This window comes from Electrona antarctica, assembly GCF_951216825.1.
Source record: "Electrona antarctica genome assembly, chromosome: 2".
NCBI classification, from domain to species: Eukaryota; Metazoa; Chordata; class Actinopteri; order Myctophiformes; family Myctophidae; genus Electrona; species Electrona antarctica.
In genome coordinates, this window is record NC_136807.1 from 25,813,404 (window position 1) to 26,101,761 (window position 288,358).

A 288,358-nucleotide genomic window follows, 5' to 3' on the forward strand; every position below is an offset into this window, starting at 1 on the left:
GCTTGTGTCGTCAGTCGGCCATGGAAAGCCAAGCCACCGCCGCCACGGAGATGTGTCCTTCTTCGGCACGTGTCGTGCGTGCAATGTGTGATCAGTACACCGCATACTACACGGCCGCTGTTTGACACCGTCCTCTTGCCCACCCCGAAACGAATCCCCGAAAGTGGAAACCGCCGCGCCAAGCGTCGAGTGGTCGCCTCACCCCGTCGTGGACCTCCGCTGGCGTCCCCGTGCCGTGCTGCGCTGCATCGCTCCCCTGCTCGCCGTCCCCCGCGTAGAGTTGACGATCGAAGGCCCCCGTGTGGCTGTTGCTTCCCCGCCGACCGCTCCCCCTGCCCGCTAGCTGGAAAGAGACGCAGGCCGCCGCTGCGCAACACTCCTCATCGCGGTGGTCCGTCGTCATCCTCGTTCCGCTGGAACCCGTCGTCGCCGTCTCTCACAAAAACTCGCTGATTAGACTGAATAAAAAAGCCGCCGATTCTTCTCCTAACTGGTGTAAACACCATGAAGGTCGGGATCGCGCACCATCTGTCGTATCCTATGACACGAGACCATACAAACTTAACCAAAACACTGGGAGAGCATTGAGATAATTGTGAGACGGCAGCAGACAGCAGATTAGATGTTCCTCAGAGATGTTGGTTTATTTCGAAGTACACAGCATAGCAAAGCATGGCATAGGCTCCTCCAGCCTCACGGCCTCGGATCGACTGACAATTTGACATAGAAATCAACTTGCTTAAGTACAGTTTTACACAATACACATAGCTCCAGACAGCTGGCCCCCTAGATAGGTAGAGACCCTTTGATCCATTTCAACAGTGACCACTTTGAACCCCTGTTTTAGCATTTGATTGCTCTAGGTGTGAGTGTGTGACTCAGGAACTGAACTCAAACAAAAGGCACTGAAGAGCCATCCACACCCCGGGGGTCCCGAGCCAAGTGCTTGAAGTTTGAGACAAGCATCTCGGACCGACACCTCCAAATAGGATGAGCTAAAATAGGTCTACTGCATGTAAACACATGTCACATTTTGTAAGAGAACATGAGATATTGAAGAATTATGGATTCATAATTCACCACAATAATGTTGTTTGATTTATTATCTTGTGACTGTATTTTATGTATTGTAACCTCGGCTACGTTGAAAATGAGGGCTTGCCCTCAACTGTATTCCGAGTATAAATAAAGGTGAGAAAGAAATAATTTGACCATCTTGTGTGGACTATACATAACTTACATGGAGGTCTTTAAATATGTGGCCTATACCGCCGCGTTGAACACTGCTAGCAAACAAACCATAATGATTTACATATTTCGACAGGTAACAAATTTCACCTTAACACCGACATGCTGGAGGACAGATGGTGGCGGAAGCGAGGACTGGAGGCAGAAATTTGAGTATTGGAATTCAGCTTTAAGTGTTTAAAGAGGACGGGGAAAAAACAGGAACCTAGATAGACTAAAAGGAAGCAAATCAGAAAAAACTAAGATTTACATGCAGGTCCATGAAATAAAAATGTCTGGGAACCACTGGTGTAGTGGCTCGCATGATCATCGTCAAGGTCATTGTCAGCTCATATTTCAGCTTGGGGAAATGGATGAAAAGCAGATGGGTGTAGCTTCGCTTGCCGGGCCATATACAGACACTAACTTAATTTGGTTAGAATCCTGCCTGGAAGACACATCCAGCTGATGTTTGTTTATAACCAAATTTGTCTCATGTTCTCATTTGGCAGAGTTCAATTTTAGTTTGAAGTGTGTTGAGGTCACAGTTCTTGTGAAGACAAGAATCAGGTCCGAAGGATTTGTTGGCTATATACACTGTCAGAATGGTTGAGTGTGGCCTGTGTGAACAATGGCATGGACATTGCGCGCATGCGCGCCACACACACACACACACACACACACACACACACACACACACACACACACACACACACACACACACACACACACACACACACACACCAGTAGTCCGAGAACAACCAAAGGGTGATTTTGGCTGAACGTAGTTTTGTTTGTTATTTTATTTTCATTGTCTCCACCATGGGTAGAGATGGGTATGTTTTTTATTTCTTTATGTTACTCGTACACATTTTATCCAGCCTGCAAATTCAGAGAAATTGTGCATGCACATTCTGAGGAAGAAATGCCACCTACAAATTTTCAAATCAGCCTCAAGGTAGCGCTATACAACTGCACCGATCTGTGTGCATTACAACCAAAGATTAATTTATAAAGATGGTCCAACTTCATTGGAGCCACTAGAGGCGCAATGGACTACAAATCCTACAAATGGTCTCCTAAGTAGGCATGGTTTGACCCCGACCTGAGCATTGAGAGCATTATATTGCAAATGTCATGATTTCCATTTCCCAAATCAGCCTCCATCAACCAAGATTCTAAGACAGGAAAATTATATTATTAAGCATGGGAACACATTTTAGTTCACTTTTAATATGTCCATTAATCACGTTATAATATGCACATTCACATATTCTCATTTTAAATATGGGGCCAGAGCCCCCTATGAGTCGTCCTCAAATTGCAGATGGACAGAGAGACGCTTCCGGACTCCTCTCAAGGAGAGTTTGTTGCTGGGATAAAGAAAAGGTCGATAACAAAGTAGATTTTCTCCTGATTTGTCTCGCTTAAAAAAGCCATTTTAGTATGAATATCTTATAAATATTGTGTGCCTTAGGTGATGATCACTTCCATTGATGGGAGCCAGGGACTTGATCAGTGTTTAATGATGATAGTGTGGCAGGATGGGCGTGAGCGTTCCCACGCTGTCACGACCCGTCCTCCGCCCACTAATTAATGGTTTGATTTGTAGTGGCATTTATAAGGCAGCGCGTCTTCCGGTTGCATTAGCTGTCTGTCTCTCCTCCGCTCTGCTTGGGAACGCTCTCCACAGTTGGGAGATATTCCTCTTCATTTGAGGCATTCTGAAACGGCTGTTCTGTCGGGGAACAGTGCGTTTAAGTGACACTCTGTGAAGGTACGTTTCTCCACATTGCTGTGTATTCTAGCGCCTGCCTTAAAAGTTGAACGTGACTGTGACCGCTTGTTTTGTTTCTAGCCTCGGGGCTACACATTGAATACCTCCTTCTGGAGCTCTGTGTGGTGAACTGGCACAACGCCACCCCGGTACGTTATTGGTGGTTCTCCTTCTCTATATATATTCATTTGGTGTCGTTGATGCCAGGGGAATATAAACAGGCTTTTGTTGATTACAGTTCCTATTATCTACCTGGCTACCGCTGCGGTGAAGCACAACGGCAGTATACGCGTTGGCCTCATTTACAGCTGATGAAATGAAATGATTACTATATTTACCCAGGGTATCTGGGCTAAGCTCAAGAACTTGTTTCCAGCCAGGCCCTGCTCATAGAACATTTCATCTTAGTGGTTCAATGCCTTTGTTCAAGGGCACTTCAGCGGTGGTAATTTTAACGTGTCGGACCGCTGATTCGAACTGGCGACCTTCCGGTATCAAGACCGCTCCGCAATCCGTTCGGCCACCGCTGCCACTCATTGTGAGTCCCATTGTGCGCCTCTCTGTTCTTGCCTCAGCTAACTATATTAGTTAAGTAGTATCTTAATACGGCCGTTTGCGTTTCAGGGCCACCACCCTGCTGCTTTGCTGATACTTACCATTCCAACCATTCTCATGTACCACCGAGTCTGAGAACAATCACACAGCCACGAATGGTCCCAGTGGTTGGATTGCTGCTCGCCTGAGTCTGGGCCTGGTTCATTGTAACCCTTCTCGTTTAATTCCATTCCTCTATTATATTGTATTCATGCAGTGTCTGGGCTTATATATGTATATATAGATATATTGTGTATTATACCATACATACTTATATTTATATCGTATACTATATATATATACCCTGGTGATTTAGATACGACCGGCTGAAGAGAATACTGTCATTGTAGAATACCTCCCACTGTGAAGTGCTGATATATATATTTATCCTCCTTATAGGTCCGGTGCTGGGGATAAGCTACGCTGGAGCAGCAGACGGCCGTCCAGTGGTGGTGGTAATGCCCCTTTTCCCTTAGTTTACTTTTCCCTTGTGGTTTATTTTGAGTTGCTGTGTTGTGTTTTGTTTGTGTATTGCCACCACCCTGGACCGGTGAGCCTGCCCAGCTCCCCTCCTCCCCCCAGTACTGGCTTGTAGTGGTGTGATATCCCTAGCTCTAGGCACTTTATAGTCACTTGCACTTTAACCCTGTTGGATATTGCTATATTTGCACCGTCATATTGATAAATGAAATGTCTTCTTGCTTGATGCCATGTTTTAATTAATTATATATATTGCTGACCAATTATTTAATAAAGTATTTTGTATATTGGTTACACACGTTTCTGCCTTGCCTTTATTGTTACTGAATCTGTGTTGGGGAGTCATTACGTGCTCCGGGTGTTCAGTATTAGTATAATATTCCTGGGGTGCAATTCCCCAGGTGGCGTAGTTGGCTACCTTAATCAATACCACCCCGCCACAATAGTCTAAAAGCTTGCGGATCTGCTACTCCTCACACGTTTGTGTGATGCTGTAGTATGATCAAGTTCATTTACAGACTATATAGAGTATATAGATCAGTGGTTGTCAAAGTGCGGTCAGGGGGGGACCACCATTGAGAAGTTCTAAATCTTTTCCGTTAAAGGGTAAGACCACTTTTTTAGAGGTTTGGGTTGTTTTCTTACCTTATTATGGGCAAAGTCCATTCCATGAATTATTTCGCTCCGTTGTGCAGTTTATTAGCCATTTAAAAAATAAAATTAGGGCTTCCATTGTAACGGGGAAACAGCTCTCAAAGTCACTCTTTTAGCACATGAACGCAACAAAAGCTGATTCTGACAGTTTATTGCATCAGGAAAACTCATACGGTTTTATTTTCATCTTTTAAGATAGATTTATAAAGGTACTATCTTGGTTGGAGATATACTGAAGCGGTACTGCAGCCTTCCCAACTCTCTCGGGGCATTCGTTTGTAAACAAGTCGCCACGCTGTTTGAGATGCACCCCTGCAGCCTCGCATACGAGCAATCCCAGACACAGACACTTCTTCTAAAGTGTTTTCTAAAGTGTCTCCCTCAAACACGTCCATTGTGTATGTTTTTCGCGACAAGCGGATGACCTCAAATCCGTTTGTTTACATCCCTGTAGTGGTTTAATGGCGTTCCAATAATACGGAGTGGGTGTACAGATTTGGACCAATCAGATCGTTTTTTACTCAACGTGAACAGAAGTGATTCGGTTGGCGTAGGCATGTTGTACATATTTTCTTTCTACACAAATTAGTCAAAACAAGACAAAGTTGACATTTTTTATTAAAAATAAAACCGTATGAGTTTTCCTGATGTCATAAACTGTCAGAATCAGCTTTTGTTGCGTTCGTTTATGTGCTAAAAGAGTGTTTCCCCGTTACAATGGAAGTCAATGAGATCATATATTTGTAATAATAAACTGCTAATAAACTGCTAATAAACTGCACAACGGAGCAAAATAATTCATGGAATGGACTAGTTTGCCCATAATAAGGTAAGAAAACAACCCAAACCTCTAAAAAAAAAAGTGGTCTTACCCTTTAAACCAGAACCTTCCATTAGATAAGTTAACCCAGAACCTTCCAAAATTGTCCATTACATGTTTTGAGAAACACGCGAAATAGGCCATTACTACCCATTAAATCCCTTCTTACCAACACCCTGTGCATAGCCCTCCGGGACGACGGGCACCCAGTTGATGTCAGGCCACCCCAAGGTTTCATTCTCGTTCTGCTGTTGGAGCCATTTGATGATGGGATCAAAGTATCTCATCAGGGCCCCGGCATCCATCTTGTTGGTTCCCAGAGCTGACTGGAGAACTTCAGTCCAGGGTTTGGAAGAACCAGACTTCAGCACCGTCCTGGAAATATTGAAATGATCTCACTTCTTCAAACTATTTGAGTTAATCATATATAAAAATGTTAAAATTACCTTATTTCGGGACGGTTCGGGCGTGTGACCGTGCTGCAGCCATTGCCCTGACATTTAATCTAAATATTTTAATAATAGGTTCCTACTTCCTATTTCAGGCATTTCATTATCTGTGAAAAAAGTAAAGTTTGAAAGTAAAAGATTGGTCTCCCCCTAGTGATGTGTCTGGGGAAATGGAAATCAATGCTGTCAGACAGAATATTCAATTCAGTCTTTCTTTTCTTCCTCTTCTTTTTTTTTGGTCAGATGGGTGGGCCGCATACATTTTCAGAGCCTGTTTATTTTAAAATGTATTATTATACATAAAAAAAAGTAAAATCGAGTCAATCTGATTTGGATCAATGGAATGGCTATTCATGGCCAGAGACGAGGGCTCCAATTTTGTCGCAGCCTTTACCCGCAGCACGGCCCGCAATTCAGCCGCTGCCCGAACATTACAAATATAGGAGCTTTCTCTGTCCCTTAATGGTATTTTCGTCCCGTGTCACCCGCTATCTTTTTTGCCGACAGCGGTATTTGCGCCTAGAGGTGTGGTCATGGGCGTGTTGGCACGCTTTCCCCTAAATTGCTATTTTGGTCACATACATTTGGGAAGTCGATAGCGGAGTTTAAAAGCACCCGTAAACCGTGCCAAATGAGTTCGGTAGGCACGCCGCACGCGCCTCAATGGAGATGCCTGCAGGCACAGACAGGCTGCCTCATCTCTCCTTATTCTCCTATCTCTTTGTAATTTTCCTATAATCAGTAGAAGTCGAGTGCCTGCCACTTCCTTGTGTCCATTGTGTTTATATAATTGTATAGTCAAATAAGTTATTTGTGCGCGATTCCATTTCCATGTGCAGCGGCTATGAAGCAATATAGCACTAACGGGCGACGGGTAAGGGATCTCTTAAAGGGATCTTTTAAAGCCAAGACTGGTGATTGGTTCAATGTGGTTTAATTATTGCAACGCCCAAACCACACCTATGCATAATATAACGGGTAACGGAGGTGTTTAAGGGATTTAGACAGGTAACCAAAATACCAACTTTAGTGGGGGAACACCCTTTCCCCACTCCTAAAACCCCAAATAGTGGCTTTAGAAAGATGAGACAAAACTGGAGCCCATAATGGGCTCTATCCTCGTCCATGCTAAACCCCTTATCCCTAAACTACTTTGCCTTTTTTCTTCTTTTTTTTACTATTTTGATTTTGAAATAGTTAAAATAGCCAATCTACATCGACACGTTGTGAGCTTATAGATTAGGTATTGGATTAGGTATTTTAAAAAGTTATTCAAAATGTAAAAAATGGCAATTAAGTTTAGGGATAAGGGGTGGCACAAGATATAGCCCTATTTCCGTGTGTGTGTGTGTGTGTGTGTGTGTGTGTGTGTGTGTGTGTGTGTGTGTGTGTGTGTGTGTGTGTGTGTGTGTGTGTGTGTGTGTGTGTGTGTGTGTGTGTGTGTGTTATGCCTGCGAGTGTGTGAACATGTAGGCATCTATGTGCGTAAGCTGTTACTCTAAATTAGTCATTTATGTTATGTGTATTCCTCCCTGTCCTAAGGCCAGAACTCTGCACACCTCTGCTATTTTATTGGTTCCTTCAACTTCCAGGTAACAGTCTGTGTCAATCTTCCAGGTAGCAAACACACGACAAGCATGCACATGGTGCTACTGTACATGCTTATCATGGCTCATGGAAGTTACATTATTTTCGTTGATTGCAGCAAGAAGAGGCACTCTACTTGTTTCAAGCATCTCTAGGCTGGGCCAACAAAGGAAGAGGGCCATCAGGATGTAACATTTCCCATTAATAGAATGTCTCAATCTGTAGGAAAGGCATATCATTCCTATTATTTACCCATTTGTTGCTCGTTTAAAAATGTCAAATAAAAAAATAAAAAGGAAAAAAAAATCAAAAGAATTTCATAAATGATATATGCTGTAAGAAGTAGTAAAATATCTGATCTACAAGCTCACAATGTGTTGTTGCGTTGTGAGCTTGGCTTGCAGAGCTAAAGAGCTTATATTTCCACTAGGTTGGGTCATGGGAGAGATAGATACAATTTCTCTTTTGGTGAGCTAAAATGTTTCTTTTTGTATTATTAATATTTTTAACTGTATACCCACCTGGAGTTGAGAGTTGAAATCTGTCAAGTTGGTTTTATAGTTCCAGTTGGCCATCTCCAGCTGGTAGCGGACCTGCTCATAAGTGCTGTTGTAGACTGTAGTCATCTAGGAACCTGGCAGTGTCCACCATGGTGTTGGTGTAATCCCCAGGAAGCCAGTGGGCTTGCCAGGGCTTGCCAGTCCTGGCACTGTGCCAGGCTCTGGCACAGTGCCAGGACTGGCAACAGGTGCACAGCTGCTGACCACACAAACCTGACCATTCTAATACTCCTCTCTCAGACTATCTCTCTCTCCAACCTGAGAAAGGGCAAACAACCTGCAAAGTGAAAGAAGCGTTGGAGTATTATATAGCCTAGGCTAAAACTTACATTTCACTGCATAATCCTGTGACACGATCGACAAATCAAACTTTCCCTGGGGCTGTTGTCTCATACACCACTTCCACTGTTCTCCTCCCTGCCTGCCGGCCTGCTAGTCATCTTCACAGACAGCAGCTCCTTTTAAACAATGGGTCTTCATATGGGTCTGGGATAGGATGTTTCTAATTTTAATTAATTTATTACATCAACCATTTGAACCCGCATCCCGGGGAACATTCACCAAAAATGGCAGATCTACAATGCTTCGTCAATGCGTCAAGACTCAATCACCAGTGTTGCCAAATGGGAAATTCTGAATTTTCATGGGAGTTTAATGTCGTGAAAGCCAGAGTTTGAAAGCGCTTGTTTTTTTAAAGGGCAACATCCTGCTGCCTTCTGCATTATGTGCAAATTCTAAAACAGGTGGTATGCAGGGCAGTTGAGTGATATATAACGAGCACTTCCAAACATACAACACTTAAAAATAATCACCTGCAAGGAAAGAAAGTATGTTAGATAAATTCTGACACGTTTACACGTCATGTCAAGTTGGCCACTCCATCACATTCTGTTGTTCAACACAGATAGAACTTTGGCCCAGACCGTGTTCCATATAGGTCATATTTTGTCATCTTGCCCTTTTATCATCATTTTACTCTTAGCCTACTGCCTGTTTACTCCGGGTTGTTCTCCTTATCCTATTTATGTCATGTCACCATCCACTTGTGCTCGACAACCAGCACCACCGTGGGATATTGCGGACATGAACTATCTATTGAGCCAATGAACGTTTATCAACAACTGATGTCAGATGCACTATTAATGCCAGTAACATACTGTGAAGAGTTAGGTTCAGTTCGGATCCATATTGGAACAATTGAATACTCTAAATTATATCGATGTATTGTACTATTATTATTATTATTATCTGAACCATGTAGCACATTCTACATGTAAATTTACTTTATTACCAACTAAAAATTACAGTTAAAACCTGAAACTCCTCTCAGAACTTTATTTCATCTGCCTCCAAATTATTTTTTAAGGTCTTTCTAGGTTTAGGTAAATACAGCACGGTATTTGGTCTCCCTGCTGGGTTATTGAAGGTATATATTTACAGTCCTTTCTAATTAACATTACAAAATAGATATCATTTATTTTTTATCTATTAAAGTATATAACTCATAACATGTCTACAGTGTCTACAGTCATTCATTTTTATGAAACAAACACTTTGCAGATAGGATAATTCAAGCTTTTCGTACAGCTGCAATGATCTTTGGATGTGTGGGCTGTCATTGGGAAAATTTCACCTAGTTACCACCTTGCCATTAACCTATATGGCAAGATGGGTGTAGTGGGCATATGGTCAATTGATTTCAGTACAAACATATTAAAACAATATAGCCCAACAGGAAGCACATTAAAAACTGATCGCCTCTCTCATCAGCAACAGCAACACCTGCTGTGAGCAGAGCTTGATTAGCAATCGCATGATGAACCTGTGGCCATAGTGCCCTCTAGTGGTAGAGTAATATAAACCAACATCAAATGCACCTTACAGATATCATTGCCAGTGGGTGAGGACATTCCATTCCATTTTTTTAGCCAATCTGGAGATGCCAAATTTTTTGGAACCCCTGGGCTGGACTATTAGTGTGGACACTGACGCCGGTGTGAATTCAGAGGCAAACCATCGTCTGAGCCAAGACCTGTGCCAATTAGCTGCTGGTGGGGGTGTTACATGTTGCCATGGTTCCGTCCAAACAATGCATTACAAGGCTGGGTCTATTTTATTCTTTCAATGTTTTTGCTAGCATCGCCATCAGAGTGGTGAGGAACTCTCAACTCAGCACATGGCTTTCTTTGGAATAACAACTATGGGGCATCAGAACCCCATTGGGGATAAAATGGTATTACATTCAAGAGGAGTGTCTCTTTCACAAGGTAATTGAGATGCAAGCCAATAGCTCTGGAGTAGGTCACCTCTTGTATTAGTAATACATTGACTTGTTAATATCTCTTTTTACTTTTTATTTGCCACACTGCCTCTAATTGAGATTTCTTTTAAACATTCTCCTGAACTTATTATTTTTTATAATAATATATATATATATATATATATATTTTATATATATATTTTCTTATTTATTTATTTAGTTAGATTTTACTGTCTTCAATGTGTGTAAAGCACTTTGTATAGCCCATAGCAGTAGCATGAGGTAATTCAAATAATAAGCTTTGCCATACAGATTACTAGGGCTGTACAATGAAATCACATCCAAGTGGGGGGCGCTCTGATCATACATCATCTGATTCTGGCCAATCACAATTTGCATCATCACTTTTGTCTTCAATGTTTGTGTTTACACACAGTTGTCTTCTATGTTTGTGTTTACACCACTTTTGTTTTCAATGTTTGTGTTTACCCAATGTTTGTGTTTACATACACAAACACTCAAAGCTGGACATAGGAGGGGCTGGTGCCCCTCAATAACCTCACAGAAAATCACAATGAAAGCTATAGGGAAAGTAGAGAGAGCTCTTGTAGAGATCTACAAAAGAGATCCAAGATAAGAGATCCAAAATAAAACAATTAAACTAATGCTCAACCTATAAAGCTACAGTATAACATTACGTCTCCATGCAGACAGTGGAATGAATTCTAGATGCTGGTCCTCCCAGCCTCTTCCAGAGACCCTGCGCTGCACAGATACATGCAGTGTCTACCTGCAGCCTCTACCCCACAGCACGGACATCCATCATGGAAGCCAGGAGCGATACAAGGACATGGTCAAGAGGGTTCAGACACCAAGATGTGAGTCCAGTCGACATGGTGGAAGCGGATGGAATCTAACTGAATACTTTTTCCTTTGTTGATACACTTACGCATTCAGTATAGTTAACCCTCATTAGCATAGAAACATAACCACTTCAACCATATAGCCCCTATTTTGGGCTGAACATTTATATGCATATTACATATGCATACTATACAATGCATCGCTTTTTTTTTTTTTTTTTTAATTCTTACCCAGGGAAGTAGCTGAGCACAGGTGCTCATTTTCAGCAACACCCTGCACACAATTGTGAGCAAATGTGACAAATTGTGAGCTATTTCTGCAATAAAAGGACACTTTTTGATAATGTGTTATGATCTGGCCAAAATAGGGACACCAGGTTGAAAGTGGTTGCTCATTATCTTTATCTCATGTCAACCAACTGTACTTATTGTTATGTCTTCCCTATAGCTCCTAACCAACTGTACACAGTATCTAGCCCCTAACCAACTTTACACAGTATCTAGCCCCTAACCAACTGTATGCAGTATCTAGCCCCTAACCAACTGTATTATGTCTTCCCTATCTCCTAACCAACTGTACGCAGTATCTAGCCCCTAACCAACTGTATTATGTCTTCCCCAGCTGTACGCAGTATCTAGCCCCTAACCAACTGTACGCAGTATCTAGCCCCTAACCAACTGTACGCAGTATCTAGCCCCTAACCAACTGTACGCAGTATCTAGCCCCTAAACAACTGTATTGTTATGTCTTCCCTATAGCCCCTAACCAACTGTATTGTTATGTCTTCCCTAGCCCCTAACAAACTGTATTGTTATGTCTTCCCTAGCCCCTAACCAACTGTACGCAGTATCTAGCCCCTAACCAACTGTATTGTTATGTCTTCCCTAGCTCCTAACCAACTGTACGCAGTATCTAGCCCCTAACCAACTGTACTTATTGTTATGTCTTACCTCCCTCCCTAACTAACCGTACTTATTGTTGTCTTCCCTAGCTCCTAACTAACTGTACGCATTATCTAGCTCGTAACTAATATAAGTACAGTTGGTACAATATAATTGTTGACTCCCTAGCTCCTAACCAACTGCAACTGTACTTATATTCTTCTCTAGCTCCTAACCAACTGTACTTACTGCCTCTGACTGACAACCAGCAGTATGGATGGTTGATATCCCAGGATCAGAGGCTGGAGACCTGGGCCCAAGTGAAGAGATACCCCCGTAAGAACAGTGAGATGACCAAGTAAGTTGAGTAAACGTTGCTGTCGGGCAGAAACCTCTTACCTCCAGAATTTAACTTTTTGTGTTTTATTTGTAAATTAACACCCTTCTTGATCACATCTAACAGTGTCACCCAAAACCCCAAAGTATCAAAAGTAGGCTATAGATTTGTGAGCTTGTAGATCTGCTACTTCTTTTTATTAAGTAACAGTTTTGGACATTAGGTTTCCACCCGACAGAGATGACATCTGATGTGATTTTTTTTAATGTTCATTCCTGTGATTGTCCTCTGTGTGGTTTCTTATAGGTTTGTGAAAGAGATGTCAATGTCCGATCGGGACTTCAACCTGTTCTGAAAGACTGTCAGTTTTTGTGCTACAATGCTGAAGGGGCCAGCTGTCTGTCACACACACACACACACACACACACACACACACACACACACACACACACACACAGCGTGTGTGTGTGTGTGTGTGTGTGTGTGTGTGTGTGTGTGTGTGTGTGTGTGTGTGTGTGTGTGTGTGTGTGTGTGTGTGTGTATGTGTGTGTGTGTGTGTGTTGTGTATTACATCTCACCTCTTAAACGTACTTCAGCACTTTACCAAATGTAACATTTAATTTATTTCCTGATATTTAAAGATATTTTAATGTAGTTAAAGTTATATAAAAAAAAGTTATACACAATTTACTAAGGCAGCTTGGCATAATGTTAAATATTTAGAACTGTGAGGCAATGTTTAGGATAGGCTATGAGGTATTTGGGTTAGCATTTGAACATTTGAAAATTGTGAGAGGCAACAGTATGGCCACGCAAGACTACACTGAACTAAATATTGAACCCAATCGCCACAAGCCACAAAATTTCCCCAACATGCGGACAGTAAAACCTTATCAATCATTCTCTGTCGCCAAAACACACTACCATTTTGAGTACCACAGACGAAAAATAAGTCCAAATTTCATTCTGACCCCTCCACGAAAAGGCCTCGTTGTCCTGAACCCTTATCTATCATTTATACATTATGGATCAATAGTGTGGACTTAGACTGTTATTCGTCTGTGGCATTCTCTTCCTAAATATCCACCAGTTTTGGCTACATTCATGCTCAGCGCCTATTGTAGGAAAGTCACCGTCACATTCTTTCTACGCATAAATCTTTTCTGTTTAGCAATCATTACAAAAAAATAAAATAAAAAAACACACACACACACACACACACACACACACACACACACACACACAAATCAAAACAGCCATTAAATCTTTTATTCTTTTTCTTCAAGGGGAAATGTTATTTATCTCTTTGTCATAGACTCTTCTGGTCGTTAACCTCTGCAAAACACTCCCGCTTTCAACTCCTTCAACTAAAGGGAAAATACAAAAAAAACTTAACAAATACGGAAGGATTCATCTTCAGGCCTGAGCAAAAACACTGTTTCAGTAGTATGGGGAGTCCACCTATTACCCCTCTCCCATCCGTATACCCCCCAAAATATCCCAAGTGTTAACAATCAACATAAGTCTATGGACAGCCGATAAAAATAGAATACATACAATGCACATTTTCTTTTTTAATAAACGCATGTCCATTCTATAAATTCTTTCCCTATATGAATCACTCTTCAATGGTCACAGTCACTTGATAGCATCGTGATCTCCCAAACTTTAAGCTGGATCTACATTTCGTCGCACAGCGAATAGCCGAGTTTTCAGTTTTACAGAAAATAAACTCAAACAACTTTTGAAAGTCAGTTCTTTTCGCAGAGCGTCAGTCGTGTGACGAAGCATAAATGAGCCCTTAAAGCCCGATTTATGCACCGTTGTGCATCAAAAATGGAAGACCTACAAGCTCACTTCGCAACGCAGACGCAATGCGTTGTGAGCTTGTAGATCAGATATTTTTGTGCGACTAAGTATGAGTTAGGCTTTATTTACAGTATTCCCTGTTGCTCCGGCAAAACCTAAGGCCAAACATGATCGGACAGGAGAGACCAAAGGCTGTATGGGGCTGGCTCTGGTACAAACACGATCAACTGTTGGTAACCATTGTTGAGACAGATATGTATGAGTTATTATATCTAGGGATGCAACCATCTACTATTATTTTCTTTCTTTTCTTATTGATTAGTATACTGACATAAGTACTGACATTTTACGATTGAGATGTAGACCCTGTCTGCTTGTTCAGGGGACAAATTGAATCTTGACCATCAGGTCAAAATTTGTGTCAAATCCTTTGTCTAGGTGAGACATGATGACCTTTGACATGATCTAAATGTCAAATGTTAATAGAAGAGCAGGGAGACAAAAATACAACCACCCCAAGTGTATACAGAATGAACAAAATTACATTTCATTCATTTACACATGTTACATAGTGCTGCTTTAATATATTTATTAAATTTCTTTATCAATTAATCAATTAACCACTTAAGCGTTATTCTATACTTTGTTGCATAATTATGTCCGGCAAAAAAATAGTGAAAAAACGTGGCACGTTCTGAGCTTGTCTATTTGCACTACTTTTGATTTTTTTTGTTTACTTCGATTAACTGTTGCACCCCTAGTTATATCACTTTGATTTGGTCAGATAAAAATGAGCAGAGGTGAGCGGGCGCTTCTTTATGCATTGGTGGTGAAGGCAGTGAATGTTCAAGAACATTTCTTCAGTTCCCGTTCACTGTTCTCTCTGTGCCGTCTTTAAATTAAGGCAATGTTAAACATATAGCAAGGGAATCTGTCAGCTTCCCTCAATAACAGATTTGTAAACAAAAATAAAAAAATAAAAATAAGACAAATGTTATCTGGATTAATTCAGACTCATTCTAATTTACATGTTGTTCTCTATTCCAATCTATGTTGTTAAGGCATGGTGTAGGGGAGGGAGGTGTGTAACCAGACAGGTTAGAAATACTGCAGTAGCATTAATTTTAAAAGAATAGTGTAAAACATAAATAAAATGTATACAGTGATCAACTGCATGTGTGTGTTGTTATTGCGAGCATTGTGTTATCAAGGATAATCATGTCTATGGCCAGTGGAAATACTGTATTGTACATTAGGATTTAAAGCTACCCCTTTATTCAGTTACATCCTTCTTATGTAGTAGACTGATGTCCCCCAGGGTTCCGTACTAGGCTCCCTCCCATTTTCCCTCTAGCCGCCAGCAAATATCTTTGCTGAAAGTAGCTGATCTACGACTTGAGCTATATGTAAAGCTTGTGACCTTGTTAGATCTACTATTTTCGCTGAACGTTTGGCCCTAGAAAAGTAGCGCTGGGTTTCATGTGGCACTGGTTAAAAGAGTAGCTTAGTTCACCCCCAAAAACACTTATTTTCTTAATTTACACACCCCATGAAGCCTTGAATTCACGGAGATTTGTTTGTTTCTGTCGTATTCCTGAGCCAATCATTTTGATGAAAGAGTCTCCTATACAGAGTCTCCGGTCATCAAATGATTGGCTCAGGCATGCAAGAAAAGCTAAAAGGTATCTCAGTGAATGCAAGGCTTCATGGGGTGTGTAATTGTTGGAAGATAAGTAGCTTTTTGGATGAACTACTCCTTTAAGTGTCGGCGAGGTTTTCCCTTCAGTTGATCCGTTGGTACCAATGAGCTCTAGCTTCAGTTGATCCGTTGGTACCAATGAGCTCTAGCTTCAGTTGATCCGTTGGTACCAATGAGCTCTAGCTTCAGTTGATCCGTTACTTGGTACCAATGAGCTCTAGCTTCAGTTGATCCGTTGGTACCAATGAGCTCTAGCTTCAGTTGATCCGTTGGTACCAATGAGCTCTAGCTTCAGTTGATCCGTTGGTACCAATGAGCTCTAGCTTCACAACTGGCATTTTAACCAGAAAAGCGTGCTGGTCTTTGATCCTTTTTATAATAATAATAATAATAATAATAACATTAAGAATATACAAATGATGGATACAGAGGTGATACAAAATACCCAGTGATAAAATAAAACAAGCTAAATAAAGAAAAAACAAGACATCAGACATGCTTCAGAGCAAGATAAGTTTGGCAAGAAAGCAAGTTTTGCTGTAATCATCAAAACCTCACAGTGAAAATAGTTATGCCCCTACAAAGCACAGTATTCAGTCATAATCTATAGATCATCTCTATCAATACTTCAGCTCCCATATTCATTCTTCATAGACCAGTGGTTCTCAAACATTTCAAGGACAAATGGATCCATGGTTCCATTTGTACACTCAATATTGTAGTGTCAGAGTGTACAAAAGGTCTGGGTTTGGTTAAGATTCGATCATTTCGTTGGGGGGACCCCTGGGACCCCCTCAAGGACCCTTTAAGAACCACTTGTCAGACAATCCAAGCTGCCTGGTAAGGTTTCCATTGACATTCCACTCCAAGGTTGTTGTTGTTGTTGTTGTTTATACCCCTGATGGCACGTGAACCTCCATGCTGCTCCCACTTCCCTCCGTTCCATTTGGATCAACACCAGCTCTTTGAAAGGGAATGATGGCGGCTTCAGCACAATACTGCTATGGCTGAAATGCCCTGAATGCTCAAGCTCTCTAAAGCGTAGTTCAGACCAAAGATGTGTGACGAGTCGTTTTAAGCCTGATTTATACTGTACGATGGAGTCAAGTGCCGAAAATAAGCCGATCTACAATATATCTACAACGTGTCAGGGCTGTGACACGTTGTGAGCGTGTAGATCTGCTATTTTCGGCACGCATCTCCCTGTCGTACTACGAGAGCATAAATTTAAGCATTAGAATGTTGGATGAAAAATTGCAGAAGCCTGATTTACGCTTTAAAGTTACGTTCACACTGCTGGCAGCCTGAATCCCACTTTTGGCCTATATCCATCCAATCAGATTGGTTTGATCTGAGTCTGAGCGCAGAAAAAAAAAGAAAAAAGAATCAGATTTGAATCACATTCCTCTGTGGTTTCAAATGCGAGATCTAAAAGATGTGTCTCAGTCTGGACACTTTGACAGCGAATCCTGATTTATACTTACTTGCTGTACAATGTTTTCACTCACCAAAAATAACCCGTTTTACAAGCTCACAACGAGCTTTGTGAGGTCATCGTCTGTCGGGTGTAAACCTCATTATGTCTAAAACTGTTATTTTTCACGATTCAAATTCAAAACAGCAAAAGTAGCAGATCTACAAAGTGGATCGGCCACTTTTTCTGTTTTTGTGTGACGCTGTAGTATGAAGTAGGACATTCATTATATGAAAAAAGTTAATAGACAAAGGTAATAGATAAGATGTTTCTGCTCAACGTTATACTAGATCGATTCTCTGTCTGAAATACGCAAATCCGATCTGAACACCAGAGTGGACAGTCAGTCCTTAAGAAGGTATGTTGACAGAGAAATATGATTTGCCTGCAGTCTGAAGAACAAAGCTTAAGGAAGCGTTCCCTTACGGGATGTGGATGAAGAGGACTGCAATGCACAGTGGAGCTGCATGCTCCTCTGGGAGGCCAGTTAACCACTTAAACCCTGTATCGTCTCTGTCGGGTGGAAACCAAAACTGTTACTTTTCACGATTCAAATAAAAAAATCACACCTGTGTGAACTGAGTGGTGCAACTCCCCTCGACCCCTCTCCCCTGCCTCTCTCTCTCTCTCTCTCTCTCTCTCTCTCTCTGTAATTAGCAGGCAACAGTGCAACACTATCTCTCTCTCTCTGTTTCTGGCACAACAGCGCCACTTTTGCCCCTACTGGTACTCTAAACATAGTCCCATAGGGACATTGCTGTTCCTTGGAGTGGTTGCACCACTCAAAAAGCAGATTGAATAGTAGCAGATTGATACGTTCAAAACACGATGGTTTCAGCTTGTGGATCTGCTACTTTTGATGCCTTTGTGTGACACTGTAGTATGATCAACTCATTTATAAGAAACACGAAAAGTAAAAAATGGAGATAAGAAGTTTCTGCCCGACAGCAACGGTATTCTTCATTCCGGAGTCCCCCAGGGCAAAATCCTGCCCCCCTTATTTTCTCCCTCTAGTCTAACAAATGTTCACCTAATTCTCCACAGAATGTTCCCATATTATTATAACATGCCCACAGAAGAGGGATGGCTAAGCTTCAAGTGGTTAATCTCACTCCCTTCAGTCATTTGGTCTAGAGGGGCTGAGGCCAGCCTTGCCTTCCAGAGAAGGATGGTAGGATAAAAAACATATCTTCGATGGACGAATCAGTTAAAAGGAAAGTACTGTAGTTATTATCCCATGATAAACAATGACATAAGCTGTTGCTGCTGCCACTAGTGATGAGGCCGTCTATTGCTTAGCAACAGAGCTGGCGCTCATTGCTGCCTTTTTCTTAACTTACACTCGGCCGCATGGCAGTGGTGCTTTACCGACAAGGTCTGAATCTTGTCGGCAAGCGACGCCGTCACACGATGGGAGCATAAGTCCAGCTGCAAGCGACAATGTCTTGTCTTGTTTCTAGCCATACTTTAGTCTTTGGTCAATATTGTCCTCGATTTATACACATGTTCATACACACACAAATATGCATGTACATACACACTTATAAACGTGTAATAAACAGGATATTTGTGCACGTATGTATAGTCACACTTGCCATAAAGGACCTTTTGCACAAAAAACATCAAGATAAAAAATAAATAATAAAGTAACCCAGAAACAAAAACATGAGTACCTGTTCAATAATTCTTGTGAAAATAAAAAAATGACTCAAAACATTATTTTTTTTGTAAAAATGAAGCCCCCACACAAAAATAAAGTGAAATAAAAAGTAGCCTTATGTACAGCGTAATTTCTTCTTTTGACACAGGCTAAAGGCGTTTTTGTTTTTTAAATAAACATACTCTGCATCTTTCAAGTAGCCTGAGAGAGAGAGGCTAGACATGGCTGTCATAGACAAGAACGTCACTTTGCTCTCAACACTTCCTTTCCGAAGTCCACAAAACGTCTTAACGTCTTTTTCTTTCCTCCTCGTTGCTCAGAATTCAAGTGATGGCGTCGCTAAGTTGTTAGCCATTATAGCTCTCACACTGGGAGTCCTTGCTCAGTGGCGCTCTGTCTGTCCCTCGCGGCAGGGAATCGGCCCGTCGTCACACAGCCGCTAAGTGCTATCTAGCTGCTAACTGTTGGGCGGTCCGTCGTTCAGGAAGTAAGTCGTCATTTCTCCTTTACCTTTGACCTTTACGACGCCGCGGTGCTCCAACACGTAGCCTTTGTTAGCGAGCACCTGGTGGAGGTCTGCGGTGACCTGTGGACACCAATGACATGTTAGCATGCAGTAATGCACATTTTTTACTCAAGTAAAATTATCAATACCCTATTGTAGAAATAGTCTGTTACAATTACAAGTTTGGTGTTCAAAATTTACTTGAGTAAAAGTACAAAAATATTGGCATCAAAATGTACTTAACAGTTTGACTGCTGAACCCGACTTTCCGGACCAAATTGATAAAGACCTCTTTCCCTGCTGAACACGACTTTCCCGACTTTTGTTTTATTTGTTTTATCGTTCGTTTTTGATAACTTTTAAGACATACAAGGTTTTCCTCTGACACTCTGGGATACGTCACACGTTTGGATCACTTGACCGCTGTGCTCGCTTCTTGTTGTTGGAATATTTTTGGACACTATGACAAGCGATGGGAGTATTTTACTTTACTTTTTTACTTTATTGGTTTATTTGGACGGGACAGGGCATATTAATGAACATTACATAAAAATGTAGTGTAAATAAATACACCACATTTAGCAGAGATGCTAATTTCCATCCGTAGTGCCCAGACATTAAACACTAAACAAAACTGACATAACGACATATGAGAGGACAGCATACAGATCCATAGTACAATTCAAACACAGTAAAAAGAGAAAATAAGAAAAGATTAAAACTATTACTAGCATTATTATTATTATTATTATTATTATTATTATTATTATTATTGTGGGCTCGCCTCAGCGAGCACACTATTGTTATCCACAGATTTCATTCTTCGAACCGCTACTACTTTCACACACTTTATGCTAGAAATTTAGTTCAAACTTCAAACTGTTCAGCTCTTTGCAGTTATGTGTGCTTGCATTTAGATTTTTACAATTGTTTATACTTTTTTAACTTTTTAACTTTTTAACTTTTTACATTCTTTATAATGAGAGTCGATGGAAGAAAGGTCCCATTTTTTTTGTGCTCTAATTACTCCGTCATACTTTCACTTTGAAACTCCATTCAAACTTTAAAATGTTCATCTATCTTTGAATTTTCATTGGTGAAAACGTTGTTTTGAAAAAGTTTATACCTTTTTAGATATTTAACTTTATTTATAATTCTCGTCTCCCATAGACAATGCATGGGATTTTATCCCAAATCAACCTCACTTTTGCAGCCTCATTACTCAGGCATAGTTTGTCGTAGAAACGTGATTTAAACTTTAGCAAGCTCACACGACTTTGGACTTTCTCGTGGTTCAAACCGTATTCGAATACGTTACAGGTTTTTTCCGAAGTCGCAGTTCAATCGCAGGCCGTTTGGCCTAATTAGCCCGCTTAGAGTGCCGGGCCTTGTAGACTAGAGGGTGGAAACTGAAATTCTTTCCTTGGAAATGTACCAAACAAATTGTCGTCCCGGCCAAAATATTCACTTTAGACGCATGTTCTTTGGTCATTGTGTAGCCACACCCCCAAAAATCATTTTCTACAACAAACGGTTACATTTTTTTGCTTTTGTGGCGCCCCCTATGGATGAAAATGTAATTGATTTTGGCTCTGGGTTGATTGAACCACACGCAACCTGTGATTCAAATTTGGGATGGATTGGACATTCCATTCGTGATTTGCGGCAATGTTTGTAAAATAGGCCCCTCCTACTAACTTTGGTTGGACGATTATGGCCGAACAGTACGAACTATCATAATTCGGTCTGTGGTGTTTTAATGGGATAGGTCCAGAGTTCATTGGTGCCAATTTGTGTGAGATTTGGACAAAATCTCTAGGTGGAAGAGCAAAAAGTGTGTTTTGAAGAAAATTCAAATTTGGTGGAAATTCTTCCGAGGTGCCAATTTGCATGGCCTATATGCGGAGATGCGTCATGACCCAATGAATCCATGGAAAGAATAATTTTGATTTTACAACTTACGGTTCAAGAGTTATAGGGACAATTGTAAAGTGGGCTGTTATAGCGCCACCATGAGGCCGACTGATGTAATTCCTTTTCAATACATTTTCATAATTATTATGAACCTCCCCCCCAAGTCTCGTAAATATGGCGCTTATACGGTCTCCAAGGGGAAAGAAATACTTGCATTGGATCCGTTATTGTGGGCTCGCCTCAGCGAGCACACTATTGTTATCCACAGATTTCATTCTTCGAACCGCTACTACTTTCACACACTTTATGCTAGAAATTTAGTTCAAACTTCAAACTGTTCAGCTCTTTGCAGTTATGTGTGCTTGCATTTAGATTTTTACAATTGTTTATACTTTTTTAACTTTTTAACTTTTTAACTTTTTACATTCTTTATAATGAGAGTCGATGGAAGAAAGGTCCCATTTTTTTTGTGCTCTAATTACTCCGTCATACTTTCACTTTGAAACTCCATTCAAACTTTAAAATGTTCATCTATCTTTGAATTTTCATTGGTGAAAACGTTGTTTTGAAAAAGTTTATACCTTTTTAGATATTTAACTTTATTTATAATTCTCGTCTCCCATAGACAATGCATGGGATTTTATCCCAAATCAACCTCACTTTTGCAGCCTCATTACTCAGGCATAGTTTGTCGTAGAAACGTGATTTAAACTTTAGCAAGCTCACACGACTTTGGACTTTCTCGTGGTTCAAACCGTATTCGAATACGTTACAGGTTTTTTCCGAAGTCGCAGTTCAATCGCAGGCCGTTTGGCCTAATTAGCCCGCTTAGAGTGCCGGGCCTTGTAGACTAGAGGGTGGAAACTGAAATTCTTTCCTTGGAAATGTACCAAACAAATTGTCGTCCCGGCCAAAATATTCACTTTAGACGCATGTTCTTTGGTCATTGTGTAGCCACACCCCCAAAAATCATTTTCTACAACAAACGGTTACATTTTTTTGCTTTTGTGGCGCCCCCTATGGATGAAAATGTAATTGATTTTGGCTCTGGGTTGATTGAACCACACGCAACCTGTGATTCAAATTTGGGATGGATTGGACATTCCATTCGTGATTTGCGGCAATGTTTGTAAAATAGGCCCCTCCTACTAACTTTGGTTGGACGATTATGGCCGAACAGTACGAACTATCATAATTCGGTCTGTGGTGTTTTAATGGGATAGGTCCAGAGTTCATTGGTGCCAATTTGTGTGAGATTTGGACAAAATCTCTAGGTGGAAGAGCAAAAAGTGTGTTTTGAAGAAAATTCAAATTTGGTGGAAATTCTTCCGAGGTGCCAATTTGCATGGCCTATATGCGGAGATGCGTCATGACCCAATGAATCCATGGAAAGAATAATTTTGATTTTACAACTTACGGTTCAAGAGTTATAGGGACAATTGTAAAGTGGGCTGTTATAGCGCCACCATGAGGCCGACTGATGTAATTCCTTTTCAATACATTTTCATAATTATTATGAACCTCCCCCCCAAGTCTCGTAAATATGGCGCTTATACGGTCTCCAAGGGGAAAGAAATACTTGCATTGGATCCGTTATTGTGGGCTCGCCTCAGCGAGCACACTATTGTTATCCACAGATTTCATTCTTCGAACCGCTACTACTTTCACACACTTTATGCTAGAAATTTAGTTCAAACTTCAAACTGTTCAGCTCTTTGCAGTTATGTGTGCTTGCATTTAGATTTTTACAATTGTTTATACTTTTTTAACTTTTTAACTTTTTAACTTTTTACATTCTTTATAATGAGAGTCGATGGAAGAAAGGTCCCATTTTTTTTGTGCTCTAATTACTCCGTCATACTTTCACTTTGAAACTCCATTCAAACTTTAAAATGTTCATCTATCTTTGAATTTTCATTGGTGAAAACGTTGTTTTGAAAAAGTTTATACCTTTTTAGATATTTAACTTTATTTATAATTCTCGTCTCCCATAGACAATGCATGGGATTTTATCCCAAATCAACCTCACTTTTGCAGCCTCATTACTCAGGCATAGTTTGTCGTAGAAACGTGATTTAAACTTTAGCAAGCTCACACGACTTTGGACTTTCTCGTGGTTCAAACCGTATTCGAATACGTTACAGGTTTTTTCCGAAGTCGCAGTTCAATCGCAGGCCGTTTGGCCTAATTAGCCCGCTTAGAGTGCCGGGCCTTGTAGACTAGAGGGTGGAAACTGAAATTCTTTCCTTGGAAATGTACCAAACAAATTGTCGTCCCGGCCAAAATATTCACTTTAGACGCATGTTCTTTGGTCATTGTGTAGCCACACCCCCAAAAATCATTTTCTACAACAAACGGTTACATTTTTTTGCTTTTGTGGCGCCCCCTATGGATGAAAATGTCATTGATTTTGGCTCTGGGTTGATTGAACCACACGCAACCTGTGATTCAAATTTGGGATGGATTGGACATTCCATTCGTGATTTGCGGCAATGTTTGTAAAATAGGCCCCTCCTACTAACTTTGGTTGGACGATTATGGCCGAACAGTACGAACTATCATAATTCGGTCTGTGGTGTTTTAATGGGATAGGTCCAGAGTTCATTGGTGCCAATTTGTGTGAGATTTGGACAAAATCTCTAGGTGGAAGAGCAAAAAGTGTGTTTTGAAGAAAATTCAAATTTGGTGGAAATTCTTCCGAGGTGCCAATTTGCATGGCCTATATGCGGAGATGCGTCATGACCCAATGAATCCATGGAAAGAATAATTTTGATTTTACAACTTACGGTTCAAGAGTTATAGGGACAATTGTAAAGTGGGCTGTTATAGCGCCACCATGAGGCCGACTGATGTAATTCCTTTTCAATACATTTTCATAATTATTATGAACCTCCCCCCAAGTCTCGTAAATATGGCGCTTATACGGTCTCCAAGGGGAAAGAAATACTTGCATTGGATCCGTTATTGTGGGCTCGCCTCAGCGAGCACACTATTGTTATCCACAGATTTCATTCTTCGAACCGCTACTACTTTCACACACTTTATGCTAGAAATTTAGTTCAAACTTCAAACTGTTCAGCTCTTTGCAGTTATGTGTGCTTGCATTTAGATTTTTACAATTGTTTATACTTTTTTAACTTTTTAACTTTTTAACTTTTTACATTCTTTATAATGAGAGTCGATGGAAGAAAGGTCCCATTTTTTTTGTGCTCTAATTACTCCGTCATACTTTCACTTTGAAACTCCATTCAAACTTTAAAATGTTCATCTATCTTTGAATTTTCATTGGTGAAAACGTTGTTTTGAAAAAGTTTATACCTTTTTAGATATTTAACTTTATTTATAATTCTCGTCTCCCATAGACAATGCATGGGATTTTATCCCAAATCAACCTCACTTTTGCAGCCTCATTACTCAGGCATAGTTTGTCGTAGAAACGTGATTTAAACTTTAGCAAGCTCACACGACTTTGGACTTTCTCGTGGTTCAAACCGTATTCGAATACGTTACAGGTTTTTTCCGAAGTCGCAGTTCAATCGCAGGCCGTTTGGCCTAATTAGCCCGCTTAGAGTGCCGGGCCTTGTAGACTAGAGGGTGGAAACTGAAATTCTTTCCTTGGAAATGTACCAAACAAATTGTCGTCCCGGCCAAAATATTCACTTTAGACGCATGTTCTTTGGTCATTGTGTAGCCACACCCCCAAAAATCATTTTCTACAACAAACGGTTACATTTTTTTGCTTTTGTGGCGCCCCCTATGGATGAAAATGTAATTGATTTTGGCTCTGGGTTGATTGAACCACACGCAACCTGTGATTCAAATTTGGGATGGATTGGACATTCCATTCGTGATTTGCGGCAATGTTTGTAAAATAGGCCCCTCCTACTAACTTTGGTTGGACGATTATGGCCGAACAGTACGAACTATCATAATTCGGTCTGTGGTGTTTTAATGGGATAGGTCCAGAGTTCATTGGTGCCAATTTGTGTGAGATTTGGACAAAATCTCTAGGTGGAAGAGCAAAAAGTGTGTTTTGAAGAAAATTCAAATTTGGTGGAAATTCTTCCGAGGTGCCAATTTGCATGGCCTATATGCGGAGATGCGTCATGACCCAATGAATCCATGGAAAGAATAATTTTGATTTTACAACTTACGGTTCAAGAGTTATAGGGACAATTGTAAAGTGGGCTGTTATAGCGCCACCATGAGGCCGACTGATGTAATTCCTTTTCAATACATTTTCATAATTATTATGAACCTCCCCCCCAAGTCTCGTAAATATGGCGCTTATACGGTCTCCAAGGGGAAAGAAATACTTGCATTGGATCCGTTATTGTGGGCTCGCCTCAGCGAGCACACTATTGTTATCCACAGATTTCATTCTTCGAACCGCTACTACTTTCACACACTTTATGCTAGAAATTTAGTTCAAACTTCAAACTGTTCAGCTCTTTGCAGTTATGTGTGCTTGCATTTAGATTTTTACAATTGTTTATACTTTTTTAACTTTTTAACTTTTTAACTTTTTACATTCTTTATAATGAGAGTCGATGGAAGAAAGGTCCCATTTTTTTTGTGCTCTAATTACTCCGTCATACTTTCACTTTGAAACTCCATTCAAACTTTAAAATGTTCATCTATCTTTGAATTTTCATTGGTGAAAACGTTGTTTTGAAAAAGTTTATACCTTTTTAGATATTTAACTTTATTTATAATTCTCGTCTCCCATAGACAATGCATGGGATTTTATCCCAAATCAACCTCACTTTTGCAGCCTCATTACTCAGGCATAGTTTGTCGTAGAAACGTGATTTAAACTTTAGCAAGCTCACACGACTTTGGACTTTCTCGTGGTTCAAACCGTATTCGAATACGTTACAGGTTTTTTCCGAAGTCGCAGTTCAATCGCAGGCCGTTTGGCCTAATTAGCCCGCTTAGAGTGCCGGGCCTTGTAGACTAGAGGGTGGAAACTGAAATTCTTTCCTTGGAAATGTACCAAACAAATTGTCGTCCCGGCCAAAATATTCACTTTAGACGCATGTTCTTTGGTCATTGTGTAGCCACACCCCCAAAAATCATTTTCTACAACAAACGGTTACATTTTTTTGCTTTTGTGGCGCCCCCTATGGATGAAAATGTAATTGATTTTGGCTCTGGGTTGATTGAACCACACGCAACCTGTGATTCAAATTTGGGATGGATTGGACATTCCATTCGTGATTTGCGGCAATGTTTGTAAAATAGGCCCCTCCTACTAACTTTGGTTGGACGATTATGGCCGAACAGTACGAACTATCATAATTCGGTCTGTGGTGTTTTAATGGGATAGGTCCAGAGTTCATTGGTGCCAATTTGTGTGAGATTTGGACAAAATCTCTAGGTGGAAGAGCAAAAAGTGTGTTTTGAAGAAAATTCAAATTTGGTGGAAATTCTTCCGAGGTGCCAATTTGCATGGCCTATATGCGGAGATGCGTCATGACCCAATGAATCCATGGAAAGAATAATTTTGATTTTACAACTTACGGTTCAAGAGTTATAGGGACAATTGTAAAGTGGGCTGTTATAGCGCCACCATGAGGCCGACTGATGTAATTCCTTTTCAATACATTTTCATAATTATTATGAACCTCCCCCCCAAGTCTCGTAAATATGGCGCTTATACGGTCTCCAAGGGGAAAGAAATACTTGCATTGGATCCGTTATTGTGGGCTCGCCTCAGCGAGCACACTATTGTTATCCACAGATTTCATTCTTCGAACCGCTACTACTTTCACACACTTTATGCTAGAAATTTAGTTCAAACTTCAAACTGTTCAGCTCTTTGCAGTTATGTGTGCTTGCATTTAGATTTTTACAATTGTTTATACTTTTTTAACTTTTTAACTTTTTAACTTTTTACATTCTTTATAATGAGAGTCGATGGAAGAAAGGTCCCATTTTTTTTGTGCTCTAATTACTCCGTCATACTTTCACTTTGAAACTCCATTCAAACTTTAAAATGTTCATCTATCTTTGAATTTTCATTGGTGAAAACGTTGTTTTGAAAAAGTTTATACCTTTTTAGATATTTAACTTTATTTATAATTCTCGTCTCCCATAGACAATGCATGGGATTTTATCCCAAATCAACCTCACTTTTGCAGCCTCATTACTCAGGCATAGTTTGTCGTAGAAACGTGATTTAAACTTTAGCAAGCTCACACGACTTTGGACTTTCTCGTGGTTCAAACCGTATTCGAATACGTTACAGGTTTTTTCCGAAGTCGCAGTTCAATCGCAGGCCGTTTGGCCTAATTAGCCCGCTTAGAGTGCCGGGCCTTGTAGACTAGAGGGTGGAAACTGAAATTCTTTCCTTGGAAATGTACCAAACAAATTGTCGTCCCGGCCAAAATATTCACTTTAGACGCATGTTCTTTGGTCATTGTGTAGCCACACCCCCAAAAATCATTTTCTACAACAAACGGTTACATTTTTTTGCTTTTGTGGCGCCCCCTATGGATGAAAATGTAATTGATTTTGGCTCTGGGTTGATTGAACCACACGCAACCTGTGATTCAAATTTGGGATGGATTGGACATTCCATTCGTGATTTGCGGCAATGTTTGTAAAATAGGCCCCTCCTACTAACTTTGGTTGGACGATTATGGCCGAACAGTACGAACTATCATAATTCGGTCTGTGGTGTTTTAATGGGATAGGTCCAGAGTTCATTGGTGCCAATTTGTGTGAGATTTGGACAAAATCTCTAGGTGGAAGAGCAAAAAGTGTGTTTTGAAGAAAATTCAAATTTGGTGGAAATTCTTCCGAGGTGCCAATTTGCATGGCCTATATGCGGAGATGCGTCATGACCCAATGAATCCATGGAAAGAATAATTTTGATTTTACAACTTACGGTTCAAGAGTTATAGGGACAATTGTAAAGTGGGCTGTTATAGCGCCACCATGAGGCCGACTGATGTAATTCCTTTTCAATACATTTTCATAATTATTATGAACCTCCCCCCAAGTCTCGTAAATATGGCGCTTATACGGTCTCCAAGGGGAAAGAAATACTTGCATTGGATCCGTTATTGTGGGCTCGCCTCAGCGAGCACACTATTGTTATCCACAGATTTCATTCTTCGAACCGCTACTACTTTCACACACTTTATGCTAGAAATTTAGTTCAAACTTCAAACTGTTCAGCTCTTTGCAGTTATGTGTGCTTGCATTTAGATTTTTACAATTGTTTATACTTTTTTAACTTTTTAACTTTTTACATTCTTTATAATGAGAGTCGATGGAAGAAAGGTCCCATTTTTTTTGTGCTCTAATTACTCCGTCATACTTTCACTTTGAAACTCCATTCAAACTTTAAAATGTTCATCTATCTTTGAATTTTCATTGGTGAAAACGTTGTTTTGAAAAAGTTTATACCTTTTTAGATATTTAACTTTATTTATAATTCTCGTCTCCCATAGACAATGCATGGGATTTTATCCCAAATCAACCTCACTTTTGCAGCCTCATTACTCAGGCATAGTTTGTCGTAGAAACGTGATTTAAACTTTAGCAAGCTCACACGACTTTGGACTTTCTCGTGGTTCAAACCGTATTCGAATACGTTACAGGTTTTTTCCGAAGTCGCAGTTCAATCGCAGGCCGTTTGGCCTAATTAGCCCGCTTAGAGTGCCGGGCCTTGTAGACTAGAGGGTGGAAACTGAAATTCTTTCCTTGGAAATGTACCAAACAAATTGTCGTCCCGGCCAAAATATTCACTTTAGACGCATGTTCTTTGGTCATTGTGTAGCCACACCCCCAAAAATCATTTTCTACAACAAACGGTTACATTTTTTTGCTTTTGTGGCGCCCCCTATGGATGAAAATGTAATTGATTTTGGCTCTGGGTTGATTGAACCACACGCAACCTGTGATTCAAATTTGGGATGGATTGGACATTCCATTCGTGATTTGCGGCAATGTTTGTAAAATAGGCCCCTCCTACTAACTTTGGTTGGACGATTATGGCCGAACAGTACGAACTATCATAATTCGGTCTGTGGTGTTTTAATGGGATAGGTCCAGAGTTCATTGGTGCCAATTTGTGTGAGATTTGGACAAAATCTCTAGGTGGAAGAGCAAAAAGTGTGTTTTGAAGAAAATTCAAATTTGGTGGAAATTCTTCCGAGGTGCCAATTTGCATGGCCTATATGCGGAGATGCGTCATGACCCAATGAATCCATGGAAAGAATAATTTTGATTTTACAACTTACGGTTCAAGAGTTATAGGGACAATTGTAAAGTGGGCTGTTATAGCGCCACCATGAGGCCGACTGATGTAATTCCTTTTCAATACATTTTCATAATTATTATGAACCTCCCCCCCAAGTCTCGTAAATATGGCGCTTATACGGTCTCCAAGGGGAAAGAAATACTTGCATTGGATCCGTTATTGTGGGCTCGCCTCAGCGAGCACACTATTGTTATCCACAGATTTCATTCTTCGAACCGCTACTACTTTCACACACTTTATGCTAGAAATTTAGTTCAAACTTCAAACTGTTCAGCTCTTTGCAGTTATGTGTGCTTGCATTTAGATTTTTACAATTGTTTATACTTTTTTAACTTTTTAACTTTTTAACTTTTTACATTCTTTATAATGAGAGTCGATGGAAGAAAGGTCCCATTTTTTTTGTGCTCTAATTACTCCGTCATACTTTCACTTTGAAACTCCATTCAAACTTTAAAATGTTCATCTATCTTTGAATTTTCATTGGTGAAAACGTTGTTTTGAAAAAGTTTATACCTTTTTAGATATTTAACTTTATTTATAATTCTCGTCTCCCATAGACAATGCATGGGATTTTATCCCAAATCAACCTCACTTTTGCAGCCTCATTACTCAGGCATAGTTTGTCGTAGAAACGTGATTTAAACTTTAGCAAGCTCACACGACTTTGGACTTTCTCGTGGTTCAAACCGTATTCGAATACGTTACAGGTTTTTTCCGAAGTCGCAGTTCAATCGCAGGCCGTTTGGCCTAATTAGCCCGCTTAGAGTGCCGGGCCTTGTAGACTAGAGGGTGGAAACTGAAATTCTTTCCTTGGAAATGTACCAAACAAATTGTCGTCCCGGCCAAAATATTCACTTTAGACGCATGTTCTTTGGTCATTGTGTAGCCACACCCCCAAAAATCATTTTCTACAACAAACGGTTACATTTTTTTGCTTTTGTGGCGCCCCCTATGGATGAAAATGTAATTGATTTTGGCTCTGGGTTGATTGAACCACACGCAACCTGTGATTCAAATTTGGGATGGATTGGACATTCCATTCGTGATTTGCGGCAATGTTTGTAAAATAGGCCCCTCCTACTAACTTTGGTTGGACGATTATGGCCGAACAGTACGAACTATCATAATTCGGTCTGTGGTGTTTTAATGGGATAGGTCCAGAGTTCATTGGTGCCAATTTGTGTGAGATTTGGACAAAATCTCTAGGTGGAAGAGCAAAAAGTGTGTTTTGAAGAAAATTCAAATTTGGTGGAAATTCTTCCGAGGTGCCAATTTGCATGGCCTATATGCGGAGATGCGTCATGACCCAATGAATCCATGGAAAGAATAATTTTGATTTTACAACTTACGGTTCAAGAGTTATAGGGACAATTGTAAAGTGGGCTGTTATAGCGCCACCATGAGGCCGACTGATGTAATTCCTTTTCAATACATTTTCATAATTATTATGAACCTCCCCCCCAAGTCTCGTAAATATGGCGCTTATACGGTCTCCAAGGGGAAAGAAATACTTGCATTGGATCCGTTATTGTGGGCTCGCCTCAGCGAGCACACTATTGTTATCCACAGATTTCATTCTTCGAACCGCTACTACTTTCACACACTTTATGCTAGAAATTTAGTTCAAACTTCAAACTGTTCAGCTCTTTGCAGTTATGTGTGCTTGCATTTAGATTTTTACAATTGTTTATACTTTTTTAACTTTTTAACTTTTTAACTTTTTACATTCTTTATAATGAGAGTCGATGGAAGAAAGGTCCCATTTTTTTTGTGCTCTAATTACTCCGTCATACTTTCACTTTGAAACTCCATTCAAACTTTAAAATGTTCATCTATCTTTGAATTTTCATTGGTGAAAACGTTGTTTTGAAAAAGTTTATACCTTTTTAGATATTTAACTTTATTTATAATTCTCGTCTCCCATAGACAATGCATGGGATTTTATCCCAAATCAACCTCACTTTTGCAGCCTCATTACTCAGGCATAGTTTGTCGTAGAAACGTGATTTAAACTTTAGCAAGCTCACACGACTTTGGACTTTCTCGTGGTTCAAACCGTATTCGAATACGTTACAGGTTTTTTCCGAAGTCGCAGTTCAATCGCAGGCCGTTTGGCCTAATTAGCCCGCTTAGAGTGCCGGGCCTTGTAGACTAGAGGGTGGAAACTGAAATTCTTTCCTTGGAAATGTACCAAACAAATTGTCGTCCCGGCCAAAATATTCACTTTAGACGCATGTTCTTTGGTCATTGTGTAGCCACACCCCCAAAAATCATTTTCTACAACAAACGGTTACATTTTTTTGCTTTTGTGGCGCCCCCTATGGATGAAAATGTAATTGATTTTGGCTCTGGGTTGATTGAACCACACGCAACCTGTGATTCAAATTTGGGATGGATTGGACATTCCATTCGTGATTTGCGGCAATGTTTGTAAAATAGGCCCCTCCTACTAACTTTGGTTGGACGATTATGGCCGAACAGTACGAACTATCATAATTCGGTCTGTGGTGTTTTAATGGGATAGGTCCAGAGTTCATTGGTGCCAATTTGTGTGAGATTTGGACAAAATCTCTAGGTGGAAGAGCAAAAAGTGTGTTTTGAAGAAAATTCAAATTTGGTGGAAATTCTTCCGAGGTGCCAATTTGCATGGCCTATATGCGGAGATGCGTCATGACCCAATGAATCCATGGAAAGAATAATTTTGATTTTACAACTTACGGTTCAAGAGTTATAGGGACAATTGTAAAGTGGGCTGTTATAGCGCCACCATGAGGCCGACTGATGTAATTCCTTTTCAATACATTTTCATAATTATTATGAACCTCCCCCCCAAGTCTCGTAAATATGGCGCTTATACGGTCTCCAAGGGGAAAGAAATACTTGCATTGGATCCGTTATTGTGGGCTCGCCTCAGCGAGCACACTATTGTTATCCACAGATTTCATTCTTCGAACCGCTACTACTTTCACACACTTTATGCTAGAAATTTAGTTCAAACTTCAAACTGTTCAGCTCTTTGCAGTTATGTGTGCTTGCATTTAGATTTTTACAATTGTTTATACTTTTTTAACTTTTTAACTTTTTAACTTTTTACATTCTTTATAATGAGAGTCGATGGAAGAAAGGTCCCATTTTTTTTGTGCTCTAATTACTCCGTCATACTTTCACTTTGAAACTCCATTCAAACTTTAAAATGTTCATCTATCTTTGAATTTTCATTGGTGAAAACGTTGTTTTGAAAAAGTTTATACCTTTTTAGATATTTAACTTTATTTATAATTCTCGTCTCCCATAGACAATGCATGGGATTTTATCCCAAATCAACCTCACTTTTGCAGCCTCATTACTCAGGCATAGTTTGTCGTAGAAACGTGATTTAAACTTTAGCAAGCTCACACGACTTTGGACTTTCTCGTGGTTCAAACCGTATTCGAATACGTTACAGGTTTTTTCCGAAGTCGCAGTTCAATCGCAGGCCGTTTGGCCTAATTAGCCCGCTTAGAGTGCCGGGCCTTGTAGACTAGAGGGTGGAAACTGAAATTCTTTCCTTGGAAATGTACCAAACAAATTGTCGTCCCGGCCAAAATATTCACTTTAGACGCATGTTCTTTGGTCATTGTGTAGCCACACCCCCAAAAATCATTTTCTACAACAAACGGTTACATTTTTTTGCTTTTGTGGCGCCCCCTATGGATGAAAATGTAATTGATTTTGGCTCTGGGTTGATTGAACCACACGCAACCTGTGATTCAAATTTGGGATGGATTGGACATTCCATTCGTGATTTGCGGCAATGTTTGTAAAATAGGCCCCTCCTACTAACTTTGGTTGGACGATTATGGCCGAACAGTACGAACTATCATAATTCGGTCTGTGGTGTTTTAATGGGATAGGTCCAGAGTTCATTGGTGCCAATTTGTGTGAGATTTGGACAAAATCTCTAGGTGGAAGAGCAAAAAGTGTGTTTTGAAGAAAATTCAAATTTGGTGGAAATTCTTCCGAGGTGCCAATTTGCATGGCCTATATGCGGAGATGCGTCATGACCCAATGAATCCATGGAAAGAATAATTTTGATTTTACAACTTACGGTTCAAGAGTTATAGGGACAATTGTAAAGTGGGCTGTTATAGCGCCACCATGAGGCCGACTGATGTAATTCCTTTTCAATACATTTTCATAATTATTATGAACCTCCCCCCCAAGTCTCGTAAATATGGCGCTTATACGGTCTCCAAGGGGAAAGAAATACTTGCATTGGATCCGTTATTGTGGGCTCGCCTCAGCGAGCACACTATTGTTATCCACAGATTTCATTCTTCGAACCGCTACTACTTTCACACACTTTATGCTAGAAATTTAGTTCAAACTTCAAACTGTTCAGCTCTTTGCAGTTATGTGTGCTTGCATTTAGATTTTTACAATTGTTTATACTTTTTTAACTTTTTAACTTTTTAACTTTTTACATTCTTTATAATGAGAGTCGATGGAAGAAAGGTCCCATTTTTTTTGTGCTCTAATTACTCCGTCATACTTTCACTTTGAAACTCCATTCAAACTTTAAAATGTTCATCTATCTTTGAATTTTCATTGGTGAAAACGTTGTTTTGAAAAAGTTTATACCTTTTTAGATATTTAACTTTATTTATAATTCTCGTCTCCCATAGACAATGCATGGGATTTTATCCCAAATCAACCTCACTTTTGCAGCCTCATTACTCAGGCATAGTTTGTCGTAGAAACGTGATTTAAACTTTAGCAAGCTCACACGACTTTGGACTTTCTCGTGGTTCAAACCGTATTCGAATACGTTACAGGTTTTTTCCGAAGTCGCAGTTCAATCGCAGGCCGTTTGGCCTAATTAGCCCGCTTAGAGTGCCGGGCCTTGTAGACTAGAGGGTGGAAACTGAAATTCTTTCCTTGGAAATGTACCAAACAAATTGTCGTCCCGGCCAAAATATTCACTTTAGACGCATGTTCTTTGGTCATTGTGTAGCCACACCCCCAAAAATCATTTTCTACAACAAACGGTTACATTTTTTTGCTTTTGTGGCGCCCCCTATGGATGAAAATGTAATTGATTTTGGCTCTGGGTTGATTGAACCACACGCAACCTGTGATTCAAATTTGGGATGGATTGGACATTCCATTCGTGATTTGCGGCAATGTTTGTAAAATAGGCCCCTCCTACTAACTTTGGTTGGACGATTATGGCCGAACAGTACGAACTATCATAATTCGGTCTGTGGTGTTTTAATGGGATAGGTCCAGAGTTCATTGGTGCCAATTTGTGTGAGATTTGGACAAAATCTCTAGGTGGAAGAGCAAAAAGTGTGTTTTGAAGAAAATTCAAATTTGGTGGAAATTCTTCCGAGGTGCCAATTTGCATGGCCTATATGCGGAGATGCGTCATGACCCAATGAATCCATGGAAAGAATAATTTTGATTTTACAACTTACGGTTCAAGAGTTATAGGGACAATTGTAAAGTGGGCTGTTATAGCGCCACCATGAGGCCGACTGATGTAATTCCTTTTCAATACATTTTCATAATTATTATGAACCTCCCCCCCAAGTCTCGTAAATATGGCGCTTATACGGTCTCCAAGGGGAAAGAAATACTTGCATTGGATCCGTTATTGTGGGCTCGCCTCAGCGAGCACACTATTGTTATCCACAGATTTCATTCTTCGAACCGCTACTACTTTCACACACTTTATGCTAGAAATTTAGTTCAAACTTCAAACTGTTCAGCTCTTTGCAGTTATGTGTGCTTGCATTTAGATTTTTACAATTGTTTATACTTTTTTAACTTTTTAACTTTTTAACTTTTTACATTCTTTATAATGAGAGTCGATGGAAGAAAGGTCCCATTTTTTTTGTGCTCTAATTACTCCGTCATACTTTCACTTTGAAACTCCATTCAAACTTTAAAATGTTCATCTATCTTTGAATTTTCATTGGTGAAAACGTTGTTTTGAAAAAGTTTATACCTTTTTAGATATTTAACTTTATTTATAATTCTCGTCTCCCATAGACAATGCATGGGATTTTATCCCAAATCAACCTCACTTTTGCAGCCTCATTACTCAGGCATAGTTTGTCGTAGAAACGTGATTTAAACTTTAGCAAGCTCACACGACTTTGGACTTTCTCGTGGTTCAAACCGTATTCGAATACGTTACAGGTTTTTTCCGAAGTCGCAGTTCAATCGCAGGCCGTTTGGCCTAATTAGCCCGCTTAGAGTGCCGGGCCTTGTAGACTAGAGGGTGGAAACTGAAATTCTTTCCTTGGAAATGTACCAAACAAATTGTCGTCCCGGCCAAAATATTCACTTTAGACGCATGTTCTTTGGTCATTGTGTAGCCACACCCCCAAAAATCATTTTCTACAACAAACGGTTACATTTTTTTGCTTTTGTGGCGCCCCCTATGGATGAAAATGTAATTGATTTTGGCTCTGGGTTGATTGAACCACACGCAACCTGTGATTCAAATTTGGGATGGATTGGACATTCCATTCGTGATTTGCGGCAATGTTTGTAAAATAGGCCCCTCCTACTAACTTTGGTTGGACGATTATGGCCGAACAGTACGAACTATCATAATTCGGTCTGTGGTGTTTTAATGGGATAGGTCCAGAGTTCATTGGTGCCAATTTGTGTGAGATTTGGACAAAATCTCTAGGTGGAAGAGCAAAAAGTGTGTTTTGAAGAAAATTCAAATTTGGTGGAAATTCTTCCGAGGTGCCAATTTGCATGGCCTATATGCGGAGATGCGTCATGACCCAATGAATCCATGGAAAGAATAATTTTGATTTTACAACTTACGGTTCAAGAGTTATAGGGACAATTGTAAAGTGGGCTGTTATAGCGCCACCATGAGGCCGACTGATGTAATTCCTTTTCAATACATTTTCATAATTATTATGAACCTCCCCCCCAAGTCTCGTAAATATGGCGCTTATACGGTCTCCAAGGGGAAAGAAATACTTGCATTGGATCCGTTATTGTGGGCTCGCCTCAGCGAGCACACTATTGTTATCCACAGATTTCATTCTTCGAACCGCTACTACTTTCACACACTTTATGCTAGAAATTTAGTTCAAACTTCAAACTGTTCAGCTCTTTGCAGTTATGTGTGCTTGCATTTAGATTTTTACAATTGTTTATACTTTTTTAACTTTTTAACTTTTTAACTTTTTACATTCTTTATAATGAGAGTCGATGGAAGAAAGGTCCCATTTTTTTTGTGCTCTAATTACTCCGTCATACTTTCACTTTGAAACTCCATTCAAACTTTAAAATGTTCATCTATCTTTGAATTTTCATTGGTGAAAACGTTGTTTTGAAAAAGTTTATACCTTTTTAGATATTTAACTTTATTTATAATTCTCGTCTCCCATAGACAATGCATGGGATTTTATCCCAAATCAACCTCACTTTTGCAGCCTCATTACTCAGGCATAGTTTGTCGTAGAAACGTGATTTAAACTTTAGCAAGCTCACACGACTTTGGACTTTCTCGTGGTTCAAACCGTATTCGAATACGTTACAGGTTTTTTCCGAAGTCGCAGTTCAATCGCAGGCCGTTTGGCCTAATTAGCCCGCTTAGAGTGCCGGGCCTTGTAGACTAGAGGGTGGAAACTGAAATTCTTTCCTTGGAAATGTACCAAACAAATTGTCGTCCCGGCCAAAATATTCACTTTAGACGCATGTTCTTTGGTCATTGTGTAGCCACACCCCCAAAAATCATTTTCTACAACAAACGGTTACATTTTTTTGCTTTTGTGGCGCCCCCTATGGATGAAAATGTAATTGATTTTGGCTCTGGGTTGATTGAACCACACGCAACCTGTGATTCAAATTTGGGATGGATTGGACATTCCATTCGTGATTTGCGGCAATGTTTGTAAAATAGGCCCCTCCTACTAACTTTGGTTGGACGATTATGGCCGAACAGTACGAACTATCATAATTCGGTCTGTGGTGTTTTAATGGGATAGGTCCAGAGTTCATTGGTGCCAATTTGTGTGAGATTTGGACAAAATCTCTAGGTGGAAGAGCAAAAAGTGTGTTTTGAAGAAAATTCTAATTTGGTGGAAATTCTTCCGAGGTGCCAATTTGCATGGCCTATATGCGGAGATGCGTCATGACCCAATGAATCCATGGAAAGAATAATTTTGATTTTACAACTTACGGTTCAAGAGTTATAGGGACAATTGTAAAGTGGGCTGTTATAGCGCCACCATGAGGCCGACTGATGTAATTCCTTTTCAATACATTTTCATAATTATTATGAACCTCCCCCCCAAGTCTCGTAAATATGGCGCTTATACGGTCTCCAAGGGGAAAGAAATACTTGCATTGGATCCGTTATTGTGGGCTCGCCTCAGCGAGCACACTATTGTTATCCACAGATTTCATTCTTCGAACCGCTACTACTTTCACACACTTTATGCTAGAAATTTAGTTCAAACTTCAAACTGTTCAGCTCTTTGCAGTTATGTGTGCTTGCATTTAGATTTTTACAATTGTTTATACTTTTTTAACTTTTTAACTTTTTAACTTTTTACATTCTTTATAATGAGAGTCGATGGAAGAAAGGTCCCATTTTTTTTGTGCTCTAATTACTCCGTCATACTTTCACTTTGAAACTCCATTCAAACTTTAAAATGTTCATCTATCTTTGAATTTTCATTGGTGAAAACGTTGTTTTGAAAAAGTTTATACCTTTTTAGATATTTAACTTTATTTATAATTCTCGTCTCCCATAGACAATGCATGGGATTTTATCCCAAATCAACCTCACTTTTGCAGCCTCATTACTCAGGCATAGTTTGTCGTAGAAACGTGATTTAAACTTTAGCAAGCTCACACGACTTTGGACTTTCTCGTGGTTCAAACCGTATTCGAATACGTTACAGGTTTTTTCCGAAGTCGCAGTTCAATCGCAGGCCGTTTGGCCTAATTAGCCCGCTTAGAGTGCCGGGCCTTGTAGACTAGAGGGTGGAAACTGAAATTCTTTCCTTGGAAATGTACCAAACAAATTGTCGTCCCGGCCAAAATATTCACTTTAGACGCATGTTCTTTGGTCATTGTGTAGCCACACCCCCAAAAATCATTTTCTACAACAAACGGTTACATTTTTTTGCTTTTGTGGCGCCCCCTATGGATGAAAATGTAATTGATTTTGGCTCTGGGTTGATTGAACCACACGCAACCTGTGATTCAAATTTGGGATGGATTGGACATTCCATTCGTGATTTGCGGCAATGTTTGTAAAATAGGCCCCTCCTACTAACTTTGGTTGGACGATTATGGCCGAACAGTACGAACTATCATAATTCGGTCTGTGGTGTTTTAATGGGATAGGTCCAGAGTTCATTGGTGCCAATTTGTGTGAGATTTGGACAAAATCTCTAGGTGGAAGAGCAAAAAGTGTGTTTTGAAGAAAATTCAAATTTGGTGGAAATTCTTCCGAGGTGCCAATTTGCATGGCCTATATGCGGAGATGCGTCATGACCCAATGAATCCATGGAAAGAATAATTTTGATTTTACAACTTACGGTTCAAGAGTTATAGGGACAATTGTAAAGTGGGCTGTTATAGCGCCACCATGAGGCCGACTGATGTAATTCCTTTTCAATACATTTTCATAATTATTATGAACCTCCCCCCCAAGTCTCGTAAATATGGCGCTTATACGGTCTCCAAGGGGAAAGAAATACTTGCATTGGATCCGTTATTGTGGGCTCGCCTCAGCGAGCACACTATTGTTATCCACAGATTTCATTCTTCGAACCGCTACTACTTTCACACACTTTATGCTAGAAATTTAGTTCAAACTTCAAACTGTTCAGCTCTTTGCAGTTATGTGTGCTTGCATTTAGATTTTTACAATTGTTTATACTTTTTTAACTTTTTAACTTTTTAACTTTTTACATTCTTTATAATGAGAGTCGATGGAAGAAAGGTCCCATTTTTTTTGTGCTCTAATTACTCCGTCATACTTTCACTTTGAAACTCCATTCAAACTTTAAAATGTTCATCTATCTTTGAATTTTCATTGGTGAAAACGTTGTTTTGAAAAAGTTTATACCTTTTTAGATATTTAACTTTATTTATAATTCTCGTCTCCCATAGACAATGCATGGGATTTTATCCCAAATCAACCTCACTTTTGCAGCCTCATTACTCAGGCATAGTTTGTCGTAGAAACGTGATTTAAACTTTAGCAAGCTCACACGACTTTGGACTTTCTCGTGGTTCAAACCGTATTCGAATACGTTACAGGTTTTTTCCGAAGTCGCAGTTCAATCGCAGGCCGTTTGGCCTAATTAGCCCGCTTAGAGTGCCGGGCCTTGTAGACTAGAGGGTGGAAACTGAAATTCTTTCCTTGGAAATGTACCAAACAAATTGTCGTCCCGGCCAAAATATTCACTTTAGACGCATGTTCTTTGGTCATTGTGTAGCCACACCCCCAAAAATCATTTTCTACAACAAACGGTTACATTTTTTTGCTTTTGTGGCGCCCCCTATGGATGAAAATGTAATTGATTTTGGCTCTGGGTTGATTGAACCACACGCAACCTGTGATTCAAATTTGGGATGGATTGGACATTCCATTCGTGATTTGCGGCAATGTTTGTAAAATAGGCCCCTCCTACTAACTTTGGTTGGACGATTATGGCCGAACAGTACGAACTATCATAATTCGGTCTGTGGTGTTTTAATGGGATAGGTCCAGAGTTCATTGGTGCCAATTTGTGTGAGATTTGGACAAAATCTCTAGGTGGAAGAGCAAAAAGTGTGTTTTGAAGAAAATTCAAATTTGGTGGAAATTCTTCCGAGGTGCCAATTTGCATGGCCTATATGCGGAGATGCGTCATGACCCAATGAATCCATGGAAAGAATAATTTTGATTTTACAACTTACGGTTCAAGAGTTATAGGGACAATTGTAAAGTGGGCTGTTATAGCGCCACCATGAGGCCGACTGATGTAATTCCTTTTCAATACATTTTCATAATTATTATGAACCTCCCCCCCAAGTCTCGTAAATATGGCGCTTATACGGTCTCCAAGGGGAAAGAAATACTTGCATTGGATCCGTTATTGTGGGCTCGCCTCAGCGAGCACACTATTGTTATCCACAGATTTCATTCTTCGAACCGCTACTACTTTCACACACTTTATGCTAGAAATTTAGTTCAAACTTCAAACTGTTCAGCTCTTTGCAGTTATGTGTGCTTGCATTTAGATTTTTACAATTGTTTATACTTTTTTAACTTTTTAACTTTTTAACTTTTTACATTCTTTATAATGAGAGTCGATGGAAGAAAGGTCCCATTTTTTTTGTGCTCTAATTACTCCGTCATACTTTCACTTTGAAACTCCATTCAAACTTTAAAATGTTCATCTATCTTTGAATTTTCATTGGTGAAAACGTTGTTTTGAAAAAGTTTATACCTTTTTAGATATTTAACTTTATTTATAATTCTCGTCTCCCATAGACAATGCATGGGATTTTATCCCAAATCAACCTCACTTTTGCAGCCTCATTACTCAGGCATAGTTTGTCGTAGAAACGTGATTTAAACTTTAGCAAGCTCACACGACTTTGGACTTTCTCGTGGTTCAAACCGTATTCGAATACGTTACAGGTTTTTTCCGAAGTCGCAGTTCAATCGCAGGCCGTTTGGCCTAATTAGCCCGCTTAGAGTGCCGGGCCTTGTAGACTAGAGGGTGGAAACTGAAATTCTTTCCTTGGAAATGTACCAAACAAATTGTCGTCCCGGCCAAAATATTCACTTTAGACGCATGTTCTTTGGTCATTGTGTAGCCACACCCCCAAAAATCATTTTCTACAACAAACGGTTACATTTTTTTGCTTTTGTGGCGCCCCCTATGGATGAAAATGTAATTGATTTTGGCTCTGGGTTGATTGAACCACACGCAACCTGTGATTCAAATTTGGGATGGATTGGACATTCCATTCGTGATTTGCGGCAATGTTTGTAAAATAGGCCCCTCCTACTAACTTTGGTTGGACGATTATGGCCGAACAGTACGAACTATCATAATTCGGTCTGTGGTGTTTTAATGGGATAGGTCCAGAGTTCATTGGTGCCAATTTGTGTGAGATTTGGACAAAATCTCTAGGTGGAAGAGCAAAAAGTGTGTTTTGAAGAAAATTCAAATTTGGTGGAAATTCTTCCGAGGTGCCAATTTGCATGGCCTATATGCGGAGATGCGTCATGACCCAATGAATCCATGGAAAGAATAATTTTGATTTTACAACTTACGGTTCAAGAGTTATAGGGACAATTGTAAAGTGGGCTGTTATAGCGCCACCATGAGGCCGACTGATGTAATTCCTTTTCAATACATTTTCATAATTATTATGAACCTCCCCCCCAAGTCTCGTAAATATGGCGCTTATACGGTCTCCAAGGGGAAAGAAATACTTGCATTGGATCCGTTATTGTGGGCTCGCCTCAGCGAGCACACTATTGTTATCCACAGATTTCATTCTTCGAACCGCTACTACTTTCACACACTTTATGCTAGAAATTTAGTTCAAACTTCAAACTGTTCAGCTCTTTGCAGTTATGTGTGCTTGCATTTAGATTTTTACAATTGTTTATACTTTTTTAACTTTTTAACTTTTTAACTTTTTACATTCTTTATAATGAGAGTCGATGGAAGAAAGGTCCCATTTTTTTTGTGCTCTAATTACTCCGTCATACTTTCACTTTGAAACTCCATTCAAACTTTAAAATGTTCATCTATCTTTGAATTTTCATTGGTGAAAACGTTGTTTTGAAAAAGTTTATACCTTTTTAGATATTTAACTTTATTTATAATTCTCGTCTCCCATAGACAATGCATGGGATTTTATCCCAAATCAACCTCACTTTTGCAGCCTCATTACTCAGGCATAGTTTGTCGTAGAAACGTGATTTAAACTTTAGCAAGCTCACACGACTTTGGACTTTCTCGTGGTTCAAACCGTATTCGAATACGTTACAGGTTTTTTCCGAAGTCGCAGTTCAATCGCAGGCCGTTTGGCCTAATTAGCCCGCTTAGAGTGCCGGGCCTTGTAGACTAGAGGGTGGAAACTGAAATTCTTTCCTTGGAAATGTACCAAACAAATTGTCGTCCCGGCCAAAATATTCACTTTAGACGCATGTTCTTTGGTCATTGTGTAGCCACACCCCCAAAAATCATTTTCTACAACAAACGGTTACATTTTTTTGCTTTTGTGGCGCCCCCTATGGATGAAAATGTAATTGATTTTGGCTCTGGGTTGATTGAACCACACGCAACCTGTGATTCAAATTTGGGATGGATTGGACATTCCATTCGTGATTTGCGGCAATGTTTGTAAAATAGGCCCCTCCTACTAACTTTGGTTGGACGATTATGGCCGAACAGTACGAACTATCATAATTCGGTCTGTGGTGTTTTAATGGGATAGGTCCAGAGTTCATTGGTGCCAATTTGTGTGAGATTTGGACAAAATCTCTAGGTGGAAGAGCAAAAAGTGTGTTTTGAAGAAAATTCAAATTTGGTGGAAATTCTTCCGAGGTGCCAATTTGCATGGCCTATATGCGGAGATGCGTCATGACCCAATGAATCCATGGAAAGAATAATTTTGATTTTACAACTTACGGTTCAAGAGTTATAGGGACAATTGTAAAGTGGGCTGTTATAGCGCCACCATGAGGCCGACTGATGTAATTCCTTTTCAATACATTTTCATAATTATTATGAACCTCCCCCCCAAGTCTCGTAAATATGGCGCTTATACGGTCTCCAAGGGGAAAGAAATACTTGCATTGGATCCGTTATTGTGGGCTCGCCTCAGCGAGCACACTATTGTTATCCACAGATTTCATTCTTCGAACCGCTACTACTTTCACACACTTTATGCTAGAAATTTAGTTCAAACTTCAAACTGTTCAGCTCTTTGCAGTTATGTGTGCTTGCATTTAGATTTTTACAATTGTTTATACTTTTTTAACTTTTTAACTTTTTAACTTTTTACATTCTTTATAATGAGAGTCGATGGAAGAAAGGTCCCATTTTTTTTGTGCTCTAATTACTCCGTCATACTTTCACTTTGAAACTCCATTCAAACTTTAAAATGTTCATCTATCTTTGAATTTTCATTGGTGAAAACGTTGTTTTGAAAAAGTTTATACCTTTTTAGATATTTAACTTTATTTATAATTCTCGTCTCCCATAGACAATGCATGGGATTTTATCCCAAATCAACCTCACTTTTGCAGCCTCATTACTCAGGCATAGTTTGTCGTAGAAACGTGATTTAAACTTTAGCAAGCTCACACGACTTTGGACTTTCTCGTGGTTCAAACCGTATTCGAATACGTTACAGGTTTTTTCCGAAGTCGCAGTTCAATCGCAGGCCGTTTGGCCTAATTAGCCCGCTTAGAGTGCCGGGCCTTGTAGACTAGAGGGTGGAAACTGAAATTCTTTCCTTGGAAATGTACCAAACAAATTGTCGTCCCGGCCAAAATATTCACTTTAGACGCATGTTCTTTGGTCATTGTGTAGCCACACCCCCAAAAATCATTTTCTACAACAAACGGTTACATTTTTTTGCTTTTGTGGCGCCCCCTATGGATGAAAATGTAATTGATTTTGGCTCTGGGTTGATTGAACCACACGCAACCTGTGATTCAAATTTGGGATGGATTGGACATTCCATTCGTGATTTGCGGCAATGTTTGTAAAATAGGCCCCTCCTACTAACTTTGGTTGGACGATTATGGCCGAACAGTACGAACTATCATAATTCGGTCTGTGGTGTTTTAATGGGATAGGTCCAGAGTTCATTGGTGCCAATTTGTGTGAGATTTGGACAAAATCTCTAGGTGGAAGAGCAAAAAGTGTGTTTTGAAGAAAATTCAAATTTGGTGGAAATTCTTCCGAGGTGCCAATTTGCATGGCCTATATGCGGAGATGCGTCATGACCCAATGAATCCATGGAAAGAATAATTTTGATTTTACAACTTACGGTTCAAGAGTTATAGGGACAATTGTAAAGTGGGCTGTTATAGCGCCACCATGAGGCCGACTGATGTAATTCCTTTTCAATACATTTTCATAATTATTATGAACCTCCCCCCCAAGTCTCGTAAATATGGCGCTTATACGGTCTCCAAGGGGAAAGAAATACTTGCATTGGATCCGTTATTGTGGGCTCGCCTCAGCGAGCACACTATTGTTATCCACAGATTTCATTCTTCGAACCGCTACTACTTTCACACACTTTATGCTAGAAATTTAGTTCAAACTTCAAACTGTTCAGCTCTTTGCAGTTATGTGTGCTTGCATTTAGATTTTTACAATTGTTTATACTTTTTTAACTTTTTAACTTTTTAACTTTTTACATTCTTTATAATGAGAGTCGATGGAAGAAAGGTCCCATTTTTTTTGTGCTCTAATTACTCCGTCATACTTTCACTTTGAAACTCCATTCAAACTTTAAAATGTTCATCTATCTTTGAATTTTCATTGGTGAAAACGTTGTTTTGAAAAAGTTTATACCTTTTTAGATATTTAACTTTATTTATAATTCTCGTCTCCCATAGACAATGCATGGGATTTTATCCCAAATCAACCTCACTTTTGCAGCCTCATTACTCAGGCATAGTTTGTCGTAGAAACGTGATTTAAACTTTAGCAAGCTCACACGACTTTGGACTTTCTCGTGGTTCAAACCGTATTCGAATACGTTACAGGTTTTTTCCGAAGTCGCAGTTCAATCGCAGGCCGTTTGGCCTAATTAGCCCGCTTAGAGTGCCGGGCCTTGTAGACTAGAGGGTGGAAACTGAAATTCTTTCCTTGGAAATGTACCAAACAAATTGTCGTCCCGGCCAAAATATTCACTTTAGACGCATGTTCTTTGGTCATTGTGTAGCCACACCCCCAAAAATCATTTTCTACAACAAACGGTTACATTTTTTTGCTTTTGTGGCGCCCCCTATGGATGAAAATGTAATTGATTTTGGCTCTGGGTTGATTGAACCACACGCAACCTGTGATTCAAATTTGGGATGGATTGGACATTCCATTCGTGATTTGCGGCAATGTTTGTAAAATAGGCCCCTCCTACTAACTTTGGTTGGACGATTATGGCCGAACAGTACGAACTATCATAATTCGGTCTGTGGTGTTTTAATGGGATAGGTCCAGAGTTCATTGGTGCCAATTTGTGTGAGATTTGGACAAAATCTCTAGGTGGAAGAGCAAAAAGTGTGTTTTGAAGAAAATTCAAATTTGGTGGAAATTCTTCCGAGGTGCCAATTTGCATGGCCTATATGCGGAGATGCGTCATGACCCAATGAATCCATGGAAAGAATAATTTTGATTTTACAACTTACGGTTCAAGAGTTATAGGGACAATTGTAAAGTGGGCTGTTATAGCGCCACCATGAGGCCGACTGATGTAATTCCTTTTCAATACATTTTCATAATTATTATGAACCTCCCCCCCAAGTCTCGTAAATATGGCGCTTATACGGTCTCCAAGGGGAAAGAAATACTTGCATTGGATCCGTTATTGTGGGCTCGCCTCAGCGAGCACACTATTGTTATCCACAGATTTCATTCTTCGAACCGCTACTACTTTCACACACTTTATGCTAGAAATTTAGTTCAAACTTCAAACTGTTCAGCTCTTTGCAGTTATGTGTGCTTGCATTTAGATTTTTACAATTGTTTATACTTTTTTAACTTTTTAACTTCCTGTGATTCAAATTTGGGATGGATTGGACATTCCATTCGTGATTTGCGGCAATGTTTGTAAAATAGGCCCCTCCTACTAACTTTGGTTGGACGATTATGGCCGAACAGTACGAACTATCATAATTCGGTCTGTGGTGTTTTAATGGGATAGGTCCAGAGTTCATTGGTGCCAATTTGTGTGAGATTTGGACAAAATCTCTAGGTGGAAGAGCAAAAAGTGTGTTTTGAAGAAAATTCAAATTTGGTGGAAATTCTTCCGAGGTGCCAATTTGCATGGCCTATATGCGGAGATGCGTCATGACCCAATGAATCCATGGAAAGAATAATTTTGATTTTACAACTTACGGTTCAAGAGTTATAGGGACAATTGTAAAGTGGGCTGTTATAGCGCCACCATGAGGCCGACTGATGTAATTCCTTTTCAATACATTTTCATAATTATTATGAACCTCCCCCCCAAGTCTCGTAAATATGGCGCTTATACGGTCTCCAAGGGGAAAGAAATACTTGCATTGGATCCGTTATTGTGGGCTCGCCTCAGCGAGCACACTATTGTTATCCACAGATTTCATTCTTCGAACCGCTACTACTTTCACACACTTTATGCTAGAAATTTAGTTCAAACTTCAAACTGTTCAGCTCTTTGCAGTTATGTGTGCTTGCATTTAGATTTTTACAATTGTTTATACTTTTTTAACTTTTTAACTTTTTAACTTTTTACATTCTTTATAATGAGAGTCGATGGAAGAAAGGTCCCATTTTTTTTGTGCTCTAATTACTCCGTCATACTTTCACTTTGAAACTCCATTCAAACTTTAAAATGTTCATCTATCTTTGAATTTTCATTGGTGAAAACGTTGTTTTGAAAAAGTTTATACCTTTTTAGATATTTAACTTTATTTATAATTCTCGTCTCCCATAGACAATGCATGGGATTTTATCCCAAATCAACCTCACTTTTGCAGCCTCATTACTCAGGCATAGTTTGTCGTAGAAACGTGATTTAAACTTTAGCAAGCTCACACGACTTTGGACTTTCTCGTGGTTCAAACCGTATTCGAATACGTTACAGGTTTTTTCCGAAGTCGCAGTTCAATCGCAGGCCGTTTGGCCTAATTAGCCCGCTTAGAGTGCCGGGCCTTGTAGACTAGAGGGTGGAAACTGAAATTCTTTCCTTGGAAATGTACCAAACAAATTGTCGTCCCGGCCAAAATATTCACTTTAGACGCATGTTCTTTGGTCATTGTGTAGCCACACCCCCAAAAATCATTTTCTACAACAAACGGTTACATTTTTTTGCTTTTGTGGCGCCCCCTATGGATGAAAATGTAATTGATTTTGGCTCTGGGTTGATTGAACCACACGCAACCTGTGATTCAAATTTGGGATGGATTGGACATTCCATTCGTGATTTGCGGCAATGTTTGTAAAATAGGCCCCTCCTACTAACTTTGGTTGGACGATTATGGCCGAACAGTACGAACTATCATAATTCGGTCTGTGGTGTTTTAATGGGATAGGTCCAGAGTTCATTGGTGCCAATTTGTGTGAGATTTGGACAAAATCTCTAGGTGGAAGAGCAAAAAGTGTGTTTTGAAGAAAATTCAAATTTGGTGGAAATTCTTCCGAGGTGCCAATTTGCATGGCCTATATGCGGAGATGCGTCATGACCCAATGAATCCATGGAAAGAATAATTTTGATTTTACAACTTACGGTTCAAGAGTTATAGGGACAATTGTAAAGTGGGCTGTTATAGCGCCACCATGAGGCCGACTGATGTAGTTCCTTTTCAATACATTTTCATAATTATTATGAACCTCCCCCCCAAGTCTCGTAAATATGGCGCTTATACGGTCTCCAAGGGGAAAGAAATACTTGCATTGGATCCGTTATTGTGGGCTCGCCTCAGCGAGCACACTATTGTTATCCACAGATTTCATTCTTCGAACCGCTACTACTTTCACACACTTTATGCTAGAAATTTAGTTCAAACTTCAAACTGTTCAGCTCTTTGCAGTTATGTGTGCTTGCATTTAGATTTTTACAATTGTTTATACTTTTTTAACTTTTTAACTTTTTAACTTTTTACATTCTTTATAATGAGAGTCGATGGAAGAAAGGTCCCATTTTTTTTGTGCTCTAATTACTCCGTCATACTTTCACTTTGAAACTCCATTCAAACTTTAAAATGTTCATCTATCTTTGAATTTTCATTGGTGAAAACGTTGTTTTGAAAAAGTTTATACCTTTTTAGATATTTAACTTTATTTATAATTCTCGTCTCCCATAGACAATGCATGGGATTTTATCCCAAATCAACCTCACTTTTGCAGCCTCATTACTCAGGCATAGTTTGTCGTAGAAACGTGATTTAAACTTTAGCAAGCTCACACGACTTTGGACTTTCTCGTGGTTCAAACCGTATTCGAATACGTTACAGGTTTTTTCCGAAGTCGCAGTTCAATCGCAGGCCGTTTGGCCTAATTAGCCCGCTTAGAGTGCCGGGCCTTGTAGACTAGAGGGTGGAAACTGAAATTCTTTCCTTGGAAATGTACCAAACAAATTGTCGTCCCGGCCAAAATATTCACTTTAGACGCATGTTCTTTGGTCATTGTGTAGCCACACCCCCAAAAATCATTTTCTACAACAAACGGTTACATTTTTTTGCTTTTGTGGCGCCCCCTATGGATGAAAATGTAATTGATTTTGGCTCTGGGTTGATTGAACCACACGCAACCTGTGATTCAAATTTGGGATGGATTGGACATTCCATTCGTGATTTGCGGCAATGTTTGTAAAATAGGCCCCTCCTACTAACTTTGGTTGGACGATTATGGCCGAACAGTACGAACTATCATAATTCGGTCTGTGGTGTTTTAATGGGATAGGTCCAGAGTTCATTGGTGCCAATTTGTGTGAGATTTGGACAAAATCTCTAGGTGGAAGAGCAAAAAGTGTGTTTTGAAGAAAATTCAAATTTGGTGGAAATTCTTCCGAGGTGCCAATTTGCATGGCCTATATGCGGAGATGCGTCATGACCCAATGAATCCATGGAAAGAATAATTTTGATTTTACAACTTACGGTTCAAGAGTTATAGGGACAATTGTAAAGTGGGCTGTTATAGCGCCACCATGAGGCCGACTGATGTAATTCCTTTTCAATACATTTTCATAATTATTATGAACCTCCCCCCCAAGTCTCGTAAATATGGCGCTTATACGGTCTCCAAGGGGAAAGAAATACTTGCATTGGATCCGTTATTGTGGGCTCGCCTCAGCGAGCACACTATTGTTATCCACAGATTTCATTCTTCGAACCGCTACTACTTTCACACACTTTATGCTAGAAATTTAGTTCAAACTTCAAACTGTTCAGCTCTTTGCAGTTATGTGTGCTTGCATTTAGATTTTTACAATTGTTTATACTTTTTTAACTTTTTAACTTTTTAACTTTTTACATTCTTTATAATGAGAGTCGATGGAAGAAAGGTCCCATTTTTTTTGTGCTCTAATTACTCCGTCATACTTTCACTTTGAAACTCCATTCAAACTTTAAAATGTTCATCTATCTTTGAATTTTCATTGGTGAAAACGTTGTTTTGAAAAAGTTTATACCTTTTTAGATATTTAACTTTATTTATAATTCTCGTCTCCCATAGACAATGCATGGGATTTTATCCCAAATCAACCTCACTTTTGCAGCCTCATTACTCAGGCATAGTTTGTCGTAGAAACGTGATTTAAACTTTAGCAAGCTCACACGACTTTGGACTTTCTCGTGGTTCAAACCGTATTCGAATACGTTACAGGTTTTTTCCGAAGTCGCAGTTCAATCGCAGGCCGTTTGGCCTAATTAGCCCGCTTAGAGTGCCGGGCCTTGTAGACTAGAGGGTGGAAACTGAAATTCTTTCCTTGGAAATGTACCAAACAAATTGTCGTCCCGGCCAAAATATTCACTTTAGACGCATGTTCTTTGGTCATTGTGTAGCCACACCCCCAAAAATCATTTTCTACAACAAACGGTTAAATTTTTTTGCTTTTGTGGCGCCCCCTATGGATGAAAATGTAATTGATTTTGGCTCTGGGTTGATTGAACCACACGCAACCTGTGATTCAAATTTGGGATGGATTGGACATTCCATTCGTGATTTGCGGCAATGTTTGTAAAATAGGCCCCTCCTACTAACTTTGGTTGGACGATTATGGCCGAACAGTACGAACTATCATAATTCGGTCTGTGGTGTTTTAATGGGATAGGTCCAGAGTTCATTGGTGCCAATTTGTGTGAGATTTGGACAAAATCTCTAGGTGGAAGAGCAAAAAGTGTGTTTTGAAGAAAATTCAAATTTGGTGGAAATTCTTCCGAGGTGCCAATTTGCATGGCCTATATGCGGAGATGCGTCATGACCCAATGAATCCATGGAAAGAATAATTTTGATTTTACAACTTACGGTTCAAGAGTTATAGGGACAATTGTAAAGTGGGCTGTTATAGCGCCACCATGAGGCCGACTGATGTAATTCCTTTTCAATACATTTTCATAATTATTATGAACCTCCCCCCCAAGTCTCGTAAATATGGCGCTTATACGGTCTCCAAGGGGAAAGAAATACTTGCATTGGATCCGTTATTGTGGGCTCGCCTCAGCGAGCACACTATTGTTATCCACAGATTTCATTCTTCGAACCGCTACTACTTTCACACACTTTATGCTAGAAATTTAGTTCAAACTTCAAACTGTTCAGCTCTTTGCAGTTATGTGTGCTTGCATTTAGATTTTTACAATTGTTTATACTTTTTTAACTTTTTAACTTTTTAACTTTTTACATTCTTTATAATGAGAGTCGATGGAAGAAAGGTCCCATTTTTTTTGTGCTCTAATTACTCCGTCATACTTTCACTTTGAAACTCCATTCAAACTTTAAAATGTTCATCTATCTTTGAATTTTCATTGGTGAAAACGTTGTTTTGAAAAAGTTTATACCTTTTTAGATATTTAACTTTATTTATAATTCTCGTCTCCCATAGACAATGCATGGGATTTTATCCCAAATCAACCTCACTTTTGCAGCCTCATTACTCAGGCATAGTTTGTCGTAGAAACGTGATTTAAACTTTAGCAAGCTCACACGACTTTGGACTTTCTCGTGGTTCAAACCGTATTCGAATACGTTACAGGTTTTTTCCGAAGTCGCAGTTCAATCGCAGGCCGTTTGGCCTAATTAGCCCGCTTAGAGTGCCGGGCCTTGTAGACTAGAGGGTGGAAACTGAAATTCTTTCCTTGGAAATGTACCAAACAAATTGTCGTCCCGGCCAAAATATTCACTTTAGACGCATGTTCTTTGGTCATTGTGTAGCCACACCCCCAAAAATCATTTTCTACAACAAACGGTTAAATTTTTTTGCTTTTGTGGCGCCCCCTATGGATGAAAATGTAATTGATTTTGGCTCTGGGTTGATTGAACCACACGCAACCTGTGATTCAAATTTGGGATGGATTGGACATTCCATTCGTGATTTGCGGCAATGTTTGTAAAATAGGCCCCTCCTACTAACTTTGGTTGGACGATTATGGCCGAACAGTACGAACTATCATAATTCGGTCTGTGGTGTTTTAATGGGATAGGTCCAGAGTTCATTGGTGCCAATTTGTGTGAGATTTGGACAAAATCTCTAGGTGGAAGAGCAAAAAGTGTGTTTTGAAGAAAATTCAAATTTGGTGGAAATTCTTCCGAGGTGCCAATTTGCATGGCCTATATGCGGAGATGCGTCATGACCCAATGAATCCATGGAAAGAATAATTTTGATTTTACAACTTACGGTTCAAGAGTTATAGGGACAATTGTAAAGTGGGCTGTTATAGCGCCACCATGAGGCCGACTGATGTAATTCCTTTTCAATACATTTTCATAATTATTATGAACCTCCCCCCCAAGTCTCGTAAATATGGCGCTTATACGGTCTCCAAGGGGAAAGAAATACTTGCATTGGATCCGTTATTGTGGGCTCGCCTCAGCGAGCACACTATTGTTATCCACAGATTTCATTCTTCGAACCGCTACTACTTTCACACACTTTATGCTAGAAATTTAGTTCAAACTTCAAACTGTTCAGCTCTTTGCAGTTATGTGTGCTTGCATTTAGATTTTTACAATTGTTTATACTTTTTTAACTTTTTAACTTTTTAACTTTTTACATTCTTTATAATGAGAGTCGATGGAAGAAAGGTCCCATTTTTTTTGTGCTCTAATTACTCCGTCATACTTTCACTTTGAAACTCCATTCAAACTTTAAAATGTTCATCTATCTTTGAATTTTCATTGGTGAAAACGTTGTTTTGAAAAAGTTTATACCTTTTTAGATATTTAACTTTATTTATAATTCTCGTCTCCCATAGACAATGCATGGGATTTTATCCCAAATCAACCTCACTTTTGCAGCCTCATTACTCAGGCATAGTTTGTCGTAGAAACGTGATTTAAACTTTAGCAAGCTCACACGACTTTGGACTTTCTCGTGGTTCAAACCGTATTCGAATACGTTACAGGTTTTTTCCGAAGTCGCAGTTCAATCGCAGGCCGTTTGGCCTAATTAGCCCGCTTAGAGTGCCGGGCCTTGTAGACTAGAGGGTGGAAACTGAAATTCTTTCCTTGGAAATGTACCAAACAAATTGTCGTCCCGGCCAAAATATTCACTTTAGACGCATGTTCTTTGGTCATTGTGTAGCCACACCCCCAAAAATCATTTTCTACAACAAACGGTTACATTTTTTTGCTTTTGTGGCGCCCCCTATGGATGAAAATGTAATTGATTTTGGCTCTGGGTTGATTGAACCACACGCAACCTGTGATTCAAATTTGGGATGGATTGGACATTCCATTCGTGATTTGCGGCAATGTTTGTAAAATAGGCCCCTCCTACTAACTTTGGTTGGACGATTATGGCCGAACAGTACGAACTATCATAATTCGGTCTGTGGTGTTTTAATGGGATAGGTCCAGAGTTCATTGGTGCCAATTTGTGTGAGATTTGGACAAAATCTCTAGGTGGAAGAGCAAAAAGTGTGTTTTGAAGAAAATTCAAATTTGGTGGAAATTCTTCCGAGGTGCCAATTTGCATGGCCTATATGCGGAGATGCGTCATGACCCAATGAATCCATGGAAAGAATAATTTTGATTTTACAACTTACGGTTCAAGAGTTATAGGGACAATTGTAAAGTGGGCTGTTATAGCGCCACCATGAGGCCGACTGATGTAATTCCTTTTCAATACATTTTCATAATTATTATGAACCTCCCCCCCAAGTCTCGTAAATATGGCGCTTATACGGTCTCCAAGGGGAAAGAAATACTTGCATTGGATCCGTTATTGTGGGCTCGCCTCAGCGAGCACACTATTGTTATCCACAGATTTCATTCTTCGAACCGCTACTACTTTCACACACTTTATGCTAGAAATTTAGTTCAAACTTCAAACTGTTCAGCTCTTTGCAGTTATGTGTGCTTGCATTTAGATTTTTACAATTGTTTATACTTTTTTAACTTTTTAACTTTTTAACTTTTTACATTCTTTATAATGAGAGTCGATGGAAGAAAGGTCCCATTTTTTTTGTGCTCTAATTACTCCGTCATACTTTCACTTTGAAACTCCATTCAAACTTTAAAATGTTCATCTATCTTTGAATTTTCATTGGTGAAAACGTTGTTTTGAAAAAGTTTATACCTTTTTAGATATTTAACTTTATTTATAATTCTCGTCTCCCATAGACAATGCATGGGATTTTATCCCAAATCAACCTCACTTTTGCAGCCTCATTACTCAGGCATAGTTTGTCGTAGAAACGTGATTTAAACTTTAGCAAGCTCACACGACTTTGGACTTTCTCGTGGTTCAAACCGTATTCGAATACGTTACAGGTTTTTTCCGAAGTCGCAGTTCAATCGCAGGCCGTTTGGCCTAATTAGCCCGCTTAGAGTGCCGGGCCTTGTAGACTAGAGGGTGGAAACTGAAATTCTTTCCTTGGAAATGTACCAAACAAATTGTCGTCCCGGCCAAAATATTCACTTTAGACGCATGTTCTTTGGTCATTGTGTAGCCACACCCCCAAAAATCATTTTCTACAACAAACGGTTACATTTTTTTGCTTTTGTGGCGCCCCCTATGGATGAAAATGTAATTGATTTTGGCTCTGGGTTGATTGAACCACACGCAACCTGTGATTCAAATTTGGGATGGATTGGACATTCCATTCGTGATTTGCGGCAATGTTTGTAAAATAGGCCCCTCCTACTAACTTTGGTTGGACGATTATGGCCGAACAGTACGAACTATCATAATTCGGTCTGTGGTGTTTTAATGGGATAGGTCCAGAGTTCATTGGTGCCAATTTGTGTGAGATTTGGACAAAATCTCTAGGTGGAAGAGCAAAAAGTGTGTTTTGAAGAAAATTCAAATTTGGTGGAAATTCTTCCGAGGTGCCAATTTGCATGGCCTATATGCGGAGATGCGTCATGACCCAATGAATCCATGGAAAGAATAATTTTGATTTTACAACTTACGGTTCAAGAGTTATAGGGACAATTGTAAAGTGGGCTGTTATAGCGCCACCATGAGGCCGACTGATGTAATTCCTTTTCAATACATTTTCATAATTATTATGAACCTCCCCCCCAAGTCTCGTAAATATGGCGCTTATACGGTCTCCAAGGGGAAAGAAATACTTGCATTGGATCCGTTATTGTGGGCTCGCCTCAGCGAGCACACTATTGTTATCCACAGATTTCATTCTTCGAACCGCTACTACTTTCACACACTTTATGCTAGAAATTTAGTTCAAACTTCAAACTGTTCAGCTCTTTGCAGTTATGTGTGCTTGCATTTAGATTTTTACAATTGTTTATACTTTTTTAACTTTTTAACTTTTTAACTTTTTACATTCTTTATAATGAGAGTCGATGGAAGAAAGGTCCCATTTTTTTTGTGCTCTAATTACTCCGTCATACTTTCACTTTGAAACTCCATTCAAACTTTAAAATGTTCATCTATCTTTGAATTTTCATTGGTGAAAACGTTGTTTTGAAAAAGTTTATACCTTTTTAGATATTTAACTTTATTTATAATTCTCGTCTCCCATAGACAATGCATGGGATTTTATCCCAAATCAACCTCACTTTTGCAGCCTCATTACTCAGGCATAGTTTGTCGTAGAAACGTGATTTAAACTTTAGCAAGCTCACACGACTTTGGACTTTCTCGTGGTTCAAACCGTATTCGAATACGTTACAGGTTTTTTCCGAAGTCGCAGTTCAATCGCAGGCCGTTTGGCCTAATTAGCCCGCTTAGAGTGCCGGGCCTTGTAGACTAGAGGGTGGAAACTGAAATTCTTTCCTTGGAAATGTACCAAACAAATTGTCGTCCCGGCCAAAATATTCACTTTAGACGCATGTTCTTTGGTCATTGTGTAGCCACACCCCCAAAAATCATTTTCTACAACAAACGGTTACATTTTTTTGCTTTTGTGGCGCCCCCTATGGATGAAAATGTAATTGATTTTGGCTCTGGGTTGATTGAACCACACGCAACCTGTGATTCAAATTTGGGATGGATTGGACATTCCATTCGTGATTTGCGGCAATGTTTGTAAAATAGGCCCCTCCTACTAACTTTGGTTGGACGATTATGGCCGAACAGTACGAACTATCATAATTCGGTCTGTGGTGTTTTAATGGGATAGGTCCAGAGTTCATTGGTGCCAATTTGTGTGAGATTTGGACAAAATCTCTAGGTGGAAGAGCAAAAAGTGTGTTTTGAAGAAAATTCAAATTTGGTGGAAATTCTTCCGAGGTGCCAATTTGCATGGCCTATATGCGGAGATGCGTCATGACCCAATGAATCCATGGAAAGAATAATTTTGATTTTACAACTTACGGTTCAAGAGTTATAGGGACAATTGTAAAGTGGGCTGTTATAGCGCCACCATGAGGCCGACTGATGTAATTCCTTTTCAATACATTTTCATAATTATTATGAACCTCCCCCCCAAGTCTCGTAAATATGGCGCTTATACGGTCTCCAAGGGGAAAGAAATACTTGCATTGGATCCGTTATTGTGGGCTCGCCTCAGCGAGCACACTATTGTTATCCACAGATTTCATTCTTCGAACCGCTACTACTTTCACACACTTTATGCTAGAAATTTAGTTCAAACTTCAAACTGTTCAGCTCTTTGCAGTTATGTGTGCTTGCATTTAGATTTTTACAATTGTTTATACTTTTTTAACTTTTTAACTTTTTAACTTTTTACATTCTTTATAATGAGAGTCGATGGAAGAAAGGTCCCATTTTTTTTGTGCTCTAATTACTCCGTCATACTTTCACTTTGAAACTCCATTCAAACTTTAAAATGTTCATCTATCTTTGAATTTTCATTGGTGAAAACGTTGTTTTGAAAAAGTTTATACCTTTTTAGATATTTAACTTTATTTATAATTCTCGTCTCCCATAGACAATGCATGGGATTTTATCCCAAATCAACCTCACTTTTGCAGCCTCATTACTCAGGCATAGTTTGTCGTAGAAACGTGATTTAAACTTTAGCAAGCTCACACGACTTTGGACTTTCTCGTGGTTCAAACCGTATTCGAATACGTTACAGGTTTTTTCCGAAGTCGCAGTTCAATCGCAGGCCGTTTGGCCTAATTAGCCCGCTTAGAGTGCCGGGCCTTGTAGACTAGAGGGTGGAAACTGAAATTCTTTCCTTGGAAATGTACCAAACAAATTGTCGTCCCGGCCAAAATATTCACTTTAGACGCATGTTCTTTGGTCATTGTGTAGCCACACCCCCAAAAATCATTTTCTACAACAAACGGTTACATTTTTTTGCTTTTGTGGCGCCCCCTATGGATGAAAATGTAATTGATTTTGGCTCTGGGTTGATTGAACCACACGCAACCTGTGATTCAAATTTGGGATGGATTGGACATTCCATTCGTGATTTGCGGCAATGTTTGTAAAATAGGCCCCTCCTACTAACTTTGGTTGGACGATTATGGCCGAACAGTACGAACTATCATAATTCGGTCTGTGGTGTTTTAATGGGATAGGTCCAGAGTTCATTGGTGCCAATTTGTGTGAGATTTGGACAAAATCTCTAGGTGGAAGAGCAAAAAGTGTGTTTTGAAGAAAATTCAAATTTGGTGGAAATTCTTCCGAGGTGCCAATTTGCATGGCCTATATGCGGAGATGCGTCATGACCCAATGAATCCATGGAAAGAATAATTTTGATTTTACAACTTACGGTTCAAGAGTTATAGGGACAATTGTAAAGTGGGCTGTTATAGCGCCACCATGAGGCCGACTGATGTAATTCCTTTTCAATACATTTTCATAATTATTATGAACCTCCCCCCCAAGTCTCGTAAATATGGCGCTTATACGGTCTCCAAGGGGAAAGAAATACTTGCATTGGATCCGTTATTGTGGGCTCGCCTCAGCGAGCACACTATTGTTATCCACAGATTTCATTCTTCGAACCGCTACTACTTTCACACACTTTATGCTAGAAATTTAGTTCAAACTTCAAACTGTTCAGCTCTTTGCAGTTATGTGTGCTTGCATTTAGATTTTTACAATTGTTTATACTTTTTTAACTTTTTAACTTTTTAACTTTTTACATTCTTTATAATGAGAGTCGATGGAAGAAAGGTCCCATTTTTTTTGTGCTCTAATTACTCCGTCATACTTTCACTTTGAAACTCCATTCAAACTTTAAAATGTTCATCTATCTTTGAATTTTCATTGGTGAAAACGTTGTTTTGAAAAAGTTTATACCTTTTTAGATATTTAACTTTATTTATAATTCTCGTCTCCCATAGACAATGCATGGGATTTTATCCCAAATCAACCTCACTTTTGCAGCCTCATTACTCAGGCATAGTTTGTCGTAGAAACGTGATTTAAACTTTAGCAAGCTCACACGACTTTGGACTTTCTCGTGGTTCAAACCGTATTCGAATACGTTACAGGTTTTTTCCGAAGTCGCAGTTCAATCGCAGGCCGTTTGGCCTAATTAGCCCGCTTAGAGTGCCGGGCCTTGTAGACTAGAGGGTGGAAACTGAAATTCTTTCCTTGGAAATGTACCAAACAAATTGTCGTCCCGGCCAAAATATTCACTTTAGACGCATGTTCTTTGGTCATTGTGTAGCCACACCCCCAAAAATCATTTTCTACAACAAACGGTTACATTTTTTTGCTTTTGTGGCGCCCCCTATGGATGAAAATGTAATTGATTTTGGCTCTGGGTTGATTGAACCACACGCAACCTGTGATTCAAATTTGGGATGGATTGGACATTCCATTCGTGATTTGCGGCAATGTTTGTAAAATAGGCCCCTCCTACTAACTTTGGTTGGACGATTATGGCCGAACAGTACGAACTATCATAATTCGGTCTGTGGTGTTTTAATGGGATAGGTCCAGAGTTCATTGGTGCCAATTTGTGTGAGATTTGGACAAAATCTCTAGGTGGAAGAGCAAAAAGTGTGTTTTGAAGAAAATTCAAATTTGGTGGAAATTCTTCCGAGGTGCCAATTTGCATGGCCTATATGCGGAGATGCGTCATGACCCAATGAATCCATGGAAAGAATAATTTTGATTTTACAACTTACGGTTCAAGAGTTATAGGGACAATTGTAAAGTGGGCTGTTATAGCGCCACCATGAGGCCGACTGATGTAATTCCTTTTCAATACATTTTCATAATTATTATGAACCTCCCCCCCAAGTCTCGTAAATATGGCGCTTATACGGTCTCCAAGGGGAAAGAAATACTTGCATTGGATCCGTTATTGTGGGCTCGCCTCAGCGAGCACACTATTGTTATCCACAGATTTCATTCTTCGAACCGCTACTACTTTCACACACTTTATGCTAGAAATTTAGTTCAAACTTCAAACTGTTCAGCTCTTTGCAGTTATGTGTGCTTGCATTTAGATTTTTACAATTGTTTATACTTTTTTAACTTTTTAACTTTTTAACTTTTTACATTCTTTATAATGAGAGTCGATGGAAGAAAGGTCCCATTTTTTTTGTGCTCTAATTACTCCGTCATACTTTCACTTTGAAACTCCATTCAAACTTTAAAATGTTCATCTATCTTTGAATTTTCATTGGTGAAAACGTTGTTTTGAAAAAGTTTATACCTTTTTAGATATTTAACTTTATTTATAATTCTCGTCTCCCATAGACAATGCATGGGATTTTATCCCAAATCAACCTCACTTTTGCAGCCTCATTACTCAGGCATAGTTTGTCGTAGAAACGTGATTTAAACTTTAGCAAGCTCACACGACTTTGGACTTTCTCGTGGTTCAAACCGTATTCGAATACGTTACAGGTTTTTTCCGAAGTCGCAGTTCAATCGCAGGCCGTTTGGCCTAATTAGCCCGCTTAGAGTGCCGGGCCTTGTAGACTAGAGGGTGGAAACTGAAATTCTTTCCTTGGAAATGTACCAAACAAATTGTCGTCCCGGCCAAAATATTCACTTTAGACGCATGTTCTTTGGTCATTGTGTAGCCACACCCCCAAAAATCATTTTCTACAACAAACGGTTACATTTTTTTGCTTTTGTGGCGCCCCCTATGGATGAAAATGTAATTGATTTTGGCTCTGGGTTGATTGAACCACACGCAACCTGTGATTCAAATTTGGGATGGATTGGACATTCCATTCGTGATTTGCGGCAATGTTTGTAAAATAGGCCCCTCCTACTAACTTTGGTTGGACGATTATGGCCGAACAGTACGAACTATCATAATTCGGTCTGTGGTGTTTTAATGGGATAGGTCCAGAGTTCATTGGTGCCAATTTGTGTGAGATTTGGACAAAATCTCTAGGTGGAAGAGCAAAAAGTGTGTTTTGAAGAAAATTCAAATTTGGTGGAAATTCTTCCGAGGTGCCAATTTGCATGGCCTATATGCGGAGATGCGTCATGACCCAATGAATCCATGGAAAGAATAATTTTGATTTTACAACTTACGGTTCAAGAGTTATAGGGACAATTGTAAAGTGGGCTGTTATAGCGCCACCATGAGGCCGACTGATGTAATTCCTTTTCAATACATTTTCATAATTATTATGAACCTCCCCCCCAAGTCTCGTAAATATGGCGCTTATACGGTCTCCAAGGGGAAAGAAATACTTGCATTGGATCCGTTATTGTGGGCTCGCCTCAGCGAGCACACTATTGTTATCCACAGATTTCATTCTTCGAACCGCTACTACTTTCACACACTTTATGCTAGAAATTTAGTTCAAACTTCAAACTGTTCAGCTCTTTGCAGTTATGTGTGCTTGCATTTAGATTTTTACAATTGTTTATACTTTTTTAACTTTTTAACTTTTTAACTTTTTACATTCTTTATAATGAGAGTCGATGGAAGAAAGGTCCCATTTTTTTTGTGCTCTAATTACTCCGTCATACTTTCACTTTGAAACTCCATTCAAACTTTAAAATGTTCATCTATCTTTGAATTTTCATTGGTGAAAACGTTGTTTTGAAAAAGTTTATACCTTTTTAGATATTTAACTTTATTTATAATTCTCGTCTCCCATAGACAATGCATGGGATTTTATCCCAAATCAACCTCACTTTTGCAGCCTCATTACTCAGGCATAGTTTGTCGTAGAAACGTGATTTAAACTTTAGCAAGCTCACACGACTTTGGACTTTCTCGTGGTTCAAACCGTATTCGAATACGTTACAGGTTTTTTCCGAAGTCGCAGTTCAATCGCAGGCCGTTTGGCCTAATTAGCCCGCTTAGAGTGCCGGGCCTTGTAGACTAGAGGGTGGAAACTGAAATTCTTTCCTTGGAAATGTACCAAACAAATTGTCGTCCCGGCCAAAATATTCACTTTAGACGCATGTTCTTTGGTCATTGTGTAGCCACACCCCCAAAAATCATTTTCTACAACAAACGGTTACATTTTTTTGCTTTTGTGGCGCCCCCTATGGATGAAAATGTAATTGATTTTGGCTCTGGGTTGATTGAACCACACGCAACCTGTGATTCAAATTTGGGATGGATTGGACATTCCATTCGTGATTTGCGGCAATGTTTGTAAAATAGGCCCCTCCTACTAACTTTGGTTGGACGATTATGGCCGAACAGTACGAACTATCATAATTCGGTCTGTGGTGTTTTAATGGGATAGGTCCAGAGTTCATTGGTGCCAATTTGTGTGAGATTTGGACAAAATCTCTAGGTGGAAGAGCAAAAAGTGTGTTTTGAAGAAAATTCTAATTTGGTGGAAATTCTTCCGAGGTGCCAATTTGCATGGCCTATATGCGGAGATGCGTCATGACCCAATGAATCCATGGAAAGAATAATTTTGATTTTACAACTTACGGTTCAAGAGTTATAGGGACAATTGTAAAGTGGGCTGTTATAGCGCCACCATGAGGCCGACTGATGTAATTCCTTTTCAATACATTTTCATAATTATTATGAACCTCCCCCCCAAGTCTCGTAAATATGGCGCTTATACGGTCTCCAAGGGGAAAGAAATACTTGCATTGGATCCGTTATTGTGGGCTCGCCTCAGCGAGCACACTATTGTTATCCACAGATTTCATTCTTCGAACCGCTACTACTTTCACACACTTTATGCTAGAAATTTAGTTCAAACTTCAAACTGTTCAGCTCTTTGCAGTTATGTGTGCTTGCATTTAGATTTTTACAATTGTTTATACTTTTTTAACTTTTTAACTTTTTAACTTTTTACATTCTTTATAATGAGAGTCGATGGAAGAAAGGTCCCATTTTTTTTGTGCTCTAATTACTCCGTCATACTTTCACTTTGAAACTCCATTCAAACTTTAAAATGTTCATCTATCTTTGAATTTTCATTGGTGAAAACGTTGTTTTGAAAAAGTTTATACCTTTTTAGATATTTAACTTTATTTATAATTCTCGTCTCCCATAGACAATGCATGGGATTTTATCCCAAATCAACCTCACTTTTGCAGCCTCATTACTCAGGCATAGTTTGTCGTAGAAACGTGATTTAAACTTTAGCAAGCTCACACGACTTTGGACTTTCTCGTGGTTCAAACCGTATTCGAATACGTTACAGGTTTTTTCCGAAGTCGCAGTTCAATCGCAGGCCGTTTGGCCTAATTAGCCCGCTTAGAGTGCCGGGCCTTGTAGACTAGAGGGTGGAAACTGAAATTCTTTCCTTGGAAATGTACCAAACAAATTGTCGTCCCGGCCAAAATATTCACTTTAGACGCATGTTCTTTGGTCATTGTGTAGCCACACCCCCAAAAATCATTTTCTACAACAAACGGTTACATTTTTTTGCTTTTGTGGCGCCCCCTATGGATGAAAATGTAATTGATTTTGGCTCTGGGTTGATTGAACCACACGCAACCTGTGATTCAAATTTGGGATGGATTGGACATTCCATTCGTGATTTGCGGCAATGTTTGTAAAATAGGCCCCTCCTACTAACTTTGGTTGGACGATTATGGCCGAACAGTACGAACTATCATAATTCGGTCTGTGGTGTTTTAATGGGATAGGTCCAGAGTTCATTGGTGCCAATTTGTGTGAGATTTGGACAAAATCTCTAGGTGGAAGAGCAAAAAGTGTGTTTTGAAGAAAATTCAAATTTGGTGGAAATTCTTCCGAGGTGCCAATTTGCATGGCCTATATGCGGAGATGCGTCATGACCCAATGAATCCATGGAAAGAATAATTTTGATTTTACAACTTACGGTTCAAGAGTTATAGGGACAATTGTAAAGTGGGCTGTTATAGCGCCACCATGAGGCCGACTGATGTAATTCCTTTTCAATACATTTTCATAATTATTATGAACCTCCCCCCCAAGTCTCGTAAATATGGCGCTTATACGGTCTCCAAGGGGAAAGAAATACTTGCATTGGATCCGTTATTGTGGGCTCGCCTCAGCGAGCACACTATTGTTATCCACAGATTTCATTCTTCGAACCGCTACTACTTTCACACACTTTATGCTAGAAATTTAGTTCAAACTTCAAACTGTTCAGCTCTTTGCAGTTATGTGTGCTTGCATTTAGATTTTTACAATTGTTTATACTTTTTTAACTTTTTAACTTTTTAACTTTTTACATTCTTTATAATGAGAGTCGATGGAAGAAAGGTCCCATTTTTTTTGTGCTCTAATTACTCCGTCATACTTTCACTTTGAAACTCCATTCAAACTTTAAAATGTTCATCTATCTTTGAATTTTCATTGGTGAAAACGTTGTTTTGAAAAAGTTTATACCTTTTTAGATATTTAACTTTATTTATAATTCTCGTCTCCCATAGACAATGCATGGGATTTTATCCCAAATCAACCTCACTTTTGCAGCCTCATTACTCAGGCATAGTTTGTCGTAGAAACGTGATTTAAACTTTAGCAAGCTCACACGACTTTGGACTTTCTCGTGGTTCAAACCGTATTCGAATACGTTACAGGTTTTTTCCGAAGTCGCAGTTCAATCGCAGGCCGTTTGGCCTAATTAGCCCGCTTAGAGTGCCGGGCCTTGTAGACTAGAGGGTGGAAACTGAAATTCTTTCCTTGGAAATGTACCAAACAAATTGTCGTCCCGGCCAAAATATTCACTTTAGACGCATGTTCTTTGGTCATTGTGTAGCCACACCCCCAAAAATCATTTTCTACAACAAACGGTTACATTTTTTTGCTTTTGTGGCGCCCCCTATGGATGAAAATGTAATTGATTTTGGCTCTGGGTTGATTGAACCACACGCAACCTGTGATTCAAATTTGGGATGGATTGGACATTCCATTCGTGATTTGCGGCAATGTTTGTAAAATAGGCCCCTCCTACTAACTTTGGTTGGACGATTATGGCCGAACAGTACGAACTATCATAATTCGGTCTGTGGTGTTTTAATGGGATAGGTCCAGAGTTCATTGGTGCCAATTTGTGTGAGATTTGGACAAAATCTCTAGGTGGAAGAGCAAAAAGTGTGTTTTGAAGAAAATTCAAATTTGGTGGAAATTCTTCCGAGGTGCCAATTTGCATGGCCTATATGCGGAGATGCGTCATGACCCAATGAATCCATGGAAAGAATAATTTTGATTTTACAACTTACGGTTCAAGAGTTATAGGGACAATTGTAAAGTGGGCTGTTATAGCGCCACCATGAGGCCGACTGATGTAATTCCTTTTCAATACATTTTCATAATTATTATGAACCTCCCCCCCAAGTCTCGTAAATATGGCGCTTATACGGTCTCCAAGGGGAAAGAAATACTTGCATTGGATCCGTTATTGTGGGCTCGCCTCAGCGAGCACACTATTGTTATCCACAGATTTCATTCTTCGAACCGCTACTACTTTCACACACTTTATGCTAGAAATTTAGTTCAAACTTCAAACTGTTCAGCTCTTTGCAGTTATGTGTGCTTGCATTTAGATTTTTACAATTGTTTATACTTTTTTAACTTTTTAACTTTTTAACTTTTTACATTCTTTATAATGAGAGTCGATGGAAGAAAGGTCCCATTTTTTTTGTGCTCTAATTACTCCGTCATACTTTCACTTTGAAACTCCATTCAAACTTTAAAATGTTCATCTATCTTTGAATTTTCATTGGTGAAAACGTTGTTTTGAAAAAGTTTATACCTTTTTAGATATTTAACTTTATTTATAATTCTCGTCTCCCATAGACAATGCATGGGATTTTATCCCAAATCAACCTCACTTTTGCAGCCTCATTACTCAGGCATAGTTTGTCGTAGAAACGTGATTTAAACTTTAGCAAGCTCACACGACTTTGGACTTTCTCGTGGTTCAAACCGTATTCGAATACGTTACAGGTTTTTTCCGAAGTCGCAGTTCAATCGCAGGCCGTTTGGCCTAATTAGCCCGCTTAGAGTGCCGGGCCTTGTAGACTAGAGGGTGGAAACTGAAATTCTTTCCTTGGAAATGTACCAAACAAATTGTCGTCCCGGCCAAAATATTCACTTTAGACGCATGTTCTTTGGTCATTGTGTAGCCACACCCCCAAAAATCATTTTCTACAACAAACGGTTACATTTTTTTGCTTTTGTGGCGCCCCCTATGGATGAAAATGTAATTGATTTTGGCTCTGGGTTGATTGAACCACACGCAACCTGTGATTCAAATTTGGGATGGATTGGACATTCCATTCGTGATTTGCGGCAATGTTTGTAAAATAGGCCCCTCCTACTAACTTTGGTTGGACGATTATGGCCGAACAGTACGAACTATCATAATTCGGTCTGTGGTGTTTTAATGGGATAGGTCCAGAGTTCATTGGTGCCAATTTGTGTGAGATTTGGACAAAATCTCTAGGTGGAAGAGCAAAAAGTGTGTTTTGAAGAAAATTCAAATTTGGTGGAAATTCTTCCGAGGTGCCAATTTGCATGGCCTATATGCGGAGATGCGTCATGACCCAATGAATCCATGGAAAGAATAATTTTGATTTTACAACTTACGGTTCAAGAGTTATAGGGACAATTGTAAAGTGGGCTGTTATAGCGCCACCATGAGGCCGACTGATGTAATTCCTTTTCAATACATTTTCATAATTATTATGAACCTCCCCCCCAAGTCTCGTAAATATGGCGCTTATACGGTCTCCAAGGGGAAAGAAATACTTGCATTGGATCCGTTATTGTGGGCTCGCCTCAGCGAGCACACTATTGTTATCCACAGATTTCATTCTTCGAACCGCTACTACTTTCACACACTTTATGCTAGAAATTTAGTTCAAACTTCAAACTGTTCAGCTCTTTGCAGTTATGTGTGCTTGCATTTAGATTTTTACAATTGTTTATACTTTTTTAACTTTTTAACTTTTTAACTTTTTACATTCTTTATAATGAGAGTCGATGGAAGAAAGGTCCCATTTTTTTTGTGCTCTAATTACTCCGTCATACTTTCACTTTGAAACTCCATTCAAACTTTAAAATGTTCATCTATCTTTGAATTTTCATTGGTGAAAACGTTGTTTTGAAAAAGTTTATACCTTTTTAGATATTTAACTTTATTTATAATTCTCGTCTCCCATAGACAATGCATGGGATTTTATCCCAAATCAACCTCACTTTTGCAGCCTCATTACTCAGGCATAGTTTGTCGTAGAAACGTGATTTAAACTTTAGCAAGCTCACACGACTTTGGACTTTCTCGTGGTTCAAACCGTATTCGAATACGTTACAGGTTTTTTCCGAAGTCGCAGTTCAATCGCAGGCCGTTTGGCCTAATTAGCCCGCTTAGAGTGCCGGGCCTTGTAGACTAGAGGGTGGAAACTGAAATTCTTTCCTTGGAAATGTACCAAACAAATTGTCGTCCCGGCCAAAATATTCACTTTAGACGCATGTTCTTTGGTCATTGTGTAGCCACACCCCCAAAAATCATTTTCTACAACAAACGGTTACATTTTTTTGCTTTTGTGGCGCCCCCTATGGATGAAAATGTAATTGATTTTGGCTCTGGGTTGATTGAACCACACGCAACCTGTGATTCAAATTTGGGATGGATTGGACATTCCATTCGTGATTTGCGGCAATGTTTGTAAAATAGGCCCCTCCTACTAACTTTGGTTGGACGATTATGGCCGAACAGTACGAACTATCATAATTCGGTCTGTGGTGTTTTAATGGGATAGGTCCAGAGTTCATTGGTGCCAATTTGTGTGAGATTTGGACAAAATCTCTAGGTGGAAGAGCAAAAAGTGTGTTTTGAAGAAAATTCAAATTTGGTGGAAATTCTTCCGAGGTGCCAATTTGCATGGCCTATATGCGGAGATGCGTCATGACCCAATGAATCCATGGAAAGAATAATTTTGATTTTACAACTTACGGTTCAAGAGTTATAGGGACAATTGTAAAGTGGGCTGTTATAGCGCCACCATGAGGCCGACTGATGTAATTCCTTTTCAATACATTTTCATAATTATTATGAACCTCCCCCCCAAGTCTCGTAAATATGGCGCTTATACGGTCTCCAAGGGGAAAGAAATACTTGCATTGGATCCGTTATTGTGGGCTCGCCTCAGCGAGCACACTATTGTTATCCACAGATTTCATTCTTCGAACCGCTACTACTTTCACACACTTTATGCTAGAAATTTAGTTCAAACTTCAAACTGTTCAGCTCTTTGCAGTTATGTGTGCTTGCATTTAGATTTTTACAATTGTTTATACTTTTTTAACTTTTTAACTTTTTAACTTTTTACATTCTTTATAATGAGAGTCGATGGAAGAAAGGTCCCATTTTTTTTGTGCTCTAATTACTCCGTCATACTTTCACTTTGAAACTCCATTCAAACTTTAAAATGTTCATCTATCTTTGAATTTTCATTGGTGAAAACGTTGTTTTGAAAAAGTTTATACCTTTTTAGATATTTAACTTTATTTATAATTCTCGTCTCCCATAGACAATGCATGGGATTTTATCCCAAATCAACCTCACTTTTGCAGCCTCATTACTCAGGCATAGTTTGTCGTAGAAACGTGATTTAAACTTTAGCAAGCTCACACGACTTTGGACTTTCTCGTGGTTCAAACCGTATTCGAATACGTTACAGGTTTTTTCCGAAGTCGCAGTTCAATCGCAGGCCGTTTGGCCTAATTAGCCCGCTTAGAGTGCCGGGCCTTGTAGACTAGAGGGTGGAAACTGAAATTCTTTCCTTGGAAATGTACCAAACAAATTGTCGTCCCGGCCAAAATATTCACTTTAGACGCATGTTCTTTGGTCATTGTGTAGCCACACCCCCAAAAATCATTTTCTACAACAAACGGTTACATTTTTTTGCTTTTGTGGCGCCCCCTATGGATGAAAATGTAATTGATTTTGGCTCTGGGTTGATTGAACCACACGCAACCTGTGATTCAAATTTGGGATGGATTGGACATTCCATTCGTGATTTGCGGCAATGTTTGTAAAATAGGCCCCTCCTACTAACTTTGGTTGGACGATTATGGCCGAACAGTACGAACTATCATAATTCGGTCTGTGGTGTTTTAATGGGATAGGTCCAGAGTTCATTGGTGCCAATTTGTGTGAGATTTGGACAAAATCTCTAGGTGGAAGAGCAAAAAGTGTGTTTTGAAGAAAATTCAAATTTGGTGGAAATTCTTCCGAGGTGCCAATTTGCATGGCCTATATGCGGAGATGCGTCATGACCCAATGAATCCATGGAAAGAATAATTTTGATTTTACAACTTACGGTTCAAGAGTTATAGGGACAATTGTAAAGTGGGCTGTTATAGCGCCACCATGAGGCCGACTGATGTAATTCCTTTTCAATACATTTTCATAATTATTATGAACCTCCCCCCCAAGTCTCGTAAATATGGCGCTTATACGGTCTCCAAGGGGAAAGAAATACTTGCATTGGATCCGTTATTGTGGGCTCGCCTCAGCGAGCACACTATTGTTATCCACAGATTTCATTCTTCGAACCGCTACTACTTTCACACACTTTATGCTAGAAATTTAGTTCAAACTTCAAACTGTTCAGCTCTTTGCAGTTATGTGTGCTTGCATTTAGATTTTTACAATTGTTTATACTTTTTTAACTTTTTAACTTTTTAACTTTTTACATTCTTTATAATGAGAGTCGATGGAAGAAAGGTCCCATTTTTTTTGTGCTCTAATTACTCCGTCATACTTTCACTTTGAAACTCCATTCAAACTTTAAAATGTTCATCTATCTTTGAATTTTCATTGGTGAAAACGTTGTTTTGAAAAAGTTTATACCTTTTTAGATATTTAACTTTATTTATAATTCTCGTCTCCCATAGACAATGCATGGGATTTTATCCCAAATCAACCTCACTTTTGCAGCCTCATTACTCAGGCATAGTTTGTCGTAGAAACGTGATTTAAACTTTAGCAAGCTCACACGACTTTGGACTTTCTCGTGGTTCAAACCGTATTCGAATACGTTACAGGTTTTTTCCGAAGTCGCAGTTCAATCGCAGGCCGTTTGGCCTAATTAGCCCGCTTAGAGTGCCGGGCCTTGTAGACTAGAGGGTGGAAACTGAAATTCTTTCCTTGGAAATGTACCAAACAAATTGTCGTCCCGGCCAAAATATTCACTTTAGACGCATGTTCTTTGGTCATTGTGTAGCCACACCCCCAAAAATCATTTTCTACAACAAACGGTTACATTTTTTTGCTTTTGTGGCGCCCCCTATGGATGAAAATGTAATTGATTTTGGCTCTGGGTTGATTGAACCACACGCAACCTGTGATTCAAATTTGGGATGGATTGGACATTCCATTCGTGATTTGCGGCAATGTTTGTAAAATAGGCCCCTCCTACTAACTTTGGTTGGACGATTATGGCCGAACAGTACGAACTATCATAATTCGGTCTGTGGTGTTTTAATGGGATAGGTCCAGAGTTCATTGGTGCCAATTTGTGTGAGATTTGGACAAAATCTCTAGGTGGAAGAGCAAAAAGTGTGTTTTGAAGAAAATTCAAATTTGGTGGAAATTCTTCCGAGGTGCCAATTTGCATGGCCTATATGCGGAGATGCGTCATGACCCAATGAATCCATGGAAAGAATAATTTTGATTTTACAACTTACGGTTCAAGAGTTATAGGGACAATTGTAAAGTGGGCTGTTATAGCGCCACCATGAGGCCGACTGATGTAATTCCTTTTCAATACATTTTCATAATTATTATGAACCTCCCCCCCAAGTCTCGTAAATATGGCGCTTATACGGTCTCCAAGGGGAAAGAAATACTTGCATTGGATCCGTTATTGTGGGCTCGCCTCAGCGAGCACACTATTGTTATCCACAGATTTCATTCTTCGAACCGCTACTACTTTCACACACTTTATGCTAGAAATTTAGTTCAAACTTCAAACTGTTCAGCTCTTTGCAGTTATGTGTGCTTGCATTTAGATTTTTACAATTGTTTATACTTTTTTAACTTTTTAACTTTTTAACTTTTTACATTCTTTATAATGAGAGTCGATGGAAGAAAGGTCCCATTTTTTTTGTGCTCTAATTACTCCGTCATACTTTCACTTTGAAACTCCATTCAAACTTTAAAATGTTCATCTATCTTTGAATTTTCATTGGTGAAAACGTTGTTTTGAAAAAGTTTATACCTTTTTAGATATTTAACTTTATTTATAATTCTCGTCTCCCATAGACAATGCATGGGATTTTATCCCAAATCAACCTCACTTTTGCAGCCTCATTACTCAGGCATAGTTTGTCGTAGAAACGTGATTTAAACTTTAGCAAGCTCACACGACTTTGGACTTTCTCGTGGTTCAAACCGTATTCGAATACGTTACAGGTTTTTTCCGAAGTCGCAGTTCAATCGCAGGCCGTTTGGCCTAATTAGCCCGCTTAGAGTGCCGGGCCTTGTAGACTAGAGGGTGGAAACTGAAATTCTTTCCTTGGAAATGTACCAAACAAATTGTCGTCCCGGCCAAAATATTCACTTTAGACGCATGTTCTTTGGTCATTGTGTAGCCACACCCCCAAAAATCATTTTCTACAACAAACGGTTACATTTTTTTGCTTTTGTGGCGCCCCCTATGGATGAAAATGTAATTGATTTTGGCTCTGGGTTGATTGAACCACACGCAACCTGTGATTCAAATTTGGGATGGATTGGACATTCCATTCGTGATTTGCGGCAATGTTTGTAAAATAGGCCCCTCCTACTAACTTTGGTTGGACGATTATGGCCGAACAGTACGAACTATCATAATTCGGTCTGTGGTGTTTTAATGGGATAGGTCCAGAGTTCATTGGTGCCAATTTGTGTGAGATTTGGACAAAATCTCTAGGTGGAAGAGCAAAAAGTGTGTTTTGAAGAAAATTCAAATTTGGTGGAAATTCTTCCGAGGTGCCAATTTGCATGGCCTATATGCGGAGATGCGTCATGACCCAATGAATCCATGGAAAGAATAATTTTGATTTTACAACTTACGGTTCAAGAGTTATAGGGACAATTGTAAAGTGGGCTGTTATAGCGCCACCATGAGGCCGACTGATGTAATTCCTTTTCAATACATTTTCATAATTATTATGAACCTCCCCCCCAAGTCTCGTAAATATGGCGCTTATACGGTCTCCAAGGGGAAAGAAATACTTGCATTGGATCCGTTATTGTGGGCTCGCCTCAGCGAGCACACTATTGTTATCCACAGATTTCATTCTTCGAACCGCTACTACTTTCACACACTTTATGCTAGAAATTTAGTTCAAACTTCAAACTGTTCAGCTCTTTGCAGTTATGTGTGCTTGCATTTAGATTTTTACAATTGTTTATACTTTTTTAACTTTTTAACTTTTTAACTTTTTACATTCTTTATAATGAGAGTCGATGGAAGAAAGGTCCCATTTTTTTTGTGCTCTAATTACTCCGTCATACTTTCACTTTGAAACTCCATTCAAACTTTAAAATGTTCATCTATCTTTGAATTTTCATTGGTGAAAACGTTGTTTTGAAAAAGTTTATACCTTTTTAGATATTTAACTTTATTTATAATTCTCGTCTCCCATAGACAATGCATGGGATTTTATCCCAAATCAACCTCACTTTTGCAGCCTCATTACTCAGGCATAGTTTGTCGTAGAAACGTGATTTAAACTTTAGCAAGCTCACACGACTTTGGACTTTCTCGTGGTTCAAACCGTATTCGAATACGTTACAGGTTTTTTCCGAAGTCGCAGTTCAATCGCAGGCCGTTTGGCCTAATTAGCCCGCTTAGAGTGCCGGGCCTTGTAGACTAGAGGGTGGAAACTGAAATTCTTTCCTTGGAAATGTACCAAACAAATTGTCGTCCCGGCCAAAATATTCACTTTAGACGCATGTTCTTTGGTCATTGTGTAGCCACACCCCCAAAAATCATTTTCTACAACAAACGGTTACATTTTTTTGCTTTTGTGGCGCCCCCTATGGATGAAAATGTAATTGATTTTGGCTCTGGGTTGATTGAACCACACGCAACCTGTGATTCAAATTTGGGATGGATTGGACATTCCATTCGTGATTTGCGGCAATGTTTGTAAAATAGGCCCCTCCTACTAACTTTGGTTGGACGATTATGGCCGAACAGTACGAACTATCATAATTCGGTCTGTGGTGTTTTAATGGGATAGGTCCAGAGTTCATTGGTGCCAATTTGTGTGAGATTTGGACAAAATCTCTAGGTGGAAGAGCAAAAAGTGTGTTTTGAAGAAAATTCAAATTTGGTGGAAATTCTTCCGAGGTGCCAATTTGCATGGCCTATATGCGGAGATGCGTCATGACCCAATGAATCCATGGAAAGAATAATTTTGATTTTACAACTTACGGTTCAAGAGTTATAGGGACAATTGTAAAGTGGGCTGTTATAGCGCCACCATGAGGCCGACTGATGTAATTCCTTTTCAATACATTTTCATAATTATTATGAACCTCCCCCCCAAGTCTCGTAAATATGGCGCTTATACGGTCTCCAAGGGGAAAGAAATACTTGCATTGGATCCGTTATTGTGGGCTCGCCTCAGCGAGCACACTATTGTTATCCACAGATTTCATTCTTCGAACCGCTACTACTTTCACACACTTTATGCTAGAAATTTAGTTCAAACTTCAAACTGTTCAGCTCTTTGCAGTTATGTGTGCTTGCATTTAGATTTTTACAATTGTTTATACTTTTTTAACTTTTTAACTTTTTAACTTTTTACATTCTTTATAATGAGAGTCGATGGAAGAAAGGTCCCATTTTTTTTGTGCTCTAATTACTCCGTCATACTTTCACTTTGAAACTCCATTCAAACTTTAAAATGTTCATCTATCTTTGAATTTTCATTGGTGAAAACGTTGTTTTGAAAAAGTTTATACCTTTTTAGATATTTAACTTTATTTATAATTCTCGTCTCCCATAGACAATGCATGGGATTTTATCCCAAATCAACCTCACTTTTGCAGCCTCATTACTCAGGCATAGTTTGTCGTAGAAACGTGATTTAAACTTTAGCAAGCTCACACGACTTTGGACTTTCTCGTGGTTCAAACCGTATTCGAATACGTTACAGGTTTTTTCCGAAGTCGCAGTTCAATCGCAGGCCGTTTGGCCTAATTAGCCCGCTTAGAGTGCCGGGCCTTGTAGACTAGAGGGTGGAAACTGAAATTCTTTCCTTGGAAATGTACCAAACAAATTGTCGTCCCGGCCAAAATATTCACTTTAGACGCATGTTCTTTGGTCATTGTGTAGCCACACCCCCAAAAATCATTTTCTACAACAAACGGTTACATTTTTTTGCTTTTGTGGCGCCCCCTATGGATGAAAATGTAATTGATTTTGGCTCTGGGTTGATTGAACCACACGCAACCTGTGATTCAAATTTGGGATGGATTGGACATTCCATTCGTGATTTGCGGCAATGTTTGTAAAATAGGCCCCTCCTACTAACTTTGGTTGGACGATTATGGCCGAACAGTACGAACTATCATAATTCGGTCTGTGGTGTTTTAATGGGATAGGTCCAGAGTTCATTGGTGCCAATTTGTGTGAGATTTGGACAAAATCTCTAGGTGGAAGAGCAAAAAGTGTGTTTTGAAGAAAATTCAAATTTGGTGGAAATTCTTCCGAGGTGCCAATTTGCATGGCCTATATGCGGAGATGCGTCATGACCCAATGAATCCATGGAAAGAATAATTTTGATTTTACAACTTACGGTTCAAGAGTTATAGGGACAATTGTAAAGTGGGCTGTTATAGCGCCACCATGAGGCCGACTGATGTAATTCCTTTTCAATACATTTTCATAATTATTATGAACCTCCCCCCCAAGTCTCGTAAATATGGCGCTTATACGGTCTCCAAGGGGAAAGAAATACTTGCATTGGATCCGTTATTGTGGGCTCGCCTCAGCGAGCACACTATTGTTATCCACAGATTTCATTCTTCGAACCGCTACTACTTTCACACACTTTATGCTAGAAATTTAGTTCAAACTTCAAACTGTTCAGCTCTTTGCAGTTATGTGTGCTTGCATTTATATTTTTACAATTGTTTATACTTTTTTAACTTTTTAACTTTTTAACTTTTTACATTCTTTATAATGAGAGTCGATGGAAGAAAGGTCCCATTTTTTTTGTGCTCTAATTACTCCGTCATACTTTCACTTTGAAACTCCATTCAAACTTTAAAATGTTCATCTATCTTTGAATTTTCATTGGTGAAAACGTTGTTTTGAAAAAGTTTATACCTTTTTAGATATTTAACTTTATTTATAATTCTCGTCTCCCATAGACAATGCATGGGATTTTATCCCAAATCAACCTCACTTTTGCAGCCTCATTACTCAGGCATAGTTTGTCGTAGAAACGTGATTTAAACTTTAGCAAGCTCACACGACTTTGGACTTTCTCGTGGTTCAAACCGTATTCGAATACGTTACAGGTTTTTTCCGAAGTCGCAGTTCAATCGCAGGCCGTTTGGCCTAATTAGCCCGCTTAGAGTGCCGGGCCTTGTAGACTAGAGGGTGGAAACTGAAATTCTTTCCTTGGAAATGTACCAAACAAATTGTCGTCCCGGCCAAAATATTCACTTTAGACGCATGTTCTTTGGTCATTGTGTAGCCACACCCCCAAAAATCATTTTCTACAACAAACGGTTAAATTTTTTTGCTTTTGTGGCGCCCCCTATGGATGAAAATGTAATTGATTTTGGCTCTGGGTTGATTGAACCACACGCAACCTGTGATTCAAATTTGGGATGGATTGGACATTCCATTCGTGATTTGCGGCAATGTTTGTAAAATAGGCCCCTCCTACTAACTTTGGTTGGACGATTATGGCCGAACAGTACGAACTATCATAATTCGGTCTGTGGTGTTTTAATGGGATAGGTCCAGAGTTCATTGGTGCCAATTTGTGTGAGATTTGGACAAAATCTCTAGGTGGAAGAGCAAAAAGTGTGTTTTGAAGAAAATTCAAATTTGGTGGAAATTCTTCCGAGGTGCCAATTTGCATGGCCTATATGCGGAGATGCGTCATGACCCAATGAATCCATGGAAAGAATAATTTTGATTTTACAACTTACGGTTCAAGAGTTATAGGGACAATTGTAAAGTGGGCTGTTATAGCGCCACCATGAGGCCGACTGATGTAATTCCTTTTCAATACATTTTCATAATTATTATGAACCTCCCCCCCAAGTCTCGTAAATATGGCGCTTATACGGTCTCCAAGGGGAAAGAAATACTTGCATTGGATCCGTTATTGTGGGCTCGCCTCAGCGAGCACACTATTGTTATCCACAGATTTCATTCTTCGAACCGCTACTACTTTCACACACTTTATGCTAGAAATTTAGTTCAAACTTCAAACTGTTCAGCTCTTTGCAGTTATGTGTGCTTGCATTTAGATTTTTACAATTGTTTATACTTTTTTAACTTTTTAACTTTTTAACTTTTTACATTCTTTATAATGAGAGTCGATGGAAGAAAGGTCCCATTTTTTTTGTGCTCTAATTACTCCGTCATACTTTCACTTTGAAACTCCATTCAAACTTTAAAATGTTCATCTATCTTTGAATTTTCATTGGTGAAAACGTTGTTTTGAAAAAGTTTATACCTTTTTAGATATTTAACTTTATTTATAATTCTCGTCTCCCATAGACAATGCATGGGATTTTATCCCAAATCAACCTCACTTTTGCAGCCTCATTACTCAGGCATAGTTTGTCGTAGAAACGTGATTTAAACTTTAGCAAGCTCACACGACTTTGGACTTTCTCGTGGTTCAAACCGTATTCGAATACGTTACAGGTTTTTTCCGAAGTCGCAGTTCAATCGCAGGCCGTTTGGCCTAATTAGCCCGCTTAGAGTGCCGGGCCTTGTAGACTAGAGGGTGGAAACTGAAATTCTTTCCTTGGAAATGTACCAAACAAATTGTCGTCCCGGCCAAAATATTCACTTTAGACGCATGTTCTTTGGTCATTGTGTAGCCACACCCCCAAAAATCATTTTCTACAACAAACGGTTACATTTTTTTGCTTTTGTGGCGCCCCCTATGGATGAAAATGTAATTGATTTTGGCTCTGGGTTGATTGAACCACACGCAACCTGTGATTCAAATTTGGGATGGATTGGACATTCCATTCGTGATTTGCGGCAATGTTTGTAAAATAGGCCCCTCCTACTAACTTTGGTTGGACGATTATGGCCGAACAGTACGAACTATCATAATTCGGTCTGTGGTGTTTTAATGGGATAGGTCCAGAGTTCATTGGTGCCAATTTGTGTGAGATTTGGACAAAATCTCTAGGTGGAAGAGCAAAAAGTGTGTTTTGAAGAAAATTCAAATTTGGTGGAAATTCTTCCGAGGTGCCAATTTGCATGGCCTATATGCGGAGATGCGTCATGACCCAATGAATCCATGGAAAGAATAATTTTGATTTTACAACTTACGGTTCAAGAGTTATAGGGACAATTGTAAAGTGGGCTGTTATAGCGCCACCATGAGGCCGACTGATGTAATTCCTTTTCAATACATTTTCATAATTATTATGAACCTCCCCCCCAAGTCTCGTAAATATGGCGCTTATACGGTCTCCAAGGGGAAAGAAATACTTGCATTGGATCCGTTATTGTGGGCTCGCCTCAGCGAGCACACTATTGTTATCCACAGATTTCATTCTTCGAACCGCTACTACTTTCACACACTTTATGCTAGAAATTTAGTTCAAACTTCAAACTGTTCAGCTCTTTGCAGTTATGTGTGCTTGCATTTAGATTTTTACAATTGTTTATACTTTTTTAACTTTTTAACTTTTTAACTTTTTACATTCTTTATAATGAGAGTCGATGGAAGAAAGGTCCCATTTTTTTTGTGCTCTAATTACTCCGTCATACTTTCACTTTGAAACTCCATTCAAACTTTAAAATGTTCATCTATCTTTGAATTTTCATTGGTGAAAACGTTGTTTTGAAAAAGTTTATACCTTTTTAGATATTTAACTTTATTTATAATTCTCGTCTCCCATAGACAATGCATGGGATTTTATCCCAAATCAACCTCACTTTTGCAGCCTCATTACTCAGGCATAGTTTGTCGTAGAAACGTGATTTAAACTTTAGCAAGCTCACACGACTTTGGACTTTCTCGTGGTTCAAACCGTATTCGAATACGTTACAGGTTTTTTCCGAAGTCGCAGTTCAATCGCAGGCCGTTTGGCCTAATTAGCCCGCTTAGAGTGCCGGGCCTTGTAGACTAGAGGGTGGAAACTGAAATTCTTTCCTTGGAAATGTACCAAACAAATTGTCGTCCCGGCCAAAATATTCACTTTAGACGCATGTTCTTTGGTCATTGTGTAGCCACACCCCCAAAAATCATTTTCTACAACAAACGGTTACATTTTTTTGCTTTTGTGGCGCCCCCTATGGATGAAAATGTAATTGATTTTGGCTCTGGGTTGATTGAACCACACGCAACCTGTGATTCAAATTTGGGATGGATTGGACATTCCATTCGTGATTTGCGGCAATGTTTGTAAAATAGGCCCCTCCTACTAACTTTGGTTGGACGATTATGGCCGAACAGTACGAACTATCATAATTCGGTCTGTGGTGTTTTAATGGGATAGGTCCAGAGTTCATTGGTGCCAATTTGTGTGAGATTTGGACAAAATCTCTAGGTGGAAGAGCAAAAAGTGTGTTTTGAAGAAAATTCAAATTTGGTGGAAATTCTTCCGAGGTGCCAATTTGCATGGCCTATATGCGGAGATGCGTCATGACCCAATGAATCCATGGAAAGAATAATTTTGATTTTACAACTTACGGTTCAAGAGTTATAGGGACAATTGTAAAGTGGGCTGTTATAGCGCCACCATGAGGCCGACTGATGTAATTCCTTTTCAATACATTTTCATAATTATTATGAACCTCCCCCCCAAGTCTCGTAAATATGGCGCTTATACGGTCTCCAAGGGGAAAGAAATACTTGCATTGGATCCGTTATTGTGGGCTCGCCTCAGCGAGCACACTATTGTTATCCACAGATTTCATTCTTCGAACCGCTACTACTTTCACACACTTTATGCTAGAAATTTAGTTCAAACTTCAAACTGTTCAGCTCTTTGCAGTTATGTGTGCTTGCATTTAGATTTTTACAATTGTTTATACTTTTTTAACTTTTTAACTTTTTAACTTTTTACATTCTTTATAATGAGAGTCGATGGAAGAAAGGTCCCATTTTTTTTGTGCTCTAATTACTCCGTCATACTTTCACTTTGAAACTCCATTCAAACTTTAAAATGTTCATCTATCTTTGAATTTTCATTGGTGAAAACGTTGTTTTGAAAAAGTTTATACCTTTTTAGATATTTAACTTTATTTATAATTCTCGTCTCCCATAGACAATGCATGGGATTTTATCCCAAATCAACCTCACTTTTGCAGCCTCATTACTCAGGCATAGTTTGTCGTAGAAACGTGATTTAAACTTTAGCAAGCTCACACGACTTTGGACTTTCTCGTGGTTCAAACCGTATTCGAATACGTTACAGGTTTTTTCCGAAGTCGCAGTTCAATCGCAGGCCGTTTGGCCTAATTAGCCCGCTTAGAGTGCCGGGCCTTGTAGACTAGAGGGTGGAAACTGAAATTCTTTCCTTGGAAATGTACCAAACAAATTGTCGTCCCGGCCAAAATATTCACTTTAGACGCATGTTCTTTGGTCATTGTGTAGCCACACCCCCAAAAATCATTTTCTACAACAAACGGTTACATTTTTTTGCTTTTGTGGCGCCCCCTATGGATGAAAATGTAATTGATTTTGGCTCTGGGTTGATTGAACCACACGCAACCTGTGATTCAAATTTGGGATGGATTGGACATTCCATTCGTGATTTGCGGCAATGTTTGTAAAATAGGCCCCTCCTACTAACTTTGGTTGGACGATTATGGCCGAACAGTACGAACTATCATAATTCGGTCTGTGGTGTTTTAATGGGATAGGTCCAGAGTTCATTGGTGCCAATTTGTGTGAGATTTGGACAAAATCTCTAGGTGGAAGAGCAAAAAGTGTGTTTTGAAGAAAATTCAAATTTGGTGGAAATTCTTCCGAGGTGCCAATTTGCATGGCCTATATGCGGAGATGCGTCATGACCCAATGAATCCATGGAAAGAATAATTTTGATTTTACAACTTACGGTTCAAGAGTTATAGGGACAATTGTAAAGTGGGCTGTTATAGCGCCACCATGAGGCCGACTGATGTAATTCCTTTTCAATACATTTTCATAATTATTATGAACCTCCCCCCCAAGTCTCGTAAATATGGCGCTTATACGGTCTCCAAGGGGAAAGAAATACTTGCATTGGATCCGTTATTGTGGGCTCGCCTCAGCGAGCACACTATTGTTATCCACAGATTTCATTCTTCGAACCGCTACTACTTTCACACACTTTATGCTAGAAATTTAGTTCAAACTTCAAACTGTTCAGCTCTTTGCAGTTATGTGTGCTTGCATTTAGATTTTTACAATTGTTTATACTTTTTTAACTTTTTAACTTTTTAACTTTTTACATTCTTTATAATGAGAGTCGATGGAAGAAAGGTCCCATTTTTTTTGTGCTCTAATTACTCCGTCATACTTTCACTTTGAAACTCCATTCAAACTTTAAAATGTTCATCTATCTTTGAATTTTCATTGGTGAAAACGTTGTTTTGAAAAAGTTTATACCTTTTTAGATATTTAACTTTATTTATAATTCTCGTCTCCCATAGACAATGCATGGGATTTTATCCCAAATCAACCTCACTTTTGCAGCCTCATTACTCAGGCATAGTTTGTCGTAGAAACGTGATTTAAACTTTAGCAAGCTCACACGACTTTGGACTTTCTCGTGGTTCAAACCGTATTCGAATACGTTACAGGTTTTTTCCGAAGTCGCAGTTCAATCGCAGGCCGTTTGGCCTAATTAGCCCGCTTAGAGTGCCGGGCCTTGTAGACTAGAGGGTGGAAACTGAAATTCTTTCCTTGGAAATGTACCAAACAAATTGTCGTCCCGGCCAAAATATTCACTTTAGACGCATGTTCTTTGGTCATTGTGTAGCCACACCCCCAAAAATCATTTTCTACAACAAACGGTTAAATTTTTTTGCTTTTGTGGCGCCCCCTATGGATGAAAATGTAATTGATTTTGGCTCTGGGTTGATTGAACCACACGCAACCTGTGATTCAAATTTGGGATGGATTGGACATTCCATTCGTGATTTGCGGCAATGTTTGTAAAATAGGCCCCTCCTACTAACTTTGGTTGGACGATTATGGCCGAACAGTACGAACTATCATAATTCGGTCTGTGGTGTTTTAATGGGATAGGTCCAGAGTTCATTGGTGCCAATTTGTGTGAGATTTGGACAAAATCTCTAGGTGGAAGAGCAAAAAGTGTGTTTTGAAGAAAATTCAAATTTGGTGGAAATTCTTCCGAGGTGCCAATTTGCATGGCCTATATGCGGAGATGCGTCATGACCCAATGAATCCATGGAAAGAATAATTTTGATTTTACAACTTACGGTTCAAGAGTTATAGGGACAATTGTAAAGTGGGCTGTTATAGCGCCACCATGAGGCCGACTGATGTAATTCCTTTTCAATACATTTTCATAATTATTATGAACCTCCCCCCCAAGTCTCGTAAATATGGCGCTTATACGGTCTCCAAGGGGAAAGAAATACTTGCATTGGATCCGTTATTGTGGGCTCGCCTCAGCGAGCACACTATTGTTATCCACAGATTTCATTCTTCGAACCGCTACTACTTTCACACACTTTATGCTAGAAATTTAGTTCAAACTTCAAACTGTTCAGCTCTTTGCAGTTATGTGTGCTTGCATTTAGATTTTTACAATTGTTTATACTTTTTTAACTTTTTAACTTTTTAACTTTTTACATTCTTTATAATGAGAGTCGATGGAAGAAAGGTCCCATTTTTTTTGTGCTCTAATTACTCCGTCATACTTTCACTTTGAAACTCCATTCAAACTTTAAAATGTTCATCTATCTTTGAATTTTCATTGGTGAAAACGTTGTTTTGAAAAAGTTTATACCTTTTTAGATATTTAACTTTATTTATAATTCTCGTCTCCCATAGACAATGCATGGGATTTTATCCCAAATCAACCTCACTTTTGCAGCCTCATTACTCAGGCATAGTTTGTCGTAGAAACGTGATTTAAACTTTAGCAAGCTCACACGACTTTGGACTTTCTCGTGGTTCAAACCGTATTCGAATACGTTACAGGTTTTTTCCGAAGTCGCAGTTCAATCGCAGGCCGTTTGGCCTAATTAGCCCGCTTAGAGTGCCGGGCCTTGTAGACTAGAGGGTGGAAACTGAAATTCTTTCCTTGGAAATGTACCAAACAAATTGTCGTCCCGGCCAAAATATTCACTTTAGACGCATGTTCTTTGGTCATTGTGTAGCCACACCCCCAAAAATCATTTTCTACAACAAACGGTTACATTTTTTTGCTTTTGTGGCGCCCCCTATGGATGAAAATGTAATTGATTTTGGCTCTGGGTTGATTGAACCACACGCAACCTGTGATTCAAATTTGGGATGGATTGGACATTCCATTCGTGATTTGCGGCAATGTTTGTAAAATAGGCCCCTCCTACTAACTTTGGTTGGACGATTATGGCCGAACAGTACGAACTATCATAATTCGGTCTGTGGTGTTTTAATGGGATAGGTCCAGAGTTCATTGGTGCCAATTTGTGTGAGATTTGGACAAAATCTCTAGGTGGAAGAGCAAAAAGTGTGTTTTGAAGAAAATTCAAATTTGGTGGAAATTCTTCCGAGGTGCCAATTTGCATGGCCTATATGCGGAGATGCGTCATGACCCAATGAATCCATGGAAAGAATAATTTTGATTTTACAACTTACGGTTCAAGAGTTATAGGGACAATTGTAAAGTGGGCTGTTATAGCGCCACCATGAGGCCGACTGATGTAATTCCTTTTCAATACATTTTCATAATTATTATGAACCTCCCCCCCAAGTCTCGTAAATATGGCGCTTATACGGTCTCCAAGGGGAAAGAAATACTTGCATTGGATCCGTTATTGTGGGCTCGCCTCAGCGAGCACACTATTGTTATCCACAGATTTCATTCTTCGAACCGCTACTACTTTCACACACTTTATGCTAGAAATTTAGTTCAAACTTCAAACTGTTCAGCTCTTTGCAGTTATGTGTGCTTGCATTTAGATTTTTACAATTGTTTATACTTTTTTAACTTTTTAACTTTTTAACTTTTTACATTCTTTATAATGAGAGTCGATGGAAGAAAGGTCCCATTTTTTTTGTGCTCTAATTACTCCGTCATACTTTCACTTTGAAACTCCATTCAAACTTTAAAATGTTCATCTATCTTTGAATTTTCATTGGTGAAAACGTTGTTTTGAAAAAGTTTATACCTTTTTAGATATTTAACTTTATTTATAATTCTCGTCTCCCATAGACAATGCATGGGATTTTATCCCAAATCAACCTCACTTTTGCAGCCTCATTACTCAGGCATAGTTTGTCGTAGAAACGTGATTTAAACTTTAGCAAGCTCACACGACTTTGGACTTTCTCGTGGTTCAAACCGTATTCGAATACGTTACAGGTTTTTTCCGAAGTCGCAGTTCAATCGCAGGCCGTTTGGCCTAATTAGCCCGCTTAGAGTGCCGGGCCTTGTAGACTAGAGGGTGGAAACTGAAATTCTTTCCTTGGAAATGTACCAAACAAATTGTCGTCCCGGCCAAAATATTCACTTTAGACGCATGTTCTTTGGTCATTGTGTAGCCACACCCCCAAAAATCATTTTCTACAACAAACGGTTAAATTTTTTTGCTTTTGTGGCGCCCCCTATGGATGAAAATGTAATTGATTTTGGCTCTGGGTTGATTGAACCACACGCAACCTGTGATTCAAATTTGGGATGGATTGGACATTCCATTCGTGATTTGCGGCAATGTTTGTAAAATAGGCCCCTCCTACTAACTTTGGTTGGACGATTATGGCCGAACAGTACGAACTATCATAATTCGGTCTGTGGTGTTTTAATGGGATAGGTCCAGAGTTCATTGGTGCCAATTTGTGTGAGATTTGGACAAAATCTCTAGGTGGAAGAGCAAAAAGTGTGTTTTGAAGAAAATTCAAATTTGGTGGAAATTCTTCCGAGGTGCCAATTTGCATGGCCTATATGCGGAGATGCGTCATGACCCAATGAATCCATGGAAAGAATAATTTTGATTTTACAACTTACGGTTCAAGAGTTATAGGGACAATTGTAAAGTGGGCTGTTATAGCGCCACCATGAGGCCGACTGATGTAATTCCTTTTCAATACATTTTCATAATTATTATGAACCTCCCCCCCAAGTCTCGTAAATATGGCGCTTATACGGTCTCCAAGGGGAAAGAAATACTTGCATTGGATCCGTTATTGTGGGCTCGCCTCAGCGAGCACACTATTGTTATCCACAGATTTCATTCTTCGAACCGCTACTACTTTCACACACTTTATGCTAGAAATTTAGTTCAAACTTCAAACTGTTCAGCTCTTTGCAGTTATGTGTGCTTGCATTTAGATTTTTACAATTGTTTATACTTTTTTAACTTTTTAACTTTTTAACTTTTTACATTCTTTATAATGAGAGTCGATGGAAGAAAGGTCCCATTTTTTTTGTGCTCTAATTACTCCGTCATACTTTCACTTTGAAACTCCATTCAAACTTTAAAATGTTCATCTATCTTTGAATTTTCATTGGTGAAAACGTTGTTTTGAAAAAGTTTATACCTTTTTAGATATTTAACTTTATTTATAATTCTCGTCTCCCATAGACAATGCATGGGATTTTATCCCAAATCAACCTCACTTTTGCAGCCTCATTACTCAGGCATAGTTTGTCGTAGAAACGTGATTTAAACTTTAGCAAGCTCACACGACTTTGGACTTTCTCGTGGTTCAAACCGTATTCGAATACGTTACAGGTTTTTTCCGAAGTCGCAGTTCAATCGCAGGCCGTTTGGCCTAATTAGCCCGCTTAGAGTGCCGGGCCTTGTAGACTAGAGGGTGGAAACTGAAATTCTTTCCTTGGAAATGTACCAAACAAATTGTCGTCCCGGCCAAAATATTCACTTTAGACGCATGTTCTTTGGTCATTGTGTAGCCACACCCCCAAAAATCATTTTCTACAACAAACGGTTAAATTTTTTTGCTTTTGTGGCGCCCCCTATGGATGAAAATGTAATTGATTTTGGCTCTGGGTTGATTGAACCACACGCAACCTGTGATTCAAATTTGGGATGGATTGGACATTCCATTCGTGATTTGCGGCAATGTTTGTAAAATAGGCCCCTCCTACTAACTTTGGTTGGACGATTATGGCCGAACAGTACGAACTATCATAATTCGGTCTGTGGTGTTTTAATGGGATAGGTCCAGAGTTCATTGGTGCCAATTTGTGTGAGATTTGGACAAAATCTCTAGGTGGAAGAGCAAAAAGTGTGTTTTGAAGAAAATTCAAATTTGGTGGAAATTCTTCCGAGGTGCCAATTTGCATGGCCTATATGCGGAGATGCGTCATGACCCAATGAATCCATGGAAAGAATAATTTTGATTTTACAACTTACGGTTCAAGAGTTATAGGGACAATTGTAAAGTGGGCTGTTATAGCGCCACCATGAGGCCGACTGATGTAATTCCTTTTCAATACATTTTCATAATTATTATGAACCTCCCCCCCAAGTCTCGTAAATATGGCGCTTATACGGTCTCCAAGGGGACAAAAAAAAAAACATTCACTCCCTGCCTCCTTCTGGAATAAGCTAGACTTGAACCAACAACCTCTGGCACAAGGGGCCAGGGCTCTGCCCACTGGGCCACTGAGCACTCTCCCCTCTTTATATTTAATAGTTACTATGAGGTGGGAGGTGGTGATCAGTGGCCATTGCACTATCTGTAGAATCCAAAACTACTTTTACAAAGGCTCGCCTAGGCCAAAGCGACACTCCTCTCCACACCCAGCCTGTATCACCCAGTCAGAACCTTTTTTTTCTACAAAAGACACCGCAAGGATTCACATAATGTATGCCCGAAGGGCTACAATAAGCAATTAAAAAGGGTACTTTTGACTAGCCAAATTTTTGCCCAGGTGGGAGGGACCAAAAAAAACACTTGCCCACTCACTCCCTGTATACTTTTGGGAAAATGTGGGAATCGTACCACAGACAATCGGCTCACTGGACCAGCACACTAGCTAACTGAGCTAACAGAGGACATGTGAGGATTGTGCTCTTTCTCCCTAGGACAATCAAAAAATCTCCCAGGAAAAAAAAGAAAAAAAATCAACCATAAAACTAGACTCAAATGTTAGGAAGGGACAAGAGATAGAGTCAATTTCTACATCCGGTGTTCGTTTGGACATTGTTACATCATACTACTTCCACATACTTTATGCTAGAAATGTAGTTCAAACTTCAACATGTTCCGCTTTATGCAGTTATTTATGCTTATATTATTATTATTTTTTAAATTTGATACTTTTTGTACTTTTTTCCAGTGTTCAGACTTGGTGGGTGGTCCCACAGACACAGCTATAACTTTATACATTGCGTTTTTAGCGAGCCCACGCAGTTTCTACAGGAACTGCTTTCTAGTTATTATTAGTGTGGTTGCCCTAACAGGGCAACCAGACTATTGTAATCGTAACACTTTATTAGTGTGGTTGCCCTAACAGGGCAACCAGACTATTGTAATCGTAACACTTTATTAGTGTGGTTGCCCTAAAGGGCAACCAGACTATTGTAATTGTAACACTTTATTATTCTTTTCATTTACTGGAGTAACCCTAAACTTTGTATCACTACTCCTCCCACAGTTTTGACTGTACGCACTTGAGCCATATGTCAAATTGACCGGCTTCATCGGGAATGGTGTGCTTGTATTTTTTTAAGAGAAATGTTATATAGTTTAATTGATATGAATTTATTAGTGATTTAAATTTCCCCATTGACATGAATGGGAAAGTGCGAAAAATAACATTCAAGTATTTTTTCCTCGGAGACTGTAAGGCCTATAGTTACAAAACTTGGAGGCTAGGTTCATAATAATTACTAAAATTAATTAACTTATAATGTTATCGTTCGGCCTCATGGTGGCGCTATAACAGCCCACTTTACCTTTTGGCTTATAACTCTTGAACCGTAGGTCGTAAAATCAAAATTATTTTTCCCTGGCTTCCTTGGGTCATGACGCATCTCCCCATATAGGCCACGCCCATTTGCGTCATGATAGATTTTCCGCCATTTTGAATTTTCTCCAAAACACACTTTTTGTTCCTCCTCCTACAGATTTCGTCCAAATCTCACAAAAATCGGCACACATGATCTCAGGACCCATCCGATTAAAACACCAACTGCAGAATTTTGGTAGTGCGTATCGTTCGGCCGTAATCGTTGTCCGAAGATAGTAGGAGGGGCCTATTTTACAAAAAATGCCATAAATCACGAACGAAATGTCCAATCCATCCCAAATTTTAATCACATGTCGCGGGTGGTTCAGGCAATATTAGTGGGAGGGGCATATGTAAGCCACTGCGGCAACCACACTTTGCAATTTTTTAAAATTGCGACCTTTCTAGTTAGTGTGGTTGCCCTAAAGGGCAACCAGACTATTGTAATTGTAACACTTTATTAGTGTGGTTGCCCTAAAGGGCAACCAGACTATTGTAATTGTAACACTTTATTATTTTTTTTATTTTACTAGAGTAAGACAAAGTTTGTCCCACTACTAGTCCCACAGTTTTGACTGTACGCACTTGAGCCATATGTCAAATTGACCGTAAAAATCAGGAATCGTGTGCTTGCTCGTTTCTAAGAGAAATGTTGTATAGTTTAATTGATATTAATTTATTCGTGCATTAAATGTCCCCATTGACATGAATGGGAAAATGCGGAAAATCACGTTCAAGTATTTTTTCCTCGGAGACCGTAAGGGCTATAGTTACAAAACTTGGAGGGATAATTCGTAATACTTACTAAAATTAATTAACTTATAATTATATCGGTCGGCCTCATGGTGGCGCTATAACAGCCCACTTTACGTTTTGGCTTATAACTCTTGAACCGTAGGTCGTAAAATCAAAAAAAAAGATTGCCCTGGATTCCTTGGGTCATGACGCATCTCCCCATATAGGCCACGCCCATTTGCGTCAGGATAGATTTTCCGCCATTTTGAATTTTCTTCAAAACACACCTTTATTTTCTGTTTCTACAGATTTTGTCCGAATCTCACAGAAATCGGTACACATGATCTCTGGACCTATCGGACCGCGTTTCAATTTTTTTCAGATTTTTTGAATTTTTTTTGTCCGTATCATTCGGCCTTAATCGTCGTCCGAAGTTAGTGGGAGGGGCCTATTTTACAAAAAATGCCTAAAGTCACGAACGGAATGTCCAATCCATCCCAAATTTGAATCAGATGTCGCGGGTGGTTTAATCAACCAAAAGCCAAAAGCGATTCCATTTTCATCCATAGGGGGCACCGCAAATGCGAAAAATGTAACCGTTTCTTGCAGAAAAATGTTTTTTGGGGGGATAAATCCCATCCGAATTACTTACGCATGATCGCAGGGGTGACGCAACATTGTAATTGGCTGGCAATATCAGTGGGAGGGGCATATGTAAGCCACTGCGGCAACCACACTTTGCAATTTTTTAAAATTGCGACCTTTCTAGTTTTTTATACTGGAGTAACCCTTTTTTTGAAACGCTACTCCTCCCACAGTTTTAACTGTACGCACTTGACCCATATGTCAAATTGACCGGAAAAATCGGAAAGGGTGTGCTTGCTCATTTCTAAGAGAAATGTTGTATAGTTTAATTGATATGAATTTATTAGTGATTTAAATTTCCCCATTGACATGAATGGGAAAGTGCGAAAAATCACATTCAAGTATTTTTTCCTCAGAGACTGTAAGGGCTATAGTTACAAAACTTGGAGGGATAATTTGTAATACTTACGAAAATTAATTCACTTATAATGTTATCGGTCGGCCTCATGGTGGCGCTATAACAGCCCACTTTACCTTTTGGCTTATAACTCTTGAACCGTAGGTTGTAAAATCAAAATTATTTTTTCCCTGGATTTCTTGGGTTATGACGCATCTCCCCATATAGGCCACGCCCATTTGCGTCATGATAGATTTTCCGCCATTTAGAATTTTCTCCAAAACACACTTTTGGCTCCTCCTCCTACAGATTTTGTCCAAATCTCACAAAAATCGGCACACATGATCTCCAGACCTATCCGATTAAAACACCAACTGCAGAATTTTTATAGTGCGTATCGTTCGGCCGTAATCGTCGTCCGAAGATAGTAGGAGGGGCCTATTTTACAAAAAATGCCATAAATCACGAACGGAATGTCCAATCCATCCCAAATTTGAATCACATGTTGCGGGTGGTTGAATCAACCAAGTACCAAAAGCAATTCTATTTTCATCCATAGGGGGCGCCGCAAATGCAGAAATGTAACCGTTTGTCGCAAAAACATGATTTTTGGGGGCATAAATCCCTTACAATACTTACACATGATCACATGTGTGACTTGAAATTGTAATTGGCTAGCAATATCAGTGGGAGGGGCATATGTAAGCCACTGCGGCAACCACACTTTGCAATTTTTTAAAATTGCGACCTTTCTAGTTTCATTTACTGGAGTAACCCTAAACTTTGTATCACTACTCCTCCCACAGTTTTGACTGTACGCACTTGAGCCATATGTCAAATTGACCGGCTTCATCGGGAATGGTGTGCTTGTATTTTTTTAAGAGAAATGTTATATAGTTTAATTGATATGAATTTATTAGTGATTTAAATTTCCCCATTGACATGAATGGGAAAGTGCGAAAAATAACATTCAAGTATTTTTTCCTCGGAGACTGTAAGGGCTATAGTTACAAAACTTGGAGGGTAGGTTCATAATAATTACTAAAATTAATTAACTTATAATGTTATCGGTCGGCCTCATGGTGGCGCTATAACAGCCCACTTTACGTTTTGGCTTATAACTCTTGAACCGTAGGTCGTAAAATCACAATTATTTTTCCCTGGCTTCCTTGGGTCATGACGCATCTCCCCATATAGGCCACGCCCATTTGCGTCATGATAGATTTTCCGCCATTTTGAATTTTATCCAAAACACACTTTTTGCTGCTCCTCCTACAGATTTTGTCCAAATCTCACAAAAATCAGCACACATGATCTCTGGACCTATCCGATTAAAACGCCATCGGCAGAATTTTGGTAGTGCGTATCGTTCGGCCGTAATCGTCATCCGAAGTTAGTAGGAGGGGCCTATATCACAAACAATGCCATAAATCACGAACGGAATGTCCAATCCATCCCAAATTTGAATCACATGTCGCAGGTGGTTCAATCAACCAAGTACCAAAAGCAATTCTATTTTCATCCATAGGGGGCGCCGCAAATGCGAGAAATGTCGCAAAAACATGATTTTTGGGGGATAAATCCCCCACGCATGATCGCAGGGGTGACGTGACATTGTAATTGGCTGGCAATATCAGTGGGAGGGGCATATGTAAGCCACTGCGGCAACCACACTTTGCAATTTTTTAAAATTGCGACCTTTCTAGTTTCATTTACTGGAGTAACCCTAAACTTTGTATCACTACTCCTCCCACAGTTTTGACTGTACGCACTTGAGCCATATGTCAAATTGACCGGCTTCATCGGGAATGGTGTGCTTGTATTTTTTTAAGAGAAATGTTATATAGTTTAATTGATATGAATTTATTAGTGATTTAAATTTCCCCATTGACATGAATGGGAAAGTGCGAAAAATAACATTCAAGTATTTTTTCCTCGGAGACTGTAAGGGCTATAGTTACAAAACTTGGAGGGTAGGTTCATAATAATTACTAAAATTAATTAACTTATAATGTTATCGGTCGGCCTCATGGTGGCGCTATAACAGCCCACTTTACGTTTTGGCTTATAACTCTTGAACCGTAGGGTGTAAAATAAAAAATAAAAATTCCCTGGCTTCCTTGGGTCATGACGCATCTCCCCATATAGGCCACGCCCATTTGCGTCATGATAGATTTTCCGCCATTTTGAATTTTCTCCAAAACACACTTTTGGCTCCTCCTCCTACATATGTTGTCCAAATCTCACAAAAATCGGCACACATGATCTCGGGATCCATCCGATTAAAACACCAACTGCAGAATTTTGGTAGTGCGTATCGTTCGGCCGTAATCGTCGTCCGAAGTTAGTAGGAGGGGCCTATATCACAGAAAATGCCATAAATCACGAACGGAATGTCCAATCCATCCCAAATTTGAATCACATGTCTGGGGTGGTTTAATCAACCAAAAGCCAAAAGCAATTCCATTTTCATCGATAGGGGGCGCCGCAAATGCGAGAAATGTAACCGTTTGTCGCAAAAACATGATTTTTGGGGAATAAATCCCCTCCGAATTACTTACGCATGATCGCAGGGGTGACGCGACATTGTAATTGGCTGGCAATATCATATGTAAGCCACTGCGGCAACCACACTTTGCAATTTTTTTAAATTGCGACCTTTCTAGTTATTATTATTATTATTATTAGTGTGGTTGCCCTAACAGGGCAACCAGACTATTGTAATCGTAACACTTTATTCTTTCTATAGTAACCCTAAACTTCAGACTACTACTCCTCCCACAGTTTTGACTGTACACACTTGAGCCATATCTCAAATTGACCGGCTTCATCGGGAATCGATAGCTTGTATTTTGTTAAGAGAAATGTTGTATAGTTTAATTGATATGAATTTATTAGTGATTTAAATTTCCCCATTGACATGAATGGGAAAATGCGAAAAATCACATTCAAGTATTTTTTCCTCAGAGACTGTAAGGGCTATAGTTACAAAACTTAGAGGGTAGGTTCATAATAATTACTAAAATTAATCAACGTATAATGTTATCGGTCGGCCTCATGGTGGCGCTATAACAGCCCACTTTACGTTTTGGCTTATAACTCTTGAACCGTAGGTCGTAAAATCAAAATTATTTTTTCCCTGGCTTACTTGGGTCATGACGCATCTCCCCATATAGGCCACGCCCATTTGCGTCATGATAGATTTTCCGCCATTTTGAATTTTCTCCAAAACACACTTTTTGCTCCTCCTCCTACAAATTTTGTCCAAATCTCACAAAAATCAGCACACATGATCTCTGGACCTATCCGATTAAAACACCATCGGCAGAATTTTGGTAGTGCGTATCGTTCGGCCGTAATCGTCGTCCGAAGTTAGTAGGAGGGGCCTATATCACAAAAAATGCCATAAATCACGAACGGAATGTCCAATCCATCCCAAATTTGAATCACATGTCGCGGGTGGTTCAATCAACGAAGTACCAAAAGCAATTCTATTTTCATCCATAGGGGGCGCCGCAAATGCGAGAAATGTAACCGTTTGTCGCAAAAACATGATTTTTGGGGGATAAATCCCCTCCGAATTACTTACGCATGATCGCAGGGGTGACGTGACATTGTAATTGGCTGGCAATATCAGTGGGAGGGGCATATGTAAGCCACTGCGGCAACCACACTTTGCAATTTTTTAAAATTGCGACCTTTCTAGTTATTAATGTGGTTGCCGTTAGTGTGGTTGCCCTAACAGGGCAACCAGACTACTGTAATTGATCATTTGGATACTTTGCCGCACTACTCCTCCCACAGTTTTTGCCGCACACACTCGAGCCATATGTCAAATCGACCGGCTTCATCGGGAATCGTGTGCTTGTATTTTGCTAAGAGATCCGTTGTATAGTTTAATTGATGATTAATTAATTAGTTCTCCATAGACTTATAATGGGGAAGCCCACTTTATGTTTTGGCTTATAACTCTTGAACCATAGGTTGTAAAATCAAAATTAGTTTTGCCCTGGATTCCTTGGGTCATGACGCATCTCCCCATATAGGCCACGCCCATTTGTGTTAGGATAGATTTTCCGCCATTTTGAATTTTCTTCAAAACACACTTTTATTTTCTGATTCTACAGATTTTGTCCGAATCTCACAGAAATCGGTACACATGATCTCTGGACCTATCGGACTGCGTTTCAATTTTTTTCAGATTTTTTTAATTTTTTTTGTCCGTATCGTTCGGCCTTAATCGTCGTCCGAAGTTAGTGGGAGGGGCCTATTTTACAAAAAATGCCTAAAATCAAGAAACTGAATGTCCAGATGTCGCGGGTGGTTTAATCAACCAAAAGCCAAAAGCAATTCCATTTTCATCCATAGGGGGCGCCGCAAATGCGAAAAATGTAACCGTTTCTTGCAGAAACATGATTTTGCGTTTTTCCCTATAACTCTTGAACCGTAAGTCGTAAAATCAAAATTTCGTTTTCCATGAATTCCTTGGGTCATGATGCATTTCCACATATAGGCCACGCCCATTTTCAACCTAGAAAGAAATCCTGCAAAATTTGAATTTTCTCCAAAACACACTTTTGGCTCCTCCTCCTACAGATTTTGTCCAAATCTCACAAAAATCGGCACACATGATCTCCGGACCCATCCGATTAAAACACCAACTGCAGAATTTTGGTACTGCGTATCGTTCGGTCGTAATCGTCGTCCGAAGATAGTAGGAGTGGCCTATTTTACAAAAAAGGCCATAAATCACGAACAGAATGTCCGATCCATCCCAAATTTTAATCACATGTCGCGGGTGGTTCAATCAACCAAGTTCCAAAAGCAATTCCATTTTCATCCATAGGGGGCGCCGCAAATGCGAAAACTTTAACCATTTCTCGCAAAAACATGATTTTTGGGGGCATAAATCCCCTTACTTACACATGATCACAGGTGTGACTTGAAATTGTAATTGGCTAGCAATGTTAGTGGGAGGGGCATATGTAAGAGACTGCGGCAACCACACTTTGCAATTTTTTTAAATTGCGACCTTTCTAGTTAGTAGTAGTACTATAGGGTAGGCCTACTCTATTGTGGACTGAGAGTCATATATGTGATCACAAGACTGGTTGTTTTTTAAATTGTTTTAATTGTCAGGAGTGGTATATATAAGTGGTAAGACCTGTGAAGGAAATAAGGAAGCGGCTCAATGGGCTCTATGCACACAGAATAACTCTTCCTACTTCCGAGCCGCTTCCCTACTTTCTTGCACAGGTGTTATCGATGATAATCGATACTAATACCCATAACACTGAGAGCTGTACACTCTCAGAGTTACAGACCTGTACGGCCATTTGGAACCCACTCAAGGACACTTTGAGACCCACTTGGTGTAGCAGAGTGTTTTCAGTGAGGCAATAGCAGCACCCTGACTCTGTTTGCCCTGAATGGAACATTAGTATCATTGGTAATACCTTTGAAAAGGAAGTAGGGAAGGAAGGGGCCCATGTTCTTTTTAAAATGGCGTGTGTGCATAGCACCCATTTCATTCCAACAAGAAAACAGTAGTAACAGGCCACCCCTCACCTGTATGCAGTCAGGTACTCCTGTACTGTCCATGCGGCTGGCCACGTTCACTGTGTTCCCCCAGATGTCATACTGGGGTTTTCTGGCTCCTATGACCCCTGCTACCACTGGGCCAATGTTCAGACCTGGAACACAAGACAATCAAACAGTAATATTAGCCTTTTATGCACATCATACGTGACGTCTTATGGTTTGTACACAAGTCTAATAGTTTAACCTGGTGTCCCTATTTTGGGCAAAACATTTTGGCTATTGGCGCACTAAAAAAGTAGGTTATGGACTTAAATGATCACTGTCTTCAACCATATTCAACCTTATCTTCATAACCTCACTAATGCTCATAAAATATTTCTGTGGACAGTTCAGAAACTTAAAAAACTTAAAAAAAAAACGTTCTCTTATTCAAAGTATAGTACACTGAAATAGCCATTGTTCTTGCATCAATAACAACATATTAATAAATACATTTTAAAGTTTTAATGCAAATTACTCACTGCAGTAGTTCACATTATCACTATGTAAAGGCCTGCCCCACTATGTAAAGAGAGAGAGAGAGAGAGAGAGAGAGAGAGAGAGAGAGAGAGAGATACGGACGGACGGACAGACAGAGGAGGGGTACAGGTCTTCTGTACCTATCTTCATCTGGAAGTTGTTGAAGGAGTGTTCGTTGATGTACTTCATCTGCTCCCTCAGCCTCATGGCGTAGTCGGCAAGGGCGGTGATGTGTGAGCGCCCCTCCCTGTCATAGGTGGAGTCGTTGAGGCCGGACGCCGCCATGTAGGTGGAGCCAATGGTCTTGATCTTCTCCAGCTGTCTGAACTTCTCCTCACTGATGATCTACACACACACACACACACACACACACACACACACACACACACACACACACACACACACACACACACACACACACACACACACACACACACACACACACACACACACACACACACACACACACACACACACACACACACACACACACACACACACACACACACACACACACACACACACACCAGGGCATGTGAGAGGAGACGAGCTAGAGCGGAGCTGGGCGAGAGCATTTGCCCCACAAAGCTTGGAGCAGCTAGGGCCGCTCCAACACGAGAATTAAATAAATGAAACAAATGAATAAATAAAAGTATACCTCGTCAAAGTCGGCGATGATCTCGTTGAGCAGACGGAGACACTCTACACCCTCGTTGTTGGCCTCCAGCTCCACGTAGAACTCAGAGAAGTTGCTGATGGAGGCGAACATGACGGCCACGCACTCACACGACTGGTAGTACAGCTCGTCATTACGGCGCTCCCGCGCCAGGAAGTGGGCCGCCACGTCCTTCGGCAGGATGTTGTGGAGGAGGCGACGGTTGTACGCCTGCAACTCCTCCATCTCCTCCTTCTCCTCTGTGGCCTGGGAGAGAGAGAGAGAGAGACAGAGACAGAGAGGTAGAGAGAGAGGGGGGAGGGGGAGAGAGACAGACAGACAAGAAACAGAGAGACAGACAAGAGACAGAGAGCAACCTTAAAGGATTAATCCAGGTTTGTTTTGAACATATAAATTATGGTTAACCTCCCCAGAGCCAAAGATCCGACCGCTATGCCCATACATGGTCATGTGCCCATTCATGGTCATGCGCACACATCGGCAAGGACTTGAGGGAGTGTAGTTCCCCCTGTCGAGTTGTTCGGATTATACGGTTGTCCAGAACTGCCGATCCGGAAATGAAATGGGTCAAAATGAATGGCACTTAACCGCCGATCAAACTGATATGCCAAAGTATGGGCATATACTGATGACTTCAGGGATACACATAATTCCAATTATGGGCATAAAAGGGACAAGGACTAACAGGTACAGAGACCTCCATACAGTATATGGGCATAAAAGAGACACAGACATCTTCATATATGGGCTCTAATGTACTGTAGGGTCAACCTAGAGAGTTGCAGTCCTGCCCCCGTTTATGACGGCCAAGAAGAGAATTTATCATTCATTTTTCCCATAGACGTTTCAGAAAGTATTTATTGAAAGCCTTGGACAAAGCCAACTCGGATGGTGACAAATCATGACAATAAACACAATTCTTTGGGCCGAACAAATAATTAGAAAAAAAGTGTTGTACCCTGCCCTTTTTTTTGTTGAAAAAAAAAATGTGTTTCTTGTCATGAGTTGTCACCATCCGAGTTGGCTTTGTCCAAGGCTTACAGGTCTTTAACCCATTCAGGCCTGACGTCGAAATTAAAAAAAAAAAAATCTAAATCATGACAATTTTCGGAAAGATTTGAGGCACATTTTAACGATTTTTCAAAAATAGCAGACCTACAAGTTCATAGGGCGCCACTCGGTGGCGCGCTATGAGCTTGTAGATCTGCTATTTTTCAATAGCTAAATTATAACATAATGTATGTAACCACCAAAAGGGGTTCCCGCTCAAAATGGGTTAAATAAATACTTTCTGAAACGTCTATGGGAAAAGTGAATGGGAAATTCTCTTCCGGGCCGCTCGTCGGGGGCGGTACTGCGACTCCATAGAAAAGACTGCTGTGGTGACTTCATATACTTGTACACGAAATAAGGCATTTTGTCAGCAACTGCACTACTACACTACTTTATGTTAACCTACAATGACCCCTAGAGGCGACTGCCTACCTGGAGTTTCCAGAGGAAGTCAAGGCGTGCGGTGGATTCGACCTGCTGGGCGTGGAGGTACAGCGCCAGCACAAACACTGTGAGGATCACTGGTGTCATCACCCTCAGGGACACTTTAGTCACAACAAATGGACTGTGAAGTCATAAAACAACATTGAGACAGTGGTAAGACTAAGAGCTCTTGTGAAGTGGGGGTAACAGTGGGCATAACGTATCAATGTTACATAATCTTACCACTGGTCTGTAGTTTCATTGAAACTGAACCTAATGGGAAAAGAAAGACTTTTAAATAATGTTATAATAAAAGCATTGTGAGCACATCCTACTGGCTGTTTTGGATACAATAACGGCCTATGGTTATGTTCAGATATTGTAATCAGATAGATTTTTTTTGTTTTGTTTTTTGATGTTTTGAGGGTGGGTACTTCAAGGAGGTTGGGTCACCAGACCTGAGACCTGACATGACGTTCTAGATAATGATACTACATGATGGGTGAGGTAACCCCTCCATCGGTTTGCTGTCCTTTGTCGTGCAATGGTTTCCCTCGCCAAAAACTAGACAATCTACACATGAAACGCACTGTGAACTTGAAGATCGACAGAACAACCTTGTTCGTTGGAGTATGAATTATAAGCATGACTTGTCTATGCCACGCCTCTAGTCCTTTATTACATAATCGCCTAAGGACAATTATTTGAGATAATCACAATTATTATCTGGATACTTGTCATAATTAAATAAAAATATATTATCGAATATATTATCATCAGAATTCGGTAAGAAAGCGGCTCGTCCAGAATTCTCCTTTAAATGTCATGTATTGTTAACCTTTTCCCTTAATTACTTTCTCTTCCTTTTAAATCCTCTCCCCACTGAAACAGGTATTTGCCATGAAAGAGACACACTAAAAATATGATAGAAAACAATTAAGAAATAATTACCATTGAGAAGTAGTTTCATTGAAATCACTAGAAGGAAAACAATACACATTAGAATGATGTAAAAAAATAATAATAATATAGGCATAAATTACAGTAGGCCTACAAAATATTACTTTAACCCATGAAAACCGGGAAAGTGTGTGTGTGTGTGTGTGTGTGTGTGTGTGTGTGTGTGTGTGTGTGTGTGTGTGTGTGTGTGTGTGTGTGTGTGTGTGTGTGTGTGTGTGTGTGTGTGTGTGTGTGTGTGTGTTAAAATGAAATTGCATGTGAAGTTCCCTGGAACAAAAGTTCCAGTGATATAGCAATGTTTTTCGTGCGCGCGCGTGTGTGTGTGTCTTAGGTTCATGAAGTACTTACAGGGCGTTGGATGTGACAAAGAGGTCTGCGTTGTCAAACAGCGCCACCTGTGGCCACTCCACCAGCAGCAGGAAGGTGAACTGAATCAGCAGCATCAGCACCAGCTTGCCGATGCTGCTGATCTGCAGAAACACTGAGCAGGCTAACAGGGTGAGCAGCACGCTGTAGCTGAAATACTGACACACACAGGGCACACAAGGTATTACACAGCTTGTTTTAAAATAATAAAAATACAATAAAGCTTGATTGATGCTTTTTGTTGACACAAATAAGATGTTATCACTTGTAAATAACAGTATGGACTGGAATGTCAGTCCTAAAGATCAAGGTGCCAGCTTATAATGACCAATCAGGAGGACCTATTACTTGAATATAAGGTTGAAAATGGGTCAAGTGGTTCTCAACCTGCGGGTCAGGACCCCACAGGGGGGTCCTCAAATAATTTTTGGAACCTCCCCAGATGACTTGCTTAATGTCCAACATTACACAACCAGCTTACAGTGCATACAGGGTATCTGCACATGAATTACTTTTGAACATTACTACATAAAAAGTAATGAACAAAATACAGTATATTTCCAAATATTAGCCCTGCTTCAAATAGCCGCCCAGATTCATTTAAACCCCCGGTCGGGGTCTGACACCATTTTGCGTATTAATAGCCACAATTTGTAACCGCAATCATCGTATGGGCCGTGAATAAAGCTTTTGTTTTTTTTGTAATGTTTTTTTTGTGGCTTTCGCCTTTATTTTATATATTTTATGGAGGGACAGACAGTAGGCTGACAGGAAATGGGGAGAGATGGGGGAAGACATGCAGTAAAGGCCGTCAGGATCCGGAGTCGAACCCGCGGCACACTGCCAGACTGGATTACCAGTCAAGATGCCTGGACCACTGAGCCATGGCCCAGGCCAATAAAGCTTGTTTTGACCAAAAATGCAATCTGGGAAAAGAATCTGAGAAACAGTATATATATATATTTTTAAATCTGATAACACGGGTGGCAGGCGAAACTTTCACTTCCGGTTAATTTCCGGTTGTATTTGTTGCTTAACATGGAACCATTCATACGTTGGTGAAGAGCGCCATCTATCATAAAGCACTGAAAAGACCACATGACGGAGATCTGTGTCATCGGCGGCAAAGCGTTGGATTGGATTTGACGGAGATCTCCGTCAACGGCAGGGGAATGTGTTATTCTAATATCCAAAGAGTGGAGGCTGACCTCTGGGAATGGACATGAGGGACAGATCTCCAGGCCTCCGTCCATAGACATGTTGAGGCTGTGGATGAGACACGGAGTGACCAGAGGAGCCGACGTGTTCAGCTGCTCAGCAACACACTCCTCCAAGCTCTTAGTGTCACAGGCAAACTGCACAGAACACACACATACAGCACAGTTCATCAGTGTTGTTTCATTTAGTATTAGTAATTTAGTCTTTTGAATAAAACTTCATCATTTCGTCGACTAAATATCACAAGAATTTTGTCTAAATTTGACTAAATATACATTTGATAATAAATATTTTGGCAGTGCTACAAGCTCAGACTAGTCTCTCCACTAGCCCCTCCCTAACCTTTTGGTCTAGTTTTTATTTGTTGACGAAAATTGTCGATATAATATTTAGTCTTCGTTTTAGTCCGCCTAGTTTCGTTTGTCAGTGAAAAAAGGCAGTCGGCAAACTTTTCATCATAGTTTTAGTGGCCAAAATCAACACTGCAACACTGCATCTTCTAAAGCTCTTTGTGTCACAGGCAAATTATAGTACAAATTATATAATTATATAATTATTATATAATTATAATACAAATTATAGTTGGACTATACCCAATACTTGGGTATAGTCCAACTTTCTAAACAGATGTTTTATGGTTACAAATATATATATTTTTTACAGATACTGTACATTTACAGTAAGAAAAAGATTCAGGATGGGGTTGGGATTAGGATTACACATTTAGAGGTTAGGTTTAGGGGTTGGAATCAAGAGTTAAACATACGTGTGTGTGCGTGCGTGCATGAGTGTGAGCGTGCGTGCGTGCGTGCGTGCGTGCGTGTTCTTGCTGATCGTTTTACCATATTGACGAAGGCAGAAATGAACACGAGAATGATGGTGAACACTCCCACCAGGGTACTGTTGGTGTGGGAATGCACAATCTTCCTGGACACGGTCTGCATGGCTGCAGGGAACAGCTGCACCAGCAGGGGGCAGAGAAACACACACATACAGGCACAAATTGGTTATTCTAATCTACAGCACTGTGGTTCTGAAAGTGGGTTTGCGGGAGTTTCAGGGGGTCCCCAGCAAAATATAGCAAAATCAGTAGAACCACTTTGACCCTATTGGATATTTAGAAATAATACACACAATAAACATACACTTCACCTTGCTAAACCAATGAGGCTGGACACTTATTTCACTTCAATAAAATATCCCCCAAAGATTGAAGACGCTATATACAATTGGCTATTTGTGTATAATGTGAACACTTTAGATTTTTAATGAAAGTGTCAACAACACAAATGTTAACAACACAAATCTGTGTGTGTGTGCGTGCGTGCGTGCGTGCGTGCGTGCGTGCGTGCGTGCGTGCGTGCGTGCGTGCGTGCGTGCGTGCGTATGTAGGTATATAGTTTAACTACACTTACCTTAATGCAGGAGTATATGGCACAGATGAAGAGGATGTTGGCGAGGATGATGAAGATACTGATGTAGATTCCCAGCATGACGGGGGTGCTGAGAGACACAGCATTACACACAATTTTACAATTCAGGCATTTAGCAGACGCTCTTAATCCAGAGCGATTTACATTAAGCAAGAACAAAAACATGGCGATACATCATATACACTACATAAAGACCAGTTCAGTCAGATAACTCACGAATAGATTTAACCAATATTTATTATAGAATACAAGTGTGCATATAATATTTTATCTCGGCGTTCAGCTCTGCTACATTTTTCTCCCTGCTCGGCACAATTAAACACCATCATTAAACATTAAGAACATAAATAGCAGGGCCACCCCCCGGTGGTGCTGGGGTGGTGGTGGGAGCAAACATCACATAAAAACCAGGAACCACATGCAGAAGGAAGGCAGGAAGAGCATGCATTGGGTATCTTCATATTCTAACGTTTTGTGTTTTTTTTGTAAATTATCGCACTACTATAGCTTCACACAATCAAGTATCGCGTGCGTGCGTGCGTGCGTGCGTGCGTGCGTGCGTGCGTGCGTGCGTGCGTGCGTGCGTGCGTGCGTGTGTGTGTGTGCGTGCATGTACGTGCGTGCGTGCATGTGCGTGTGTGTGTTCCACCTACTGAGGAAAGATGACTATCTGTATGAAGGAGATGAAACAGAACACCAGCAGAGTGCAGGCTACGTAGCCTCCGAAACGGTCATCAACCTTCTTGGAATACTGAAAAACAAACAAAAACAAATAAATCTATAAATCATCCATAAATCTTCAACTACTTTTCCGGAATCGGGTTGCAGTTCGAGAGAGAGCTCCAGTCTTTTCAACATTAGTCTCTTTCCTCCTGGGGATCCCAAGGCGTCCCCAGGCCAGTGTGTAGATGTAATCCCCCCATCTGGTCCTTGATCTGCCACGGGGTCTCCTCCCAGTGGGACGGGCAGTGAGGACCTCCCTAGGGAGACACTCGGGAGGCATCTGTACTGGAGCAGTGGTTCTACTCAGAGAATGACTGAACTTCCCACCCTATCTCTAAGAGAGAGGTTGACCAACCGAAAACTCATTTCCGCCGCTTGTATCTGTAATCTTATTTTTGTGTGGTGCCTAACCGCTCCAATGACTGGCCACGTGTGTGTCTGTATGTCTGTTTGTTTGGAGTACGAACAGCTGGCAGCCAGTCAGCGGTGTTGTTGAGCAGCCTACACCGCTCAGTTCACACAGGTATGATTTTTCGGTGTTTGTGGCCCAGTCATCTGACTACTTAACAATAAGTGTATTCTTAGAGCATGTTTATTTTAGTCAATCGAATCTCTGCTCTGCTCTCGGCCTTTCCCATTTACAAATGAACAGGGGTCATCGGACTCATCGCCATATTGGCTTGTGGTGGACATTTTTGTCAAAATTATTTTATTGCCCCAGACAAAATTAGTGGACAGTTTTATTACCAGAAAAACACAAAGAGCTAGCCATGAGTGAACATGACATGTCTGTGACTGTAACTCTGAGTGTTCAAATGGAACCAATTTGTACACTCTAGTAAATCAGTGGCATACATATTCCGAAGAAAATCTGGAGACTGACATTCAGTAATTGGGTCTGATGATTTGTCCATGTACGGACGCGTGAACCACGTGTTCACAACAACAACAATCATTTAAAAAATGGAGTGTGTGTCATTCAGACCTTCTTCTCCAAGGTGGAGGTCTGGAAGGTGAGCAGGAACTTCTTGACGTGGTCTTTCCTCAGCTGGTCGATGCTGCGAGCATCGATGGCTCTGCCCAGGAACTCATTGACCTCGTCCTCCGGGTTCATGGCCTCCTGGACGCAGCGGCTGACCGTGGCACAAGGGAGAGTAGACCATGGTGAAGGAGAAGTGAACAGTTAAGGTCAACACAGGGGAAAGTAGACCATGGTGAAGGAGAAGTGAACAGTTAAGGTCAACACAGGGGAAAGTAGACCATGGTGAAGGAGAAGTGAACAGTTAGGTCAACACAGGGGAAAGTAGACCATGGGGAAGGAGAAGTGAACAGTTAAGGTCAACACAGGGGAGAGTAGACCATGGTGAAGGAGAAGTGAACAGTTAAGGTCAATACAGGGGAGAGTAGACCATGGTGAAGGAGAAGTGACCGTGGCACAGGGGAGAGTAGACCATGGTGAAGGAGAAGTGAACAGTTAAAGATGGAGTGCCACAACTTTTGTATTTTTCCACTTTTTCATGTGTTTATGAGGTGACAGTACTTCATTAGACACCCTGGAGTCATTTTTATGTGCAATGGTGTATTAACTTTGTATTTAGGGTTTCTTCCTGGAGGCTGAACCCTTGACAGTCAAACGGACCAATGAAATAAACAGTAATATAGTGACATCAAACTATCAGCCCCTCCCCTAACCCCTCCCCCTTTATCATACAACTACAGCTGTGGGTGCGGCTTCAGTTCATGTGGATCACCACCCATCACCACCCACCAGGCAAACCAGGCATACTTAATGAACTGGTGGGCGTGTCCACATAAAAGCATGATTTTAACAAATACTGTACACTTTTTAGAAAAAGTTCTTCCTCCTTATATTATAATAATACCTGATGATCAAGTTTTAGGGTGGAAAGAAATCGTGGCACTCCATCTTTAACAAAACAACATGTTGAGCTTTGTACTATGCTGCCCTACAAAGCCAAAGTGAAGTAACTACGATTTTGGACACACATTTATTTGTGTAAGATCAAATTAGCCTTTGCAATTTTTGGGGGATAAACAATTAACACAAGAACATATTTACAATTAGTGTAATATCACTTACTGTATATGGCGATATTTACATTTTAAGTTTACAAATAATGAATTGTCACACATATAATTGAATATTATTGGAACATATGAATACTAGAATTTTGTTTGTTTTTTAGGCTTCATAATCACAAATTGCACAGGGCAGATATGGCAAATAACTTATTGCGAACGAAGTGATTGCGAACGAAGTGAGCACTAACTATAGAAGCTGGCCCTGTCTGTCTGTCTGTCTGTCTGTCTGTCTGTGTGTGTGTGTGTGTGTGTGTGTGTGTGTGTGTGTGTGTGTGTGTGTGTGTGTGTGTGTGTGTGTGTGTGTGTGTGTGTGTGTGTGTGTGTGTGTGTGTGTGTGTGTGTGTGTGTGTGTGCGTGTGTGTCACACTGTAACACCACCCACCCGCCACCAGAGGGCAACTGAAATTGGAACGATACAGAGAAGAAATTGGAACGATACAGAGAACCAATAGGAACTGAAATTGGAACGATACAGAGAAGAAATTGGAACGATACAGAGAAGATTGGGAGCAAACCAATACGAACTGAAATTGGAACGATACAGAGGTCTCTGTGTGTGTGTGTGTATGTGTGTGTGTGTGTGTGTGTGTGTGTGTGTGTGTGTGTGCGGCGCGTGCCTGTGTGTGCGACGCGTGCCTGTGTGCGCGCGTGCATGTATGCGTGCGTGCGTGCGTGTGCATACATAATACAATACACATTGCATTATTTATTCCAAAGTGTACAGAGAGTGAGACTCCCTTGAGTGAAGTTGCACAGTAAATAAAACTAAGTGAAACTGAAGTGATGCTCTACTTCATACAGTATTGTACAAATTGTACATGAGACGATCAACACTTACTTGTCTTTATTGGACTCGTCAATTCCCTGAGAAAGAGAAAGAGACTATGGTTTAGGGTATGGAAGTCTTGGTTGAAATTATTGCCTTTAAGTTACAATTCAGGACTTATTTGAATGAATAAAATTATTATTATTATTTTAACCAATTTGTGTGGTAAAGTTATGTTACAATTTAGGCATTTACTGTAGCAGACGCTCTTAATCCAGAGTGATTTACAGTAAGCAAGAACAACACATGGTAATACAGTTGGGTGCCACCGATATTGTCCCTTATCATTTGACCCATTTAGGCCTGACCTCAAAATTTTAAAAAATCCTTCTAAATCCTCCAGTTTTCTGAAATAAATATTTTCACGATTTTTCAAAAATAGCAGACCTACAAGCTCGTAGCGCGCCACTCGGTGGCGCGCTATGAGCTTGTAGATCTGCTATTTTTCAATAGCTAAATTATAACAATGTTTAAAACACCAAAACAATATCGACAATATCGATGGCCTCCAACTGTACATCAAATACATAGAAATAGTCATCAAGGATCATAAGTAAGCTAAGAACCCAACATCCGTCTAACAGCAGAATATATGTACAATGAAACTATGAGAATACACAGAGAATTAGCCTTTTCATACAGTATGCCTGCAACGTCATTTTTGAGTCATGGACCAATTTGTATGGGGTGAGTAAATAATTAAATATATATTTTTTGGTTTCTTTTTCTTACTTTTTGAGTGGTGCAAACCACTCCAATAACCAGCTTTGTCTGTATCTATGTGTATATGTATGTGTGTACCTGTACGTGGCCCCACGTACAGGTGAGCATGGTTGCTATGGTTAGTGTGTGAACAGTTGCACCACTCAGTTCACACGGGTGTGATTTTTTTTAATACAAATTAAGTCGTGAAAATAGCCGATCTACAAGCTCACAACAGCTTTTGTCCCCACATGTCTCAAGATTTGCCATTGACCACGGTAAGAGAATTCCGGTCAAATGTCTGCAGAATTTTGTCCCCGCCCGTCTCAAGTTTTGCAATTGGCGATAAACGGAGAAATGACATCAGAATTCCGCTAAATATGACGTAAATTAAACATTAAACGCCATTGACATTGAAGGGAAGATTTACGTAAACGAGCAAATCAGCCAACCAATCACAGGCAACAGGCATTTTCATTGGCCAGTATGAGATGATCCATGATGATGTGTGATGATAAGAGCTGATAATTCCGCTAAATATGACGTAAATTAAACATCAAAAAATTAAACGCCATTGACATTGAAGGGAAAACTTACGTCATATGTAAACGAGCAAATCGGCTATCCGGCTATCCTATCCCACATGTTGGTGGGAGCGTTTGGCCAATAAGGGACCACCTTACAGTATACCATTATGTAGCAATGTCAAATGTCCGCTAACATAAATTGATGTACGATGACAAGAGCGCCCCTCATTTCACACGACGGTTGTGATTTTTGTAGTTTAAAAGTCAGTACAACAGTACAGTGAGTGGTGTGTAGTTGTGTACAACACCTGAGTTTGAGTTAAATCATCAAAGAAGTCGTCAAACAAGTCAATTAAATCAGTACTATGAAACCATATTGATGACATCAGAGATCTCTACAGTATATACACTATGGACAGGATAGAAAGGCAGACAGACAAAGATTCCTCTGCATAGCAAAGCCTTTACGCTATGGAGGAAGAGTTGAGGAAGTATGAGTTCCAGGCAATGGAAAAGACACTGATCCAAATCCAAAAGCTGTTGGACGAGAAGGATGAAGTGATCGCCGCCATTAAGGAGTGTCTGTCGATAGACAAGCGACAACTCCGATATTGGTGGGGGGAACGAAAGGGGCTGGCCGACGAGAAGGAGGCTTTGGCTAAACAGAACGAGGAGCTCCAGATCCAAGTGCGCCTCGTCCAGGAGGAAGTGGGTGCTCTTCGTTTGATGCAGGAGGACAAACGGGGGAAGGAGAAACAACTAGAATTACTAGAACAACAAAAGGAGGTGTTGGAGAAGAAGAACGGGCAACTGCAGAATCAAATAGAACTTGACCAGGGAGAACTGAGATCCACGAAGGCCAAGTGGGGGATTCGTTTGACATTTGTTTGTTTGTACTATTTGATTTCCTTTGTCCTCGCTTGCCTCTCCTCTTTCTTTTTCTCTTCCTGAGAATAACAAAGAGGACAAAAAAGAGCTTCCAAAATAAAATCACATCCGTGTGAAGTGAGGGGCGCTCTTATCATCATACATCATCTTATTCCGGCCAATCACAATTCGCGTCATCACTTTTGTCTGGTGTTGTTTGGTTTTACACAATGTTTGTCTTTACACAAACACTCAAAGCTGGCCATTCATTGTCAATGGAATTCAATGTTTGTGTTACACAATGTTTACACAAACCCTCAAAGCTGGAGATAGGAGGGGCTAGCGCCCCTCAAAAATCTAATTTCACTCACTTCTTTACACTTGTAAACCTGTGATGTGACTATGGCGGTGGCGGTGGCTCAGGGGTAGAGTGGCCGGATGGTAACCACATGATTACCAATTCGGCTCCCCCAGAGTTAGTGTCAAAGTGTCCTTGAGCAAGACACTGAACCCCAAATTGCTCCAGATGTGCTGGTTGATGCCTTGCATGGTTTCCGTTGCCATCGGTGTATGAATGTGTGTGTGAATGGGTGAATGTAATGCACATTATATGTAAAGCGCCTTGGATAAAGGCGCTACAGTATATGAATGCACCATTTACCATTCATAAGGTCGGTTCTGATTCTGAGAAAAGGAAGGTGTGGTGTATAACGTGTCTCCGGTTCCGATGAACCTGCCAGATCAGTTTCAAAAGTATAATCTGTTTACTAAGCCACACCCCTGGGGCGTGTAACACATATGTCCAAAACTGTTACCTTTGAGGATTTCAATTCAAAAGTAACAGAAAATACCATATCTACAAGCCCAAAATGCAATTTCTGGTACAATTGTATGTGACAAATAAACAAACGAATAAACGTTACAATGTTTCTGCCTAACAGCAACGATCGAACGAACGGCCACACATACTCCACTTTTAGGTGATAAGGTGACCTCCAGAACCAACAGCACCTCTTCACCCACAGGAAGAACCCATGACCAAAACAGTACAGTAGGTATCCTATTATAGGCTCATTCATACTCCAGTTTTAGGTGAGTAGCTTACTCACCGCAGTGTAGTTTTTTCTAGAGTTAGAAAACTACAACACTTCACTCACAGAGGTTAGTAGCAACTCACCACTCCCCCTTTTTACTGACTTTTTACACCCTTTCACTCTGGGCTATCACCCCCACTAGAAGCTGGGTGGGTGGTCCCCTTGGTTTTGCAGGCACAGGGGTTGCGCATCTGAACCAGAGGGAGGTGGGGGCATTTCTTATATCACCACGAGTATGATGGCCTTGACTCATTATCATCGTTTAGGTGATATTACTGTAGGTGATAAGGTTATCGCCTAAAAGGTGAGTTGGCCTTTCCCCTCATGGCGTCTGGGGACCCCCAGGGGTCCTTGAGGGGTTTCCAGGGGAAATGGCAGGTAACAAATATGAACTAAATGGACAATAACAGGTCCATTTGGTTCATTTGTACATTCTCAGAGTTAATGTAGAGTGAACTGGGGGTTGTTGAAATAAAAATCACACTTGTGTGAAGTGACGGTCTTATCTTCATACATCATCATATCAGCCAATCAAATCATCACATTCTGTGGTAAAAACACACAAAGCTGTGCTAGTGCTAATGCCCCCTTAAAAATTAAACGTCTCAGAGGAAGAGAGTTGACAAAGTCAAAAGTGATTTGAAGCACACAGTGATTGCTGATTGGTCACTAGCCGCGGGCCCGCGGCGGCATCTCTATTGTTTGGATTGCAATGACCACTCCCTCAGTAGAGAGAGACAATGGCCATACAACGTAAGGATGTCTTTTTACCATCTGCCTGAAGACCTTGGAGTCCTTGGTCCTGGAGAAGGTCCTGTCAGGGACCCAGCGGGGCATCAGACCCTCGTTGGAGTTGGTCCTCTGCCGCTGCATCTTGGCCATCATGGCCTTCTCGTCTTTCTGCAAAGAGATGGAAACATAGTGCCGATGAAATTAAACATGTCCCTGCAGGAGAAACTAGAAATGCACTCTGTCGAGCTGCCAACTTGCGCTTAATTTGCACACAAGTTGGCCATGAATGGCCTACTTGTGCACGAGCAGAGCGTGCAACTTACCTCTGACTCTTGTCAAGTTACCTTCTCTCCCACCTTCTGCCACCAGTTTGACACCCCTGTTCTATTCTAGACCACCCAACAGGCGAGGATGTCTTGCCTATATTCTCTTTCCCATTGTAAATTGCAAGCTTCTTTGGCAATCTGAGTTATATGTCTGTATAAATCCCGTTCAAGATATCCACTATGGATATCTTGATCCGATATCAAGATATCAACGGTTTCTAAATGTTTTAAGTGTCCTATATATAAGTTTGAAACTCAAATTGTCATCCACATATGTCGGCCAATCGGATTGGCTCCATATGTTGGTGCCGTCGATCGGCCAATCGGGGATTGACTGATGATGTAAAAACGGTGGTGCCTGATTGTCCGAGCGTGTCACCAAAAATACACAATCCCTGATTGGCCGAGCGTGTCACCAAAAATACACAATCTCTGATTGGCCGAGAAAGTCACCGACATGCAGCCAAAAACAGTACAGTAAATTAAACATTCATTACATCAAAAGTAACCAACAAACTATACTAACAATCACACTTGTGTGAACTGAGGGGCGCCCACTGTATTTATATCGGCCACATAATCTCTTACGTTGTCTTTTAGTACCCTAAACAAACATTAAAGTCCATAGACTTGGCAGGCAAATGATTTACGTCATAAGTGCTCTAAACAAACATTGAAAATCCCATAGACTTGGCTACCATATGATATAATCTTCAAAAGCCATGCACTGGATGCCCTCAATTGACAAATTACCTAACAAAAAGGCAAATACTGTGAAAATAGCAGATCTGCTATTTCCACAATATTTATTTGTGGAACCGAGTCAAACTAAATGTAATGCTCCAACTCCTACAAGTGCAGCAGGGTGGGTGGGAGGGGGTCCCCAGTTCAAATATGATTATTTTGGGGGTCACAGCTTGAAAAGTTTGAGTTGAGTTTAGTTGACTAAAACTAAAGATACCGGTAACTGAAACTTAAAGTAAGAACTTAAGTAGGGTTAAGTACGCTCCAGGGGGTTGGTGTCACGTCAACTTTCCGCACATCATTGCAACGTACCGTGTTGATACTAGCTTGTAGATCTGCTATTTTGGCTAATGTTAATCCCCCCACGTCGTCATTTAGCCCATTTAGACCTGTAACCTTATACCTTTCAATCTGGGAGCTACCTCTGTGTCTCATTACTCATTAGCAACACAATTATTCTTTTTGAGTGGTGTAAACCACTCCTACAACTGGCTTTGTTAGTCTGTCTGTCTGTCTGTCTGTCTGTTTGTCTGTCTGTCTGTCTGTGCTCAAAAAATTAGCACGGTTGCTACGGTCACCCAGTTCACACGGGTGTGATTTCATTACGTCAGACATTACGTCAGACCACAGCTGATCAGTCTATATAAGACCTTACACCACTCAGTTCACACGGGTGTGATTTTTCACATTTTGAGGGCCGCTAGCCCCTCCTATATACAGTTTTTGTCCCCACACGTCTCAATATTTGCCATTGACAATGCAAGGAGAAATTAGGTCAAATGTCCGCCAAATATGATGTAAATTTAACCAACCAATCACATAAATTCAGTTGTTCATGAGATGATGTATGATGATGTATAATGATAAGAGCGCCCCTCACTTCACACAGGTGTGATTTTTGAATAAGAATTTGAAGGTATTCAGAAACCTTGGGTTTCTGAAAGGTGTTTTTAGAATCAGTCCCAGGTATAAATGAGTTAGTTAGAGCACTAAACAAACATTAAAGTCCATGGACTTGGCGGCAACATGACGTCATTTCGGTAAGCCATGCATTGGAGGTAAGCCAGCATTGAACAGACCCGTTTCTGGCTGCAGCCTAGAACCAGGAAAGTCTCGATGCTGTTCTCCTTCAGGTAGGCGTTCCTCTCCCCTCCAAACCCGGGTTCCACCTCGTAGTCTCCGTTCAGGTACTGGAGGGTTGCTTTGGTGATGTGGATACGCCTGACGGAAAGGTAAACAAACACACACACACACACACACACACACCAGGAACAAGAACATAATTAATTAATTGAATACATAGCACCACAAGTGTTATCCTTTCAGCCCTAATGTCTGACTGTACCACATGCTGTTTACATTTCTGACTAATAAAGTAGCCTATTCAATCAATCGATAAAAAGAAAACTCTCAACGCCCTATTTCAGGAATGGCATCATAGGCAAAACGTGTTGTATTTCAACAATAGCTAAGAATAGCAGATCTACAAGCTCACAACGTGTCACAATGTGACACGTTGTGAGTGAGCTGCTAGATCTGTGGTCAACTATAAAATTAATCTTAAAGTTGTGATATTTTAAAACAAACAAAGTTGATTCTTAAAAAGGTTAAAGCTCAATATTCTAATAGTAATCAGATTATAGAGAATATAGAATAAAGAGAATATGGAGTGTTTGTTCAGTAACAGGTCTCCTCATCTCTATAGTAAACAGGAAATACATTTTCACGTGGGTTTACATTTCTTGAATCAGAAAAAAATCAAACAATAAAAAAAACAGTTTGTGTTCCAGTCTGTGTGTGTGCGTGCGTGCGTGTGCGCACGTGCGTGTGTGTGTGTGTGTGTGTGTGTGTGTGTGTGTGTGTGTGTGTGCATGCATTCTGCCTCACCCTGCTTTGCCTCCCGCCTCCATGTGATTGGCCAGTGTGACGTCGTTGGACCACACGTCAAACTGCCACTTCCTGAGTCCCAGCACGCCACAGTGGACACGCCCACTGTGGATGCCCACGCGCATGTTGACGTTGACCCGTGTCACCTCGCGCACCAACCTGCCGACCACAGCAAAAAATAAATAAAAAACATTAGCCAACCTGCTGTAAAAAACTCAATTTCACGATTGAGAATATTGTCGCGGTCGGACAAGAATGTTTTTTACTTTTTGTGTTATTCCATAAATGAACGCCCTACTTGGTCATACTACTACAGCGTCACACGGAAGCATCAAAAGTAGCAGATCCACAAAACGCGGGCGAGGTCACTTCTTTTACTGGTACTATAATCTACAAAATGTTTAACCGTGACCCTAAAGCCTGAGGTTTTGATAATATCAGATGTAGAGGTTCACAAGGCATTACTCTGAGACACGTCGTGAGCTTGTAGATCTGTTACAAGCCCCCATAAGAATTGGACATGCCCGAGGAAAATAGGGCATAAAAGACGTAATTTCACGCAAATAACCGGACTATACCGGAAAAAAATCATGCACGTGCACGTGCGCGCCTTGCCATAGGTTAGCTTTGGCTGAACTGCACACACACACACACACACACACACACACACACACACACACACACACACACACACACTCACGAGATGGCCTCTATCATGTCGACGCCCATCTCCACACAGCAGTGGGCGTGGTCTGCCCGGGGCTCAGGCAGTCCGGACACACAGTAGTAACAATCCCCCAAGATCTTAATACGGAGACAGTGGTTCTCCTGAGAGACAGAGAGATAGAGAGAGAGAGAGAGAGAGAGAGAGAGAGAGAGAGATTAAAAAGGAGATGTCATCATCCAGTATGAAGCATAATGACAATGAGACAGTATCAACATTTTTAAATTTTCTTGTGAATTAAGGCCCTACTTCATACGCACAAGAGTGTCACACAAAAGCAGTGAAAATATAACAGGGGAGAGAGAGAGAGAGAGAGAGAGAGAGAGAGAGAGAGAGAGAGAAAACACACAATAATGTGAATTCACACAACCGGGATGGTTTACCAGGCTAGGTAAAGACTGGTATCTTACCGAGGCCAGTTTGTCAAAGCGAGCGAACAGTTCGTTGAGAGTCATGACCAGCTCCTGAGCGGTGCACTGAGAGGCCAGGCTGGTGAATCCCTCGATGTCTGCAAACAGAATACTGTGGAGGAAATGATCACACCGTTACTTACTTCATTATAGCTCTATAGCCTCCCTGTTCCAAAATGGCTGATCTACAAGCTCACAACAAGCTCTTATGTTCATTGGTCCTCACTAATATTCATTACATAAGAAGACACAATTTCAACAAGATTTCAACCTTTATTAATGCTTTATCAAAAATAATGGTTAAATGGTTTGAAATGATCTAATACACAGACCAAATAGACAAATGCCATAATGAGCATAATGAGGACCAATTAATGGGTGAAGTGCTCCTTTAATGATTTGATATTTTTGAGTGGTGCAAACCACTCCAACAACTGGCTTTGTTAGTACCCGTGTGTGTGTGTTTGTGTACCTGTCCCTCAAAATAATGAGCATGGTTACTATGGTCACTGACATTACATCAGACCACAGCTGATCAGGCTATATAAGACCTTGCACCACTCAGTTCACACAGGTGTGATTTTTTAATAAAGCATATGGAATCATCAGTGTACATGCTCATTGGTTAAGCACTACTGTAACGCTCTCCTTACTGGCCTACCGGCATGTGCCCTCTCCAAATTATCCAGAATGCCACGGGGAAGCTGACAAAACCTTGGCTAAAACATCAGGGACAACGCTCCACACGTCCCAGACTCCTCTTCCTTTTGGCTCCCAAACTGTGGAATGAACTCCCCATTGCAGTTAGAAGAACTGCAGACTCCCAATATTCCACTGTAGTCTGAAGACTCAACTCTTCAGACTCCATCACTCCAGCACTACAAATGAGTGATATATATATATATATATATATATATATATATATATATATATATATATATATATATATTTATTTATTGTAGTCACTCTGGATTCCGAGCGTCTGCTAAAATGCCTAAATTGTAAATCGTAAGTGTATTTTCACCTCTGCACAGCAAGGGGCGCTGTTTCACTGTCAGTCCTACTGATGGAGTGAGACCTGACCTGCACCTCAGACTGGTTTGTCTGTCTGTGTGCGTGCAGTGTGCACGGTGCTGTAATTGAATGTGTGCTGAGGCGCTCTATCTTAAGGGACTCTCTTATCTTTCGCTGCTGGCGATTAAGTATTCCCTCACTAGTGTTAATTAGCCTCCTCTCTGCCAAACCACCTTATAGTCCCCTCTGTGTGTGTGTGAGTGTGTGAGTGTGTGAGTGTGTGTGCGTGCGTGCGTGCGTGCGTGCGTGCGTGCGTGCGTGCGTGCGTGCGTGCGTGCGTGTGCATGTGCACGTGCACATGCTTGCGTCTCCTCTGTTTGTGAAACACTGTGTTAGGGTATAGGGGAGTCAAACCGGTGCCCTTCTGATTAAAAGACTCCCTCTAAACTACGGCCGCCTAAGTGGCCAAAGGGATATTTCATGTTCAAACATGTTGAAATCATTTTAACGTCTACTCAGGATTTTGTGAGCAGACAGTTTTTAAGTTGCTTGATTCAGCATTTAGATATTTGATATTAATTTTATCACACGCCCCCATCCTATTCAAATTCAGTTTTAGATTCAAGGAAAACACGTTCTGGTGACTGATATTGGCTTTCTAATGCGTGAGGGGGCCCGCTTTTTCAATTACTTTTTCATGTATTTTGGGTATAAATCAATACAATAATAAAATAAGGATAAAACAATGGGTTTGAATAGGATGGGGGGGTGTCTGATAAAATTAGAACAAACAAAAATCTAAATACTGAATCAAGAAACTTAAAAAACTGTCTGAGGCGATCATAAAAGCACAAGTAGATAGTTATGAAGACCCCAAATATGTTTGAAATAAGGACAAATGTTGAAGTTGTGATATTTTAGCTCAAAATAAGTCATAAAATGACTTCTAGTCAGTGATGTGGTACGTTCAGAGGTAGGGATGTGGATTGTGGATCGAGAATCCATTCAATCATTGGCTTCTCAATTGGCTTCTCAATTCTCTGGACACACCTGACGTGGCATCATGTCTCGAGTTGAGTCGAGTAGGCCTGTCACAATTATTATGTAATCATAATTCACTGCATGAATGTACAATATAGATTGTATGGATGTATACCTTGTAAAGTGTGTATGCATGTATATACAGTACATTGTATGGATGTATACTGTAGATTGTAAAGGTTGCATGTATACATTGTATGGTATGGATGTACTGTATAGATAGATGGTAGAGGTTGCATCATGTATACATTGTATGGATGTATAAATGGTAGAGGTTGATCTGACCTGACGTTGTCGTGCTTCTGGATGTAGATTTTATGGAACATCATGTCTTCCTTCTTGGCATTGATGTCAGCCTTCATCTCCATGGCAACATGCCGTGGCAACACAGAGAGTAACAGGCGTTCCTGGAAAACATGAGAAAAAAATACATCATGCTAAGCAGCGCCATTCACTGTTATTCTGTATCCGACAGGTGTGTGTGTGTGTGTGTGCGTGCATGCGTGCGTACAGTATGTGCGTGCGTGCGTACGTGCGTGCGTGCGTGTTACTATATTGAAAAGCCAAAGTATAGTCAAATTTGAAAATTAGACATTGAGAGGACATAAGTAATAGCAATACATCGTAAGTAATCATGGTTGTTTTATGATAATGATTGATTAGAGATAGGAAAATTAAATATTAGGCGTCTCGGAACCAAAAATAGCAGCCCAACAGGACCACAGTGGAAATAAGTCACTGACTTTATAGCATTTTATATCCTTGACGTTTCTGTACATGTAATATATCAAATCCAATCAAAAGTTTGAAAAGTTTGGGAACCCTGTGTAATAGACAGCTATATTAGACTGTGTGTGTGTGTGTGTGTGTGTGTGTGTGTGTGTGTGTGTGTGTGTGTGTGTGTGTGTGTGTGTGTGTGTGTGTGTGTGTGTGTGTGTGTGTGTGTGTGTGTGTGTGTGTGTGTGTGTGTGTGACTGTGTGTGACTGTGTGTGCGTGCGTGCGTGCGTGCGTGCGTGCGTGCGTGCGTGCGTGCGTGCGTGCGTGCGAGAATAGACAGACAGACAGTGTGCGTGCGTGTAATAATAGACAGCTATACCTGCTGTTGGTTCTCTCTCTGCAGGTGCAGTCTGGCCTGGATGTAACCCCTGGTCTCCTGGAAGGCCTGCCTCTGGGACACCTCAGCAGGATAGTGGGTGCAGATCCCAATGATGTTAGTGCAAAGAAAGATCAGCACGTTGGCGCTCACCTGGAGAGAGACAGACAGACAGACAGACAGACATTAACCCTGAGGCCCATTCTACAAAATGCCTTCTAAACCAGTAGTTCTCACCAGTGCAATTGAAGCTACTGTTTGAATTGAAGCAGATTTTAAACGATTCTATAATTGCATTGTAAATGGCTCTGTCTAGACTGACAGCTACTCTAAATGATTGTCTAAAATGATTGTGACAGCAGAATCCGAATCAATGTTTTTTGTCAAATCACAGGTTCACAGGTGTTTTGTAGTTTTCAGGAAAGGGAGGAAGGATTAGAGAACAAGGAGAAAAAGGCTCTCTCTCAAAAATCTATAAGCTCACAACATGTTTTGGTTAGATCTGCTAGTTTTAGCCAACATTTCCCTAGGAATAGGGATGCTGGGGTGAAGTAGTGAATAGTTTAAGGGGTAGGCAACATTGGCACAGGGGAGGGTGATCACTGGCACACTGGCATAAGTGTGAGAGAGAGAAGGTTTTTATTTTATAATTAAATATTCCAAAAAAGTGTAGTCTGATAACTTAAGTCCACTCACTTCTACAAATTACATAATAATTCACATCCTGCTGCACATAATTGTACATTCATTCAAACTCCTATAACTCATGACTGGGGAGGGATTAGGTGGGTTATTGCTCTGAGTTTAATGATCATTACATCCTGAACATATGTCTAAGGTTATGTGTATCCTATATGGACAATCAAAATCAGTTGGGGATATTTTATTTTGATGTGGTGTCATAATAATATATGGCACACTGACTATCACGAAAATGAAAACATAGCACATAGCACATAGCATAGCACATAGCACTAGAAAACCGGGAAAGCATTGTGTGTCCGTTTCGATTTTTGACTAGTCAAAAATAGCAGATATACAAGCTCACAGCATGTCACTTGCTGCGAGCTTGAACATCTGCTATTTTTTTTAAAAATCTTCAAAAATAGCACATCTATTCGGCTATTTCAAAAAAGTTTAAAAACATTTGAAGTTTGAAGAAGTTGCTAAGCAAGCAATGTCCAAACCAATGAATGGAGGAAGTGGTGCAAGGTCACAGGAACTAAATGAGAAAGTAAAGAGCTTATCGTCTATACCCTGATAGCCGACATTTATACACTCAGCATTATATAAACAGGACATTTGAATGTAACTTTGACTAACTTTATGTAAACAAAACAGCCAGCAGAGAGTGAAGAGAGGGTCCTGTGTGAACGCATAAGAACTGCAGAGAACTGGAAGTGGAAAACTGCAACTATCGTAAGAATCAGTGTTGAAAATAATATATTATTTCACTGTATAATTATGTCATGATCATGGTTCAAGGTCTTTTGTACATAAGAGTACAATTAACTTTGTTCTTCTGGATCCTCAGATGTAAGTGTGCCCTAAAAAATACAGTGCTTGACAGATTCTTAAGGTTTCTATGAATGTATTTGACAATTTGCCCAACATAGGAATAGGGTTAACATACATTTTAAAATGTAATTGTTAAACTGTATTATTATCAAAAATAAATAACATATTTAAACATATCAGACAGTTTGCATTTCCCAATAAGGAAATGCGTATATAATTCAGTCTAACCAGAAGCAGAGATAAAACATGTCCTCAGTCAAATTAAAGACCAGAGGGAGACATCAAAAACAGAGATCTGCACGCACGCGCACACACACACACACACACACACACACACACACACACACACACACACACACACACACACACACACACACACACACACACACACACACACACACACACACACACACACACACACACACACACACACACACACACACACACACACACACACAAAACAGGCCACAGGACATGTTTCTATTTGTAGGATCAGTTTCCACTTAGCTCTTCAGAGTCCATTGGCCAGCTAATAATTTTCACAGCACGTTTCATGTCAGCTCGCTGGGGGGACATTCACAATTGTCCTGTCCCCCCCTGTCCCTGTCCCCCCCTCTCAAACTGCATCATGGGAAAGGCTGACCGTGCTTGACCTGTCACAGGGTCATTTCCTTGTGTGATGTGTTCTTGTTTACAGCCTGAGAGTGGAGCTCTTCACTCCAGAGACAGCCGTGGAGGAAGAGCTACTCTGCCACGGTGTAGAAATACTAATCCAGTGCTAATTTTGCTGGCTAAAACTACACACATCGCTTTTCTACATTCGGTTCCGATTTCCGGCTTCCGGTGGAACCTTCAAAATAAGGGTTTCACTGAAAAATGCTGGTGGTTAACGGGTTAAGTGAGAATTAATGAATTAATACCTGGCAGTGAGTGTGTAAGTACTTAAAGTCTAGCGGTATAAGTACAGTACTTAAAGTACAGACAGTACTTTAGAGTCCACCAGTGGTCCAGAGGTGACGTTCAGATGTTCAGACACTACACACAGCCTGAGAGTCAGCCAATAGGAAGCCCTGCTTGCCAAGATACTTCCTGTATCACACACAAATGAGACTGAACAAGAACTCTGGTGTTTTACTTACTGTAAGTAAAAGTATTAATACCACAGCATAGTTTAAAGTCTTGACCACAATGTTAACATTTAGATTGCAGGTTATTTAGACAGATGCTAGGTTCATTGTTTACCTAGTTTCAATGTGCATACTAATTGTTTTGATATTGTTTAGACTGATGCTATAGGTTATTTTTTTCCTTTTTCTTTCTTTTCAAATGTTTTATCCCAAGACTTTTGTAACCCATTTTTTCCACCCAGTGCCAATCATGAGCAGTTGAGACGAATAACAACAGTTTAAGTCCATTCTGACCCCTCCCCTAAAAGGCCTAGCTGTCCTGACCCCTTATCCATAATTTATACATTATGGATAATTAGTGTGGACTGTTATTCGTCTCAATTGCATTGTCTAGTTATAGTGTAATCCTGGGCGCTACACTCCCTCTGCTAACCTGGGGAGAGCAACGGACTGACCTCATGCTTCCCTCCATGCATGAGGAGTCCAAGCCGCTTCTTTTCACCTGACGGAGGGGAGTTTCCCCGGTTTGATATAGCGCGTGGAAGGAACACGTTATTCCAACCAGTTCCTTTCCCCTCCATCAGGCGCCCTCGCTGGCCAGGGAAGGGGGGAAAACATGCAAACTCCACACAGAAAGGCCCTTTTGCCAACCCCTAGGTTCTTGGTTTGGCTGTGGTCCTAGTTTACTGAGAAACTACACTGTCTCTGCATTTGATGTGTTTACCTTGTCGATTTGGATATAGAGCTACATGTCTAAATTCTAAATTGTAAGTATTGGTACCAAAATATGAAAAGTAAATGGCAAATTTATATAGAGCATTTACAGTGTGAAGCTTGTAGTTCTGCTACTTTTGAAAAAATTGTGCAAATCTTTGAATATAAATTTGTATCATTATTTGTTTTGCTTCTGGAGGTTCCGTGCACAACATATTTTTGAGGTGGGGTGTCCGCAGCCAAATCATATCATATATCATATCATATCATATCATATCATATCATATCATATCATATCATATCATATCATATCATATCATACTATAATTAACTCAATGTCTGTCTGTCTGAATGAATGAATGAATGTCTGAATGAATGTGTGTCAGAAACACTGCCGTAGCTCCTCACTGCCAGTGCCTGCACCAATCACTCCCACTTTTCACACAGGCATTGACCATAAAAATATGGAGGTCTTAACAAAGCCCTTTTTTCAATTTTTACAAATTATTGATTAATTATTTATTTATTTGTGGATTAAAATTACCCATCCACTTACATGGGAAATCAAGTATTTTTCTCTCAGAAACCGTCGGAGCTACAGTCACAACACTTGGAGGGGAGGTTCATAATAATTATAAATATTTATGTAATGAATAATTACATCAGTCGGCCTCATGTTGGCGCTATAACAGCCCACTTTACATTTTGCCTTATAACTCTTGAACCGTAGGTCGTAAAATCAAAATTTCACTTTCCCTGGATTGGGTCATGACACACCATATAGGCCACGCCCATTTGCGTCAGGATAGATTTTCCGCCATTTAGAATTTTCTTCCAAACACACTTTTTGCTCTTCCACCTGCTTTTGTGCAAATCTCACAAAAATCGGAACACATGATCTCTGGACCTATCCGATGAAAATGCCACAGCCAGAATTTTCATAGTCCGTAATCGGCGTCCAAAGTTTGTGGGACGGGGCCTGTTTTACAAAAAAATTACACAAATCACCAACGGAATGTCCAATCCACTCCAAATTTCATTCACATGTCGTGGGTGGTTTAATCAACGGAGAGCCCAAAGCAATTCCATTTTCAGCCATAGGGGGAGCCGTAAATTCGGAAATTTCAAACGTTTGTTGCAAAAACATGCTTAAGTTTTAGGGAGTTAAAGCTCTAAACGTTTGTTGCAAAAACATGCTTTTGTTGAGATAAAGCGTGCGCTCCGGCGAAAACAGCTACTCTACAAGCTCACAACATCACAGGTTGCAAAAGCCATAAGTTTTCTCAAGCCATGCAGAGCTCAGAATTGTGCACATTTTGGACGCAAATGCACCTACAATTTCATCTGTGCGACTCACAAAATACATTTGGGAGTACCTGTGCGACTGTCCATAGTTTCTGTGGTACATGTCAAACTGGGGGGCCTTCATACTTTCCAAATGGGGGTCTGTGGGCTAATAAGTGTATTAGCCCATTGTTGCAGTCCTTGCCATGAACATATTTCCCTACCATGCATTTGTACTTCATGTTAGTGCTGTTTTTATTTATTAAAAAAAAACACACAAATATATTATACAAGTTAAAATGAACGGCAATTAAAGATATTTATGGGGGGGCAATAACGGGTAAGGACTAGTACATATAATTTGTGGGGTCCTCGACATGAAAAAGCTTTAGAACCAGTATTGGAACAATGGACACACTCAAGTAAAGTAAAAAGCATCGAAACATTTGTATTTCAGTACAGCACTTGTGTATTATGTAATTGGTTTACTTTCCGCCACCAGTGCTAAATACAGGCGGCAGAGTGAGCCAAGAGGAAGGCCTGAGATGAGACATCCTGTATCAGACGTTAATAAGGCTGAAAGGAGGAAAAGCTTTGAGCTGAGTCAAAGAGGGTTTTCCCGTTATCGTCCCCTAAGAGCCACGCAGGGCTACAATGTCTTCCAAAACAAAGTTATCTAACGTCAATATTTTGTCTGTGTCTGATATTCAGGGTCGCATGTTCTATTTGGGGGGTTGTGTGAATGTTTTTTTATCCAGGGCTTCTGGGATTAAAACCAGTTACCACATTTTGTGAGAAAAATGAGCAAACCAGGTCTACGATAACAAGCCCAAAAGAAGCGACTATATAGGCCACATGAGCATTTTAAACCTATATACTGTACAGTACATTGGCTATTTGGAAATAGCCGATCTACAAGCTCACAACGCATCGCAGATCTTCTAATTCTATCTAAAAAAAAAGAATAATAATCTTGAAGACAGCGTGAAATATTTGGAATATTTCAGAAACATTACAACACAAATCTTGAATGGTTTGGTGTAAAGGAGCAAACCAAGTACATAGCCAATTAAAGGTAACGTATTTAATGTACACAACACTGATAGTCTATGATTCTCTGTATCTATGAAATCTATTAAAACGTTTAATCTGCAACACAATGCGATATGTATTGGAGTTACAAAAACTAATAGAATACGCACATCACTTGGTCGAGGTGCTGGGTTAGAGAGTGACATCAGACAAAGAAGAATGAGCCAAGGCTCTTCATCTCAAACTCCTAGTTTGACCAGATGAAGAGGCTTGGCTCGAAATGTCGTCAATAAATTAATAATTGGAGCAGATGGGTGTGTGGGTTCATTCTTCTTTTTCTGATGTATTGGAGTTACCTGCTTTCATCTCTCTCTCAGCTAAAGGGTCCTCGGCCTGAAAAACAATGCTTTAGATACAATACATGACCATTGAGTTGAGTGAATGTCACTTTCTAACTACAGTTCGGTACACGTCAACCGGCCCCGCAAAAATAAAATACAGACAGAGGGAATGCTCTCTGCAGACACCGCCACACACCTTTTTGCTATTTTACTTGTCTATGTTGAAATTGTACTTGATGCTGGATGTCTCTGCTACACAGGCACTCAGTTTGCACACACATTTACGCTCAAAGGACCACAATGGAAATACACAAATACCTGTATGTACTACAAATAATATGCTCATACACGTTTTGTCAAAAACAATTTAATCAATCGATCATGCAAGCAAAAATCTGCTTTATTTACAAACAAACTAAAGGCAAGAAATACAGTAACTCAATGTAAAATGTTTGGTAGAGTTGTGCAAATTATTCCAAGGTAAATCCAAGGTAGTAGAGACAGTTAGCTTAAAATAGAATATAATCTTTTAATCCACAATGCCCTTTTTTATGCTTTTGACCCCCCCACCACACACACTTCTCCATTGACCTATTTTCACCGGCCTATTGACCTTGTAAGTGACAGGAGCGTATGCAAGCTGTCAGCGCCGGGCAAACGGAAGCGGGAATCCCAACAATATGGAGCTACGATACAAAAGAGGAAGGGGAACAAAGACAGCAGTGACAAAGGAGACGAGTAGAGGAGGAGAAAGGTGATCAGAGGTGACCGAGCTGGAAGAGCATCACAGAAAGGTGATCAGAGGTGACCGAGCTGGAAGAGCATCACAGAAAGGTGATCAGAGGTGACCGAGCTGCATCACAGAAAGGTGATCAGAGGTGACCGAGCTGGAAGAGCATCACAGAAAGGTGATCAGAGGTGACCGAGCTGGAAGAGCATCACAGAAAGGTGATCAGAGGTGACCGAGCTGGAAGAGCACCACAGAAAGGTGATCAGAGGTGACCGAGCTGGAAGAGCACCACAGAAAGGTGATCAGAGGTGACCGAGCTGGAAGAGCATCACAGAAAGGTGATCAGAGGTGACCGAGCTGGAAGAGCATCACAGAAAGGTGATCAGAGGTGACCGAGCTGGAAGAGCATCACAGAAAGGTGATCAGAGGTGACCGAGCTGGAAGAGCATCACAGAAAGGTGATCAGAGGTGACCGAGCTGGAAGAGCATCACAGAAATGTGATCAGAGGTGACCGAGCTGGAAGAGCATCACAGAAAGGTGATCAGAGGTGACCGAGCTGGAAGAGCATCACAGAAAGGTGATCAGAGGTGACCGAGCTGGAAGAGAATCACAGAAAGGTGATCAGAGGTGACCGAGCTGGAAGAGCATCACAGAAAGGTGATCAGAGGTGACCGAGCTGGAAGAGCATCACAGAAAGGTGATCAGAGGTGACCGAGCTAGAAGAGCATCACAGAAAGGGGTGAAATAAAGCCGGTTACGACTATGGAGGAAGTAGCAGATCTACAGGCTCACAATGCGGCATGTTGTGAGCTTGTAGATTGGCTATTTAATTGCAGTTAACTATGAAATTGTGCATTTCCCGTCAGTGTGTCACACCTCCATATATGGTCACGTCTTGTGACATCACACCTCCATATATGGTCACGTCTTGTGACATCACACCTCCATATATGGTCACACCGCGTGACATCATGCCTCCATATATGGTCATGCCTTGTGACATCACACCTCCATTTATGGTCACACCTCGTGACGCGTGACACGTGACGCCACCATATATGGCCATCTCCATATCACGACACTGACCCAGATGGCATTTTGGTCAAAACAGCGTTTCTTTGACGGCACAGACCCGGCGACGTGGAGCTCCAGTGCTCCGGCATAGATCGATCATATAAACAAAGGCAGTCTGGGCTCCGTCTAGCTTGCAGGGATAATCCACTTCCGGTCGACTGAAAATGTGGCTTTTCAAAATAAGAGCTCAAATTAAAAAAATGCTGGCGTGAATTAGATCCTAATTTTTCAATAAATGATAGCGCTGAAAGGGTTAACAGTTTGCAAAACGTACAGAGGTACATTATACAATAATTCTAAAAGGATAACACAAAAAGCGCTGAGGGCTTTGCTTGTATTGTGTTTCATAGTGGTCCTGTGTATTCAATTCATCAAACTGTGTGACTTTCCAGGGATAATCTCACAAACCGCTGGAACAATCAGTGCCAAATGTCATGTGCACACCCTCACTAGTTGATGGTAGAATCACCCTCACTAGTTGATGGTAGAATCCCACTCATTTCTGTTAACTTATGTTCTATTGTCTAGGACGGCCGGTGAGACGGCAATCTGGGGCTAGGGTGGTGAGGGTTGGCAGCCCAACCCTCACCACCCTGGGGCTAGGGTGGTGAGGGTTGGCAGCCCAAACCACTTCCTCCATGAGGAGGATCCAAAAGATACAAACTGCAGTAAAACCTGCAAGGAGGGTTTAAAATCAGCCTCGTAAATGGTGCCGAGGCTGAAATGTGTGCTGTTCAGCGGTAACAGCAACAGCGGTAACAGCAGTACTGTTTTATTGTGCGAATAAACTAAACTAAACAACACACAGAAGGAGTCTGCACTGCTGGTCAGACGGAGGAGGAGCCAGGCCCGGACGCCCATAGCACCAGGAGCCTCTTAGTGTCGCCAACATCTCATCAGCCATCTTCACTTCACTGTCTCTCAGTCTCAAAGAGACAGTGGGGGTTGTAGTATGCCACTTGGACACAGGCTGGGGTCTGATCAGCCTTGGACGGGTCGCCTGGAGTTACTACTACTACTAGCTAACAGACTACTATAGCTACTATATACTATAACTTATATAAGGGTGTTTAATGTGTTTTTTCTTTTACTATGTAGATCCAATTGCATTTTATAATTGTTCTTGATTTAAATACTGTGATCAGAGCATTCTTGAAAGAGAGCTCGCTCTCATACAGGTCTTTCATAAAGGTCAATACAAATACTTTGAAAAAATAATAGGATAAATGAAAACATTAATTGAAAAAACACGGGCACGCTCACATATTAGAAGGACGATATCAGTCACCAGAATCGAGGACGGGAGTTTTCAATGAGTCTAAGATGGATAACATGGAGTTTTACTCCTTAAAATGACCCCAAACCTGTGTGAAAGCTAAATGTCCCTTTAACCAAATGTGAGGGGGGAGGGCTGAGAGATGAAAGAAACAAAACAAAACAAAACAAAACAGCAACATAATGGGACAGCAACGCAGATAAAAATAAACGGGAGACAGACGGACGTCGAGGACAGGAAGGAGAGAGGAGCAAACAAGGAGCAGAGAGGAAGGGGACACACACAATGAGAGGATGACCACGGAGAAGAGTAAAAGCACCACTCTATTTACCTCTGTCACACAGACAAGGCCTTTTAGCACCACTAAAAAAACACCAACAACAACGTACTTTCAACTGGCATGAGTCACCGTCGTTTTTGTGCGATCGAACGACGCTTGTGGAAAAGGTTGTGCCAAGGGGTATAAATATAAGTGTATGTATGAGAACGACATAGATAGGAGAGAGAGTGTGTGCGTGCGTGCGTGCGTGCGTGCGTGCGTGCGTGCGTGCGTGCGTGCGTGCGTGCGTGCGTGCGTGCGTGCGTGCGGACACAGTGACATTAGGCAGATGGCACACAGTGCTCAGCTCTGTTTACATTACTCTCACTGTTCAAGCAAAAACAGTCGTGAGACAAGAGTGGTGTGCTTGCGAGTTTGTGTGTGTGTGTGTGTGTGTGTGTGTGTGTGTGTGTGTGTGTGTGTGTGTGTGCGTGCGTGCGTGCGTGAGTGCTGTGGGCGCAGGTGAAACGCTGTCTCCCTCCTCTGTATACAGTACATGCATTAGTCAGGGCTTCTGTGTGTCTCTCTAGATTAGATCTACAAGACATGTTTATTAGATGATATCACTGGTTTTGCATGTCATGTCGAGGAAATTAATATACATATAATAATGATAATAATGAATTTTATTTGTATTGCACTTTTCATTCACAGGGAATCTCAGAGTGCTGCATGGTTAAAACATATAATCAATTATAGAAGGTTAAAAACAGGTTTATCAAAAAAATCTGGCGCAAAAAGACAACAGTTCAACATGAAAAAGCCTTCCGAAACAGGAACGTTTTCAGGCCTGTTCTAAAAGATTCCAAGTCCATGGGGAGGCTGTTCCATAGGCGCGGTGCTGCCGAGCAGAAGGCCCGGTCCCCCATGGTGCGCAGATTGGTATCAGGAACCTGGAGCAGAAATTTGTTTGCAGATCTGAGGGTGCGGGTGGAGGTTGTTTTTGGAGGGTTGATTAGTTTCTGTAGGTAGGGAGGGGCGTGTCTGTTTATGCAGTTGTATGTGATCAGCAGGACCTTGTAGTCGATCCTGGCTGTAACGGGGAGCCAGTGCAGTGTGAAGAGGATGGGTGTTAGTTATGTGGTCGTGTTTGCGGACACTCATTAGGACCCTGACAGCGCTGTTCTGAATGTACTGCAGCTTCTGTACATTTTTGCCAGGAATCCCAATGAAGAGGGGTTGCCGTAGTCCAGTCTAGAGGAGATAAAGGCATGGATGAGCTTCTCTGCATCTGACTGTGGCGGTGTGTAGACGCTCCAGGAGGATTGTATGATCCGCCATGTCAAATCCAGCGGTTAGGTCAAGGAGGATCAGGAGAGATGGTGATCCTTCATCAGCTGCCATCAACAGGTCATTTGTCACCCTCAGCAGGGTTGTTTCAGTACTGTGGGCTGTACGAAACCCGGACTGAAATGTCGCAAAAAATGTTGTTGTGGTTGAGATGGTCCTGGAGCTGAGAGGCAACCACCATGGACAGGAAGGCGAGGTTGGAAATAGGCCTGAAATTGGCCAGAACCTCCGGGTCCAGGGTGGGCTTCTTTAGAAGGGGACGGATGACAGCAACCTTGAGAGCAGATGGGACATGACCAGTTTGAAGGGAGAGGTTGGCAGTTTGTGTAATGAGAGGACTGAGGGTGGCAATGTGTGGTTTAAGCAGAGCAGTGGGAATGGGGTCCAGGGCACATGTGCAGGATTTCATCTTGCTGATGAATTTCTCTATGTGACTCTGCTGAACCTCAGTGAAATATGGGAGGGACGGCACAATCCCAGGCAGGGGGTTGGTGCCAGGAGAAGGCAGGGGGGAGGGGCTGGGCAACAGAGAGAGAATGTTGTTGACCTTGGATCTAAAAGAAAAGTCAATAAAATGATTACATTGCTCCTCAGTTGCCTCAGTTGAGGAATATGATTGTGGCTTCAGAAGATTGTCTATAGTGGAGAAAAACTGTTTAGAGTTGCCAGGGTTTTTATTGATTAGGTCGGAGTAGAACTGAGACTGAGCATCTTTAAGGGATTTGGAGTATGCCTTTTGATGTTCACAGAAAATCTGCTTATGCACAGTGAGCCCAGTCTGCCCAGAATGTTTGAAGCGTCGTTCCAGAACACACCCACGCCCCCACATATAGGCTACTGTACATACGGTATATGTATTTGGCTGCGGAACCACACCTGTGTGAAGTGAGGGGCGCTCTTATCCTCATACATCATCATACATCACCAACAATTTGCGTCCTCACTTTTGTCTTCAATCTTTGTGTTTACGCAATGTTTGTGTTTACACAGACCCTTAATGCTGGACATAGTTAAACAGATTTTTTATGCTACTGAACTGTAATATAAATGTGATGTCGGACGCCCTAGAACCCCCTCCCTCAAGGACCTCTGGGTCCTCACTTTGAGAACCTGTCTAGATCTGCAAGACCACGTTCGTTAGAATATCGTGTTGTTGTTGGACTGGTCCGTGTGCGTGTCGCTTTAATAAAGGGTGTGTGTGTGTGTGTGTGTGTGTGTGTGTGTGTGTGTGTGTGTGTGTGTGTGTGTGTGTGTGTGTGTGTGTGTGTGTGTGTGTGTGTACACTCTCCATGTGTTTGAGCTCACAGTCTAAAACTAATTGCTTGCTTTTCTCAAGAGGGTGTGTGTGTGTGTGTGTGTGTGTGTGTGTGTGTGTGTGTGTGTGTGTGTGTGTGTGTGTGTGTGTGTGTGTGTGTGTGTGTGTGTGTGTGTGTGTAGGGTTGACAGAGTACACACAGAGGTCCTGGTATTTACGCAACACCTCTTCCGCTAGACTACTGTACCTATACCTGAATATGCCTGATAGCTGCATTATGTACTGTACTGTACTGTGCAGTGTTTTACAGTAACAAAGGTACAAGTAGTCCCTGGCACGAACCATTTTTGGATGGCACTTGACTTGGGATGGATGGATGAATGAATGAATGAATGAATGAATGAATGGATTAATTAATTAATTAATTAATTAATTAATTAATTAATTAATTAAATAATGAATTAATGATTGGATGGAGTTGTCCCGCAGAAACCAAGAAACCAGCTCCATTTTTCAGGTTTTTGCGTTGTTTTCTTCCTAAAAAGAAATCAATACTATTGAACACCCTTTACGTCTGTGTGTTGGTTAAAAAAGAATATTGAACCAATGAAAAGTTAAATTAAAAAGCACTTCTGACAAAACCCATTAGACCCTCAAACTGTCTGCTAAAGCAGCTAACTCCACCACCTCTGCCCCTCTCATGCGAGTAATTGACAATGTATAAAGTCACAATACCAACTTTGATGAGGCAGTAGTCACCGTGCCGAGCGTTGCGACGGCCACCAGAGCCGACTGAGCGCCGTTCGAGTTGCATACCGAACCAGAACGTGCCATGCCGGAACCGCCACCCTTATGTTATCTCCTGCCTGCCCTGTTGTGTTTCCCCGCCCCCGTCCTACCTGAGAGACAGTTCACTCCTAGGAACACAGCCGTGGACAATTGCGCAATTTCTAGTGTGGACATTGATTGACTGTGATATTGAAGTGTGTTTGCCTGTTCTCTGTGTGGCTTCTTAGTTTGTGCTTTACATCATGTCGCTGCTGTTCAAGCCTATAGGTTTATTATTACTTTCTGTTGTTCTTGCCCTGCGAGGCATTATCCTGTGTTGCCGTTAAAGTGTTTAAGTAAAGTATCGTTTCTACGACTCCCGTTGCCTGCTTTCCTGCTTCGTTGGTTGTAAATCACAATCCTGTGTAAAGGCTTTCTGCATATCCTGAAAAATGAACATTTTGGAGTTAGCCGGTTTCTGCCCGACAGTAGAGATGGATGGATGGATGGATGGATGGATGGATGGATGGATGGATGGAATACGTACATGCATACAGATATGCATACATGTATGTACATACAGTTGGGTGCCACCGATATTGTCCCTTATCATTTGACCCATTTAGGCCTGACCTCAAAATTTAAAAAAATCCTTCTAAATCCTCCAGTTTTCTGAAATAAATATTTTCACGATTTTTCAAAAATAGCAGACCTACAAGCTCGTAGCGCGCCACTCGGTGGCGCGCTATGAGCTTGTAGATCTGCTATTTTTCAATAGCTAAATTATAACATAATGTTTAAAACACCAAAAGGGATTCCCGCCCCAAAATGGGTTAACTGTCCTTTTGCGCAGATCACGCAAACCTCAGCAAAAAGAAAAGGACAATATCGATGGCCTCCAACTGTACTGTCTGTACCTGCCTCTTTTCCCAACCCTCCACATGTGAACTGCCTGACCCCGTCTGTGTAATCGGTCATTCCACTTCACTGCAGGGTTAATTGTATTACTATGTAATTCACTCATTGTGGTCTCCTCTCCTCCCCTGCTTTGCTTGTTGTTCCAACACTATTATCATTAGACATGTATTAAGACTTTTTTCTGCAGTGGTATATCGACTTTTAGGCAGCCGATATGACCACATTTCTAAGCACTTTCAACCTATAGATAACATTTTCTGAAAAGTAATTTAAAAAATCCTGTTTTTAACTTATTGGTCGAGCGTTGCATAATTTGTGCTGCATAGCCAGCATAAATGTAACAAAATGTAACCTATCATATCCTTTAAACCAATGGTTCTCAAAGACCAGGGGACCTTGAGGGGGTTCCAGGCGTCCCCAGCAAAAGTATTTAAAATAGCGCGTCACTTTGTGGAGTTTGTGCCGAGACATGTAGCTCTAGACACAGGATCTTTTTGACCTGATGGCCAAGATTCATTTCATCCCCTGAGCAAGCAGGCTGACTATTGGCTCAATGGTAAACATGGCAGCATTTGCTGAGGAAACCGGGTTAAAATCAATATCCATTGGAACACATAGACAATAAAGGGAAAATCTACGTCATAATGTGTCGTTTACGTCATATTGTCTCTCTATTGTTAATGGCGTTTAATGTTTGTGTTGGCACCGTTTGTTTTATATCACCTAATCAACATGCGTTAGACTAATATATTAGCGCCCCTCACTTCACACGGGTGTGATTTTTTCTTCGTAAATTAGGGCCCTACTTGGATCATCTACAGTGTCATACAAAGCCCTCAAAAGTAGCAGATCTACAAACTCGAAACGAGGCGCTTTTGTCGATCTGCTGCTTTGGCTATTTTTTTATTTGAACCCTAATGAGGTTTCCACCCGACAGAGACGATAAGAGCCTGTCCTGATCTGTCCTGCAAAATAAGCAATGAGCTACATCATATCACATCATATCACAGATTACAATGCTTTTTTTGGGGACATAACAATAAGCCCTGTGCGGCTTAGCAGGTGGAACATGGGAGGCGCAATCAATAAAATGGAGCTTAAATGATTTGACCAACTGAGTCAATTAATATTAGCCTGCCCTTCGCCAGGGCTTTGCCACTAAATTATGGTGTAATTGTGTTTTTGCACCCTTCAGAATTGGTTATTATTGCATTATAAAATGTACCAAGCAAGACAAATCAGTACTGTAGGGATGGGGAGTGACAATCTGAGAGAATAATTCTTATTTCCTAATATCCTTAATAATCCTTATTTCTACTCGTAGTTCCATCTCGGAAGTTATGGAAAGAAATAGTTTATGAACAGGTTGAAAAGTATCTGGCTGAAAATAAACTAATGTAGGCTACATATTATGTATCCTACACCACAAAGACACCCATTTACCTGTCAAACTACTTCAAAAACGCCAATGATGTCCACCAGAGGGAGATCCACAAATCACGTTCAACACAGATTTGGCTCACACAATGGATTCGATTTCTTCTACTGCTAAAATGTGGAATGCCCTACCAACAGTGATAAAAAATGTGAATCCCTGTACTTGGAAAAGAGTAGTTCTACATTGCACTATTGATACTTTATTTACTTAAGTAAAACATGCAAGTACTTTTTCCACCCCTGCAAGGTTGTATACCTAACTACAGTATGAGTCTCTAGGGCCAGACGAGGATGGGGGAGGGCTAATGGAATATTCACAAAGTTTATTTATAATTTCGCCTGCTTGATAATGGATTTAGCACAGCGGCCATTTACTTTAGCAGGAAGTCTAGCGGTCCTGACAGCCTCGTCTATAAACATGGACTTTTAAGGCGATAGGAGACCTTTTCAATGGGCCCGTTTCAGCGAGAGATAGCTCTTCATATGACTTAAAACCAGGGGGACAAACGGGGACAAATGTATATTTTACAGACATGCAATCTATCACATCCTTTAAACAGAATATATTTCAGGTTTGAACTCATAAGGTTAAGTTTTGTGAGATGGCCTCTGGGAAGGTTTATTTGGGTATTTCTATTTTTTAACAGGATCTGTTCCGTGAGTAAAAGCAAAGCAAAGCAAAGTTACTATATTTACCCAGGGTATCTGGGCTAAGCTCAAGAACTTGTTTCCAGCCAGGCCCTGCTCATAGAACATTTCATGGTAGTGGTTCAATGCCTTGCTCAAGGGCACTTCAGCGGTGGTCATTTTTAACGGACCGCTGATTCGAACTGGCGACCTTCCGGTATCATCGGGACATTGAGACATTTAGACCTTGGTGTCGGGTAAGACAGCTATTGCTTGACAAGTTATTTGAAGCAGACGCTACAATTGTCAGTATCTTTATTGTAGCTCGGACATCGTTGCAATTAGCTCTCTCTGTCAGGAGAGGGAGACAACGGACATAAAACGTATGTATCATAGTTTTAATAGTGGTTCTCAAAGTGCGGTCCGGGGACCCTCAGGGGTCTCTGAGATGGTTCCAAATGGACACAAGGTCTCCAACTTTGAAAGTGTACGAATGGAACCAAAATAGACCCTTCCAGGTCCATTTGCACATCCTCAAGAGTTATGGGGGTCATTTCAGAATCAGAATTACTGCTTAAAGCTCCTCCATGTACAGTACCTTTCCTCTTCTACCCCGGATTTGAAACAGAGTCTCCTGTGCCAGTGACATTTTCACTAGCCTGCTTGCTTACTTAAGGGAGGAATTGAATGTAGACGTTCATTTCCAAATCATGTGTCAAACCAGAAACTAGGCAAATATTACATAATCGCCTAATCGCAATTATCTGAGATAAGTGCAATTATCCTTTCACAATCGTCATACAGTAATCGTTTCCATGTTGAAACATTTTCATACATTAAAAAGCTGAAGTATAAAAAAAAGAATGAAAATGTCATTGTCAATGTAATTGTAATGACTTTGTATATTTCAGTTGTCATATCTGCCCTGTGCATTGTTTGATTACCAGGCAAATAAAAATGTATTCCTTATTCATATGTTCCAAATATTTGTGTGACAATTAATTGTCAGCTTAAATTTGTAATCGTGACAGCCCTACCAGAAACAGGATGGTGTCAAAGGTCTGGTCCAACCTAAACACATGATCTAAATGTCTCAATAGAAACAGGATGGTGTCAAAGGTCTGGTCCAACCTAAACACATGATCTAAATGTCTCAATAGAAACAGGATGGTGTCAAAGGTCTGGTCCAACCTAAACACATGATCTAAATGTCTCAATAGAAACAGGATGGTGTCAAAGGTCTGGTCCAACCTAAACACATGATCTAAATGTCTCAATAGAAACAGGATGGTGTCAAAGGTCTGGTCCAACCTAAACACATGATCTAAATGTCTCAATAGAAACAGGATGGTGTCAAAGGTCTGGTCCAACCTAAACACATGATCTAAATGTCTCAATAGAAACAGGATGGTGTCAAAGGTCTGGTCCAACCTAAACACATGATCTAAATGTCTCAATAGAACCAGGATGGTGTCAAAGGTCTGGTCCAACCTAAACACATGATCTAAATGTCTCAATAGAAACAGGATGGTGTCAAAGGTCTGGTCCAACCTAAACACATGATCTAAATGTCTCAATAGAAACAGGATGGTGTCAAAGGTCTGGTCCAACCTAAACACATGATCTAAATGTCTCAATAGAAACAGGATGGTGTCAAAGGTCTGGTCCAACCTAAACACATGATCTAAATGTCTCAATAGAAACAGGATGGTGTCAAAGGTCTGGTCCAACCTAAACACATGATCTAAATGTCTCAATAGAAACAGGATGGTGTCAAAGGTCTGGTCCAACCTAAACACATGATCTAAATGTCTCAATAGAAGAGCAGCGAGACCAAATACAACCACCCCAATTCAATTGTACTGTACTAGAATTTGTCTCTGTTGGGTCGAAACCTCGTTTTGACTTTCAAGCTGGTAGATCTGCTACTTTTGATGTGTGACGCTGTAGTGTGATCAAGTATGGCATTAATTTACGGAATAACACAAATAGTTACAATATGGAGATAAGAGGTTTCTGTCCGACGGCAACAATATGTTATTGTATTAAAATATTCTACTATACAGATTGGAGAAAATTACATTGTATTCACTAAAAGCGTTATACACTTGCTGTAGCAACAAAACATAACGGTAGTGTTCAGGTCATCTGTGTCTCTGTTTCCTGGATCTTAAAACCTCAACCCTGACCCTCTCTCTCTCCGTTCCATTCTCAGCCAACACCTAACACCGACACGTTGTTCACACCATGGTGTGTGTGTGTGTGTGTGTGTGTGTGTGTGTGTGTGTGTGTGTGTGTGTGTGTGTGTGTGTGTGTGTGTGTGTGTGTGTGTGTGTGTGTGTTTTACTTCCAGCATCCCTGTGTTGGCTGATTTGCAGCGCGGGAGGGTTTGTAGGGTCCGATCAGACTTGCAAGATATGGGGGTGCCATACCTCTGGTTGCTGATGCTCTGGCCAGCATCAGAGTTTTCTACTCTGTGTGGGCAGCGACCGGGAGCCAATGGAGGGAGTGGAGAAGGGGGGAGACATGTGAGAATTTTGGCTGGTTGAAGACCAAGCGAGCTGCGGCATTCTGGATCAATTGGAGAGGCTTAAGTGCGCATGCCGGTAGGCCAGTAAGGTTAGGGTTAGGCATTTAGAAGTTAGGTTGGTGTTAAAGATGGAATGCCGTGATTTTTCACACTCCCAGGTGTGGTTATAATATTCAAATATGTCTTCCCTGTGTATTTTTGGTTTCTTCCTGAAAGCTGAAAGTCTTTGAGTCAAAAGGCCCAATCGAAATAATAATAAACACTTTAGTGTCATCATAGCATCATCCCCTCCCCCATTATCATGCAACAACAGCTGTGGGCGAGGCTTAACCCTTTCAGCGCTATCATTTATTGAAAAATTAGGATCTAATTCACGCCAGCATTTTTTTAAATTTGAGCTCTTATTTTGAAAAGCCGCCATTTCCACTTCACTAGCAGTAGTCCTAAGTTAGGAATTTACACGGAGCTGGGCCGGCCTTGTTTACACTGTGAATCCAGACCGGAGCTCTGCAGAGCTCCAGATCGTCAGCTCTGTGCCGTCAAAGAAACGCTGTTTTGACCAAAATGCCATCTGGGACAAGGAATAGGAGATACAGGCGATTGAAAGAAATTGATAGAATGGATTATTATGGCGATCTAAGATGGGCGATCCAGTGCTGTGCTAACAACACAGCTAGCTAACCGGCTAACGTAAGGAGCATTTTGGCTCGAGCAATCGAACGCACTATAAAAGCGCAATTGCCGAAGGGCTTCGGCAATGGCGTTAAGTGTCAAAATTAGGCTTCAATTGACAAAGGTCTTCGGCAATGGCGCTGAAAGTATTAAGTTCAGGTGGGTGGTGCTAAGGTGAAAACCAGGTATACTTAATGAACTGGTGGGTGGGGCCACATATAAACATAATTGTATCACTTTCTGTACACTTTTTTGAAAACAATCTTCCTCCTAGTATCTTCCTCCTAGTATAATCATAATACCTGATGACCATGTTTTAAGGGGGGAATCACAGCACTTCATCTTTAAGGTTACTAGAGTGGTGCCCGTTGGGCACTGGCCTATACTTGGAACAATACAAGTTGGAAATGCATTCCCCACCCAGTTATTACGTCTGTGTCCCTTAAATGGAGTTCTTTGTCAGGCATGCCCACATATGGAGTCTATGCAGATATCAGAACATCATTGTGATGTCAGAACAGGCCAGCTCCATATGGCCCAGGCTCTGGACAGGGCCCCTGCCCACTGCCCAGTTGTGGCGGTTCTGGACAACCATGGGTCCACCATCATTTTTGCAGTTGAAATCATATGATTTGTATGCTAAACAATGGGAACTTCAACATTAATGAAACAAATCTGTTTCAAATCTACAGTATATAGAAAAATCACTGATGGCCTACGTACTGTACATTTACTTAAAAAGACGAAAATGTCTGATCAACAAGCTCACAACATGTCGCATCATGATGTATTTCGAGCTTGAAGCTCTGCTATTTTTATTTTGGAAACTTTGTTTTAGTTCATTCTGAAATCCCTGGAGTAATTCCACAATAATATATGGATAATCATAATGATATAATAATGATAACAGCGGCTACGGTTTCATAATGTGAATGATGACATGATTGTGCTTTATGGAGGGTGTGCCTCCCTGTATGTGGTTGTCCGTGGGGCTCCATGGTAAAAGAGAGCCTCTTGTGGTTGAGCGCCACATGGCCTCGCACGGTCACACCCAGTGTGGAAGCCGGCTGTCAGTCACACTACACAACTCCAGTATACAGGAGACTCACAACTTCAGTACTGGAGCAAAGTATGCCTAGCCCGTCTTAAATTAATACCACATGCACTACTTGATCATACTACACTACAGCATCACACAAAAGCATCATCAAGTAGACATTTTTAATTTGAATCCTGAAAAGTACGTTTTGGACATTTCCACCCGACAGAGACGAGAAAAAACTATACTATACTATACTAAACTATATATATATAGTATACATAATTGGAATCGGCCATAAAAATGCCATTTCGGTATCGAAACAGTCTCAAAATAATCCAGATTTTTTAAAGGTTTTTAAAGGTTTCTAGTACCTCTAGTCTAGAACAAAAGCCAAATCAAATATGATGTAAAATCTTAAGTAAAAATGTACTTTTTCTACATTTAATTTGTGTACTCATCTCATTCAGTAGTCACTCAGTTGTGAAAACAGACACTTGGAAAAGAGTATAGGCTACTGTATTTATTAATTGATTGAATACTTTATTAACTGGCTTTGGGCCAAGCCCCAGCCTATAGAGCCTAGGCTTGTTTCCATTGTGGTCCTCTGTATAATATCAGAATCGGTCCGATTCCGATATTTTCTATCTACAGTAATAAACACCCCATGAAGCCTTGAATTCATGGCGATGTTTTTGTTTATTTCTGTCAAAGCCAATAATTTGATGAGCGTGTCATCTGTCAATAGGAGAGACATTACGAGACAGTATGTTTGATGAATATGATTGGCTCAGGAATGCAACGAAAACAATGTAATTGATAGAAAATACCGTAAGTCTTTTTTGGGGTGAACTACTCTTACTACTACTACTACTCTTACGGTACTCAAGTAAATCTACTCAGTTACTGCCCACCACTGTGAGAGCTGTCAGGGACAGACTATCATCCACTTAGCAGCTATTGCACACATTCCACAGCCTCCCTCCAAAGGCCGGCTGGTGGTCCCCTGCCAAGGTTCAGAGTGGGTGCAGGCAGAGCAGAAACAACAATGTTTAGACACACAACTGGCCGGGTGCACAGTGCACAGTGCACAGTGTCTCAGCATGTCAGGCTGAGGAAGGCTTGGCGCTGAAACGGATCTGCCTGAGAGCCCGCGCCTTACCCCATTTAGACCTGGAAAGCAGTGTTGTAAAGTAACTAAGTACATTTACTCAAGTACTGTACTTACATCATTTTGTCAGCCTTTCCGATTGTTGATACTTTTACTTAACAGGTTGAATGCCGACAATTTACGGCCGTCTTTCAGGCTAGACTGCCTATGTTTAAAGTTACCTTTGAACAGCCAGTGCACCGAACACTGAGTTGCTTGTCATGAAAATCCACTTTACAACGGCGTAATCGCTTGTTGTAGTGTTGGAAAATATTCCAAAGTGCCGACCACAACAACAGACCGGACGGGGCAGACCGTGCTGCTAGGCAGCTTTCCCATTGTAAACAATGGGGACTCAATTTCCCATAACCCTTTGCGCGCCGGAGGGACGACACGTTAAAATTACCACCGCTGAAGTGCCCTTGAACAAGGCATTGAACCACTACGATGAAATGTGTTCTATGAGCAGGGCCTGGCTGGAAACAAGTTCTTGAGCTTAGCCCAGATACCCTGGGTAAATATAGATTTCATTTCATTTCATTTTCATTTCATGGACCTTTTTGCTATGAAGTCATCAAAACGCGTCTCATATCCCATTCTGTCCATTGGTATGACTTAAAACTGATTAAAAACTTGGATTAAACAATGAAAACATAATTCGGGCAACTCGCGAATAGGCCTATCTCACAGCCATTCCCCGCCCCCTTTCCCCGCCATAGCCTTACTCATGGACCAGAGCTACATACCTACCTGCTTTCTCTGCACCATTTAAGGCCTTTTCCAAATGTTAAAATGTAAAAGACCAATATTATTATGAAGAAAACAAGATGGTAAGACAGCTAAAACAAATAGAATAAAGTTTACCTTCAGAAAAAGCGTTGTTTATGGCTTCTGAATGTAGGTCTTTTAACATGTAATGTCTATGGAGTGACGTCACGTCAACACCACTAGGTCTGGAAAGGGAGCGTGGAAAGGGGGCGGGGAATGGCTGTAAGATAGGCCTATCGCAGGGAAAGTGTGCTTGTAGATTGGCTATTTTCACCGTTTTAAAAAGCTGACAACAATGATTTGAATGAAAAACGCGTAAACTATAAGTTTTATCGTTTTTATATACTTAAGATTTAGAAGGCGTTTTTAGAATCGGGGTATTATAAAAGTACCATTTGCTTCATGGGTGCAGGACAGGCAGAGCCGGGGCACAGCTGAGCTGAGCTGAAGTTGCTGAACTGAACTGAACTGAACGAGAGGAGAGGTGGTTGTGTAGGAGATACGGGACACATGTAAGCACACACAGCCTGAGGTGTGTGTGTGTGTGTGTGTGTGTGTGTGTGTGTGTGTGTGTGTGTGTGTGTGTGTGTGTGTGTGTGTGTGTGTGTGTGTGTGTGTGTGTGTGTGTGTGTGTGTGTGTGTGTGTGTGTGTGTGCGTGCGTGCGTGCGTGCGTGTGTGTGCGTGCGTGCGTGCGGTAAGCCTGTAATGGCTCATCTGAAACATTGTTGCGCGGAAATAACCAATTTCCGATTGCTTTTATGCGGTCGTATACCGCAAAGTATAAATAAAGGCTTAACCACACGGAACCCTAGTGATCCCTATTTTGGCTGTGAACATTATATGGCTATTTAAGCCAAGCCAAGCTAAGTAAAGAGAGTTGGTGCAGTTGGTTTATTCTGTGTTTGATGTCTTTATCGTTCTGTTGAACTTGGACCAAACCCTACCTACAGTACCTACCTACCTACCTACCTACCTACCTACCTACTGTACCTGGTGGGTGGTAAAGGTATGTTTTGTAAGTCTACAAACTGGAACTAAAGTTGTCACATTATAATTGTAGTGGAGTAAAACGTCTATTTGCCTTTGAGATGTAGTGGAGTAGAAGTATAATACTTGAGTATATAAAGTAAAATAACTTGAGTATCAGTACTAGACTAAATGGACGTAGTTACTTTCCACCACTGTGGCATTGTAAGTTATGAACCACAGAGGTCATTTCAATACACACAGTAATAATAGACAAGCGCTGATGAGAAGGGAGGGGAAGAAAAGCTTGGATTTAGTTTAGGACAGTACAGGAAACAGTGGGGAGCGGGTCGAAGTGAAATTATAAGCCATTTTCCCTGCGGGGAACAATGACTGATGGGATATTGTTGTTGAAACGAGGCCAGGGAGAGTGCACTGGGCCTTTGAAAAGCATCTGGAACTCCTTAGAACATCTGCGTTGGATCAGGCCTCTATAAAACACACTCTGGTATACCAACCACACTGACAACTCCTTTTCTTGGGTGACACAAACAGAACTTGTGTAGGTTTGTGCCCAGCAGGGCCATGCAGGCTGATACACACATCGGCCGTTGTTTGACTTTAACAAGATTATCAGCGTTATGCAGCCAATGTGTACAGTAGTTTCCAAAACATTTCAAAAATAGAATATCTGCAACTCTACAACACTTTGTTTTGGAATAGGGCTTAAGTGGTTAATTAAAATGATGTCCGCATGTGTGTTTCACATTGAATTGCTCATTGGATAATTGTATAAAGTGTTCTTTTCATATAGAAAAAAAAGAAAGGGGAAGGAGCGCATCTGTTTGTCTAGAGTAAAAATCTCCAACAAGGTGGTCTTTGTGTGTGTGTGTGTGTGTGTGTGTGTGTGTGTGTGTGTGTGTGTGTGTGTGTGTGTGTGTGTGTGTGTGTGTGTGTGTGTGTGTGTGTGTGTGTGTGTGTGTGAGACGCGGCTTGGCCTGTTGTAGCGCCGACATGAGGCTGATTTGAAAACTGTCAAGTGGCATTTATTCCTCAGCCTAGTGGGAATATGCATGCACAGTTTCACCGCAATGGGACGCTGCATTGAGTAATTGTAGCAATTTGTACAAAACAGGTACAAAGCGGGCTACTCCTGAAAGGTTTAGAAGCCAATCGTAGGCAATGAAGGTGGATTATGAGAAATCAAACACACGCGTCTTGATCACATGACTATGGAGACCGATTTGCGTGAAATTTGGATAAAATCTGAAGGAGTAATATTAGAAAATGTGTTTTACATATATCGGCCTCCTGGTGGCGCTATAAAGAGCAGATGTGAAAAATTCCAGGCAAAGGTTTTTCCTTGGCCTCTAGGGAGTTGGCATACAAAGTTATCCACAGATCCGTGCAGTTAGAGGTAAAAACACTTTTTGGCCAGTTATAGCGCCACCATGAGGCTGAGTTGAAAATGTTCATGTGGCATTTCTTCCACGGCCTAGTGGGAATGTGCGTGCACAATTTCACGGAAATCACACGATGTGTCCATGATTTGCAGCATTTTGTTTGAAACCGAGCACTCCTGCAAACTTTGGAAGCCAATCTTAGCCAATCAGGATGGAGTCTGAGAAATCTGAAAGACCCATTTCGTTGAATGGCTCTAGAGAGACTGTGTACCAATTTGCGTGATGTTTGGACAAAATCTGTAGGTGTACTGTCCAAAAACTGTTTTGCACAAAGCGGCCTCCTGGTGGCGCTATAACAGGCCGTTCTGGAAATTCTGGGGCAGAGGTTCATCGTTGGCATCCAGGGAGTGTGTGTGCAAAATTTGACATCGACCGGGTTAACGGTGCCGGAGATTAGCTGTTCACAGACGGACGGACACACACACACACACACACGGACGGACGGACGGAGTGCAAAACATACTCTCTCCCCATGCCTTCGGCCTGGTGGAGACAATAATGTTATAATTTAACCCAAATGTGACAAAGTCATGTCATGTCTATTGGATATAGTGCCTGCATGCAGAAATGTACATTGCTCTGCATGAGTTTGTCATTGTTACACCGTTGTGTGTGAAAAATCAGACCCGTCTGAACTGAGTGGTGATGTTTGGGTGTCGGACTATTGGTTGTCGGACTATTGGAGTAGTGGGACTGTTGGTTGTTGGACTATTGGCTGTCGGACTATTGGTTGTCAGACTATTGGTTGTCGGACTATTGGCTGTCGGACTATTGGTTGTCGGACTATTGGCTGTCGGACTATTGGTTATTGGACTATTGGCTGTCGGACTATATAGTCTGTACTGTACTGTACTGCCTCTCATCATGCACCTGTGCATGTGCTACACCGTAGTCTGTAATGCACTGTGCTCTGTACTGGTGTTACACTAAAAACTCAGCCACTTCATCACCTGTTGGTACTCTAAACATACAGACATACATACATACAAAGGGACACACATTACTGTTCCTTGGAGAGGCTGCACCACTAATTTTTTTTTATAAAAGACCTAGGGGTTTGGTGCCTGCATGGACACCCCTGCACCCCCTAGTCTAAAGTAGGCTACTTTACTTACTTTACTTCATGCTATTGGCCCTCAATAGCTTTGCGCATGACACCACCACGACTTTTTGACCTGGCGGTAAGTTTGACGTTCTTAAAAGGGAATTTCTGGGGGCACAGTTGGTAGTGCTGTAGCCTCACAGCTAGAAGGTCCTGGGTTCGATTCCTGCTTGGGACGCTGTGGGTGCTGGTTTCCTCCTCCGCGTCATCAGTGCCCATACCCGAGGCGGGGTTGGCGAAAGGGCCTTTCTGTGTGGAGTTTGCATGTTCTCCCCGTGTCCCCTAGGGTAGGTACCCTCACAAAAAACATGCAGTAATCCTGGTCTCTAAACTGCCTCCACCTGGCCAGCCGGGGCGCCTGATGGAGGGGAAAGGAACTGGTTGGAATAACGTGTTCCTTCCACGTGCTACGTCCAACCAGGGAAACTCCCCCTGTCAGGTGTAAAGGAGCAACTTGGACACTCAGGTATGAAGGAAGCATGAGTTCAAGTCCGTTGCTCTCCCCATGTCCCCCATATATGGGGACTAGGTTGGCGAAGGGTGTGTAGAGCCAGTGATGTCATGGTGATTTTTTTACTGGTACCACGGAACGTCGCGCGCGCGTGCATCGCGGCATGCACACAGAGCGGCTGCATATAGCCACGTCTATTGTTAAATAGTGTATGAGAGTTTTAGACACACAACACAAACACAAAAGTAGACTTAAAATAGTCAGACAAACATCTTTACTGCACACTAGCGAAAATACAAAGTTTGCTTTGGACGAATCTGTTCTTTGATGGAGAGGAGGAGGCATTCCTCTTGTGTGCTAGTGAACACTCACAGCAGCAGTAGCCTACTGGAGCCATAGCCTACTGCTGTAAGTGTGCATGCTTACCGTATAGGCTACGTGCGCTCAGGTAAACAGTTAAAGCTGTTGTTATGCAAATTAGTATCCATTTGAATTCGGCACGGTACTTGACACAGTGTGAAAACACTGCACGGACCATATCATCTAGAACAGGTGTAAACAAAAACAAAAAAATGTGCACGATTGAATAAGAGTTCTAGCGTTTGATCAGCACGGACGGTAAATCCGCTAATTCGTTATGGAACGCTCGGCATGGTTTTTTTGTTTGTTTTTCAGTGACGAATGGATACGTGTCTTCATACGGTAAGAAAACAGCTTGTGCGCCTTGTGCCCTTAGGCCTATAAATTAGGTTTAGGAACTAGAGTCATGCCTGATTTGCACTTGGTTGTGCCCTGGTGTCCGAAAACTAGATTTGTGTAGATCTGCTATTTTTAGGCTTTAGGCTTACTGTAAAACAATTGCTACATTTATTAAAAATGGCACTCATAAGATCGCTGTCCTAAAATATTGATGTCCTCACGGTATAGTAATACTGTGTGTGTGTGTGTGTGTGTGTGTGTGTGTGTGTGTGTGTGTGTGTGTGTGTGTGTGTGTGTGTGTGTGTGTGTGTGTGTGTGTGTGTGTGTCTGTGTGTGTCTGTGCGCGTGCGTGCGGTGCCAGGCAGCGGTGTTGGGCTCTGTGTACACAGCCTGAGCCTCATGTCTGCACACACAGTTCTGCCTGCCCCTGGTCTTATCTGAAATGAACAGAACCAGGACGTCAGATAAAGAAGCCATGCACCCCACCCCCCACCCCGCTCTCCCCTCAGTCTGCCTGGTGGTCTGGTCCTCCTCCACACCACAGTGCACACAACCAGACAAGACTGTGTTAGCCGCAGTGGTGGAAAAATAACTCAATTGTTTTACTTAAGTAATACACATGTTTCCTGGAATTGTACAAAAATACAACCTTTCTGGGATATAATACATACAGCTAGCCTATATGTGAGGTAATAGGATACAACATTCCCCGTTCTGGTCTTGTACTATATCTGGGTCATATAGAAGAATCTGTACATCCGGGAGACCAATACCTGGTTAAAATCTTCTTAGCTGCTGGGAAAAAAGCGATAACAAAGAACAGGCTCAAGACTGACATACCGGACTATAAACAGTGGCGAACCATCATGGACAACATTGAAGACATGGAGAAGTTGACATTCAACCTAAGAATAAGGGAAGATCTCTATGAAAAAAATGGGGGGAAAAATGGTCATTATATAAATGGAAAAGAGGTGAATTGTGATACAGTATGGAAGAGTTAAAGGTACCCCCAAGTACAGGTTCTAACTGAGTAATGAGTATACTTTATTTTATTCTGTTACAAGTAAAAGTCCGAAATTCGGAGTGAGTACTTTTGGTATTATGCAGAATGTCCCGTTTCACAAGTTAATAGCTGATCTACATGCTCACAACGTGTTGTGTACTTGAGTACATGTACTTACTACTTACTTTACACCACTGGTGTTAGCCGAGCACTTCGCGCTTCTGTTAAAAAAAAAACCTGAGGTGGACCGTTTCTTGAGCCCTGTATACTTCGTCATATGACAAATATAAAAAATAGCCTACCGGTCTACAAGCTGTGTGTTGCCTAATATTGTGTTGTGAGCTGCATCTTTCAGTTTTCTTTTTTTGTATAACAGTATACTTATACTTATACAGTATACCTGTTGTAGTGTATACTTCGTCATACAACAAATTCTTGCAGTCGGGCAGAACCGTATCTCATAGACTGCCACAATTGATTTCAGTCTGTTGTCCCTTCCATGCCAAAGGTCCTTTCCGTGAGGTACCTTATTCAAGGGGCAAAAATTACCCAGGGTCCCGGAAGTTAGCGAATGGCTAAGCGATCAATCCCGGAACCAACCGAGGCATGAATTTTGTAACGACAACCAGCGATGCTTTTGTTATGAGCCGTGAATATGGCTCGTTTTGATCAAAAACTAAATAATATATATATGAATAATATTAATATACTCAATAACTGTGAGTGGATTACCCAATTAAGCATTACACTTGTTTACAAGAGGGTCCACCATGTTCAATTCATCAAAAAGGGAAGAGGGATGATATGCTCGCCGACATAAAAATGAATGGCGAGGGGTGGGGATGTGTGTGTGGAGGGTTATAGAAAGCAGAGGGATAGTTTACCCCCCGATTTCCCACAGCAAATCCAATGCTGACAACACCCAAAGTCAAGATGACATTCAACATAATTATTGAGGGGGATGTTAGATAATTAGGGGTTGGGGGCAGCTCTGCTGGGCGTGACTGCGGAATGCCTGACCAAAACCGATTAAAGATTGACTAAACTAAAAGAATGGATGACCTTAACCCATTGAAATCAGGAATCTATCTCTGTAATTTTAGATTGTATCTACCGGCATTGGTTGGCTATTCAAAGATAGCAGATATACAAGCTCATAGCGCGTCATTTCGCACTATGAGCGTGTAGATATGCTTTGTGCAAATCTTTGAATACCGGTATACTGTATACCGGTATATACATTTTTAACTCAAATCTTTAGCTTTTGGAGGCTACTGAAAATATTATTTATATGGTGGTCGGTGGCCAAATACATATAATTGTGTGGGTCGTTGACATGTGGTCGATGGCCAAATACATATAATTGTGTGGGTCGTTGACATGTGGTCGATGGCCAAATACATATAATTGTGTGGGTCGTTGACATGTGGTCGATGGCCAAATACATATAATTGTGTGGTAAATGGTAAATGGTTTATATAGCGCCTTTATCCAAGGCGCTTTACATAGATTACATTCACCCATTCATACACCGATTGCGGCGGAAGCCATGCAAGGTACCAACCAGCACATCGGGAGCAATTTGGGGTTCAGTGTCTTGCCCAAGGACACTTCGACATGTAGACAGGAGGAGCCGGGATTCGAACCGCCGACCCATGGATCATTGGACGACCTGCTCTACCTCCTGAGCCACAGTCGTGGGTCGTTGACATGAAAAAGTTTTAATCGCCACTAATATATAAACAGAGCAACATACTGTAGGTTTACAGAAAAAACGGTTTCTGGATTTAGAAAACATTTTGTAGAATCCGTCTCAAGTCTTAATGGGTTAAACTGGACATACAGGTATACAGTAGCAGCCCTCTGCCCCCACCCCTTCTTTCTCTGTAAATATACCCTTTGATGCTGTTATTATTATAAATATTTTTTAACCAATACATATATTGCATGTATTATGTATTATTTACTGGGCCATTTGTGTTATCCTTTTAGCATGACCTTACTTGTTAATAAAGCATTATTTTTCTGTTCTCCCAGGGTTATAGACTGGAGCAAAACGTATAGTAGTGGAGTTTACACAATACAGAACTCCCAACACTGACTATCACATGCAACTTTCACCAGAATACATAGGCCACTGTAAGTTAGCAGACATGTGCATTTCGTTGAGATGGTATTGTGAAATTTCAAATTAGTCCATCTCTTTTTCTCAAACTGTGCAACTAATCAAATCCATCTCCAACCACATATTTTTGCACAATTTGACACCAAACTAATTACCCAGCTGTCCTCCACAAACAATCCTGACAGATGTTTGAATGATAAAAAATACAGTACACTGTAAACATCTACAGCAATTTCTCACTAAATAAAGCTCCAGTATGCTCAAATGCAAACACAAAAATACATTCTTGTCATGGTAGATGCAGTGTGAATGTGGTGAATTTCACAACTGAACATCAAAAAGAACAACTTATATGTAAAAGTCAATTATGACTGGTAAGAGTCTGAAAATAGGGCGGTCCCTCGGCAAGCGATAGTGTGCCAATCATCAAAAAGCCCTGAGAACCTCCCTTTTTTATCCAGCTAAATTGGTTACCACAGTCAAAAACTGAGTCAATGTTAACAGAGCACCTTCAACAACATAAAAAACCCAACATGTTTTACAATTTACCAGCAGAAGGAAGACAAACATGCCGCATCAAAGCTAAGCTGACAGATAAGCTTCCCTGAACCAGACTTGCAGATCTACAAGCTCACAACAAGCTAGTGCTATTTTCACTTAAACCTAACCTCTAAATGTCTAATTCTAGTACATGCACGCACAGTCGCACACACTCACTCACACGCTCGCTCACGTCCACTCAAATGACCTCGCCTTTGCAATCACGTATGACAGGCAACAGTCTGGCAATGCAAGAACAGGAGGTTTGCATCATTGAACTCCACACCCCTCAGAGAGTGTGTGGGTGAACTAAGTTTCAAGACAATCAGACAAACCGGAAGTAGTAAGTAAAAAAAACGTCATTTTTTTTTGGTCATTTTTTTTGGTCTGTGGGACCATAGTCTCGGATTGCCAGACTGTTGCCTCTCGCAATTTTCAAATGCTTCCGTCATATAGACTGTAGCAACGGAAGCTCTATCACACAGAATTTATGTATGTCGTCTCTGCCAGGTGGAAAGCTCATATGTCCAAAACTGTCACTGTCATTAAAATTCAAAGATGGCAAAGATGGACAAAAAACACAAAAAGATAAAATATGAAGATAAGAGGTTTCTGCCCGAACGGCGACCGCAACTAAGCAAAAGTGTTGGATCTGAAATGAACAGATTTCTGTGCCAGGAGAGATGCTGCAACAGTAAACTGTACTGTATATCCACGCACGCACGCACGCACGCACGCACGCACGCACGCACGCACGCACGCACGCACGCACGCACGCACGCACGCACGCACGCACGCACGCACGCACGCACGCACGCACGCACGCACGCACGCACGCACGCACGCACGCACGCACGCACGCACGCGCGCACGCACGCACGTGGGCACGCACGCACGCACGCACGCACGCACGCACGCACGCACGCACGCACGCACGCACGCACGCACGCACGCACGCACGCACGCACGCACGCACGCACACACACACACACACACACACACACACACACACACACACACACACACACACACACACACACACACACACACACACACACACACACACACACACACACACACACACACACACACACACACACACACACACACACACAGACACAGATCTGGGTCTCGACTGCTTGAGTTGTCGTTTCCCTGGCAACTGCTAGGCCAAGTGAACACACAAGCACAGAGGGAGACTCTTGATTGGTTAGCAGCCGCACGCACGCACGCACGCACGCACGCACGCACACGCGCGCACACACACACACACACACACACACTCAGATTCTCAGAAATGACACTCAGACGTATAATTCCAAATATCGTCGCAGTCGGTTGCAAAACCCTGTATGTCCAAAATCACATCTTTTTGTAAATAAAAATAAAATTGTGGAAATAGCTAATCTACAAGCCCACGATGCGAGCCGTTGTAAGCTTGTAGATCGGCTATTTTCGCAACTTTTGGGTAATGGGGTACATCAAATTCACAGAGATAGTAATCTAAGATCATAGGAGAATTGAAACTTTACAAACTATAGGATGCCAGGTCAACAAATGAACCTGCAGGCATCTGTCTAGATAACATACTATCACATTTTAACCTTTGCATAAGGCCAAGGTCAAGGCTAGGGCAAATAAGTGCTACGGGTAAATGTGTTCGTATATATAGACGTTACGGCCCAATTGGACGTACCGTGGCATATTCAAAGCTCCAGGGGGGTCATTAATACAGCACAGAGCTGGGGCTGCCCTCTTCCCACACTGGAAGAACTACACAGATCCCGCTGTCTTAAAGAAACACAGAACATTATGAAAGACACTTCCCACCCTGGTCACTCACTGTTCGAACTGTTGCCATCAGGCAGACGGTACAGAGTGATCAAGTCAGGGAGCAGCAGATTCAGTAACAGCTTCTATCCCACAGAGGTAGTCACACTCAATGCTGCTAAGAAATGATCTGTTGCTGCGATACATGTTTTGTTCTTTTTCTGCTGTCTTAACCCCCCCATGGCTATTGATGTAATTGACGTAATTAATCAAAAAAGCCATCATAACCGTTGACGTAAATGACGCAAACGTTTTATTCCCTATAATCGGGGGCTTAATGTAGCAAAATGTAGCAACCTTTAGCTTGTTTGGCTAATGGCCGATGTAATCTACCTAAAACCGGACGAAATCCTTGCGTGCACGCTCTCGCACACACGCGCACAGTCTTTATGTGTATCGCTGCGTAATATGCGATATTTGGGGCTTGATTAGAGCTTAATTTGACTTAGTTATTAAAATAAACGATGATAGCATAGCAAAAATCGGCATAATGGTGAAGTTACCGCCACCACCAGGACTCCGGATTACCGTGTTAGAATGAGATATAGGCAGTATTATGCGTGTCTTAAGTGCCAGGTCTTATTACTTAACTTAAGACCTGGAGGCGTGATCAATGCCATTTGGCTATTCTGAGTGGCCAAACAGCATTGACCACGCCTCCAGGTCTTAAGTTAAGTAATAAGACCTGGTACTTAAGACACGCTTAATACTGCCCAATGTGTGTCACAGACGAATTAAACATATGAATAGTGCAGGTAGAAGGCACAATCCACTGTTAATTAGGGTGGCCATAAGAGGGTTAACTGCAATAAGGGTTTGTGCAATAACAGCTGCAATTACATGATTTTTTAATATATGCCTAGTGCTACAGGGGTTGTGCAATAACAGGAAGTACGGTCATGTGTGTTTTGTTGTTTCATAGTTTTAGCTTTATGTTGTTTTGTGATCTGATGCACTGATTGGCTGGCACTTTGAATTTCATTGTACATATTACAATGACAATAAAGATCTATCTATCGAAATCTTCAGACTCCACGGCCAAGAACAGGCACTGTGCCCCCGTGCCACCCAAGCACCCTGAAAATAGCACATCTACTATTTTCAGTGCATGACAATGGTGCGCAACACGGTATAAATTAAGCATAACAATGAAATCACTTCAACCCAACTAGATCCTTGGAACAAGCTGTGGAGTGCTCCAGATTCAAGATTTGTATTGTTACATCCAACATTGCATCTCCATAACTTTTCATTTACATAAATTAATGCCTAAATAGCAGATCTATGCAACGCATTGTGAGCTTGTACATCCTCTATTTTCACCATGTTTTAAAAATAATAATAAAAAAACGGTTTTGGATATAAAAGATTTCCACCTGGCAGCAGCAATAAGTAGGCTATTATGAAAGTCCAGATCTTAGGTTCCAGTCTTCTCGCAGAAACTAGACAATAATTAAAAAAATATATTGAAAAAACATAATAACAATAAGAACAGCAATAATAGTAAACACTAAAATAGAATACAATAACAAATACACACGGGACGTGCCCTTGTTAGGCCTCACACACACCTTCGCATCTAGCATACAACATTGTTGGATGCTAGATGTAAACAAAGGGTTTGTTTACATCTTGCCACAATGCATTTCCAATGGAAGTCACATGGTTTGACACAACATTTTTGTTGTACGACTTTCGGCTGTGTTTCGACTGCCCCCCTCCCCCTCATACAACAAAAATGTTGTGTCAAACCATGTGACTCCCATTGGAAATGCATTGCGAGCTTGCATCAGTAAACAAGTCTCATGCATCAGCTATACATCAATCTGTTGTGAAGGTGTGAGTCAGGCCTTAGGTGCTGTCTGTGTGCACGGTGCACCTCTTGTATGTGCCGTGTCCCGGGTGTCTGTGTGCATGCACCACATGCGATAGGCCTGTCACTATTGTCTAATTGTCTAATTGTTGTCTAACCGTCTAATTATTTGAAATAATCTCAATAATTGTGCATAATCATCACAATGGTTTCCATTAGGACAAATATTCATACGTTTTCAAACATTTTCTAAAGAGTAGCGGACATAGCAGAAGCTTACAACGCGATACAAAGTGTCACGTACAAAGTGTAAGCTTGTAGATCTGCTATTTACACAATTTATAAAACAAATGAAAGCAAAAAGTGATTTAATATGTCAGCATGTTCTTTGCATATCGTTGCTGTCTGGAAGAAACCACCTAACTCATTTATTTTAATATATAAATCAATGCTATAGACGCCTTTTCAGACGCAGGCCGGCAGCACAAGAAACCCACTTCTCATAAGATGCAATGGAAAAGTTCTTACTGCTCTCATGTGTAAAAGAATGCCCCATCAAACTGTCAGATGCTGTTTTTCTCCCAGTGTGGAGGAAGAATGATTGAATCGATGATGATGATTGAATCGTCGGACCAATGACTAGTCTGAACTACGTACTGTAAGTACTGCACCCACTTTAAGTCGTGACAGCCCTAGTGTGCGTGCACGGCTGCGCGTGTGCATGCGCGTGAGATCCCCATGGGTCAGCGTCCTCATGGTGTTGTGAGCAGTGCACATGTGACAGGTAGCCTCCTTAAGATGCTGCTGCCGACGTTCAAACCACAAATTATTTATCAGGGAGGCCAGTGGCTGCGTGGGGAGAATATCGGTTTCTCCTGCCATCGCAGCGCCTCCGTTTCCTCCTCCTCAAAACAGGGTGTCTTATTCTACAGTCGGCCTCACACCACGACCTCCTCCTCCTCCTCCTCCTCCCACTGGGAGGCTGTCAACCAGGCAGAGACAGACACTTACACAGGTTGTGTCAACCACATGAAACCCGTCCTACTGCTGGGGGTGAATCTCGGCCTCCCCGTCCGCCCAGATTCAACACAACCATGGGGATGAACTCGTTCTACACTTATGCCATCAAAATGTGGAATGCCCTACCAGCAGCCATCAAAACATGTGACTCCCTACCCTCCTTCAAAACCGCCATGAAAGAGCACCTGTCTGCAGTTTGCAACTGGACCTAGACAAGTCTTCTAGCTTTCCAAAATAAACTAGATAAAGTGCCCCTTGGGGCACAGGTCTCCACCAGGCCAGGTCAGGTTGTGGTCTCCTGGTGGCGCTATAATAGGCCAATATGAAAACGGTACATTTCTTCTTACGCCTTGGATGATTTGAGGCATTTTGTTCCAAAAATGTGTTTTGCAAAAATCAACCTGTTGGTGGTGCTATAACAGGCCAATGTGAAAAGGTATATTCCCCAGCCTAGTAGGAAAGTCTGTGAAAGATTTCACGTAAAGATGCACGCTGCGTTCATGATTTGAGGCTTTTTGTTAAAAACGGGCCAATCCTGCAAACTTTGAAAGCCAATGTTAGCCAGTTAGGATGGAATATGAAATATCGGACAGATCTGTCTTAAACACATGACTATAGAGATAGTGTGTAACGATTTGCAGGATTTTTGGACAGAATCTGGAGGAGTAATATCAAAAAATGATGCGTTTTTCAAAAGTCTGCCTCCTGGTGGCGCTATAACAGGCCGTTCTGGAGAATTTGGGGCAGAGGTTCATCGTTGGCATCCAGGGAGTGTGTGTGAAAAAAACTTTGGGAGCCAAACTTAAAACAACCCGTGGCAGGACCGGCCCAGAACATTTGAACATTGCTAGCAGATCGACTGTTAAACATCCGTTTCAGTATAATTTCATGACAGCCTGGCGTTTATATCATGAACTCTATAAAGCAGTGGTTTCCACAGACCCCCAGGGGTCTATGCGGGGGAGACAGCTAAATTATTGATAGATAGGATTAGGAACCAAATGGACCCATAGCAAGGGGGAAAGTATTGTAACTCAGAGAGAGTGTACAAATAGAACCAACAGCCTAAGTCCATTTTGTATGCACCAAGGTACAGTGCATGGATGGGGGGGTGATTAGGATAATGTGCTAAAAGAAGAGATTTAAAGGACCACTTCACCACTTTTCAACTTCTCTTCCTATAATTGGTCCTAACTAATGTTCATGAGAAAATACCACCATTTTTTCCTACTCAGTCTGTGTCTCATAGGAAGGCTGTGGGCAGTTCAGAAACCCGTCCACCAGTGACATCATCGATGGTGAATCCAAGCTAATAGAAATGGCAGGCTTTCTTTTCCTGAAAAGTTGCAATGCAAAAGTTGAAGCCATCGTTCTCACGATAATAAAAATCTAAATATATTTTAAAACAAATCTTGTTTAAAAAAAATCTGCCTAATGATGATGTCACTGGTGGACGGGTGTCCGAACTGCCCAAAGCCCTCCTATGAGACACAGACTGAGTAGGAAAAAATGGTGGTGTTTTATCATGAACATTAGTGAGGACCAATTATATGAAGAGATGTTGAAAAGTGGTGAAGTGGTCCTTTAAGTTAAGGTCAAACCTAGTTGAGAAATCTGTAAAATCAGGAAAATCACCGTTGTTAAAAACGGTCTTTAAGGGAAACCTACAACCTACAAGCTCACAACGTCTCACATTGCAATGTATCGTGAGCTTCTAGGTCTCCTACAGTATTTCTGCTACTTTTGCGTGACACAATAGCTGTAGTATGTCAAAGGTAGAACGGTGATTCATGAACATTGGAGATACATGGTTTCTGCCCGACACAGCAACAGGCTACGGTAGTTCCTGCTACAATAGGTGTTTCCAGGACCCCAGTAATGACTCACACACACACGCGCATGCACACGCACACGCGCGCACGCACACACACACACACACACACACACACACACACACACACACACACACACACACACACACACACACACACACACACACACACACACACACACACACACACACACACAAGGTGAAAACAATAGCGGCCACGCTGTCGCGGCCCTTGAAAAGGCACATGCATTGTACTAAAGTGCATTAGTGGATTCAGTACTTATTGACACTGTTCACTTATCTTATCTAAGGAATTACAATCATGCTTTTAAAGCAGCTACTGTAGTCAGAGAGCATAGACAAGCTGGCCAGCAATACCTATGGACTGTTGTTTCCCTTGGTTGGATGCGTTGTTGGGGGAATTTTATCGGAAAACACAAAAGGTTAAAATATGGAGCTAAGAGTTTTATGCCTGACGACAGCAATGCTATGTGAATGTACTCCACACCTGTGTATGCGTGTGTGTCCGTCCGTGTGCTGTTGCTCTGACGCAGACTCCGATAAGAACTGTTCCATGTGACGCAATAGTTAGCATAAACTCCAGCAGGGGCCTGTGGTATTTTTAGGAACCAATCTTTGAGCGCATTACACGCGCATGCACACATATGCACACATGCGCGCGCACATGCACACACACACACACACACACACACACACACACACACACACACACACACACACACACACACACACACACACACACACACACACACACACACACACACACACACACACACACACACACACACACACACACACACACACACACACACACACACACACACAAATTATTTATCGGGAAGGCCAGTGGAGGAGTGAGTGGAGTGAGTGAGTGACTACGTGGGGAGAATATCGGTTTCTCCTCCTGATCGCAGCCTTCGCCTTGGTTTCCTCCTCCCTGATAGCAGGGTGTCTTATTCTAGTGGTTCTCCACCTTTTGTGGACCGGGACAAACTTGAGCATCCCCAAAGCCAAAATCTTCAAATCTCCAAATCTCCAAATCTCCAAAGCCAGGAGACAGGCTGCCATGTGGTCAGCAGAGTATACGAGCGGAGTGGATTGGGAACGGTGTGGTGCGAGCGGCTTTGGAGCGAGGACCGCCCTCCGTTCCAAAGCGATCCGGTCGGGGCTGAGCGCCACATGTTTGCCCAGTCGAAGTATTATATACCTGACAAAGGCCACATAGGCCGAAACGTTGTGTTTTCTTATCACTGTTTGGTAATAAATTATGTGTTTCAGACTCGTAGCGAAAATACGATTTAAAAAAAAATATTATTATTATTATTTGCTGCTGAGGACGGGTCTGAGCGGAGCGCAGAGCGAGAGAAGGTGAGCGGCGGATCGACATGAGTGAATAGCGAGCGTTGCTCTGTGCATTTTCAGGGCATGATGCTATGTGGACCAAAGTTCACTTAGTTACAGATACATATGTGGCACTGACCCATCAGGAGGAGTTCCATCAACTCTCCTGGTTGGCTGCTATGCTACGAGAGTATAACCATATGTGGCACTGACTCATCAGGAGGAGTTCCATCAACTCTCCTGGTTGGCTGCTTAGTTACAGATACATATGTAGCACTGACCCATCAGGAGGAGTTCCATCAACTCTCCTGGTTGGCTGCTACGAGAATATAACCAGCGTCATAAATAGCACCAATTGTCTAGCTAGTTCATTCATACCAGCCTCAAAATCAAAGCCAACCAGTGGTGTGCTCTGCGTTTCACAGCGTTTCACTTTAATGTTGCCCAATAAGAATTCAGAATCTCAATGAAAACACTGGTGTCTAAAAGCTCTATTGACAGGAAAGAGGCACAGGAGAAGACCCTGGAATGAGCTGTGACAGCGCAGATGGGGCATCATGGCCACTGTGGCCTTACTTGGCATCATTATATGAAGGGCATAAGGCCAAATTGAAGGGGGCACAGAGGTCATGGCCTTCATGACTTCCATGAAACTCCTGCTCTGCCCTGTTTAGAATGAGGCTGGATGCCTAGTGACTATACTCATCTATATTGAGTTGGGTTTCACACCCATTTTTATTAAAGGGATATTTCACTTTATCGTCTACTTAAGTGTTCGGGAGCACCCCGGACATTCAGTATTTAGATATTTGATACGATTTCATTTTATCAAAAAACAAGCCTCCTTCCTATACAAATCCATTCCATCCAACTTCAAATTCCATTTTAACCATGTTAGATTCATTGAAAACATCCGTTCTTGTTTCTGGGGACTCATATTGTTATGCTAGTACATTACCGTTTTCATTTATTTGTAAGATTATTTGGGGGAAATTAAAAAAAAATATATATAATATACAATAAAACAAATTAAATTAAATAAATGAAAAAAGTAAGTGAAAAAACACGGTCTCCTCGTTAGGAGGACAGTATGAGTCACCAGAACCAAGAACAGGTGTTTTCAATGAGTCTAACATGGCTAAAATGGAGTTTGAAGTTTCAATGGGTTTATATAGGAAGGCGGCGTGTCTGATAAAAATTAATATCAATATCTAAAGAGTGAATCAAGCGACTTGAAAACTGTCCTGGTGTTCACAAAAGCCTGAGTAGACGATAAAATGACCCAATATATATATATTTTTTAAGTGAAATATCCCTTTAAGTCGGGGTGCTTTGCTTCCATAGTGTGCTCGTGTGTGTATGTATGTGCGTGTGCGCGTGCGTGCGTGCGTGTGTGTGTGTGTGTGTGCGTGTGCATACGTGTGTGCGTGCGCTGCACAGGATGACAATGATGGGATCCAGAGCCTCTTCCAGGCTCACTGTAACTCTCAGAGAGGCAGCCTGACCCACTACTAGCAACACACACGCCCTGGACACAAACTGTGTTGTGCGTGTGCGTGCACGTACGTGTGTGTGGTATGGTATGCACAGAGAGGGGGGCCAGTAGGGCCAACTGCTGTTGCTCTGAGCCTGATAAGACTGTCCCACATGACGCAACAGTTAGCACAAACACAAGGGGCTGCTGGGTATTTTTAGGAACCAGTGTTTGACCTCCAACAACCCCTGTTGTCAACAGCATCCATAGAACAATACTAGAACGAAACATATCGGTGCTTTCAGGCAGAAATCCTCAAATCTCCATATTTTTGGAATGTCCTACTTGATCATAATCAAATGTACAAGCTCGAAAGGTGGCGTGTAGTGGCACGTACTTTTGCAATTTTATTTTTTATTTTAATCCTTGAAAACCTTTGGGCATATGAGGTCTCCACCCGACAGAGAGGATATATTATATCACACATAACACAACAGAATCCATTGATCAATACTAGCCACCAGTGTCAGGAGCCATCAGCACCAAACAACTAGTGCAGGGGGGGACAGTTAAGTCAATAAACAGGTTAAATTAATACAATATGACAAAGTACCGTTATGTATATCAGTAGACATCAGCATGTATGTAAACTGTGCATTACAGTATGCTGTAGTGTACACTATTTATATTAAAGAATGCTATAGTGTACATTGTACAGTATTCAAGTATGCTGTAGTGTACACTGTATTTATAGGCAGGCAGGCAGGCACAGGCACAGGCAGGCAGGCAGGCAGGCAGGCAGGCAGACAGACAGACAGACAGACAGACAGACAGACAGACAGACAGACATCTAAGGACAATTATTTAGCCATTATATTCCACCAACCAATCACGGGGAAATGTTATGGGAGAGTGTTAAGTGAAGAAAAACAGGACACACACACAGAGCACTCTGTGTGTTCTTCCGTCTGTCTGTCTGTGTGTGTGTGTGTGTGTGTGTGTGTGTGTGTGTGTGTGTGTGTGTGTGTGTGTGTGTGTGTGTGTGTGTGTGTGTGTGTGTGTGTGTGTGTGTGTGTACAGTATGTTCAGGCTATGGCTAATGGATTTCAGCTGAGAGGAGGAGTCAGCACACAGATGTAACTTAAGACAGGGAGGATATCTGCCAACGTGCTGATTGAGTGAACCTCACAATTAAGAACGGTACGAATAATTTCCCAGGGAGCGTCGTCTCCATAACACAACTTGCTTCATATTAAAGGCATAGTATGTAACATTTCCCTGTGTTTACATAACAAATCTTTTACCCATTATTTCCCTCTATGGCACCGTTCACACCTGAGAGACAGCTGTCTCCTCGGTGTCTCCTGTGTCTTCTGTGTGTCCCAAGCTCGCAATGCATTTTCAATGGGAGTCACGTGGTTTGACAAGACAACCTTGTTCCAAGGGGGGTGGGGGCAGAAGACAGCCAGGGAGCAAGCTTGTCTCGTCAAACCACGTGAAGAATGCAGACATACTAAAGTGCCTTGCAGAGTCGAACGTAATCGACGCAAGAATACATACGCAACGCAGGGTGAGAGAAATTTCTCCCTTGCGTTGCGTCAGTTACGTGATCTGTCTCGTTCCGTCGGGTTGAGCTCTGATCCCGAGCCTACGCAACCCATATTGCTTGCGTTGCGTACCTTGCGTCGAGGACACCCTGCCCACCTGGAGGCAGCAGAGAGCAAGAAGGCTTTTCCTCCTCTGCTCGACCGCTCTTGAAAGAGGACAACACTTCCGCCGGCACATTAAGTTGTAAACGTAAACATGATCGGCATGGATATATCACATTGGAAGTTAAACAGGACAACATGACATCAGCGTTCAAAGCACTGCTTTGCAAACTCATCGGTGATTATCAGGCCTGGACTGACGTTATGTCCAGTGGGCAATGGGCTGCCCAAAGAATGCGCCGCCCCCATTGCTTGTATATGTTTTTGGGCCAAATGTTAGCCCTTTGACCCAGTCCAGCCCTGCTTTACAGACGAGATCTCAGCGGAATTAGAGCGGAGAGAGTGTGTGTCTCCTAATCCTTTGGTGACAATTTGACCGTTTACAGACGCGACCAACAAACCGTGTTTTCCGTTGCTGATGATCATCCACTAGCGGCTTCCTTTGACAATGAATGGTAGACTGCAATCTGCCCGTGTGAACGCAATGATTAATTGATTACAGCACTAGCAAAAGACGCAAAACTTCGTCGTGGTGTGAGCTTGTGGATCGGCAGTGGTATATAGCCTACTTCCATTGATGATATAGTGTAAAACTCATTATATACAGTTATAACTACATCTCAACTTATAACAAAAAATCACACCCGTGTGAACTGAGTGGTGTAAGGTCTTATATAGACTGATCAACTGTGGTCTGACGTAATGAAATCACACCCGTGTGAACTGGGTGACCATAGCAACCATGCTCATTTTTTGGTACGAACAGACACGTAAACTAACAAAGCCAGTTGTAGGAGTGGTTTACACCACTCAAAAAAATAAAGTGGCACGTCAGTACAGTTTATACAATCTAAACATATTTGACGCATCGCATCCGCATGTAATAAAATAGACCAACTGCAGGTGCCATGGGGTGTCACAGCTGCCATCTAGTGGGCGAGTATGCTTGCACATTAAATATTATAATAGACCGACGTAAACAACGCAAGCGGCGGAGCGACTATACATGTATAAAATAAGCTTGTGTTTTTTGTGTCCGTTTGACTCCCCCACGCAAGGAACAAAACGGACTATGTAGAGGCCTTAACAATCTAGACTTAGAAAACTGGACCTGCGTTGGCTCTGTAGTGCGCATAACAGAGCCGAATCTACAACTACAAGCTCCCAACGCGGCACATGTTCTTGCATATCGCCACTGGTGAGACAGAACTCGCATAGGTGAAAACATACATGTTTCGTCAGTATGAATGGGCTATATTTATAATCAGTGTCACACAACTTCCTCTGAGAAGGAGGTAGACACCCAACCTGGGAGGTTATTATTAGCGCTAAAAGGGTATGTATTTGCCCTACTGTAGGTGTCCTACCTAAACTAATAGCATTTCTTCTGGCAAATGATGCTCATGGATGTAATGTTAACAATAGTGTATTTAAAAAAGCAACTGCATGCACACATGCTGGCTACTTCTTTGACCCAGCTGGACCTTGTGTAGGCTAGTGGAACACCCTGTACAAATCACAAAGAAGAGAGGGCACAGGCAATTATAGACTGTTAGAACATCTGCAGCATCCTGTTACACACCCCGAAGGACCTGAGCCTCCTCAGAAAGAACAGCGGTAGAAGTGATACGAGGAACAGAACAACATCCTCAACACATCGTCCCTTGTACTGTATCTTATGCATTCTATAATATCAACACTACCATCCCATGCCAACAGAACAGCACACAGCTTAGGAAGCCAGTAAGCCACTAGATGTATTGTGTGTGTTTGACCTTGAGTAGCGTTTATTCAATAGGCAGTATGGGCCTCTTCTATCAATGGAGTGTAAATTCTGCCTTATATTCAAGTCTATGCATGTCAGAACAGCCCAGCTCCATATATATAGATATAGGGGTAATCAGGTGTGATCAATTGTCCGGATCCCGGGAAGAGGCTTTTGTGCTGGTTCTGGACAACCGGCTATCCGACAGGCACTCCCTGTGGGGGTGTGGAACGCGTGTGTCAAATTTGAAGTCGGTGGGGCGAACGGTTCTCGAGTTACGTGGATTACAGACGTGCGTACGTACGTACACATAGAGACTTGGTGCATTTATAGATACTAGAGCGGTGCCCATTGGAGCCTCTACCCATTGGAACGATGCAAGTTGGAAAGGCATGCCCCACCCAGATATTATGTCTGTGTCCCTTTTATGCTCATATATGGAGTTCTTTGTCAGGCATGCCCAAATATGGAGTCTATGCAGACGTCAGAATGATGTCAGAACAGGCCAGCTCCATATTGACACTGGGCAGGGGGGCCCAGTCATCATGACAATCACGACAATCACATCGTCATGATTGGAATAAGTTTGGATGCGCACAGCCCTGGGACAGCCACACACACACGCTACTGTTTTGAATGAATGAATGAATAAATGAGTGCATCTCCTCCTCTGTCACTGTGTCCTCTGTTACTGTGGTCCGTGACACCATGTTTATTACAGTCAGATAGCCAGTGGTGGTTGTCAATTATATGAACGTTTATGGAGTGACTGATTATTATTATTATGACTAAACTGGTGTGTGGTCGCCTGGTTGGGTTACCTACAGTATATCTACCCATGCCGTCTCCCGATCGGCACAGTTGACATTCGAGCGTCACGTCGGGTTTATCCTTAAACGAGGAGGTTGCACATACAGGCCTACTGTACTGTTACTGTAGGCCACAGTACCCAAGGGAGACTGCTCCACTTGTCTATGACAGAAGAACTGGTGCAGACAAAGCATACGACAGCTCCCGACCTGGTGTGAGTTTTGGCGGGGCGTACATTCAAGTCCAAAGTCACGTTGGAATGATAAATGCGGAAAATTGCTGTGATTTCGGCATACGCCCATTTTTGGGCATAAATCGTGTTGAGAAATGAGGTCTTATAAGCCTATTGAAATGTATGTATTTGACGCAGGATATCATATTCACTTTTAACTAAAATAACATTCAATTTTTCTCAACTAAACTACAGTTGATTTTGTCGATTTATGTTGGCAGGCCGCTATGGCATCATAGTGCCTGATTCATAATTAGCCGTGTGCCGAAAATAGCCGATCTACAAACTCTGCGGCTGTTGTGAGTTAATGTTACCCTGGCAGTGAACTCTGACCCCTGCATGACCCCTGCATGGTGACTGTGAGGGGGGGTGTGGGGGGTGGGGTCAGCAGAGTTCCAAAGCTCCGCATAATGAAGTTTCTCTCCAGCCTGTAGCATCATGACAGCAGCCTGTGTCTCAACAAAGCCTTACTGCCATGGCTCCCATTTCTTCATTTAGTCAATCACTAATCTAATTCTGGTAGCTGCTCCAGATCACATGCCATCTGGGTCCTTTTATAAATTCACCCATTTCTGATGATGATCTGCAGGTCGGGGATTGGATAACGACAGAGTCATCTGTGCCATGGTGATTAGGCTCTGTCACAATTATTATGTAACCACCAACCACCTGATGAGCGCAATTATTTGAGATAATCGCAGTAATGTTTTAGGTCTGTCACAGCGATTAATTGTCGCTCAAATAATTACAATTAACGATTTAAATGTGTTTCTGTCATTGAACACTGGAAGATTATATGAATAAAAATCACATTTCTGTTTGGCTTTTAGTCTTCATAAACTAATAAAGGTGCATGGGGCAGATATGACAAATAACTCACATAGTGTGTATTAAATATACTTTATACAATATATGTTTTGGCTCCTCATTTGAAAAAAAGGATATACAATCAAATATAAAATATATATAAAAAATAAATATATATAATATATATATAGGCCTATAGTGCCCAGTGTTCCCAGGGGCCAACTGTTCTGGTTATAGTGGTGAGAAGACAGTCATAAACTACCCACTAAATCACAGCCTCGCGTCGTTCATAATCACACAAACGTATCGCTATCTGTGATCCACTGAGACCAACCGAAACGGCGCCCAGTTAATGAGTTATTGGAGAAAGAGGAAACACACGATGCACAGCGTTGCACAGGAGCGTAAGGAGGTGATTGATGATGGCACGGGATTGCACAGAGGGGACGTTATGAATGCACCAGCACCATATAGCTGCTGGGCTGTGCCCTCACCTCATCTCATGACATGTCATCCACGTAACAATTGCAAACAAAACACGTACGTACAGGCTGTAATGGATTGCACTGTGGTATACCAGGTATGGTATATATGATGTTGCAGGGCAACCACAGTACATAATCGTCCAGTTGGTGTTTACCTGCAGAAACACATTACTCTCTCGCTACATGTTGGTGTGTTCACGGCTTGTTTTTATAGACGTGCGACCAAAACGATGTGTGTCACCACACTACGCCAGTGACTGATAACTGCTGGCATAGAGGGGAAATGATGGGTGAAAAATGTTTATATGTTGTCTTGTTATGTAAACACAGGGCAACGTTACATACCCTGTCTTTTAGTAGTGTGTGAAACGTGGCTGTGTTGTTGACTTATTTCTTTCCTGTCGCTGTGAATATTGACATAAATTGTGATTTACAACCTAATAGAGCTCAGTAGTGGAAGAAGTACTCAAATGGGAGACGCACTCCACACACGTGAGGAAAAAGGCTCAGCAGCGACTGTACTGGCTCCGCCGCCTGAAGAAGCTCGGAGTAGGAAACCGCATCCTCAGGCTGTACTACAACAGTTCTGTTGAAGGCATCCTAACAGGCTGTGTCACGGCCTGGTACGGGAACTGCACTGCCCGAGAAAAGATCAGCCTACAACGAGTAGTGCGATCGGCAGAGCGGATAATGGGAATCGAGCTCCCAGCGCTCCAGGAACTGTACAGAAAGCGGTGCGTGGTCAAAGCCAAGCGCATCATCAAGGACAAGCACCACCCAAGTCACAGACTGTTCAAACCCCTACAACGACCGCGACCGGGCAAGGGGCTCTACCGCAGTATCAAGAGTTCCACCACCAGGCTCTGGTGCAGTTTTAATCCGGCTGCTGTCAGGATGCTGAATGAGGCATAAGCCTTGTTCAGCAGCCTGACAGCAGGCAGTGCAAAAACTTTTCTGGCTCTTCCTGAACACACCTGTGGATTATACCAGGGACAATGACTTGGACTTAGCTCCCCCTCGGACACACCTGGGGACTACACCAGGTACAAATGACTTTTTTGTTGCACTCCCTCATGGAGCTACTTGCGGATTATACTAGGGTCAGTCCACCCTAGGTGGACACGCACTGACCTTTTGCACCTTAATCCCATGTATAACGCACTGACTTTTTTTGTTTTTCTATTGTTGCTCTTGTTGTGTTGTTATTGCTTTTTTTCTCTAAGCACCTTAACGTCCATATATCATGCACAGTATAAGTATAACATGCACAGTATACATACATTGCTGCTATGCTCAGGCACCTTAGTTAGTTTTTTTTATTATCTCAGGTACTTTGTAAATATGTAGATTCTGTTGATCTCTTGTTTTGATCTCCTTCCCACTTGCCCCCCACCCCTCTTCTTCTCCCCCCCCCCTCTTCTTTCTATGGAAATTAACGTTGCGATGGGAACGATGTACAAAAACGAATTTCACCCACTTCTTTACCTTGTAAACCTGTGATGTGACAATAAAACTGATTCTGATTCTGATTCTGAAATGTATTACTGAAATAAAAGTATCAATACTGAAATACGTTAAAGTCCGGAATTCAAAATGTACTTAAAAAGTACAAAAGTATTGGTATCAAAATGTACTTAAAGTATCAAAAGTAAAAGTACTCATGTACTCAAGTTTATAATCTTTTGAAAATAGCAGATCGACAAGCATTGCATTGCAACGCATTGTGAGCTTTTTCAAAATGGATGAAGTGGTATAATGTATGTTTTGCAATAATAATCCGAATCTACAAAGTAACTATTAACCACCATCTCCTCTCCTTACTTACTATTGAAAGAGCAGACCACCAGACGTAATCAGAACCTCTTTTCCGACAGTCAAGGGGCGCAAGAGTGGACGAGACAATTACCGTATAGCTGATTGGCCGATTGTCAAGTAGAGAAAACATTCCTCCCTATAGCCCCCCGCCATTGTGTTCCAACGTAATGACGTTTCCCCCCTAATTTATTTCCTCACCTATATAGTCCTCAATAGGAACCAATAGTTATGCAACAGTTTGGGGCCATTGTAGAATGCAAACAACAAGCCACCATACTGTCTGTCCCCCTCCTCCCCCTCGTTGTCACCCCACCCTCGCAGAAAAGGACAAAGTGTCCCTTGTTGAGAGAGCACAGAGTGATACTGCTGCTTTATATCATCATCATGGTATTCTCTGGTCTGTCACACACACACACACACACACACACACACACACACACACACACACACACACACACACACACACACACACACACACACACACACACACACACACACACACACACACACACACACACACACACACACACACACACACACACACACAGACTAGAGCACCCGACCAATGTCAGATCTTTGGGTCCGATGCCGATCCTGATTCTGGAGAGTACTCCTAGGCATACAGTACCATTTTGTGTCATACCCCCACATTGATATACATTTGGCTATGTTAGCTATGGTTTTGCTGGGGACACCCGGACTTTGAGAACCACTGGCCTACACTACCGATTATTACCGAGGTTTGGACTGATTTTTGTCAAGAATTAGTATTACAGACATTTTCTAATCAATTTGAAAAGGTTAGAGCTAATTAATTAAACAGTTTCTATTTGAGAAGATTTAACTTAGAAAAAAAGAAATAACAAAAAAGAAAACCACACAAATAACTACTTAGTTACTTATCACCTATTCACAAATGTACAAAACAACCAATATGCAATCTCACAACAAGTATAATTGGTTCAGTACCCTAAAAGTTGGTGCAGACTGGAATCAAAAAATACTTTTTTCTTGCCCTGCCCTGAACTGAGAACCAAAGTGGGTGGGGTTCTACAAGGTGGTAAAAACAAGCGAAAACTCATCATCATATTTTTTTCTTACTGGAAACTGTAACTGCCATTGGTGATTGAATTTCCCCCATGAAATGGACACTTCGAACGGTCCTGGGGCAACTGGGGACACCTGCCACAATAACCGTCTAATTATTTTGACATAATCATCATAATCGTTTCCATGTTGAAAGATGTTCATACATTAAAAAGCAGAAATAGCAGACAAGCTTATAGTTTAAGTTTAAGTATAAACGTTATGGTATATTTCAGTTATTTGTCATATCTGCTCTGTGCACTTTTTCATTCCGAAGCCTAAAAGACAAACAGAAATGCAATTTCTGTTCATATTAAATCTTCCAATGTTCAATGCCCCAAACACAATTAAATCGTTAATTATTTGTGTGACAATTAATCGTCAACTTAAATGTGTAATCGTGACAGCCCTACTGCTCCCCAGGCAGGCTCTCTAACCATCTGGCCAATATGGGTCATTATTAGATTATTCTGATGACATCAGTATCAGCAACTAGTTTTTTCAGTGGAAACACTGAACATCAGGCGGAAAAAAAGGACGGACCCGGTTGAACATCGGTGGAAAAGGGGCCACAGACACATGAATGAACCCACCCGTCCGTCCGCGTCCGTCCATCTGTCCGTCTGTCTCAGCAAGGCGGTCCACTCAGCCCACTGACCTTCAGCCAGTTGGAACCTTTGGACCTTGGCATGGAGCACAAACAACCCCCATACAGTATGCACACTGACACAGCCCGCGTGAGCTGAACGCTGCTGCCTCTGCGCTGGCAAATAAATACACACATGATGCTACACGCACGCACGCACGCACGCACACAATGGACTCACACATACACTGTGATATACCCCCGCCTGAGCAGACCAAAGCACATAATCTGTTCTTGAGACCCTGGGCTGCACCAAGAGACAATTGGCAACAGATTGCAGATTCTCTGAGTTGAGCACATGGCCTCTACGAAGCAATACAGTATATTATAAACACGCCTGTTGGAAAGCCTGCCAAAACATGATGAGACAAAGCAGACCTGCATGCCGTCTAAAAGCAAACACATTGGAAGGAGCTTTCAAATAATGGTCCGTTGTCAGACAAGCTTCTATCCCATTTTTGTCAAAATGTCTGTTATCCCCTTCTTGTAGGGCATTAACCAAACGTGATTTTTGATAGTCGACACGACTACCATCAAAATCGATTTATAGTCGATTAGTCGGCGGTAAAATATGATATTTTTTTCCATCCAATCAAGCATTAAAACATCGTGTTCTGAAACGGCCAGCGCGAGTGAAGGATTAACTGCAAAACAGAGCCGGTGAATGCAGGCCGAGTGGAATAGTAAGAGAGTGGCGACACGCTTTGATCTCACCACAAAGCGGGTGCCTGTGGGCTATAGTTCCAAACATTGGAACTATCCCATTGAGATAGAATGAGCACTTCCGCATTCCATTGTTACAATGGAATGCGGTAATCTTACTAGATTACGCTGACTGCCGCTCTAATTGGCCAAAATTCACATCAGCTGTTAAAAGTCAAGTCAAAGTTGCAAGTCCACAATGACTCACGGATGGACACGTTGTGAGCTTGTAGATCTGCTATTTTTGATGCGCAGTATACGGCGCAGTATAGCATGTTACGTTGTTGAAAATGTTTGAGTGGCGGAGGAGGATCAGCCAACGCAGGAAAGCTTGAAGTACCCTCACTAAAAACGCCGGGACAACGCTCCACACGTCCCAAACTCTTCTCCCTTCTGGCCCCAAAACTGTGGAATGCACTCCCCGTTGCAATCAGAACTGCAGCATCACTCCCAATCTTCCGCCGTAGTCTGAAGACCCACCTTTTCAGACTCCATCATGGCCCATAGCACTTATCCTACCCCCTTAGATAGCACTTTTTAGACTTAGATAGCATTTGAAACAGACTTATAGTCATGTAGACAGCACAATAATTGCATTGTATGTAGTCATAGCACATCATAGTACATATGTATAGCATAGTATAGTATATATGTATAGTTAATATGCTTTAAGTGGTGAATTTATTTTAATTTCATGACGGGGTGCCGATGGCCCGGGCCCACCCTAGTGGTTCAGGCGCATACCACTTGTAGTGCAGCATGGCAGCGAGTTGCAGGTTCGATTCCCAAGCCCGACGGCCTCTGCTGCTTGTCACTCGGACCCCCATCTCTCCCTGTTTCCTGTCACTCTACACTCACACTGTGCTATCCATATAAAGGCAGAAAAGCCCCCAAAACATCTTTAAACATTATATATATCCAGCAGCAGCAATGCAGAGTTTGGGAGTCCCGGACCCCCGGTTGTGAACCAGTGGTGTGGTGCAGCGCGTCGTCTCTTACCTGCTTCCAGAGGAACTTGTCCTCCTGGTTGATCTGCCAGGTGATGACCACGTGTATGACGGAGAGCACCACGCCGCTCACAACGGCCGCCCGCATGCGCACGGGCAACAGTGTGTAGATGATGTAGATGAAGAACACCGACCACCAGATGCCCTCGGAGGCGCTGCGCGGACGCACCATCAGCACGCCCAGCACCTGCACCGACACCAGCACGCCGATCACCAGGTAGCTGACCATCCACATGTAGTCCTGGTGGAAGCCGTTGCGGTTGCACACCACCATCAGGGCCATGAAGAGCGCCATGGCCACCGACAGCGCCGACGAGTAGGCCACATGGGGCGGCGCGTGCACACAGTGGAAGGTCAGCATCACACCGCACACGATCACCAGCACACCCATCAGCATGGTCAGCGAGCTCTGGTTCAGCCGGAAGAAGTAGCGCTGGTACAGGCGCTCCAGCTTGCGCGACTCAAACTTCTTGGACTGGAACACGCGCACCACCCTGAGCCAGCAGTCCGCCGCCGTCACCCCTCCTCCTCCCGCCCCGGGACCTTCGTCGGCCGCGTCCCCCCCTCCGTTGCACCCGCCTTTCCTTCCCTTGATGTCGTCCTCGAATCCCAAATCCACCGACTTCAGCCCCACCCCTTCCCCGGATGACGCCGCGCCCATTTTGCCATAGTGGTCCTCCTGCCAGCCGCAGCGGACGCCAAAGTTGCCCCCGCCGCCCCCCATGGCGCCACCGCCCCCCACCCCGCGGTGGTGGTGGTGCTGGTGGAGGGGGGCGCCATGGGAGGGGGTGTCCATGGCATCCGAGTCCCGCAGGCAGCTCATGTAACGCGGGTTGCAGAGAGAGGAGCCTCCCTTCCGCTTGCTCTTCTTGCCATTGCGCTCGCCCCACGCTGTCTTGCGATCGTCCACTCTGGCCACTAGGAAACCACTGAACCAAGACATCCTGTACGGAGACACCGGGACACAGAGCAGAGACACAGAGACATTATAGACAAGCTACACATCAGATCCAGAGGCTAGAGGGTATTTTACTTTCAAACGCTTTTGTGTTTCATTCCAGACCCCAGTTTTTAAGTTGCTTGATTCAATATTTAGATATTTGATATGAATGTTATCAGATGTGCCACCTTCCTATACAAACCCATTGTAACTTAAAAATCTATTTTAACCATGATAGATTCATGGAAAGCACACGTCCCTGGTTCTGGTGACTGATATTGTCCCTCCAGTACGTGAGGGGGCTATGTTTTTCCAATTACGATAATAATTGAAAAATCACACTTTTTGGGGGTTCTGTTTGTTAAGCAAACATTAAAACATTAAAAGTTTAAAAGTCCATAGACTTGGCTGCCACATGACGTCACAAGTGATTCGGTTTTTGATGCCCAGCTTTGTGTGTTCCCATAGCGATGATTTGATTGGCTGAGCACCCCATAGCAATGATTTGATTGGCTGAGCAATGTACGTACTAGGATGAGGTGAGGACAGAAAATGGAGGACACCACAAGTGATTAGCCGGATTGGACTTGAGGATAAAAACCACACCCGTGTGAAGTGAGGGGCGCTAATATATTACACCCTGAGCGCACAGGACGAAGTTCTCCGTCTTTTCAATTAGTAACGCCCAGCGCCCAGGATGAAGATTGATCAAAAGGACGGAGATTATTGATATCAAAACCGATCACATCGCTCCACAGGCTGGGAGCGTCTGTTGCGCAACATTCGATGTTGCGCAACAGTGGGACGTCATCGAAAATGTTCCCCCCCTGTTTAGCCGACGAGACCGAAAATCTTAATAACTCTTGATCTAAATCATTCCGTCCAATTCTAAGCAAAGATTATGTGTTAGACGGCCCACCGCGGTCCCGTCGCTAGTCACGTTAGAATTAATCATACCTCCCGTTGTTGTCGATCGCCTCTAGAGTGTTTTGGCTACATCTAGCTGCTTCAGCCACATCCGGAATTTGAAGTCTACGAATAGACTTCAAATTACTCATCACCACCTATAAGTCACTGCACAACCTGGCTCCCCCTACCTCTCCGCTCTCCTAGTGCCTCACGCCCCATCCCGCTCCCTCAGATCCAGCGACGCCGGCCTCCTTGAGGTTCCCAAAAAAATAAAACGCAAATCCTGGGGCGACAGGGCCTTCTCTGTGGCCGCCCCCACCCTCTGGAATGCTCTCCCCAAACACATACGAGACTCCCCCTCACCTTCAAATCTGCACTGAAAACCCACCTGTTCCGAATTGCATTTCCAAGCTGATGTGTTTTAAACTTGTTATGTGCATTGTTTTATTGGTTTTATTCTTTTAATTGTTTTTTTTTTCTAATAAAGTTGTCTTTTTCTTGTTCCCCCCCCTGGCCCCCACACATGTAAAGCGTCTTTGAGTGTCATGAAAAGCACTATTTAAGTCCCAGATATTATTATTATTATCTATTATACATTTGAGAAGGTGTCCCCAAAGCCCGAACCACGAAAAGAAAGTCACCAGCTACTACGTCACTGACACGCTGCAACACGCTGCAACACACACTGCAACAACACACTAACACGTCACACACTTACCCTCCGCGTCGTTCGTTCCCTATCTCCTAATGTCGCGCCGCTCGGCCACACTCCACACCACCCGCGTAAAAATTGTCATCGCACTGCCACTAAAGCCGGCTCCCGTCCACACTCGCAAACAATATCAATATAAATAATAAACACAAACACGCCACAAGCACCGACACCCCCGCCTAATTTGTTGCCACGTCTATGAAAACAAGCCCAGAAAAAATGCCATTCAACACGCTACTTACAACTCGCTTACAATTCGCGGACCTGGCAACACTGCATCCTGTTTTCCCATTGGCTACGGTTGCTACAACACGCATTTGCACTGCATCTTGGGAGCAACACAGCTTAATGTAGGGGTCACCGATTGCTGTGCTACATCCAGGGCAGGAATTTCACGGCGGCCACGGCGGCCATGGCCGTCGTTGCCCCTCTCTTTGGCCGTGTGCCCCTCGAAAAAGTATATGCCCATACGGCCACAGTGGCCGTGGTGCCCCGACCGGCGCCCACAGAAGTTCATTTTACCGTTTATCGCAATTTTCCAGTCATTACGGTAACCAATGTTCCCCTCACGTCCCGCGCAGAACAAATTTGTGTTGTAGTTGTGTTGCCATTTGCAAAGTGGTTTGATTATTTTGCGGTACTTTGCCTTAATAACTACCCCCGCTGCCGCTGGTCGTCATGACGCGCGCATACACACACACACACACACACACACACACACACACACACACCCGCACGCCTCCTCCTCCGCGCCACACATACACGCACTGACAGAGTAAACAGAGGGCATTTAGCCCACACGCTGCCTACTAGTGTAGCTAATCTAGCTATCCGGTCAAACTGCAACTATCACTCAAAACAAAACAATGTTTCCTACAGTTGCGACAGTGTGGCGGTCCTACGTCACATGTATTAACGTTGGTCGGACATGGTCCAGCTGATTTCCTTTTGTCTAATGCGAAACAGCGTGGCTGTCCATACAAGGAGGAGATCTACCGAATCTATCTAGTCCACCAAAACAAACATAAATGTACTTTTGCGTCGCATTATGGATAGCGACAGAAAGACACCATGGATATAATTAAACAATTGTTCCCCTGTGCACAGCACACACTGTCTCCAGGTAAGAACAAAAAACTGATTTGAAGCTGCACTTTCACTTTGTGTTGACTTACTGCAGAGTCCTCAGTCCTGCAGCGGTGCAGCCCCACAATGGAGAAATTATCTTATCTGTCACTAACCTCTCTACAATGCCATGTTATTCAATATATTAGTTTAGCACAAAATATAGGCTTTTCTAAACCAAGCCCTTATTCAAAAGTTATGTAGGCTGTCATTGTATTTTATGTGAATTAACTCAGTTTAACCCAATGATCCTCAGCCATTTAAATTTCAAGGACCCCCAAATTAAATTTATATTAATTAGCCTAGGGTGACAGCCTGACAGGGTCCTAGGCCATTTCATTATGATTTTCATCTCTGGACTGGGTCCCCAAAACATGTTTACAATATTTTACAACAGTAGCTACTTATATTTTGTTATTTAAAGCTGTGATTATTTATTTAAGAAGCACTGTTCTGAACCAATGTTCATCGGAAAATAATTTTTTAATTGATGGCCTTCATGCCCTGGCACTTGGCCTTGTGCCCTTAAAAAGTTGACCACACTAAAGGCCAAGTGGCCTTGCCCCTAAAAGGATGAAATTCCAGGCCTGGCTACATCCCCCTCATGTTCTCACCACCCCGTTCGGCTACACCACACACACTAACCTACACAATTCTCCACATGCAACACAGGGCCCTTATTGGCTAGCCCCCTCACATGGCGATCCCCACACCCGAGCCGCATATATGGATACGAACAACAACAGCAACACCACACGCACACGCGCGCGCTGCAACAACAAAAAGCTACGTACAGTGTGTGTGTGTGTGTGTGTGTGTGCGCGCGCGCGCGGGGGGGGGGAATTGGATCGCCGCGCGATGCAGCGCAAATTGCACTACACTACACAGGGCTCGACAGTGCGACTACGTACTCGCATTTGCGACTTCACATATCACCGTGCAAGTTGTACAATTCACTTTGTAGCACCGGTGCGACTACACAATCCGATCTTTAAAGCTAAACGTTGCGCAGTTTACATCCAAAAGAATGTGTCACTCTCTCGGTTCTGCACCGCTGCTGGAGAAGTATAGCACTGTCGAAGGCAGCGCAACTAATCCCCCCCCCCCCCCCCCCCCCCAGCGAGGGAGGAGAGACAAGAGAGCGAGAGAGAGAGAGTGGCAGTGGCAGCCAGCAGCGATGTAACATGAGCCTGTGCATTTCACGCTTTTCACCCTACAACAAACGGGACGAACCAAGGCGCATATATGGATCACAACAACACCAACAACACTACACGCACACGCGCGCACGCGCTGCAACACCAAACAGCTGCATACAACGCGTGTCACTGTGGACTTCTGTACCTGTGGACTTCTGTATCGCAACGCGGGGCAACGCAACTCTGGGATGAGCGGGCCGAAGGCCCGCGAAATTCTAGTCATCATACATCCCATTCCGTACTCAGCCAATCAAATCATCACAAAAGTAATTCTGGCTTAGTCTTTTCTGCCCTCACTTTTATCTTCAATATGTAGTACTTTGCTCAGCCAATCAAATCATCGCTATGGGGTGATCAGCCAATCACAAGTACATTTTTGTGTTCACACAAACCCCTCAATAATAATCATAATTTAAACTACGCTTCTTGATTTGAATTAAGTGAAAAAGTAATCAAAATAATAATCGCTAGGAAGACACTCAATAGTTGCAGCCCTGCTATACATGGATTCTTCATTCTTGAATGACCTCCTGACCTCCTAGTAGAGCTGTTGGTTCACCTGTCTGGGTTCTGGTACATGTCCCAGCCCTGTTCTCTCCGGCCGCTTCACTCATTTATCCCCCTGAGTGGACTTTGAAGGGGATGAGGGAGGCTTTCAAGAGGCCACTCTGTAGAGGGGGAATAGCAACCGGAGCCGGTCAAAGGGGGGCGTGGCCTCCTCAACCCCAGGTCACCGTGAGGAGAGACTGGCTGATCAGAGATGGAGGTTGATGATGAGAAGGTGTCTATCTCCAGGGCTTCTTCTTCTGGGTCTAGAAGGAGAAAAACAAATACAGCATTTAACTTTTTAGGCATTTATCAGACGCTCTAGAGCGACTTGCAGTAAGAAAGGTAAACACAATCCCCCCTGGGTCCCCAGCTAAATTATAATTAGGAACCAAATGGAGTCTTCAGATTACAGCGGAAGATTGTGAGTGAGTCTGCAGTTCCAACTGCAATGAGGAGTTTGTTCCACAGTGTGGGAGCCAGGAGGGAGAAGAGTCTGGTACGTGAGGAGCTTTGTCCCAGATGTTTTGCAGCAAATGTAAACTTAGAATTCAAAGCAAACAGAAATAAAACGGCAGGAGTGTAAAGTTGTTAAGTGGCTGGCAATAAAGTCATGTTTCACAGAAGTAGGACAGCAAACTTCCGCAAACTTAATTACCATGACGAGTGTGGTTGGCCTTTTGTTTTGAGAATTAAAACACACTGAAAACTAGATGTTTTTTTTATTTTCGTTATTAGTGGTCTACACCACAGGCTGCCTGCTCAGCCTGCTGGTTCAGCATACATTGCATTGGTTCTCAAAGTGGGGTGGGAGGTGGAGAGGGTTTCCAGGGGGTTCCCAAGCTAAAGTAGTTAACATAGCATCACATTAATCTTAATCTTAATCTTAATCTTAATCTTAACCTTCTCTTCTGGGGGTACCAGCCTACCAGGCACACAATATTTTCAGATGGGGCCAAATACATAATCAATTTGGGGGTCCTTAAACGTCTGGGTTTCCGAGGCTAGAGGGTCCTTGACATGAAAATGTTTGAGAACCACTGATAAAGTGAATGGACCACAGTTGCACGTTGCAAGAACAGTAGAACACGAGTTTGAATCCAACTCCCACCATTTGTCACGTCTCGTTTCTCTCTCCGCCTCAGTTTCCTCTCTCTTTACACGCTACAATCTAACAAAGCAAACAATTGGAGTAAAAATATATATCTTAGAAAAACAAAAAGTGGTTTCCATCTGTCCAGTAGAATTGGCAGCAATACTGTGGCTGTTTGATGTGTTTCAATTGAAACAAGCCCCACTCTCCCAGAAATCCCCCGACTGACATGCAATACATTAATAACTCAACCACTGTGGTCACTTCATTCAAACATGATGACATACTGGACGCGGCTTCAAAGCCAACAGTCAGCTTTAGTTAGAGTTAGAATGCAGTGAGCAACTCAACATTCATAGAAAAATGGTTCATGGTTCATTTCTTTCACTATGAACTAGTACTAATGGCCAGTCAACTGATAGAATAGACACTTGTAAATTCTCAAACTAAAGCAAAATACACATATTAAGCAACTGCTTGGTACCAAATACTCTACCATGCTAAAAGTGCATGAATAACAAGTAAAGTTGGTGCCCAATCAAGAAAATGAGGAAGTAGGGCGTTCTTATGGCTGCTTCAAACGCCAGTGAGCAACTTCCATTGAAATGAATAGCTGGGCTGGGGCAGTCCACCCTCCTCTAGTTTATATATAAGTAAAAAATAATAATAATAATAATTTATACTTGCGGCCAGTGAGGCTTGGTTTTTTTGTTTTGTTTTGGGAATATTATTTTATTTGTTTCTATATTGCACTTATTTAATTTTATCATGTTCGGAATAATGTTTTTCATTCATTCATTCATTCATTCATTCATATATAACTTTAGGATTATGTCCTATTTATATTTGATTGTGAATTATGCAACAGGTAGTTCCGACAAAGTAATCTGATTGGTTGACACCCGACCGTGCTTCAAATGAGCATGACAGCACACATACAGTAGTGATGCTTGAGGAACCTTCAGTGATGTTTGAGGACCACTGCCGTGCCAATAATCACAGTAAAACACACCCTCTCGTGTAATATTGCTTAATTGTGTGTCATGGCTCAAACATAGCCCTGCATAGACCTACAGATTGTAGATCTATGCATCGCACCAGTGCGTAAATAAGTAACGATAATTATATATTATATGAATTATGTACTGTGGCTTTACTTCTATAGCCAGCAGAGAACCACCACTACTTAACCAGTAGAGTAGACCATTTACTCCCCAATTAAAAGTTATGCCAATTAATTCCTCCCTCTGCTTGCCAGTTGCCACCTGCCAGTGAGGAGCTCCCACCAGGAGGACGTAGCATCGCCTCTGTCCTTCTGCTCCCGTTCAACATCAAAGATGGACCTCCATCCCAGCTTCCCTCACCCAAGCACGGCCAAATGTGTTAATTTAGGTGCACCTGCACCACGATGGATTCGAACCACTGGTCTCCGCGGTGGTTGGCACTGGGCAGGTAATTTACCCCTGCACCACCCGAGTGCCCTCCCTCCATTAAAATGTTAACCAGCTAGACAACGGGTCTAGACAACTGTATCCGTTAGCTTCCGCACACGCACGCACGCTCGCACACGCACACGCACACGCACACACACACACACACACACACACACACACACACACACACACAACACACACACAACACACAGTACACACACACAACACACACCCACACCCACACCAATCACTAGCAATGAGCGCCCAACCCTGTCCAGTTGTGGAAATGGGTCCCCAGGTGATTAAGTCTTCCTCATCGACACATTAAACCATGACAAATGGACATCCTGTGTACGGCCACTTTCAACGGCCTTACAACCACTGCATCCGAGGATGCAAATGTCTAGTGAAGGATCTTTGATCCTGAAATTACCTGGAAGTGTAACAACATATCCTGTTGCACATACAGTACGTACAGCACGTGTGACAGTGTTGTGACACATTTCCTGGACAAAACGTGCGTGAGATTGCCCGACAAAGCAACAAAACAAACCAGTGTACGGACCACAGCAGTCATTCTGGACATGATTTGCCAGTTTCTCTTAACTACATGAACCTTAGCGTCCCTATTCTGGGCAGTGATATCTAGTGTAGAGGGAAAACAGGAGGGGGCCTAGTACAGATCAATGGGGGACTCCAGTCAACTAAGTTGTCTAAAAAAAGTCTAAACTATGGGTCAGGACTGGACTAATAATGTATTGGAGGTTTGATGCACAAAGGGTCCTCCCATGATGACTGCAGGAGTGATGTGGTGTCTGAGGTTTTTGAGGCTGGATCTCAGGAATAAAATAAATTAGAAAACATATAACGAGGTCAATTAAAAAAAGATGGGCATCAATGCGTATGATGCCTTGAGGCATCAATTAAATAGTTTTGATGTGAAATACTCAGTTTATTCGCCACAGTCCAGGTTTTTAAAGACCATATGTAACTTTCCTCTTCTACCCTGAATTTGAACCCGAATTTACATTCGTCCAGTCGGTAAAAAGTTACATAGTGCTGCTGGAAAGGTTTTCTAACCTCAGGAACAGGCACTCACAAAACTCCACTGCAAACTACAGTAAATCTAATAAAGGGCAGGGGAATTGTAGGCTCTGCATGCTATAAATAAAATACGACACATTCAACGATAATAGATGAGAGACTAACCAGATGCATGGCAATATTAGACACTGAAAGACCAATATATAGCCCTATACTTATTCCAAGTAAACTTGACCCGAGTTGGCTGGCTCTGTGTACTCGACCCGCTCTTTTCTCCCGCTACACAAAATCTCTTGACAAAATATTCACAAATTGTGTGACAATGCGTCACATTGTGAGTTTGTAGATCTGCTATTCTTGCCAAATGTTCAGCACCAGAATAGCGATGGTAGGTTTCGAGTGGTTAATATGTTGGGTGCAGTTCGTATGACAGCTCTGGGTCCAGTCCACTGGTGTAACCCATTAAGACTGGGAAAGAATCTGTCTTTTTTTTTAGACATATAGTTTGACCACTTCAAATACTCTTTCGTCTTAAAATATAACCAATAACCGGAAATAGGCTATGTACAAGCTTCTACATATCTAGATTAAGCTTGCAGAGAGCCTATTTTTGGTGCCTGACATGCTTTTATGGAAGACATGCCCCACTTCTATAGACTCCAAATGACTGAAATCAGTCGTGGTGACTGAGAACTTACAATAAATCAATGGCTACAGCGCATTCACATTGTTTTGTGTGTGTGTGTGTGTGTGTGTGTGTGTGTGTGTGTGTGTGTGTGTGTGTGTGTGTGTGTGTGTGTGTGCGTGCGTGCGTGCGTGCGTGCGTGCGTGCGTGCGTGCGTGCGTGCGTGCGTGCCTGCCTGCCTGCCTGCCTGCGTGCGTGCGTGCGTGCGTGCGTGCGTGCGTGTATGTGCGCATGCCCGAGATGCGACAGCTCCTGACACAGCACGCACAAGTTAGTGGCAGTTTTTCAACCTAAAGTAACTTGTTTTAGATGTATTAACATCTAAAACACACCCGTTGTAACTGCCATCGTTATTGTAGAGGATGAGAGCAATGCTTGGAAAGAAGACTCAATCTCTCTCTGTGGCACCCTAACACGTTTCCTCCTCATTGTCTGCACCATGACCACACTCCAGTTACAGAAACACTATTATTAATGGCTGCTATGTATATAAGGGAATGTACATTGCTAGGCACGACAGAATTGTTGACCTATTAGCTAGGACATAAGTTCATCATCTACAATTAATCTACAGTGTCACAGACAAAAGCATCAAAAGGAGCCTGCGACACGTTTCAAGCTTGTAGACCTGCTACTTTTACTACTTTATAATTTGAATCCTATTTGTCATATATGTTTTGGACATAATGAGGTTATCACCCGACAGAGACGATATAATATTGTCATTTGTATAGATGTCCTAATTTCTACCTGTCCAATATGGCAGTGGTTCTCAAACAATTTACAATTTAGGCATTTAGCAGATGCTCTTAATCCAAAGCGATTTACAGTAAGCAAAAATAATACAAGGTAATACTAATAATAATAATAATAATAATCAAATGCACAGAAATACTCATCTAGGATATAAGTAAACCAAGAACCTATCATCAGTCTAACAGTACAGTATCCAAAGAAAATCAATAATCTGTACATTGAAACTATAAACACTATATGATGCCAGGTCAGTAATGACCTGGCATCTGTCTACTTGTAATTTAAATTTCATTTTTATCCGTTGCATAAGCATGCAAGGTCGAACCTAGGGTAAGTGCTACAGCAAGTGCTGGAGTGCTGGAGTCTTCAGAGTACGGTGGAGAATTGGGAGGGAGTGTGTGGTTCTAATTGCAATGGGGAGTTCATTCATTCCATAGTTAGGGAGCTAGAAGGGAAGGGAGAAGAGTCTGGGACGTGTGGAGCGTTGTCCCGAATGTTTTAGTGAAAGTTCTGGGGTGCCATACTTTTGGTTGCTTTGTAGGCCAACATCAGTTTTGTGCTCTTTGTGCGGGTAGTAACTGGGAGCCAATGGAGGGAGTGGAGAAGGGGGGAGACATGTGAAGATTTTAGCTGGTTGAAGACCAAGCGTGCTGCGGCATTCTGGATCGTTTGGAGAGGCTTTTGTGCACATCACGGGCCTCCCATTATGAGTTATAGTCAAGTTTTGATATGATCACTGATGTGTGGATAAGGAGCTGGGCTGACTCCTGGGTGAGGAAGGGTCTGATCCTTTGAATGTTATAGAGTGTAAACTTACAGAATCGAGTGACCGATGTGATGTGTGCCTCAAAGTGGGGTCCGTAAACCCCCAGGGGTGGGGGTTCCAGGGTCCCTGGTCAAATTGATAGCATCAAAATCTGTTTAATAACCCTATTTTATCATCAGCTACAGGGAAAATAGCCAAATCTAAATCACAGTGAGTTGCGATGCAACACGTTGTGAACTTGTAGAGCTGCAATTTTCTTGAAAAAAAAGGGGGGGGATCACTGGCACAAAAACATTTCCGTGGCCAAATACAATTTGGGGGTCCATGCAATGAAAGAGTTGGAGAACCACTGGAATATGGTTAACAACAAATGGTAAATGGTGCATTTATATAACGCTTTTACCAAAGCATTTATATAGATTATATAGAAGTTACATAAGGTCTTTACATTCACCCAATCACAAACACATTCACACACCGATGGCAGAGGAAAACATGCAACTAAGGCACCAACCTACACATCAGGAGCAATTAGGGGTTCAGAGGCTTGCTCAAAGACACTTCGACACTAACTCTGGGCCTGGGGAGCCTGGGATCGAACTGCGAACCTTGTGGTTCTCCATCTGGCCACTGCCGCCCCAGCAGGGGGTGCATTTGGCCCTACAGTGACTATAATGCTCTCCTGGAAAGCTAATACCATGCACTATATTATTAGCTGATCTCACCAAACCTCTAAATGACCTGAGCGTGAGAGCTGCAGATTGTGCAGAGCCAAATGTAATAAAAAGGTAACAGCAGAGCAGCATGGGGCGACTGTCGCGGCTGCTGTTGCCTCTCCAGCGGGAGGCAGAGCACTGACAGGCAGGCAATGAGTGTGTCGGAAAGAACGCTGTGCTGTTGAAGCAAAAATAGACTCTTCTCACCACGGTTATCTGGCACGTATCCTGCAGTTTTTTTTCCCATCTTTTTTTACTGCTTGCACTGTCTGGATCAAGGAAGATCCGAGGAGGGAGATATAAATAAAGCCACTATGTCGTTAGTCAGCTCACCACGGCCCCCGGCCAGCCTCAGAGGGACTGAATGACTCCCGGCGACGAAGAACGTATGTGGCTTTATATGCGATGCGTCCCTCGATCACTGCTGTCTGTCTGTGTACAAGGTCGACCAATGTTGTCGTCCCCCTCCCACACCCATCACCCCACCCCCCCGTTCGTTGTCGCGCTGCCTGGCTGTCGCCAGTCGTCTCTCTCTCCCTCCCTCTCCCTCTCTCACTCTCTCTCTGCTTACTGTGCAAGGCGAGCGAGGCGAGCAGTGTATTCCTCGCAAATGCTTTTTAAGGGAGGTCATTTTCTGCTATAGGCTGCTATAGAAATAGGCAGTAGGTACTGTAGGTATGTGGAAATATTATTAATGTACCTTACATTGTCATCATCATAATATAAAATATTAGATAACATGCGATACATGCGATAATTGAAAACGTCATGGTGGTAAATAATAAACATGCACACACACACACACACACACACACACACACACACACACACACACACACACACACACACACACACATGCTTGCAGTACGCAGACAGACAGACAGACAGACAGACAGACAGACAGACAGACAGACAGACAGACAGACAGACAACCCAGATTCCTCTCAAACAAGGGATTGAATTAATTTCGCTCCTATGCCACACATTGCCACTAAAATGTGGAACGCCATTAAGAGTAAGACATGTGAATCCCTTAACTCCTTCAAAACCGCTCTCAAAGGGCACCTACCGACGACTGCAATTCAAAACTGGCCCCCGTAAAAAAATATATCTGAGTTCCCCCCCACCACCTTTTCCCTTTTCCCATGTTTTTTTTTCTTTTTTCCTTTATGATGATTTCCTGTTTTTATAGAAGTGTATATTTGTATGTCTCTAAATGTTCTGATGAATTGAACATGCTGGACCCTGTTGTAAGTGTGTGCTTAATCATGGTGTGTCCAGCAGAGTAACAGTTTTTGTATGGACCTGTGCTTTCGTTGTGAAATGTAGGCCTACCCATTGAAATGTAGGCCTACCCATTCCACATACTGTGCAAAAAACTTTAAATCAATCAATCAAATCACACATGCAGACAATACACAGACACTATACACTACACTACACTACACACACACACACACACACACACACACACTCGACATTCGTGTGTCTGTGTGTAGTCAGTCAAGTGTAGTGAGGCTATATGGATGATTTGCGACTCAATGTAACATTCCACGTGAAGATACAATGTAGCCTGGCCGGGCATTCCTCGCACGGAAGATACAATCAACACTCCTGCTCCACGCACGCACAGTCAGTCAGGCCGTGCGACGGTGCGAGACGTGCCGGCCGTTGTTGCCCGCATTCAAGAGTAGGCTACCAGCCTATACTACGTTACATAACATTACAGTATATATAGGCCTGTGTGTGTCACTGTGTGTGTGTGTGTGTGTGTGTGTGTGTGTGTGTGTGTGTGTGTCTGCGCGCGCGTGCGTGCGTGTGTGTCAATTTGTCGCTATCGCTTGCACGATGAGAACAGATCTTCAAGCTACAGGGACGCGTTCTGTAGCTTGAAGATCAGTTCTCATTATTGGGCAAGCGACAGGCGAGTGTCGCCTGCTGCGATGGAGCTTTACAAAACAGTTCGCGCTGTCATCTTGCGTGCCGTGCAGCACTGCCCCATGCAACTTTACAATAATGTCTCGCACGCACGCACACACACACACACACACTGTGACACACACACGCACGCGCGCAATTTGTAAATACACCCCTCATAGACTGAGCCTACCCAACGCGACTATCGGGCCGCACGCGTTCGTTGCTCGCCGACGCAACGACGCAACCCCTTCAGTAAACAAACACACAGCATAAACAAACAAACAAGCAATAAAATGTATATTGCAGTGAGCCTATTATTATTATTATTATTATTATTATTATTATTATTATTATTATTATTATTATTATTATTATTGCACACATTTCCATGAAGCATCAATCGTTAGAGTTACGTGGATCATCAACGACTGCATCGACGAGGAAAATATAGGCTACGTTAATTTCCTTCCCCCAGATTTACTAAACAAGTTAACAAGCCTGTACCATCTATAAGATAATTTAATTCCAAATAAATTAAGTTTAAACTTTAAAGTTATGTCACCCTGCAGGACCAGATTAAATGACTGTGTATGGATAAATGCATGTGACTTGCAGGTTATATAGATTAGAACATATCTGTCTTTGTCGCCATTGTCGTTTATAGACTGTTGGATGTTCATCCTTACAAATTACAATATAACAATATAAAATGTTCACAGATAACGAGACATGTTTTATTGACCATAAGGGTCTCGTTATGCATTTATTATAACCTCTTGTCAAGCAACGAGATCTCTAGAGGCACGCCGATATATGCATGGCATAGGCCTATATCATAATACATAAACCATAGTAACACACTACATAATGTAGTCTAGATCCACTAGAAATCGCAGCGGCTGACATTAGAAGTAGCCTAATCTATAGCTCTCCGAGTCCGACACAGTTACCCACGACAACATCCACGCCGATGTGTGTGACAGTGACAGACACACACGACACGACACGAGAGAGAGAGAGAGAGAGAGAGAGAGAGAGAGAGAACATAACATACATGTCGGCATGTCGGCCTGCCTGCAGTAGACAGTAGTGCACCAGTATATATAAATAACAGGCTAGGAAGACTCACCATGATCATCATCATTTCCCCAACAAGACCGCGGGAGACAATCCTCCTATCTAGGCTGAAGACTGGTGTCCGGATCTGTGGCGCTCTGTCGCCGTGGTTCTGGGTGGAGGAAGACCAGGGTGGTGGCGCTACGACCATTAGTATCCTATCGAAGGATCGGATGGATACCCGGTAAACTGAACGGTTAACTGAAGTACTGGACTGGTCGCCCTGTGGCGATAGTCTCCTCGACTCCTCCTGCCTATAGGCTGACTCTCTCTCTCTCTCTCTCTCTCTCTCTCTCTCTCTCAGTCTGCCTCTCTCTCTCTCCTCATATCAGACATTACTCTCCGTCCACTTTTAGTAACTCGGCACTCCCTCTAGAGGCCAGCCTGGGTATGGACAGTGATTCAAGATTACATTTAAATGTGTTTGTCACTATTTATATCTAGTCACTCATAGAGCAGGTTATAAGAATCAAAACTGAGATAAGATAAGATTATCTTAAAGCCTGTGCAACAGTACAGGCTCTGTATATAAAATTCACGGTTTGGTTCGATATTTTGGTCCATTTGTAATAAATTAAAACTAGATATTTGTTGTAATTTAACAACACCCGTAACTTCTAGAACAGTTTCTTTGTTTTTTTTTGGCAAGAATAAAATCTGTTCAACCATGTTAATGTTAGGCTATTTGAAAATATAATACTATATGCACTAGAAGCTATCACTGTTTACTAAAACAAAAAAGTGCTCCTCTTCCCCAACACTCCACTGAATGGTGTTATTGTGAATGTACTGTATATGGTGCACCAGCTTAATATGGTGCCAACATATTAAGCCAGGGTACAACATTGTTGGTACCCTGGCTGGCTTGGTTCGATATGTAGCAATAGTAGTCACAGTAGTCACATCAGTTTACATAGGACCACAATGGAAACATGTCCCCAGGACATTTTTGTGATGTCTGACTGTACGTACGTCATGCTGTTTACATACATTTCTGACCAAAAAAGTATTTGATCAATCAATCAATAAATCAATCAATCAATCAACCAACCAACCAATCAATCAATCAGTCAACATAACTTGGTAGAGCTCTTGCCTTTGGACCACAAGTTCATGGTTTCGATCCAGGGCGCCGCCAACTCAGCGAATGAGTATCATGTCTTGGTGCAGCAAGTCATGCGGGAAGTACTGGGAGCTGATGGTAGGTGTGGCGCTCCACCTCAGCAATCCATCTCCCAGGAGTCTAGCCATTGTAACGGGGATAGACTCCCGCGTGTTACCGGCAATAAGCCACTCCCGATTCCACTGTGCAAGAGTTTCTAGACACCACACTTCTTTTGTTTTATGTTTCCTATATGTCATTGTAATTGTGTTTCCTTTGCTTGATGTTCTGTGTAAAGCACATTGAATTGCCTTGTTGTTGAAATGGAATGGAACTGAATTGACCGTCAGATTTTATTAGGTTCCATTTGCACACTCTCAGAGTTAAAGAACCTTAAGGGTCCATTTGGACTCCTGGTGGGCCCTGGACCTGACATTGAGAAACAATTTACAATTTAGGAATTTAGCAGACGCTCCTAATCCAGAGTGATTTACAGTAAGCAAGCAATCTAGCAGAAAGGGCCAAAAAGCGTTTTTGGTAGGGTCATACTTTACAGGCCATTTTCAAAACTTTCCCTCAGACAATTCCAGGCAACTTTTTGTATGTTATTCAGGACATATTTAAGATACAAAATCAGCTGAGCTTTGGTTCTTTTGCAATTAGATTGAGGTTGACCCCTTTTTTCCATAGATTGCCAATACTAATGGTAATACATCAAATACTGTGTATAAAAATAGTCATCATGAATCATACGTAGGCTAAGCTTAAGAACTTAACAGTGGAATATCTATATAATGAAACTATATGTTTAACACTATAGAGTCCTATGTCTACATAAAGTGCTAATTTGAGCCTATGCATATGCCTGTAGGTGGTCGAGGCTATAGGGCAAGTACTACGGCAAGTGCTATGGGCTGCATGGAGTCTGAAGTGGTGGGTTTTCGGACTACGGCGGAAGATCGGGAGTGAGTCTGCAGTTCTGATTGCAATGGGAAGTGCATTCCATAGTTTTGAAGCCAGAAGGGAGAATAGTTTGGGACGTGTGGAGCGTTGTCCCTGAGTTTTTAGCGAAGGTACTTCCAGCTTCCCTGCGTCGGCTGATCTGAGCGCATGGGAGGATTTGTAGGGTCAGATCAGACTTGCAAGATATGGGGGTGCCATACCTTTGGTTGCTTTGAATGCCAGCATCATAGTTTTGTACTCTGTGCGGGCAGCGACCGGGAAACAGGCGAGCTGCGGCAATTTGGATCAATTGGAGAGGCTTAAGTGCGCATGCCGGTAGGCCAGTAAGGAGGGGGTTACAATAATCAAGTTTTGACATGACTGATGTCTGGATAAGGAGCTGGGCTGACTCCTGGGTGAGGAAGGGTCTGATTCAAAGTCGTAGTAGGCCTACACACAGGCCTACAGTGAGGAGGAGATAAGGTTTCTCCATATCAAGCAAGCTCATGGTTTCCTGTTCAGGACAGGTTATAATGTCAAAGTGGACTAAGGCGGATTAAATTGATTGATTAGAACCATCTGCAGGCAGTAATGGCTTCTATTGTCTATTCAAATCCAGGACAGGTAATTTATTGTTACCGATGATACTAATTAAGGCCCTGTTCCATTTAGTACAGTGGTTATCAAACGTTTTAATTCAAGGGCACCCATAACTCTGAGAGTGTACAAATGGAACCAAATGGACCCTTACAGGTCCATTTGGTTCCATTTGTGCACTGTCAGTTACACACCTGTACGGCGCCATTTGGAACCCACTCAAGGACACTTTTTGAGACCCACCACTGGTGTAGCAGTGTGTTTTCAGTGAGCCAACATGCACAATAGCAGCACCCTGACTGACCAAAACGTAACAGAGCCTTCATTAGATTAGTATCATCGGTAACACCTATAGGGAAGGGGGCCCGCCAAGTTCTTTCCATTATGGCTGCTGTGCACAGAGCCTATCACCCTAGCTTCCATCTACTGCTACATACACATCCATATAGCCTACAGTATATCCAGAGTCTTATTTAATTTGATATATATAAAACATATATCGTCGCTGTCGGACAGAAACCTCTTATCTGGAGGACCTTGATGTAAACAAGTCTTAGTGATTTTCTAGTTTCATCATCATAGCATTGTATTGACTTGTGCTTTCGTTTGAAATGTACCCATTCTACATACTGTGAATACAAATTTCAATCAATCAATCAATCTTTTTCATAAATTTACACCCTACTTGATCATACAGAAGCATCAAAAGTAGCAGATCCGCACACTTGAAACACTGCGCGAAGCGACACATTATACACTTCTGAAAGGTAACAGTTTTGGACATATGAGGTTTCCACCCGAGACTCAATTAAAATAAAAAATGACCCACATATGGCTCTGGAAAAAAAATGTTTCTCTATTTATTCAACATGTTGCCCATTGTTGGTGCAGCCAAATGCCTTGGCAGTGCCTTCCTCAGTAGCTGCATTCCACCGAGACCAGTTCCAAGGCCTCTTTCTATCTAAGGCCCTTCCCATGTCGGTCCACCCGAAGCTCATTAACTCAACCCACAACAGTCACGGTCTAAGTATACATACAGTACACAAACCAGTGCCCCTATTCCAAATGTACACAGGAGTGTAACTAATAATACTAGTCTTTATTGTCCCCTTCATCTTCATAGTCTGTTTCAACTGAAAAACATATAGCCATATAGTATAGAACGTCCGTCAGCCAGAGGATGAGCGAGTGACGTGGCGAGGACTCTATAGAGAACCTACAGTATAGGCAGAGAGCCTGCAGTATAAGCCTGGACAATGACAGACTACCTTTTTCTACCTGACAGCCAGACCCTCCCTCCTGACTCCTCCCGTCTCCTACCGACTCTACTGACTCGTCACTCAGCAGGAGTCAGGAGGAGTCAGCAGGAGAGGGGAAAAACAGCCCCTTATTAGGTTAAAAAAATCACACTCGTGTGAAGTGAGGGGCACTCACTGTATTTATATTGGCCACATGACATACGTCGTCATTTAGTGCCCTAAACAAACATTAAAGTCCATAGACTTGGCTGGCCATTTTGGCAAATGATATACGTTATAACTTGTGCATGCCGTGATTTCGCCCACTAAAACAGGATCATCAATTATACTAGGAGGAAGATTATTTTAAAAAAAAAAGTGTACAGAAAGTGTTAAAATTATGTTTTTATGTGGCCACACCCATCAGTTCATTAAGTATACCTGGTTTTCACCTTAGCACCACTGAGGGGTTCTGTTATGATATCACAAAAATGGTTTATTTTCGATTGGGCCTTTTGACTCAAAGGCTTTCAGCGTTCAAAGAAACCAAAAATACACAGGGAAGACGCATTTGAATATTCTAACCACACCTGGAGGGACTATTAGAGTAATGTTAACTCCATAGACACATAATGACACAAATCAGAAACAGTACAAAAATCACAGCACTCCATCTTTAAAGTTGTAGGCTCAGTGGCTCTAAGGGTTCTCTAAAGTGCTCTAAACACTCAAAGTCCATAGACATGGCTGGCAAACGATTAATGTCATAAGTGACCTAAACAAATATTAACAATCCCATAGACTTGGCTGCCATATGACGTAAGCTTCAAAAGCCATGCGTTGGAGCGGCTATAATTATAGCAACCCTAAAAAAACTATTATCCTAACAATGTCACCATAAGTAAAGCCTTCTTTATTATATATATATATATATATATATATATATACATATACACACACACACACACACACACACACACACACACACACACACACACACACACACACACACACACACACACACACACACACACACTCGTGTGAAGTGAGGGGTGGTCTTATCATCATACATCTTCATACATCAGATTCCGTGCTTAGCCAATCAATCATCATCACAAATGTCATTCCGGCCAATCACTTTTGGCGTCTTCACTTTTCTGCCCTCACTTTTTATCCTCGGTGTACTTTGCTCAGCCAATCAAATCATCGCTATGGGGTGATCAGCCAATCAAATCATTGTGTTTGTCACAAACAGACAAAGCTGGGCATATTATAGAGGAATAAGTGATAAGGATGATGGTTACAATGCGAAATCAATGTACCACAGACCTGCTTACATATCTTCTCTGTCAAAACTTTCCAGGATTCTATTAAAAATAGCAAAAAGTACAAGCTCAAAACACGTCGCTTCGAGATGCGTTTCGAGCTTGTATACAGTATCTGCTACTTTTGATACTTCTGTGTGAGGCTGTAGTATGATCAAGTAGGGCATTCATTTACGGGGGAAAAACACAAAAAAGGTTACAATAGGATATAAGAGGCATTTCTATCCGACTGCAACGATATGTTTTACAACCACTACTCACTTTCTTATGCACCTGTTGCTGTCAAATTCATATATCTCCTTTCAAATGTCTGCTCTTCAAAGTCCTGTCAATCTGACTCTTTCTTGACTTGTCCATATATACTTTGTTGTTAATCTCAATTGTAAAAGTTTTACTGCTGGACTTTCACAGCAGCACCATATGCCAAAGTCATTTCCTTGTATGATGAACTCATGGTCACACTTGGCAATAAAGAGAGGCTCTATTTCCTATTCTGACATCTGGTCCTGTTGTGTTTGTTTGTTTTACTGTAGAAGAAAGATGATGTAGTGTTACAACAATAGAGTAGATTATTTATACATTTGTATATCGATGTTTTTTAAATGATCATTAAATTGTTACGTTTTTTTGTGTTTTGATGAGAAAACCACTGCCTTTTTTCAAGTTTCTTTCAGAAAACAAAAAACAAATGTCTAAATAATTCCATACAAAACATTTATAACAATTAGATTGATGGAACTATTAGATTGATGTACAAATAACGCTGTCATTATATAACACAAGAGGATTAAATTATTTGGGCCAATTGGTGTTTTGATTTACAACAGCTAACAGTAAACCTGACTTAGGCCAAGTAAATTACTTACCGTACTCCAGACATTTTGCCAAGTCACATTGTCTTATGACTTATACTAAATGAAATGGCCTAGGTCATATTGTCTTTGACTTATGCCAAATAGAATATACACTCTTGAAATGACTATTATACTACTGAAGTGGTAACAGCATATACTCCTTTTCAATAACGATATACTTTAGGTCTGTAGGCCACGAGAGATGGACAGTGTCATGAAGAGATCATTTAGGGAACAAATGTATGGCATTTAGGCTATTATTTTAGGAAGGTGACAGCAGCCTACAGAATTCATCCTAAATCAACCAGTGGTGTAAAGTAACTAAGTACATTTACTCAAGTACTTTGAGGTATATTTACTGAAGGCTACTGGATTATTTCCAAATTTCAGTACTTTTACTTCTACCCCACTACATCACAGAGGCAAATATTATACTTTTACCCCACTACAATTATTTGAAAACTTTAGTTACTAGTTACTTTAAAGATTTTGATTATAATAACAAAACGTACATTACCCACTTCAGCCCTAGGCTAATTTCGCCTTTTTTTACATTTCGGCCATTTGAAAATAGCAGATCTACAAGCTCGAGCTCATAGATCTGCTATTTTAAAAAGATTTTATACATTTGAAAACTTGTGAAACTGGGCATTCTGCATACTTTTGGTACTTTAAGTATACATTTTGATGCCAATACATTTGTACTTGTAATTGTTACTCAAATGAATTTTGAGTAAAAGTTTTTACTTGTAACAGATTATTTCTACATGGTAGTATTGATAATTTTACTCAAGTAAAAAAAAAAGTGAGTAGCCTACTTCTTCCATCACTGACTGACTGAAACAAACAATCATGCACTTCCTGAACTCAAGCAGGTCAGGGCACCTGGAGGCACAACTTGGGGGTTATGGCATCCGATTGGCCTGCATGTTGTCTAGCTGCTGCACACACACAATACCATCTACCTTTCCGTTTTAATCGCATTACCCCTGGTGTCTCGATCTATTTTGGGCCTGTCATTAGAGGTGACAATTCTCAAAAATAGCCCAGGTGGCAGGCGGCCATAGCTGAATGGGTACAGAGAGGCCATCTGGGAAACAGAAGAACGTCCCCACCCAGTTCACATCCCCATCATGTGTCCCTGTATAGCAAACATGGTTATTTACGTCATCATTTTAACGTCTACAGGCTTTTGTGTTTTACCCCAGACAAGTTTTTAAGTTGCTTGATTCAGTATAGATATTTGATATAAATGTTATCCTTCCTATATGAACCCATTGTAACTATACATTTTATTATTCATTTGTAAAAAATCACACCCGTGTGAACTGAGTGGTGCAAGGTCTTATATAGCCTGATCAGCTGTGGTCTGACGTAATGTCAGTGACCATAGTAACCATGCTCATTATTTTGGGCCCCACGTACAGGTACACACAAACACGGATACAAACAAAGCTGGTTGTTGGAGTGGTTTGCACCACTCAAAAATAAAAGATGACAGGGACACTGAACAATATGTTAATACATCCTCATCACCTTTATTTAGACTCTGGAATACAGTTGAGAGGCAATTCCTCACTCCTATACAGTATGTTTATGCTTCAGGCTGTATTTATTTTTAAATAATCGGATGCCTTCTGCAGAGTGGGCCCCCAAGGACCCCCAGGGGTCCTTGGTGGCGTTCCAGGGGATCACCAGCACAAGTATTTAATATACCATCACAATCATTTTAGCCACTGTATCCATTATGTTGACTATTGCAAAATGGCAGATGTACAAGCTTCTCTTCTGGGGGTCCCTGGCACAACAAATTTCCAGATGGGGGTCTGCTGTCTGCAGCCAAATACATTTAATTTTGGAGGTCCTTGGCATGATAAAGTCCATCTTATTTCTGAGCTGAGCTGAACCACCTGGACCCCATGCAGCATCCATGTTCTGAGGGGAACATTAGCCAAAAGATAGCAGAAGATAACCCTAATAAGCAACATATCAGCGTACAATATGGATAAACAGTTCAGCAAGAAATAGAGAGAGAGAGTGCTAGAGGGACCACTGTAAAGAGAGCATAATTACAAGACCTGTGTCAAGCATAACTAGAATAAGCATTTGACTTCCTGTTGTCGTTATCAACATAAAAGTCAGGAATATGTCAGTCAGGATGCATGGTCGGTCCAGAGCAGGATAAGGAAGTGTTTTCAATAAAGGCTGCAGGAGTTTGAGAGCCCAAACCACTGGCAAAATCTCATCAGTAGCTGTGCTCTGTCTAAAAGTTAAGGAGCAGCTGTAGTAGACCAGTGGTTCTCAAAGTGGGGTCTGGGGACCCAGGGGTCCTTGAAGGGGTTCCAGGGCGTCCACATTAAAATGATTGATAGTTAGGAACCTTACTCTGAGAGTATACAAATGGAACCAAATCAGAGTTATGGTGGTCGGCGGCCAAATGCAGGGGTTCTCAAAGTGGGATCCGGGGTCCTTAACTGGGTTCCTCAGCAAATGTGTTAATCTAATTCAGTTTAACCACTTTAACCCTAATATAATGTATACATCGGTTTTTAAAATAATGATAATCGTGAAATATTTTTGCAAGAAATATGAATATGGATGACATTTTTAACACCACAATATTTTCAGGTGGGGGTCTGCGGCCAAATCCACATTGAGGGGTCCTTGACCTTGACACAAAAATGTTTGAGAACCACTCAACCACTCCTGACATTGCACAGGCACCCCTGGTCCCACTAGTGTCCATGATGAATGGTCTGTCAGGATATGCCAAATTGGAAGCCCCGGTGAGTGCCTCCTTCCTGCAGCTGCTGGGGTCATCAATATGTCCGGACTCCATACACGGACAAAATGTATCCGTGGCAAAGACTTGGTCTTGTCCGTGCCTCCGTGGCAGATTTCCTTTTTTACACATTTATCATTTATCATATTTTATCACAAGACCCAATTACTGAATGTCAAGACAAGAATCCAGAGTCCACGTGGTTCTCAAATGTTTTATTTGCAAAGATCCCATTAACTCTGAGAGTGTACAAATGGAACCATATATGGAACCGTATAAGGTCATGATTATCGTTTAACATGTAATCAGATTTATGTCTAAAATGTATACAAATCTTTTGAAAATAGCATATTCGACAACGATTCGACACATTGTGAGTTTATACATTGAAGTTAAAATAGGACTGAAGTATGTTTTGTAATAATATTAATAATCTAAATCTGTAACTTGTAACTTAAAGGACAACTTTAGTTTTTTTCAACCAAGGTTCATGTTTTAGGTTGTTATTAGAGAAAGTAAAAGATGAGTGTTATGTTTTTTTCATTTTCTGCTTTCTTTCGTTTTAGGGATTTTAGCTGTTTTTTACAGGGGGGCGGGGGCATTCGAGCATGGTGCTAAATATGTATTCTTTTACAAAATATTATGGAGATTAATTTTTGTATTATTTACTATAGTCCTAATAAACCCCAGGAAATTACATCTGGCCACAAATAAATCACAGGATCTACTGAATGTGAAGGTAGCCTACTGGGGGGAAGCCACACTGTGTGTCATAGGCTCAATGTCAGTTTGACCTGGGGTTTATTAGGACTATAGTAAATAATAATAAAAAAATCGCTATAAAATGTTGTAAAAAAATACATATTTAGCCCCATGCTCGAATGCCCCCGCCCCGTCAAAAACAGCTAAAATCCCTAAAACGAAAGAAAGCAGCAAATGGGAAAAAAATAACACTCATCTTTTAGTTTCTTTAATAACAACCTAAAACATGAACCTTGGTTGAAAAAAACTAAAGTTGTCTTTTAACTCATAAACCAACAAAAAGCTGAGCACACACTGCCTTAATGGCAGTTTCCAGAGGAAGCACACCTGCTTTTCTTTCTTTATATAGTTTTCAAATAGTTGTAGTGCAGTAAAAGTACAATATTTGCCTCTGAGATGTAGTAGAGTAGAAATAAAAGGGTTAGGGTTAGCGTGGGCCAGAGGCTAGAGCAGATGATGAGGCCAACATTGATTGGAGGCCAGGCTATTGCAGTAAAGTGCAGATCAGTAAAGATCCATAACAGCAGGCTAATAGTATTGCACCTTGGCCCTAGCCCATGCTATGTTGTCATATAAATGCCCACCCCTGAAAAAGAACAATATTAAATATTTGTCATCATCGCCTTTATTTTGGAATCCGAGGACCGGAAGATTTTAAATCTTATTTTAGCTGGGTTGACGGACCTCAGCTAAGAGAGACACACAGAGAGAGAGCGAGAGAGAGAGAGAGAGAGAGAGTGAGAATGAATAGGCCTGCTCGAACGTCGACGCTTCAGCCGTATCGGATAAATTAGCTCCACTATTAGTCTCTTATTCATTTTTTCACAATACATTTTTGGGCGGCATCATTACTCGGACAGTAATAGCCATATTCCCGTTTCCACATTATTTTTGTCACTGCGCCCCAACCCCCCCCCCCCCCCTCCCCCGCCCCCTCACCGCCCCTCTCCCCCCTTTTTTTTTTTTTTTTTTTTACCGCATCTCGATGTATTTTGTATCGCTCGTTTATTCCAGTAGGAACAACTCCATCATCACATCTATATGTGCTGCTCGCCGCCTCCCTCCGCTCCTCTCAATAGATGGTGCAAGTCAAGATGTCCAAGTCGTCTGTAGACCCTCTGTCTGGCGGCGTCGAGACCGTCTCTCAGTCACACTATTTCCAGGTAAGTCTCCGTCCTTTTCTTCGCCCCCCTCCCCTCCACCTCTACCTCCACCTCCAGAGCGAAAGTCTAGTTTAAAATAACGGTCCTGATGCTACTTGTTGTCGGAGCGAAGCAATATAAGGCGTCGCGTTAAGCAGCAAAAAAAGGGAAAAGGCTACTTTTTACCTGCAGATTGAATGCCATTGTACGGTCTTCTTAACGGGATGCAACCCAACCAAAACAAGGACACCGTTTTATGTTGTTGTTTCAGTCCGCAAATTGGGCCCATGACGAATGTATTCTGCATGGATTTATCATTTATTCCAATGCTGCAAAGCCCCGCTGCCCCCGCATACAGCCTTGTGTAGATAGACATATGTATCATATCGTGGACCGTGGATTAATTTACTCAGGTTGTTAAAGGTGAAGGCCATGATCGACTCTCACCTGTAGCATATGTTTAGGCTACTCTTCATTTAATAGGCCCATAACGGACAAAATGATAGCCTGATGATAGCAAATGATAGCCTTAATTGGCTCCGTAATGGATGGACTTGATATAAGCTGTTACAAATTCTTTTTTTTTATATAGGTACAATTGCTTGCTGCTGTGGCGCTATAGCTACACATAACACCTATAGCTGCCACCCAATTTCTATATATTAAAGCGTATCAACAATATGGTAAATGGCAGGCTATGGACCTAAAAGTTTGATATTAATTTTCAGATATCTTTGAAGCAACAGAATCCTGAAATATGTTACTCTGTTTTTTTGTATAACCATTCGTGTAAGTCTGACTTCCTATTTGAGATGTGTCCCTCATAACCTTAATGTCTGTCCCCATAACCTTTAATGTCTGTCTGTCTGTCTGTCTGTCTGTCTGTCTGTCTGTCTGTCTGTCTGTCTGTCTGTCTGTCTGTCTGTCTGTCTGTCTGTCTGTCTGTCTGTCTGTCTGTCTGTCTGTCTGTCTGTCTGTCTGTCTGTCTGTCTGTCTGTCTGTCTGTCTGTCTGTCTGTCTGTCTGTCTGTCTGTCTGTCTGTCTGTCTGTCTGTCTGTCTGTCTGTCTGTCTGTCTGTCTGTCTGTCTGTCTGTCTGTCTGTCTGTCTGTCTGTCTGTCTGTCTGTCTGTCTGTCTGTCTGTCTGTCTGTCTGTCTGTCTGTCTGTCTGTCTGTCTGTCTGTCTGTCTGTCTGTCTGTCTGTCTGTCTGTCTGTCTGTCTGTCTGTCTGTCTGTCTGTCTGTCTGTCATCCCATGCATCATGCAACCTAAAGCTCATCAATGCAAGTGTGTGACAAAACAGGGAAGGTGTTAGCCACCCCCCCCCCTTCCCCCCTCCACTCCAATCTCTGAGAGAGAGAGCTCAAACTTCTAGCCTCTAAAAGTTACATAGTTAAACGTTAAACTTTCTCTATTGCATTAAATAGGCTACTGTGAACCGTTGTCTTCCTTTTTGTTTCTCTTGTGTCCCATGCACAGGTGCCCAGGAAGTTGCCTAAGCGGAAGAGTCGCTTCAAACGTTCAGATGGCAGCACCTCTTCGGACACCACGTCAAGCTTCATCAAGCGGCAGGTGAGATTTACAGCTAATACATAGCCTTGGGTTTTGTTCATGCAAGCTGAACAAAGTGCTACGTCTTATTCACCGGGTTGCATCAAAGATGGTTGATTTAGAAAGATAGAACATCCAAATTGGAGCAATCTATAACATATAAAAAGGGAATGTCTGAATGTCTGAATTAATGTCTGTACGAAACACTGCCGCTGTCATTCACTGACTGCTCCAATGGTTCTGAATTTCAACACAGGCATTGACCATTACATTATTTATGGAGGTCTTAACGAGGACCTTTCTCACTTTCTCACACTGTACGCTGTTTATTAGTGTTGAATGTCCATTGCGTTGCGTTACACCACGGTTAATTTCCTATTTGTTGACTTTCGCCTGTACCACGCAGAGGTGTGTGCGTGTGTAGTTGCCGTACGCTAGCTTCACGTCCTACCTAGGTAAAACGTGAAGTTCCAGAAGAGAAAGTTAATCATTTAATTGGCATGTGTGTTGTGTGTGTGTGCTAATGCATGATCTCTGCATTAGACGCAAGCCTCTCTCTCTCTCGCTCTAGCTCAACGTTAGCAAGCACTAGCAGCATGTTATTTACAACAATGGAGCAGGACACGGGTGTGTCTGTACAACCGCAACGACGGGTCGCGCATGTCTGTGTGACGTCTGCTAACGGGTCGCGCCAGTGGAGCCTGCCTGCAGTGCCTGGCAAATGACATGGGGCGTGGCCACAAGGTGGGTGTGGCCATGCGGTGACGTCAGGAAGTCTGCTGTCAGATTTGCGTGCGATTGTGTGTCAGACCACATGAGCCGGCCGGGACAAATAAAATAACTCGAGTCTATGGCAACGACGGGGCGCTGTGTGTGTGTATGTTTGAGAGAGAGAGAGAGAGAGAGAGAGAGAGAGAGAGAGAGAGAGAGAGAGAGAGAGAGACGTCTGTGAGTCTGAGGAATACACAGACCTCCCCACGCCATGATTCTGACAACTTGGGGGTCCGCGGACTACCTGCCTAATAATAATATTAATTTTGTGCCCATCCCAACTTCCCAAGCTCATCCCTTAACTCCCTCCCCCAGCCCCAGACTGAGTACACCTCAAAATGCGTACATCAATAATATGATCTATTAAATCGCATTACCAACACTGTAGGCTACATCATTTGGTGTTCATATATTCGAAGGGGTAAGGACTAGTGGTACACAAATCCTACAAATGGTCTCCTATATAAGTGGGCGCCACCGTCTGGCGGCAGATATCGTGAACGTCCAATTTTGACTGGTGCTAGCCTACTAGATCCCGTGAGAGTGTGCCGCTGCAACAGAGAAAGGTTGATAATAAAGTGCGATCTTCCCCTGTTGTCCACATAAAAACAACATTTTAACAAATACTGTACACTTTTTTGGAAAAAGTCCTCCTTATAATAATACCTGTTGATCATGTTTTAGGGTGTAAATAAATCACTGCACTCCATCTTTAACATTCTACAAAAAAGCATATGGCGATCCGTGAGCTTCAGATACTGGTGTTTAAGTGGTACCGTACAGCTATGGATGGATGGATGGATGGATGGATAGGAAAGACAGACAGACATTGCATTTGTTCATATTTTTATTGTCCTGGTGTCATTGTTGAGATTGTGTTACGGCTTCCTTTAGGTTAGTCCTTCTGTCCCAACACATTGTAATTGCTCTTTTTGTCCAGGAGAGAGCAGCGCATTCCATCCAAATCCCAACCCAGCCCAGTCAGTGTCTTAATTACTGTAGTGTTTCGAGGTCAAGTATACACTAGAGAGGTAGAGATCTGGAGATGTGGTTAAAGAAAGAAAGAAAGAAAGAAAGAAAGAAAGAAAGAAGAACAGTGGCTCCCAACCTTCTCTGGATCAGGGCCCACTTGAAAAACTGTAAAATGGTTGTGTTGGTCCACCCATCTGACCACTTAACACGGCAGTGTGAATTTTCAGAGCACGTTTATATTAACATGGTTCTCTAGAGGTTCTCGTGCCTTCGGCATGCTCACATCTAGCGCTACACGTAAAAGAAAAAATCACACCCGTGTGAACTGAGTGGTGCAAGGTCTTATATAGCCTGATCAGCTGTGGTCTGACGTAATGTCAGTGACCATAGTAACCATGCTCATTTTTTTGGGTCCCACGTACAGGTACACACACATACAGGTACACACATACATAGACACATAGATACAGACAAAGCTGGTTGTTGGAGAGGTTTGCACCACTCAAAAAAGGAAATGGCTTCTCATCATGCACCTGTAACCTAGCCTGGTTAATAAACCAGACCGAATCAGCCGTTGGCAAAAAAGAATTGCCTACCAGCGGATTACGGTCTGGCGAGGCTCAGTAGCACGCCTCTTTCCTACAACCGAGAACAGGTCGGACCAATCGGGACACGGTATGCAATATGGGCGGGCTTTGGTACAGTGACGTTCAATGCTTGAGACCTTTGACTGACAGTATCTCTGACCAATTGCGTCAAAGAGAAAATGTTTGAACCCGCCCCCCGGGAAATGAAATCCAAATGGAGCCAGCCCAGACTAATATACCGCGACAGTGTTGTGTGATATTAGTCTGGCTTATTAGCCAGGCTACCTGTAACCCAACAGCCTTGAACTGCATCAATGCGCGTGTCACATTTAGGATCCATTGGAACACAGGGTCCTTTTTCTGTTTCCTGAATCGCAAAAGCCAATACTGCTCCTTCCCAACGATGGGAAAACAGCAAAACACAATACTGCCGTTTCGGACAGGTGTTCCGAACTAGTTGGGAGGTGCAAGAGTTCTGAGAAAAGGTTCTGGGGCCGCCCATTACAAGATCTGAATAACGTTGATTTGTAGTTATATGCCGTTGATTAGCGGTTGTTTAAACTTCTATATATAGACGGTCTATATATAGATGTTTAAACAACTGCTAATCAACGTCTAATCTAAGTATACACGTCTAAAAAACATTAATTTTTTGCCGTTTTTTATCGCATTTTCTACTTAATCTTACCTACTTAAATAGTATCTCACCTTCACCGACCAATCAATAGTCTAATTAAATGTGATAATGTCCCTGTGAGAAATTGAGAATGACCATTTTTAGCAGTTGGAAGCAGTACAGATGCATGGTAAAGTTGAACCAGACAGGAAACACGTCAAAGTAGATTCACCATTTATTGCAACAAATGGTATACAGTTAAACTTGGCGTTAAAGGCTCTGCGCTCTGGGAGATATTCTCTGAATTTTGTCGAAGCAAAAAACAGAGAACATTAGCAAAATCCCCCATGGGTAACAAGAACAGCACATAAAGACAGTTAATGAGATTAACTTGAATCATGCAAACTTGAAGCATACAACTTGAATGCATTTTAACGTTAATGTCATGAATCAGATTAGAGCTATATCAACGTTGAATTCTAGTTTACTTTATCGATATTGATTTCTAGATGACTTAAGAGCCATGCAGCCATGCAAAATTACATTTGAGCAATGCGTAAGCAGTATATTGACATTAATATTTAGCTTGAATCAGCAGACATATTTCCCAAGTATTTGAGACTATGCCAGACTTGAGATCAAAAGGTGGAGGCTGGGGTGGAGGAGGCAAGCTTTGACAACAGCCGTGCGGCAGCAGTGCCTGTGATCAAGATGATGTCACACCCTTGGCCTTGACTGTTGACATTGTGATGTCCAACCTTTCACACACAGTTCAGACGCCAGCCTTTTATACACTGCTGTTCCAGCTGTTCCAGTTAAAGGGGTGTATTCCAAATCCAAAACATACATGAACATACAATAAAGAATATATACATAAGCCCACATCAATTATGTTATAAAACCCTTAAGAACTACAACAGTAATGAGTCTGTCCCTTTTCACACTATATTACAACATGAATATCATTAATAGAAAAAGCACTTCTCAATCCCTGACTATGGTCCAGCCCAATCTACTGAAACACACCATGGGTACTGTTAAACATTCAAACTCAACAATAAAAACTCACATTATGTATGTAGTGTGACTCACACTACATACATAATATTCACTCATGTGAACTGTGCAAATTAGTAAAATTGCAAATGTGCTGTGCAAATGTCATTCAATACATATTTGTTATATGTGCAAACATGAGTAACAGAAGACTGTAACAGAAGGCTCAATAGCTCAATGGTTCAACCCTTTTGGACATACAAGGTTCTCTGCCCTCCGACAGTGAAGGTATTATTTTATTTAGTTTTGTAAAAGAATAAAAACCTCAGCTAAAATGAAGCACCATGCAGCACAGCTCCATTAGCACGGAGTTCATGCCGAGGGGAGGTTAGTGGAGCAGTGTACCTGAGAACCATTAGTGTGAGAGCAGGGGGAGAGAGGAAAAGGGCTGAGCAGACATCTTATTGAGAAGAGGGACATTAGTTATCCTGATTAGGGGCTCGATGACAATCTTCCGAGATTCCCAGAGAATATTGCACAGTCTTAAAATATTCATGAAACTCATTTGCAGGCCTTCTTTGGGACCGATGGTTTGGTGATGTGTTGATTTTCGTGCCAGCATATTTTTTGAGTGGTGCAACCACTCCCTTACGGAGCTATGCGTGTGGCTGGCTGGGTAGCTGGCTGGGTAGCTGGCTGGGTGGGTCTGAGCACGAAAATAGCACGGTTGTTTTTCACCACCTGTGCGCAACCTAACACACACACAAACACACACGCACATAATAACTGCATATATGATGATTTCGGGTGTGCCAGTACAGTACAGTACAGTACAGTACAGTACAGTACAGTACAGTACAGTACAGTACAGTACAGTACAGTACAGTACAGTACAGTACAGTACAGTACAGTACAGTACAGTAGAGGGACCCCCACACGGTAACTCTGTAATTTCTTTTTTTTTTTAAGATTTGTTTTTTGGCTTTTCTGCCTTTAAGTGAAGAGAGACAGGAAAGAGGGAGAAAGAGAAGGGGAGAGACATGCAGCAAAGGTCGTCATGAACGGGACTCGAACACGCAACGCGCTGTCAGGCCAAAGCCTATATGTGGCATGCGCCTGGACCACTTGGCCAGCGGGCGCCCCAACTCTGTCATTTCTCAACCGTTTCGGACGCGGGGTGGCACGCCGGAACCGGCCCGGCCCGGCCCCCTGGGCACGTTCCTGGGGGTCTGGATGGACCCCCGGGGACTCCCACATGGTAACTCTGTCATTTCTCTACCGTTTCGGACGCGGGCCGGCTCGCCGGAACCAGGCCGGCACCCTGGGTGCGTTCCTGTGGGTCTGGAACTTCCATCCCCACACGGAGTTGCACCACTCACTTCACACGGGTGTGATTTTACACACACACACACACTCGCGCGCACACACGCGCGCGATCAGATCTGCGAGTTTTACCGTTTTTAATCTTTAATCTTGAAAAGTAATAGTTTTTGAACATATGAGGTGGTTTCCACCCGACAGAGACATCGTTGCTGTCGGCTGGGAAATATGTCAATAAATTATACTGAAAATAGCCTAGCTCGTAGCTATTCTTTCACTATACCTTTTGTACAACACTGTATGATGAAGGAGGGCAGTCATGTACAAAAACAAAATATGTAATAGGCGTACTGTATAATCTGTGGGTATCGCTGCAAAAACTGTTTCAAATTTAAAAAAATAGAGCATGCATTCATATTAAGACTCTTTCTCTGTGATTGGGGTGGAGCGGTGAGGTATGACTCACTTCTGCAGTGGAATACAATGAGCTGTGTGCTGCTACAACTGTTGATGTGCTGTGTGTGCTATGATGCAACACTGTTGACAGGGACCGTGTGTGTGTGTGTGTGTGTGTGTGTGTGTGTGTGTGTGTGTGTGTGTGTGTGTGTGTGTGTGTGTGTGTGTGTCAGTGTCAGTGTCTTAAGGAGGTAGAGAGACGGAAATAGGACTCAGTTGGCTCTGATCAAGTGAGCCAAGTGATAAAATGATGTATATATCTTTACAAAGAGTGTGTGTGTGTGTGTGTGTGTGTGTGTGTGTGTGTGTGTGTGTGTGTGTGTGTGGTGTGTGTGGTGTGCGTGCGTGCGTGCGTGCGTGCGTGCGTGCGTGCGTGCGTGCGTGCGTGCGTGCGTGCGTGCGTGTGTTTCACTGTTGCGTGTGAGAAGCCCAATTTATACTTTGTCGTTACAAAAATAGGCTCACAACGCATCACAAATCCTTGTAGAATCGGCTATTTTCTGCATTTTCGTCACACGATGGAACATAAACTGGGCATGGCTAAGGGGGAGGAGCACGGGAAGGGGGGGGGGGGGGTAGGTACAGTAGGTAGGAAGGTAATGTAGGTAGAAGGTGTCGGCGGTGTGTGTGTGTGTGTGTGTGTGTGTGTGCGTGTGTGTGTCCGTCTGCTCCAGTGTGTGTGGTATCTCTGGGAAAGGGATCGGTACCGGTACAACATGTAGTGTAGAGGGGAAGCAAGGACCGGCAGCCAGACAGCATCACTACAATGAGTAAGTAACAAACTGCCCCTCTTGATCATACTACAGCATCACACACAAAAAAAGTATTGTGCTATTTTTGAATTTGAACCCTGAAAAGTAACAGTTTGACACATTGCTGACCTAACAAGTTCAAAACACGTTGCAATGTGACACATTTTGAGCTTGTAGATTCTGCTGTGAGTTGTCTGTTTAGCTCTCCGTCTGTCTCTCTCTCGTCTTTGTTCGGTGGCTGTTGCTGTTGTTTTCATTTATTTTGTCTCTCTGTGTGTCAAACATCCTTGTCACTTCAACACATGATGCATTTGTCTTCTTTGTGTACCTACTGTATACTGCTGTCTGCACCACATCTTTGTGCTCTTATACATCACTTGTTTATTGATATCGTTTCTCTCTATTGCCATTCATCATTCTGACGTTGTGGTTCTGCCTGCTCCGAGCTCTGCAGACTGTCTAGAGCTGCAACAATTATAATTTTTAACGGCAATTTATAAAAGCTACAATCCGGGACTTATTTTAATGAGCAGAATGATATGTTAACCTGTCTGTATGGTAGAGCAGTAAGTGATATGTGACTGTGTTGGTTAACACATTCAGACCTTAGGACGTGTACAAACGTCATATCTAATACTCACTTTACACCACTGCTACTGGGGTGTCATCCCTCTTGACGACAGCTCAGTTTGACATGCTGACAAACTCCCAACTCCAAAGAACAGAAATGGGGAAAGAAGAAGGCTCTAAAATATCAGTGTCTTTGCTGCACTGTGTAATCCTTATCACTACAAACTCCCGGTAGCACACAGCCCAGCTGTGCATCACTCATCAATCACTGACTCCCCGCAGGTGAAACACATCAGTCATTATCAGTCTGTTACTGTCAGCCGCATGACATCTCAAACCTTTTTGTGTCAAAAACCCCCCAAATCTATATATATTTTGTGCGCGGACCCCCATCTTAAAATGTTTTGTGCCAGGGACCCCCAGAAGAGAAGATTTGTGTTAACTTTTTATCTACGTTTATAAACGTAGCTAAGCTATCGGTACCTACTGGTGCTATCTACGCGTATGTTCGTAGACAACCGTATACTCCAATATGAAAGTGGCGACCGGTTAGTATGGGTTAGTATGGAGAGCCTCCTTCCCCACCAGCTATGGGATTTTTAAATCCAGCTCCATTGAGCCTCCATTATAACAGGATTTTCAAAGTACTGTATCTCAAAAGGTTTGAGCGCTGTCCATGGTGAGCCGCCGTGCACCTGACGATCGTAAATCATTTGTGAGTTTGTACCGCATCGCGGCATAACTGGTTGTAATGATAACGAAGGGGTCTGAGCTAATGCGAGTGAACACCGCTCATAACAAAAGCCCCCACCTTCCTGAATAACCCGGAAAGGAAACAAAGGTTGCAGAGTTAGAGCGGACGTGTTTTTTTTGTACTGTTTGTATATTGTATGTGTCTATGGAGTTACTCTAATTGACCTCTAGGTGTGGTTAGAAGAATATAGAGGGTATGCACGTGACATCATCATCATACCCGGACGTTATGCGGGAACGCCATGCGGGAGTGGCAAAAAACTACTTTTCTGGCCTTGACAGCCCATACATCCAAACAGAAAAGTCCTATCTGATTGCATTAAACAACGTTAAACTACATTAAACTCACTTTGCCAAGTCACTTTGCCACTCGATTTCATATTCACTTCATGCATGCGCATACCCTCTATTCAACTAGTGGGTGTGGCTACCTAAAACATAATTTTAACACTTTCTGTACACTTTTTGGGGAAAAAAACTTCCTCCTAGTATAATCAATGATCATAGTACCTGATGTCAGGTTGTTGCACTCCATCTTTGAAACAATTCCAAATTATTCCAAAGTTTCCAATTTCTTTTGATGTTTTTCGATACATGTTCAAAAATTGCAGATGTACAAGCTTGAGCTGTAAGCTTGTATATCTGCATTTTTGAGTGGTGCACTCCAAGGAACAGCAATGTCCGTGTTAACCTATGTATGTGACTATGTAGCTTCGATACCCAGGCTTTCATTTTGTCTGCGCGAAAAAGTGACTGTGACTATGAGTACCAGTAGGGGCAAAAGTGGCGCTGTTGTGCCAGAAACAGAGAGAGAGAGATAGTGCTGCACTGTTGCCTGCTAATGAGAGAGAGAGAGAGAGAGAGAGAGAGAGAGAGAAAGAGGGGGGGGGGGGGGGGGGGGGGGGGGGGGGGGAGTTGCACCACTCAGTTCACACGGGTGTGATTTTTTTTTAAATATATCTTGGAATATTCTGACTCTGCAAGGGAGGTAACTGCAGTGTCAAAGGAGTAGTTCACCCAAAAAACTACTTATTTTCTATCAATTGCACACAAGGCTAAATGGGTTAACAGCAAGGTGCCCACTCTACAAACCTATACTGTTACCATTTAGACTTTAGAGCATAAAAATATATTACCATCATATCTTCCCAACCTTACAGAGCTGTGTAGTGTGTACTCCTGATAAAGGACCTCACTCTGACCGTGGCATACATCTGCCTCTCACCCTCTGTTGTTTCACCCGCTGATAAGAGTCGAAGCGGGTGGTTGTTTCATATCGTCTCTGTTGGGTTGAAACCTCATAGGCCTATGTCCAAAAATGTTGTCCAAAGGATGTTTTGATGCTTTTGGGTGATGTATGTTGTAATTGAGTATGATCAAGTAGGGCGTTCATTTACGAAAAAAACCCCACCACAAAAAGATAAAATATGGAGATTATGGAGGTTTCTGCCCGACAGCAACGATATGACATTTTATTGTCAAACCTCATCGTCCTCCACAGCTGAAAGACCACTGTTTATTTTGCCCTGTGAATCACTGTAGTCTTTCATCTTCTCCCGTCACAATCTCTAACTCATGCACCCAAACACACACACACACACACGAACATCTATCTTTGTCTTTTTCCGTTGTATCTTTTCATCGGTAAGTATCCCTCTTCTCACCCCCCCACCCCACCCCACCCCCCCCTCTCTCTAAGCTCTCTGTCTCGATAAGGCGCTGACTGTTCTGGCACTGGTGCAGTGTAAATCAGATCTAAGTTATCTGGCATGATACAATAATACTTAATATCGTCTCTGTCGGGTGGAAACCTCATATGTCCAAAACTGTTACTTTTCAGGAAAAATAGCAAAAGTAGAAGATCTACAAACTCAAGGGGGTTAGTCCAGTCACAGGAAGTGACATAAAGGAAGTAAAACAACATGCTACTGTACAACAGATTGAAGTATAATGTTCCCTTTCCTTTCATGTCATTACATTTTTTGTTGCCGCTCCGGCTCTTGTTTGCTGCTTCTTTACAAGCTGATTGGAAATTGACAGATTCAGGGCGATGTGCACGCACACGCACAAACACACACGCGCACACACCCGCGCATGCACACACACGCACGCTCGCACGCACGCTTACGCACGCACGCACGCACGCTTACGCACGCACGCACACACACACACACACACACACACACACGCGCACACACACACACACACACACACACACACACACACACACACACACACACACACACACACACACACTGCATTAAGTGCACCGTCTCCCATTTCATATTGATATCTAATCTTCCTCTTTGAACGTTAGCATCATCAGGATCTGTGTTTGGGGTCTGAATTTGAACGCAATACATGCAACACAAGCAAACAATTTACAATTTAGGCATTTAGCAGACGCTCTTAATCCAGAGTTATTTACATTAAGCAAGAACAAAAAGCACAAAAAGTTAAAATATTGAGAGAAGACGTTTCTACCCGACAGCAACGATATGACATTTTATTGTCAAACCTCATCGTCCTCCACAGCTGAAAGACCACTGTTCATTTTGCCCTGTGAATCACTGTAGTCTTTCATCTTCTCCCGTCGCAATCTCTAACGCAAATCTCTAACGCAATCTCAAACGCTTGTTTATAGTTATTTCCTAAAGCCTGAAAATCTGTTCCTATCCGCGAGTGACACTGACGGCATACACAACAAAGATGTTTATAGGGCTGTCACCAACAGCCAATCTATAGAAACTCACTATGTGCCACACCGTGACACATTGTTAGCTTATAGCTTTGCTATTGGTTTTACTATTTTAGAGAAAGTTCTGATTTAAAAATGTCTTTATAAAAGTAAAAGTGTGTCTTTATAAAAGTCTATATTTTTTGTGTTCTACAATAATGACATACTGGACAATAGCAACACCAAGGTTCATTTTTTTTCTTCTCTGTTGACAAGATGAATAACTGATGTGAAGGAATTTCGACATGCCATGTTTCTCTGCATGAAATTAGGTTATCGTTTGTTTTGTTTACTCTTCTGCTTTCAGTATTATGCTGGGGGCGTGTCTTTAAATGATAAATGATAGCCTGCAGAATTCGTCGGTGTCGGGCAGAAACCTCGTATCTCCATATTTCAACTTTTTCATAAATGAACGGCCTTTACAGTGTCTCACGAAAATAATGAAAATAGCCGATCTACAACTTCACAATGCGTCACATTGTGAGCATGTTGACAGGCTATTTTCACTATTTTGAATTTACTAAAATAGTTATAATAAAAAAGGAAAGGTTTTGGACATACAAGGTTTCCACCCGACAGTGACAGAGTGTAGTTTGCTAATGAGGAGAGAGAGGCTCCTCTGAGAATAAACTGGAGGATGGAGTGTGTGTGTGTGTGTGTGTGTGTGTGTGTGTGTGTGTGTGTGTGTGTGTGTGTGTGTGTGTGTGTGTGTGTGTGTGTGTGTGTGTGTGTGTGCACGTTTTTCACTGCATTGTGGGGGATGATGATGGCATGGATTTGGGCCAAGCAGGAGTGTGTGTGTATGTGTGCGTGTGTGTGTGTGTGTGTGTGTGCGTGCGTGCGTGCGTGCGTGCGTGCGTGCGTGCGTGCGTGGAGAGAGAGAGAGAGAGAGAGAGAGCAGAGGAAACGAGTGCCTGCTCTGTTCTATATTTGGTTTGTCAGAGAGAACAAGACACCCCATCACACTTACACAGCATGTGCGCGCGCCGCACACACACACACACACACACGCGCGCGTGCGCGCCGCACACACACACACACACACACACACACACACACACACACACACACACACACACACACACACACAAAGGTGTAATGTAATTGTATTGTATATTATGTATTTTACTGTCATTTCACAGTCAAAGATAATCCCATCAATTGATGTAATCAAATAATCGACATATTAATTGATTGATCAAATAAATATTCAGTAGTTGTGGGGGCAGCAGTGGCTCAGAGGTAGACAGACAGAGGTAGTCTGTCTTAGAATCAGAATGTCCCAGGTTCAATAGCCAGTAAATGCAATCCATTTACCATACTTAGTTACCATACATAGAGCAGCAAGTGTTACTCTGCTCATCAGACCTCTAATGAAATCTCTGTGGTTCTTTCTCTTCGTTGTGGTTCTTGTAGGGGTCTGGCAATTCCCAGACCCCCTGTTGAAGACCCCTAATCTAATTCCTTATGTGCCTCTTGGTTCTGGCACAGGGCTCGGCAGATTCCTACACCAGTAGACCCTCGGACTCCGACCTGTCAGCCGAGGAGGACCGCGAGGCGTATCGGCGTGAAGCCGAGCGCCAGGCCCAGCTACAGCTCGACAGAGCCAAGGTAGTGTACTTATGATTTACATTATGTGTGTAAGTTAAATCGCTATTGCAATGTGTGACTTAAATTTGCAGGGTTAGATTGACAAAATATTGGTCAAAATCTGCGGTCTAGGCCTGGGCCATGGCTCAGTGGTCCAGGCACCTTGGCTGGTAATCCAGTCTGGCAGTGTGCCGCGGATTCGACTCCCGATCCCGACGGCCTTTACTGCATGTCTTCCCCCCATCTCTCTCCCCATTTCCTGTCAGCCTACTGTCTGTCCCTCCATAAAAAAAATATACAAGATAAAGGTGAAAGCCACAAAAAAACATTAAAAAAAAAAAAGAATCTACGGTCTAGGACTGTCCAAAAGCGGAATCGGCATCGGTCGGGCTCTGGTGTTTTCATTGGATTCTCTGTGGTTTAATGTGGTTTTCATCTTTGACTAGCGTTCTTTCTTCTTGTTGCCATACGTTCCTGTGCCTGCAGTCCAAACCTGTAGCGTTTGCAGTGAAGACCAATGTGAGTTACTGTGGGGCTCTGGATGAAGAGTGTCCTGTCCAAGGGGCCGCCGTCAACTTCGATGCCAAAGACTTCCTGCACATTAAAGAAGTAAGTGTTGTTGAAAAAAAAAAATCCGGAAATTGGTTGTTATTGTTGTTGTTAAGTTGCTGCTGTTGTGTTGAACCAACAAAAGTTAATTGACTGACAGATTTTGTGTTGAACCAACAGAAGTTTAATAATGACTGGTGGATTGGACGTCTGGTGAAAGAGGGCGGTGACATCTCCTTCATCCCCAGTCCTCTACGCCTGGAGGCCATGAGACTCAAACAGGAGCAGAAACAGAGGTGTGTTACAGAAGGGGTGCACCAAGCCTCATATTGTCTCTATGCACAGCAGCCGTACTGGAAACAAATTGAGCCTCTTACTTACTTCCTCACAGGTGTTACCAATGATACTAAAGGAAGAGTGTCTGTTCCATTTAGTGTAGCTAAGTGGTTCTCAAACTTTTTAATTTCAAGGACCCCTAGTCCCCCATAACCACTAGAGTGTACAAATAGAAACATTTGGTTTTCATTTGTACACTCTGAGTTAAGGCCTATTCATAGTCCAGTTTTTGGTGAAGAGGTGACCACCGAAAACATGATGTCACGACACGGTGGACACAGCTCACACAACACATCCCCTCTGACTATGAATAGGCTTTCACACACCCGCAGGGAGCAATTTGGAACCCACTCATGGTCCCGGAACTACGTATGACGATCCCTGGACCCCAATGTGAGACCCACTAGTGTGGCAGAGTCTTTCCAGTGACACAATATCAGCATAATCCGTTTGTGGGTCTTTGACATGAAAATGTTTGTTAAATGATTGTCATGGTCACTGTTTTAATCCACTAAGATCATGGGATGTTTGATTATTTAGTTCTGTGTTCTACTGCTCTGTTCTATTGGATGCATTGCAGGAAATCAGGGGGCAACTCCTCTAGTCTAGGTGACATGGTGACTGGGAACTGGAGAACCACACCACCATCTGCAGGTGAATGTAAGTAACTACAATACCATCCTTTCCCCTCAAATACCAAGAAGAAAACATGTTTTCTTTTTTATTCCTCCTAACCTACTTTGCCCCTCTGACTACCTTACTACCCTCTTCCATTATTAATTTTGACTGTCTTGTTTTCACACAAGCTAAACAGAAGCAAAAACAGGTAGGTTGCCCTAAAGCAAGTTGTCTCAATAACAGAATAAACCTGACTTTCAACTTGCATTCAGGGGTGTCATTTGGGGGTCCCAGGAGGGAATAGCAATCCCCCCGCCCCACCTAGCATTTAGCCTCATATTCAGTTAGTTTCCAGCATATGTTCTCCGCCTATGAATGTTTTTACATTATTAATCAGACTTTAGATTGCCACCGAGTAGGGCTGTCGCAATCATTACATAATCGCCTAATCAAAATTATTTGAGATTATTATTATGTTGTATACTTGTCATAATCATTTCCATGTTGAATAATGTTCACATATTTTCAAACCTTTAAAAAAATAGTAATAATAATAATAAAAATCTCAATGTGACGTGTTTTGAGCTTGTAGATTGGCTATTTCCACTATTCACTATCTTTTAAGTATAGAGCTATTAAATGATCTAAGTTATTTGTCATATCTGCCCTGTGCAACTTTAGTGTTTTATGAAGCCAAAACACCAAACAGTAATGTATTTCTGAGGGCCTCCTATATACAGCTTTTGACCCCACACGTCTCAATATTTGCCATTGACAGGAGAAATTTGGTCAAATGTCCGCCAAATATGACGTAAATTAATAATTGTCCAATGAATGGACAATTTGGAGTGTTTGTGTAAACACAAACATTATGTAACACAAACATTGATGACAAAGATGAGGACGCAAATTCTGATTGGCCGGAATGATGTGATGTACGATGATAAGAGCGCCCCTCACTTCACACGGGTGTGATTTTTTTAATTCATAATTTTCCAACGCTCGATGACAGAAACGCAATTAAATCGTTAATCGCAATTACTTAAGCAATAATGTAAAATGTCATAATGGAGACAGCCCTGCCACAGAGTGACTCTCAATCCATAGCCACGTGTTGTTGTTGTTTTGTTTTGTTTTGTTTTGTTTTGTCTGCAACCGTACATTCATTAGCCACTTTCCACCTATTATGTGCATGTCATTATAGGCAAACAATTACAACAACAATTTTTATTTGTAATTAAATGATGACCCCTGTTTGCATTAAATGGTCTATATATTCGTCTCTGTTGGGTGGAGACCTCATTATGTCCAGAGCTGTTACTTTTCCGGATTCAAACTGAAAAAAATGCAGCGCATCTGCTACTTTTGATGCTGTTGTGTGACGCTGTAGTATGATCAATCAGTGTGTTAATATACGAAAAAACACAAGAAGTTAAAATATGGAGATAAGAGGTTTCTGCCTGACAGCAACGATATATTATATGGAACACATTTGGCTTTGATTGAATGCCCAATCCGTCAACCTAACTCCCCCCCCTCCCTCTATCTCTCTCTCGTCCACTCTCGTATACCTCCATTGTCCTTCCCCTCATTATTTCTGGGCAGGAACACGTCCCTCCATATGATGTGGTGCCCTCCATGAGGCCGGTGGTTCTCGTGGGACCCTCGCTGAAGGGCTATGAGGTCAGTCTCACCACCCCAACCCTCCCTCTCATTCTCCTCCAGCACACCTACAACCAACAACCCCCCCCCTCGATCTGTTCACACACGTTTAAAAATATCTTCGCTTGTCGGGTGGAAACCTAAAAAAAAAAAAAAGAAAATAATCTGTGATCCAATGTAGAACAGCCAATCTATGGCACGTTGCATTGTTACACGTTGTGAGCTTGTAGATTGGATATTTCCGCTACTTTCACGTGACACACGTGTCCGACAAATATTGAGATACAAGGTTTCTGCCCGGCAGCAAAAATATTATTCTGGACACTGCTGCATTGTCTCTGAGAGCTACACTAACAAATAATGATGAGTTACACTCGTGATTTGGTTAATACATTCAGCTATATTTAGCCTCTTGTTTGTTCCCTGGACATTATCAACTTTTGGTTGATCATGAAGTATGTGACAGTATTTGTGACTCTCTTCACCCTGCTACACAGGTGACAGATATGATGCAGAAAGCACTCTTTGATTTCCTCAAACACAGATTTGAAGGAAGGTCAGTAAATAATGGGTACAGATTGTTTATTTTAAATAAATGTTATACCTTACGCCTTATGGTTTACACGGAACAAAGTCAATGTTGACAAGAGTGACTGTGTTTTATGTTCTACAGCTTGTTTCTTTCTCTCACATGACCTTATGTGGACATGTTCTGACATTTTCAGGATCTCAATCACACGTGTGACAGCAGACCTGTCTCTCGCAAAGAGGTCTGTTCTCAACAAAAGACCCATGATGGAGAGATCCAACACTCGCTCCAGCCTAGGTAACGTCTGCATAAAACTTGTGGATTCAAATTTCTCCTCGCCACGACTCATTTAATTCATTTAGATTCCATAGACTCCAACATGTCTTGCTCTTGCCTAACTCTTGGTTTAGAAAATAGTCGATCTACAAGCTCACAGAGCTTATTTATGGTGCGCGACACAGCACGCAACCAAGTATAACTCAGACATAACCTTAACCCTAAAACCAATGTGGTTGGTAAAGTCAAGCCGTACAGCAATAATATTTATGTTAATTTAAGACAAAACTTAACAACCTAACAAAACTTTTCAGTCTCGAGTTTGAATCCATGAAAACTGCTCACATAGACATACAAGCTATTATCTAAATGTCTAAAGTGTAAACGCGCCAATTTTGTACCCCCCCCCCACACACACACACTGTCCTGGCTATGTGCAATGTAGCGGAGGTCCAGAGCGAGATCGAGAGGATATTTGAGCTGGCCAAGACTCTGCAGCTGGTGGTGCTGGACGCAGACACCATCAATCACCCGTCACAGCTGGCAAAAACCTCCCTGGCACCCATCGTTGTCTACGTTAAGGTCTCCTCACCAAAGGTACAGTATATGACAGTGCAACTTACTAAGGCATGCAACTACTGTAAGTATAAATCACGTAAATCGGGCCAGGGGAGAGAACACAGAAAAAGACAACTGTATTAGGATAGAAACTACAACTTTGAGATGCACTACACTACTACTTGAAATTCAATGTGGAAAAAGTAGTAATGCCTATATGTCGTAATTTGGTATTTGTGTTGTTGTTAGAATGTTATGTTACAGTATATCGTTGCTGTCGGGCAGATATTTGACCTTGTGTTGTGAAATGCAGCTCAAAGTTCTTTACAGAGCAATTTAGAAAAAAAAGGAAAAGCATAAAACAACATTAAATACTATAGCATCACGCGGCGTGTTTTGAGCTTGTAGATGTATATTTTTTTCGATTTAAATCCTGAAAAGTAACAATTCTGGACATAATCAGATTTCCACCCGATAGAGACAATATACATTTTTGGAAATCGGCGCATGAACAGCTAAATCAATAAAGGTACAGTTGGACAGTGCTTCTCAAGCATTTGTTGACGATGTCATTAAAGCTTTTAAGCAGTGTGGAAGCCAAACCACTGAGATAACATTTCATATTGATATTTCATAATTCAGAATGAGTATTCAGTAAAATGTATAAAACATAAATGTTTGAAGATTTAATTGCTAAATGCATTGTTTATTTCATTATATGTATTACAAGTATATTGCCTATGCCTTTAAGAGGATCTTTGCATTGAGAGAACATTTTGTACCTTGATAATTGGTGTGCATTGAAATCAGGTGTAGCTTATACTGGTGATTAGGGAGCTGCTTTGATCAGAGTGACTGAGAGGCATGCAGTCAGTCAGTGGCAGAACAGTTTGGAGTTTGGAAGCACACAGTTTTCTTACCGTCGTCGTCATCACATCTCACAATTGTAAACCTGTGGAACTTTCTTTTTGTGTTTTTTGAGAAGTAAACTTTGAACTTTGATTTTTACCACTGTTTGGACTGAATCATTTTAATACAAGAAGAGATTTGTTTTTGGGAATATTACAGTGAGTGAACGAGTAAGACACATGCTTCTAGTGGACAATTTTCAAGTGGATTTAAACCTCTACATTTAGTAAGAAAACTTGCTTGACAGTGGATAAGAAGCCTTTGAAGAGGTTTTATGGAACAAAAAGGAGCTTGCACTCGACGACACATGTAAGTGACAACTAAAGAAGACAATTGCTGTTAATTGTTTGTGAACAACTGAAACACAGCTAAAGAAGTGGAGTTGGATAATTTGCAAGTGAATTACAGTCTTGTCTGTGGTGCTTTGTGACTGTTGGTTAACAAGTGGAAAAGACTATAACTGTCTGAATTTTGGAACGACTAACTGAAGCAAATAATCATGGATGAGGATGTACATGAAAAACGGGTGATTAAACCAACACCTAAAGCAATGGAAGAAAACGTGAAAAAGAGAATGGGCTCAAGAAAAGCTAAATTGGGTCAACTTTCAGGGAAAAAGAAGGAAATGCAAGAATTAATGGATGATGATTCAAATGTGACAACTGTAAGTGAAGTATTGCTGCCTATGTACAGAAAGCTGCTATGTGAATTCACTGGAGTCAATGATAATGTCAAAGAAGCACTTTGCCAAGCGGGATGTGAGGATGATATGAGCAATGACCAAGAGAGCTGGTTTTTACCAAAGGCTAATTTGTACACAGACTATGTGCTGACTGTAGAGCAGTGGATAAATGCTGCCACTCTTCGCCAGGAAGAGGCTAGCAAGGCTAATGATGCTGTTTACCCAGAAGACAGTGTGTCAGTCACATCCAAAAAGTCTGGTAAATCTAAGTCCAGTGCTGCATCATCATCTGCAACTATACGTGCAAAGTTGGAAATGGAAAAAGCTGCACTGGCAGTAAAAGTAGCCACGTTTAAGCGCAAACAAGCTCTAGACGTGCAGGAATTGAAGCTCAAAACAGAAAGAGAGGAATTTGAGTTACACGCCCAGCTTGCTGTTAATGATGCACAATTGAATGTTTTGCAACAATATGAAGGCTCAAAGGTTTCAAGCAAATCCAAACGCAATGGAGTGAATGTGCCAACGTCAACTCCTATGAAGGGTAAAGTCAACCATGCTGATGGTAGTGTGGTCAGTGACGGCAGTCAGCGCAGCAGCCGCACTAGTGGAAGGGATGCAGGTAGCAATGTGGCACAAGTTGCCGGCATTTCAATGAATGATTCTGTGACAGATGCTCTGGTTACTGTCATGCAAAGACAAAATGACATTACTGAATGCCTAATGAAGCAACAAAAACATTCAACACTGCCACCACAGACCATTCCTATCTTTAAGGGAGACCCAATGGAGTATCATTCTTTCATGAAAGCGTTTGAACATGGTGTAGAGTCCAAGACTGAAAACAGCAAAGATCGGCTCTATTTTATGGAGCAACACACAAGTGGAAAACCCAGAGATTTAGTCCGCAGCTGTTTTCACATGAACCCAGATGAGGGTTACCGGGAAGCCAGGAGAATTCTGAAAGAGCGCTTTGGTGATAAATACAAAATCTCTGTGGCGTACATTGACAAGTCTTTGTCCTGGCCTAGCATTAAAGCAGATGACATCAATGCACTTGAATCATTTGCTCTCTTCTTAACAAGTTGCAGTAATGCAATGGCAGATCTGGATTATTTGGATGAAATGGAAAGTGCTGCCAGCATGCGCACGATCATCACAAAGCTGCCATACAGGATGAGAGAGAAATTCAGAAGTGTTGCTTTGGACATTCAGCAAAAGCAAGACCGCAGGCCAAGATTCAAAGATGTCGTGACATTCATCAACAGGCAGGCTGAAATAGCTTCGCACCCTGTGTTTGGTGAACTGCTGAAGGATAAACCAAAAGTGCAGCTGCCAGATAAAAACGCAGACAAGCCAAGTGGCAGGAAAAGTTTCACTACTACAGCCACAGAAGTAAACACACAGAAAAGTGTTGCTGCTGGTACAAGTGAGAAGAAGAGAACACAAGGTAAAACAGACAAGGCGTTCAACAAACCTTGCATCTTTTGTCAAGGAGACCATACAATGGAACAGTGCAAGAAACTGCAGAAAATGCTGCATAAAGAGAAGCTGGAGTTCCTTAAAAGCAAAGGGCTTTGCTTCAGTTGTCTCTTATCTGGACACATGAGTAAAACTTGTGGAGAAAAGTTGAGCTGTCAGATCTGTTCAGCAACACACCCTACACTCCTACACATAAAGCAGAAAGACAAAGAACCTCCAAAAGAAGAGGCTCCGGCGGAGGCTCCAGCAGAGAAGCAATCATTTATCAGCGGATTTGTAGGCATGGAGGACACGTGCTCCCAAACTGGGGCCGGGTGCACTGATAGTATTCTCGCTATTGTTCCTGTGCAAGTAAAAGCAAAGAAAGGCAACAAAGTGCTGACTTGCTATGCATTCCTGGATCCCGGGAGTAATGCTTCCTTCTGCACTAACAAGCTCATGAATGACCTCAATCTGCAAGGAAGAAAGGTGAACATCCTTCTCACCACTATGGGAGAACAAAAGACAATCTCCTGCAATGCCGTAACAGATCTGGAAGTGAGTCATCTAGATGGAGATGACTTCATGGAGCTCACTGAAGTGTTTACACAAAAGGATATCCCTGTGAGCAAGGGCAATATCCCAACCCAGGAAGATGTTGATAAGTGGCCTCATCTGCGTGATGTGCAAATCCCATCAATTGAGGCAGACATAGGTCTATTGATTGGGACTGATGTTGCAAAGGCTTTGGAACCACATGAGGTAATCCGCAGTGTAAGGGATGGACCTTATGCAGTACGCACAGCTTTGGGATGGACCATAAACGGACCACTGCATGAGAATACCCGAAGCCGGACAAAGACTGGATATCCACAGATCCTGACCAATCGGATCTCTGTCGCTAAACTGGAGGAATTGTGGACTCAGCAATTGAAGTATGATTTTCCTGAGACTGCTCAAGGAGAGCAGCTCGAAATGTCTAAGGAAGATCAGTTGTTTTTGGACAGAGTCTCTCAATCAACAAAACTGGAGAATGGCCACTATTCTATTGGCTTACCGTTGAAGAATACTGCGGTTAAAATGCCCAACAACAGAGCATTAGCAGAACAGCGTGTAATTAACATACAGAAGAAGCTTAAGAGGAATCAATCATTCCGAGATGACTATGTCAGATTCATGGAAGATATGATCAACAAGGGCTACGCTGTTAAAGTCCCAGATGAAGAGTTAAGCCGCTGTGATGGAAAGGTGTGGTTTATCCCACACCACGGCGTATACCACCCCAAGAAACACAAAATACGTGTGGTATTCGACTGTGGAGCTTCGTATCAGGGAACCACGCTTAACGAAGAACTGCTACAGGGACCAGACTTAACAAGCAGTCTGATTGGGGTCCTAACAAGGTTCCGCCAAGAACAGGTGGCTATCATGGCAGATGTGGAGGCTATGTTCCACCAGGTCAAAGTCCCTCCTGAAGATGCTGACCTTCTTAGGTTCTTGTGGTGGCCAGAAGGTGATGTCTCACAGCCACTGCAGGAGTACAGGATGGAGGTACACTTGTTTGGTGCCACTTCGTCGCCAAGCTGTGCTAACTATGCCTTGAGAAGATGTGCAGCAGACAACGGACACCTTTTTGATGCTGCTGTGGTGGATACAGTCTTGCATAATTTTTATGTTGATGACTGTCTTCGATCAGTTGCCTCTGAACAAGATGCAATCAAGTTATATCATGACGTGAAGTCCATTTGTCAGAAAGGAGGCTTCAAGCTGACGAAGTGGATGAGTAACAACGTGGGAGTGTTGGAAAACATTCCACAAGAGGATCGGGAAAAGGAAGTCAAAGACCTCGACCTGGACCAGGATTCGCTTCCTGTTGAGAGAGTTCTAGGGGTACAGTGGTGTATCCAATCTGATCAGTTCAAGTTCCGAGTGAACATACAAGAGAAGCCCCTCACAAGAAGAGGAATCTTGTCAATGATGAGTTCTGTATACGACCCACTAGGGATATTGGCAACAATCATACTACCTGCCAGATGCATCCTTCAAGAATTGTGTAGACTGAGAACCAGCTGGGATGACGCTGTGCCAGAACATCTTGCACAACAATGGTGCACGTGGGTGGACGAGCTTCAGCAACTCAGCAACTTTGGAGTGGATCGATGCTTCAGGCCACCAGAGTTTGGAGAAGTAGTGAAAGCTCAGCTGCATCATTTTTGCGATGCGAGCGAAACAGGCTATGGGACCGTCACATACCTAGTCCAACAGAACAAGAGCAATGAAATACATTGCGCATTCGTCTTGGGGAAGGCGAGAGTTGCCCCACTCAAACCTACGACTATCCCAAGATTGGAGCTGACAGCAGCGACTCTCGCTGTGAAAGTGGATCTCATGCTGAAAAGGGAACTGCAGCTCTCGCTGTCAGACTCTATGTTTTGGACAGACAGCACTGCGGTACTCAAGTACATAGCCAATGAGAATACCAGATTCAAGACATTCGTGGCGAACAGGGTTTCCACAATCCTGCAAGCATCAAAAGTGCAGCAATGGAACTACATAAACACTCTACTGAATCCTGCTGATTACGCTTCCAGGGGTCAAAAGGTGAGCACCCTCATGAAGAACAAAGTCTGGATTGCAGGGCCTGATTTTCTCAGCAAACCAAGAGAAGAGTGGCCAGAGAAATGTGATCACCTTGAATGCCTTACAGCAGCCGACCCTGAAGTGAAGAAAGGCGTTGTGGTGAATGCTGTTACAGCAAAAGAAAGCATTGATGCGGTGCAACAGTTGGTTGAATACTTCTCTTCATGGACACGTCTAAAAAAAGCCGTGGCATGGCTCAGCCGAGTCAGAAGTACCCTGAGAATCCTGTCACAAAAGAGAAAGGAATTGAATGGTATACACCAAGATCAACAATCAGTTAACAAGGAAATGTTGACCTACAAAAAGAGTCTCAAACAGACCTACCTTACTGTGGATGACATGCGACAAGCTGAACTGATCGTCATCAGTCACTGTCAGCAGAAGAAGTTTCCGGAGGAAATAACTGCTCTTCAGAAGCATGAGCTTGTCAAAAGAAGTAGTCAGATCTTCAGACTAAATCCTGTTCTACAAGATGGCATCCTTCGTGTTGGAGGGAGGCTTAGTCGAGCAGCGATGCCAGCTGAGGCCAAGCACCCAGCAATCCTGCCTAAAGACCATCGTGTGGCTGATCTGATTCTTCAAGATGTTCATGAGAGGCTGGGACACAGTGGGCGTAATCACATCCTGTCTCATTTACGCCAACGATACTGGATTCCCAGCGCCTACTCATTGATCAGGAAAATACTGTCTCGATGTACAACCTGTCGTAGACAACATGGTGCATTGGGCAAACAGATGATGGCAGATTTGCCAAGGAACAGAGTCTTGCCAGACGACCCACCCTTTACCAGAACTGGAGTGGATCTGTTTGGGCCATTTGATGTTAAACGGGGAAGATCATCTGTTAAAAGGTACGGTGTTATCTTTACCTGCCTTGCCTGTCGTGCAGTCCATATAGAAATGGCAACTTCACTGGAAACAGATTCATTTATCAATGCTCTGCGTCGATTTATCGCAAGAAGAGGTCAGGTGAAGGAGATGCAATCAGACAATGGTACCAACCTGGTTGGAGCTGATCGTGAGCTCAGAAAAGCTATGCAGGAGTGGAATACTGCACAAATAGAGAACAGCTTGCTCCAAGATGACATCAAATGGATGTTCAATCCACCAACAGGGTCCCACCATGGTGGAGTGTGGGAGAGGATCATCCGCTCCATCAGAAAAATAATGAATGTTACTCTGAGGGAACAGAGCCTAGCTGATGAGGAAAGCCTACAAACATTCTTCTGTGAATGTGAAGCCATTCTGAACAGTAGGCCCATTACCACACCTTCAAATGACATGAATGATCTGGAAGCTCTCACCCCGCAGCACTTGCTGTTGCTGAAGACCAATCCCTACTTGCCACCAGGACTATTCCAAAGAGATGACCTGTACTCTCGTAAGCGATGGAAGCAAGTACAGTACATGAGTGATCTTTTCTGGAAACGCTGGACCAGGGAGTACTTGCCTGAACTCCAGAAACGTCAGAAGTGGTTCAGTCCTTCACGTAATTTTGTCTCAGGGGACGTAGTCCTGATCGCAGATGACTCAGCCCCTAGAGGTTCGTGGCTAATGGGAAGGATTGTCAAGACAGTAGAAGATGAGAATGGATTGGTCCGAAAGGTTCGGGTCAAGACGAAGACAAGTGAACTTGAGAGGCCTATAACTAAAGTCTGCCTACTCCAAGAAGCTGTGTGAAGCCCCCCACACATGCACAGACACACACAAGAACCCCCCCACACATTCTTTCTCTCTTTTTCTCTCTCTTTCTTTCTCTCTTGCTCTCACTCTATTCTAGAATGTTGCTGGCCCATGGAAGGAGCAAAGAAGATGTTCGGCTGAAATCTTTTTAAAGTTGTAATTGTTTCCATGATAGAAAGCAATTAGGGGCCGGGTATGTGGAAGCCAAACCACTGAGATAACATTTCATATTGATATTTCATAATTCAGAATGAGTATTCAGTAAAATGTATAAAACATAAATGTTTGAAGATTTAATTGCTAAATGCATTGTTTATTTCATTATATGTATTACAAGTATATTGCCTATGCCTTTAAGAGGATCTTTGCATTGAGAGAACATTTTGTACCTTGATAATTGGTGTGCATTGAAATCAGGTGTAGCTTATACTGGTGATTAGGGAGCTGCTTTGATCAGAGTGACTGAGAGGCATGCAGTCAGTCAGTGGCAGAACAGTTTGGAGTTTGGAAGCACACAGTTTTCTTACCGTCGTCGTCATCACATCTCACAATTGTAAACCTGTGGAACTTTCTTTTTGTGTTTTTTGAGAAGTAAACTTTGATGTACATTTTTACCACTGTTTGGACTGAATCATTTTAATACAAGAAGAGATTTGTTTTTGGGAATATTACAGTGAGTGAACGAGTAAGACACATGCTTCTAGTGGACAATTTTCAAGTGGATTTAAACCTCTACAAGCAGACTGCACGCATGCCAGATAGGATTCTAGAATCTAGATTTATTGTCGTTTTGGATCATTGCACTTACCTCCTTCCCCCAGGAGAGGGAGACAAATGGAGATAAAACTTACAGACTGGTAGCTTGAACTCTTTTGTTGTTGTGTATCTTTTGGCCCATGATGCTTTGCTCTTGTTTTTCCTCAGGTGCTCCAGAGACTGATCAAGTCCCGGGGGAAGTCTCAGAGCAAGCACCTGAACGTGCAGCTGATGGCTGCTGACAAGCTGTCTCAGTGTCCCCCTGTGAGTGGACAAATCACACATGTGTCATCTCCAACCAGACACTGCCACAAGGGACATATCATTGCTGACTGTCGGGCAGAAATCTCTTATCTAACTTTTATCTAACTTATTCTAACTTTTTGTGCTTTTTCGTAAATTAACGCCCTACTTGATCATACTACAGCGTCACTCTAAAGTAGCAGACCCACAAGCTTGAATGAGCTTGTAGAGCTGCTTCTTTTGATGCTTAATCCTGCAAAATAACAGTTTTGGACATATGAGGTTTCCACCCGACAGACTAATATAACTCTTTATGTAATCATTTCTAGGACATGTTTGCTGTCATTTATAGCAGTGGTTTTTGTTTTCATGTATTTGGCCGTGGACCCCAATCTGAAAATATGTTGTTCCAGGGGCCCTGAAAAAGAGAAGATTTGTGTAAAAAAGAAAAAAAAATGTGTGTGCTATATTAACACATTTTGCTGGGGACCCTCCCTCCACACATGTTTTGTGTCATTTATAGGATATGTTTGATGTCATTTTGGATGAGAACCAACTGGAGGACGCATGTGAACATTTGACGGAGTACCTGGAGGTGTACTGGCGTGCCACTCACCTGCCTGGCACCAGCCCTCTCAACCCCCTATTGGAGCAGCACCTGATGACCCCGCCCTCTGTGGCCTCTAGCCTACAGGTGGGTCCCCCTGCAATAGGCAGCATAAAAGGCACAGAGGTGAATGGAGGCCCAGAATAGAAGGTTAACTATAGAAGTATAAGCCTGATTTATACTTAGCTGTGCGCTGGTGACGTCCTCACAGTGAGGGCTTGTAGATCTGCTATTTTCGGTGTGAGACACCACCGGTCCGGAATGCAACTAAGTATAAATCAGCTGTGATTTGCGGCTGTATGCTGCATGAATCAAATACTGTTGTTTAGAACAGTGGTTCTCAAACTGTGGGTTCGGGACCCCTGGGGGGATCCCCAAATGTTTTTCTCACGCATCAGTTAAACAAACCAACATACAGTAGCCTATACAGGGTATACAGGGCATCTGTATTTCTAAAGTGACAATTTAACGACTTTTAAGAATATGATTATTTTGGGGGGGGGGTCCCCAGTTCAAATGAAAGCAGAAAAGGTTGAGAACCACTGCTGTAGAAGTCCTATTTTGAATGTGTTGTGCTGTGTGTCACTGTCCTTACCGGGGTCGTGTGGGTCGTGTTCCATCTCAGATTCTCACTCCTGTTGTCTTTACTTTGTATCTGCATTCCCAGTATGTACAGTATGTCTGACTGTCTTCTCACTCATCCGTTGCTTAACATTTTTGCAGTTTTCTGAAACACAGGAATTAATTGAATGATCGCGTACCAAACGGGGTGAGTAGTAGGGTTTATATAATATGCATTCTCCACCTCCCCCCAACCCAAACCCCCACGCCCCCCTTACACCACCTCCCAACTCCACCTCGAGCCGCCGGCCCACAACAGCGGGATGGATCAGTGAATGAAAACTTATTTGTCATTCACTCTGTGGAATCCCGGTCATATATATTAAATTATAACTGTGCTTTTATATCTTCTTCAGTGCATCCTTTCCTTTGCCCTAGTTTGTCGTTCCTCCTGGTGAATTGTTCACTTGCTCTTCCTATAAAGCTTTCCTTGGGAGGAAATTCACAAAGCACCTTCATCTCAAGAGGGACACCTTGTCTTCTGTGACAACTTTCTTTTTTTCTTTTGTTATTTTTGGGGCATTCAAACAACCCCATATCGGCTATGCATAGCGCTGTCATTCGGCAGTGTATAAAACAGGGCTTAAAGGTAGTGTAAGTGATTTTCATTGGTACAAATAAGTGTCTCATTGCTATAGAGTGTTTGCCCTTTTAAACAGGAAATGCTTTTTCAGGTCGGGATACCAATTTTATCGAGTCAGGATATAGAACAGGATATACAGATTAAACAAGTGAAATTGGAAGTGGTGACACAAATAAATGAGCAGACAGAATTGGAAGTGGACCACTATACTACTCTCTCCTGATTAGTTGAAATGTGTCACCTGAAAATGTATTTTCCGTTTATTAAAAAAAACGGGTGGGTAGTTTTGTTTTAACCCCAAAAGATCACTACCCTATCTTTAAGTGTTTATATATTACAGATATTATCACTAGTAGTGCAGTATTGGAAGATGAAAATACAAGCTGTGGGACTGAATTCGCTGTCTTGTAACGGTGTAATTGAGCCTCTATACCAAGCATGCTTTGTGAATGTGGCACCCTTTCACAGTGGCATGCACCGCAATCTGGTATGGAAACGCTCACTAACGGCAAGCACTAATAACCAAGAGATGTAATGAATGCCTAAACAATATCACCTTCTTAAATTTGTTTGGAATTTAAGATTTGTTTTTATTGGAACTATAATGCACAGTTTATACAATATAAGTTAACTTAAAGGGCAAGACCACTTTGGTACAGGTTTTGGTTGTGTAGTTACCTTGCCATGATGTAACTCCAAAGGTGCACGGACAATAGATCAATAATAATTGCTCCATTGATTAGAAATTAAATTGAAAACAACTCTCAAAGTCACTATTTTAGTACGTAAACAGACGCAAACAAAGAACATCACAAAACCCAGTGATGTTTTTTTAAGATATAAAAATGTCAACTTCTGTTGATTTTGCTATTTTTATTAGGACGAAAACCTGGATATTCAAATAGTAGAATCATCAAGAAGATGACATTTATTTATTTATTTTAAACACAGGGTTTTGTGATGTTCCATAATGTCTGAATCAGTAGTTGTGTTTGTTTACGGGCTAAAAGAGTGAGCTGTTTCACCGTACAATGTAAGTCAATGAGGAGCATATTTTGAATGATCACTTTCAGGTTTGCAGGTTCGTTTGTCATATGTACCGTATACAATGCATCGATGCAATTAAATTCATTGTGCTCCAAGCACTCTCAGTCTTAAATACAATACACTAGTGTATACAAGACATGAACAACTAGAGTGCAAAAGAAAGAACACAAACAAATAAAGTGCAAGGTACATTGCATTTCAGTGCATTCCAGTGCAAGGTCAGCTGTTCAGCAGCCTGACTGCCTGGGGGGTAAACTGTTACTGTGACGGGTGGTGTGTGATTTGATGCTCTGGTAGCGTTTTTTGGAAGGGAGTATAGTTGGAACAGGGTATGGGCAGGATGGCTGGAGTCTTTGACGATGTTGTGGGCTTTTTTCTTAGTTTCTTTCTTTCTAATCAATGGAGCAACCATTTGTTATTCTGTTTCAACTGGTGCCTAAACTGTAATCCTGGGTGCTACTCTCCCTCTGCTGACCTGGGGAGAGCCCCAAACTGAGCTACTTCAATGCATGAGGAGTAGGGTGAGCAGTCCGCTTGAGCAGTCACCTGACAGGGGGGAGTTTCCCTGGTAGGACGTAACGTGTGTAAGGAACACCTTATTCCAACCAGTTCATTTCCCCTCCATCAGGCTGACCAGGGGGAGGCAGAATAGAGACCAGAATTATTGCATGTTTTTTGTGAGGGTACCTACCCTAGGGGAGAACATGCAAACGTTTTGCCAACCCCACCTAGGGTATGGGCGCTAATGACACGGAGGAGAGAACACGCCCCCAGTGCCCCCGGCGGGAATCAAAACCCGGGACCTTCTGGCTGTGAGGTGACAGCGCTACTGACTGCGCCAGCAGCGCCACCATGTTTTGTATTTCTTTCACCACCTTTAGAGTTACATCATGGTAAGCTAAATGCACAACCCAAACCTCTACCAAAGTGGTCTCGCCCTTTAAGTATGGCGGAGATGATAATATCAACGCATTCGCATTTTGTCTCCAAGATTAGACCCCCCCCCCCCCCCCCCAACTCATTGACGTGTCTCACCCACATCTCTCACGTTCATAGCGTGTGTATAGCATTGTGTACATTATACACCGGCTTTGGGAAGAGAAGCCATCATGTCTTTGCTGTGCATAAAGCTGTCACCAGAGGGCATTGTCCTGGTTTCTAAGACACAGCTCTCTCCTTTTTTCTCCGCCCATCTCTCTCTCCTCTCTCTCTCTCTCTCTATCTCTTTTCCATCGATCGCCCACACCGCCGACCCTCCGATGATACCAGAACAAGAAACTGGGAGTTGAGAAGGAGGAGGAGGAAGAGGAGGAGCTGGGGGACGATCCGGGGGACGAGGCCCGCTCCCCATTGGAGCAGGACAGCCTGATGCCGTCTGACGAGGCCAGCGACTCCGTTGCATCTCGCCACGGTGGCCGCCGCTGCAGGGGGCAGAGCCCGCGCCTGGAGGAGGAGGATGACGAGGAAGAGGAAGAAGATGGAGAGGAGGAAGAGGAAGGGGAGGAGGAGGAGTACTCGTCCCCCTGCCACGCCCACACCTACAGGGACATGTACCCTCCACCGCACCACAGGCTCCAAGGACACGCCCACCACAATGCCAACGGCCACGAGGAGTCGCAGGACCGGCTGCTCCTGCAGCAGCGCAGCGGTGCTGACGACGACGGAGCACAGCGAGGTCACAACCAGAGGAACAACCGCCGCCAACACAGCCGGCCCTGGCCCCGAGATAACCTCTGAACCTGACCCCAAGATAACCTCTGAACCTGACCCTGAGATAACGTCTGAACCTGACCCCGAGATAACCTCTGAACCTGACCCTGAGATAACCTCTGAACCTGACCCTGAGATAACCTCTGAACCTGACCCCGAGATAACCTCTGAACCTGACCCCGAGATAACCTCTGAACCTGACCCTGAGATATGTCTGAACCTGACCCCGAGATAACCTCTGAACCTGACCCTGAGATATGTCTGAACCTGACCCCGAGATAACCTCTGAACCTGACCCTGAGATAACGTCTGAACCTGACCCCGAGATAACCTCTGAACCTGACCCTGAGATAACGTCTGAACCTGACCCCGAGATAACCTCTGAACCTGACCCTGAGATAACGTCTGAACCTGACCCCGAGATAACCTCTGAACCTGACCCCGAGATAACCTCTGAACCTGACCCCGAGATAACCTCTGAACCTGACCCCAAGATAACCTCTAAACCTGGCCCCGAGATCATCTCTGAACCTGGACCCCTGATGACAGTTCCTGCTCCCCCGGCCCGAGGCAACCCCTGGTGATGCACCCAGACAGTGCATCCCTCCCCCGGCTCCGAAGAAACCCCAGGTGCACCCAGATGCACCCAGAGACCACTGCTGGCCTCCAGAATGAGCATTGTCATGAAAACTCCCCGGCCCCCCCGAGAATGAGCAACAAAACTAACATAGCGCCGTTCCCAAGAAAAAAACCTTGTGATTGATTAGCATATAGCTACGAAAACTCCTGCTTCACCCTCCTGCCTCCTTCTCCCCTTATTGGCCTAAAACTTTATCAACACAGTAAAATCCTCAGCATCAGTTTTACTCTGAGAGCTACAGTATGCGCTGGTCCATGTGGTTCCATTTGTATACTCTCTGAGTGAAATTTCACACTCCGGATTTTTTCTGTTAAGTCACACTTTATAAATTACACAAAGAAAAGTCTATTTTTTAGAAGAAAGCTGTAACTATCCTTTATAACCACAATCTTCCATACACCCCTGTTGTACCCTGTGTAAACCCAGGGGGATGTCATGGATCAGTCAACAGTGGTAAACGGTGAACAGGGCTACCAGCCGTACGCAAATTCCAACTTTAGCTGCTTTTCCTAAGGTTTCTCTAATTGTAGGATGTCTAAATATACGTACTGGCCTTAAAAATTCCTAAGACTTTTAAGTATATTTACTATTGCATGAGTATGATTATTTTAAGACTATTTGCACATACAGTATTTGTCGGAACTGAATGATCTATTATGGATTATCAATAGTTAGTATTGCGTAGCCTGGGCGATCGGAGACTGATACGTCTGGGGGAAGTAAAATTCAAAGTAGCCTATAGTGGTTATTATATAGGCCAGCGGAGAAAAGCCCCACAAACAAACCTACGCCCACTTCTTTGAAAACCAATCCTGGTACCGGCCCAAGTAGAAGGTTCACCTTAAAGTCTCTGCGTTGGTTTTGCAATGCTGTGTTGCAAATGTTCTTTTTTCGCCCAACAGTCTCTAGAGAGACTACCTCTCTAGTGATACACTAAAATCCTCCCCTCCCATTTATATCATACAACAATAGCTGTGGGCGCGGCGGCAGTTCAGGTGGGTGGTGCTAAGGTGAAAACCAGGTATACATTTATGAACTGGTGGGTGTGGCCACATAACATCATAATAACCCCATCTTTATATATTTCTGTTCTAGCCCCTGACATGGAATTTAGAAGTCACCAGATGTATCATGGGGCAGCAGTTAGGATGGGTATACATTCAGAGGACACATATAGTGACAAATAATAATACAGTGACAAATATACACCCCAAATAATTGGGGACTGAATTATCATTCTGATCTCCGATCGTTTGGCTATGCAAGACTAAGCAAAAGTAGGAATGTCTATACTATTGAGTCCATTACGGGATATAGTAATGCATCTAGTGTAGGCCTATATACAGTGTGTGTGTGTGTGTGTGTGTGTGTGTGTGTGTGTGTGTGTGTGTGTGTGTGTGTGTGTGTGTGTGTGTGTGTGTGTGTGTGTGTGTGTGTGTGTGTGTGTGTGTGTGTGTGTGTGTGTGTGTGTGTGTGTGTGTGTGTGTGTGTGTGTGTGTGTGTGTGTGTGTGTGTGATGGGCATCTGGTTTCACATATTTGCTCTTTATTATGTTCGGTTGATTTTGTTGGTATGAATTCAGAGAAACGTTGCCATGGTTTTTGGTCAAGATAGTTTGTACTCACACAGAATCATCAGTGTTATGTGGGCTAGGTTTGAGTCCATAAATTGCCACTGTTGTCGGGCAGAAAACAGTGTCACAGCAAAAGTATATAGTGAATAGCACATCTAGTAAATAGCAGATCTACAAGCTCACCACAGTGAGCTTGTAGATCCCATATATGCTGCTATTCTCACTGTTTTTGAGTGGTGCAACCACTCCTATATGCAGAGCTTTGTGTGTCTCTGGCTGGCTGTGTCCCTGGTTGTGTCAGATCACGACAATTGCGTTTGGTTGGTTTCCATCACCAAGTGTCACTGTTGTGCAGCCTAATACACACAGACATATTAACTGTATATATGATGATTTTGGGTGTGACAGTACAGTACAGTACAGTACAGTACAGGGACCCCCGGTAACTATCCTTTCTCAACCGTTTCGGACGCGGGCGGAACCGGCCAGACTCCCTGGGCTCATTCAAGTGGGTCTGGAAGTTCCGGGGACCCCCACACAGAGTTGCACCACTCACTTCACATGGGTGTGATTTTGTTTAAACCTTTTGGAGAAAAAGGAATTAACAGTTTTGGACATACAAGATTTCCGCCCGACAGCAATGAAATGTAAGTTAAGCACTTAAGCCCCAGCGCCCGTATTGTAGGGAAAGGTTTCTGCCAAGGTTTCGGTTTGGCAGGAAATAGAAGCTTATAATGCTTCATATCTCTGTAGCTTGTCGATTGGCTAATGAAAGCTTTCCTCACAATGTATCATTGGTGTTACCGATGAATCGATGATACATTAAGGCTTAGTGTGGTTCTCAAACTTTTTAATTTCAAGGACCCCCATAACTCTGGCGGATCCATTTGGTTCCATTTGTACACTCTCAGAGTTACAGACTCATATGGTGCCATTTGGAACCCACTCAAGGACACTTTGAGAGTGTTTCCAGTTATCCAACATGCACAATAGCAGCACCCTGGCTCTGTTTGACCAGAATGGAACAGAGCCTTTAGTATCATCAGTAGAATAACACCTGTGAAGGAAGTAGGGAAGGGGCCAACGTTTTTTTTTTTTTTTTTTTTTTTTTTTAGTGCGTGTACATAGAGCCTATTACAGAAAACAGAAAATATATTAGTATAGAGCCCTGATGGACTCCTGTCAACCATATGGGGTTTAAGTGCTTAAGCCCCATGGCGCTGCAGTACACTGTCAATGTCACCCTCGTTCGATTAGGCTACTTGTCTTTGATGTTTGCACACAAGACACGCTAAAAGAAAAGAGCACAGAGAATGTAAAAAACACAAAAAAGGGAATGTCTCTTTTCACAGACAAATTATTTAGCCAAACTAGTGTTTGTTTACATCTATCTACTCACTCATATATATTATACGCACATACCGGCAGTAACAGTACTTATGAAAACTAGGCATCCGAGAATGTAAGTTAAACACCAACAATGGATTGTTGTGGAGCAAGATGACTGTAGCACATTACTGATTGTAGCATTCCATTTTAGTATGAGTTTGACTCCTATTTGGAGGAGGAAGGCAAACATTATCTCATTCCATTACGCACGGCACTTCTTTTTAATGTTTTCATTGTCTTAAGTGTGTGTACTGCAGTTTGTAACAGTCCAAGCAATGATCTGACGTTAATGGGGTACAGTATTTCACTTTAAAACACCTTCTGGGGTCACATAAATATCAGCAGTGGTTCTCAAACTTTTTTTTTTACTCAGGACACCCCTTTAAATAACCTTTCCATCCACAGCACCCCTAAATGATACTCTTACCCCATTTTGACCTGAGATCAGATTCTAAAAATGTCTTCTACATCCTGACAGTTTTCTGAAAAAGCTATGTTTCTATGTCAGTGGTTCTTCGATTTTTCAAAAATAGTAGACCTACAAGCTCGTAGCGCGTCACTCGGTGGCGCGCTTACGAGCTTGTAGATCTGCTATTTTTCAATAGCTAAAGCATAACATAGTGCTAACACCAAAAGGGGTTCCCGCCCAAAATGGGTTAAGGTCAGGCACACTGCATGTGTTTTCACATTGCGGTACGTGAATATGCAAATGTTTCCCCCTAAAATACAGTATGTCACGGAGGAAAACATGAAAGGTTTCCATTATAGAACAGACTGAAACTAACTTTATACTTTATGTGTTTAACCACTTGAACCCCAGCATCCCTATATTCTGGGGGGAACGTTCACCAAAAATAGCTGCCTGGGATGCACACAAAAGCCAGAATAGACATTACAATGACCCCGGAAGTGTTTTTTAAAGTAAAATACCCCTTTAACTGGGAACATAATGTACCCTTAGGGGTCTGTAACTCTCTCAGAGTTAAATTACCACTGATGGGGTCGCAGAAATAACAGTGGTATTTAAATGGGGGTCCATGGCCTAATGCATATCAAACTGGGGGGTCATTGATATAAAAATAAAGTTGAGAGTCACTGTTGTAAAAGGACTCACAGCTGTAGCAACTGTGACCTGATGTCATTTCTGTTCCTGCACCATTACGTTCACGAGCCAATGACAGTGGTGGAAAAAGTACTCACCATATTTACTTAAGTAAATAAAGTATCAATACTGCAATATATAAATACTCTGTTACGAGTATTTTATACAGAGTATTTTACTCAAGTACATTAAAAATGTACTTGAGTAAATGTACAAAATGATTGGCATCAAAATGTACTTAGAATACCAAAGTAAAAGTAACCCAAAATGTAACTTAAGTACAGTACTTGAGTAAATGTATTTAGTTACTTTCCACCACTGGCCAATGATGAGTTCAAATGCCTCCCTTTAATGCTAGACGTACTGTATATTGTTGCTGTAGAGCCGAGCTGTAGAGCAGAAACCTCTTATCTCCATATTCTAACTTTATTTTTTGTAAATTAACGTCCCTACTTGATCATACTTCAACGTCACACAAATGTATCAAAAGTGTGCAGATACGAGCTCGAAACGCGACACGAAGCGGCACATTTTTTTCTTGTAGATCTGCTACCTTTGATACTTTTGAATTTTGAATCTTGAAGAGTAACAGTTTTGGACATATGAGGTTTCCACCCGACAGAGACGATAAACAGAGCATGCAGACGAGCAGTGAGTTGATGTCGCTCACACACGGATTAGCATTAAAGGACCACTTCACCACCTTTCAACCTATCTTCATATAATTGGTCCTCACTAATGATCATGATAAAATAGCACACTTTTTTCCTACTCAGTCTGTGTCTCATGGGAGGGCTGTGGGCAGTTCAGAAACCTGTCCACCAGTGACATCATCGATGGGGAATCCAAGCTAATAGAAACTGCAGGCTTTCTATTCCTGAAAAGTTGTAATGCAAAAATGGAAGCTATCATTCTATTTTTAAATGTTGTTTAAAAAATAAATCTGCCTAACGATGATGTCACTGGTGGACGGGTTTCTGAACTGCCCACAGCCCTGCTATGAGACACAGACCAGTAGAAAAACAATGTGGTATTTTATCATGAACATTAGTGAGGACAAATTATATGAAGATAGGTTGAAAAGTGAAGTTGTCATTAGGTTGGGTCTGTAATGGATATATATGCACATTTATAATGCATTATAAGGGGCCTATAAGTGCTGTTCCACTGAGCTTATAATGCATTATGACCAGCACTTGTAATTATTTGTAAATCTTGTTATAAGATATTATACATAATTACTAAATAAACATTAATAATGAGTGTTAGAATGCCATATACTGTAAGCGTATTAAAATGCATAAATGACCCGACTTTAATATAGGCAGGTCTACAGTGTTTTGGAGCTCACTTTTGGAACTACTGGAGCTGCTTCACAGTTATAATCACATGTTTCACAGGTTATCTTTATCTTTGTTCTGTATATTTTTTGGAAATTTGCAGCATGATTGAAAAAAAATGAAAAAAAATCTATGCAAGTGTTGCATGAAACCTGATTGTTTATTTTTATGGTTCCTTAGTACTTTAGTAAAATGCATATGTATTCTTTGATTCAACTTGTCCTGTAGTGATATATGCTTGATTTATACTCTGCCCTGCCGTATCATATCGTATGACGGGGTGTCGGGCATCAACAAATAGCCCATCTACAAGCTCATGGCGTGTTGAATCACCAAATCAGGTTATTAGTCTGGTCCATGTAGGCCTACTGTACTCAAGCCCGATTTATGCTTTGTTTGTACTGTGGTGGGAAATAGCAGTAAAGCTTAAAGACGCATTTACAGCGCAGCACGCATTGAGCTTTTGGATCTGGTGTATTTTTGGCATGTGACACCATTGTATGATGGGACTATAAATGAAGCATTACTCTGTGTATAATACACCGTTATTATCAGTATATTATTAACCCCACTTTCTTTTAACTCAATCAATTCCCAAGATGAACAAAATGCATTCATTTGTTAAACAATTGTACAACATTCTATAATATTGGGTGAATTACCGAATGGAAGTTAATGGTTGATGCACTTTTAACTAATTAAAAAGATAAACAACAACAAACAGGTCTTGCCCCATATGAAATAAATAACATTTTTGAGGCGCGCTAGCCCCTCCTATATTCAGCTATTAGTGTAGATGTTTTGTCTTACACAAACATTAAATTCCCATTGACAATGAATGGAGAATTTACGTCATGTGTCTGAGCAAAGATAAGAGCGCCCCTCACTTCACACGGGTGTGAATTTTTATTTTATGTGAGAAAGAAAAAAGCCCTGCATGTTTTAGTTGACTTATTAGCTATAAGTCTCTCTCTCTATATATATATAGAGAGAGAGATTTCTTTTGGGCAGAGTATGTTTTTCAAAAGCGGACCAATTATAATTAATAAATAAATAATTGCTAAATAAAAATAAAAGTTTTTTTTCAAATTTACGAAGCACAATTTTTACAACAGTTATAATTTTAAGTTTTCCTCTGTCTTATTCTGTATGCAATACAAAGCCTAACATTTAAAAATACTTTTAAAGAAACGCCTTAGAGACCATCTGGACTTCCTCTCTTTTCATGTACGTAGAAAGAAAAAAATAATTGCACTATTTTTTGGTTTTAGTTTTGACTGTTGCTTTGTAATGCAATAACTGCACTAAATATATCCATGTAACCACCAGACTACCACTGCGTGCTAGCGTGGTCAAACACGCCTCTTCCCTCTATTTATCAAAAGAGATAGCTAATGTAAAATTAAAAAAGAAAGACATCAAGACATTTCCTGCCTGATGCTGTGTATAGAATGCTTTCTATTTGAAAATAGATTCACAAGTAAAAAAATATATATATATGACTAAGTGAAATAAATGACATTTTATGTACTTTTAATATTGTTGGTGTCCTTTCCGTGTGTGTTTTGGCAGCACTCAAATATACACAGAATACAATTAGTTGTAATTAAAGTACTTCTGTGGGTATTACTTTCTAGTGTTTTCTTGCAAAAGTGCAACATTTACATACATTTTAAGCTTACCTCAAATGATACAGATCATTATGTCAACTTACAGGACATTAGGCCTACTGTAGCTCACATTTCTTAATTATAGAAAGTCATAAAGGGGGTGTGTATGCTAGGGTTGGGATAAAATTTTTGATTAAAAACACAAATTCAATCATACAGTGTATCGTCTCTGTCCTCATGTGTCCAAAACTGTTAGGAATATCAAAAGTAGCAAGTACTAACAAGCTCAAAACGTGCCACGAAAGCCTGCAGATCTGCTACTTTGGATGTATGACACTGTAGTGTAATCAAGTAGGACATTAGGCTAATTTACTAATTTATTATTTAAAATATGTAAATAGGAGATTTCTGCCTGACAACAGCGATACATATATTGTATTGTAGAGTAAAGGTGAGGTCCATGGGATGGGGACCCTGTAGAGGTAAAGGTGAGGTCCATGGGATGGGGACCCTGTAGAGGTAAAGGTGAGGTCCATGGGATGGGGACCCTGTAGAGGTAAAGGTGAGGTCCATGGGATGGGGACCCTGTAGAGGTAAAGGTGAGGTCCATGGGATGGGGACCCTGTAGAGGTAAAGGTGAGGTCCATGGGATGGGGACCCTGTAGAGGTAAAGGTGAGGTCCATGGGATGGGGACCCTGTAGAGGTAAAGGTGAGGTCCATGGGATGGGGACCCTGTAGAGGTAAAGGTGAGGTCCATGGGATGGGGACCCTCCAGGTTATTTGAGGGGGTGTAACTCAGAGAGTGGACAATCAGTTATGCTGTTAAAGAAATAACAGCATAAAGAAAAAGAAGTTTGAGAATACCACCTGTAATTGTATAGTCCAGATTGGACAGAATTGTTGTACGAGTTCTCTCTCCTGATTGGATACAATTGGTATCCCGACCTGAAAATGTATTTCTGTAGTGTTTTCGGCCTACTGAAGAGCCGGAGAGATGCTGTTACTGAACAAACACTACTGAATAGCAACGATTACTATGGGTTTATAGTTGACACTTATTTGAACGACAACATAAGGAGTTACACACATGCTTGCTACAGTATGTGGAACTCCATCATGCCAATATTTAGAGGCTTGAGTGGATTACAGCAGATGTCACTCCGTATGCATTGGTATTATGTGTACATTACATGGATTAAAGCAAGATAAAATCTGACGAGAATCTAATCTGCGATATGTGACAGCATGAAAGGGCACTTTCACTGATACACAGGCGCGCGCGCACGCACACACACACACACACACACACACACACACACACACACACACACACACACACACACACACACAGTCACACACACACACACACACACACACACACACACACACACACACACACACACACATATGACACTAGTGCTTTTTCATAAACAATTATCACAATAGGATTATGTTTTGTTAGCCATATAACCAACCAGTTCAAGAAATTGCAGATTGAGGCTTTAACCGTTGCTTTTGAAATATCAGAGAACATTATGGAATATCTGAGGTTTATGGAAGATGCTTTCTGAACATGTATTCTATAGTTTGACCACTTCATGTATTTAATCTTAAAATAACATATTTATAACCAATATTTTTAAGACATGCTTCCAAATGACAATTCAGTCGTGATGACTGAGAACTTAATCCATGCATCAGAGATGACACAGAAACGGATGCAAAATCAATCAGGTTTTACTCGATTCACTTACATTTAATACAAACATTTTGTCAGAAACAATGGATCAACAATACATCTGATTCAATGAAAAATAAAGTCAGTCTCTGAAAAGACAACAGTTTAATGGTATTGGTCTCTTTACAGGATTTAAAACTGGCAGGAACATCTCAAAACCTATTCTACACACATTGGCTCGTTTTTTTGTTTTTGTTTTGCTCAGTGTGTCTGCAGAAGATTAGCTTAACTAGTGATACACCTGAATTTCTAAAGGTTCATCTGATCTCATCTTCACTTAAACTTTACCTATGGACTTCGCTGATCGGGGTCCCCCAGGACTCTATACAAGGTCTGCTAGTATGTATTTGTTTGTTGTTCTTTGAACAAAGACTGTGTTGCGAAAAATGTCTCATAAACAAGTTAAAATGTGTTAAAAAATGTATCTACGGCTGTTGATGAATGAAGACCCGATGTCGGTGGGAGAGGAGATATTAAGTGTTTTGAGAGCTGTGACTTATCCGTTTTGTCATAAATGAGAATATCTTTACTGTCAGACAGAATCTTCATACTGTATCTCCATATATTTAAACTTTTTTGTAAATTAATGCCCTACTTCGTCATACTAGTGTCATACAAAAGTAACAAAAATAGCTGATCTACAAGCTCAAAAATGCATCGCAACACATTTTGAGCTTGTATTTTAGCTGCTATGGAATTTGAACCCTGAAAAGTAACGTTTTTTGTAGAGGTTTCCACCGACAGACGATGTTCAGCATCCTACTCGGTGATCCAGGACCAGCCGTCCTGCTTGCAGATCACCCGCCCCCCTCCCCCCACCCATAACTTTTGAATTTGAATCCTGAAAAGTAACCGTTTTTGGACGTAATGGGTGGTTTCCACTATATCATATACTATATTATGTACTTTACAGCTTACCCTTCTTTAGCAAAAGGCCAAGAAGAATAATTGGAATAATTGGCCTGGACAGAAGACATCCTGGAGTCTGTAAGTAGGGTAAAACACCCCAAAACATCAGCCACGGCTCGATTGTGAGGACAACAGAACAGAACACAAATACAAAATGTAGAGGGTGAATTCCAAACGGAGAGAAAGGCAAGACGCCGACATACAGTACAGCAGTGAGGGTGGTTAAATATGGGAGTCAACGTGATGAGAAAGAGTCCAGTACAATATTATTGACCTTGGGTGGAAACCTTGTATGTCCAAAACAATTACTTTTCAGGATATGAGAAATTTTTACCCCATGTTCCAATTCATCCAATGTAGTTATTTAGTCACAAGCTCTTGTTAATAACTGTTCATTGTTTCAATATTCATGAAACTCCAATCTGGGAAACCATTGGCAAAACAAAGGAAAAACAGCACCCCTTTTCCGTGAGTCAACAGTCTGTCTCGAGAGACTATGAAAACCAGTTAAAAAAAACACTTTCACTTATACTTTCAACATTTGTTTAATATAGCGAGAAGAGCCGATCTACAAACTTGCACAACAGTCTTGTACGGTGAGTAGTAGGGCATTCATTTACAAAAAGACAACATGAAAAAGTCTGAAATATGGAGATACAAGGTTTCTGCTCCCAACAGCAACAACAGCATAATGACATGCTCTGGGGTGCAGCAGCAGGGGTAAACAAAGCTTTTGGTCCTCTGGGTTCAAGCGAAGATGGTCTCCTCTCGTCTCTTCTTGGTGAGGATGGTGCCGGGTTTGTGCTGCGCGTCGGGGTGGTTGGTGAGCTCCGGCGGGCAGGTGGACGCTGGGCTCTCCATCATGGCCTGCTTCAGGTCGTAGAACACGGTAGCGTCCTCCTTGGTCAGGAAGGTCAAGGCCACACCGCTCTTGCCGGCACGACCCGTACGACCAATACGATGGATGTAGTCTATGGCGGGGGTGGGGAGGACAAAGGAAAATTAGCTGAATAAAGAAGGCACTGGAGCAACTTGGATGATTGTAGTCTTTTTCCTTCCAAAATCAACACACAAAACATTGTTTTACTTAACCACTTAAGTCCTGTTCCAATGATTTACGATTTCACTACAAGCTCAGCTATTGTCGGTGTATGACAAAGCCGAACAACAAAGTATATAAGAGAAAAATAGGAACTAACGGAAGTATCAAAAAGTAATGATGATAAAAGGTGCTCACACGGATCAAAACGGGATCAAGGGAAGGCATAGATACAAAAAAGAGACGTTCCGGGCACTCAAAGTTAAAAAGAGGAGGAAAGCCTTTATTAAATTAAAAATCACACCCGTGTGAACTGAGTGGTGTAAGGTATTATATAGCCTGATCAGCTGTGGTCTGATGCATGTTCTGTCTGTGCTCATTTTTTTAGCACAGACAGACTAACAAAGCCAGTTGTAGGAGTGGTTTACACCACTCAAAAATGCATGTTTCGACCATTAACAGGTCTTCATCAGGGCAAGAATGAAGAACATCACCAAACACACTCATTATATAGCAAAAGAGACACAGCTTTGCAATGAGATAATTAGCAAGTAAAGTGTCAGAGACACTTAATAAAGGCTTTCCTCCTCTTTTTAACTTTAAGTGCCCGGATCTGTTTCTCTGTTTTTGTGTGGCGCAAACCACTCCAACAACCAGCTTTGTCTGTACCCGTGTACCTGTACGTGTACCCGTGTACCTGTACGTGGTACATGGTTAACATGGTTACTATGGTCACTGACATTACGTCAGACCACAGCTGATCAGGCTATATAAGACCTTGCACCACTCAGTTCACACGGGTGTGATTTTTTAATCTATAACAAAGTATATACTTCCAGCTTTCAGATCACGATGATAAATATTAACAAAAAAACTTAAATAAAATAGAAATGACTGTGATATGGCTTCTTATACTGTATACTATAATTGTTCTGAGGAAGTGGGGTGGGATGGATCCGTGGTAATTTTTAAAACTACATTAGCGGCGCAGAGCTCAGAAAGGTGAGAACTGACTGCCTTAAATGCCCACAAAATAAAACAATATAAGAGCACATTACGTGCCGTGCTATATCCATACCTTCGATGTTCTTGGCCATGTCGTAGTTGAGCACCATGGAGACGTCGTGGATGTCGATACCTCGACCAGCGACGTCGGTGGCCACCAGGATGTCCTTGGCTCCCGCCTTTAGGTTGGAGAGAGCAAACTCTCTCTGCTCCTGTCCTTTGCCGCCATGCAACGTGCAAGCATTGTACTGGGGGCGAAGGAGGAGAAGGGTTACGGTTAGAAATGAGAAATGATTTAAGGTTTTAAATGAGTGATTCTTGACCTGTGGCGAATCCCCAAAGGTTTTGCAAATGAGCCCCCAATTAATTAATTAATCAATTGAAAGATTTTAACAATATAACATTTGTGTGTGTGTGTGTGTGTGTGTGTGTGTATATATATATATATATATATATATATATATATATATATATTCTTTTTAAGGACATTTTATAAATACATAAAAAATAAACTCTCCGTGTTACCAATACCAGTATTACCAAGTATTAGTTCTACTGATCCAAGCCGAGACACAAACGATTGATTGAAATAAACTCTCTAAAAATGCACAAACGCTTTTCGAGATTTTCGAGTGGGCCCGATGCAGAAAAGGAAGAGAACCACTGGTTTAAATTGTATTGTACTGCAGGTTTTCAGTATTCTGAAAATGCTGTGTTTGTTTACAGATATCATAACACAGGCAGGTTTTAATTTTAAATGACTCACTCCCATCTTCTCCAGGGACTTGGCCAGCACGTCGCAACCCTTCTTCTGGTTGACGAAGATGATGATGGGAGGTTCGAAGCCACGGGAAAGAACCTCCAACAGCTTCTTCCTGCACAGAACCAAGCAAAAACACCATTCATCAGCACTCAGACAAAGTTGATATTCTTTTTTGCTCTGTTGTCTGTTAGAACTGTGATTCCCAGAATTCAGTTCCAAACAAAAACATGGATAGTATTGCTCCAAAATGATGAATGCTGCCGTGTCATTAGTGCCACGGTTAATTTGAAATACACAAATGAATATATTTTTGGTACATTAACGATGCCTTTAACATTTTGCTGTGGGAATAAGAATTTGTTTAGAGAAGTTGAAATTTATGTGGAATGATTATTGATTGATTACACAGAGTTACACAGAATAACCCGTTTTAGTAGTAGTAACAACGTTTTAGTGAAGTCTCACCTCTTCTCTCCCTCGCCCATGAGCAGGACCTTCTGCTCCACTCTCTCGTGGGGTTTTCCAGCCGAGCCGATGTAGACCACAGCAGGACGTCTCAGGTAGCTCCTGGCCAGCCTCTCCACAGCTGCAGGCATGGTGGCTGTGAACATGACCGTCTGCAGGGACGGACACAGATAGGAAAACACATTAAGGCAGGGGTCCGTGGCCCTTAGGGGGTCCTCAGAGTTACTATGGGGGGTCTGCTAAATATTTGTGTGATAGGAAACATAGACGAAAGTTACATTATTCAAAGATTGCTAGAATGCTAAGATCTGGAAAATGATGCATGATTTCCCGGTTTTAATAGGTTAAACCCTCTAGTCTTAGTGGAACAGACCTGAGTTGCATCTGTAGTTGGACAACTTCAACCCCTGAAAAAGAAATCGCACAAACTAATAAAAGTAAACGCACTTGTCTGTATTTGTGTTTCCCAGATACAAAGTTCATCATCATTTTCTCGGGATCCTCGGCCTCGTCGGTGTCTGGCTTCTGATTGGTGACGGGGATGTACTCCAGGATCTTCTGCACGTCGGGCTCAAAGCCCATGTCTATCATGCGGTCGGCCTCATCCAGCACCACGTACGTGCAGCGGCCCAGCACCAGGTAGCGGTTCTCCAGCACGTCGATCAGACGACCGGGGGTGGCGATCACAATCTGTTGTCACACACAGAGACAGAGGAGACAGTACTGTAGGTCTGTCCAAATTTATGACTTAACCAAGCATCTCGTTTGGAATATTAACGCTTTTAAAGAGAGATCAGATCCTAGCGTCTAGGTCTCTCACCTCACAACCCATCCTGAGACGGAAGCCCTGGTCCTCCCTGGAGATTCCTCCGATGACGGCCACGGTGCGGATGCCCAGAGGTTTACCAAACTTAATGGTTTCCTCTTCAATCTGCTGGGCCAGCTCACGAGTAGGAGCCAGGATGACTGCATAGGGACCTTGGTCCGAGTCTTCAATCCTGTACCAACACAAACAACATCATTAAGGACAGCAAGTACAAGCTGGTAACATGACAAATCTTAGGAAAAACAAACTAACCACTTAAAATTACAATCCAAATCCGTTATATTCTGTCTGGGATTCAAGTCCTGGGCTAGGGTTGGAATCCGGACCCAGAGGAACCATTAAGGAATGGGACCATTAAGAGGGAATTGTTAATCGTTTACCCGCCAGGAACATAGGAATATTAACACGTAGAATCTTGTAGCCTGCCACAAACGGAAAAGCCGTTTTAACAGCGATGTATTCATTAATGCATGTTTTAATACGATCGTATCGAAATCTACCGTCCGTTAGCTTTGTTATGCTTCTGACACAATGGGCGCGGCCATTTTGAAAATGCGCGCGCATCCACTAACATTGCCGGCTCTGTTTTCAGACGGCTTTATCTCACAGAAGCGACATTGCAGAGGACGCTTTGTCCCAGACAAGCGTTTTCAACGGCCTGTAGCAGGCGCTGTGATACTCGCGGTCCACTTTTTCCACCACCGACCGAGAGAACGAGCACCAGCTTCGTCAACACACACGGAATGGTTTCATAGTAAAATGCGATACGGATATTTGGCTCTTCAAAGTAAGTGTCACGCGTGATTAAACCATGGCAATATGCAATCGAGGGATTAATTAATGGCGGCAGGCTAAGAGTTAAGAAACCGGAATAGTTCAAATCCTAAAGGATCCCAACTTTCCCCTGGTCCCCTGCATGAGACACCCAATATCTACCACTCATCTATGAGGCAATCCACGGGAAATATTGCACTGATGAGCTCCGGGCAGGGCTCATGAATAGGGACACCGGATACTGCAGATACTAAATTAGTAATATTGTGACATGCGTTTTCCTTACGTGCATTGGATAAAATACATTTGTATTCATTAACTGGTTCAGACCGCTTCGATACGTAGGACAGGTATACTCGTCATGATTAATACATTTTGCACCATGCACTGATTACACACGCCTGTGTCTGTTTCTCATTCATTGAATCGCTCCGGTTGCGATGCACTGTTGCTGTCTAGAGCACTGTCTAGAGTGCTCTAGAGCTAGTATGGACATTTTAGCTCGGTAGCATTAACGCTAATACTAGATGGAATCCAAAACCGACACGAGTCATAGTGGAATAGCCTGAAATAGCCTGGCACCCAAGCGCCTTAGCACCATACAAGCTTCGTCCAGCAGGAGGCACTCATTGTGTTAAGAACAATATAAAAGACATGGCATTGGATATATATATACCACAGAATAGTGTCCATTAGTCCAGGTTGGTGTCACTGTACCTGTCAGTCTTTGGCAGGGTGGTGATCCATACCAGCAGAGGAATGAGGAAAGCAGCTGTTTTACCACTACCCGTCTCAGCCACACCGATGATGTCACGGTTCTGTAAGCCAATGGGGATAGCCTGTCTCTGGATAGGCGTCGGATCCTGGATAAAAAAACAAAACAAAACACCACCACCACCACAAGTAAGATATTAATTCAATTCACCACCAAAACGCAGGAAACCTTTACATTGACCAAGGAGATTTCACCACCCGAGACCCCGGCAGCTAATCTGCCTTCTTCAAAAAGTAGTGTCTGTGTTACTATTTTTAACATGACAACAAGCTGTCATTGAGGAGCAGAGATGAGCCAAACGCAAATGCAGATGGAATAATATCCGAGACTAGATTTGATTGTGGAACAAATGGTTGTTCCACAATTTTTGGTTTTGTAGCAGTGTACATTTTGACAGAAAATTGTGTTGTAGTTTTTTTGAATAAAATTCTATTTAGTTCCATTGACTACTATTGAAACGTTAAGTTACACTGACTACTGTAATTCCATTGACTAAATAATATTTTAGTCATCTGAAATGTTTTAGTTTTAGTTGATCTAAATCTACAGTTGATGTAGTCGACGAAAAAATATGTTGGCAGTCCTTGATGGCTTGATTTACTTAGATGTGTGCCGGAAAAAATCTACAAGCTCACAACTTGTCTGTGACGCCGTGAGCCAAGCATAAAATGACTTGACTTAGTTCTACTGGATCTCTTCTCCATTAGCGCATCTCACACTTTAGTCTAGTTTTTATTTGTTAGTATATCTAGTCATAGTTTTAGGCCCAAACCGCACCAATGATTCGGCAATGTCAGCATGCAACTCCTTGCAATCAATGGCAGTTGTAAGGAGTTGCATTGGTGCGGTTTGGGTCAACATAGCTTAGTTTTTTTATTTAAATGTACGTCATAGTTTTAGTCGATGCTTTTTGTAGGAAGGCCCACCTTGTAGCCACAGTTGTCGATGACCTCCACGATGTGATCGGGCAGATTGTACTCCTTCCAGTTCCGGATGGGGTTTGGGATCTTGCCTCCCTTGGTGGTGATGCTGTAGTCCTCCCTGAAGATACGCCAGTCCCTGTCCGTCATCTCGTCCAGCTTCTTCTGGGACCAGTGTCTGTCGTCCCAGCGCTGCTTGGCCTCCTTCTTACGCACCTTCTTCAACCTCACCCTGCACAGAGGAAGGTCATCAAACAACAGCTAAATAATACCACTGTTTAACACTTATACTGCCACCTGCTGGACGCACAGCCAACCTCAGACTGCCGAGCGCTGCCGAGGCCATTTCAATGCTGCACACGTTGGACTCACATCCTGTTTTGGGCGTCCATGTTAATGCTAAATAAATAGCGTCAATGCTAGCGAGCTAAAATGAACCATCCTTGCTCTAGAAAACGCCAATGTTTCCATCTAGACCAACGGATAATCAGCAAAGACCTCCGAACATTGCGCGTTTTATCCAAACCACGGAGAGCTCCGTAGATAGAGATAGAGTTATTCCGCTTTTTAGTCAGCCTGTATAATGGGAGGTGGACGGCAGCGCGGTTGCACAACCCAGTCTAGGATCGCTAAAGAAGGAAAGGCCAAGCAAAAAAAAAATAGAAATCAGCGATACGGTTTGATATCAATAATAAAGCTTATCAGACGGAACATTATGCCAGAAGCAGTTGCTGGTTGGATTCCTTCTGACGGAACGTTCCGCCACGAGCAGCTAATTGGTTAACTTAAAAACTAAAAAAGGATTCAGGGGTCCTTAATAACCCATTTAGACCAGAGGCCGATTCTAAAAACGCCTCCTAAAACCTAACCTAAGGTTTTCTGAAAACCTTCAAATTCTTATTAAAAAAATTAAATGATGTTGCTATATGAGACACAGAGGTCGCATCTGACATTAAAGGTAAAACAACGTATAGGTTACACCAGGTCTAAATGGGTTGACCATCATCCAGTGGTTTACCACTGGACTAGGTGCTCACTCACTCTTCCTGCTCCTTCTCCTCCAGCGTGCGTCTCTTCTCCATCAGGTCGCCGTAGAAGCGCGACTGTTCCCTCTTCTGCTGTTTGAGGTCGATGCCGGCGATGAAGCCTCTGCCGTACAGCTGCACCGAGTGCTTCTCTTTGTAACTGAGAGAGACGGACACAGTCCAAATATTACATGTTCTCTTTGTAACAGACAACAGACGAGACACTACTACATGTACAGCACTACTACGTTCTGTCGACTCACAAAAGGTTGTTGCGATCAGTACATTTTTAGTTGACCATTAACGCTTAACGGTCACACAAATAAGCGCATTTAGTGATTTAATTGTGTTTTTGGCATTGAACATTGGAATATATCAACAAAACATAATTTATGTTTGGCTTTTAGGCAAAGTAAATATCTGAGGACGACCTAGAGAGAGAGAAATATGTAAGTATATATATATAACTCACATAATAAATTATACAAAGAAATTACTGACAATGACGGTACTAATAATCAAAATAAATAACTAAATGTTTGAATGAAATATTCTTAATTCAAACATTTAAAAGAGATAGCCGATCTATAAGCTCACTACACATCGCATCACAAAGTGAGAATTTACAGATGAATGGAAAAAATTCGGTAATGCAAATTATTGAAAATAATTTCAATAAGATAACTGCGATCAGGTGATTATGTAATAATTAAAATTAATTAATTAAATTAAATTAAAATAAATAATTGTGACAGGCGCAAATAAAACGGAAAATATTCCGTTGACTCACATGGGGTTGTAGTCGATGGACGTATCTTCTGAAGCGTCCCACTCGAAGACAAACTTCCTGTCGTTCAGGTGACGTGTTCGCCTGCGTTTCTTCATGCCGCCGAGGTAGCGCTCCTGAAAGGATCATTCATTTTGAGACACAGTCAACACAAGTTGAATCAGGCGTTAACTCTAAACCCGAGTTTCCCCGAATTAATGAAGACCTTGTTCCCTGCCGATTTTGATAACTTGCAAGATTTTCCTCAGGTACTTTGTGATACGTCACACGTTTGGATCTCGTGACCAAAGGAAAAAAGTGACTTCTCGCTTCTGGGAGCCGATGGGTAATCGAGTCTCCAATGGAATGCTATGGAGAATGATGGCAGCCTGCAAGCGGCTGTGCTTTTCTTCCTCGTCACTGGCGATTGTGGAATATTTTCCGACATTAGGACATTCGATCGCGCAAGGCGAGCTACGTTCACGATCGGGTGATTTGTGTGAAGGTTAGTGAAAAACAACGGCAGGGGGGTGTTAAAGATGAATTAATAATGCAGTCAACAAAAAGACAGTGAGATCGGAGGCAGCAAGATCAGCTGTTATTTAAGCTACGACTTTTATTTTATTTTAACGAATAAAACGTTAGTGTGTTAATGCAAAATAACTAGGACATCTGCAGTGAAAATGATGTACTCTGTATAAAGCCAATCATAAACAGCATTATCTCATCCTCTCATCCTCCATATACCAACCTTGATGGCCACGAGTTCTTTGCTCTTATCCTTCTCCTCTCTGATCTTCTGTCGTCCATCATCTTCTTCATTTCCGTTACTCTCTCGCTCCATCCTCTCTCTCCGCTCTCGCCTGTCCCTCTCCTGGGGGTCCTCTGTGTCACACACATGATCACACTGTCAGCCTAGAATTATACCACAGCTAGGGTTGGAAGTATCGTTAGTTCACTATTTTATACTTTGTACAGCGGTGAATATACCAAAAATACCAGATCTACAAACTCACGACTCTGAGCTTGTAGATTTGCTATTCTCTATCGATTAGTTCGTTGAACTAGCCACCGAATGGCGCTCACAGACACTTCTATAAACCAGCTTACGCACCCATCATTTTTCTTCCAGTTTCTTGAAACATCCTTCTCTTCTTCCTCTCATCTTCAATGAACCTCTTCCTCTCCTCTGTCTGCTGTTCCCTCCGTTTCAGAGCCTCTGCCTCTCGCTCTGCCTTGGACAGGAACTTGGGCTGAGGACGACGAAACAGAGCTAAGTAATGTTGGAACTGCATGGTACCAGGTCAGGGCCCGACCCGGCATGCCAAAACTGGCTGAGACGTTTCTGTACTTGACCAACAGGCCCAGGCTCGTATTAACGTGCCATTATATTCAGTGAATTTCAACCAGCCTGGACCATAAGTTTACAGAGCATTGATAGTTTAAGTGGTTAAATGTATGAAAATACACATCAACAAGGATCTAACATACACTGATGATAGTTCTGTCAAAGTTTATGAAGTGATCTATGATATCTATGAAAGAGTTTAATCTGCAACACAATTGTATACAATATGTAGAAGTGGGGGGTCCCTGCTTCAATCCCTCTCTCTCTGTGGTCCTTGGCCTGAAAATCTTTGAAGATCCCTGGAGTAGAGTCAAGTCGAGTTGAGCCAAGGTGGAAGCATGCAGTGGAAAAGCCCCATTAAAGAATGGTGGTACAAGATTCTCTCTTCTCTTCTGATCTCATCTCACCTTGGCCTCGGCCTCCTCCTCTGCCTTCTTCTTTGCAAGAAGCTCTTCCAGAGACAGGGGCTGGAACTGGAACAGAAAACCACACAAGACTCAAAATATCATCTGAAGTAGCAGTTATTGATTATTTAAGATAACTCTTTGTTGATCCCGCGAGGATCTTTTGACAAAGACAAAAATACAATACAAAAGGTACTGTATTTAGAGCATGATGGAAAGACATCACAGTCAAAGCAACACCAACAGTAAGTTGGCAAAAAAACAAAACAACCAAACAATTATATATATATATATATATATATATATATATATATATATATATATATATATATATATATATATACATACATACATACATACACAGTATATATTGTATATCGTTGTCAGGCAGAAACCCCCTATCTCCTAACTGCTTTGTGTTTTGTTTTTTTAATTATTATATAAATTAACAGCCTACTTGATCATAAAGCATCAAAAGTAGCAGTTCTGCAAGCTCAAAAGTGTCACGAAGCGATGCGGTTTGAGCTTGTAGATCTGATATGTAAGATACTTTCTGAATTTAAATCCTGAAAAGTAACAGTTTTGGACATGAGGTTTCCACCCGACATCTAATTTAGTTGAAGCCCAAATCCTACCTTCTCTTTCTTCTTTTTCTCCTCTTCATCCTCCTCTGCCTTTATGTCCTTCTCTCGCTTTAATCTGTCCTTTGATCTAGGTGATGTGCTTCTGTAAAACCAAGAGGCAGTTTGTATACATGGATGAAGGCAAAATTAAGTCTCACGACTGAATTATTATTAATTTTTTTCCTCGGTTTTGTTTATTCAAGATTTCAGGGTAATGGTATACAGTACATCAAATAACGTACTTACAATATATGTGCACAGACCCATACAGAACATACCAAAAGAAAATAATATGCCTACATATAAATGTCATATGACCACTATAATACAATACTTTTTTTTTTTTTTAAAGCATCCGGTCTCGGGCCGCAGGCCAGAGCCGGGGGGGATGTCGGGGGGACGGGAAGGGGCAGGGGGAAACGAGCGGGCGGGAGGTAGACGGGCCACGGTCACTCTATAATATATTGCTAGTATGGTCATACTTGCAATATATTATAGAGTGACCGTGGCCCGACTTAAAATACTCTTCAATCTTAAAATAACAAATAACCAAAAATTGCTGATCTAAAAGCTCACAGCGTGTTGCAGAACGACATCCATGTCCCCAACACTAGTTGGCAATACGGTCGACGTACCTCGACTTCCTTCCGCGATCCTTCCCATCACGCCGATGGCCGCCATCCTTATCTCTACGCCCCCGATCTCTGTCCTTGTCCCGCTCGCGATCCTTGTTGTCGCGCCGATCTCTGCCAGGAAGAAAGGAACAAAATGTATTTCTGAGTGTACTCTCTACTGTGGTTTTGTTGTTCGTTTGTACATTTTTAAATCTATAAATAAAATTCTAAACAAAAAAAGACAAATGGACTCTTGATTACGGAAAAATCAACACAATCTCAATGCAAGTAAGTTGACTTTGGATTCACCATCATAGTATAAACATCTGGTCTTAATCTGGTCTCTGAATTTTAAATATGAAACAAACAAATCTCCTCCTTGCAAGAAATGTATAGATGTAACATTTTTGTGTAAGCTACCCAAAGTGTAGCTCCTTTCGGGACCCTCTGTAACCTTTTCTGAATTTTGTACGGCGGTACCCTAGGGTCCCTGATCGGTTATTCCACTCTCCATAGGACACAGATTGACATGCTCTCTGTTCACAGAGAGACAGCAACGGCGGTTAATGCCGTTTCGCACAAGTTGCGGCGGTCTCCTATGTATGTATGCATCTTTGAAACATCTCACCAACACTCAAGCGACCGAGCAGGTCTCCGTGAACAGAGAGTATGTAAATCTGCGTCCTATGGAGAGTGGAATAACCGATCAGGCCAGGTACCGCCGTACAAAATTCAGAAAAGGTAACCGAGGGTCCCAAAAGGGGCTACCCAAAGTGCAGACTTGCAGATAGATAAAGAAATAAACATAAAAACAAATGTACATAGAGTGAAATAAAGACAAAGAAATAGCAGCAGATAATCAAATAATATGCATCAAATGTATATGAATGGGAGTGTATTTATTCTACAGCCATATATACCATACAGGAAGTGATAGTCCCTCAAGGATCCCTGGGGGTCCCCGGACCCCACTATGGGAACCACTGCTAAGGTACCTGTCAAGAGATTTGGAGCGGCGCTCACGCGACCGATGACGCTTCCGTTCAATTCGTTCCCGTGAACGGCTGCGTTTCCTTTCTCTGTCCTTGTTTACTGAAGTTTCTGCAGCATCCTTCTTGTCAGATGTATCACCTGCCATCTGTTAACACACACAACGCACGCACGCACACACACGTTTCATTGATTCCATCCTGTCAAATACAACTATACTCTTCAGCAGCCCACACTGCAGTGTGGTTCTCAAAGTGAGGTCCAAGGACCTCTGGGGGTCCTTGACAAGGTTGCAAGGGGTTCCCAGCTAAATGAGGAACAGTTGAATTTAACAGGCTAGGTAGTTCGCCCAAAATCACAAAGTATAACAATGACTACCGGGCCCACGTATAGGCAGGTATATAGCATTCCTATCTATCTAATTTAACAGAAACTGATTCTGGCCCAAAATCTGTTCAAATGAGGGATTGGGGTTGAAGATGTTAGAGAACCACTTGCCCAAATCAACTTGAAACAAAAAGGTAAGCTTGTATAGTGTTTATGTCAGAGAGCCTTCTAGTAATATCTGAAACGCATGGATCTTCAAGGAGTTGAGGACTTTGCACCATTAGTATGGTTTACAGAAGGATTTATTCCACATACAGTTGATCATAACAATGAGATTCACGTTGAAAAGAAACTGATCGGACTTGGCGCACAATGTTTATAAACATTGTGCGCCAAGTCCGATCAGTTTCTTTTAGGAATAGTAATCATGGTCATTGGTCAGACGGGTAATTCACGTGGGTTAACTAATCGTGACATACAGCACACGCATGGTTTATTGGGAAAACATTTAATTGCGATAAACGGGCTTATTCAAGAGCCTGCAAGCAAAGCAAACGTCAACATGGTTAAGTTAGCTAGCTAGCATATCAACAACAATACCTAAGAAACTACACCACACTGAAATTACTATTCGTGTAAGAGTATTGTTAAGAGAATACCTTTACGAGTGCGGCTGGCTTTTATTTACTATATAAATTCTAACCTTTAACAGTTATTTTAAATCCCAAATTTGCGATTCCACTTCGTTTTCATAGAGACGCCATGATATTTCCCCGCATGCCCTGTAATACTGTGTAATATGGGAATCATAGTTCATAGAGGTCCGTTCAGAGTGGAGTCAGATTAGAATTAAAACTTCATTACCCAGAAGGCATACAGCTGTTTTCTCAGGACCCTGATTGTTTGGCTGGACAGGCACCTAAATGCCTGCCCAAAATCATCGCGTGTGTGTGCGTGTGTGTGTGTGTGTGTGCGTGTGTGCGTGTGTGTGTGTGTGTGTGTGTGTGCGTGTGTGCGTGTGTGCGTGTGTGTGTGTGTGTGTGTGTGTGTGTGTGTGTGTGTGTGTGTGTGTGTGTGTGTGTGTGCGTGCGTGCGTGCGTGTGTGTGTGCGTGTGGTTTAGAATGGAAGAGATTTAAGAAAGGCAAACATTATGCTCTATTCTGCATTGGCCTAAAAGTGACTTCTAAAACTGTTTCCACATTATGAGATTTGTGATCAGTTTATTTAGCCACCAAGTGGCGTCCAAATTGTTCAGTCAAAGTCTACAATAGGCTACATCCAGACATTTAAAAACCAAAAGGGCAGTGAGTAGCAACATGCCTATTCACTGGAGACTAGTGGGGACTATGAAGGCATGAGTCCAAGTTAGGCTAGACCGCATACCCAACAGTCACCAGGACATGGCACAGGAACTTAGGCTAAAATAATATAAACTACTAAAAATATAATAAGTAACCATGTGTGATCATTGGTCATGCTATTTAACCCAGGTTTGAACCCACGGGCTCTGCTCCTGACTGTAGTGTTTGTCTGCACAGTAAAGTGTGAAGGTGCATTCAATATAATCTAAAACCTAATAAGATCTACATAAAATGCCCTATCTATGGGTGTCCAAGATTCAACGATAAAAACAATCCATAAACACACACACACACACGCACACGCACACACACGTATATTTAAAAAAAAAAATCATGTTTGCAAAATGTCAACAATTATGTCATCCCTTCAGTGGGGTTTGAACCTGTGACCATGTGAATGGGTCTATCTCTGGACCACTCTGCTCTCAGGGCAGCTTAAATGCTGTACAGTCAAACACCACTGTTAATTTGCTGCTCTGAGGGCAGCTTTTGAATTCTGCTCTCAGAGCAGCTGAGCCCTGACTGCAGAATGTGTTAATAGCGTGCTAGCTTGAAAATGATTTTAAAACACTGAAATTCATGCAAGAGAAGTTCCACATTTGAGATGAACAGCTAGAGTGAACATAGCAGAGTAGTTATGGTAACATTTGATAGCTACAGTAGCTAACACCAGTAAGACGCCCTGAGGACGAGAATCGACCAGGTCACGTGCACACATCCGCCTGGGTGACGGCATGACTGCTGGGCAAGTGATGTCACTTTGGCATGGGGGGTCAGATCAACATATGGAATTAATTCTGTACTGGCCAACATATATGGACTATGGAGCGTGTCTTGAGTGTACAGGGTTTTATGAGGTCAGATCAACATAAGGAACGTCAGAACAGGTCAGTTCCATATATGGATATCTAAGAGTGGCAGCGGGGGCAGTGTCTTGAGTGTACAGGGTTTGATGAGGTCTGGCCATAGCGTGTCTTGAGTACTGGGTTTGATGAGGTCAGATAAACATATGGAATGTCAGAACAGGTCAGCTCCATATATGGAGATTTAAGGGTGGCAGTGGGGGCAGTGTCTTGAGTGTACAGGGTTTGATGAGGGCCCAGGTAGGTAGGGGCCTGTTGAGAACTCTAGTTTTCGCCGGCTGACCAATAACTTTGGTGGCGGGCCCGTCTAGAGTTTGAATGGACAGGTAGAGTCAAAAGAGAGACATCGAAGAGGAAGGACGGGTGGGGAGGGATCAACATATGGAATGTCAGAACAGGTCAGCTCCATATATGGAGATGGAGGTGTGATGTCACGAGGCATAATGTCACGAGGCGTGACCATATGGCAAACCTTAGCTTAATGAAAGTAGCACTTGCTAGATCCCAAATCACGCTCCAATGACATGGGCCAATACAAGTTATTGTGGAACACCTTTCTCCATCCAATGTAGGCCTACTACATTTCTGGTGTGAAATGGCATGAGGGACCTCCACAAAAAGACCACCCCAAAAATCGGCACGTGCACCCAAATGTGCCCTTTTGTGAGCTTTGAGCACCTGCCCCCTCAGTGCTCTCTGCACAGCCCATGGAGTCTCCTGTTACTGAACAAAACAAAGCAATGACTACTAGGCCTACTATCAGAATATAAGCTATGTGACACTTAAACAAAGGGAAATCACTTACTCTACCTTTTATGTTCTGCATGCTGTGTTCTGAGTCCGGCGTGTCACATACACCACACATACATACGGTACTTTGCTGTTGCTATGACTACCCCACCTTTCCCACAAAATGTAGGATAATTCTTAACCATATTACGTGTTACATTTCCCTTTAGCTAAATTATAGTATTTGTGGAGTTAAGATCTTGTTCAAATATAATAATAATCAACATCCTCTCTTAATTGTCTTTTTGCCCACAGTTCCAGAATAATATAGCATTACAAACATTCGAAAATAGCCAATCTACAGCCTCACATGTGAGCTTGTAGATCTGCATTAATATATATATATATATATATATATATATATATATATATATATATATATATATATATTTATTTATTTATGTATTTATTTATTATTATTATTATTATTATTATTATTATTATTATTATTATTATTATTATTATTATTATTATTATTATTATTATTATTATTATTATTATTATTATTATTATTATTATTATTATTATTTATTTTTCAAAGAGATTTCTGTTTTGAACCAAAACCACTTGAAACCCAGCATCCATATTCTAGTGAGAAGTTAACCCCACAATAGCTGATCTACAAAGCTCATCCTCTTCTAAAATTAGAACTACTGCACCCCTGGGCAGCAGTACGCGAGGTCAGGATTCATGGTTGGTTTACCTGGCAAGGACACGAGTGCTTTAAATCACATACGACTGGACACTTTCCACAAACCTTCCAGGAGGGAATAATAACAATGACACACACACAGGAAATGATGAACGTCTGCTCTTTAAGTGAAATATTTTCCCCCTTTATGTTGTAACTCACTACTTTTTTCTTTTTTTGTGTTTTTTTTACATCAATGACTCAACACTAAACTTCACCATACAATCGTGGTGCACAAAATGAGGGAAAGTAGCCGATCTACATGGTTGTGGATGTGCTGCTTTAGCTATTTTCGCTATTTTTTGTCACCTATGACATTTTTATAACGGATTCTATTTATCCATTTAGACCTGAGGCCGATTCTAAAAATGCTTTTTAAATCCTAACAGTTTTCTGAAAAGTGTATTCTGGACTTGGCCAAGCCCATTAGAATGCATGTAACTCAGGGTTTGGCATGATAAGGGACTGGACCAGCTTGCTAAACTATATAACAGAGGCATAATGGAGTCATTTGAGAATCTAAGGAATAAATATTCATTACAACAGTCACATTTCTTTAGATTTTTTACAAATCTGTGATTATGTAACAAAGAACATGCAAGCCCCTAGGACATCCTTCCTAGAAAATATTCTTACACAACCTGTGGCAGAAAGATTTATTTCCTATCTGTATGAATGTTTTGATGTAAGTTCAAACCACTCCACTGATCATATTCGAAGGCAGTGTCAGATTGACTTGGAATGTCAGATAGAAGACAATAGCCTACTTGGACAACAATTATAGGAAATACACTTACTATTTTGAGTTGCAATAATGATAGAGAAAGACAATTCAAAATTTTACACAGACTCCATTATACACCTCTACTGAGAAGCAAGCCTGGTCTCAGCTCTCTCCCTCCTGTAATAAATGTGACACAGAAGTTGGTACATATGCACATATGCTTTGGAAATGTACAAAGATACAGGTGTTTTTGAATGAGGTGATGAATGAGCTAGACACCTTGATTGGATATAATTTGAACTTGTCACCTCTCCAGTGTGTACTAGCCTATACTAGCAGCTAAGGTATCCAGTGCAAGGACCAGACACAACGCCAAATTGGTTGGAATACTCTTAACATAGCGAGAAAGACTACTCAAGCTTTGGATTCATAGAGACGTTCCTACACTGGATGATTGGTACAAGGAACGGTTATTGGACGGTAGTGAATAACAAAGACTCTGGTGACCTGTAATGTACAATCATGTCAAGACTGTGGTGTACTCGTTTTGTCTTTTTTTTTTGTATTTTGTTTTTTGTCTGTGCATTGTAATGTCCGTATTGTGGTACTGTTGAAAAAAGAAAAAAATTGTGGTTCTATATACATTGAATTGCGATTGAACAGTTGTGAAATTTCAGAGCCTCAATAAAAATACATTGAAAAAATAAAAGAATGCATGTAACATCATGCAGTGCGGCAGTGGCTCAGAGTGCCCGGATGTGACTGGATGGCAACCGCAACGTTCCCAGTTAGAACATGAGCTCCCCCAGAAAAGTGTCCTTGAGCAAGAATCTGAACCCCTAATTGCTGTGCAGGTAATTGGTGCCTTGCATGGTTTTCTCCGGCATCTGTGTGTGAATGGATAAATGTAATGCACAATCTCTGTAAAGCGCCTGGGATAAAGGCGCTACATAAATGTACCATTTATTTAAGTATTAGCAGGTACTTAATGCATTTATCCATACTGTAGGTCAGAATTGTTTATTCATATTCATAGAATAAAGTTTTACTGCCAGTTTACAAGTTCATAAAAAACCTTGTTACCGTATACAATAAGCTATTAAAGAGATGTAACAGTACAAGTGTGTTTGTCACATGTACTTACAATACAGCTGTGACAACATTTCAGGTATTGAAATGATTGTAGGCTACTTAAAGCCTCCTAAAAGTGTGAGAACATATCAAAAGTGTACTTTTATAGGACATGAATAGTATAATGGTGCACCCAAACTAAAATGTAATTAAATTGGTCACATCATGTCACAATCTACACAGCTGTAGATGAACACTTTGAACAGCTCAATGAACAGAATTATCATATGTGTTCCATATAGTTCCAAAGATGTTCCATATAGTTCCAAAGATTCAAACATTAACTATATTCCTTGTATTAATGTGATTATGGTTACAGCAGTTTGTATTTCTGTTCTGTACAATCCATTGTTTGAGTTTTTCTCAGTTTCCTTAATAATATATAATACCGTATAGTACTCAGCTGTAGTTTCATCAATTAAATACATGAGAGAAACATCTCTTCTCACAGATCCAGTTGGTGTTATGGTTATGTATATAAATTGGTGAACATGTCCGACTATACCATCCTCCTTGCCCCCATCTTGCACAGTTATATTCTTTAAGCTTTCCAGGCTGTTCACTGGCCCAGTACCTGCAGAATAAAAAACATAGGTGATATTTTAACCACATCCACTCAGTCACTCACATACAGTGACTTTGATAGAAGACGATAGAAGACGTTGTAAAATGTCTCACTGTGTTGTTGTCAGTGGTGTTCCATCCACCCACGTCCATCTGCCCCCAGTCTTTTTCAGACCAATCCAAGGTCCTATATCAGCCCCAAGGTTCAATCCTCTGATGAATTCCTGATGATTTAGCAATGATTGAACTATTATTTATTTATTATTTTTCTCATTCACATTCTGTACATCTTTCACTATAATCAAAGAATTACCTCGCACACGCACACGCACACACACACACACGCACACGCGCACGCGCACACACACACACACACACACACACACACACACACACACACACACACACACACACACACACACACACACACACACACACACACACACACACACACACACACACACACACACACACACACACTAACCTGTTCTTCTTTACTGTTAATGACCACCAGATCTGCTCCGGGTGTCTTCAGACATTGTTTTCTACTTTCCTCCCAGGTCTTCTTTTCAGTAGAAGTGTAATAACAGCTGCATCCAAACTTCTTCCATCCTTTGGAACACGGCTCTGAGCATCAAACAACAGTTTTACTGGTAGATTTGCAATGCACTGATAATCAATTAGAACACATACTGCAGTAATAATTAGAATAATGTAAACACAAACACTTTTTATATAATGTACGTAATCTATTGAGTGACAGTGATGTAATAGACTAGATCAGAATTGTATGTTTGCAAATAAACAGGTATTTCCAAGTAGAATGTCATTGTCTATGGTCATTTTCTCAATATAAAATAAAGTGTCCAGAACATTGTGGCCCTTCACTATGACTCAAACATTAGAAATACTGTGTTATTCCGGCCTATATACAGTATTATTTCTGAGTCACAATATGTCCGCTGGCCGCCATATGTCCATCCATTCATCCATACATTTTCAACCGCTTATCCGTAGTCGGGTCGCGGGGGCAACAGCTCCACCAGAGAGCTCCAGACTTCCCTCTCCAGAGCAACATTAGTGACTTCCTCCTGGGGGATCCCGAGATGTTCCAAGGCCAGTGAGTCGTAATCCCTCCATCTGCGCCTTGGTCTTCCCCGGGGTCTCCTCCCAGTGGGACGTGCATTGAGGACCTCCCTAGGGAAGCGCCCGAGAGGCATCCTAACCAGATGCCTGAACCACCTAAGCTGGCTCCTTTCAGACGAATGAGCAGCGGCTCTACTCTGAGTCTCTCCCATGTGACTGAACTTCTCACTCTATTTCTAAGGGAGATGCCAGCCACCCGTTGGAGAAAACTCATTTTGGCCGCTTGTATTCACGACCTTATTCGGCACAGCCCGAAGAAGCAACGTGGGCACATCTTCTCCACCACATGGGCCCACCACCCGCGTCAGGAAACCGTGGGGTCGTGTGCGCTGCCAGATGGGTGGCAGTGACAGTGGATGTTTTGGCCATATGTAGCTGACTGATTTGCGCTTAATGCCATGACTCGAGGGGTATTTGGTGGACCTTGCAAATAAAACATTTGAGAACCAGTAGTACTATAGTGTCATAGTAAATGATAGTAAGTCAGTAGTACATTTTCGGAAGAAATCCTGGACATTAACATTCAGTAATTTGGTATTATTTGATCAAAATAAGAACATTATAATGGTGTGTAAAACAGAAAATCAAACATTTGACACGAACTAGGCCAAGTTTTTGCAATGTACTGACATATTGATGACCCCTGGCCTGGCCATGACACATAGATACCATGACACATTGAAGTTAGACAACACACTCCATATTTAGGCATACAGTAGCTGCATTGAAATTCCTTATGGTCAATTAATGTGTAAAGTGAGCGGTGCCTTTGAGGTAACTGTGACCTCAGTGCTGCTGCACCCATTATTAAGAATTTTATGACGTCTATCTGATGATGATGTATTGACCCACATCATGTCACAGGGGCATTTTCCCATTCAAGTCAAGGCATACATAAAGTTTATCTACCATAAATAAATAAATCGACACCCAAACACACAGTCATGTGTTGGGTTGGTTTGCACCGCTCAAAAACAGACGCTGATTTCCTCCATGGTTAGATCGTTATATGTGACTGATAAGCCTTGTCGAGCCATGAGGCCCAGGGCAGGAGCCTATCTCCTGTTTTTGTAGCGTGAGACACCCCCTGGACATGACGCTAGTATGTCACAGGGACTTACCCCAATCCAACCCTTGATGCTGAGTGCCAAGCAAGGATATAGTCGTTTTATAGTCTTTGGTATGACCCGGCCGGGGATCGAACCCCGACCTCCCAGTCACAGTCACTGATATCATAGACTGGCATACTCTGACAACTGGTACTGATGTCATAGTACTACATACTTCATAGTAGTACCCCTCATAGGTACTGCTGCATTGTAATTAATAATTGATGCTAATTCATATTAATTCAAAAAGGTTTATAACCTCTCTCACCTGCTATCTCTCTCTTAAGCATTGTTACTTCACTTTGAAACCGATCTCTCTCCTGGGTCATGTTGTTATATCTTGTATTTAGTTTATCTCTCTCCAAGATCACGTTGTAGTACTTGGTCGTTAACTGGTTATTGGCTGAATTATCTGCAAAATAAAATGATGGTCATGATAACCACAGTTGTTGCTACTGGTTCTATAGTATCAGTGTGGAAAATGTAGCTTTTTTATGTATACTATAAAACCACTTTATTATACTGCATATGCAAGAAATAATGCACACAAAAGACTCTTCAGTTGAAACAATGGGGAAACTAGGTTAAAAACAAAAGTCACGTTGAGGTGTGGGTTGATGCTGAGGTGGATTTTGTAATTGATACAACTAGAAAATGTCAGAAAACTAATCTGAGGAAGTGATATGGTAATTTTGTGACATGGAATACTCACAGTGCACAGCTTGGCCTATGATCACACCCAGTTGGATAAGACACAGCATCCCCAGACACACAGCAACAACTCCGAGAGACCTTCTTACAGTTTTAGAGCGCTGTCCTGAAACAGAAAGTCCAGCTACTAGGTGTACAGTCAGCACCTGCATGAGAGAAATCAAAACTGACCAACATTCTCTCTAAAATGTGTTTATATGGGAATGAGAAATGCCAAACAATTCAAATGCCTCAGTAGTCTATGCCAGACCATAGAGCCCCATTGTTTTATGTTAGAAATGTTAAGTATGGGTCCCCAGCATGTAGAATCTGCTGGATGCTAACTTGCATATGTTGAGCAATTTTCATAATTGGCATAATATGTGACCATACCATTAACAACCTATAGAAGGCAAAAAATAACATGTCAAACTTGTTTTCATGATGCTGAATCCATTCCAAGCATTAGTTTTGCAAAAAAAAAAAAAAAATGGCCATAGCCAATTGCCCAAATGTGCTGACATCATGACGCTATGGCCGTTTGGAGTGTTTTTTGTGCAAAACTAATGCTTGGAATGGATTCAGCATCATGAAAACCCCTATAGTTTGACACATCACATGCTACTTAAAGCATGATGAAATTTAGATTTTCTTTTTCCTTATAGGTTGTTAATGGTATGGTCACATATTATGCCAATTATGAAAATTGCTCAACATATGCAAGTTAGCATGCGGCAGTTTCTACATGCTGCATGGGGACCCATACTCAACATTTCTAACATAAAACGTTGGTGTACTCAACAAGTCTGGGTTCACATTCTGTCAAGTGGACCATGCTAACCAACCAGTTGTAAGCATAGGCATAGTCTTTTTCCACTTATGAAACAGAGAAATCACCCCACAACGATTTATAACTTTGTCAAACTCACTCTGAGTCTGTCTTTCTGCTGTGTCCTCCCTCATGTCCTCCTGTGGTCCTGAGACAGTGCCATCCACACTCTCATCATCATTGTCCACCACTATCTCCTCCGTCTCTCCCCTTTCGTCCAACTGTCCGCTGTCCTCAGTGTCCCTCCTCTGTCCTCTGTAATATCTCACCTTTTTTATCAAGTCTGGCATGGAATAAACATCTGTAGCCATCATACTTCACAAGGATGAGAGACTTGGAAATGTGATTACAAGTAATCGCTGTGTTATATTCCTCTCCTGTCTTGATGAGTTACATATATCAAAATAACTTTATACGATAACTAAGATAAATATACTGAGTTTGTCAGTGGCTGGTTGGCACTGTGCAGGAAAACAAGGAAGAACAACACTTAACAAGACCCCCCGCCACACACACACACACACACACACGCACGCACGCACACATGCACGCACACACACGCACACAGAGAGAAAAGAGCATTCACAAGGCAGTAGCTGGCTGTTCATACTAAAGGTCACACACTGACCAAGCACAACACAGTGAATTTCAACAACAACTGCACAATGCAAAATGGGAAGTTTGTTAACTTTATTTGCCTGCCAAATGATCTCTAAATCAAATAAAACGATTACATTTACAGCACATCTTCAATGCAGATGAGTTGTGAGCTTACTTTATTAGAAAACGCGCATGCCTGCAATGGCACTGTCTCCTTCTCCCTCAGCTTTACTGTCTCCCTCTCACTGTACATCTGTCTCTCACTGTCTCCCTCTCACTGTACATCTGTCTCTCACTGTCTCCCTCTCACTGTACATCTGTCTCTCACTGTCTCCCTCTCACTGTACATCTGTCTCTCACTGTCTCCCTCTCACTGTACATCTGTCTCTCACTGTCTCCCTCTCAGCTTTACTGTCTGTCTTTCACTGTCTCCTCTCAGATTTGACTCTGCCTGTGTGTGTGTGTGTGTGTGTGTGTGTGTGTGTGTGTGTGTGTGTGTGTGTTTGTGTGTGTGTGTGTGTGTGTGTGCGTGCGTGCGTGCGTGCGTGCGTGCGTGCGTGCGTGCGTGCGTGCGTGCGTGCGTGCGTGCGTGCGTGCGTGCGTGCGTGCGTGCGTGCGTGCGGGCGGGGGCACAGTATCGTGTGTATTTGTGTGCATCGGCACCACTACTTCGGCCATGCGGTGACAACAACCCTCTACCCCCATTCTAATTACACTCAAAACCCATTCCCAAGCACCTCCTGTGCCCCATGTCTTCACGTCCCCTCGGAATCTCCCCCACCCCCCCAACAATTCCCCAATGCAATAGTGTGGTTGTCTAATTAAACAGCCAGGAGGAGAATTCAATCTTAACATGCCCTCTGGGCATGTCAAATGTGGGCAATGGGCATGTGTGTGTGTGTGTGTGGGGGGGTGGGGGGGTAAGGTAAGAGTGAGCAGGAGGGAGTAATAGTGTGCGAGGGAGGGGGTCGGGTGCGGGATGGGTGGGATGGGTCTGACAAGGCTGCATGGGGGTAACAGCCGAGGGGAGTGTGGTGGCGGCTGGCAGCATGTAGAATTATCATTCCCACAAACCTGAGCGGAGCGCAGGCATGCGTGAATGTACCACCTCTATCTCTGCTGCACCGCCGGAAATATGACAGATATTCAGACTCAGAGCAGACCAGATAAACTGCTTAGCATACACACTTACACACTGACATACATTCATAATAACCACATTCACACATAATGATAGCCTACATATTCATGCATGGATGGCCATGCCCATGCACTGCCCTTAAGCCCATACAAACATGCACGCACGCACGCACGCACGCACGCATAATGCATTTTTTTGTGAAATAATCATTGAGCAAAAGTAATTTGCAATAATATAGTGTGACATGGTTTATTTATGGGGTTCAGCCTTTAGGCTTCTGCAGGCCTTGGCACAAACGTTTGTTTTGGGGATGCCTGTATACTTCAGTGCGTAGAACCAGAGCAAAACAGACCCTCACTGCCTGACTGTGTTATACTGTACTGTCTCTACATCAAGCTCTGTTTGCCTCAATCAATAAGTACAGGCAGTCAGAAATATGTTGGCTGGTTTTGGTGCAGTTATAGGGCTGTCAGGATTACAAAATGTAGGTTGATGATTATTGGCATTGAACATTTGAACTTAAAAATGTATTCTCTGAATGCCCTTTATAGGCTTCGTATAATCAAACATTGCACGAGGGCATGACATGACAAATAACTTAATTATATTAAGAAAATACTGACATATTTATTTATTTTTTTACTCAAATAGATACAAATTTAATAGTGTAAATAGCAGATCTTCAACGTGTTGTAAGCTTGTACAACTGCTATTTCTGCAATTTTGGGGAAATGTTTGAAAATGTATGAACATTTCAACGAATGTGATGATTATGCAAAATTATTGCAATTATCTCAAATAATTGCTATTAGACGTAATTGTGACAGGCCTAAGTGCGGTTATATACAGTATTGTAGCATTTGTGTGGAGCAGAGACAACTACAAAGCCACAGCTATGTATTTGGACACACCGACTTATCTGTCTATCCCAAAGGTCAAATTAGCCTTCATGATTTGGGGCGATAAACAATTACCTCAAGAACATATTTAATGCAATATCACTTATATGCAGGATTGTCTGACCAGTTGAAACACTTTAAAACCCATATATCAGTTATGTTTTTTGTAGTTACTGCACTTTGGCTTTGTAGGGCAACGATGACTCAAACAGAATATCTCAAAGTTCTCTAAGTGGGGTCTGTGTGTGTGTGCATTGTAGCAGACAGACAGCGACTCAGGAGGTGTAAGTCAGTCTCTCATTGGCTCCTCGCTCTGCCGAGCCAATGACATACAGCAGTACTGTAGAACCTCATTACATAGGAGTTATGACACCGTCACTGTCAGGCCAGCTGTGGCATAAAGCTCACGGTGTGTGTGTGTGTGTGTGTGTGTGTGTGTGTGTGTGTGTGTGTGTGTGTGTGTGTGTGTGTGTGTGTGTGTGTGTGTGTGTGTGTGTGTGTGTGTGTGTGTGTGTGTGTGTGTGTGTGTGTGTGTGTGCGCACGCGAGCACATGTGTGCATGTACTGTCTACACGCGTCCCAGTCTGGTGGAATAAGTCTTTTTTTGGCAGATAGCTCATCAGTAATCTTGCAGCATAGATAGCCCCCACCCTCCCCTTCGGCAGGCAGCCATCTAACCACCCTACTGTCGCAGTGCTGTATCTCATACAGTGCTAGGTGTACTGTGCGTGCGTGCGTGCGTGCGTGCGTGCGTGCGTGCGTGCGTGCGTGCGTGCGTGCGTGCGTGCGTGCGTGCGTGCGTGCGTGTGCTTGTATAACTATACTAGAGGAGCCAAATGTCTCCACAACTTACACTTGTACTAGAATTTGAGAAATAATTGTGAGGACCGTTTAATGGTTATGTTATATGGTATTTTATGGTTATGTTATGGTATATGGTATTTTATGGTTATGTTATGGTATTATGGTATTTTAGAGATATGTTTGTGATAGCCTATGGAAAAGGTTGGTTTAGAGGGGGCTGGAATTAGAGTTAAACATGATTTATACATAGTAGCGTGCCAGTGTCAAAATATCTATACAAGCTCACAACGTGTCACACTGCGACACGTTGTGAGCTTGTAGATCTGCTATTTTTCGGCTTTAGGCTTACGGTTAAAAATAGCAAAATCCATTAAAAACTCTTTAGCATTCATAAAATGCAATGTTCAAAAATGTTGATGTCCTCACAGGCATAGTAATACAAACCAGTGCGTGTGAGCCCACTGCGTGCGTTTGAGTGTGAGCCCACTGCGTGTGTGTGTTATTATTATGCATGGTGTCTGTCTGCCCTGCCATAATATGATAGATGACATTGTGGTTGTTTGGTAATGAGCGTCCTGACTCCTCCCAGACAGGGTCTCAGACTGTGGGGAGAGGAGAGGGGAAGAGAACCCTCCTGGAAATCATCCTACAATGTCTCTCCTGAGCTAAAATCATCCTACACCAGCTCTACTGATCTAAACAAAACCCTCACATATGTGCTCAAGTCCATCTAGAATCTCCCCTATCAATTACACACCCCATGAAGTCTTGAATTCATGGACATTTTTTGTTTTTTGTCGCATTCCTAAGCCAATAATGTGATGACTGCCTGCAGAGTCTATCCGGTACTGAGCAGTCACCAGGTCATCAAATTATTGGCTGAAAAGCGACAAAAAACATCCATGAATTCAAGGCTTTGTTGGGTGTAACTAATAACAAAATAAGTCTTTTGTTTGGTTGAATCAGTCCGATAAGACTAGGTTTGAGGGTTTAGTTCAGGCATTGTTTTTGTGAGGTTATAGCTTATAAGGTTAGGGTTTGGGTCAGGCCTATGCCCGGTGGGCCTGTGTGTGTGCATGTGCCTCGTCAGAGCGGGGCTGCTGTCCTTGCCGGTTGTGGTGGGCCGGTCTGGGCCAAATGTCAGGGCCGAATTTTTTACACAGTCCAGCTCTGGTTTGGGTTACGTTTAGGGTTCTTTAGTAGTATAGCAGTAGTAGTAGTAGTAGTATTCTATATGCTCTGATGATGAATTGAAAACATAGGATCACAATGGAAACGAGTCCCCAGGACTATTTTGCATTATCCTGTTAGCCTAAATGTTTTCCTGTACCTGTTTTACATATTAAATCCCAGTTTATAGGCATTTTAGCTCATTTAGCTACCGTGGACGCCATCTTGAAAACGATGCCTTCCTGGTTGTCCGTTGTTCCTAACATTTTAGTATGTTATTTAGCACACCCAATAGTAACAGAATCCATTGAAATCTCTTTTATCAATTATTTTGGTTTTCAACCATACCATTGAGTCTGTGCAAACAGACCACTAGGGGGCGCTCCCAACGTGTTTGCACAGCTTTTTGAAATCCTTCAAAAAGCCCATACCTAACACCACACCAAAATTCAGAAACTAGTCACCAAAAGCCAAATCTTGCTGATTTCTGCTGTCCGCCCCCCGCTAATCATTAAGATTCAGTACTTGAGAAAATGTACCTACTTTCCACCACTGATGTGGCTGTGGCTGCGGCAGACAGTGGGGGAGCCACGATGTAATGCAGGACAGGCTATCCTATCCTCTTCTGCTAGCAGCCATCATACGGTCCCCCCACTGCACTGTGGGACTGTTGTTGCACCTGAGCACCTCACCCCTCACCCCAATCTACTATAAATATTGTCTCTTCTTATTCTGTGCTGCTCTCCGTAACACCCTGACTTTTCCCCTTAAGGGGATTAAATGAAATGTGTTATTATTCTCTCTTTAATACACAGTCACACGCACGCACGCACGCACGCACGCACGCACGCACGCACGCACGCATGCACGCACGCACACACACACACACACACACACATTGCACTTGAAATGTTACTAAATTCCATTCCATACTAATTAATTGTGTGTGTGCGCGCATGTGTGTGTGTGTGTGTGTGTGTGTGTGTGCGCGCATGTGTGTGTGTGTGTGTGTGTGTGTGTGTGTGTGTGTGTGTGTGTGTGTGTGTGTGTGTGTGTGTGTGTGTGTGTGTGTGTGTGTGTGTGCGCGCGTGTGTGCATGTGCGTGTGTGTGTGTGTGTGTGTGTGCATGCAGTGGGGGGAAGGGGTGATCCCTGAGGCACCATTCATGCTCCAGTAGCCTAGAGTCCATAGGTTTGTTTTGACTCCATACTGCAAAACCCACAAACATCACGTAATTGTATGTCACTTAATCACTTTTAAACCCTCTCCCTGAATACTGGAAAAACTGTATGTACATATCAGTCAGGTTTGATGATACATTTGTAATTATTATTTAAGTCCAATAAAAACGCAAAGCATTTTTTTCTATACATATCGTCGCTGTCACGCAGACATTTTCAATTTTATTTCCTTACTTTTATTAAGCCTACTGTCTTCTTTTGTCGTCCTTGTTTTTTTCTAATTAATTATATTTAAGCTGAGCAAAAGTATGTTTTACTCTTTTTTTTGTGTGGCTTTTGCCTTTATTTTATATATTTTATGGAGGGACAGACAGTAGGCTGACAGGAAATGGGGAGAGAGATGGGGGGGAAGACATGCAGTAAAGGCCATCGGGATCGGGAGTCGAACCCGCAGCACACTGCCAGACTGGATTACCAGCCAAGGTGCCTGGACCACTGAGCCATGGCCCAGGCGTATGTTTTACTGTACCTGTACTGCAAGTAAGTAAGCCCAAGTGAGGCCCATGGGGCAGGAGCCTATCCAGTTTCAGTAGCGTGAGGCATGATGTAGCCTACAAACACATGCCCTGGACATGACGCTATGTCGCAGGGATTTACCATGATGCTGAGTGCCAAGCAGGGAGGCCCCATTTTCATAGTCTTTGTATTTAACACCGACATCCCAATCTCAGGGCAGACACCCACAAGGCCACTGGTTTATGTACCTGACCTGTACACAAGATTAACAATAAAGACCTTGAACCTCCACTGTTCTTCTATGCTGAAATGAAATGACAGTTCCCATTATGTAATTTAGTAAAAGTCAGTGATGGATTATAATACAGGATTCAGTGTACCATGCAGTTTGCTGTGCATAGACCTCCAGTGATCTGTGTCGGGTGGAAACGGTTACTTTTCAGGATTCAAATTCAAAAACAGCAACGCTTGAAACGCGTTGCTTCGTGTCACATTCGACCCGCACTTCGAGCTTGCAGATCTGCTACTTTTGATACTTTTGTTGTGACAATGTAGTATGATCAAGTAGGACGAAGAAACACAAAAAGTTAAAATATGGAGATGAGAGGTTTCTGCCCGATAGCAACAATTTGTAACCTTGGTCTTTGGACCCGGGTGGAGAAACATTACTGTGCCCTTGGCTCAGCGATAATGATGTATATCAATCTTTCTTTTACAGACAAAACACATGCACAATGTACTGGCAAGTTATCAGACATTCATTCACATATGGGGGGCCTTGAATTTGCCGTGTTTCCCCAAATATACCTTTGTACAAATTTAACGCAGCTACTTATCATTTGCATGAACGTCATCTAGGCCAAAGTGAAAAATGTCTCCATTCATTCTTAACAAATGAGACAAGTCCTGCACATTTATAACTGCACATTATGTAATATGAAAGAGGAATCATCCTTTTCTTGAAGAACCTATCGTAGCTGATGTGAAACGCAATTCTTTTTTCAAGATTTATTTTTGGGCATTTAGTGAAGCGAAGTAGACAGGAAATGGGGAGAGAGAGATGGGCAATGGGCGATCTCCTCAATCTATCCCCCCCCCCCCTAAACTTCCCCTGGCCCTGGGAGACTATGGTAGTATGGTCAATATACCTTTTCAATTCTGGCAAAAGACCATTTTGTGTATGGATGATTCACACAATTACTTTGCTCACGTTCTCAAGTTTTGTTTTCTGAACATCTTCAAATGGAGCATTGATAATTATAATGTAAATTTCAGCTTATCAAGTAATGAGTCTGATGTCTGATGATTTCATAGACGAAAATAATCTATTTCTATAGGTACATAAAAAAATCACACCCGTGTGAAGTGAGTGGTGCAACTCCGTGTGGGGGTTCCCGGGGGGGAGTTCCAGACCCACAGGAACGCACCCAGGGTGCCGGCCTGGTTCTGGCAAGCCACCCCGCGTCCGAAACGGTAGAGAAATGACAGAGTTACCATATGGGGGTCCCAGGGGGTGGGGGGGAAGTTCGAGACCCCCAGGAACCGCGCCCAGGGGGCCGGGCCGGTTCCGGCGTGCCGCCCCGCGTCTGAAGCGGTTCAGAAATGACAGTTACCGTGTGCCGGTCCCTCTACTGTACTGTACTCACTGTACTGTACTGGCACACCCAAAATCATCATATATACAGTTAATATGTGCGTGTGTGTTTGTGTGTGTGTTAGGTTGCGCACAGGAGGTGAAAAACAACCATGCTGTTTTCGTGCTCATACCCAGCCAGGCAGGCACCCACCCAGCCAGTGCCCACACACACACACACACACACACACACACACACACACACACACACACACACACACATAGCTCCGTAAGGGAGTGGTTGCACCACTCAAAAAGTGAGTCAGAAGGATATTCTGACTTCAGAGGCGTAGTTCAAAATGACCATCGATGTGTTGCTATTAATAATAAATGACTTTTCCCCTCCTTTCTTGCCATAGCCATTCATTATCAGCGCTATCAGCCTTGCCAGCCAAACAAAAAGACAATGGAACACTTTCTTCTTGGCTGCCATCCAACGTATGAACAGTGGTGGAAAAAGTACACTCAAATGTTTTACTTAAGTAAAAGTATCAATACTGCAATATGTAGAAATAATCTAAAAGTTTTCAAATCTAGAAACTGTATACAATCTTTTGAAAATAGCAGATCTGCAAGTGTGTATTAATGTATGTTTTGTAATAATCAAAATCTGAAAAGTAACTAGTAGCTAATGTTTTCAAATAATTGTAGTGGAGTAAAAGTACAATATTTGCCTCTGAGATAAGTGAGATGTAGTGAAGTATAGAAGTAAAAGTATTAAAATGTGAAATACTCCAGTAAAGTAAACGTACCTCAAAATTGTAATTCATTACTTACTTACTTATTGCTCATGAGCACATACCTGTATACTGAACATTGCACTGCACAGACGATATGTCCACATGTCTGTGGCTAATGAAGTTGGACCTACAGCATGACAATGCAGTTTGCACTTGAGCTATTTTACACTTGTATGTGTAGTTTAGATATCTTTATATAGATGTTTTATTTATTTAAGCAGCTTTTTTTAAAAACACAGATCGCATTTGACCTGTAAAGTCTTACATCTTTACTCTTCGTCGAGACGAGACCGATGGAGCTGCTGTGTTCGTTTTTAGCGCACAATGAATTTCATGTGCCTTTTAATTTACAAATAAAGTTGAACCTTGAACTTTATCAACTCTCTGTTAAATACTGATGTTAAATGAGCACACCCATTTTTTTCCAGGGCTCCTCCTGCAGGTTACATGTCAAAGTGTCCTTGAGCAAGACATTGAACAGGTTTCCTCCGCAATCAGTGTGTGAATGTGAAGTACATTTCAAAGCGTTTTGGAGTCCCGATCCCGACAACCTTTGCTACGTGTCATTCCCTGTATCTCTCTCCCTGTTTGCTGTCTCTCTCCACCATGTCCTATCAATATAGGCAGAAAAGCCCAAACAATTCTCTTAAAAAAAGAAATAAAGAAAGAAAAGGAAACCTGCCTACCGTTGACATCATCACCACAAGCCCCACCAATGAGACACAGATTGAGTAGATAAGGTTGAAAATGGGTGAAGATCTCCTTTAAGGGTTTTATTTTTATTTTTAAGCAAGGAGGAAATAAAGACATCAGAAATATGTATTTCAAAAAAGATTTTATGAACAAAGCAGTAGGCCTATATGACCAAAATAACTAGTACATAATTGAATCAATAAATTAACATAAACCACAGTAACATTCTTTGAGAATATTTTGGATGAACAGAAGATCGTCTATTTTCTCCAAGCGACAACGTAGTAGGATGTACTATGAATAAAACCCTGTTAACCCTAGTGTCCCTATTTTGGGCAAGTTCACAACGTGTCTACTTGTAGGTTGGCTATCTTCGGCATGTCATTATATAGGTAAGATTTTTGAACATTTTTTGCCTATAAGTGGTTGAGCACTGCAAGTAAGGAATAAAATAGCAAATGTGTCTACAGACAAATGTGTCTGTGACCAAGACAAAACTAGCAAAGCGATGACTGGGACATTCAACAAATAGATCTTGTTTGAATAATATACAGTAGCTTAATGCACCAGCCAAGACGTATTAATGTAAGCAAAGGCAAACACAGTTTTGGCATTGTTTGTTCTTTTGAAACGTGCTGTTTAAAGGTATATTCAGTGATTTGACTTAATTCAAATATCACTTATTTTTTCTTTTTTTCTGGATAATCCTCCCTACTATAGAGTGTGCTGACCATATAAGGAAATCCTCCCTGTCCCCAGTGAGCCCCTGGGGTCAAAAAACCCTAGTTTCAGTTTTGGTGGCGGGTGGCAAAACCTTCATCCAATCAGGATGAGAGGGGCCTTCCTCCAATCATGATCGAGTGGGGGTGGGCCTTGGTGCACATGCTGTTGGCCTGTTGCACTTCCCCCCACTGTAGAGCGTGCATGTGCACATTTTGTTACCGGGGCGGACTGGGTGGTTTTCCAAATCACCCAAATCACTGAATGCTCCTTTAAAACAAAAATAAATAAAATAGATAAACCTCCTCTTGTTCTCCCCAGAACAGGGACACAGGGGTTCAAGTGGTTAAACAATACATTTGTCTCTCTAAAAATCCAGTGTGGGTGTCGTTCTCTTCCCATCCAAAGCAACAAATAAAGGTGATGGCATCTTCAGGGACAGAGCCATCTTTCTCTCTGTGTGAGGCAAAAAAACCTAGCTTCATTCTCGCAGGGTTGCTAGGCAACTCATTAAATTCCACTGTTGGTTGGGTATGTCCAGACTCGGAGAACTGCGTGGCGGTGCTCCTGTGCAACAAGCCTACAAATCATGAGTCCTTCCATTAGCCCTGGCTGTCAACAACAAGCAGGCTAATGCCCGGAGACTCCAGACAATACAACAACACCCACACATCAATGCGTATGAAAAAATCAGACCCGTCTGAACTGAGCGGTACAGGCTGTGTGTGTTTGCACGCTGCAGTGGTCAATGGGTCTGTCTGTGTGCGTGTGTGTGTGTGTGTGTCTGCTCAACAGTGCCACCCCAGGTAACCCAGGGGTACTCGTACTCAAGCAGACATACTGTACATACATACATGGAGACAGACATGGAGACATACATACAGACACACATAGCTCGTCATTGGAGCGGTTAGGCACCACTCAAAAAGAGAGGACAAGCAATTAGGGGTATTATACCCGGGGAAAGCAATAGAGTCATTATCCAAACAACAAAAAACATAGAAATGAACAGGGACTGGACAACAGGACTGGCCTGTTTGCGAGTTTCAATTCTATCACCCTGTTCCTGTCAACATCAGCCGAAGGACTTTTCTTTTTATTATTATTATTATTATTATTATTATGCATTAATGACAGCTCTTTTCCAGGCTGTGAATCATGGCATCAGTGACATCATGGGTAATGGCACAGAAACCTAGTCAGTGTTTAAAATGTAGATGTATAGATACATTTTTCAAGTGTCCCTCCCTGTGCAAGACACTTTCAACAGCCACCCCCCCCCCCCCCCCCCCGCAAATCATGACCACCTGAGCAGCCATCAGCAGTGTGAAACTGAAACTGCCCACCCTCCCCCTGCAGGATTAATAGAGGTCAATCTATCTCATAAATCAGCTTGTTATTTGGACTTTTTATTCCCCTCTTAAGCATATCAAATAAATCCAGCAAGGTGGTAGTACATGGATGGAGCACATACAAAAACATTTTTTGCTGGTACAAGTATCAGACACTGGTATCCATGAAGCAGCGTTACAGCATAATAAGTTAAAAGAAAGACAATGCACATGCACAACCTAAAAAAGATTGAGAGACAGCTCAACTTAAAGCAAAACTATGCAACTCTTTTTAAATGAATAAAATGTAATTCTGTCAAATCTGTATGGTAGAGTATGTTAATAAAATATAACTTCTGCTCTTCTATTGAGACATTTAGATCCCCTGTGTCTAGATTGAGGACATAATTGTTATTGCTGCCCACATGATAATGCGAAAAAACAATAAATAAAGTTACAAAAAATAATGATAACAATAATAAATGTATCCCCTGATCAAGCAGGATATTAGCTCAATGGTAAAAAAAATGCAGCACCGGGTTCAAATCTGGGGTAGAAGAGGAAAGTTTCATAGTGCTGGTTTAACGCCTGACGTGTATCTAGCGTCGCAGTCCCGCCCCCTACCAGGGCCCAGGAAATGATTCCCCGTTCATTTTCCTCATAGACAATTCAAAAAGTATTTATTTAAAGACCTTTTAAGCCTCGTACAAAGCCAACTCGAGTTGTGACAAATCATGACAACAAACACAATTTTTCGGGCCGGACAAATTAGAAAGAAGAAGAAAACGGCAGGTTGACCTGGGCCGTGGCTCAGCGGTCCAGGCACCTTGGCTGGTAATCCAGTCTGGCAGTGTGCCGTGGGTTCGACTCCCGATCCCAACGGCCTTTACTGCATGTCACCCCCCCCCCCCCCATTTCCTGTCAGCCTACTGTCTGTCCCTTAGAGTATATAGAATATAGTTCAGAATATAAAATAAAGGACACAAAAAAAAACATTAAAGAAAAAGAAAACGGCAGGTTACAACACTTTTTTTCTTGTTTTTCTTCTTTGTAATTATTTGTTTGGTCCAAAATAGTGTTTATTGTCATGATTTGTCACAAGGCTTTGTACGACGCTTAAAAGGTCTTTAAATAAATACTTTTTGAAATGTCTATGGGAAAAATGCATTGGGAATTATTCCCTGCAGGGCCTGGCGTCGTCATGAAATGGGGCGGGACTGCGACGCTCTATAACAATGAGCTAACAGGCATGGTTGAAACCAGGGTTTCATACATTCTTTAACCCACAGTTTGTAGAGTACAAATGTAACCAAATGGACTCTCTGAGTTAAATGAACACTGAGGATTTCACTGTGTATGGCCCTGGATGTCTATTGTCCCAGTATGCAGTCCACGTGAGAGTTGAGTCACGTTTCCCGCTTCCTTCTGATGTGCATGCTGTGTTTTGCCTTCGCTAAAGCGCACCATGTTTTGCAAAATCTCCCTGCCGCGCCCCATGCCTCGCTCTATTCTACACAGACACATTTAATATCCTAAGAGAAATGGGCCTACTGTGAAGGGCCAACATGGTAATTATTCAACCATTACAGGACCTCTGTTTGAAATCCCCCTACATTGAATCACATCACTCCAGGTACCCAATCCTAGTGTCTCACTTTCACTCAGCTGAAATCACATTCTTAACAAAGAAGTAATGCAATGAAATGCATGTAATTTACATGATTACATCTGATCTCTCCTCTTGGAGAAGAAAACAGAAGTGAGGTAATATCAGCCGTCTCTCACAGTAAAACAGACAAAGAATGCGATTTATCAAGTTAAAAATTAAGTCTGAAGCACAAGCTGAACTGATGGCCAGCGATGAACAACGACACCAGCATATCATCAGTAGCAAGTCATGGAATTGATAGCAGTGGCCTCCATAAAGATGTATTTCAGTCAGGCTGGGGAGGAGAGAGAAGCCTACACGATTCTTTAAATTACAGCTGGAGCGTTGACTACATAATTGCTACATCCCCAGATTTCGATTTCAGCTTTCTGCCCTTCATTTCCTTTCTTCTCCACGATTATAACAAAGAAAAGAAAAAAGGAATAAAAAAATAATTGTAGATTATGCCTCCCTATTTCCCCTGCACGCCCCTTCTCTTCCCACTGCAGGAACCAGTCAAAAGTCCACAGGGGTCCATGCAGAGTTCTACCAGTCATGTGAAGGAAGCTCCGATTCACATGATGGTGCATCCTTTAGCCTTGTCCTTGCTGAAGGTGGAGGAGAGCAGGTCCGCCTTGCTGGGCAGGTGGAGGAGTCTCTTGGAGAGGCGGCGCACAGGGCTGGTCTTGACGGCCGGCTGCAGCTTGTTCATGCAGGCCAGGGCGGCAGTGCGGAACGCACTGTGGACGCTCTTCTCCGACGTGAAGGCCGAACACTCCAGGTAGACCTCTGCTCCAAGCTGTTTGGCCAAGGACGAGCCCTGCGACAAGGAGACGAGAAAGCATATAGTGATGCTCATTATTCTAGGCTAGGATGGCTCAGGGATGGCTGAGTATAGAGGCAACTTGGAATAGGTCATAGCAGTGGCTGCCATTTTGTGGTGCCACTCAAAATAGGGCTATTCATTTTCCCATAGAGATTTCCAAAAACATTTCTATAAATTACTTTAAGCCTAGAATCAAGCCATCCAGGATCCTGGTGAATCATCACCATAAAACCTTTGATTCAGTGAAAAGGGTATTTTGAATAATATAAATCCCCTTTGTCTATCTATCTATTCTTTTATTTTTTTTCCTCACAGAATCAAACGGTTTACGATCATGATTCACCAGGATCATGGATGGCTTTATTATAGGCTTACCAACATTGATATAAATACTTTTGGAAATCTCTATGGGAAGATTAATGGGATGATTAGACACACCGACGGAACAACAGGCAGAAACAACGGTCGGACATGCGGTCGAACATGCGGTAGGTTGTCGGTCTAATGACAGTCGGACCAATAGTATGTCTAAACTAAAGCCTGTACGCAGATTATCATTCCCACCAGATTTGGCACAAACATGGGGAATTCATTATATTATTATGCCACCAAAATGTGGAATGCTCTACCACAGCCATCAAAAAGTGTGTGACTCACTACACTGCTTCAAAACCACCATAAAAGCATCTGTCTGCAATTTGCAACTGGACCTATATAACATTTACATATGGCTCTAGACAGAATGGCAGATAGTAGTATACATTCAAATTTACATATCGTTACTGTCGGCCAGAAACCTCTTATCTCCATATTCTTTGTAGTGTTTATTCGTAAATGAATGGCCTTATAGATCATGCTACACAGTGTCACACAAAAGCATTAAAAGTAGCAGATCCGAAGATCTTCAACTTTTTTCCTGAAAAGTACGTTTTGGACTGGAGGTTTCCACAGAGACAACATTCAAGAAAATCTTTCCACATTTTGGTGAAGTTAGCAGTCTTGAACTGCACTTAGACATATCACGAAATCCATTATTATCCTATAAACGGACTGACTTACTGGTAGATTTATTTTTATTAAGAGAAATTCGAAGGGCCAACAGAGAGATAAGACATGCAGGGAAAGGAAGAGTAATCATTCATGAGACAAACCTGCTCGTGGGAGACAGGCGTGTGCTTGTGATGGGACAGCTCCATGAGCGTGCATATGTCTGTGCGAAGGTCTGTCTTGCAGCCGATCAGCAGGATCCTTGTGTTTGGGCAAAAATCCAGGATCTCAGCCTTCCACTGTAAGGGAATGAATGAATGAATGAATGCCTTTATTGTGGACTAAAAACCATACAATTACACACAACAATGAACATACTCTTGGACACACCAATACTCTTGGACACAGTACAAGAGCATTGGCATTACATTATACTGTATATATCATAGTGCCCTATTGTGCTGTATATAAGACTACGTTTTTTTCCAATGGAAATACCGGTATCCTAAAAAACGGGGTCGTATTATAATCGGGGACTAGAACATTTTACATCAAGGTTCTTTTTCCACAAATTATTCTTGAAAAATGGGGTTCGTATTATAATCAGAGTCGTCTTATATTTTTTTCTTCTTTTTTTTTTTACTTTAATGTTTTATTTAGCTTTAATGTCTTACTGCATCACGTGCCGTTTACATTTTTGGCTAATAAAGTATTCTATCAATCAAAAGTCACGTCTACGACTGGTGGAGAAAGGGATCAAGTAGAGATGTCAAGTCAAGTAGAGATGTAGTGTGACGTGGTGGTTGTTTCCATCAGTGGTAGAAAAAGTAAAGTAAAAGTCTGGATAATCAAAATGTACTTTAATAGGGGTTAAGTGGTTAATGTATGCTTTGTAATAATTATTAGTAGTTAGTTAGTAAAAGTACAATATTTGCCTCTGAGACGCAGTGGAGTAGAAGTATTGAAGATTGGAAATATTCCAGTAAAGTCAAAGTATCTCAAAATTGTACATAGGTACAGTACTTGAGTACATGTACTTAGTTACTTTCCACCACTGGTTTCCACATACCTTCTTCAGTGCAGTGTCCACTGTGTCTGGACGGCTGATGTCAAAGCACAGCAGCACTGCGTCTGAGTCACTGTAGCACAGCGGCCTGACGTTGTCGTAGTAGGGAGAACCTGCACAGAGACACACACAAAGCAGGGGTTAAAGACTCAATAAGAAATTCCAAGAGAGTGTGCTGGTTTGGAAAGTTAGTTAACTAGCACATTCCCTGCCATTGACAGCTTTTGCTTTTTTATGTCAGATTCTTTTCCCAGATTCCCAGAATCAGCAGCCCATAACAAAAGAACCGGCGATCGCGGTCACCACATTTATTTTCCGGGTGAAAGAAAAGACAACTGTCCGTCACAACACACATTTCCCTACATCCGGTTCACGTCTCGGGTGGTTTTGGAAGGATTAATAAATAAACACCTGGCAGTGAATGTGAAGCACTATTTTAGAGGGTTTTATTTAAGTTAGCTTGATCACCCTCTCCCACACACCCCCAGCCCTCAACTCATTTAAAACAAAGATATGGAGAATACAGTACAATGACCTGAATCAACATACAGTTTGTAGCACTAGCAGTATTACAAAAGTGAACAGGTTGTTTCGAGATGTGAATATTTAAGGGAGGTCCTGAAGTGGCCTAACCTGACTCCACCAGATGGGGCAGCAGAGAGTACACTGGGTTCCCCCCTCAACCCAGTGTACTCTCTGCTGCCCCATCTGGCGGAGTCAGGTTAGAAGTGGCCAAGAGAGGCAACAGATCTTAGCGAAAGAGGATGATCGTTCCAGTCAAATGGAGTTTTGTAGTGGAATGACCTGCGTCCAACTTCAGAAAGGATTTGAGGAACAATAAAATAGGGATATTGTATTATGTCTAAGTGGATATCTTGGTGTATATGGAGACGCCGTTTCAAATATGAAGGACAGTTAAATAAAATATTAAAAGAAAGATATGAGGTTTCCACGCAACAAAGATGATAGCCTATACTTGGCCAAACAGCTACTGTACCAGCAGAGATAGGCAATTTACCAGCTCACACGATGTGACGCATTCTGAGCTTATAGATAAACAAAATGCGCAAAATAAGGACGCCAAGGTTAATGTGATTTATATAGAACAAGCATGTTATCCATGTGGAAAGGAACTATACAATATGTACAAACACCATAAGAGCATCATGTAGTCACTTAGAAGTTGCCAGAATATGTGCATAACAGGTCTTTCTCTGACCAGCCCTCCCCACCGCCCAAACTGGTAACCATGGCAGCTACAACGGTAGGCAGTATAAACCCATCAAGCATTCTGCTCACACATGCTCACGGTTCAAGCACAACACAACTGTACACAACTGATAAAAGAGGGAACATCATTTCACCATGTCCTCAGTGAAGCTTTGCTTCTTTTTAACAGCAACATAACTAACTACACATCTTCTGTTTGAGTCGGAAATCCCACTCGATGAGAGGTGAGATCAGAGACAGATCTCTGTGTTATGGTCACGGAAGACTGTTTAAACATTACTGTTCAGTTTTGGCTTTATTATGCCGCATACTTTGGAGTAAAACAAAACACATCCTAAAAAAAAGATTAAGGCTGATTTTGCATCTTGTAGCCTGACATCGGAGAGTAAAATGAACTGAAGTTCGGCTATGATTGAGATAGGACATTTTCGAAGAGATTTAGTGTAGACTAGAGGAGGGAAAGGAGGGACCAAGTATAGACCCCTGGGGAACCCCATCAACAAAGCATACAGTATGTGGTTATAGTGGTGTGAGTTGACTGAGCTGACAATATTACTCATGCTGCCAGATTGTTAAAAGCACAATATTGCTACGATTGTCTCAAGAGATAAGGTTAGATTTAGACAGTTAGATGCAGGTGGGTCTACTCTCTACAGCCTGATACTGTTGTACGATGCTGTCGCTTGCCAAAAATAGCCAATCTACAAGATCACCAGCCTATTTTAGGCGAGTGACACCGTTAGAAATGATGCTCATTAATAACAAGAGAAAGCAGCTGCAAAAGAGTTATGTGCCATTACCAGGCTGTCTCTTATTTATATCGTCTCTTCTGGGTGGAAACCTCATATGTCCAAAACTGTTACTTTTCGGAATTCAAATTCAAAAATAGCAAAAGTAGCAGATCTACAATCTCTAAAGTGAGAGCTTGAGCTTGCAGATCTGCTACTTTTGCGTGATGTTGTAGTGTGATCAAGGACATATGGATTCTGCCTGACAGAGACAATATACTTACACTATAAGATAATGATACTGTACATGATTAAATACCATTGCTCTGATCGTAGTGTAGTGCAAATGCTGTCCTATTAAGAGCAGAGCATACTCCTGTGAAGGAATAAGCAGATTTGTTCTTGCGTTTTAATAAATCACACAACTATGTGTGACCCTCTTAACTCACAGGAAGTATGCTGTGCTAAAACGAGAGTGAGAGGATGTCCGTCTGTTCTCTATTGTGTTTTGTTCTTGCGCGCACACACGCACGCGCACACACACACACACACACACACACACACACACACACACACACACACACACACACACACACACACACACACACACACACACACACACACACACACACACACACACACACACACACACACACACACACACATGATGGTAATGGCATGTCTATTTTGGACATGTCATTATTAGCTTCTAAAGAATTCCAAGTAAGTGGCTAATTTCCTACTCTGACAGGGAGCCAACTATATGCCTACAGTAGCTTCCTAAAAAGAACAAGGATATAATAAGCAGGTCAAACAATTGCATATCAGCCAAGCTAGCAGATTAGCAGTCTATACTGTAGCAAACTGAATTCAAAATCCTGCTGTAAATGAGACATCATGTGATAAATTTCACAATTTATGTAAAGCGCTTTGGATAAAATGCATTAATGCACCATTTACCATTAATTTTACCATAAATTACATGCTATCAGATTTAGATACTTCCGATACTGATGCCAGAATTTCAGGCAGTATTGGCAGCTATTACGATACTGGTACAACTCTAATAACCAGACACTGACTGACACAGAGACAGAGAGAATGTACAGCACACATCAGATCTGAATTTTGACAATCATGCGACTGCTTTAGTGGGCTTCTTTGAACAAATACAGATCAACGTCAATCCAATGAGAATGCTCCTGCTATCCAAATACGATTACCAATTTTATGAATGTCTTTCTGCATGTTCTCTCTTTCACTTTTCGCTTTTTCTTGTCTGACCAGTCGACTTTTGGCTAAATTGGTTTGTGTATCGCAGAGGGGGACTACCTCTTTCCCGGAGCTTATAGCCACACCTGATGGGCGTGGCTATATATGCCTAAACCTAACCCTAACCTTAACCCACAAAAACTATGCCTAAACCTAACCTTAACCCTTACCCTAACCTCACAGAATTATAACATCAAAACCACGCCCATCGCGAAGAGTGAGTCTCATGATCGCAGAGGACCAGATGGAGTACAGTTCCCGGTCAGATCAGCAGCTTTCTAAAAATCACACCTGTGTGAAGTGAGGGGCGCTCTTATCATCGTACATACATCATCTCATTCCGGCCAATCAGAATTTGCGTCCTCACCTTCGTCTTCAAGGTTTGTGCTTACGCAATGTTTGTGTTTACACACACCCTCAAAGCTGGACCTAAGAGAGGCTAGCGCACCTCAAAAATATCTATAAATTCACAAAACCCCATATATAGAGATCCCTGATGTCATCATCAATATGACATCACAGTACTGACACCATAGACTGGCCTCCAACTAAGTACTATGATGATAATGAATGGGTCTCTGACAACACATAAAGCTTGTATGCAACAGGTTGCATAACTGAACAGATATGTTCTGAATGGGCATCGATCACACTAGCAAAGTAAAAAAAATATGTCTGGCTATGGCACAAGAAACTTAAGAAAGGATTGGCACACATAAATCGAACACACCCATAATTAATGATGATCAGCTGCAGCTACGTTGCTTACGTTGTGTACAATAAGGACAGGTTTTTTACCCTTCTTTAGTTTTTAACCTGTACAGAAAACAAACGTACAACATACTGTATGCTTTCAAAGTTTACACTCCATCATGCGAACGGTATCGCTTGCCAAAAACAGAAGTGAACATGTGACACCATTGTACCACAGCATTTAAATGAGGCTGCAGCATCTCTCCATTACACAACACATCACATGAACCCACTGAACTGTCTGGAGCAAACCATCCGAGGAAAAGGACACAAGAATTAACCATTAATGAGTTGCTGTCAGGGCAGGAACCTTAAAGTTACTATCTCCATATTCACTTGCTGTAGCACTAGCCTCGACGTCCTTATATTTATGCAAAGGCTAAACTTATGTAAGATAGATTTATAATTTAGCATTTTATTAGATTCATAACATAGCATTTTATGTAGACGTAGCACTCTATAATGTACTGTATACTCATAGCTTCACTGCACATACATGACTATGATGACTATTTATGATGTATTTGATGTATTACCTTGTATCGTTCCTAAATTACTCTGGATTAAGAACGTCTGCTAAATGCCTAAATTGTATTCTAACTTTTTGCATATTCCTAAATTAATGCCCTACTTGATCATACTCGACTAAAACATCACAAAAGCATCAAAACTAGCAGAGCCTCAAGCTTGAAACACGGCGCAAAGCGACGCCTTTCAAGCCTGTTGATCTGCTACTTTTGCTGTTTCTGAATTTGAATCCTGAAAAGTAACAGTTTTGGACATATGATGTTTCCACCCGACAGAGACGAATGGCAAAAATACTCTGTCTATGATTGAAATGATGAAGAGAGAATCAACATAAACGTGGAGAGTGGCATGTATTTTGTGTGTATGTGGTGAAAATGAATGAATCTTATGTCATATTTTCTCTTGGGAGATGACTGCCCTCTGTGAATTGAGTACATAAGGAGCCTAATGGAAACAAGCCATCTGTCTCCCCGTTTCCTGTCTACATACATACATCAATAAAGGCAAAAAGCCCCAAAAATATCTTAAAATAAATAAAAATAGCTTATCTACAAGCCAAAATGCAACGCGTTGTTTGCCCATTATCCCATATAATCCAGGAAAGCGTGCAGTGCTATGATCTTGAAGATCTACCATTTATGGAATATCTTATATATACTGTATACACACATCTCTATATAGATATAGGGTTGGCGGCCAAATACATAACATTTTGGCATGAAAAGGTTTTAGTGCCACTGATATAGCAACATAGGTTTTTCAGAAAACTGTTTTTTAGAATTAGCCTCAGGTCTTAAGTTAAGGGCTAAGACAATAGGGACGCTAAATCTGGTAGCAGTTTCTTTTACATAATAATGTCTGTTTTCGTTTTTGGTCAGTGCACAGTGTGAGGCTGTGGGCAGGTCATGCATGTCTTCCTTGCTTGGTATCCCTCCGTTGTGCCTTCTGTTTGCAGTCGTCAAAAATAACATGTGCTCGCGCACACACACACACACACACACACGCACACACACACTTCCACCCCCCGTGTGCGAGGCAACCCTCATCCCTGTGCAACAAGCTCTGGCCAACTGGCAGAGTCCTGCTTCCTCTACCCAGAATGCCTTGGCTGTTATGAAAGCTATCCTACTTGTTTTGGTTTTTCTTTATTGATAAATTGTTTAGTGGTCAGTGGTTCTCAGACATGTATGTCAAGGACCACCAAATTATGAATTTGGCCACGAGACCCCAATTTGAAAATATTTTGTGATATGAACTGATCCCCATAAGAGAATATTTGTTCAAAATTATTAAATTTTTTGCAATTTTTCACAGATAATAAAATAGCCAATCTACAAGCTCACGTTTTTTTCTCATGTTTTTGAATAGCTGAAGCATAAAATAGGGTTAAAGTGGTCAGAAAGAAATTAGATTTTTTTATGCTATATTATCGTATACGTTTGCTGGGGCCCCCAGACCGCACTTTGAGAAACATTGGTTTACGTAATTCTTCCAAAGTAGACCAACTAGGCTGTAGAGCACCGAGTCAGTAACGATGGAAGTTGGAGATATGAAGTGTGTTGCCTAATCTCAATGTGACGTCATGGAATGTACAGGTGAGGTCCACTCTCAGAGCCTGACCAGAGCCTTTTGTGGTGGTTCCGGACAACCGTGTATCTGACCGACTCGACGATGCAAGTTGGAAATGCATGCCCCACCCAGTTATTATGTACAGTATGTGTCCTTTTTATGCCCATATATGGAGTTATTTGTCAGACATGCCCAAATATGGAGTCTATGCAGATACAGATTTTTGTCGTCAGATCAGGCCAGATCCATATACAGTAAGGAGCCTGGACAAGGGCCCTGTCCAGAGCCCGGGCAGAGGCCTTTTGTGGCGGTTCTGGACAACCGTGGGTCCGACCGACTCGCCGCCAGGCACTGCACTCCCTGTGGGGGTGTGGAACACGTGTGTCGAATTTGAAGACGGTGGGGCGAACGGTTCTCAAGTTACGTGCATTACAGCTGTACACACGTACAGACGTATTTGTGCATTTATAGATAGATACTGTATGTATGAGAGAGTCACTGTGTCAGCAGGTCAATTCATAGTTGCATTATATTTGTATATTGATATGTCTCCTTACTATTCACAACACAATTTCATAAGAGCCACTTCAAAATATTACAAATGTTTTGATGATATCTACTATAGTCTTAAAATATATATTGCTTCAATAAAGTGCAAGTTCCTGCTTATCAATGTTTCCCTAGCCTTGGAAATCACAGGCGTTTGTTTCCCTGATAGGTAGTTATTATAGATGTATGTGTAATGTTAATGAATGAGGTCTAATTAGGGTAATTATAGGGTTAATGAGTTTAAAGGGTACCAGGAAGAACAACCAATGTTGATGATCTATTTTTACCTGACCCTGCATTATCACAACATTTGCTCCAAAGAAGACCATAATCTTACATATCATTCGGTTACTTTGTAACCTTTGTTCTGAGTGAAGAGACTATCTCCCCTAGTCAAAATATCCAATAGGATCCTGTAGGATTTCGAAAATTCTATCAAAACACATTTTGAGCTTGCATATCTGCTACTTTTGATACTTTTGTGTGACCTGATTTATATTGTGAAAGAAAAGACAATCGTCCGTCACTCTACACAGCGTTTTCTTTTGTTTGTTTGTTTTTTACTTCCGGCTCAAGTCAAAATAAGGGTCTTCACTGAAAAACACTGGCAGTGGTGGAAGAATTAATGAATTAATACCTGGCAGTAATGTGTTAAACTCTATATAGCCTACTTCACTTGACCAAGGTTCTCCAGGGGTCTATACTTTGTTCCCTGAACAACAAATCTCTTTGCCGAAAAAACACGATCACAAAGCAACACATTGCGAGCTTGTAGATTGGCTAATTTCGCAGCATGTTCGCCCATTACATGATCCAAATAGGGACGCTAGTACTAAGGGTACATATGTGGTTAGAATTGGCCACAATATCACAAGTCTTCGGAATAGGCTACAACAGCACTGCTGCATTCCAAATTAATGCTGGGGTTTGGGAGCTGTGTGGAATGTTAAAAACGGGGGGCTGGTGGTGGTGGTGCTTATGAATTATTAATGTAAAAAGCAGTCCATCTCACTGCAGAGCGTTAGGTTTGGTGTAAAACAGTGTAGATAAAAGAGGTCGAGACATGGTCTATCTGGCCTGTGGTGAATTGAATAATCACATCGTTACTTTGAGAACAGAAGGCAATTCAACATTTTTACTGAAATATTTAAAAGAAAGTTGCTGCTATTTGTCTCAACCATTGTGGCCAGTGACTGCAAAATCTTGAAATACTGCTATTTGTTTTAAAATCTGTTATCCTTGCTTACATTACATAATACTATTACTATTAATACTAATACTATTAATACTAATAAACTATTTCTAACAGCAAAGACACAATTGTAATGGTTTCGTAAGCTAGTTTTGTCTAAGTTGCAAGATGTGAGTGTGACAGCTCTGTTTACACATTCCTTTATTACCTTTTAAGTGTGAATACTTTTCTTAGTTTTCAGATTTCACATCTGCTTTGGCCATGTAAACGTATGTTTTCTCGTGCCAATAAAGCCCCATTTGAATTGAATTGAATTGTGACTCTGTGCTGCCTTGCCAAAGCCAGGCAAAATGTAGACTCTCACCAAGGTGCTAAACAGCAGAACAATACTGTAACTGGATCAACAGAAACACCAAGAACACTAAAAGCCAGTCTCTGCAAAGATAACAAGACAGTAAGACACAATAGAGGCGATAGACCTTCATTTGCACTTGTTTACCAACTCATGGCTGATTGCATTGTCTGGAGGTTGGGAAGGGTAAACTGATGGGTTTCACAGTAGCTACCTTTAACTCTTTAAAGTCAGAATGTTCCTGAATCTGCCTTCTGATCTTTCCTGGTTGAGCACAACCACAGCGTCCTGTCACTAAGGCTTTTATTGATTTTTTTTAAATAAATAAATAAATTATATAGGCTTAGGCTTGGCTTAGGCCTACTAGGCTTGATTTTTTTTTTTTACTTATATTAGACCATGTGGAGAAAGAAAAGCTAAATAGCTGGGCTTATATTTATTTTACTTTTTTCCCCCCACATTTTTGAGGGGGGTCCTATCCTTACAATGTCGGGTTATTGCGAACGAAGTGAGCACTAACTATAGAAGCTGGCCAAAACTGTCTGTCTGTGTGTTTACACGTCTTACTTGTTGTGAGAGGTGGTCACAATACACAACATTAATTAACCCCACCAGCAAAATAATGAGTGTGCAAGCATCTCCATGTAAAATTTGCTCCAAATAAGTGTTACAAAAATGTGGAATTTGGAAAACAATTATTAATGTAAAGTATACGCGATTAGAACATGATCTGCATTGTGAAATGTTCAGAACATTTCACAGTTTAGGTCTAATATTTCTGTAATTGCTAAAGATTGCTAGAAAACCTGTAGCCTATCCAATCGTTTTAGGCATAGGCCTACGCAGTAGAGGTGCGCACTCTTCTCGCACCCATTAATTAATACAATTTTTTTTAATTCATTTAACTCTGATGGACCAAAAAGGACATTTTTGAGTTTGACACTAGGAGACCGAGTAGCCTATGATCCTCACCTGATGTGTCCCAAAGGCTGAGTTCTACACGCTGGTCCTCAATGTCCAGACAGGCGGTGTAGTTCTCAAAAACCGTAGGTACATACGTCTATGGATGGACAATGCAATGAGTTTAGGATGCCTGCATGGGAGCGTTCATGATTTGTAGGCCTATTTCACTTTACAAGAAAATGACAGACTAACTAAAACTTTAAAATGATGTCTGCTGTATACTATCATCCACCCATTATCCTACTATAGTAGTGTCACGTTATCGGAAATTGTTTATTACAGCTATTTAGCCTACCTACAAATATATAAAATAAAACATAAACCTACCTCTGGATAGGAATCCTTTGCCAATACTTGTAACATTGCGGTTTTACCGCATTGGACGTCCCCGACGAGCACTAGTTTACACCTCGCTACAAAGGGCTGGCTAATTCTTCTTTCCTTCATTATGAAGAAGCAACAGAAACTGGACTATATACTATCGCGGCCAAAAAGGACAGTCAGAATTATTAAAATTAGACTTTTCGATTCGATCCTCAGATAGCCAATGAGCAATGATATCGATGCCTCAGTTAGTCAGTCAGCCAGTCAGTCAGTGGTGGGCTCTCCTCTCACGAGCAGTGCGGCGCTGTATCTCCGCCTCTGACTGCATGTAGCTATGTGTGGTGGTGCTGTCCTCCTCAGTGGTGCTGAATGAATGCTGATCCAACCACAGAAGCGACGACAAGAACTCTACTCACTGACCTAAATGAACAGAGACATTGCGGAACTTTATACAGGCGCCTCCAGCCAATGAGCGTCCCCGCTATAGGTACAGAGCGGGGCGGGGCGGGGCGTTGTAGATAGGATCGTCTGGCCAAGAATAAGATGGTGGTGGCACTGCATGGTGACTGACTGTCTCCCTCTGTCTGTCTGTCTGTCTGTCTGTCTGTGCTTCTTCAAAAATATTGACCATCTACGAAACGGCTAGTAAAAATACCCAAAATGTAACACTACAGGAGTTTAGTCTACTCTGTCATAGAAGTAATAATAACCCATCTAAATCGGGAAAGCATCTGTGTCATTTTAGATTTTAGAGTTGGCTATTCTAAATTAGCAGATATACAGCTTACTACATCTGCTATTTTGGACATTTTTTGAAAAACTTAGAAAGCATTTTAGAATCGGCCTCAGGTCTTAATTTAACTACCTTGCTGACAGTGTTGCTATGTGAGGAAGCCTGGATGTTCCTTGAGATTCTATGTGTAATGGGTATGTAGCTGTTTTATATGCTAGTGTGTTTATGTGTGGACAATAAATCTCCCTCTGGGACAAATAAAGAGTAATCTAATCTGACAGTATGTCGCAACTCGCAACAATTACACATACCAAGTCCTAATAAGCAAAAACAGATGGCACACATACATAACACATTTACCATTTTCTCACATAGCCTACTGGACAAAAGGAGACAGTGGGTGAATTTGTAAATAAATTTGCATGCACTTAATTGCAATATCCTCACAGCATGACAGCGGGCCCATACCAGTGTAGCCTGGCTAATAAACCAGACTAATATCACACAACACTGTCGCGGTATATCAGTCTGGGCTGGCTCCACTTGGATTTCATTTCCCGGGGAACATTTTCTCTTTGACGCAATTGGTCAGAGCTACTGTCAGTCAAAGGTCTCAAGCATTGAACGTCACTGTACCAAAGCCCGCCTATATTGCATACCGTGTCCCGATTGGTCCGACCTGTTCTCTGCTGTAGGAAAGAGGCGTGCTACTGAGCCTCGCCAGACCGTAATCCGCTGGTAGGCAACTTTTTTTTGCCAACGGCTGATTCGGTCTGGTTTATTAACCAGGCTAATACCAGTGGTCCACAGGTTGAGAATTGCAGGGCTAGTCTTACAACTATTGAATTTGAGTTGACGTCTGACCTGCTTTGCATATAAGCAGAGCTATTACCTGTAAACACATTTGAAATCTTTTAGTATACCATTTTAAATCGTTTTGGGGAAAATGCTGCTCTAATTGTCCCAAAAGTGAATGCAAAAGATTTCTGCTATTTGTTTCAAAAAGCTTTATACCCTTTCCAACATGTATAACGTTGCAATGTGAAATAGGAGCTAGACCTGTACGTGCTCGGCCACCACCAGCCTACTTGAGAACGATGCAACTTTGGAACCTAATAATACCCGTTGTCAACTTGTCATAGCACCTGTTTTAACTGTCTGTCTGTCTGTGTCGTGGAGAGCTCTGTTATATCTGCCTGTGTATGTCTGAAGAGGGCAAACTGACTGTGAAAAGTGGACTGGTTAAGTAATCAATTGTCAGGTGTGGGGTTGCCATGGCAATCAATTGGCTGAGGCAGAGGCTGGAAATTGCACAGGTGAGGGGGTTTAGGCTGATTAGGCCCACTGGCAGAGGGGATTCCCACTGAGGGGACATTGCATGTCTGTTATGGTTTTTGGCCTGTCTTTGGATTCCGGTGTATGTTCATCATCTTTACATCTTATATCATTACATGAATATATTGATTTATTGATACTATGTTGCGGGTGATTAGGTGGGGTGGGAGTGGCTAGTTTTAGGAGAGCCTTTTTGTTTGTTTTGTCCTTTATTATGTTACGTTTATGTATGCATGAAGTTATTTGTTGTATTGTTCTGTATTTGCTGTATGTTGTTGGACCCCATCAAAAACGAGATGATACATCTCAAACGGATATCCTTTTCTCAATAAAGGTTCATATATATGGATAACATCCAAAATGGCCTGTGGGAACTGGGAACTTGTTTCCATTGTGCTCCTATATAATACCTTTGCACATAACAAAAATTGCAACCTCTGCACAGTGACCCATCCTAAACTTTTAGGAGCAGTAGCCACTATTAATACCGTTAGTGCCCAGGGAGTGGTTGCATGGGATCAGTGTCTGGTTCAAGGACACAATGCTAAGCCTGGAGGGGGGATTTGAACCAGGGACCTTCCCCATCCCAGACAACCTCCTGAGCCAAATGGAGTTTTCTCGCACTTGCTCTGTGCAGTGTGCACACATGTTGTGGGAACTACCCATAGATCCGAAGTCCCGTTAGTCCGAACATGCACTGCTCCCGTGCTTGCGGTTATGTTTAGGTTAGGATTAGAGATAGGGATAGTAATTTCGGAACAAGGAACCTTCTGACTAACGACACGGCACCCATGTTGTCCGCATGCACACGATACCCCTTTATACAATATATACCTGTACTGTATAATGTAACTTAAAGATAAATATGTATGTAGGCTATGTATGCTATGGTATACCAGTGGTTTGTGTCAGGGACCACCAGAAGCAAAGATAATCAAGATATGTGTTACGAATTCTAAATAATTAAACATTTTCTAAAGGTGTGCCACACTGTGAGCTTGCATATCTACTATTTGAGAACCACTGTGTTATACAACGCTCCTATTTGAGCATGCAGAGTGGTGCATGGTATAAATGGAAACAACCTCTTTACTAAAACACAGGGGGGTTTTGATGAAGCTATTGTATAGCATGTAGCTCTGAATGGGAAATCAATGCACCTGCTGCCTAGTACACACAGAAAAATAAAGGTGCCAAGCTGGAACCGAAACTGGTTCTTCAGAATTATGCCGTAGCATAGAAGAACCATTTTTGGTTCCAGACAGAGCCTTTTAGACAAAGGTTCTTTGAATAACCAGTATTTTAATGGTTCTACAAAGAACCCTTAATAACCACTAAACCCTATATACTTCATCGAATGCGACTTGTATCCCCCAGGGCTCACTTGGTCTACCGGTACTTCTTTTTTTATTCTGCAAAAAGTTGTCGATCTATGCTGTGAGCTTTTAGATCGGCTAGTTTTATTTCTGCCTAAAGTTCGCCTATTAAGACAAGCCCAAAAATTGGTATGCAAGGGTTTAACCAAATATGGTTGAGCGGTGTCCCTCAGGGCACTATACTTTCGCTCTTTAAATATATTCGCTAAAAATAGAAGATCTACAAGCTTGTAGATCTGCTATTTTCTGCAAAAGGTTTTCCTAAATTCTTCATAATATGGATCCTGGGGTTTAAGTGTTGAGGTGCACCATCCATCACATTTTGTGTTATTCCGCGCTGGAAGAGACGCCTAAGGGAAATTCCCACTTGGCCGGGGGAGATATTAGCCACTCTGCTACTATATACAATAAATGTGAACTATGTAGCTCAATTATATGTTTGCAATAGACCTTATTCACAGCAGTAATGTTACCTCCATCATAGGAGTTAGGTGTTATTAATGATGCTAATTAAGTCTTTGTTCTATTTAGTGCAGCAGAGACTTTTTAGTGAGGCAACATCTATGGCCAACATGCACAACAATAGCAACACATCCTGACTCTCTTTGACCTCAATGGAACACAACATAAATCCTTAGTGTATCATGAGTAATACCTGTGAAGTAGTAACATTACACAAATACTTGCATTAATAATAAAAAAGGTCTGTATGTGTTCCATTGGGACGTTGTGTGTGATTTATTACACACATTACAACATTGCAATGTTGCAAATGCACCCACAACTTCAGTTTATCTAATTCAGTGGTTCTCAACCTGTGGGTCGGGACCCCCAAGGGGGTTCCCAAATGATTTGGGAACAGGTGTTTTAGGATTTAGAAGGCGTTTTTTTTTTAAAAGAATCGGCCTCAGGTCTAAATGGGTTAATATGACACATTGTTTTCTCACTCAACAGTAAACAAACCAATATTCTAAAGTGACCATTTAAATCATTTTAAGAAATGTTTAATACCTCTAAAAAAAATAGACCTCTACTGCATCAAAAGTAATCAAAAACTATAGGCTACTATAAAGAATGTACAGAACATTGAACAAGAACATTGGCCAAAATGTATTTGACATGGTTGCCTATGTGTTTTTAAGAAATCGTTTTTTAATTAGTTATTTATATTTTATTTTTGAGGGGCCCTCCTATACACAGGTTTGTCTTGTCTAGACAAACATTAAAAAGCATTTAATGCCATTAATATTATCCTACTTACACTCTGGTAGTCCCCCGGACGTTCTATAGTGGGAGACAAACAGGTGCAACATCCAAATGATTCCCTTTGGAAACGTTTAAAGTACAACAGCGCCATCTTTTGGAAATTGTTATTGTTATTTGGATAATTCGACACAAATTGTGTGAACAATTTGGTCTTTACCTTAATTTACCTTGTCTTTAGGCTATTTTGTTTTTGACCAGGTCATTATTAGTAAACACAACCGCAAGCGCAAATTTAGGTAGGTCTCTGACGGTTGCTCACCCTGGAAATGGCGAGGAAGTCATTTCTGTGTTCCCAAATCCCAAGTCTCAAGTTTGGTGAAACGTCTTGTGAGATGTTGTCGGACGTCCTCGTAGTTGTTAACAAGCAAAACAAAGATAGCCTCAGCAGCTTGTTAAAATGTAACGGTGCTTTTAAAGACAACGCGAAGATGATTGGTGAGTAACATTATGATTGAGGGCGAATTTAATGTCCTTACTTCTTGAAGTTATTGTGGCAGCCGCATGCCATGCCACAAGACAGTTAGTTAGGTTTGCTATTTTCAGAAATGTTCGACCCCCTCATTCTGGGGACTGCCCTAAAGCCTTAGCTAATGTATAGAGTAGGCCTGAAAAATCACTGTGGCTTGAATTTATATGCTAACTTCTAAAGAGACAAGTGATTCTCAACCTTTATCATTTCACGGAGGACCCCGAGTTTGTACGGAACTATAGGCCACAGACAGCACAGAGCCTACGACACTAAGCTTTAATTACACTACCATTTTCTTCTCCTCGGTTATTTTAACTCAGAGTGTACTAATGGAACAAATTGGTGTCAATTTGATGCCATTGGTTTCATTTGGTTCCAGTGTACAAATGGAACCAAACTGGCCCCCGTAAAATCTGAATCCCCCCCCCCCCCCCTTTTTCCCTCACTGTATATGTTTATTTTCCCTTTTTACCTCCATTATGATGAATTCCTGTTCTGTTCTTTGTCTATATAGAAGTGTCTATTTGTACGTCTCTAAATGTTTTGATGAATTGAACATGGTGGACCCTCTTGTAAACAAGTGTAATGCTTAATTGGGTCGTCCACTCACAGTTAACAGCCTTTGTATTGAGTTTGTGCTTGAAATGTACTGTAATTCTGCAAACTGTTAATAAATATTTCAATCAATCAATCAATCCTCCTGAGTTACATACCCAGAGTTCCCCCATAAGGGCCCATTTATGGTTCCTATTTTAGCCGGGGCACCTTTGGCGATTGTAAAAATTAAATGGTATAGTATAGGTATGGAAGTACATCATTTACACACGTGGAGTTGTGGACTGAACTGGCTTTTATAAACAAGATGATTTGAAGAAAAGAGAACTTTAGGAATCTTGAAACTCGGCATGAAATTACATGACTCACACCATAATATTATGAATACAATGCAGTTATCTACTTGGCTACTGTATGGTCACCTGATTCTCTTCCCCACTGTGCCTCCCAGAATGCATCTTCCTGATGACGGAGCAGTTGAAACTTGATCCCATGGCTGGATACCATGCCATTGAAATACTTGAAAGGTAAGGTGAAAAATGATCAATAATGCAGCTTCTATTCTATCATACTATTTGCCTTTATCCATACACTGTCCCTCCAGGTTCATGATCAAGCATCTTGACAATTTGTTCACTACTCTGAGAGCTCAAGGAGCTGCTGCAGATCAGCCAATAAACCACGAGGATGTTGTTTTTGAAAAGCTGAGGAACGAATACACACTGATTGTCTTCTCTTGTGTACAGATTGCAAGTAAACTGTCTTTGCACACTAATGTAAGTTATTGTGACACGTCCCACAATTCACCAACTTTCAAAGTCTTGTACATCTTTACCAGGCTTCGAGTTCTAAAATAGAAATTTCTCTTTGTCAAGATTATTGACCTCAATATTGGGGTGAGGTTTCTTCACTCGATGGGCCAATCAGTCTCCAAGCAAGCCCTTCTGGAGTCAGAATTAATGATCTTGAAAACACTTGAATTCAATCTAAATGTCCCAAGTGCTCTGACATCTGTGGAAACTCTTTTGGAGGTGCTTGGTAAGCTATCACGTCTTGACACAATTTAGCCTACACAAAGTAACAGGATGTGTCAATTTGTCTCATTGACATTGTGTACTTAGGGAGATGTGACTAATTGTCTTATACGATGATAAGCCAAACTAGGTGCACCCAGCAAACCTCAAAAGCTCTGTCAGGAGGCATAAAATAATAATAATAACAGTGACGTATGTTCTATCTACAGCCATGAAAGAGTGTGCATCGTATCTGTTGTCTTGCTCCCTCTCCTGCTACAA

General features: G+C 41.6%; 6 protein-coding genes across 9 annotated transcripts in view; 3 read left to right on the forward strand and 3 right to left on the reverse strand.

Annotated features, from left to right (window-relative positions):
• Nucleotides 1–10,324: 10,324 nt before the first annotated feature.
• On the forward strand, nucleotides 10,325–12,845 carry spmip11 (sperm microtubule inner protein 11; the record flags this gene model as incomplete). The annotated part of the gene is made up of 4 exons (XM_079514594.1): nucleotides 10,325–10,415; nucleotides 11,119–11,286; nucleotides 12,382–12,511; nucleotides 12,797–12,845. The coding sequence occupies 4 exons, from the start codon at nucleotides 10,325–10,327 to the stop codon at nucleotides 12,843–12,845; spliced, it is 438 nt and encodes a 145-aa protein (XP_079370720.1).
• Nucleotides 12,846–18,132: 5,287 nt separating this feature from the next.
• Nucleotides 18,133–181,377, reverse strand: LOC306913513 (adenylate cyclase type 6-like). The gene is made up of 24 exons (XM_079490216.1): nucleotides 181,184–181,377; nucleotides 171,655–171,907; nucleotides 166,203–167,154; nucleotides 115,597–115,746; nucleotides 114,785–114,906; nucleotides 112,445–112,556; nucleotides 112,011–112,138; nucleotides 111,311–111,469; nucleotides 110,503–110,644; nucleotides 108,393–108,521; nucleotides 104,444–104,469; nucleotides 102,488–102,635; nucleotides 101,433–101,530; nucleotides 100,762–100,849; nucleotides 100,189–100,305; nucleotides 99,337–99,483; nucleotides 98,111–98,286; nucleotides 97,754–97,780; nucleotides 97,046–97,075; nucleotides 96,812–96,944; nucleotides 95,309–95,572; nucleotides 94,791–94,995; nucleotides 94,159–94,283; nucleotides 18,133–19,718 (listed from the first exon to the last, which is right to left on the reverse strand). The coding sequence occupies exons 2-24, from the start codon at nucleotides 171,672–171,674 to the stop codon at nucleotides 19,590–19,592; spliced, it is 3,627 nt and encodes a 1,208-aa protein (XP_079346342.1). The 5' UTR covers nucleotides 171,675–171,907; nucleotides 181,184–181,377; the 3' UTR covers nucleotides 18,133–19,589.
• Nucleotides 181,378–191,851: 10,474 nt separating this feature from the next.
• On the forward strand, nucleotides 191,852–223,186 carry LOC306940070 (voltage-dependent L-type calcium channel subunit beta-3-like; the record flags this gene model as incomplete). The annotated part of the gene is made up of 14 exons (XM_079525027.1): nucleotides 191,852–191,935; nucleotides 193,392–193,484; nucleotides 205,485–205,604; nucleotides 206,070–206,192; nucleotides 206,313–206,428; nucleotides 207,049–207,128; nucleotides 207,275–207,294; nucleotides 208,692–208,769; nucleotides 209,246–209,304; nucleotides 209,474–209,574; nucleotides 209,999–210,150; nucleotides 218,408–218,503; nucleotides 219,006–219,176; nucleotides 222,610–223,186. 14 exons carry the CDS (start codon nucleotides 191,852–191,854, stop codon nucleotides 223,075–223,077), a joined length of 1,761 nt encoding a protein of 586 aa, XP_079381153.1. The 3' UTR covers nucleotides 223,078–223,186.
• A 9,240-nt stretch (nucleotides 223,187–232,426) lies between these two features.
• On the reverse strand, nucleotides 232,427–246,834 carry ddx23 (DEAD (Asp-Glu-Ala-Asp) box polypeptide 23). Of its 2 annotated transcripts, none has more exons than XM_079491866.1 (18): nucleotides 246,676–246,834; nucleotides 245,695–245,837; nucleotides 244,721–244,831; nucleotides 244,098–244,188; nucleotides 243,466–243,531; nucleotides 242,825–242,963; nucleotides 242,462–242,595; nucleotides 241,735–241,847; nucleotides 240,961–241,104; nucleotides 239,926–240,151; nucleotides 238,942–239,087; nucleotides 237,445–237,622; nucleotides 237,072–237,314; nucleotides 236,625–236,776; nucleotides 236,163–236,271; nucleotides 235,470–235,644; nucleotides 233,263–234,323; nucleotides 232,427–233,232 (listed from the first exon to the last, which is right to left on the reverse strand). In XM_079491866.1, exons 2-17 carry the CDS (start codon nucleotides 245,835–245,837, stop codon nucleotides 234,100–234,102), a joined length of 2,394 nt encoding a protein of 797 aa, XP_079347992.1. In that variant the 5' UTR covers nucleotides 246,676–246,834; the 3' UTR covers nucleotides 232,427–233,232; nucleotides 233,263–234,099. The 2 variants fall into 2 exon arrangements, with proteins under 2 accessions (XP_079347992.1, XP_079347993.1); XM_079491867.1 differs by having other exon boundaries at nucleotides 246,720–246,809.
• Nucleotides 246,835–267,399: 20,565 nt separating this feature from the next.
• LOC306943644 (rho-related GTP-binding protein Rho6-like) lies at nucleotides 267,400–283,273 on the reverse strand. 3 transcript variants are annotated; one of them, XM_079530125.1, is made up of 6 exons: nucleotides 283,208–283,273; nucleotides 281,333–281,749; nucleotides 281,015–281,102; nucleotides 271,873–271,982; nucleotides 270,968–271,102; nucleotides 267,400–269,810 (listed from the first exon to the last, which is right to left on the reverse strand). In XM_079530125.1, the coding sequence occupies exons 2-6, from the start codon at nucleotides 281,450–281,452 to the stop codon at nucleotides 269,565–269,567; spliced, it is 699 nt and encodes a 232-aa protein (XP_079386251.1). In that variant the 5' UTR covers nucleotides 281,453–281,749; nucleotides 283,208–283,273; the 3' UTR covers nucleotides 267,400–269,564. The 3 variants fall into 3 exon arrangements, with proteins under 3 accessions (XP_079386251.1, XP_079386253.1, XP_079386252.1); XM_079530127.1 differs by having other exon boundaries at nucleotides 283,122–283,245; XM_079530126.1 differs by lacking the exon at nucleotides 283,208–283,273 and having other exon boundaries at nucleotides 281,333–282,529.
• Nucleotides 283,274–286,096: 2,823 nt separating this feature from the next.
• Nucleotides 286,097–288,358, forward strand: part of cntd1 (cyclin N-terminal domain containing 1) — a 4,947-nt gene continuing 2,685 nt past the window's right edge. Inside the window, exons 1-4 of the mRNA XM_079530071.1 lie at nucleotides 286,097–286,474; nucleotides 287,515–287,590; nucleotides 287,668–287,839; nucleotides 287,939–288,101. Coding sequence (XP_079386197.1) covers nucleotides 286,306–286,474; nucleotides 287,515–287,590; nucleotides 287,668–287,839; nucleotides 287,939–288,101 — 580 coding nt within the window. The 5' untranslated portion in view covers nucleotides 286,097–286,305. The remainder of the gene's footprint in view (nucleotides 286,475–287,514; nucleotides 287,591–287,667; nucleotides 287,840–287,938; nucleotides 288,102–288,358) is intronic.

What these genes read in the sequence shown, in the direction of transcription:
- LOC306913513 (XM_079490216.1), bottom strand. Translation starts at nt 171,674, where the DNA reads ATGTACCAGAACCCAGACAG. An exon ending in GCTTTGACAAACTGGCCTCG is followed by an intron (nt 112,139 to 112,444) that starts GTAAGATACCAG and finishes TCTGTCTCTCAG; the next exon opens with GAGAACCACTGTCTCCGTAT. An exon ending in TAGGCTGCAGCCAGAAACGG is followed by an intron (nt 108,522 to 110,502) that starts GTCTGTTCAATG and finishes ATCTCTTTGCAG; the next exon opens with AAAGACGAGAAGGCCATGAT.
- ddx23 (XM_079491866.1), bottom strand. Translation starts at nt 245,837, where the DNA reads ATGGCAGGTGATACATCTGACAAGAAGGATGCTGCAGAAACTTCAGTA. An exon ending in AAGAACTCGTGGCCATCAAG is followed by an intron (nt 241,848 to 242,461) that starts GTTGGTATATGG and finishes TGATCCTTTCAG; the next exon opens with GAGCGCTACCTCGGCGGCAT. An exon ending in TCCATCGACTACAACCCCAT is followed by an intron (nt 241,105 to 241,734) that starts GTGAGTCAACGG and finishes CGTCTCTCTCAG; the next exon opens with TTACAAAGAGAAGCACTCGG.
- LOC306943644 (XM_079530125.1), bottom strand. Translation starts at nt 281,452, where the DNA reads ATGAAGGAAAGAAGAATTAGCCAGCCCTTTGTAGCGAGGTGTAAACTA. An exon ending in TGGACACTGCACTGAAGAAG is followed by an intron (nt 271,103 to 271,872) that starts GTATGTGGAAAC and finishes ATTCCCTTACAG; the next exon opens with TGGAAGGCTGAGATCCTGGA. An exon ending in CGCCTGTCTCCCACGAGCAG is followed by an intron (nt 269,811 to 270,967) that starts GTTTGTCTCATG and finishes TCCTTGTCGCAG; the next exon opens with GGCTCGTCCTTGGCCAAACA.